This window comes from Pseudophryne corroboree, chromosome 3, assembly GCF_028390025.1.
Source record: "Pseudophryne corroboree isolate aPseCor3 chromosome 3, aPseCor3.hap2, whole genome shotgun sequence".
NCBI classification, from domain to species: Eukaryota; Metazoa; Chordata; class Amphibia; order Anura; family Myobatrachidae; genus Pseudophryne; species Pseudophryne corroboree.
In genome coordinates, this window is record NC_086446.1 from 786130543 (window position 1) to 786401320 (window position 270778).

At 48.4% G+C, this 270778-nt stretch overlaps 2 protein-coding genes, 2 non-coding genes and 1 pseudogene across 4 annotated transcripts; all 5 read right to left on the reverse strand.

Annotated features, from left to right (window-relative positions):
- Positions 1-34803: 34803 nt before the first annotated feature.
- LOC134899927 (U5 spliceosomal RNA) lies at positions 34804-34913 on the reverse strand (annotated as a pseudogene).
- Positions 34914-37128: 2215 nt separating this feature from the next.
- On the reverse strand, positions 37129-37243 carry LOC134899858 (U5 spliceosomal RNA). Its single transcript, XR_010173408.1, has one exon. It is a non-coding gene; the product is annotated as a U5 spliceosomal RNA (small nuclear RNA).
- A 2280-nt stretch (positions 37244-39523) lies between these two features.
- Positions 39524-162835, reverse strand: SMC3 (structural maintenance of chromosomes 3). Its single transcript, XM_063962634.1, has 29 exons — positions 162546-162835; positions 147839-147914; positions 147717-147755; positions 123560-123627; positions 122198-122269; positions 122026-122105; positions 121552-121630; positions 121312-121429; positions 121048-121223; positions 120807-120887; positions 120424-120588; positions 102845-102966; positions 102158-102371; positions 96782-96885; positions 96409-96508; positions 96121-96281; positions 94270-94411; positions 75778-75928; positions 74673-74825; positions 74222-74373; positions 73937-74095; positions 73721-73828; positions 73501-73609; positions 51148-51395; positions 50747-50959; positions 50325-50516; positions 48650-48827; positions 42054-42160; positions 39524-39992 (listed from the first exon to the last, which is right to left on the reverse strand). Exons 1-29 carry the CDS (start codon positions 162558-162560, stop codon positions 39921-39923), a joined length of 3654 nt encoding a protein of 1217 aa, XP_063818704.1. The 5' UTR covers positions 162561-162835; the 3' UTR covers positions 39524-39920.
- On the reverse strand, positions 128256-128446 carry LOC134899674 (U2 spliceosomal RNA). The gene has a single exon (XR_010173323.1). It is a non-coding gene; the product is annotated as a U2 spliceosomal RNA (small nuclear RNA).
- A 60619-nt stretch (positions 162836-223454) lies between the features above and the next one.
- DUSP5 (dual specificity phosphatase 5) lies at positions 223455-232535 on the reverse strand. The gene is made up of 4 exons (XM_063962636.1): positions 232082-232535; positions 228725-228864; positions 227240-227459; positions 223455-225260 (listed from the first exon to the last, which is right to left on the reverse strand). Exons 1-4 carry the CDS (start codon positions 232443-232445, stop codon positions 224860-224862), a joined length of 1125 nt encoding a protein of 374 aa, XP_063818706.1. The 5' UTR covers positions 232446-232535; the 3' UTR covers positions 223455-224859.
- Positions 232536-270778: the final 38243 nt, after the last annotated feature.

The following is a 270778-nucleotide window of genomic DNA, read 5'->3' on the forward strand; positions in this document are numbered from 1 at the left end:
CCCGCAGGGACTCCATCTTAAATTTGAACACCTGCAGATATGGGTTTAGAGCCTTCAGATTCAAGATGGGCTGCACCGAACCGTCCGGTTTTGGTATGACAAATAGACTGGAGTAAAAACCTTTGTTGTGTAACAGGGAAGGTACTGGAACCACAACCCCCGTTTGTAAAAGCTTTTGAATGGCTTCTTGCAAGGTAACTCTGGTTATGGGTGAAGCTGGTAAGCCTGATTTGAAGAATCTGTGATGAGGAAGTACTTGAAATTCCAGCCGGTATCCTTGGGATATGAGGTCCCTCACCCAAGGATCCTGGCAGGATTTCGCCCACACATGGTCGAATTGTTGAAGGGAGCACCTACCTGAAAGTCGCCTTGCTGCTGGGGCCAACCGTCATGTGGAGGGCTTCGTGGCAGGGGATCCGGAGGTCTGGTCCAGGTATGCAGTAGCTGCTGGTTTCCGGGACTTACCACAAGATCTTCTAGCAGGATTGGAGGCCTCTCGGCCTATGCATCTTGCCACACGAAAGGACTGCAAAGAGGGCCCAGAGTAAGGAAGTCTAGCAGGTGGTGCAGCCGACGGCAGATAGGTAGACTTACCCACCGTCGCCTGAGATATCAACTTGTTCAACTCCTCTCCAAATAAGGCATCTCCTGTAAAGGGAAGATTCTCAACACCCTTTTTGGAATCAGCATCCGCTGACCATTGACGCAGCCACAGAGCTCTGCGGTCCGAGACCGCCATAGCTGTGGTATGGCCATTAATATGACATGGGGGCTAATTCAGACTGAAGTGCGTATGAGCCGGCGTCGCAGTGCGCCAGCGCATGGCAGACAGCCGACAGCTGTCTTAGCCCTGCGATCGCCTGTCTGATTGACAGGCAGAGGCGGTCGCTGGGTGTTAGGGGGCGGGCCGGCGGCGTTTGGCTGCTGTTTAGGGAGAGCGGTACGGGCAACACAGGCGTGACCAGACCGTTGGGGGGGGGGGGGCATGGGCAGCGACGAGTAGCTCCCTGCAAGCGCGCAGGAGCTGCGCTGGCTGGGAGCTACTCCTACAGTACAAAAGCATCGCTGTTGTGTGATTCTGTTGTACTTGTACGACGGGGTAGGGCCTAACATGCGGGGCGGACTAGCCCTGTGCAGGGTGTACCCCCGCATGTCAGGGAAGCTGATTGTAGATGTGCTAAATTTGGCACATTTACGATCAGGTCTGAATCACCCCCATAATTCCTTAACGGCCTCACTCATAAAGTTTGCAGCATCCTGGATATGTTGCAGCAGAGTAATGATCTCCTCCTGTGGTAGGGAGTGAAACCCATTTATTATAATATCAGACCATTTTACCACTGTCCTCGAAATCCAACCTCAAACTATAGTGGGACGCTGAACTATGCCCGCCGCAGTGGAGAGTGGTCTCAATTTTACGGTCAGCATGGTCTTTTAGAGATATAGCCCCAGATACTGACAGTACCAGCTTACGTGACATCCTGGACACAGAAGTATCGACTGACGGGGGATTTTCCCATACTTTCCTGTCTTCGGCAGGGAAGAGAAAGGAGGATAACAACCTTGTCTGGACAGGGAGTTTCATTCCTTTGATATAGGAAATGTGGCTGAGGATTTTGGTTTTACATTAAAATACAATTCCTCTTCAGGTTCTGCTTCCTTATCGGGTATGTTGAGAATCTCCCATATAGCATAAATGAGGGCCTCCACCGCCGAGAACAGAGAGCTGTCCTCCTCCATAACAACTCCTGTTTCACCTAATTCTGGACGTTCAGAATCAGACTGGAGCACCTGTGGAAGTGTGCGTTTATGTGACACAACAGAGGGGGCTGAGGAGTCTATCTGTGGTCTGCAGCCTTAGCCATATTATCGACAGATTGTTTTAGTGCCTGTTGTTCTTGTCTAGCTGCAGCTAGCTCTGTATTTACTGTCATGATCCGGGTATCTGGACGCCATTTCTTACCTATCAGATGCCTCCTAAGGCTGGCTCAGCGCTCCAGGACCGGATCCCATCTGTTATCCTGATGTGCACATTCCCGCATCCTCTCCTGTCTCTCTGGACGCAGTCACAGTAACGCCTTATACATCTGGCATGGCGTCTCCCGCGGCCTCCTCCGCCGCCGTCCCTGAGCTTCTGCATTCAGAGTGGCGATTACGTCAGCCGCGGCCTCCGCTGTGTCCGCGTGGTCGGATGTGCATCTGTCAGCCTGGCGTCTCCTGTCTCCGGTGGCCGGCGCTGCCATTACTGTTTTCCAGACCACATGGATTACAATCCAAACTTCCCTCCAAGTGTCTGCATGGGCGCAGCCATCTTGGATTCTGTCAGCTGATCATTCCTACCAATCCGTTGTCAGTATTATTAATTTGCATAATTGCCTAGCCAATGCCTTCCTTGCTGCAGGTATAAATAGGTTGTGCCTGAGCAAGGAAGGCGTCAGTGCTTTGGTTGTCAAACCTAGTTCCAGTTTGTCTCTCTTCTGTGAATGTCTTCCAGGTTCCAGCTCCTGTCTCCAGACTTCTGCTATAGAGACCCGCACCAGCATTCCATCTGCGGTGTAGCCTGACTCTCCGATCCATTCTGGACTCACCTGTTTCCAGCTACAACATCACCTGCTTCCAGCTCAGCTTCCAGCAGTGTACAGCTTCTCTTAAAGGGCCGGTGTCCTTTCTGCAGTTTACCACTCTCCACCGGTATTATTATTTCTCCGCTCTCAAATTCTACATTTCATTTATATTGCATCGCTCTCAAGCTTTATTTATTATTTAACTGGTTCCAGCCAGTATCCACTCCGTGCCAACACCTGTCTGGTTCTAACCAGTACCCACAGCAGCATTTTATCTACAGCAGTCCAGCTTTCCCTGGAACACCAGCTGGTACGACCCTGGGCTTTCCTCATTGCTACAGTTGAGCCTGGTAAGGACTTTCCAACTTGCAGATAATAAGAACTGTCTCATACCACCAGAGCTCTGTGGCCCCTGCCACCCTGTAGTACCCAGGAACTGTATTATTATTTCTCTGCTGATTTTTATGTTACTTTTTACTGCTACTGTGATGCATGGAGTTTGTCATAAATAAATATCATTGACTTTTACTCAAGTTGTCGTGGTCACGCCTTCGGGCGGTTTCTCTTCATGTTACTTACATGTCCAGGGGTCTGATACAACCTCCCAGGTTCCGGTACATCTCAGCCCCTACAACTGAGGCTGCCTTCCGTCAGCTCAGGCCCTCAGTTGTGACAGTAAGCACTGACCAAATGAATCCAGCCGGAGACCAGGATCAAGCGGCCAGGCCGATGCAAGAACTGGCAGCCCGACTTGAACATCAGGAGGCTGCACAGGGCCACATCATCTGCTGTCTCCAGGATCTCTCTACTCGGCTGGATGGGATTCAGACAACTCTCCGTGGATCAGGCGCATCTGGGGCGTCAACCACAGTGACTCCAACTATAAACCCACCCACCTTACCCGTTTCTGCTCCACGTCTTCACCTTCCAACGCCAGCAAAATTTGACGGATCTCCAAGATTCTGCAGGGGATTTCTCAACCAGTGTGAGATTCAGTTTGAGCTACAACCTGGCAATTTTCCCAGTGACCGTACAAAAATTGCCTACATCATCTCTCTTCTCAGTGGCTCAGCCCTTGACTGGGCATCACCGTTATGGGAGAGGTCCGACACCCTGCTATCTTCTTACACTGCATTCGTGTCAACATTCAGGCGCATCTTCGACGAGCCAGGCCGGGTAACTTCAGCTTCGTCTGAGATTCTCCGTTTACGCCAGGGATCACATACTGTAGGACAATATCTTATACAGTTCCAGATCCTGGCATCTGAACTGGCATGGAACGACGAGGCCCTGTATGCTGCATTCTGGCATGGTTTATCCGAGCGTATTAAAGATGAGTTAGCTACCAGAGACTTACCCTCCAAGTTAGATGAGCTAATCTCACTTTGTACAAAAGTTGACTTACGTTTCAGAGAGAGAGCAACTGAGCGTGGAAGATCATCTGCTCCAAAATCTTCTGCTCCTCCTCCTCGCCAACTGTCACCAACTAAAGATGAACCCATGCAAATTGGCCGTTCCCGTTTAACTCCTGCTGAGCGCCGAAGACGTCTCTCTGAGTCTCTCTGTCTGTATTGTGCAGCTCCGTCTCACACTATTAATGCCTGTCCCAAACGTCCGGGAAAACTCCAAATCCTAGCTCGCCAAGGAGAGGGCCGGCTAGGAGTAATGATCTCCTCTCCATCTCCTCAAGATTGTAATCTCCCAGTCTCGCTTCAAGTTGCTCAACGTTATCAGAACGTCATTGCCCTCCTGGATTCCGGAGCAGATGGGAACTTTATTACCGAAGCCTATGTTAAACGGTGGTCCCTACCCACCGAGAGACTTCCTTCCTCCTTTTCCTTAACTGCCGTGGATGGCAGTAAAATTTTTGATACAGTTATTGCTCTAAGGACTCTGCCAGTTCGTCTGAGAGTGGGAGTTCTTCATTCCGAACTTATTTCACTTTTAGTGATTCCAAGAGCCACACATCCTGTGGTCCTGGGCCTTCCATGGCTCCGTCTTCACAATCCTACAATTGATTGGACGACTACGCAAATCCTGGCATGGGGTCCCTCCTGTGCTGAGACATGTTTGTTTAAAGTGTTGCCTGTCTGTTCTTCCTCCCCCAGGTCGTCTGATGTTCCACCTCCTCCATATCAAGATTTCACGGATGTGTTCAGTAAAGCTTCTGCTGATATCCTTCCTCCTCATAGAGAATGGGATTGCCCGATTGATCTCGTTCCAGGGAAGGTTCCACCTCGAGGCCGAACTTATCCGTTGTCTCTGCCCGAGACGCATTCTATGGAGGAATACATTAAAGAGAACCTAGCAAAGGGGTTCATTCGACCTTCTTCTTCTCCAGCCGGCGCAGGCTTCTTTTTTGTAAAAAAGAAAGATGGTGGTCTGCGGCCGTGCATCGACTACAGAGGTTTGAACGACATTACCATCAAGAACCGCTATCCTTTACCCCTGATTACTGAGCTCTTTGACAGAGTTAGCGGAGCTACCATCTTTACAAAGCTGGACTTGAGAGGTGCATACAATCTCATCCGGATCCGTGAGGGTGACGAGTGGAAGACCGCATTTAACACCCGTGATGGACATTATGAGTACCTCGTCATGCCCTTCGGATTGAGCAATGCTCCAGCTGTCTTCCAGCATTTCGTCAATGAGATCTTCAGAGACATTCTATACCGTCATGTCGTGGTCTATCTAGACGATATCCTCATTTTTGCCAACAATTTAGAGGAACATCGTTTTTGGGTAAAGGAGGTTCTGTCCCGTCTCCGTGTCAATCATCTCTATTGCAAATTAGAGAAATGCGTCTTTGAAGTCAAGTCCATTCCGTTTCTAGGGTACATTGTGTCCGGTTCCGGACTAGAGATGGATCCTGAGAAACTACAAGCAATCCAGAATTGGCCGGTACCCTTAACCCTCAAAGGGGTCCAGAGGTTTTTAGGGTTCGCCAATTATTACCGAAAGTTTATACGAGACTTTTCCACCATTGTGGCGCCTATTACTGCTTTCACCAAGAAGGGTGCTAACCCGTCCAAGTGGTCTGAAGAAGCCATGCAAGCTTTTCATCTTTTAAAACAGAGGTTCATCTCTGCGCCTGTCCTGAAACAGCCTGACATCGACTCTCCTTTCATCCTAGAGGTGGATGCCTCCTCCGTTGGAGTAGGAGCGGTGTTATCTCAGAGGGCTAAAGATGGCCATTTACATCCTTGCAGTTTCTTCTCACGGAAGTTCTCCCCAGCGGAGCGCAACTATGCCATTGGCGACCAGGAGTTGCTAGCCATCAAGCTCGCTCTAGAGGAGTGGAGATATCTGTTGGAGGGAGCTTCTCATTCAATCACCATCCTTACAGACCACAAGAACCTTCTATATCTGAAAGGCGCACAATGTCTCAACCCTCGTCAGGCCAGATGGGCACTTTTCTTTTCCAGGTTCGACTTTAAACTCCAGTTCTGTCCGGGCTCTCAGAATCGCAAGGCCGATGCCCTTTCCCGCTCATGGGAGCAAGAAAATGAGTCAGAGTCTTCAGACAAGCATCCTATTATAAATCCGTTGGCATTCTCCACGGTAGGGATGGACTCTACGCCCCCATCAGGGAAAAGTTTTGTGAAGCCGACACTAAGGAAGAAGCTCATGCATTGGGCCCATGCTTCCCGCTTTGCCGGACATACAGGTATCCAAAAAACCCTGAAGTTTATCTCTAGGTCCTATTGGTGGCCAACTCTGAAAAAGGATGTTTTGGAGTTTATTGCATCTTGCCCAAAGTGTGCTCAACATAAAGTATCCCGCCAGTCGCCTGCGGGGCAACTGGTTCCACTATCTGTTCCCCGTCGACCATGGACCCATTTGTCGATGGATTTTATTACAGATTTGCCCATGTGCAACAAATTTAATACCATCTGGGTGGTAGTTGACCGGTTCACCAAGATGGCACACTTCATTCCTCTCACCGGTCTTCCGTCAGCTTCCAAGTTGGCTCAAGTATTCATACAAGAGATCTTTCGACTCCACGGTCTTCCAGAAGAAATTATCTCAGATCGAGGAGTTCAATTCACAGCCAAATTCTGGCGAAGTTTATGTCAAGCCCTCCAAGTCAAGCTAAAGTTTTCCACGGCTTACCATCCTCAGACCAATGGTCAAACTGAGAGGGTGAATCAGGACTTGGAGTCCTTCCTCCGCATCTATGTGTCCTCCTCTCAAGATGACTGGCTTCAATTACTTCCCTGGCCCGAGTTCTGTCATAACAACCAGTATCATTCTTCATCTTCTTCAACACCATTCTTCACCAACTTTGGATTCCACCCTAAAGTCCCTGAGTTCCAACCGCTTCCAGCAACTTCTGTTCCCGCAGTGGATATCACCTTGCATCAGTTTGCCAATATCTGGAAGAGCGTACGATCAGCTCTGCTCAAGGCATCGTTCAGGTACAAGAAGTTTGCGGATAAGAAGCGTCAAGCAGTTCCTGCTCTCAAGGTGGGTGATCGGGTATGGTTATCCACGAAGAATTTGAGGTTAAGAGTTCCCAGTATGAAGTTTGCACCTCGCTACATCGGTCCTTTTAAAATTGATCAAGTCATCAATCCTGTTGCTTACAGACTCCAGTTGCCTCCCTTCTTAAAGATACCCAGGACATTCCATGTTTCCCTGTTGAAACCGCTAATCTTGAATCGGTTTCATTCCTCACTTCCTCCAACTCCGAAAGTCCAAACTCAACGAGGCGTTGAGTATGAAGTAGCCAAGATCCTGGACTCACGTCACCGTTACGGTCAACTTCAGTATCTTATTGACTGGAAGGGTTATGGCCCTGAGGAACGTTCATGGACCAATGCTTCTGATGTCCATGCGCCTGCCTTGGTCCGGAGATTCCATTCCAAGTTTCCTCAAAAGCCAAAGAAGTGTCCTGGGGCCACTCCTAAAGGGGGGGGTGCTGTCACGATCCGGGTATCTGGACGCCATTTCTTACCTATCAGATGCCTCCTAAGGCTGGCTCAGCGCTCCAGGACCGGATCCCATCTGTTATCCTGATGTGCACATTCCCGCATCCTCTCCTGTCTCTCTGGACGCAGTCACAGTAACGCCTTATACATCTGGCATGGCGTCTCCCGCGGCCTCCGCGGCCGTCCCTGAGCTTCTGCATTCAGAGTGGCGATTACGTCAGCCGCGGCCTCCGCTGTGTCCGCGTGGTCGGATGTGCATCTGTCAGCCTGGCGTCTCCTGTCTCCGGTGGCCGGCGCCGCCATTACTGTTTTCCAGACCACATGGATTACAATCCAAACTTCTCTCCAAGTGTCTGCATGGGCGCAGCCATCTTGGATTCTGTCAGCTGATCATTCCTACCAATCCGTTGTCAGTATTATTAATTTGCATAATTGCCTAGCCAATGCCTTCCTTGCTGCAGGTATAAATAGGTTGTGCCTGAGCAAGGAAGGCGTCAGTGCTTTGGTTGTCAAACCTAGTTCCAGTTTGTCTCTCTTCTGTGAATGTCTTCCAGGTTCCAGCTCCTGTCTCCAGACTTCTGCTATAGAGACCCGCACCAGCATTCCATCTGCGGTGTAGCCTGACTCTCCGATCCATTCTGGACTCACCTGTTTCCAGCTACAACATCACCTGCTTCCAGCTCAGCTTCCAGCAGTGTACAGCTTCTCTTAAAGGGCCGGTGTCCTTTCTGCAGTTTACCACTCTCCACCGGTATTATTATTTCTCCGCTCTCAAATTCTACATTTCATCTATATTGCATCGCTCTCAAGCTTTATTTATTATTTAACTGGTTCCAGCCAGTATCCACTCCGTGCCAACACCTGTCTGGTTCTAACCAGTACCCACAGCAGCATTTTATCTACAGCAGTCCAGCTTTCCCTGGAACACCAGCTGGTACGACCCTGGGCTTTCCTCATTGCTACAGTTGAGCCTGGTAAGGACTTTCCAACTTGCAGATAATAAGAACTGTCTCATACCACCAGAGCTCTGTGGCCCCTGCCACCCTGTAGTACCCAGGAACTGTATTATTATTTCTCTGCTGATTTTTATGTTACTTTTTACTGCTACTGTGATGCATGGAGTTTGTCATAAATAAATATCATTGACTTTTACTCAAGTTGTCGTGGTCACGCCTTCGGGCGGTTTCTCTTCATGTTACTTACATGTCCAGGGGTCTGATACAACCTCCCAGGTTCCGGTACATCTCAGCCCCTACAACTGAGGCTGCCTTCCGTCAGCTCAGGCCCTCAGTTGTGACATTTACAGTATACCCTGTATTTATATTATGAATCACACCTTTAAATGATTCTAAGCAGTCAGGTGCCTGCATACTATTACCCTGAGAGGATAAGGAACATTGAGCCTAATTCAGAGTTGATCACAGCTGCAAATATGTTAGCAGTTGGGCAAAACCATGTGCACTGCGGGGCGGGGGGGGGGGGGGGGGGGTGCTTGGGCAGATATAACATGTGCAGAGAGAGTTAGATTTGGGTGGGTTATTTTGTTTCTGTGCAGGGTAAATACTGGATGCTTTACTTTTACACTGCAATTTAGATTCCAGTTTGAACACACCCCACACAAATCTAACTCTCTCTGCACATGTTACCCCTGCCCCCCCCTGCAGTGCACATGGTTTTCCCCAACTGCTAACAAATTTGCTGCTGCGATCAACTCTGAATTACCCCCATTGTTCCAACAGGAGAGACCCCTTGGTGTAAAGTTACATGAAGTACACATAGCCTTATCTGCAGACATCTTGTTGCTGAGACACACAGAGTGAAGTGACAACAGAGTGCAGTGACAACTCAACAGTAAAAACCACGCACTCACCCCCAGACAGCCCCTGGAGTGACACAGAGAAGATTGGGACCAGCACCCAATACCAGCAAAGCAGTACTCCGCTGTGTATACTTATTAATTTTGTCTTGTAGCAGCGTTGCTACCGCTGATATGCACCCCCCCCCCACCCTTCCTATAAACCCCCTGGTACCAGTACAATAGTAGGTTCAGCTGGGACTGTGTGGAGGAGCAGCGTCTATGCAGCCTTTCAATCTGCAGCAGCAGGAAATGGCGCCTTTCCCGCCTCTGGTCCCGATCTCCGGGAAGCCCCGCCCCTATAATGGCGCGCGGTCCCTGACCTGATTATACTGGCATAATATTGCATGAGGAGCGCAATAACCCCTTGTAATGTGTACACATATGGAAGTCTGCCAGTGAGGTCCTGGCGGTCATCGCAGCTCGTGGCCCGTGACCGCCGCGCCTGTAGTGCCGCCACTTGTCACCGCGGACACGCTAATCAGGACCCCAGTGTTAACACTCACGCACCTGCGTCTCTTCGGCATCTGTTAGGGGGTGGCAGCTAGCTGCCAGCGTGGGCACACACAGTGTGGTGTGTGAAACAGTGCCTCAGGAGCTTAATGCCCTGTCAGCTGGGCTTATGAACCATTAACCCTAGGGAGGTTGGTTCAGCCCCTCCCCCTAAGTCCCACGATGCAGGTAGTCTGGTTGCTAACTAGCACTACCTCAAAAAAACTAAGATAAAGATTTGAAGAAAACTCTCTGGAGCTCCAGAGGAATGCACCCGGCTCCTGGGGCACATTTTTCTAAACGGAGTCTGGTAGGAGGGGCATAGAGGGGAGGAGCCAACACACACATACACACACTAAAGGTTTTAAAATGCCAGGCTCCAGTGGACCCGATCTATACCCCACGGTACTAAAGTACATTCACCAGTATCCACTAGGACGTTAGAGAAAAACATGTTGCACTGCAGGAGGGGCAGAGGCAGATTTAGACCTCATGGAGCCCTAAGCAAGGCAATGATTTGGGGCCCCCCTTCCTCAAACAACCCCCTACCCTTCACCTTAAATACACTGAAAAAGTTGCATCTACATTAAATTCACTGGGGAAAAAATGCATCCAGAGAATACATTCCAGCCCTTTACTCGTCACTCCAGTCCCCTCACGTGTCATTTTATGGCACTCGTGTCACTCCAGACCCCAAATGTGCAGCAAATGGGTCACTCTAGTCCCCTCATTTGCCACACCACCAGTGGTGCAAGTAGAAAATAGTTCTTAGTGGTACAGCTTGGCGCGCGCGCGTAAAAAAATGGGTGTGGCCACATGGAGCATGGCCAATAAAAATGGGTGCGTAATACACATATGGGGGGCCAGATACACATATGACCCCAGTAGTGCCAGATACACATATGCCCCCACAGTGCCAGATATGCCCCCACAGTGCCAGATATGCTCCTACAGTGCCAGATATGCCCCCACAGTGCCAGTTATACATATGCCCCACATGTTGAAGAAAGGATGGGCGATTGTAGTGCTGTGGGCGGTGGGCGGAGTGCCTTTTCTAATGGACTGTATATAGTTGGAATGCTATATATATATATATATATATATGTGTGTATGGCATTAATGGAACCCCATGTGCGTTGTGGGGGGGTCGATACGTACCTGCCAACTTTCATTATCTCCTCCCTGGGAGAAGCCCAGCCCCCTCCATACGATGCACAATTCCCATTACAAAATCTCCCCATCTTGCCCCCTTAACTTGGAAGCGCGCAGGATGCGGGAGATCCGCCTACTCTTCTGGGGTACAGGGAACTATGTGAAAAAGTCTCCAGCCACTTCCGGGAGAGGAGGCAAGTGCTGTATGTGCAGATGTAACATGTACAGAGAGAGTTATAGTTGGGAGGGGCGTGTCCTAGTGCAGATAGCAATAAAACTGCCCAGTATCTGTAGGCTACATGCAGATGCAGCCAGTATTTACCCTGCATGCAGACATAATAAATGACAATAGCATTAGCTACTGAGGCAAAGCTCCAGAATACACATTCCGGAGCTTGGTAAATTGAAGGCACCCCTTTAGAAACCTATGGGGGGGTGGGGGTGGGCCTTATTCAGGCGAAAATAAGATTTTACTTACCGGTAAATCTATTTCTCGTAGTCCGTAGTGGATGCTGGGGACTCCGTAAGGACCATGGGGAATAGACGGGCTTCGCAGGAGACATGGGCACTTTAAGAAAGAATTTGGATACTGATGTGCTCTGGCTCCTCCCTCTATGTCCCTCCTCCAGACCTCAGTTAAAGAAACTGCCCGGAAGAGCTGACAGTACAAGGAAAGGATTTTGGGAATCCAGGGTAAGACTCATACCAGCCACACCAATCACACTGTACAACTTGTGATAACTTTACCCAGTTAACAGTATGAACAATAACAGAGCATCAGCTAAACCCTGATGCAAACATAACATAACCCTTATTTAAGCAATAACTATATACAAGTATTGCAGAAGAAGTCCGCACTTGGAACGGGCGCCCAGCATCCACTACGGACTATGAGAAATAGATTCACCCGTAAGTAAAATCTTATTTTCTCTAACATCCTAGTGGATGCTGGGGACTCCGTAAGGACCATGGGGATTATACCAAAGCTCCCAAACGGGCGGGAGAGTGCGGATGACTCTGCAGCACCGATTCAGCAAACGATAGGTCCTCCTCAGCCAGGGTATCAAACTTGTAGAACTTTGCAAACGTATTTGAACCTGACCAAGTAGCAGCTCGGCATAGCTGTAATGCCGAGACCCCTCGGGCAGCCGCCCAAGAAGAGCCCACCTTCCTAGTGGAATTGGCTATCACTGACTTTGGCTGCAGCAATCCAGCCACAGAATGAGCCTGCTGGATCGTGTTACAAATCCAGCGAGCAATAGTCTGCTTTGAAGCAGGAGCACCAAGCTTGTTGGATGCATACAGGATAAACAGTGACTCAGTTTTCCTGACTCTAGCCGTTCTGGCTACATAAACTTTTAAAGCCCTGACTACATCTAGTAACTCGGAATCCTCCAAGTCACGAGTAGCCACAGGCACCATAATAGGTTGGTTCATATGAAAGGATGAGACCACTTTTGGCAGAAATTGTGGACGTGTCCTCAATTCCGCTCTATCCATATTGAAAACCAACTATGGGCTTTTATGAGACAAAGCCGCTAATTTTGACACGCGCTTAGCCGAAGCCAAGGCTAATAGCATGACTACCTTCCACGTGAGATATTTCAACTCCACTGTTTTAAGTGGTTCAAACCAGTGTGATTTCAGGAAACTCAACACCACGTTAAGATCCCAAGGTGCCACTGGAGGCACAAAAGGAGGTTGAATATGCAGTACTCCTTTCACACGTCTGAACTTCTGGCAGAGAAGCCAACTCCTTTTGAAAGAAAATGGAAAGGGCCGAAATCTGGATCTTAATTGAGCCTAACTTCAGGCCCAAAACCACTCCTGACTGAAGGAAGTGAAGGAAACGGCCCAGCTGAAACTCCTCAGTAGGAGTATTGCTGGCCTCACACCAACAAACATATTTTCGCCATATCCGGTGATAATGTTTAGCTGTTACATCCTAACTAGCCTTTATCAGCGTAGGAATGACCTCCTCCCGAATACCCTTTTCTGCTAGGACCCGGCGTTCAACCGCCATGCCTTCAAACGCAGCCGCGGTAAGTCTTGGAAGAGACAGGGTCCCTGTTGCAACAGGTCCTGTCTTAGAGGAAGAGGCCACGGATCCTCTGTGAGCAATTCTTGCAGATCTGGATACCAAGTCCTTCGTGGTCAATCTGGAGCAATGAGAATTGTTCTTACTCCTCTTTTTCTTATTATCCTCAGCACCTTGGGTATGAGAGGAAGAGGAGGAAATACATAGACCGACTGGAACACCCACGGTGTCACCAGGGTGTCTACAGCTACCACTTGAGGGTCCCTTGACCTGGCGCTATAGCTCTGTAGCTTCTTGTTGAGGCGTGACACCATCATGTCTATCTGTGGTAGTTCCCACCGACTTGTAATCTGTGTGAAGACTTCTTGATGAAGTCCCCACTCTCCCGGGTGGAGGTCGTGTCTGCTGAGGAAGTCTGCTTCCCAGTTGTCTACTCCTGGGATGAACACTGCTGACAGTGCGCTTACGTGATTCTCCGCCCAGCGAAGAATCCTGGTGGCTTCCGCCATCGTCACCCTGCTCCTTGTGCCGCCTTGGCGGTTTACATGAGCCACTGCGGTTATGTTGTCTGACTGAATAAGAACCGGTTGGTCGCGAAGTAGGGACTCCGCTTGACGTAGGGCATTGTATATGGCCCTTAGTTCCAGGATGTTGATGTGAAGGCAAGTCTCCTGACTTGACCACAGGCCTTGGAAATTTCTTCCCTGTGTGACTGCCCCCCACCCCCGGAGGCTTGCATCCGTGGTCACCAGGACCCAGTCCTGAATGCCGAATCTGCGGCCCTCCAGAAGATGAGCACTCTGCAGCCACCACAGGAGAGACACCCTGGCCCTGGGGGATAGGGTGATTAACCGATGCATCTGAAGATGTGATCCGGACCATTAGTCCAGGAGATCCCATTGAAAGGACCTCGCATGAAACCTGCCGAAGGGAATGGCCTCGTATGATGCCACCATCTTTCCCAGGACTCGTGTGCAGTGATGCACCGACACCTTTTTTGGTTTTAATAGGTCTCTGACCAGTGTCATGAGTTCTTGAGCCTTCTCCATCGGGAGATAAACCCTCTTCTGGTCTGTGTCCAGAATCATGCCCAGGAAGGGCAGACGAGTCGTAGGAATCAACTGCGACTTTGGAATATTCAGAATCCAGCCGTGCTGTCCTAACACTTCCAGAGAGCGTGCTACGCTGATCAGTAACTGCTCTCTTGACCTCGCTTTTAGGAGGAGATCGTCCAAGTATGGGATAATTGTGACCCCTTGCTTCCGCAGGAGTACCATCATTTCTGCCATCACCTTGGTAAATATTCTCGGTGCCGTGGAGAGACCAAACGACAACGTCTGAAATTGGTAATGACAATCCTGTACCACAAATCTGAGGTACGCCTGATGAGGTGGATAAATGGGGACATGAAGGTATGCATCCTTTATGTCCAGAGACACCATAAACTCCCCCTCTTCCAGGCTTGCAATGACCGCTCTGAGCGATTCCATCTTGAACTTGAACCTTTTCAGGCATATGTTCAGAGATTTTAAATTCAATATGGGTCTGACCGAACCGTTCGGTTTCGGTACCACAAACATGGTCGAATAACAACCCTTCCCTTGTTGAAGGAGGGGAACCTTGACCACCACCTGCTGAAGATACAATTTGTGAATTGCAGCTAACACTATTTCCCTCTCTAATGGGGAAGCTGGCAGGGCCGATTTGAGGTATCGGTGAGGGGGCATATCTTCGAATTCCAGCATGTATCCCTGAGACACAATATCTATTGCCCAGGGATCCACCTGGGAGTGAACCCACTTGTGGCTGAAATTTCGGAGACGCGCCCCCACCGGCCTAGCTCCGCCTGTGGAGCCCCAGCATCATGCGGTGGATTTAGTGGAAGCCGGGGAGGACTTCTGTTCCTGGGAACTAGCTGTGTTGTGCAGCTTCTTTCCTCTGCCCCTGGCAAGAAAGGACGCACCTTGGACTTTCTTGCCTTTTTGTGATCGAAAGGACTGCATTTGGTAATACGATGCTTTCTTAGGTTGTGAGGGAACATATGGCAAAAAATGTTACTTTCCAGCAGTAGCTGTGGAGACCAGATCCGAGAGACCCTCCCCAAACAATTCCTCACCCTTGTAAGGTAAAACCTCCATGTGCCTTTTTGAGTCGGCATCGCCTGTCCATTGCCGAGTCCACAGGACCCTTCTGGCAGAAATCGACATTGCATTTATTCTAGAGCCCAGTAGGCTAATGTCTTTTTGAGCATCTCTCATATATAGAACAGCGTCTTTTATATGCCCCAGGGTCATTAATATAGTATCCTTGTCTAAGGTATCAAGTTCCTCAGATAAGGTATCCGTCCATGCTTCTACAGCACTACACACCCAGGCCGACGCAATTGCCGGCCTTAGTAAGGTACCTGAATGTGTATAAATGGACTTCAGGGTACCCTCTTGCTTTCTATCCGCAGCATCTTTTAGGGTGGCCGTATCCTGTGACGGCAGGGCTAACCTCTTGGATAAGTGTGTTAAAGCTTTGTCCACCCTAGGGGAGGATTCCCAGCGTAACCTGTCCGTTGGCGGGAAGGGATACACCATAAGCATCCTCTTGGAAATCTGCAGTTTTTTATCTGGAGATTCCCAAGCTTTTTCACATAACTCATTTAGATCATGTGAAGGGGGAAAGGTCACCTCCTGCCTTTTTTCCCCATACATATGAACCCTCTTGTCAGGGACTGGGGTTTCCTCTGTGATGTGCAACACATCCTTCAAAGCTATAATCATATAACGGATGGCTTTAGCCAATTTAGGCTGTAACTTTGCATCATCATAATCGACACTGGAGTCAGAATCCATGTCGGTATCTGTGTCAACAATTTGGGATAGTGGGCGCGCCTGAGACCCTGATGGCCTCTGCGACATCGGATCAGGCATGGCCTGAGACCCTGACTGTCCTAAGGTTTCAGCTTTATCCAACCTTTTATGCAAGGAATTAACATGATCATTTAAAACCTTCCATATATCCATCCAATCAGGTGTCGGCGCCGTCGGCGGAGACACCACATTCATTTGCTCCCGCTCTGCTTCCACATAGCCTTCCTCGTCAAACATGTCGACACAGGCGTACCGACACACCACACACACACAGGGGATGCTCTTTTTTGAAGACCGTTCCCCCACAAGGCCCTTTGGAGAGACAGAGAGAGAGTATGCCAGCACACACCCCAGCGCTATATGTCCCAGGAATCACACAGTAACTTAGTGTTAACCCAGTAGCTGCTGTATATTATGTTTTTGCGCCTAATTTATATGGGTATCCGTTCACATGGTCGACCATGTTATGGTCGACAGTCATTAGGTCGACATTGACATGGTCACATGGTCGACACATGAAAATGGTCGACATGAGTTAACTTTTCTTTCTTTTGGGGAACTTTTCCATACTTTACAATCCACATGGACTACGATTGGAACGGTAAAGTGTGCCGAGCGAAGCGAAGCAAGCCATGCAAGGGGACGCGGTGCACTAATTGGGGTTCCCAGTCACTTTAAGCAAAAAACGACACCAAAAAAGTTAAAAAACTCATGTCGACCATTTTCATGTGTCGACCATGTGTTCATGTCAATGTCGACCAATAGTGGTCGACCTAATGACTGTCGACCATAACATGGTCGATCATTCATACCGGTACCATTTATGTGCCCCCCCCCCCCCCCCCCCCTCCTCTATTTTTACCCTCTTCTACCGTGAATCTGCAGGGGAGAGCCTGGGGAGCTTCCTCTCAGCGGAGCTGTGGAGAGAAAATGGTGCTGGTGAGTGCTGGGAAGAAGCCCCGCCCCCTCAGCGGCAGGCTTCTGTCCCGCATTTCTGTACACTATTATGACGGGGGCTCATACATATATACAGTGCCCAACTGTATATATGTCTAACTTTTGCCAAGAGGTCCTAATTGCTGCCCAGGGCGCCCCCCCTGCGCTCTGCACCCTACAGTGACCGGAGTATGTGGGTGTAGTGTGGGAGCAATGGCGCACAGCTGCAGTGCTGTGCGCTACCTCAGTGAAGACTGGAGTCTTCTGCCGCCAATTTCGAAGTCTTCTTGCTTCTTTCACCCGGCTTCTGTCTTCCGGCTCTGCGAGGGGGACGGCTGCGCGGCTCCGGGATCGGACGACAAAGGGTGAGATCCTGTGTACGATCCCTCTGGAGCTAATGGTGTCCAGTAGCTTAAGAAGCAGGACCTATCTTCAGAGAGTAGGGCTGCTTCTCTCCCCTCAGTCCCACGATGCCAGCAGATCTCCCTGAAAATAAAAAACCTAACAAAATACTTTCTTATAGCAAGCTCAGGAGAGCTCACTAAGTAGCACCCAGCTCGTCCGGGCACAGATTCAAACTGAGGTCTGGAGGAGGGACATAGAGGGAGGAGCCAGAGCACACCAGAATCCAAATTCTTTCTTAAAGTGCCCATGTCTCCTGCGGAGCCCGTCTATTCGCCATGGTGCTTACGGAGTCCCCAGCATCCACTAGGACGTTAGAGAAAATGGGGATTGCAACAGATATCTCCAATACATATTCAGGCAATCCTTAATATTAGAGGGTAGCCCTTTAAAATAAGATTTTACTTACCGATAAATCTATTTCTCGGAGTCCGTAGTGGATGCTGGGGTTCCTGAAAGGACCATGGGGAATAGCGGCTCCGCAGGAGACAGGGCACAAAAAGTAAAGCTTTTCCGATCAGGTGGTGTGCACTGGCTCCTCCCCCTATGACCCTCCTCCAGACTCCAGTTAGGTACTGTGCCCGGACGAGCGTACACAATAAGGGAGGATTTTGAATCCCGGGTAAGACTCATACCAGCCACACCAATCACACCGTACAACTTGTGATCTAAACCCAGTTAACAGTATGATAACAGCGGAGCCTCTGAAAGATGGCTTCCTTCAACAATAACCCGAATTAGTTAACAATAACTATGTACAACTTATGCAGATAATCCGCACTTGGGATGGGCGCCCAGCATCCACTACGGACTCCGAGAAATAGATTTATCGGTAAGTAAAATCTTATTTTCTCTATCGTCCTAGTGGATGCTGGGGTTCCTGAAAGGACCATGGGGATTATACCAAAGCTCCCAAACGGGCGGGAGAGTGCGGATGACTCTGCAGCACCGAATGAGAGAACTCCAGGTCCTCCTTAGCCAGAGTATCAAATTTGTAAAATTTTACAAACGTGTTCTCCCCTGACCACGTAGCTGCTCGGCAAAGTTGTAATGCCGAGACCCCTCGGGCAGCCGCCCAAGATGAGCCCACCTTCCTTGTGGAGTGGGCCTTTACAGATTTAGGCTGTGGCAAGCCTGCCACAGAATGTGCAAGTTGGATTGTGCTACAGATCCAACGAGCAATCGTCTGCTTAGACGCAGGAGCACCCATCTTGTTGGGTGCATACAATATAAACAACGAGTCAGATTTTCTGACTCCAGCTGTCCTTGCAATATATATTTTTAATGCTCTGACAACGTCCAGTAACTTGGAGTCCTCCAAGTCACTTGTAGCCGCAGGCACTACAATAGGCTGGTTCAGATGAAATGCTGACACCACCTTAGGGAGAAAATGCGGACGAGTCCGCAGTTCTGCCCTGTCCGAATGGAAAATCAGATATGGGCTTTTGTAAGATAAAGCTGCCAATTCTGACACTCTCCTGGCAGAAGCCAGGGCTAGAAGCATGGTCACTTTCCATGTGAGATATTTCAAATCCACCTTTTTTAGTGGTTCAAACCAATGAGATTTTAGGAAGTCCAAAACCACATTTAGATCCCACGGTGCCACTGGAGGCACCACAGGAGGCTGTATATGCAGCACTCCCTTAACAAAGATCTGGACTTCAGGGACTGAAGCCAATTCTTTTTGAAAGAAAATCGACAGGGCCGAAATTTGAACCTTAATAGATCCCAATTTGAGACCCATTGACAATCCTGATTGCAGGAAATGTAGGAATCGACCCAGTTGAAATTCCTCCGTCGGAGCACTCCGATCTTCGCACCACGCAACATATTTTCGCCAAATTCGGTGATAATGTTGCACGGTTACTTCCTTCCTTGCTTTAATCAAAGTAGGAATGACTTCTTCCGGCATGCCTCTTTCCTTTAGGATCCGGCGTTCAACCGCCATGCCGTCAAACGCAGCCGCGGTAAGTCTTGAAACAGACAGGGACCCTGCTGAAGCAAGTCCCTCCTTAGAGGTAGAGGCCACGGATCTTCCGTGATCATCTCTTGAAGTTCCGGGTACCAAGTCCTCCTTGGCCAATCCGGAACCACTAGTATCGTTCTTACGCCTCTTTGCTGTATAATTCTCAATACTTTTGGTATGAGAGGCAGAGGAGGAAACACATACACCGACTGGTACACCCAAGGCGTTACCAGCGCGTCCACAGCTATTGCCTGCGGATCTCTTGACCTGGCGCAATACCTGTCCAGTTTTTTGTTGAGGCGAGACGCCATCATGTCCACCATTGGTCTTTCCCAACGGGTTACCAGCATGTGGAAGACTTCTGGATGAAGTCCCCACTCTCCCGGGTGAAGATCGTGTCTGCTGAGAAAGTCTGCTTCCCAGTTGTCCACTCCCGGGATGAACACTGCTGACAGTGCTATCACATGATTCTCTGCCCAGCGAAGAATCCTTGCAGCTTCTGCCATTGCCCTCCTGCTTCTTGTGCCGCCCTGTCTGTTCACATGGGCGACTGCCGTGATGTTGTCCGACTGGATCAATACCGGTTTTCCCTGAAGCAGAGGTTCTGCCTGGTTTAGAGCATTGTATATTGCTCTTAGTTCCAGAATGTTTATGTGAAGAGACGTTTCCAGGCTCGTCCATACTCCCTGGAAGTTTCTTCCTTGTGTGACTGCTCCCCAGCCTCTCAGGCTGGCGTCCGTGGTCACCAGGATCCAATCCTGTATGCCGAATCTGCGGCCCTCCAATAGATGAGCACTCTGCAACCACCACAGAAGAGACACCCTTGTCCTTGGAGACAGGGTTATCCGTAGGTGCATCTGAAGATGCGACCCTGACCATTTGTCCAACAGATCCCTTTGGAAAATTCTTGCGTGGAATCTGCCGAATGGAATCGCTTCGTAAGAAGCCACCATTTTTCCCAGGACTCTTGTGCATTGATGTACAGACACCTTTCCTGGTTTTAGGAGGTTCCTGACAAGCTCGGATAACTCCTTGGCTTTTTCCTCCGGGAGAAAAACCTTTTTCTGAACCGTGTCCAGAATCATCCCTAGGAACAGCAGACGAGTTGTCGGCATTAACTGGGATTTTGGAATATTCAGAATCCACCCGTGCTGTTTTAGCACTTCTTGAGACAGTGCTAATCCCATCTCTAGCTGTTCTCTGGACCTCGCCCTTATTAGGAGATCGTCCAAGTATGGGATAATTAATACGCCTTTTCTTCGAAGAAGAATCATCATCTCGGCCATTACCTTTGTAAAGATCCGAGGTGCCGTGGACAATCCGAACGGCAGCGTCTGAAACTGATAGTGACAGTTTTGTACAACGAACCTGAGGTACCCCTGGTGTGAGGGGTAAATTGGAACGTGGAGATACGCATCCTTGATGTCCAAGGATACCATAAAGTCCCCCTCTTCCAGGTTCGCTATCACTGCTCTGAGTGACTCCATTTTGAACTTGAACTTCTTTATGTACAGGTTCAAGGACTTCAGATTTAGAATAGGCCTTACCGAGCCATCCGGCTTCGGTACCACAAAAAGAGTGGAATAATACCCCTTCCCTTGTTGCAGAAGAGGTACCTTGACTATCACCTGCTGAGAGTACAGCTTGTGAATGGCTTCCAACACCGTCTCCCTTTCGGAGGGGGACGTTGGTAAAGCAGACCTCAGGAAACGGCGAGGTGGATCTGTCTCTAATTCCAACCTGTATCCCTGAGATATTATCTGCAGGATCCAGGGATCTACTTGCGAGTGAGCCCACTGCGCGCTGTAATTTTTGAGACGACCGCCCACCGTCCCCGAGTCCGCTTGAGAAGCCCCAGCGTCATGCTGAGGCTTTTGTAGAAGCCGGGGAGGGCTTCTGATCCTGGGAAGGAGCTGCGTGTTGCTGTCTCTTCCCTCGACCTTTGCCTCGTGGCAAATATGAATAGCCCTTTGCTCTCTTATTTTTAAAGGAACGAAAGGGCTGCGGTTGAAAAGTCGGTGCCTTTTTCTGTTGGGGAGTGACTTGAGGTAGAAAGGTGGATTTCCCGGCTGTAGCCGTGGCCACCAAATCTGATAGACCGACTCCAAATAACTCCTCCCCCTTATACGGCAAAACTTCCATATGCCGTTTTGAATCCGCATCGCCTGTCCACTGTCGCGTCCATAAAGCTCTTCTGGCCGAAATGGACATAGCACTTACCCGTGATGCCAGTGTGCATATATCCCTCTGTGCATCACGCATATAAAGAAATGCATCCTTTATTTGTTCTAACGACAGTAAAATATTGTCCCTGTCCAGGGTATCAATATTTTCAATCAGGGATTCTGACCAAACTACCCCCGCACTGCCCATCCAGGCAGTTGCTACAGCTGGTCGTAGTATAACACCTGCATGTGTGTATATACTTTTTTGGATATTTTCCATCCTCCTATCTGATGGATCTTTAAGTGCGGCCGTCTCAGGAGAGGGTAACGCCACTTGTTTAGATAAGCGTGTTAGCGCCTTGTCCACCCTAGGAGGTGTTTCCCAGCGCTCCCTAACCTCTGGCGGGAAAGGGTATAATGCCAATAATTTCTTTGAAATTATCAGCTTTTTATCAGGGGCAACCCACGCTTCATTACACACGTCATTTAGTTCTTCTGATTCAGGAAAAACTATAGGTAGTTTTTTCATACCCCACATAATACCCTGTTTAGTGGTACCTGTAGTATCAGCTAAATGTAACGCCTCCTTCATTGCCAAAATCATATAACGTGTGGCCCTACTGGAAAATACGGTTGATTGGTCACCGTCACCACTGGAGTCATCGCCTGTGTCTGGGTCTGTGTCGACCGACTGAGGCAAAGGGCGTTTCACAGCCCCTGACGGTGTTTGAGTCGCCTGGACAGGCACTAATTGATTGTCCGGCCGTCTCATGTCGTCAAACGACTGCTTTAGCGTGTTGACACTATCCCGTAGTTCCATAAATAAAGGAATCCATTCTGGTGTCGACCCCCTAGGAGGTGACATCCCCATATTTGGCAATTGCTCCGCCTCCACACCAATATCGTCCTCATACATGTCGACACACACGTACCGACACACAGCAGACACACAGGGAATGCTCCTAATGAAGACAGGACCCACTAGCCCTTTGGGGAGACAGAGGGAGAGTTTGCCAGCACACACCAAAAGCGCTATATATATATCAGGGATAGCCTTATAATAAGTGCTCCCCTATAGCTGCTTTGTTATATAAAAATATCGCCATAAATTTGCCCCCCCTCTCTGTTTTACCCTGTTTCTGTAGTGCAGTGCAGGGGAGAGACCTGGGAGCCGTCCTGACCAGCGGAGCTGTGAGAGGAAATGGCGCCGTGTGCTGAGGAGATAGGCCCCGCCCCTTTTCCGGCGGGCTCGTCTCCCGCTATTTTGAGAAATCAGGCAGGGGTTAAATATCTCCATATAGCCTCTAGGGCTATATGTGAGGTATTTTTAGCCTTTATAGGTACTCATTTTGCCTCCCAGGGCGCCCCCCTCCCAGCGCCCTGCACCCTCAGTGACTGCCGTGTGAAGTGTGCTGAGAGGAAAATGGCGCACAGCTGCAGTGCTGTGCGCTACCTTTAGAAGACTGCAGGAGTCTTCAGCCGCCGATTCTGGACCTCTTCTGTCTTCAGCATCTGCAAGGGGGCCGGCGGCGCGGCTCCGGTGACCATCCAGGCTGTACCTGTGATCGTCCCTCTGGAGCTTGATGTCCAGTAGCCAAGAAGCCAATCCATCCTGCACGCAGGTGAGTTGACTCCTTCTCCCCTCAGTCCCTCGCTGCAGTGATCCTGTTGCCAGCAGGAATCACTGTAACATAAAAAACCTAGCTAAACTTTCTCTAAGCAGCTCTTTAGGAGAGCCACCTAGATTGCACCCTTCTCGGCCGGGCACAAAAATCTAACTGGAGTCTGGAGGAGGGTCATAGGGGGAGGAGCCAGTGCACACCACCTGATCGGAAAAGCTTTACTTTTTGTGCCCTGTCTCCTGCGGAGCCGCTATTCCCCATGGTCCTTTCAGGAACCCCAGCATCCACTAGGACGATAGAGAAAAGAGGTGTTTCTAAGGGATAATCTTTGATAAATATGCTCATTGGACTTCTACTTCTCATTGGTCCTCATTCAGAGTTGCTCGCTCGCTATCTGCTTTTAGCAGCATTGCACACACTAGCAGAAGTGCGAACGAAAGATTAGCAGAACTGCTCGAAAATCTTTTCCGGCAGTTTCTGAGTAGCTCCAGCCCTACTCCTAGACTGCGATCACCTCAGTCCGTTTAATTTTTGGTTTGACGTCACAAACACTCCCTGCGTTCAGCCAGCCACTCCCCCGTTTCTCCAGCCACTCCTGCGTTTTAGCCTGACACAACAACTTTTTTTTTGGCACACTCCCGGAAAACGCTCAGTTTCTGCCCAGAAACACCCACTTCCTGTCAATCACTCACCGATCAGCAGAGCGACAGAAAAGCGTCACTCGGCCCTGTGTAAAATTGCATAGTTTTGAGTAAAAGTACTTGGTGCGTGCGCCCTTCGGCCCATACGCATGTGCAGAAATGCCGCTTTTTAGCCTGATCGCTATGCTGCGAAAAACGGCAGCGAGCGAACAACTCGGAATGACCCCCATAATCCGTTAATAGAACATACATGAAGTAAATGTGAACATGACAACAGTGTCCTCTGCTGGTAGCAGTGTGTAAAAGCAAACAGACTACAGCAGCTGGCATACAAAGGTCGTCGGTACTTGTCAGGCCCAACCTGTGTAATTCCTAAGATCAGGTGTGCTCGGGGCAGTGCGGGTTTGGCTAGCTGCTTCACTTAGACCTGTTCTCACCACTTTACTGATAAAGACAATTGTCAATTACTATTTAAGAATCCAAAAACAGATAACCCCTTCCCTGCTGAAGGTTTTTGGAGTCCTGTGCGGAGACCATTTTTCGTTGTTTGCGCTCATCACTTTCCAACATTAGTATCACTCATTTCTTCGTGCAGTACCCACACAGTCACAATACCGACATCGGGATCCCAACGTTCAGAGACCTGACGGACAACGAGCCATAATCCTACTACTAACCCACTTCTCTCACAACCTAATCCTGACCACCCCCAGCCTATCTCTAACCCTCCCCTTCCTGCAGCCTAACCCACTCCTCCCGCAGCCTAACCCTGACCCCCCCCCCTCCCACAGCCTAACTCTAACCCTCCCCTTCCTGCAGCCCAACCCACCCCGCCCACAACCTAACCCTGACCTCCCCCTCCCACAGCCTAACTCTAACCCACCTCCTCTCGCAACCTAACCCTGACCTCCCCCTCCCACAGCCTAACTCTAACCCTCCCCTTCCTGCAGCCTAACCCACCCCTCCCACAACCTAACCCTGCCCTCCCACAGCCTAACTCTAACCCTCCACTTCCTGCAGTCTAACCCACTCCGCCCGCATTCTATCCCTGACCTCCCCCAGCCAAACTCTAACCCTCTCCGTCCTGCATTCTAACCCTGACCTCCCCCAGCCTAACTCTAACCCTCCCCATCCTGCAGTCTACCTCTAACCCTCCCCGTCCTGCAGTCTAATCCTAACTGCCCCCTCCTGCAGCCCAACCCTAATCTCCCCCTAGTGCAGGCCTGGCCAACCTGTGGCTCTCCAGCTGTTGTGGAACAAGTCACAGCATGCCCTGCCACAGTTTTGCTATTAGGGAATGCTAAAACTGTGGCAGGGCATGCTGGGATGTGTAGTTTCACAACAGCTGGAAAACCACAGGTTGGCCAGGCCTGCCCTAGTGCATAATCCTAATCCCAAGGCCAGTACATTCTGACCATTGAGATGCTGCCTGGTGGGATCTTGATTGCATCCCATCATTGCTGGTACATGTTGTTCTGCACAGCCTGCAGTATTGCTGATCTCTTAACATCAACTGAAGACCTCTGGTTCCGACTTGCTACAGACTGCCCTCTAGCGGAGCATGGCATGACTGTACTGGGATCAGACTGCCCTCTAGCGGAGCATAACCTGACAGTACTGTGATCAGACTGCCCTCTAGTGGAGCATAACCTGACTGTACTGTGATCAGACTGCCCTCTAGTGGAGCATAACCTGACTGTACTGTGATCAGATTGCCCTCTAGTGGAGCATAGCCTGACTGTACTGGGATCAGACTGCCCTCTAGCGGAGCATAACCTGACTGTACTGGGATCAGACTGCCCTCTAGTGGAGCATAACCTGACTGTTCTGTGATCAGACTGCCCTCTAGTGGAGCATAACCTGACTGTACTGGGATCAGACTGCCCTCTAGTGGAGCATAACCTGACCGTACTGTGATCAGACTGCCCTCTAGCGGAGCATAACCTGACCGTACTGGGATCCTACTGCCCTCTAGTGGAGCATGGCCTGACTGTACTGGGATCAGACTACCCTCTAGTGGAGCATGGCCTGACCGTACTGTGATCAGACTGCTCTCTAGTGGAGCATGGCCTGACCGTACTGGGATCAGACTGCCCTCTAGTGGAGCATGGCCTGATCGTACTGGGATCAGACAGCCCTCTAATAGACACGGTCTGACCGTACCGGAATCAGACTGTCCTCTAGTGGAGCATGGCCTGACCGTACTGTGATCAGACTGCTCTCTAGTGGAGCACGGCCTGACCGTACTGGAATCAGACAGCCCTCTAATAGACACGGTCTGACCGTACTGGGATCAGACTGCCCTCTAGTGGAGCATGGCCTGACTGTACTGTGATCAGACTGTCCTCTAGTGGAGCATGGCCTGCCCGTACCGGGATCAGACCGCCCTCTAGTGGAGCATGGCCTGACCGTAATGTGATCAGACTGCCCTCTGGCGGAGCATGGTCTGACTGTACTGGGATCAGACTGCCCTTTAGTGGAGCATGGCCTGACTGTACTGGCATCAGACTGCCCTCTAGTGGAGCATGGTCTGACCGTACTGTGATCAGACCACCCTCTAGTGGAGCATGGTCTGACTCTACTGTGATCAGACTTTCCTCTAGTGGAGCATAACCAGACCGTACCGTGATCAGACTGCCCTCTAGTGGAGCATAACCTGACTGTACCGTGATCAGACTGCCCTCTAGTGGAGCATGGCCTGACTGTACTGTGATCAGACTGCCCTCTAGTGCAGCATAACCTGACCGTACCGTGATCAGACTGCCCTCTAGCGGAGCATAACCTGACTGTACCGTGATCAGACTGCCCTCTAGCGGAGCATGGCCTGACCGTACTGTGATCAGACTGCCCTCTAGTGCAGCATAACCTGACCGTACCGTGATCAGACTGCCCTCTAGCGGAGCATGGCCTGACCGTACTGGGATCAGACTGCCCTCTAGTGTCGCCCATATGTGACTGAAATATTTCAATAGGGCTCCCACCTGCCTGTCTCCTGTGAACCTGCAGTTGCCGGTTTTCTGGGCTTACCTCTAGCGCTTCTGAAGGCTGTAGAAGAACCCTTGGTTTTATTTTAAATTTCACTGTCCGAAAGGACTGCAAAGTTGGAGCTGAGTAGGTCTTTCTGACTGGGGGGGCTGCGGGAGCAAGATATGTAAACTTACCCGCAGTAGCCTTGGATATCCACGTATCCAGTTCATCTCCAAATAAGGCCTCCCCTGTGAATGGTAGGCTTTCCACGCCTTTCCTGGAATCCGCAGTCCACTGGTGTAGCCATAAGCCCCTGCGTGCTGACACTGCCATGGTAGTGGTGCGTGCGTTGAGCAAGCCTATTTCCTTTATGGCCTCCGCCATAAAATTTGCAAAGTCCTGTATATGTTGTAGGAGTAAAACTACCTCCCCCCTGGATAAGGAATCTAACCCCTCGATTAGATTACCTGACTATTTTGCAATGGCCCTAGTGATCTATGCACAAGCAATAGTGGGTCTTTGGGCCACCCCAGCAGCTGTGTACAGGGATTTGAGAGTGGTCTCAATCTTGTGGTCAGCTGTGTCCTTTAATGAGGCTGCCCCTGGGACAGGTAAGATTATCTTATGTGACAACCTAGATACCAATGCATAAACAATTGGTGGGTTTTCCCATTTCCTATCATCATCCTGAGGAAAATAGGATTTTGGTACTTACCAGGTAAATCCTTTTCTTTGAATCCATAGGGGGCACTGGAGTACTCTTGGGATATGGACGGCGTAGCAGAAACAAAGGCACTGAATATTTAAATTTAGAACTCTCCACCCCTCCATATCCCAGAGTACCTCAGTGTACGACCTCAGTGTTTTTACTGAGCGAACTACTATAGAGAAGTTGACAATGGAGAATTCCTATAACATAACGGACAACAACAAAGTTGACCCATAACGTTACTGTCAACTAAACAGTTGACACCATAACCGATAGACCTTTATAATTTGAACCAATCGGTGAAAATGTGTTACCATAAGCTCCTTTGAGCTTAATACAAACCAGGTAAAATGTGTTACCCTAAGCTCCTGTGAGCTTAACACAACCCAGGTAAAACTGCTCTGGGTGGGCGTCCAGTGCCCCCTATGGATTCAAAGAAAAGGATTTACCTGGTAAGTACCAAAATCCTATTTTCTTTTTCATCCACTAGGGGTCACTGGAGTACTCTTGGGACGTACCAAAGCTTCCCTTGTGGGCGGGAGAGCTGTTTTACACTTGTAACAGTAGGCAGCCAAAGCTAGATGCTGATGCCGCAACCGTTTAATAACGTGTAAACGCGCACAAACGTGTGCACTGAAGGCTATGTAGCCGCGTCGTAGACGCTCCACGACCAGCTGGTCCTGACATTCCCACAGAACCTGTGGAATGAGCTATTACTGACGAAGGCGACTGTAACTTAGCCTTCAAGTAAGCCTGACTTGTAGTCATTTTGATCCAACTGGATAATGTCTGCTGAGAAAACTGGCTAACCCCAGTTGGCCGCATTATAGAGAACAAACAACGTATCCGTATTACGTACTGTAGACGTTCGGGACATATAGACGCGTAATGCGTGTACCACATTCAGAATTCTAGAATGTGCTGTCAACACAGGAACCACTATTGGTTTATTGATGTGAAGAATAAGAAATTGGAATTCGTCCGAAGTTCTGCTTTGACATGAGAAAACTCAAATACGGTGGCTTGGAATACAAGGCACCCAAATATGAAAACAAAACCCTTGCCGAAGCTAAGGCTAGAAGAAAACGTTTTCCAAGTGAGAAACTTAATCCCCATTTGTTGTAAGGGTTCAAAATATGAAAACTGTAAGAAATCTGAACCCAGCTTCAAGTCGCATGGCGCTGTAGGTGGGATAAATGGAGGCTGCATTTGATGACACCTTGTAGAAAAGGTGTGTACCGACGCAATAGAGTCAAACGTCTTTGAAAATAACTTGACCACACAGATACCTGCACCCTCAGTGCAGATAAACTCAGTTCTCCATCTCACCCCGTCTGTAAAATAACAGAATACGGGTAACTTGAAAGATGATATCGGAAACTTCCGAGCTTCACACCCACCTATATAGGCACACCAAATTTTGTAATAATGAGCTGCCGTAAGCGGCTTCCTAGCTCGTAACATGGTTGGTATAATACTGTAATGCCCTATTTCTTTTCTTAAGAGGGCGGTCTGAACCCCCACCCCGTCAACCGCAGCACATAGGTAAATAAGGGTAACAGAACGGTCCCTGTTGTAACAGGTTGGACGTATTATGAGCGGGCCAAGATCGTGTGCAAGTATTCCTTGGAGATTCGAGAAGCAAGCTCTCCGAAACCCATGAGATATCACTGTATGACTGTGACGAACTGTCTTATGATCCGTTTTAGCAACGGAGAGAGCAGCGGAAAATGGTGGAGCCAGATACACGAGGCTGTATGACCACACGAATGTGAGAAACTCCACCGCCACTGCCCTTGTGATCTGTCGTTCTGTACACATACTGAGCGTTTGAAATTGTGGCGAGATGCCCTCATGTATACCTGAGGGTAACCCCACCTGTGGATTCACATATGAAACACCTCTGGATTTAATGCCCAGTTTTCAGGATATAAATCCCGACGGGTGAGATCATCTGTCTAACAGATATCCACTCGCGGAATGAACCCCGTTGACAACATCACATAATAGTGTTCTGGGCAATTGAGGATTCGAGCTACCTGCCGCATTGCCATGCGGCTTCTTGGTTCTCCCTGGTTGTTGTGTATGCAACTGCCGTTGCGTTGTCTGACTGCACTTGGTCAGAGTGAAAGCGAAGCATGTAGTGCATTGTAAATTGCACGGAGTTCCAGGACATTTATCGACAGCAATCTGTCGTGATCCGTTTTAGAACCCCTGTCGCTGATCTTTTTTAACTACAACTCCTGAACCTCTGAGACTCTCGTCCAGAGTATATACACCCTCGCCCCTCTGTGGGAAACGCGAGTGAAGCCCGGCGAACTAAAGCGCTTTGAAAACACATCATTATTCCTAACAGGCGAATACACCAATGTACCGCTAGTGTGCGTGGCTTTTGCACTAATTACTAGATGTACATTTGTTCTTGCTGGTGTAGTAGGTAAATGTCTTTGATTTACCGTATTTATATTCTTACCTAGGAATTGACGTCGTTTAGACGGAATTAGATGCGATTGTTTTTGAACTTGACCTGCCACCGCAGTATACATTAGTAGCGCAAGTTAGAGGAACTCTGTTGAGACAGAGTTCTTATGAGCAGATCGTCTAAGTATGGAACGATTGTCACTGGCAGGGCTCTGAGATGAGCTATCCTCACCAACATCACTTTGGTAAATACCCGAGGCGTTGACAAGAAGCCAAATGGTAGAACCTGAAATGGTTAATGGTTGTGGCGTTTTGCAAACGCTAGAACCTGTAATGACCAAACCGGAATGGGTAAATACGCATTGTGAAGATCAAGTGCAATTATGCAATTTTGTGGCTCCAAATATGCAAATACTAACCGCAGAAAATCCATTTTCAAACTGCAGTAAGTGACTTGCTGATTGAGACTGCGACGGAGCTGTCTGGTTTTGTTACCCCAAACAGAGGGGAATAAGTAACCCTGACTCTGTTGGTGTACTATGACTGGAAATAAAAACAGCTGCAACCAGCAGAGACTAAATGGCAACCTGCCAAACCGTTCGACAGAGGCAGTCTTGTCCTTTAATCTGTAAATAGCGGAGACATCCATGAGTTGATGTCTGGAAACCCCGCAAATGTAACGTGTAAAGACGCGCTTCCACAATTGGAAAATGGAGATGGCCTAATAGGTCGTCAAGCCACTGGCTTGTTGACTGTAGCGTCCTGTCGTTACAAGGCGTGACTGTTTTTGTACCACCGCCTTGAAAAAACTGAAGTCTAAAGGGATTAAACGCCGGCACAAGTATTTCCGTTTTGATACTGGATGCGGTAATGGCTGAATATCAAATTTAGGACCAAACAAGCTCTGGCCTTGTCGTGCTGAAACTAGCGACGATGAAAAGTGAGAATCGAAGTAACCGGCGTTAGCAGAAGCTTTACAGATATACTCTGCAGCTTCTCATTAACAGTGATCGTCATTGTTTCCATACATAGAGTCTAGTGACCCAAATGTATATTGGGTCTTTATAATGTTTGACACAGACGAATTCACCAATGGCGGATCGCGTCATTTAGATGTGGAAACGATTAAATAGTGGTTAGAGTCTACTCAGTCTCTGTAAAAATGTAGACATTGACTCACTGGGTCTTAGCAATGCATGTTGTCAAAAACCCCGCACTATCTGAGTGCTGGTCTAATGTACCCTTCTCACTCGTAGTTATCGCTGTGAGATTTGACATAGAATCGTGCATTAAATTATAAGACCAGTTAAAATAGGATTTTGGTACTTACCAGGTAAATCCTTTTCTTTGAATCCATAGGGGGCACTGGAGTACTCTTGGGATATGGACGGGCGTAGCCGAACAAAGGCACTGAATATTTAAATTTAGGACTCTCCCCCTCCTCCATATCCCCGAGTACCTCAGTGTACTCTCTCAGTGTTTTTTACTGAGCGAACAGGAACGATATAGAGAGGTTGACAATGGAGAATACCTATAACATAACGGACAACAACAATGTTGACCCATAACCTTACTGTCAACTAAACAGTTGACACCATAACCGATAGAACTTTATAATTTGAACCAATCGGTGAAAATGTGTTAACATAAGCTCCTCTGAGCTTAATATCAATCAAGTAAAACTTGTTACCCTAAGCTCCCTTGAGCTTAAAACAACCCAGGTAAAACTGCTCTGGGTGGGCGTCCAGTGCCCCCTATGGATTCAAAGAAAAGGATTTACCTGGTAAGTACCAAAATCCTATTTTCTTTATCATCCACTAGGGGTCACTGGAGTACTCTTGGGACGTACCAAAGCTTCCCTCGTGGGCGGGAGAGCTGTTTGATACTTGTAACAGTAGGCAGCCCAAAGCTAGATGCTGATGGCGCCACCATTCATAACGTGTAAACGTGCACAAACGTGGTGCACTAAAGGCTATGTAGCCGCGTCGTAGACGCTCCACGACCCGCTGGGTCTGACATTCCCACAGAACCTGTGGGATGAGCTATTACTGACGTAGGCGATTGTAACTTAGCCTTAAAGTAAGCCTGACTTGTAGTCATTATTATTATCCAACTGGATAATGTCTGCTGAGAAACTGGCTAATCCCAGTTGGCAGTATTATAGAGAACAAACAACGTATTCATATCACGTACTGTAGACGTTCGGGACATATATAAACGCGTAATGCGTGTACCACATTCAGAATTCTAGAATGTGCTGTCCACACAGGAACCACTATTGGTATATTGATGTGAAGGATACGAAAGCGGAATTCGTCCGAAACTCTGCTTTGTCATGAGAAAACTCAAATACGGTGGCTTGGAATACAAGGCACCCCAATTATGAAACCAAAACCCTTGCCGAAGCCAAGGCTAGAAGAAAAATGTTTTCCAAAGTGAGAAACTTAATTCCCATTTGTTGTAAGGGTTCAAAATATGAAAACTGTAAGACATCTGAACCCAACCTCAAGTCGTCTGGCGCTGTAGGTGGGATAAATAGAGTCTGAACTTTGATGACACCTTGTAGAAAGATGTGTACAGACGCAAATAGAGGCAAACGTCTTTGAAAATAAGTTTACCACACAGATACCTGCACTCTTAGTGCAGATCAACACAGTTTTCCATCCCACCCCGTTTAACAGAATACGGGTAACCTGAAGGATGATGTTGGAAACCTCCGAGGTTTACAAGCTATGTAAGCACACGAAATTTTGTAATAATGAGCTGCCTTAAGCGGCTTACTAACTTGTAACAGGGTTGGTATAACCGATACTGTAATGCTCTATTTCTTAAGAGGGTGGTCTGAACCCTCACCCCGTCAACCGCAGCTGCGGTACATAGGTAATAGGTACATAGGTAACTATGGGTAAAAGAACGTTCCCTGATGTAACAGGTTGGACGTATTATGAGCGGGCCAAGATCGTGTGCAAGTATTCCTTGGAAATTCGAGAAGCAAACTTCTCCGAAACCCATGAGATACCACCAGTATGACTGTGACGAACTGTTTTATGATCCGTTTTGGCAACGGAGAGAGCAGCGTGGCGGAGCCAGATACACGATGCTGAATGACCACATGAATGTGAGAGACTCCACCGCCACTGCCCTTGTGATCTGTTGTTTTGTACACATACTGAGCTTTTGTAATTGTGGCGAGATGCCATCATGTATACTTGAGGGTAACCCCCTTCTGTGGACTCACATATGAAACACCTCTGGATTTAATGTCCAGTTTTCAGGATCCAAATTCTGACGGTTGTGATCATCTGTCTAACAGACGTCCACTCACTGAATGATCTCTTGACCTTTTCACATAATGGTGTTCTGAGCCATTGAGGATTTGAGTTACCTGCCGCATTGCCATGCGGATTCTTGGTTCTCCCTGGTTGTTGTGTATGCAACTGCCGTTGCCTTGTCTGACTGCCCCTGGTTAGACTGAAAACGAATCATGTATTGCATTGTAAAATGCACGGAGTTCTAGGACATTTATCGACAGCAATCTGTCGTGATCCGTTTTAGAACCTTTGTCGCTGATTTTAACTACAAATCCTGACCCTCTGCGACTCTCGTCCAGAGTATATGCCCCCTTGTACCTCTGTGGGAAACGCGAGTGAAGGGTGGCGAACTAAATTGAACACACATCTTTATTCTTAATAGGTGAATACACCAATGTACCGCTAGTGTGCGTGTTTTGCACTAATTACTAGATGTACATTTGTTCTTGCTGGTGTAGTAGGTAAAATTATAATCTTACCTAGGAATTGACATCATTTAGTGTCGAACTTGATCTGCTACCGCAGTATACCTTAGTAGCACAAGTTAGAGGAACTTTGTTGAGACAAAATTCTTATGAGCAAATCATCTAAGATAGAGAAACTCTGTTGAGACAGAGTTTTTATGTGAGATGAGCTATCATCCCAACATCACTTTGGTAAATACCCGAGTCGATAAGCAACGGTAGACCTGAAATGGTTAATGGTTGTGGCGATTTGCAAACGCTAGAACCTGTGATGAACAAACCGGAATGGGTAAGTACGCATTGTGAAGATTAAATGCAATTATGCAATTTTGCGACGGAGCTGTTTGGTTTTGCTCAAACAGAGGGGAATAAGTAACTCTGACTCTGTTGGAGTACTACTGCCTGGTTTATAAACCAGCAAAGACTAAATAGCAACCTGCCAAACCGTTCGACAGAGGCAGTTTTGTCCTTTAAGCTGTAAATAGCTGAGACATTCATGAGTTGAAGTCATGAAACCTCGCAAATGTAACATGTAAAGACGCGCTTCCCCAATTGTAAAAGAGGTCATCAAACCACTGGCTTGCTGACTGTAACGTCCTGTCGTTACAAGGCGTGACTGTTTCTTATAAAGGGATAAAACGCCGTTACAAGTATACTGTATGCGGTAATGGCTGAATATCATAAAGGGATAAATATATCAAATTTAGGAGCAAACAAGCTCTGGCCTTGTCGCGCTTAACTAGCGACAATGAAAGTAACCGGCGTTAGCAGAAGCTTTACAGATATACTCTGCAGCTTCTTTTAACCGTGATCGTCATTGTTTCATACATAAATTCTAGTGACCCAAATGTATCCTGGGTTTTTATAATGTTTGACAGAAACGCATCTAGCAATGGCGGATCGCGTCCTTTTGGAAACGATTATGTATGGTTGTCAAAAACCCCGCACTATCTGAGTGCTGGACTAATGTACCCTTCTCACTCGTAGTTATCGGTGTGAGATTTGACATAGAATCGTGCATTAATATTATAAGACCAGTGAAATAAACACTCTGGTACCCAAAGGGAAATTGGCCCTTTGGAAAGACTGTCTTTTGTTAGAGCTGGCGGAGTCATTCCGAGACTCCGATGTTACCGCTCTTTTAATTTGAATTGCCAATGTTAACATAGGATTCTGTAAAATTAATTTTAGTCTGCACTAGAGCCTTACTCGCTATGTAGACAGACACCATAATATGCAACAGACAGACACTTGCACGACTTTGTGTCATATATATATATATATATATATATATATATATATATATATATGTTATTGCTGAACAGCATATTCATATGAAACTCATGCTTGTTTCTCTCTACGGAAATCTTTAGTAAAAAAAACGAAAGATTTATTCGATATGAAGAGAAACCAAAGTATTCTTTATGTGAAAAGCAGTTCACATGGGCATATGAAACCCGAACCAAATTCCTACTAACTCCCCTGCGCCTCTGGTGGCTTAGAGATGTAGGGCAGGAATGTTCTAGAATTATGTAGAAATACAGATTACATGGCGGGCAGGAATGTTCTAGAATTATGTAGAAATACAGATTACATGGCTAACTTATGTGAAACCTGAACCAAAAAATTCCCACCAACACCCCTGCGCCTCCTTGTGGAGTAGAGGTGTATGGCCGGAATGTTCTGGAATTATAAGCTGGAAAAACAGCAATGATTAAAATGGCCCTAATGCCATGCTTTCACAGAAAATCACAGTACAGATTACCTGCTGCAGTGTTAATATAGGCTTAATAGCCTATTATACAGTTAATATAGGCTTAATAGCCTATTATACAGTGATAACACAGGTCTAGGATACAGTAAAATACCTGCATTTAGTTAGCCTTCCATTAATATGAACACTGCCTGCAGCCTTATATTGCAGCCTTAACAGAAAATACCAGGAAACATGGTTAAAAAATGCAATATGTTATGACATTGATAGCCTATTCCTTACTGTTTAAAAAGCTGACCAGCCTATTATTAACCCATGCAGCCTAGCTATATGGTGCTGCTGCTATGGGCATACTCCCCTCACCCCCCCTGCAGCTGCGCTGCTTGTGAGGTAGTCTCCCCATGTTACCTGCAGCGGACGGGAGAGCAGGGGAGCGCTGTGTCTAGCGCTGGGGAGCCGTCCGGAAGAGCGGCCGGCGCCTTCATACATCATATCAGCGGCGTGCGGTGTTAGCGCAGGAAGAGCGGCCGGCGTCTATGAGTGACGTGCGGCCGCTCTGTCTTAGAAAGCGGGTAGAGTGGCTGGCTCGGGCGGCGCCTGTGCCGGGTAATCAGCGCTGGGAGAGCGGCCGGCGTCTCTGAGTGACGTGCGGCCGCTCTGATCTCTAGCGTAGTTCAGCGGGGCATATCAATGGCGGCTTCAGCGGTGCAAACACCCACACAGCAGGGCGGCAGCGTGAGCTGACCGCCCTGACACCCCACCATACCTTGCCGCACTTACTGTAAGCTACGTCCTGCTTGTGACGGGCTTTCATCCTGGCTGTGACGGGGCTTTCTGTAAGCTCCGTCCAGTGTCAGACCCTGTGATTTTCATAGCGGCTGGGCATAGCGCGTATGAGCTCCCCCTGCTGTGCAGCCGGACGGAGCTCAGTATGAGCGCGAGGCATTAACCCCTACATAGCGGGGCGGCAGCCTGCGCTGACCGCCCCGTTTCCCCAGCCTACCTTTATGATCATGTCTGGCTGTGACGAGGCTTCTTCTGTGTAAGCTCCGTCCAGCTTCAGTGATGTGACTCATGGCTGTGACGGGGCTTCTTCTGTGTAAGCTCCGTTCAGCTCTGTAGTCCTGGCTGCGACGGGGCTTCTATGTGTAAGCTCCGTCCAGCTTCCAGTCAGCTTCCCAGTGATCTATGGCTGCGACGGGCTTCTTCTGTGCAAGCTCCGTCCAGCTCTCTAGTCCTGGCTGCTTGTAGGAGCAGTGGGCTGTCTGTGGCTGTGAGGGTGCTCTTTGTGAGGACCGACACGCCATGCTGTCTGTGGCTGTGAGGGTGCTCTTTGTGAGGACCGACACGCCATTCGCTGCCCGTGCAGCGGCACTATCCCGGACCCATGTTTTTCCAGAAACTGGGAAGGGATGTGCTAAGTGTAAAAATAAAAATAAAAAATAAAAAATAAAAATCCAAGTGTGGTTATACCACAAGCCGATGTTCGTGCTGTGAGCACCGAAAAAACACTGAGAGAGTACACTGAGGTACTCGGGGATATGGAGGAGGGGGAGAGTCCTAAATTTAAATATTCAGTGCCTTTGTTCGGCTACGCCCGTCCATATCCCAAGAGTACTCCAGTGACCCCTAGTGGATGATAAAGAAATAAACACCCTGGTACCCAAAGGGAAATTGGCCCTTTGGACAGACTGTCCTTCGTTAGAGCTGGCGGAGTAACTTCCGAGACTCCGATGTTACCGCTCCTTTAATTTGAATTGCCAATGCTTAACATAGGATCTTTAAAATTATTTTTAGTCTGCGCTAGAGCCTTACTCGCTATGCAGACAGACACCACAATAGGCAACGGACAGACACTTGCACGACTTATTGAAGTTATTATGTGTCATATATATATTTTTATTGCTGAAAAGCATATTAAGCCCAGCCGTAGGCAGGCATCAAAAAATTATATGAAACTCATGGTTGTTCCTCTCCACGGAAATCTTTAGTAAAAGGCGAAAGATTTATTCGATCTGAAGACAAACCAGAGTATTCTTTATGTGAAAAGCAGTTCACATGGGCAGCCTATGTGAAACCCGAACCAAAATTCCCACTAACACCCCTGCGCCTCTGGTGGCTTAGAGATGTAGGGCAGGAATGTTCCAGAATTACAAACTGGAAAACAACAGGAAGCATGGTTAAAATGGCCCCTTTGCCATGCTGACCCTGATAATCACAGAACAAGTTACAATTGTTTCCGTGTTAATATAGCCTATTATACAGTGATAATCACAGGCAGGGTACAACACATGCTCTATGAATATAATTACAGACATTAATATAGGCTCAATAGCCTATTATACAGCAATAATATAGGCTCACTAGCCTATTATACAGTGATAATAACAGACATTAATATATAGGCTGAATAACCTATTATACAGTGATAATCACAAACATTAATATAGGCTCAATAGCCTATTATACCGTGAAACTCACAGGACAGGTTACAATACATTATAAATACCTGTCACATATATATAGCTGCATAAACACTGTGCTGCTGTTCATATAGGTATTTTACATACCCTTGCCGCTGTGATCCGCCAGATTCCACCGCCCCTCTTCCCCCCTGTAACGCTGTGTCTCTGCGGGAAGCCCGGGAAGACTTGCAGGGAGGCCTTCTTGCAGCCTCTTAGCGCTGGCACTGATCTGCGGGTGGATGGTGCTGGGCGACCGGACGGAGCGGCGGCCCGGTTATCACCGTCTTAGTGCTGAGAACTGAGGGAGCGTCTGCGGCCGTATGGCGCTGGGCGGCCGGACGGAGCGGCTGGGACGGGCGGACGTAGCGCTGTATGGAGCTTGCAGACGTAGCGGCTGGGGCTGTGGCGGGCGGATGAGCGGCGGAAGCGGCATATTAAAACCAACATAGCGGGGCGGCAGCCTGCGCTGACCGCCCCGTTCCCCAGCCTACCTTGCTTGTATCCCTGATCATGGCTGCGACGGGGCTTCTTATGTGTAAGCTCCGTCCAGCTCTCCAGTGATCTTAGTCATGGCTGCGACGGGGCTTCTTATGTGTAAGCTCCGTCCAGCTCTCCAGTCATGGCTGCGACGGGGCTTCTATGTGTAAGCTCCGTCCAGCTCTTCAGTCATCCAGTCATGGCTGCGACGGGGCTTCTATGTGTAAGCTCCGTCCAGCTCTTCAGTCATCCAGTCATGGCTGCGACGGGGCTTCTTATGTGTAAGCTCCGTCCAGCTCTTCAGTCATCCAGTCATGGCTGCGACGGGGCTTCTTATGTGTAAGCTCCGTCCAGCTCTCCAGTGATCTTAGTCATGGCTGCGACGGGGCTTCTTATGTGTAAGCTCCGTCCAGCTCTCCAGTCATGGCTGCGACGGGGCTTCTATGTGTAAGCTCCGTCCAGCTCTTCAGTCATCCAGTCATGGCTGCGACGGGGCTTCTATGTATAAGCTCCGTTCAGCTGTTGCAGGAGACAGTGGGCTGCCTGTGGCTGTGAGGGTGCTCTTTGTGAGGACCGACACGCCATGCGCTGCCCGTGCAGCGGCACTATCCCGGACCCATGTTTTTCCTGAAACTGGGAAGGGATGTGCTTTTGAAAAAAGTAAAAAATAAAAAGTAAAAATGAAAAATTAATAAAATCTTCCACAAAGTGTGGGAACTCCCACAAGCCGATGTTAGTGCTTTGAGCACAGAAAAAACACTGAGGTCGTACACTGAGGTACTCTGGGATATGGAGGGGTGGAGAGTTCTAAATTTAAATATTCAGTGCCTTTGTTTCTGCTACGCCGTCCATATCCCAAGAGTACTCCAGTGACCCCTAGTGGATGAAAAAGAAAAGGGAAGGATGCGAGTAACCCCTTGATATCTGAAACTTCTTATCAGGATTAACCCAAGTTTCTTCAAACAGGGAATTCAACTCCTTTGATGCAGAAAAAATAGCAGAGGATTTATTTTCCCACATTAAAATAAGATTCCTCATCCTCCTCTGTCACCTTATCAGGAATTTGCAGAACGTCTCTGATAGCTTCTATCAGGGCCTATATCCCTTGTGACAGAGTTGCACGGGGAAGACTGGTGAGGGGGAGGTTGAGAGACGCAGGGTGAAAAGGGGGGGGGGGGGGCCTTAGCATGCACGTGCTTCGGGCGTCATGGCTACACGCTACACCTCCGCTTGCAAGTCCAATCGGCAGTGTGCATTCAAACGCACAACAAAATAAAAATGCAAGGATAGGGCCATACTGCTTCAACAGGTCAGGTCAGTAAGAAGTAATTTCAACAGACGTTGCCACCTAACAAGCAATGACAGACTAGGAATGTATACAAGGATTTATTATACAATTGCATTAACAAAGCCATAAAATCAACTTTATTGACGCTATTTAAAAGAAGACGTACACAAGGCAGTGAAGTAAAAACAAGAGTTGAAATGCACTTTGATAAAGGATAAAAACATCACAGGACAAATGCTCCCCCCCAAATAAAATAAAACGGGTACATAAAATGACATTTCAATGACACTAAGAACATGAAGACACAAAGTCATAGTAGAAAATATGGAAGCCTGCCGTCCAATGTATTAAAACAGCTCCTGAAAAAAAACTGACTAAACAAGCGCAAAATATTAAACACTTAAATATACAAAACCTGGTGCAAATGTAACAACAGGGAACACTTTGTACAATGTCTTCCAGTGACGAGGGTGACGGGGCGATCAGCCGTGGGTGGTGTCATCTTCCACAAAGTCCTTGGCCTGCTCTGCTGTGATCACATCAATGTGACTCACCTGCCGGGGAGCACAAAGAGAACACGTTACATAAAGTGCAGTGATACTGCTGCCGTCCCGTCAACAAGCCTGGCATATTGGCGCCATTTGGGAGAGCGGCGTCAGGCAGCAGATGCCTTGAAAGCTATCAGAGGCTAGTAGAGAATTCAGTCAGACATCGGAGCAGGTTACCTAGGTCCCAGAGCATTTCTACTAAGGCAGACCACCGTCGTACTAGCAACCCCCTATAACACAGGTTCTCAAACTCGGTCCTCAGGACCCCACATGGTTCATGTTTTGCAGGTCACCTGTAGAATTTTAAAATGTGGCAGTTGGTGATACACAGAGCAGCTGCCTGGTGACATGGAAAACGTGAACTGTGTGGGGTTCTGAGGACAGAGTTTGAGAACCACTGCCCTATAACATCGTTTAGCAGAGCTCCTCACAGTTCCTGCAGGAGGAATGACTCCGTGGTCACGTCTATGTGTAGGACATTACTGACAATCATTGATTATTCCTTGCTTATAAATACAGGATTACCTGGTTTCCCATGTGAGAAATCCCATTGTCCGTAACACACTACCAAAGGACGTACGTTGTAAGATTTACATAAAGAATTTAGGACTAAAAGGTAAATGTAACGTCTGGTCATAAAGGGACATAATTCCTCCATCTATACAGGAAACATCGCCTGGAACAGATGTCAGACTTTTCACGCCCTTTTTCTACAGTAAAACACCATGCAGTTATAGATATTCAATAATCCACTGTGATCCAGATGGGCCCTGGCTGAGAAATGCATGCTGGGAGATGTTCATGGCCTGTATCAGAGAATACCCACACAGAGGTGGGCAGGGGATACGCTCTCCCCGATTACAGAGACAGAGGGGGCAGGGGATACGCTCACCCCAGTTACAGAGACAGAGGAGGGCAGGGGATACGCTCTCCCCGATTACAGAGACAGAGGGGGCAGGGGATACGCTCACCCCGGTTACAGAGACAGAGGGGGCAGGGGATACGCTCACCCCGGTTACAGAGACAGAGGGGGCAGGGGATACGCTCATCCTGGTTACAGAGACAGAGGGGGCAGGGGATACGCTCATCCTGGTTACAGAGACAGAGGGGGCATGGGATACGCTCACCCCGGTTACAGAGACAGAGGGGGCATGGGATACGCTCACCCCGGTTACAGAGACAGAGGGGGCAGGGGATACGCTCACCCCGGTTACAGAGACAGAGTGGGCAGGGGATACGCTCACCCCGGTTACAGAGACAGAGGGGGCAGGGGATACGCTCTCCCCGATTACAGAGACAGAGGGGGCAGGGGATACGCTCTCCCCGATTACAGAGACAGAGGGGGCAGGGGATACGCTCATCCCGGTTACAGAGACAGAGGGGGTAGGGGATACGCTCACCCCGGTTACAGAGACAGAGGTGGCATGGGATACGCTCACCCCGGTTACAGAGACAGAGGGGGCAGGGGATACGCTCACCCCGGTTACAGAGACAGAGGGGGCAGGGGATACGCTCACCCCGGTTACAGAGACAGAGGGGGCAGGGGATACGCTCACCCCGGTTACAGAGACAGAGGGGGCAGGGGATACGCTCACCCCGGTTACAGAGACAGAGGGGGCAGGGGATACGCTCACCCCGGTTACAGAGACCAGGGGGCAGGGGATACGCTCATCCCGGTTACAGAGACAGAGGGGGCAGGGGATACGCTCATCCCGGTTACAGAGACAGAGGGGGCATGGGATACGCTCACCCCGGTTACAGAGACAGAGGGGGCAGGGGATACGCTCACCCCGGTTACAGAGACAGAGGGGGCAGGGGATACGCTCACCCCGGTTACAGAGACAGAGGGGGCAGGGGATACGCTCACCCCGGTTACAGAGACCAGGGGGCAGGGGATACGCTCATCCCGGTTACAGAGACAGAGGGGGCATGGGATACGCTCACCCCGGTGACAGAGGGGGCAGGGGATACGCTGAGGAACAATAAGAAAATACTGCACTTTATATAACGTATATTCTACCTCTGGGTTAGCCAGTATTTGCCATCATATGAAGACTGTAACTTTACCTTATTTCTGAATTTCACCCCATAAAACTTATCGGCAGATTCGAGAAGTTCTGGCCTGAAGGTTGTTGTGATAAACTGAGCGTGAGACGCAAGTTCCATGATCATATCTGTGGGTGGAAGAACAATAAGGTGAGAAGCTCCATACTGAGACACAGGCAGGTCACTAGCACTGACGGCACTGGGCTTATTGGTGTATATGTGAAATCCATATAATAGTGTCACAGATCAGATAAACAGTGCAAATGATACGAATAAGCCGGGTCTCTCCGGCAGCTCACTGATTGCTCACCATGGATGGAAACCTCATGGAGCTCCAGTGTCCGAGGACGGGGATCAGAGCTGGGGGCAGGAGGACCATGTCAGCAGCGTGCTGCCACTCTCTTCAGGTTGTTTAACATTTACACAGTGCTCTGCGTTGCTGAAACCATCGTCGCAGCCAGCGACTCAATGTTCTCGGCTTCTGGGCTCCGCACTGCATTTTTACGCTGTGCCCTTTGAGTGCCAGCAGTGCCGCAGCAAACGCTTCCTGCCCGCAGTGCTCTACAATATATGCATACTACAGTGCAGGCTTACCCATCACGGTGCTGTCGCTCAGCATCTAAGGCTTCCGGCTGCAGTGCGCAACAATGCATATTCACATGTGTACGCTATATGCAGGGACTTAACCCATTCCATGCCACAGCTGGGTGCTGCGGTGCAACACTTGTTGTTAAAAATAAGAATTTACTTACCGATAATTCTATTTCTCGTAGTCCGTAGTGGATGCTGGGGACTCCGTAAGGACCATGGGGAATAGCAGCTCCGCAGGAGACTGGGCACATCTAAAGAAAGCTTTAGGACTAACTGGTGTGCACTGGCTCCTCCCCCTATGACCCTCCTCCAAGCCTCAGTTAGGATACTGTGCCCGGACGAGCGTACACAATAAGGAAGGATTTTGAATCCCGGGTAAGACTCATACCAGCCACACCAATCACACTGTACAACCTGTGATCTGAACCCAGATAACAGCATGATAACAGCGGAGCCTCTGAAAAGATGGCTCACAACAATAATAACCCGATTTTTGTAACAATAACTATGTACAAGTATTGCAGACAATCCGCACTTGGGATGGGCGCCCAGCATCCACTACGGACTACGAGAAATAGAATTATCGGTAAGTAAATTCTTATTTTCTCTGACGTCCTAAGTGGATGCTGGGGACTCCGTCAGGACCATGGGGATTATACCAAAGCTCCCAAACGGGCGGGAGAGTGCGGATGACTCTGCAGCACCGAACGAGAGAACTCCAGGTCCTACTCAGCCAGGGTATCAAATTTGTAGAATTTTGCAAACGTGTTTGCCCCTGACCAAGTAGCAGCTCGGCAAAGTTGTAAAGCCGAGACCCCTCGGGCAGCCGCCCAAGATGAGCCCACCTTCCTTGTGGATTGGGCATTTACAGATTTTGGCTGTGGCAGGCCTGCCACAGAATGTGCGAGCTGAATTGTACTACAAATTCAACGAGCAATCGTCTGCTTAGAAGCAGGAGCACCCAGCTTGTTGGGTGCATAAAGTATAAACAGCGAGTCAGACTTTCTGACTCCAGCCGTCCTGGAACATATATTTTCAGGGCCCTGACAACGTCTAGCAACTTGGAGTCCTCCAAGTCCCTAGTATCCGCAGGTACCACAATAGGTTGGTTCAGGTGAAACGCTGACACCACCTTAGGAAGAAACTGGGGACGAGTCCGCAGTTCTGCCCTGTCCGAATGGAAAATCAGATATGGGCTTTTGTAAGACAAAGCCACCAATTCTGACACTCGCCTGGCCGAGGCCAGGGCCAACCGCATGGTCACTTTCCATGTGAGATATTTAAAATCCATAGATTTGAGCGGTTCAAACCAATGTGATTTGAGGAATCCCAACACTACGTTGAGATCCCACGGTGCCACTGGAGGCACAAAAGGGGCTGTATATGCAATACTCCCTTAACAAACGTCTGGACTTCAGGAACTGAAGCCAATTCTTTCTGGAAGAAAATCGACAGGGCCGAAATCTGAACCTTAATGGACCCCAATTTGAGGCCCATAGACACTCCTGTCTTCAGGAAATGCAGGAATCGACCGAGTTAAAATTCCTCCGTGGGGGCCCTCCTGGCCTCACACCACGCAACAATTTTTCGCCAAATACGGTGATAATGTTGTGCGGTCCCCTCCTTCCTGGCTTTGATCAGGATAGGAATGACTTCCTCCGGAATGCCTTTTTCCTTCAGGATCCGGCGTTCAACCGCCATGCCGTCAAACGCAGCCGCGGTAAGTCTTGGAACAGACAGGGTCCCTGCTGAAGCAGGTCCCTTCTTAGCGGCAGAGGCCATGAGTCCTCTGTGAGCATCTCTTGAAGTTCCGGGTACCAAGTCCTTCTTGGCCAATCCAGAGCCACGAGTATAGTTCTTACTCCTCTCCGTCTTATAATTCTCAGTACCTTGTGTATGAGAGGCAGAGGAGGGAACACATACACTGACTGGTACACCCACGGTGTTACCAGAGCGTCCACAGCTATTGCCTGAGGGTCTCTTGACCTGGCGCAATACCTGTCCAGTTTTTTGTTCAGGCGGGACGCCATCATGTCCACCTTTGGTCTTTCCCAATGGTTCACAATCATGTGGAAGACTTCCCGATGAAGTCCCCACTCTCCCGGGCGTCGGAATGAACACTGCTGACAGTGCTATCACCTGATTTTCCGCCCAGCGAAGAATCCTTGCAGTTTCTGCTATTGCCCTTCTGCTTCTTGTGCCGCCCTGTCTGTTTACGTGGGCGACTGCCGTGATGTTGTCCCACTGGATCAATACCGGCTGACCTTGAAGCAGAGGTCTTGCTAAGCTTAGAGCATTGTAAATTGCCCTTAGCTCCAGTATATTTATGTGGAGATAATTCTCCAGACTTGATCACACTCCCTGGAAATTTTTTCCCTGTGTGACTGCTCCCCAGCCTCTCAGGCTGGCATCCCTGGTCACCAGGACCCTTCCTGAATGCCGAATCTGCGGCCCATTAGTAGATGAGTACTTTGCAGCCACCGCAGAAGAAACACCCTTGTCCTTGGAGACAGGGTTATCCGCTGATGCATCTGAAGATGCGATCCGGACCATTTTTCCAGCAGATCCCACTGAAAAGTTCTTGCGTGAAAACTGCCGAATGGAATCGCTTCGTAAGAAGCCACCATTTTTCCCAGGACCCTTGTGCAATGATGCACTGACACTTTTCCTGGTTTTAGGAGGTTCCTGACTAGCTCGGATAACTCCCTGGCTTTCTTCTCCGGGAGAAACACTCTTTTCTGGACTGTGTCCAGAATCATCCCTAGGAACAGCCGATGTGTCGTCGGAAACAACTGCGGTTTTGGAATATTTAGAATCCACCCGTGCTGTCGTAGAACTACTTGAGATAGTGCTACTCCGACCTCCAACTGTTCTCTGGACCTTGCTCTTATCAGGAGGTCGTCCATTTTCTTTGAAGAAGAATCATAATTTCGGCCATTACCTTGGTAAAGACCCGGGGTGCCGTGGACAATCCAAACGGCAGCGTCTGAAACTGATAGTGACAGTTCTGTACCACGAACCTGAGGTACCCTTGGTGAGAAGGGCAAATTGGGACATGGAGGTAAGTATCCCTGATGTCCCGGGACACCCTATAGTCCCCTTCTTCCTGGTTCGCTATCACTGCTCTGAGTGACTCCATCTTGATTTGAACCTTTGTAAGTGTTCAAATATTTCAGATTTAGAATAGGTCTCACCGAGCCTTCTGGCTTCAGTACCACAACATAGTGTGGAATAATACCCCTTTCCTTGTTGTAGGAGGGGTACTTTGATTATCACCTGCTGGGAATACAGCTTGTGAATTATTTCCAATACTGCCTCCCTGTCGGAGGGAGACGTTGGTAAAGCAGACTTCAGGAACCTGCGAGGGGGAAACGCCTGCTGCAGTCTTCTTCCCTTTCCTCTATCCCTGGGCAGATATGACTCTTATGGGGACGAAAGGACTGAGGCTGAAAAGACGGTGTCTTTTTCTGCAGAGATGTGACTTAGGGTAAAAACGGTGGATTTTCCAGCAGTTGCCGTGGCCACCAGGTCCGATGGACCGACCCCAAATAACTCCTCCCCTTTATACGGCAATACTTCTTTGTGCCGTTTGGAATCTGCATCACCTGACCACTGTCGTGTCCATAAACATCTTCTGGCAGATATGGACATCGCACTTACTCTTGATGCCAGAGTGCAAATATCCCTCTGTGCATCTCGCATATATAGAAATGCATCCTTTAAATGCTCTATAGTCAATAAAATACTGTCCCTGTCAAGGGTATCAATATTTTTAGTCAGGGAATCCGACCAAGCCACCCCAGCTCTGCACATCCAGGCTGAGGCGATCGCTGGTCGCAGTATAACACCAGTATGTGTGTATATACTTCTTAGGATATTTTCCTTGAGGACGGCCCTATCTGGAGACGGTACCGCCACTTGTTTTGATAAGCGTGTGAGCGCCTTATCCACCCTAAGGGGTGTTTCCCAACGCGCCCTAACTTCTGGCAGGAAAGGGTATACCGCCAATAATTTTCTATCGGGGGAAACCCACGCATCATCACACACTTCATTTAATTTATCTGATTCAGGAAAAACTACAGGTAGTTTTTTCACACCCCACATAATACCCTTTTTTGTGGTACTTGTAGTATCAGAAATATGTAACACCTCCTTCATTGCCCTTAACAAGTAACGTGTGGCCCTAAAGGAAAATACGTTTGTTTCTTCACCGTCGACACTGAAATCAGTGTCCGTGTCTGTGTCGACCGACTGAGGTAAATGGGCGTTTTAAAGCCCCTGACGGTGTTTGAGACGCCTGGACAGGTACTATTTTGTTTGCCGGCCGTCTCTGTTGACATTATCACGTAATTCCTTGAATAAGCCATCCATTCCGGTGTCGACTCCCTAGAGAGTGACATCACCATTACAGGCAATTGCTCCGCCTCCTCACCAACATCGTCCTCATACATGTCGACACACACGTACCGACACACAGCACACACACAGGGAATGCTCTGATAGAGGACAGGACCCCACTAGCCCTTTGGGGAGACAGAGGGAGAGTTTGCCAGCACACACCAAAAACGCTATAATTATACAGGGACAACCTTTATATAAGTGTTTTTCCCTTATAGCATTTTAATATATATAGTCATATCGCCAAATAAGTGCCCCCCCTCTCTGTTTTAACCCTGTTTCTGTAGTGCAGTGCAGGGGAGAGCCTGGGAGCCTTCCCACCAGCATTTCTGTGAGGGAAAATGGCGCTGTGTGCTGAGGAGAATAGGCCCCGCCCCCTTTTCGGCTGGCTTCTTCTCCCGTTTTTCTGAGACCTGGCAGGGGTTAAATACATCCATATAGCCCCCAGGGGCTATATGTGATGTATTTTTAGCCAGAATAAGGTACTATCATTGCTGCCCAGGGCGCCCCCCTCAGCGCCCTGCACCCTCGGTGACCGCTGCTATGAAGTGTGCTGACAACAATGGCGCACAGCTGCAGTGCTGTGCGCTACCTTATGAAGACTGAAAAGTCTTCTGCCGCCGGTTTCTGGACCTCTTAATTTTTCGGCATCTGCAAGGGGGTCGGCGGCGCGGCTCCGGGACGAACCCCAGGGTGAGACCTGTGTTCCGACTCCCTCTGGAGCTAATGGTGTCCAGTAGCCTAAGAAGCCAATCCATCCTGCACGCAGGTGAGTTCACTTCTCTCCCCTAAGTCCCTCGATGCAGTGATCCTGTTGCCAGCAGGACTCACTGAAAATAAAAAACCTAACAAAACTTTTACTCTAAGCAGCTCTTTAGGAGAGCCACCTAGATTGCACCCTTCTCGGCCGGGCACAAAAATCTAACTGAGGCTTGGAGGAGGGTCATAGGGGGAGGAGCCAGTGCACACCACCTGATCCTAAAAGCTTTTACTTTTGTGCCCTGTCTCCTGCGGAGCCGCTAATCCCCATGGTCCTGACGGAGTCCCCAGCATCCACTTAGGACGTCAGAGAAAAATGAAATCCTATCATTTAGTAAATACATGCCACCACCGTTACGGTGCTGCAACACTGGTGTTTAACCTTTGTAGTACCATAGCGGCACCTGAAATCCGGGACCCAGAAACACCCACTCCTGATAATAGTGTGCAACATCAGAGTATTGCTGTATGTAATTGTATAGATGCTGATGGCTAAACGGTCCTCCTACAATACCTCTGGATTTCACGCCATGCTTGCCCAAATCTAGACCCTATTATGTGTCATGGGATAGATATTAAGGTGCACGTCTGTCCTAATCACATACAGCCCCAGTGATGCTGCTGTAACTATATTGGACAGTAAACATCCTAGTTACAACAGAAATGCGTACATTTGATTTGATACCGGTCACCATCATCGGTCTGCATAGCTCGCTGCTAAGTACACCTCCACTGAGCACAGCCTACGGGATGATGCTTCCACACCATCCAACTGCGCCCCTCGTTCACAAAGACAAACACAGAGACAGACAGAGAGGCCGCACAGGTGTGTAACTACCAGATAGTGATGCCGGTCACACAGCAGTTACCTGACACGGCCTTCCTGTGCTGGGCATCCAAAGCCTGGTCAATCTCATCAAACAGATAGAAGGGAGCCGGATCACATTTCTGGATAGCAAAGATCAAGGCCAGCGCCACCAAAGACTTCTGTCCTCCAGAGAGCTGCTGCATCTCTCTCATCTCCGCCTGCTTGCCTGTGAAAGAGACCTGTGGGAGAGACACGAGGCTCAGGATGTATTCACCTCATTCACATACACAGTGAGGTGGAGCATGCCTCACACTCAGCACCTGGCTGTGCATCATATCTCATACCAGTAGCCCAGTACTCACACCGAGCACCCCCACACACAGTGCCCGATTGTACATCACACACCCCCTGTATACGACTGTGCAGCACCTCGCTTACTTACACACACACCCTGTATACGGCTGAAATGGAACCTCGCTTACTTACACACACACACACACACACACACACACACACACACACACACACACTGTATATGGCTGTGCAGCACCTCGCTCACTTACACACCCTGTATACAGCTGTGCTGCACCTCGCTCACTTACACGACTGTGCAGCACCTCGCTCACTTACACACACCCTCTGTATACGACTGTGCAGCACCTCGCTTACTTACACACACCCCCTGTATACAGCTGTGCGGCACCTCGCTCACTTACACACACACCCTGTATACAACTGTGCAGCACCTCGCTTACTTACACACAACCCCTGTATACGGCTGTGCAGCACCTCGCTCACTTACACCCCCTGTATACCGCTGTGTGATTACTCGCTCACTCACACCCCTTGTATACAGCTGTGCGGCACCTCGCTCACTCACACCCCTTGTATACGGCTGTGCAGCACCTCGCTTACTTACACACACACCCTGTATACGGCTGTGCGGCACTTACCTCACTTACACACCCCCTGTATAATGTTGTGTGGCCCCTCGCTCACTTATACCCCCTGTATACCGCTGTGTGATTACTCGCTCACTCACACCCCTTGTATACGGCTGTGCAGCACCTTGCTTACTTACACACACACCCTGTATACGGCTGTGCGGCACTTACCTCACTTACACCCCCCCTGTATAATGTTGTGTGGCCCCTCGCTCACTTATACCCCCTGTATACCGCTGTGTGATTACTCGCTCACTCACACCCCTTGTATATGGCTGTGCAGCACCTCGCTCACTTACACACACCACCTGTATACAGCTGTGCAGCACCTCGCTCACTTACACACACCACCTGTATACAGCTGTGCAGCACCTCGTTCACTTACACACACCACCTGTATACAGCTGTGCAGCACCTTGCTCACTTACACACACACCACCTGTATACAGCTGTGCAGCAACTCGCTTACTTCCGCCCCCTGTATACGGCTGTGCGGCACCTTGCTCACTTACACACACACCCCCTGTATACAGCTGTGCGGCACCTTGCTCACTTACACACACCCCCTGTATACAGCTGTGCGGCACCTTGCTCACTTACACACACCCCCTGTATACAGCTGTGCGGTACCTCGCTCACTTACACACACACACACACACCCTGCATACAGCTGTGTAGCACCTTGCTCACTTACACACACACCCTGTATATAGCTGTGCAGCACCTCACTCGCACACACTCCCCTGTATGTAGTTGTGCGGCAGCTCACTCGCACCCACACTTGTACATTACCCGTATGCCGACGCCAGTGAATTGGTCGACAGATGGGACGCTGCTCTGTGAGCTGGAGCCCTTCTCGCTCTCGGCGTTACCCTCCCCTTCATCTTGCGACTGGCTCCCCTCGATATCTCCTTTCTTCATCACCAGGGTGGCTTTGCCACCAGGCACCAGTTTTGTGAACACTTCACTGAAATTCTTTGACACCTAGAACAGTGTGAAAGTTAGTGTTAAATCTCAACAAAATCAACAGCCAACAGTTGTATAATTGGATGTTGGTTATAATTGGACGCACATGTTAGACAAAGCCAATGTGTCAGTACTTCCCAGAGAAACATCCGGTATTAGCAAACGTTAATGAACCAAGTAATCATGAGATCATCAGCTAATACACTATCACGCTCAGGCTTTCGCCAACGTTTAGCTGAATAACCAACCTGCTTAAAGGTGAGCTGGATGGCCTCGTATTTCCGCAGCTCCAGAACATTCATCAGCTCCATGATGGACTTTTCGCCGCGGTTCAGCTCTTCCTGCCGCTTAATGAGCTTCTCTTTCTGCTCAGAGAAGTTCACAAACTGGTCCAAGGCTTTCTTATTCACATGGCTGTACTTCTTCAGCTCCGTGTTACATTGCTCCAGCTTCCGGAACAGCTGCAAAGACCATCAGGACATGAGGGAAATGCTAAACAAACTGGGGCAACCACTTCATGTCTTTAGCACCAAACCGGGTATCATGGCCAAAAAGTTTCTCAGTACAAGTCTCTGGTCTAGTCAGGCTACGGAATCTGGCGTTTACAGAGACTGGCGGAGATAATAATGATTGGCTCGCCATCATTTACCTGTTTTAAACTCAAGGTTTGATATTTTTCAAATGCCTCCTGAGGTAAGGAGCCCAGCTCCCGGATCTTCTTCATGCACTCCTCCTTCTTCTTCAGCAGCATTCCCTGCCGGTTGGTCATTTTCTCCAGCTCCTTTGTGTCATGGTTAATGGCGTCCATGTGATCCTTCTCCATGTTCTTCCAGCGGTCCATGCTCTTCACAAGATCTTTTATCTCTACTTCGGTTTTATCAATGGTCACATCGAGACCTAACACAAGATAGTCTGGTGAGAAGCGCTCATTGGGAGATTCTCACTAAGTCTGCCCTGTTCAGTTATTGCGTCTTAGTCTAATATCTAAAGACACACAGGAAGGGTATGTGTACAGGCCCTACGCGACCAGCACCAAAGAAAGCCAACGTATGAATCGTTAATAGGTCAGAAAGCCCTGTATATCTTTGCTTACTACACATTTGTCCAGCAGGTTAGGAGCTACTTTATAATGCAGTATAAAAAAGAGGATTTTAACTACCTACCGGTAAATCCTTTTCTCGTAGTCCATAAGGGATACTGGGAACACCTTAGTATGATGGGGTATAGATGGGGTCCAAAGGAACCGGTGCACTTTAAATTTTTTCAACAGGGTGTGCTGGCTCCTCCCCTCTATGCCCCCTCCTCCACAGCTCAGTCTACGAAAACTATGCCCGAAGGAGATGGACATACTTGAGAGGAAGAACATGACAAACAACAAGTGGTGAGATTAACGAACCAGCACACATCAGAACAAATACACTAGCAACAGCTAGTGAAACCAGAACAGCAACAGCTAGTGAAACCAGAACAGCAACAGCTAGTGAAACCAGAACAGCAACAGCTAGTGAAACCAGAACAGCAACAGCTAGTGAAACCAGAACAGCAACAGCTGTTGGAAACAACTTCACACAAGAACAATAACTTGTAGGAAAGTGGAAGCACAGAGGCGGACTACAAGAAAAGGATTTAAAGGATTTACCGGTAGGTAATTAAAATCCTCTTTTCTCTATCATCCATAAGGGATACTGGGAACACCTTAGTACGATGGGGACGTCCCAAAGCTCCCAGAACGGGTGGGAACGTGCTGAGACGCCTGCAACACCGTATGTCCAAACTGGACATCCTCTGCAGCCAGGGTATCAAACCTGTAAAACTTGACTGTTTGTCCCTGACCAGGTAGCGGCTCGGCACAGTTGCAGGGCAGACACACCCCGGACAGCCGCGCAGGAGGAACCCACACACCTGGTGTAGTGGCCCTTGATAGACCGAGGAATAGGCAAGGCCGCCAAAGTGTAGGCCTGTTGAATAGTAAGCCTAATCCAGTGGGCAATGGACTGTTTTGAAGCAGGATGGCCCTTTTTGAGAGCATCATACAGCACAAAGAGGGGAATACGATTTTCTGATAGCAGCAGTCCTCTTGATGTAAATTCTCAGGGCTCGCACCACACCCAATGACTCAGGAATCGAGGAAGTGGCCAAAGCCGCTGGAACCACAATAGGCTGATTTAAGTGTAAAGCAGTTACCACCTTAGGCAGGAACCGTTGTCGAGCCCTGAGTTCCGCTCTGTCCTCATGAAAGACCAGGTAGGAACTTCTACAGGACAAAACGCCAAGTTCTGAAACGCGCCTAGCAGAAGCCAAGGCTAAGAGCATACACGTCTTCCACGTAAGTTACTTGTCCTCCACCGACATCAGAGGTTCAAACCAAGAGGACTGTAGAAAGGACAAAACCACGTTTAGATCCCAAGGTGCCGTGGGCAGCACAAAAGGAGGCTGGATGTGCAGGACACCCTGCAGGAACATCTGGATCTCAGGTAAAGCAGCCAACGGACAAGGCCGAGATCTGAACCTTTATGGAGTCCAACCTTAGGCCCATATCCACACCAGCCTGTAAGAAATGCAAAAAGCGCCCCAGGTTGAAATCTGCAGGAGGATATTTTTGGCTCTCACACCAGGAGACGTACCGCTTCCAGATATGGCGGTAATGCTTTGACGTGACAGCCTTTCTGGCTTAAATCATGGTGGTAATAACCGTACCCGGAATTCCCTTCTCAGCTAGAATGTTCCGCACAATCGACATGCCGTTAAACGAAGCCGCCGTAAGTCCCGGTAGACGAACGGCCCTTGCTGAAGAAGATCTTCCATTAGTGGCAGGGGCTAGGGGGTCTTCTATGGTCATGTCCAGAAGATCCGCGTATCAAACCCTCTGAGGCCTGTCGGGGGCAATGAGGATTGCCTGAACTCCCGCTCTTCTGATTCTTTTTAGAACCCTGGGGAGCAACGAAATCGGAGGGAACAGGTACACCAGCTGGTAATCCCATGGAGTCCACTGCTGCTGCCAGAGGGGCCCTCGTCCTGGAACAATAGCAACAAGCTTGTTGTTGAGCCGAGAGGCCATCAGACCGATCTGCGGACAGCCCTACAGATGTTATTAGTCAAAACACCTGAGGCTGGAGACCCCACTCACCTGGGTGGAGGTCGTAACGACTAAGGAAGTCTGCCTCCCAGTTGTCGACTCCCGGAATGAATATGGCCAACACCGCCCTTGCGTTCCTTTCGGCCCAGAGGAGGATCCTGGATACCTCCCTCATGCAGGCCCTGCTCTTTGTCCATCCTTGCTGATTGACATAAGCCACAGCAGTGGCATTGTCTGATTGTACCTTGGAGCAGATGAGCTGCCTGCAGCAGAGCATTGTATATCGCTGTGAGTTCCAGTATGTTTATAGGAAGGCGAGCTTCGAGACTTGACCCGCGACCCTAAAACTGTTTTCCTTGAGTAACAGCTCCCCAGCCCTGGAGGCTCGCGTCCATTGTCAGTAGAATCCAATCCTGGATCCCGAAGCTCCGCCCCTCCAAGAGGTTTGAGGACTGCAACCACCACAGGAGAGAAATTCTGGTTTGTGGTGAGAGACACATGATCTGGTGCATCTGCAGATGCAAACCCAACCACTTCTTCAGGAGATCCAGTTGGATGGTATCTGTCAAATTGGATGCCCTCGAAGGAGGCCACCATCTTTCCCAACAGACGGGTGCAGAGATGTACTGAGACCCGGTTTTTCTGCAGAACGGCCCGAACCAATTCCCGAAGTGCGTTCGCCTTGTCTGTAGGAAGTAAGACCTTCTGAGCCACTTTGTTCAGGATCATTCCGAGAAACTGGAGACGCTGGCTTGGCTCCAGGTGAGAATTCAGAAAATTCAGAATCCAACCGTGGTGTGACAGCAGAGAGGTCATGCGGAAGATGCTGCCCAGCAGTAGTTCCTTTGATCTTGCTTTGATCAGCAGATCATCCAGGTAGGGGACAATGTTCACTCCATGAATCCTGAGTTGGAACTTCATTTCCGCCATCACTTTGGTGAAAACCCTTGGGGCCATGGGTAGGCCGAAGGGCAGCGCCTGGAACTGATAATGTTCCTATAACCGGGCAAACCTGAGGTAGGCCTGATGAGGCGGCATATTGGTATATGGAGGTAAGCGTCATTTATGTCCAGGGAGACCAAGAACTCTCCCTCCTCCAGACCTGAGATCACTGCTCTCAGAGACTCCATTTTGAACTTGAAAACCCGCAGATATGGGTTTAGCAATTTGAGGTTCAAAATAGGTCTCACCAAACCGTCCGGCTTTGGTACCACAAAAAGGCTGGAATAGTATCCCTCGCTTAGTTGTTGGGAGTGGTACAGTAACAATGACCTGGGTATGGGCCAACTTTTGAATGGCCTCCTGTAATGTGAGGTGCATGGTTTCTGAAGCTGGTAAACCAGACTTGAAAAACCTGTGAGGTGGAAGACTTTTGAACTCCAGCCTGTAGCCCTGGGAGATCAGGTCTTTAACCCAGGCGTCCTGGCAGGAACTGTTCCAAATGGGGCTGAAGAATCTCAGACGAGCTCCCACCCTGAGGTCCCCCTGGGGCGGAAGGACACTGTCATGCTGAGGGTTTTGAGGAGACAGAGCTGACGTCCTGTTGCTGAGAATCAGTGGTGGCAGGTTTTCGTGACTTACCTCTGGAACCTCGTGCCGCATTTGAGGCAACTGGCGCCTTACCTTTAAAGCGCGATTTCGGAAAGGACTGCAGAGACGGCCCAGTGTAAGAACTTCTAGCCGGTGGAGCAGCCGAGGGAAGATACGTGGACTAACCAGCAGTAGCCTTCGAAATCCAGGTATCCAATTCACCCCCGAACAGCCAATCTCCTGTGAAGGGTAAGGCTTCCACACTCATCCATTTTTTTTTAAACCTGGAATTTCTCGTCAGGAGTAGCCCATGGCTCCCTAAAAAGATCATCTAGTTTCTTAGGGTCAGGAAATGTGACCTGTAGCTTTTTCTGTGTGGAGAAAAAGGATTGCTGCACATCTGTCTCGTTCCCAGGAATATTTAGGACATCTCTAATAGCAATGATAAGTAAGACTACTCCCTGTGCAGCAGAGGAACCATCTAATTCAGTATTAGATTCTAGCTCCTCCCCCTCCTCTACCTCTGGTACCTCCTCTTCGGATTCCGAGAGTATATTAGGTAACCCCCTTTTTGGGGGTAATGGATTTGACAGAGGGAAAGCACGTCTGCTGTTTGCCCTATCTTTTGCCAGGGCAGCCATAGACTGTTGTAACTGCTACCTTTCTTGTCTAGCAGTAGTTAATTCATTAAGACATGTCAGCCATCATAGATTTTATAGAGCTGAGCCAAGCAGGCTCCTGCAAATCACCCCCTGAAGCCCCACTTCATTGTGAGGGCTGGCTGCAGTGTTCACACATGAGAGAATCTGCATGAGAGGGGGAAAACCTGGTGTGACAAACAGTACACACAACTCTTTTCACCATGCTGACAGAAGACATTTACATTCACCACATATATTAAACATCGGAACAAGTAAGCCTGCCCAGTCTAGTGTGTGTGGAGAAACTCAGAGAGGAGGAACCAGCACACAGTCTGAAAACTAACAATGTTACAGTTAGAAGTGAGACAATTTGGTGTATAGTGCGTGAGTATATATAATAAGATTTTACTCACTGGTAAATCTATTTCTCGTAGTCCGTAGTGGATGCTGGGGACTCCGTAAGGACCATGGGGATTAGCGGCTCCGCAGGAGACTGGGCACAACTAAAGAAAGCTTTAGGACTACCTGGTGTGCACTGGCTCCTCCCACTATGACCCTCCTCCAGACGTCAGTTAGGATACTGTGCCCGGAAGAGCTGACACAATAAGGAAGGATTTTGAATCCCGGGTAAGACTCATACCAGCCACACCAATCACACCGTATAACTCGTGATACTATACCCAGTTAACAGTATGATAACAACTGAGCCTCTCAACAGATGGCTCAACAATAACCCTTTACTTAGGCAATAACTATATACAAGTATTGCAGACAATCCGCACTAGGGATGGGCGCCCAGCATCCACTACGGACTACGAGAAAATAAGAATTTACTTACCGATAATTCTATTTCTCGGAGTCCGTAGTGGATGCTGGGGTTCCTGAAAGGACCATGGGGAATAGCGGCTTCGCAGGAGACAGGGCACAAAAAGTAAAGCTTTAGGATCAGGTGGTGTGCACTGGCTCCTCCCCCTATGACCCTCCTCCAAGCCTCAGTTAGGATACTGTGCCCGGACGAGCGTACACAATAAGGAAGGATTTTGAATCCCGGGTAAGACTCATACCAGCCACACCAATCACACTGTACAACCTGTGATCTGAACCCAGTTAACAGTATGATAACAGCGGAGCCTCTGAAAAGATGGCTCACAACAATAATAACCCGATTTTTGTAACTATGTACAAGTATTGCAGATAATCCGCACTTGGGATGGGCGCCCAGCATCCACTACGGACTCCGAGAAATAGAATTATCGGTAAGTAAATTCTTATTTTCTCTATCGTCCTAGTGGATGCTGGGGTTCCTGAAAGGACCATGGGGATAATACCAAAGCTCCCAAACGGGCGGGAGAGTGCGGATGACTCTGCAGCACCGAATGAGAGAACTCCAGGTCCTCCTTAGCCAGGGTATCAAATTTGTAGGATTTTACCAACGTGTTTGCCCCTGACTAAATAGCCGCTCGGCAAAGTTGTAAAGCCGAGACCCCTCGGGCAGCCGCCCAAGATAAGCCCACCTTCCTTGTGGAATGAGCATTTACATATTTTGGCTGTGGCAGGCCTGCCACAGAATGTGCAAGCTGAATTGTATTACACATCCAACTAGCAATAGTCTGCTTAGAAGCAAGAGCACCCAGTTTGTTGGGTGCATACAGGATAACAGCAAGTCAGTTTTCCTGACTCCAGCCGTCCTGGAACCTATATTTACAGGGCCCTGACAACATCTAGCAACCTGGAGTCCTCCAAGTCCCTAGTAGGCGCAAGGCACCAAAATAAGCTGGTTCAGGTGAAACACTGACACCACCTTAGGGAGAGAACTGGGGACGAGTCCGCAGCTCTGCCCTGTCCAAATGGACAACCAGATATGGGCTTTTTTGAGAAAAAACCCACCAATTTGACACTCGCCTGGTCCAGGCCAGGGCCAAGAGCATGGTCACTTTTCATGTGAGATGCTTCAAATCCACAGATTTGACTGGTTTTAAACCAATGTGATTTGAGGAATCCCAGAACTACGTTGAGATCCCACAGTGCCACTGGAGGCACAAAAGGGGGTTGTATATGCAATACTCCCTTGACAAACTTCTGGACTTCAGGAACTGAAGCCACTTCTTTCTGGAAGAAAATCGACAGGGCCGAAATTTGAACCTTAATGGACCCCAATTTGAGGCCCATAGACACTCCTGTTTGCAGGAAATGCAGGAATCGACCGAGTTGAAATTTCTTCGTGGGGCCTTTCTGGCCTCACACCACGCAACATATTTTTGCCACATGTGGTGATAATGTTGTGCGGTCACCTCCTTTCTGGCTTTGACCAGGGTAGGAATGACCTCTTCCGGAATGCCTTTTTCCCTTAGGATCCGGCGTTCGACCGCCATGCCGTCAAACGCAGCTGCGGTAAGTCTTGGAACAGACATGGTACTTGCTGAAACAAGTCCCTTCTTAGCGGCAGAGGCCATAAGTCCTCTGTGAGCATCTCTTGAAGTTCCGGGTACCAAGTCCTTCTTGGCCAATCCGGAGCCATGAGTATAGTTCTTACTCCTCTACGTCTTATAAGTCTCAGTACCTTAGGTATGAGAAGCAGAGGATGGAACACATACACCGACTGGTACATCCATGGTGTTACCAGAACGTCCACAGCTATTGCCTGAGGGTCTCTTAACCTGGCGCAATACCTGTCCCGTTTTTTGTTCAGACGGGACGCCATCATGTCCACCTTTGGTATTTCCCAACGGTTTACAATCATGTGGAAAACTTCCCGATGAAGTTTCCATTCTGCCGGGTGGAGGTCGTGCCTGCTGAGGAAGTCTGCTTCCCAGTTTCCATTCCCGGAATGAAACACTGCTGACAGTGCTATCACATGATTTTCCGCCCAGCGAAAAGTCCTTGCAGTTTTTGCCATTGCCCTCCTGCTTCTTGTGCCGCCCTGTCTATTTACGTGGGCGACTGCCGTGATGTTTTTCCCACTGGATCAATACCGGCTGACCTTGAAGCAGAGGTCTTGCTAAGCTTAGAGTATTATAAATTTACCCTTAGCTCCAGTATATTTATGTGGAGAAAAGTCTCCAGACTTGATCACACTCCCTGGAAATTTTTTCCTTGTGTGACTGCTCCCCAGCCTCTCGGGCTGGCCTCCGTGGTCACCAGCATCCAATCCTGAATGCCGAATCTGCGGCCCTCTAGAAGATGAGCACTCTGTAACCACCACAGGAGAGACACCCTTGTCCTTGGATATAGGGTTATCCGCTGATGCATCTGAAGATGCGATCCGGACCATTTGTCCAGCAGATCCCACTGAAAAATTCTTGCGTGAAATCTGCCGAATGGAATTGCTTCGTAGGAAGTCACCATCTTTACCAGGACCCTTGTGCAATGATGCACTGATTTTAGGAGGTTCCTGACTAGCTCGGATAACTCCCTGGCTTTCTCTTCCGGGAGAAACACCTTTTTCTGGACTGTGTCCAGAATCATCCCTAGGCACAGCAGACTTGTCGTCGGGATCAGCTGCGATTTTGGAATATTTAGAATCCACCCATGCTGTTGTAGCAGTATCCGAGATAGTGCTACTCCGACCTCCAACTGTTCCCTGGACTTTGCCCTTATCAGGAGATCGTCCAAGTAAGGGATAATTAAGACGCCTTTTCTTCGAAGAAGAATCATCATTTCGGCCATTACCTTGGTAAAGACCCGGGGTGCCGTGGACAATCCAAACGGCAGCGTCTGAAACTGATAGTGACAGTTCTGTACCACGAACCTGAGGTACCCTTAGTGAGAAGGGCAAATTTTGGACATGGAGGTAAGCATCCCTGATGTCTCGGGACACTATATAGTCCCCTTCTTCCTGGTTCGTTATCACTGCTCTGAGTGACTCCATCTTGATTTGAACCTTTGTAAGTGTTCAAATTTTTTTAGATTTAGAATAGGTCTCACCTAGCCTTCTGGCTTCAGTACCACAATATAATGTGGAATAATACCCCTTTTCTTGTTGTAGGAGGGGTAATTTGATTATCACCTGCTGGGAATATAGCTTGTGAATTGTTTCCCATACTGCCTCCTTGTCGGAGGGAGACCTTGGTAAACCAGACTTCAGGAGCCTGCGAAGGGGAAACGTCTCGACATTCCAATCTGTACCCCTGGGATACTACATGTAGGATCCAGGGGTCCTGTACGGTCCCAGCGTCATGCTGAGAGCTTGGCAGAAGCGGTGGAACGCTTCTGTTCCTGGGAATGGGCTGCCTGCTGCAGTCTTCTTCCCTTTCCTCTATCCCTGGGCAGATATGACTCTTATAGGGACGAAAGGACTGAGGCTGAAAAGACGGTGTCTTTTTCTGCAGAGATGTGACTTAGGGTAAAAACGGTGGATTTTCCAGCAGTTGCCGTGGCCACCAGGTCCGATGGACCGACCCCAAATAACTCCTCTTCCTTTATACGGCAATACACCTTTGTGCCGTTTGAAATCTGCATCACCTGACCACTGTCGTGTCCATAAACATCTTCTGGCAGATATGGACATCGCACTAACTCTTGATGCCAGAGTGCAAATATCCCTCTGTGCATCTCGCATATATAGAAAATGCATCCTTTAAATGCTCTATAGTCAATAAAATACTGTCCCTGTCAAGGGTATCAATATTTTTAGTCAGGGAATCCGACCAAGCCACCCCAGCTCTGCACATCCAGGCTGAGGCGATCGCTGGTCGCAGTATAACACCAGTATGTGTGTATATACTTTTTATGATATTTTCCAGCCTCCTGTCAGCTGGCTCCTTGAGGACGGCCCTATCTATAGACGGTACCGCCACTTGTTTTGATAAGCGTGTGAGCGCCTTATCCACCCTAAGGGGTGTTTCCCAACGCGCCCTAACTTCTGGCGGGAAAGGGTATACCGCCCATAATTTTCTATCGGGGGGAACCCACGCATCATCACACACTTCATTTAATTTATCTGATTCAGGAAAAACTACGGTAGTTTTTTCACATCCCACATAATACCCTCTTTTGTGGTACTTGTAGTATCAGAAATATGTAACACCTCCTTCATTGCCCTTAACGTGTGGCCCTAATAAGGAATACGTTTGTTTATTCACCGTCGACACTGGATTCAGTGTCCGTGTCTGTGTCTGTGTCGACCGACTAAAGTAAACGGGCGTTTTAAAACCCCTGACGGTGTTTCTGAGACGTCTGGACCGGTACTAATTGTTTGTCGGCCGTCTCATGTCGTCAACCGACCTTGCAGCGTGTTGACATTATCACGTAATTCCCTAAATAAGCCATCCATTCCGGTGTCGACTCCCTAGAGAGTGACATCACCATTACAGGCAATTGCTCCGCCTCCTCACCAACATCGTCCTCATACATGTCGACACACACGTACCGACACACAGCACACACACAGGGAATGCTCTGATAGAGGACAGGACCCACTAGCCCTTTGGAGAGACAGAGGGAGAGTTTGCCAGCACACACCAAAAACGCTATAATTATATAGGGACAACCTTATATAAGTGTTTTCCCTTATAGCATCTTTTATATATTTCTAACGCCAAATTAGTGCCCCCCCTCTCTGTTTTAACCCTGTTTCTGTAGTGCAGTGCAGGGGAGAGCCTGGGAGCCTTCCCTCCAGCCTTTCTGTGAGGGAAAATGGCGCTGTGTGCTGAGGAGATAGGCCCCGCCCCTTTTTCGGCGGGCTCGTCTCCCGCTCTTTAATGGATTCTGGCAGGGGTTAAATATCTCCATATAGCCCCCGGAGGCTATATGTGAGGTATTTTTAGCCAAAAAAGGTTTTCATTTGCCTCCCAGGGCGCCCCCCTCCCAGCGCCCTGCACCCTGGTCAGTGACTGCCGTGTGAAGTGTGCTGAGAGGAAATGGCGCACAGCTGCAGTGCTGTGCGCTACCTTAAGAAGACTGAGGAGTCTTCTGCCGCCGATTCTGGACCTCTTCTCGTTTCAGCATCTGCAAGGGGGCCGGCGGCGAGGCTCCGGTGACCATCCAGGCTGTACCTGTGATCGTCCCTCTGGAGCTAATGTCCAGTAGCCAAAGAAGCCAATCCATCCTGCACGCAGGTGAGTTCACTTCTTCTCCCCTAAGTCCCTCGTTGCAGTGATCCTGTTGCCAGCAGGACTCACTGTAAAATAAAAAACCTAAGCTAAACTTTTCTAAGCAGCTCTTTAGGAGAGCCACCTAGATTGCACCCTTCTCGGCCGGGCACAAAAATCTAACTGAGGCTTGGAGGAGGGTCATAGGGGGAGGAGCCAGTGCACACCACCTGATCCTAAAGCTTTACTTTTTGTGCCCTGTCTCCTGCGGAGCCGCTATTCCCCATGGTCCTTTCAGGAACCCCAGCATCCACTAGGACGATAGAGAAATAGATTTACCGGTGAGTAAAATCTTATTTTCTCTAACGTCCTAAGTGGATGCTGGGGACTCCGTAAGGACCATGGGGATTATACCAAAGCTCCCTAACGGGCGGGAGAGTGCGGATGACTCTGCAGCACCGAATGAGCAAACTCTAGGTCCTCCTCAGCCAGGGTATCAAACTTGTAGACTCTTGCAAGAGTGTTTGAACCCGACCAAGTAACAGCTCGGCAAATTTGTAAAGCCAAGACCCCTCGGGCAGCCGCCCAAGAAGAGCCCACTTTCCTCGTGGAATGGGCTTTCGCAGATTTAGGGTGCGGCAGTCCAGCCGCAGAATGTGCAAGTTGAATCGTGCTACAGATCCAGCGAGCAATAGCTTTCTTAGAAGCAGGAGCACCCAGCTTGTTGGGTGCATACAGGATAAATAGCGAGTCAGTTTTCCTGACTCCAGCCGTCCTGGAAACATATACTTTTCAGGGCCCTGACTACGTCCAGAAACTTGGAATCCGCCAAGTCCCAAGTAGCCGCAGGCACCACAATAGGTTGGTTCACATGAAAAACTGCTACCACCTTAGGAAGGAATTGGGAAAGAGTCCTCAAATCCGCCTTATCCATATAAAATACAGATAAGGGCTTTTGACAAAGCCGCCAATTCTGATACACGCCTGGCCGACGCCAAGGCCCACAGCATGACCACTTTCCACGTGAGGTATTGTAGCCCCACGGATTTAAGTGGCTCAACTCAATGCGACTTCAGGAAATCCAACACTACGTTGAGATCCCACGGTACCACTGGAGGCACAAACGGGGGCTGACTATGCAGCACTCCCTTAACAAAAGTCTGAACTTCAGGCAGTGAAGCCAGTTCTATTTTGGTAGAAAATCGATAGAGCCGAAATCTGGACCTTAATGGAACCCAATTTTAGGCCCATAGTCACCTCTGACTTGTAGGAAGTGCAGAAATCGACCTAGCTGAAATTCCTCCTTTGGGGCCTTACTGGCCTCACAGCACGCAACATATTTCCGCCATATGCGGTGATAATGGTTTGCGTTCCCTTCTTTCCTAGCTTTAAATAGCGTAGGGATAACTTCCTCCGGAATGCCCTTTTCCTTCAGGATCCGGCGTTCAACCGCCATGCCGTCAAACGCAGCCGCGGTACGTCTTGGAACAGACAGGCCCCCTGCTGCAGCAGGTCCTGTCTGAGCGGCAGAGGCCATGGGTCCTCTGAGATCATTTCTTGGAGTTCTGGGTACCAAGCTCTTCTTGTCCACCCGGAACAATGAGTATAGTTCTTACTCCTCTCCTTCTTATTATTCTCATTACCCTGGGTATGAGAGGCAGAGAAGGGAATACATACACCGACTGGTACACCCACGGTGTTACCAGAGCGTCCACAGCTATCGCCTGAGGGTCCCTTGACCTGGCGCAATATCTTTGTAGCTTTTTGTTGAGGCGGGACGCCATCCTGTCCACCTGTGGCCTTTCCCCACGGTGTACAATCATTTGGAAGACTTCTGGATGAAGTCCCCACTCTCCCGGGTGGAGGTCGTGTCTGCTGAGAAAGTAGGATTTTGGTACTTACCAGGTAAATCCTTTTCTTTGAATCCATAGGGGGCACTGGAGTACTCTTGGGATATGGACGGCGTAGCAGAAACAAAGGCACTGAATATTTAAATTTAGAACTCTCCACCCCTCCATATCCCAGAGTACCTCAGTGTACGACCTCAGTGTTTTTTACTGAGCGAACAAGACTATAGAGAGGTTGACAATGGAGAATTCCTATCACATAACGGACAACAACAAAGTTGACCCATAACGTTACTGTCAACTAAACAGTTGACACCATAACCGATAGACCTTTATCATTTGAACCAATCGGTGAAAATTTCTTACCATAAGCTCCTCTGAGCTTAATACAACCCTGGTAAAATGTGTTATCATAAGCTCCTTTGAGCTTAAAACAACCCAGGTAAAACAAACAACCCAGGTAAAACTGCTCTGGGTGGGCGTCCAGTGCCCCCTATGGATTCAAAGAAAAGGATTTACCTGGTAAGTACCAAAATCCTACTTTCTTTTTCATCCACTAGGGGTCACTGGAGTACTCTTGGGACGTACCAAAGCTTCCCTCGTGGGCGGGAGAGCTGTTTGACACCTGTAACAGTAGACGGCCAAAGCTAGATGCTGATGCCGCAACCGTTTCATAACGTGTAAACGCGCACAAACGTGCAACCGTTTTATAACGTGTAAACGCGCACAAACGTGTGCACTGAAGGCTATGTAGCCGCGTCGTAGACGCTGCACGACCAGCTGGTCATGACATTCCCACAGAACCTGTGGGATGAGCTATTACTGACGTAGGCGACTGTAACTTAGCCTTAAAGTAAGCCTGACTTGTAGTCATTTTTATCCAACTGGATAATGTTTGCTGAGAAACTGGCTAACTCCAGTTGGCAGCATCATATATAACAAACAACGTATACGTATTACGTACTGTAGACGTTCGGGACATATAGACGCGTAATGCGTGTACCACATTCATAATTCTAGAATGTGCTGTCAACACAGGAACCACTCTTGGTTTATTGCTGTGAAGAATAAGAAATCGGAATTGGTCCGAAATTCTGCTTTGTTATGATAAAACTCAAATACGGTGGCTTGGAATACAAGGCACCCAAATATGAAAACAAAACCCCTTGCCGAAGCTACGGCTAGAAGAAAACGTTTTCCAATTGAGAAACTTAATACCCATTTGTTGTAAGGGTTCAAAAAATATGAAAACTGTAAGAAATCTGAACCCAGCTTCAAGTCGCATGGCGCTGTAGGTGGGATAAATGGAGGCTGCACCTTGATGACACACCTTGTAAAAAAAGGTGTGTACCTACGCAATAGATTCAAACGTCTGTGAAAATAACTTGACCACACAGATACCTGCACCCTCAGTGCAGATAAACGCAGTTCTCCATCCCACCCCGTCTGTAAATAACAGAATACGGGTAACGTGAAAGATGATGTCGGAAACTTCTGAGCCTCACACCCACCTATATAGGCACACCAAATTGTGTAATAATGAGCTGCCGTAAGCGGCTTCCTAGCTCATAACATGGTTGGTATACCAATACTGTAATGCCCTATGTATTTCCTTAAGAGGGTGGTCTGAACCCCCACCCCGTCAACCGCAGCACATATGTGAATAGGGGTCAACGAACGGTCCCTGTTGTAACAGGTTGGACGTATTATGAGGGCCCAAGATCGTGTGCAAGTATTCTTTGGAGCTTTGAGAAGCAAGCTCTCCGAAATCCATGAGATATCACTAGTATGACTGTGACGAACTGTCTTATGATCCGTTTTAGCAACGGAGAGATAGAAAGAGAGCAGAGGAAAATGGTGGAGGCAGATACACGAAGCTGTATGACCACACGAATGTGAGACCTCCACTGCCACTGCCCTTGTGATCTCTCGCTCTGTACACATACTGAGCGATTGTAATTGTGGCAAGATGCCATCATGTATACCTGAGGGTAACCCCACTTGTGGATTCACATATGAAACACCTGTGGATGAAATGCCCAGTTTTATGGATAAAAATTCTGACGGTTGAGATCATCTGTCTAACAGATGTCCACTCCCGGAATGATCCCCGTAGACAACATCACCTAATGGTGTTCTGGGCAATTTGAGGATTCGAACTACCTGCCGCATTGCCATGCGGCTTCTCGGTCCTCCCTGGTTGTTGTGTATGCAACTCCCGTTGCGTTGTCTGACTGCACTTGGACAGACTGAAAGCGAAGCATATAGTGCATTGTACATTGCACGGAGTTCCAGGACATTTATAGACAGCAATCTGTCGTGATCCGTTTTAGAACCCCTGTCGCTGATCTTTTTAACTACAACTCCTGAACCTCTGAGACTCTCGTCCAGAGTATATACACTCTCGCCCTGAAACCCGGCGAACTAAAGCGCTTTGAAAAAACATCATTGTTCCAGCGCTTTGAAAACACATCATTGTTCCTAATAGGCGAATACACCAATGTACCGCTAGTGTGCGTGGCTTTTGCACGAATTGTACTAGTTGGTATATTTGTTCTTGCTGGTGTAGTAGTTAAATCTCTTAGATTTACCGTATTTATAATCTTACCTAGGAACTGAAGTCGTTTAGACGGAATTAGATGCGATTGTTTTCGAACTTGACCTGCTACCGTGGTGTACATTAGTAGCGCAAGTAAGATGAACTTCTGTTGAGACAGAGTTCTTATGAGCAGATCGTCTAAATATGTAACGATTGTCACCGCTAGGGCTCTGAAATGAGCTATTGCCCCAACATCACCTTGGTGAATACCCGAGGCACTGACAAGAGGCCAAAAGGTAGAACCTGAAATGGTTAATGGTTGTGGCGTATTGCAAAACGCAAGAACCTGTTATGCGGTGACCAACCCGGAATGGGTAAATACACATTGTGAAGATCAAGCATAATCATGCAATCTTGTGGCTTCAACTATGCAAGTACTAACTGCAGTAAATCCATTTCCAACTGTAGTAAGTGACTTGCTGATTGATACTGCGACGGAGCCCTTCGGCTTCGCTACCCCAAACAGAGGGGAATAAGTAACCCTGACTCTGTTGGTGTACCAGGTGTGGAAATAAAAACAGCTGAAACCAGCAGATGTAAATAGCTGATACATCCATGAGTGGATGTTTGGAAAACCCGGCAAATGTCACGTGTAACGGCGCGCGTCCACAATTGGAAATGCTAGATGACCTAAGAGGCCGTTAAGCCACTGGCTTGTTGACTTTAGCACCATGTCGTTACAAGTCGTGACTGTTTTTGTACCACAGCCTTGAAACAAAAACTGAAGTCTAAAGGGATTAAACGTCGGGTAATCTTTTGTCTGAATATCAAATTAGCATTAAACAAGTTCTAGGCTTGTTTTGGTGAAACTAGCGACGATGAAAAGCTAGAATCGTGTTAGCCGAAGCTTTACAGAAATACTCTGCAGCTTTTTATTAACAATGATCGTCATTGTTTACATACATAGAGCGTCTAGTGACCCAAATGTTTATAATGTTTGTCACAGACGAATTCACCAATGACGTATTGTCCCATTTAGAACGGGTAAATAGAGTTAACTGTTAGTCAGATATTGTAACTAATAACTCATTGAAAATCTGTTGTTTAGGAAAATCGACAGATTAGATGTTAGAGTCTACCTAATCTCTGTAAAATTTGAGACACTGACTCACTGTTATTAGCAATGTATGGTTGTCAAACCCCCGCACTATCTGACTGCTGGTTTAATGTACCCTTGTCAGTGGTAGGTACCGCTGTGAGGTTTGTATAATTGTCAGATTAAATTATAAGTATAAATTAATACCCTGGACTGAAAATCCTTTGTTAGAGCTTGCGGAGTAACTTTGGAGACTCCGATCTTACCGCTCGTGTGGAGAGGCGTTATGCTTAACATAGGATCTGGGACTGACCCTGCTTCCGGAGTGGAAACGTACAAACCAACAGAATTTGCGGTAGATTTATGTACCGACATTATAGTAAACCTTATATTTAGTCTGTGTTGTATGCTTATACAGACAGACACCACAATAGCCAAAGGACAGACTTAAAGTGCGTAATATATATATATATATATATATATATATACACTTATGGATAAATATATTTATGGCTAAATACAGTTTACATGGCCTATGTGAAACCTGACCCAAATTTTTCCCACTAACACCCCTGCGCCTCCGGTGGCGAAGAGATGTAGTGTAGGAATGTTCTGGAATTATGGCAGCAACAGGAAACATGATTAAAAATGGCCCCCATGCCATGCTTACATTGTAACTCATAGGAGAAATTACAATATCTGCTGCCCATGATAATCACAGTCTAATATACACTGATAATCACAGCACATGCAGGTTATAATAACATCACAGGCAGATGACCTTTAATATAAGCTCTGCCTTTAATATCTTCTGTTAATATTAATAACTTTTATACATAAATATATATATATATATATATATATATATATATAGGCTCAACAGCCTATTACATGCATCTGGCAGCTGCAGCCATGCAGTAATCTACCAGGTCCCCCACTCCCTCCCCCTTCCCTGTACTCCCTGTAGCGCTGTGTCTCAGCGGGGAGCTGGGAATGCAGGGAAGCGAAGGACCATAACCCCGAGCAGCCGAAATCGGCTGGCCGGAGCGCGTTGCTAGTCAAGCTGCCCGGGTTTCTATGTGAGAGCCCCGCTGTCTGTGCGGCGGGTCTCCGTCCCTCCTTGTACTCTCTGCTGTTAGCGGTGAGCTGGGACGCTCACTGCAGGGAGCGATGACGGCGCCCTGCTGTACGGAGCGGCTGTAACGGACCCCATAGCGAGAGAGCTGCGGCGGGCGGCGGCCTCTCAGAGAAGATCAGCGGAGGCCTGGCCGGAGGTCTTGTGCTGAAGACTGTGGCCGTGTGGGGAGGGCGCTGAGTGGGGAGACCAGCGGCGGAACGGGCGCCAAGTGGAGCGAGCAGCGGCGTGCGCTAAGCGCTACAATGTCCCCACACCTCGGGCGGCAGCGGGAGCTGACCTCCCCCTTCACTGTGAACGGCACACCACACAGCGGGGCGGCCGCCTGCGCTGACCGCCCCGTTTTCCCCAGCATACCTTATTCTAAGCTCAGAGCTTTCCGGGCGTAGCTGCGACGGGGCTTCTATCTGTAAGCTCCGTCCAGCTGCTTGATCCTCTTCATGGCTGTGACGGGGCTTCTTTCTGTAAGCTCCGTCCAGCTCTTTGATCACTTTTTTATGGCTGTGACGGGGCTTCTTTATGTAAGTTCCGTCCAGCTGTTGCAGGCCAGTGGGCCTGTGGCTGTGAGGGTGCTCTTTGTGAGGACCGACACGCCATGCGCTGTTGCAGCGGCACTATCCCGGACCCATGTTTTTCAATAAACTGGGAAGGGATGTATAGTAAAAAATAAAAATGAAAAATTAATAAAAATCTTCCACAAAGTGTGGGAATCCCACAAGCCGTTGTTAGTGCTTTGAGCACGGAAAAAACACTGAGGTCGTACACTGAGGTACTCTGGGATATGGAGGGGTGGAGAGTTCTAAATTTAAATATTCAGTGCCTTTGTTTCTGCTACGCCGTCCATATCCCAAGAGTACTCCAGTGACCCCTAGTGGATGAAAAAGAAAGTCTGCTTCTCAGTTGTCCACTCCGGGAATGAACACTGCTGACAGTGCTAACACATGATTTTCCGCCCATCGGAGAATCCTTGTGGCTTCTGCCATCGCCATCCTGCTTCTTGTGCCGCCCTGTCGGTTTACATGAGCGACTGCCGTGATGTCGTCTGACTGGATCAGCACCGGCAGGTGTTGAAGCAGGGGTCTAGCCTGACTTAGGGCATTGTAAATGGCCCATAGTTCCAGAACATTTATGTGTAGGGAAGTCTCCTGACTTTTCCATAGGCCTTGGAAGTTTCTTCCCTGTGTGACTGCCCCCCAGCCTTGAAGGCTGGCATCCGTGGTCACCAGGACCCAGTCCTGTATGCCGAATCTGCGGCCCCCTAGAAGATGAGCACTCTGCAGTCACCACCACAGCGACACCCTGGCCCTTGGAGACAGGGTTATCCGCCGATGCATCTGAGGATGCGACCCGGACCACTTGTCCAACAGATCCCACTGGAAGATCCTTGCATGGGACTTGGCGAATGGAAATTCTTCACAAGAAGCTACCATCTTTCCCAAGGCTCGCGTGCATTGATGCACCGATACCTGCATTTGTATTAGGAGGTCTCCGTCTAGAGACGCCAACTCCTTGGACTTCTCCGGGAGAAACCCTTTTTATCCTGTTCTGTGTCCAGAACCATACCCAGGAACAGTAGACGCGTCGTAGGAACCAGCTGCGACTTTGGAATATTCAGAATCCAGCCGTGCTGTTGTAGCACTTCCCGAGATAGTGCTACTCCGACGAACAACTGCTCCCTGGACCTCGCCTTTATAAGGAGATCGTCCAAGTACGGGATAAGTACTTCGGCCATTACCTTGGTAAATACCCTCGGTGCCGGGGACAGACCAACGGCAACGTCTGGAATTGGTAATGACAATCCTGTACCACAATTTTGAGGTACACCTGGTGAAGAGGGTAAATAGGGACATGCAGGTAAGTATCCTTGATGTCCAGTGATACCCTGAAATTTTCCAGGCTTGCAATAATCGCCCTGAGCGATTCCATTTTGAACTTGAACCTTCGTATATAAGTGTTCAAGGATTTCAATTTTAGAATGGGTCTCACCGAACCGTCTGGTTTCGGTACCACAACATTTTGGAATAGTAACCCCGGCCTTGTTGAAGGAGGGGTACCTTGATTTCACCTGCTGGCAGTACAGCTTGTGAATTGCCGCCAGTACTCCCTTTCTCCGAGGGCAGCAGGTAAGGCTGATGTGAGGCAACGGCGAGGGGGAGTCGTCTCGAACTCCAGCCTGTATCCCTGTGATACTACTTGCAGAACCTAGGGATCCACCTGTGGGCAAGCCCACTGTTCCCTGCAGTTCCCGAGACGCGCCCCCACCGCACCTGTCTCCACCTGTGGAGCCCCAGCGTCATGCGGTGGACTCAGAGGAAGCGAGGGAAGATATTTGATCCTGGGAACTGGCTGACTGGTGCAGCTTTTTCCTTCTTCCCTTGTCTCTGAGCAGAAAGGAAGCGCCTTTGACCCGCTTGCTTTTCTGAAGCCGAAAAGGACTGTACCTGAAAATACGGTGCTTTCTTAGGCTTTTGTGAGGAAACCTGAAGTAAAAATTTTTCTTCCCAGCTGTTGCTGTGGATACGAGGTCCCAGAGATCATCTCCAAACAATTCCTCACCCTTATAAGGCAGAATCTCCATGTGCCTTTTAAATGCAGCATCACCTGTCCACTGCCGGGTTTCTAATACCCTCCTGGCAGAATGGACATTGCATGAATTCTGGATGCCAGCCGGCAAATATCCCTCTGTGCATCCTTTATATATAAGACAACGTCTTAAATATGCTCAATGTTAGCAAAATATTATCCCTGTCTTAGCGTATTAATATTATCTGACAGGGTATCAGACCACGCTGCAGCAGCACTATTTATGCTGAGGCAATTGCAGGTTTCAGTATATAACCTGAGTGTGTAAATACAGACTTCAGGATCGCCTCCTGCTTTTTATCAGTAGGTTCCTTCAAGGTGGCCGTATCCTAAGACGGCAGTGCCATCTTTTGACAAACGTGTGAGCGCCTTATCCACCCTAAGGGATATCTCCCAACGTGACCTATCCTCTGGCTGGAAAGGGTACGCCATCAGTAACTTTTTAGAAATTACCAGTTTCTTATCGGGGAAAACCACGCTTCTTTACACACTTCATTCATTCATCTGATGGGGGAACAAAACACTGGCTGCTTTTTCTCCCCAAAAATAAAACCCCTTTTATGTGGTACTTGGGTTAATGTCAGAAAATGCGCAACACATTTTTCATTGCCGAGATCATGTAACGGATGTTCCTAGTGGATTGTGTATATGTCTCAACCTCATCGCCACTGGAGTCAGACTCCGTGTCGACATCTGTGTCTGCCATCTGAGGTAACGGGCGGTTTTTTTTTTTTGAGCCCCTGATGGCCTTTGAGACGCCTGGGCAGGCGCGGGCTGAGAAGCCGGCTGTCCCACAGCTGTTACGTCATCCAGCCTTTTATGTAAGGAGTTGACACTGTCGGTTAATACCTTCCACCTATCCATCCACTCTGGTGTCGGCCCCACAGGGGGCGACATCCCATTTATCGGCCTCTGCTCCGCCTCCACGTAACCTTCCTAATCCAACATGTCGACACAGCCGTACCGACACACCGCACACACACAGGGAATGCTCTGACTGAGGACAGGACCCCACAAAGTCCTTTGGGGAGACAGAGAGAGAGTATGCCAGCACACACCAGAGCGCTATATAATGCAGGGATTAACACTATAACTGAGTGATTGTTCCCCAAATAGCTGCTTGTATACATATATTGCGCCTAAATTTAGTGCCCCCCCTCTCTTTTTAACCCTTTGAGCCTGAAAACTACAGGGGAGAGCCTGGGGAGCTGTCTTCCAGCTGCACTGTGAAGAGAAAATGGCGCCAGTGTGCTGAGGGAGAAGCCCCGCCCCTTTTTCAACTGACTTTCTCCCGCTTTTTCTGGAATACTGGCAGGGGTAATTTTACATCTATATAGCCTCTAGGACTATATATGATGTAGATTTGCCAGCCAAGGTGTCATATATTGCCCTCAGGGCGCACCCCCCCAGCGCCCTGCACCCATCAGTGACCGGAGTGTGAGGTGTACATGAGGAGCAATGGCGCACAGCTGCAGTGCTGTGCGCTACCTTGGTGAAGACCGAAGTCTTCTGCCGCCGATTTTCCGGACTCTTCATGCTTCTGGCTCTGTAAGGGAGACGGCGGCGCGGCTCCGGGAACGAACACCAAGGTCGGGTCCTGCAGTCGATCCCTCTGGAGCTAATGGTGTCCAGTAGCCTAAGAAGCCCAAACTACCACCTGTTAGGTAGGTTCGCTTCTTCTCCCCTTAGTCCCTCGCTGCAGTGAGTCTGTTGCCAGCAGATCTCACTGTAAAATAAAAAACCTAAATATACTTTCTTTCTAGGAGCTCAGGAGAGCCCCAAGTGTGCATCCAGCTCAGCCGGGCACAAGAATCTAACTGAGATCTGGAGGAGGGTCTTAGTGGGAGGAGCCAGTGCACACCAGGTAGTCCTAAAGCTTTCTTTAGTTGTGCCCAGTCTCCTGCGGAGCCGCTAATCCCCATGGTCCTTACGGAGTCCCCAGCATCCACTTAGGACGTTAGAGAAATATATATATATATATATCTATCCACAGCGGGCTCACCCCCTTAACTACACCCCTGTACCAGTGCCTGGCTGTTGAGGATCACTTGGAGGAGCTGGCAGTACTGTAGCAACGCTGTGAGTGCAGGAAAGGGGGCCAAGTAGCTGCTGGTCCCACTCTGGGGAAGCTCCACCCCTTGTAATGGCGCCGGAGCTATAGTTATATTTATACTGGCAAATGTCCCCAATGTGTGTAAAACGAGGCACCAACACCTATTTTCACAACCGCTCGCCAATCTACACGGAACCAGGTCCCCCGCAAGCAGAGTCCCCAGTTGTCACTCACCTCTGTCGACCTTCAGGCTCTGTACTGGGGGTGTGTGGCGTGCTGCGGGTGTGTGCGCGAGAGCATAGGAGGGCATAGAGGGGAGGAGCCAGCACAACCTGTTGAAGAAATTTAAAGTGCACCGGCTCCATCTATACCCCATCGTACTAAGGTGTTCCCAGTATCCCTTATGGATGATAGAGAAACAAAGTCCAGCGATAATACAAAGATGGGGAGACGCACGTGAAGCTTATATTCACCTTCTGATCGCGCCAACGTATCCTTCACCCGTTTGTTGATGGCCTCCAGCTCAGACGTGGTTGCGGTTAGAACCGTCCCACCCTCAGTCTCTCTCAGCTCATTTAGTTCCTGTGACGCACAAAGTAAAAATATTCATCAATCACAGCAAAGTCAGCAAACCATTGCCAGGCAACAGGTTCTCTTATGCAATCCCATCACGGGAACAGAAGATGGACTCACCTGCTCCACCTGGTCCAATCTCTTCCGCAAATTCTCGTTCAGGTAAGTTTCTACTCGGGTGATCGTCCCCTCCAACTTTATTCTCTCATTCAGAAGTTGCCGGTTTTCCTAAGACAAGGAAAATGACGTTACGGAGCATTCCGAGAGCAGTCACCGGGGCAGTTTTCATACCGTACCGCAGTAAAGCCCAGTTCACAGCGCTGTTATGTAACGTACTTGCTGCAACTGCCGGATCTCATCGTTGAGAGCATCCACCCGCTTCTGGTCATCCAGACTGAGCTGAGATAACAAGTCTGTCCCCAGTTCTGCTTTCAGAGACTCCCGGGTGGACTCCATGGCATGAAGGCTGGCCTCTAAGCTCTGCAAGCTGCGTTGCTGTGAAAAGCGATATGGTCAGGGGAAATACCCGATGTCTGTATCCCAACTCTTACAAAGCCTGACCCTTACATCAGCAGTGATAGACCAACAATGGTTATACATACATAGGACAGCAAAGCCTACCTTTGGCATGAAGGTCTTCTCAGACTGTATCCGCTTCTCCTTCAGCATCTTCATCTCGGACAATATACTATCCCGAGAAGCTTTAAACTTCCTCTGCTGCGTCTCAATCTGCTGCATCTGATTCATCAGCTGGTCGATTTCATTATTAATCCCTACATGGGGCTAAGGAACGTACACAACACCACGCAGGCTACACTACATTTGTATCTCAGGCAGCCCTGCTGGAAGACACCGCAAAACAAAGATCAATGACAGACAATAGGGATGATGTCAGATTAATATTGAACCTTGTTGCCCTACAACACGTCGTCTTTCTGTGCACCATGATCTCTAGAACACCTGCGTGTATATACGAGGAACTATATGGGGATAGGTCACTGATCAGAGACCAGACACAGCCCCGCAGAGCCAATTACACACCAATTACACGTTTGCAACCGCAAAAGGATACGCTCAATGTTTCGCCGCAGGTTCTCATTCAGTTTGGCCTCCAGAGCATGAAGTTCGTCCTCCACCTTCCGCACGTCTTTCTGTAGTTCCAGTCGTGACTTTCTTGTGTCGTAGTAACCGCCGGTCAATGCGCCCCTATGACTGACCTGGTCCCCTGTGACAAGTATTAACCCATTTAGACAATAGAATGAATGAATGAAAACCCCAAACATGCAGACCTCAAACTAAGGCAGTTTATTATGCAAACATCATAAAATACAGGAAACAGGTCAAGAGGAAAGTAGTGGATCCACTCGTCTCCCGATATAGGTGCCCCATATCCAGTGGTAGGACTTGGCTCCATACACTGTGGTAGGATCATGGGCCTACCGCATTGCCTGAAAAACACAAATGACACAGGAAACACCCTCCCATGGCCCCAACCTCCTTCCTGAGGTAATGGGGTATGGTATTAAGTAGGAATAGTAGGAGCCTTGTAGTAATAGTGTCCTGTCCCCTGTGGGTGGCGCTAGCCTGTGCCCCACTTGGCTGAAGGAGAAATGTCTTAAACCGTGCAGCTGGCAGAACGCACATATTATAATAACAGGTAATTAAACACATTCTTGGGGGTTATAAACTGGCGCCAATTGCTAATACAACTTCAGGGATATAAGACTGGCTGCTGAAAGAGGAACTTAAACGCTCACAGAGGGGAAGATGTATCAACCCTTGGAGAGAGAAAGTGGAGTAAGTTGCCCAAATCAACCAGACAGTTTTGCCATTTATCTAGCACAGTCTATGAAATGACAGAAGCTGATCGGTTCTCCACGACTTGACATCTCCCCGAGATTACTGGGAGCATTTAGACGGAGGATATAATTGAGGAGAAGTTTTCATGTTCTCTGTAACAGCTGCCACAAAAGAACACAAATCTGAAGCCTGATCCCATCTAGTGGTGTCTGGGATTCTTATTTACATAGGACGGTTTCCAAGAACAAATTCAGGCTATAACGTTACATATCACAATGCTAATTTGTTCCACAGAGAGCGCCAACAGGATAACACAGTCACTGCCATAGCTGGCACAGACACCAATATTAGGTTATCATGATCTGGATGAGACTGACCTTCCAGGGTGATACAGTCCATAGTGAATGCCCTGGCCAGCTGCGTGGACACCTCCATACTGCGGCAAATGAGGGTCTTCCCAAAAACGTGTTTAAATGCTTTGTCAAATCGTTGAATGTACCGCAGCTTGCTGATCATTGGAATAGCATCCTAGCAATAGAAAATATGTAGTTATGGTAGACTTACCGTCGATAACTCTATTTCTCCTAAGTCCACAGTATCCACAGGATATACATTGGGATATGAGGTAGCGTCAGGGGAATGGCACCAACCATCAAAGCGTTTGGCAACCCAGAATGCAACGGGCCAGTCTCCTATATCCCCGCCTCCTGGATCAGGCAATTCAGTTATTTTCCAAAGCTCAAGGTAAGATCATCATAGAGAGCCCTGATCAGGCGAGAACATACATACACACTTCCATACAAGGAGGAAGAGGTTAGTAAGTGTAAGGATCCTCAAATCAGGTGCATCAGGGTGGGATCCCTGTGCATACTGTGGGCTTAGGAGAAATAGAGTTATCGACGGTAAGTCTACCATAACTACATATTTCTCCTGCAGGGTCCACAGTAGTATCCACAGGATATACATTGGGATGTCCTAAAGCAAATTTAGTGGAGGGGACGCTTCTGATTGGACAGGAGAATCCTTTGCCCGAATGCAGCATCCTGAGAGGCAAAGGTATCAAAGGCATCATATCTAATGAATGTGTTAATGGAAGACCATGTGGCCTCCCTACATATCTGTTCCGCAGAGGCACCACGGCATGCTGCCTAAGATGGACCTACCTTACGTGTAGAATGAGCAGAGACGTTTTTCGGAACAGGGAGATCAGCTTTAGAATAAGCTTCCGAGATAGTCATCCGAAGCCACCGAAGCCAGTCTTTGCTTGTCAGCAGGCCATCCTGACTGTATGGTTTCAAAAAGAGGATTTTGGTACTTACCGATAAATCCATTTCTCTGAATCCTCTAGGGGACACTGGAGCGTTCCTTAGACATTAGGGGTGTGAAGCTTGCAACCGGAGGTGTGGCACAATCTAAAATTAGCATTGTCTGCACAGCCGGCTCCTCCCCCTTCACATCACTCCTCCCTCAGTTTGGAAAATTTGACTGAGAGAATAGGACATGATACTAGAGCACCTGGCGAGGAACCGAACCGTACAACATAGCAACCAGCATCCAAGAAACTCTTAACCGAAAAACCAACGCTGTTTGTACGTACTGTTTAAACAAGAACTTTTAACACAGCAGGCCGACAGCACCGAGGCGGGCGTCCAGTGTCCCCTAGAGGATTCAGAGAAATGGATTTATCGGTAAGTACCAAAATCCGCTTTTCTCTTTCATCCACTAGGGGACACTGGAGCGTTCCTTAGACATTCGGGGACGTCCCAAAGTTATCCCCCAGGGAGGGAGTGCTGTCGGTGGTCTGCAAAACTAAACGTCCGAACTTAAGAGTCACCGGACGCAAAGGTATCAAACTTGTAAAATTTTGCGAACGTGTGGGCTGAAGACCACGTCGCCGGCCTGCAAAGTTGAGCAGTGGAAGCACCTCTGGCCACCGCCCATGAGGCACCCACTGATCGGGTGGTATGAGAACCCGTCTGAACCGGAACCTGTTTGCCACAGGAAATATAAGCTTGCCGAATGGCAAGTCGAATCCATCTGGACAAAGACTGCTTAGATGCTGGCCAACTCTTCTTAGGCCCATCATAAAGAAAAAACAAATGGTCCGACTTTCTGAAGGACGACGTAACTTGTACGTATACCCGTAAAGCTCGGACAACATCCAAGGACACGTCCCCATCTGCGAGACCCCGGAAAGATGGGACCACAAATGGCTGGTTTACGTGAAACTCCGAAACAACTTTAGGCAGGAAATCCGCTCTTGTACGGAGTTCAGCCCTATCCTCATGAAAAGTTAAAAGGGGCTCATACACGATAAGGCTCCCAACTCAGAAACCCGCCTGGCCGAAGCCCAGGCAAGCAATAACGTGACCTTCCAAGAGAGATATCACAGGTTTGTTCTTGCTAACGGCTCAAAAGTAGGAGATTTCAAAAATTCCAACACCAAATTTAAGTCCCATGGTGCAATAGGAGAACGAAAAGGAGGCTGCATTCTCAGAACCCCCTGTAAAAAGGTTTGAACCTCTGGCAAGGACGCTTACCGCTGTTGAAATAGGGAGAGCCAAAATTTGAACCTTCAGAGAGCCCAGCCTCAGTTCTAAAACTAGACCGGCCTGAAGGAAGAGTAGAAGTCTGGATACGTTCTTGACACTAGTCCATGTACCTCTTCCAAATCCTGTAGTAGTGCATGGCTGTGACCGGCTTCCTAGCGGCAAACATCATAGGAATGGCCGTTCGTGGTATTCCTCTGTTCCTTAAGATCCGGGTTTCAATAGCCACGCCGTTAAACGCAGCCTGTTCAGGTCTGGGTGGTGGAACGGTCCCTGAGACAGTAGGTCCTCTCTCTGAGATAACCGCCAAGGATCTTCCGCGAGTAACCTTCGCAGGTCTGAATACCAACTCCTGCGGGACCAATCTGGTGCGATTAGAATCGCCCACACTCGCTCTTGTTTCATCCTTATCAGAACCCTGGGTATGAGGGGGAAGGGTGGAAAAATGTAAACCCTCCTGTAACACCAAGGAAATGTTAATGCGTCCACCCCTCCTGCTGCTGGATCTCTTGTCCTGGACACATATCTGGGCAGCTGATGGTTTTGCCGAGACGCCATGAGGTCTACTTGAGGTAGGCCCCATCTCCTCACCACCATGTCGAAAATCTGTGGATGTAGGCACCACTCTCCCAGATGCATGTCCTGGCGACTGAGATAATCCGCTTCCCAGTTCTCCACACCTGGAATGAACACAGCCGAGAGGATGACGTTTCACCTTTCTGCCCACAACAAGATCTTTGTGGCTTCCTTTAACGCCATCCTGCTCTTTGGTCCTCCCTGACGGTTTATGTAAGCCGCCGTCGTGACATTGTCCGTCTGTATCTCTAAGTGTTGACCCATGACTAGGTCTTCGGCTAAGAGAAGCGCATTGTAAACAGCTCTCAGTTCTAGAATGTTTATGGGTAGTCTGCTCTCCTGTAACGTCCATCTGCCCTGAAACTGATGTTCCTCTAGGACGGCACCCCAACCTCTGAGACTGGCGTCCGTTGTCAGGATCCTCCAATCCCAAATGCCGAATCTCTTGCCTGCTGCGAGATTCTTGTGCTACGACCACCAAATCAAGGAGGTTCGTATGCGCGGTAGAAGTCGGATTCTTCGATGTAGAAGCCAGTGTGAACCTGCTCCCTGACCAATGAGGGTCATCTTGAATGGTCGGGATGAAGTCTGCTGTACTGGAGAGCTTCGAACGACGCCACCATCTTCCCGAGAAGTTGCCCACAGAGGTATAGAGAAACAGTCTGTGTCCGTAGTACCTGAGCCACTAACCTCTGTAGGTCCTGGTTCTTGTGCTCTGGTAGGAAGACTCTCAATTTTACCATGTCCAAGATGAGACCGAGGAACTGAATCCGTTGAGTCGGTATGAGATTGGATTTCTGAAAGTTCACAATCCACCCATGTCGAATGAGAAATTCGGAGATGTCCGAGCATCCTTTATCAGCTGTTCCTGAGAGGAGGCCTTGATCAATAGATCGTCTAGATAAGGTATTATCGTGACCCCAACAGTCTCAATCCTGCAACCATTATCACCATGATCTTCGTAAAGATTCTCGGGGCTGACGATAGACCGAATGGTAGGGCTTTGAACTGGTAGTGAGCCTTCACCAGTGCAAACCTTAAGTAAGCTTGGTGAGGAGACCAAATCAGGACATGGAGGTATGCATCCTTTATGTCCATGGATACCATGAACTCGTCTCGTTCCAAACCTGCAATGACCGACTGAATTGATTCCATCTTGAATTTGTAGACCCATAGAAATCGGTTTAAAGCTGTTAAATTGAGTATCGTTCTGACCGTCCCGTCCGGCTTTGGTACGACAAAAAGATTGGAATAGAACCCCGTTCCTTTTTGAGAGGCGGGAACTGGAGTAATGACTTCTGACTGTAGCAATTTTTGGATCGCTATCAGTAGGGCTTTTGCTTTCTGTGGGCACCGAGGCAATCCCGTTGGATTCCGTTGAATCCCGTTATTTGGCAAAGTCTCGGCCCAGGTGTCCCGAAACCTTTCAAAACCTGCGCCTATCATAGGACGCCCAAGGTGAGCTTGTCTTAGAGACCAGTTTCTGGACTGTGTACTGAGAATGGTCTTTGTTTTCACGCGCCTGAACGCAAAAACCTCTTCTCTAGCACGAAAGGAGCTAAGTACTGGACCAGAGTAATTTCTGCCTATTTGCGTAGCTTTATGAAACGTGGTACGCAGAAAGGAGGATTTTTTCCTCTGTTTGTGAAATCCACTTGTCTAATTATAGACCCATTAAAACGTCCCCTCCTTGGGAGACCTCCTCCTGCCTGTTCTGCCCGAACCATTTTTCCAAAGCACGGACCTCATAGGTCTGTGTGATGCCCTTGCAGCTATAAAGATTTTCCGGTCTCAGCCACAGAATCCTTATTTCTGATATGGCCGACGAAGAGAAGTATGATGCAATTCTGGTAGCATCCCTTTGCGGCCTGGCAATTGTAAGTAATCGACTCATCGATGTGCTCCGCTAGTCTAACTATTTACTCCTTCTGTATCTTTCTCTACAGCCTGAACAATACAACCAGACCATGCTATAATAGCCTTGGTGACCCAGGCACTAACAACAGTAGGTCCTTACAGGCAGTGTCTGTACGGACTGTCTCTGTCTATCTGTGTCTATTTAAAAATGCTGCCTGTAAATCAACTCACTGTGCTGCTTAGGAGAGATGCCGACCCTTTCAATCAGGGTCCTTGTCTCTCCACTTCATGGAAACCTTTTCCCCCCTTTTTAACAGGTTGGCTCGGCTCCAGCTGCTCTTCTCTAATAAGGATATTCTTTTTCTCGGCTCAGCCGTCTACTCACTGTTAGAAGAGAATCTTCAGATAGAGATAACGAACCCTGTCACTGGGATCTTAGTCTCTATTCAGTCAGAATCATTGTCTCCACTCCTGAACTTTGTCCCCCTTTTATTAGGGGGACGCAACCTTTTCATCTGGTAAAGCTTACACCCCCTTTCATTTAGGTGGGATCGGGCATTTACCATCTTTTCTTTTGAAACCTGAACCCTCCCTTTAGTTAGGAGGGATTGGGTCAGTATAAAGGAAAAAAAAAATGGAAGAAAGAAATCTTCAGGGAGCAGGAGCTCCTTTCTGTGCTTGTACCTCCTAGGCACAATTTTCCAAACTGAGGGAGGAGGAATGTGAAGGGGGAGGAGCCGGCTGTGCAGACAATGCTAATTTTAGATTGTGCCACACCTCCGGTTGCAAGCTTTACACCCCTAATGTCTAAGGAACGCTCCAGTGTCCCCTAGAGGATGAAAGAGAAAGAAAATTGCTAACCTACAGGATGTTCGCACTTTTTTCCAAAGAGTACTTCACATCCAACCTCCTTTTGTTCTTCCTACAGCTCCTTGGTATCTAAATTTAGTCCTAAAGGTGCTTCAGGTTGCCCTATTTGAACCACTGACACCTGAACTCTCAAGGAGGCCACCCGGAGACCTTTGTCCATTCCTGCCTGAAGGAATGCTAGGACTCTAGAAACTCTGAAAGACCTAGGGTCAAGGCTCATAGCACTGCACCACTGAATATAAGAATACCATATTCGGTAATAAATGCGATCCAAGTGACTGTTTCCTTGCTGTAAGCATTGTTTGAATTACTTGTTGTGAAAAATAAGAATTTACTCACCGGTAATTCTATTTCTCGTAGTCCGTAGTGGATGCTGGGGACTCCGTCAGGACCATGGGGAATAGCGGCTCCGCAGGAGACAGGGCACAAAATTTAAAAGTTTGACCACTAGGTGGTGTGTACTGGCTCCTCCCCCTATGACCCTCCTCCAAGCCTCAGTTAGGATACTGTGCCCGGACGAGCGTACACAATAAGGAAGGATTTTGAATCCCGGGTAAGACTCATACCAGCCACACCAATCACACCGTACAACTTGTGATCTGAACCCAGTTAACAGTATGATAACGTAGGAGCCTCTGAAAAGATGGCTCACAACAATAAACAACCCGATTTTTTTGTAACAATAACTATGTACAAGTATTGCAGACAATCCGCACTTGGGATGGGCGCCCAGCATCCACTACGGACTACGAGAAATAGAATTACCGGTGAGTAAATTCTTATTTTCTCTGACGTCCTAGTGGATGCTGGGGACTCCGTCAGGACCATGGGGATTATACCAAAGCTCCCAAACGGGCGGGAGAGTGCGGATGACTCTGCAGCACCGAATGAGAGAACTCCAGGTCCTCCTTAGCCAGGGTATCAAATTTGTAGAATTTTACAAACGTGTTCTCCCCTGACCACGTAGCTGCTCGGCAGAGTTGTAATGCAGAGACCCCTCGGGCAGCCGCCCAAGATGAGCCCACCTTCCTTGTGGAGTGGGCATTGACAGATTTAGGCTGTGGCAGGCCTGCCACAGAATGTGCCAGTTGAATTGTGCTACAAATCCAACGAGCAATCGTCTGCTTAGAAGCAGGAGCACCCAGCTTGTTGGGTGCATACAGTATAAACAGCGAGTCAGATTTTCTGACTCCAGCCGTCCTTGAAATATATATTTTCAATGCTCTGACAACGTCCAGCAACTTGGAATCCTCCAAATCGCTAGTAGCCGCAGGCACCACAATAGGCTGGTTCAGGTGAAACGCTGATACCACCTTAGGCAGAAAATGAGGACGCGTCCTCAATTCTGCCCTGTCCGAATGGAAAATCAGATATGGGCTTTTATACGATAAAGCCGCCAATTCCGACACTCTCCTGGCTGAAGCCAGGGCTAGTAGCATGGTTACTTTCCATGTAAGATATTTCAAATCTACCGATTTGAGTGGCTCAAACCAATGGGATTTGAGAAAATCCAAAACTACATTGAGATCCCACGGTGCCACTGGGGGCACAACCGGGGGCTGTATATGTAGTACTCCTTTTACAAAAGTCTGGACTTCAGGAACTGAAGCCAATTCTTTCTGGAAGAAAATCGACAGGGCCGAAATTTGAACCTTAATGGACCCTAATTTGAGGCCCATAGATAATCCTGTTTGCAGGAAATGTAGGAATCGACCCAGTTGAAATTCCTCTGTCGGGGCCTTCCTGGCCTCACACCATGCAACATATTTTCTCCAAATGCGGTGATAATGTTGTGCAGTCACCTCCTTCCTGGCTTTGACCAGGGTAGGGATGACCTCTTCCGGAATGCCTTTTTCCCTTAGGATCCGGCGTTCAACCGCCATGCCGTCAAACGCAGCCGCGGTAAGTCTTGGAATAGACACGGTCCCTGCTGAAGCAGATCCCTTCTTAGAGGTAGAGGCCACGGATCTTCCGTGAGCATCTCCTGAAGTTCCGGGTACCAAGTCCTTCTTGGCCAGTCCGGAGCCACTAGTATCGTTCTTACTCCCCTTTGCCGTATAATTCTCAGTACCTTGGGTATGAGAGGCAGAGGAGGGAACACATACACTGACTGGTACACCCATGGTGTTACCAGAGCGTCCGCAGCTATTGCCTGAGGGTCTCTTGACCTGGCGCAATACCTGTCCAGTTTTTTGTTGAGGCGGGACGCCATCATGTCCACCATTGGTCTTTCCCAATGGACTACAATCATGTGGAAGACTTCTGGATGAAGTCCCCACTCTCCCGGGTGAAGATCGTGTCTGCTGAGGAAGTCTGCTTCCCAGTTGTCCACTCCCGGGATGAACACTGCTGACAGTGCTATCACATGATTTTCCGCCCAGCGAAGAATCCTTGCAGCTTCTGCCATTGCCCTCCTGCTTCTTGTGCCGCCCTGTCTGTTTACGTGGGCGACTGCCGTGATGTTGTCCGACTGGATCAACACCGGCTGACCCTGAAGCAGAGGTTTTGCCAGGCTTAGAGCATTGTAGATTGCTCTTAGTTCCAGTATATTTATGTGAAGAGACGTTTCCAGGCTTGACCACACGCCCTGGAAGTTTCTTCCTTGTGTGACCGCTCCCCAGCCTCTCAGGCTGGCATCCGTGGTCACTAGGACCCAGTTCTGTATGCCGAATCTGCGGCCCTCTAACAGATGAGCACTCTGCAACCACCATAGCAGAGAGACCCTTGTCCTTGTCGACAATTTTATCCGCTGATGCATCTGCAGATGCGATCCGGACCATTTGTCTAGCAGATCCCACTGAAAAATTCGTGCATGGAATCTGCCGAATGGAATCGCTTCGTAAGAAGCCACCATTTTTCCCAGGACTCTTGTGCATTGATGCACAGACACTGTCCCTGGTTTTAGGAGGTTCCTGACGAGTTCGGATAACTCCCTGGCTTTCTCCTCCGGAAGAAATACCTTTTTCTGGACAGTGTCCAGAATCATCCCTAGGAACAGCAGACGTGTCGTCGGGATCAGTTGGGATTTTGGAAAATTCAGAATCCACCCGTGCTGTTGGAGCACTACTTGAGTTAGTGCTACTCCGACCTCCAGCTGTTCTCTGGATCTTGCCCTTATCAGGAGATCGTCCAAGTAAGGGATAATTAATACGCCTTCTCTTCGAAGAAGGATCATCATTTCGGCCATTACCTTGGTAAAGACCCTGGGTGCCGTGGACAATCCAAACGGCAGCGTCTGAAACTGATAATGACAGTTTTGTACCACGAACCTGAGGTACCCTTGGTGTGAAGGGCAAATTGGGACATGAAGGTAAGCATCCTTGATGTCCAAGGACACCATAAAATCCCCTTCTTCCAGATTCGCTATCACTGCTCTGAGTGACTCCATCTTGAACTTGAATCTTTGTATGTACAGGTTCAGAGATTTCAGATTTAGAATAGGTCTTACCGAGCCGTCCGGCTTCGGTACCACAAATAGCGTGGAGTAATACCCCTTTCCCTGTTGTAGAAGGGGTACCTTGATTATCACCTGCTGAGAATACAGCTTGTGAATGGCTTCCAATACCGTCGCCCTGTCTGAGGGAGACGTTGGCAAAGCAGATTTTAGGAACCGGCGAGGGGGAGACTTCTCGAATTCCAACCTGTAACCCTGAGATACTACCTGCAGGATCCAGGGGTCCACCTGCGAGTGAGCCCACTGTGCGCTGAAATTCTTGAGGCGACCCCCCACCGCCCCTGAGTCCGCTTGTAAGGTCCCAGCGTCATGCTGAGGCCTTTGCAGAAGCCGGGGAGGACTTCTGCTCCTGGGAAGGGGCTGCTTGCTGCAGTCTCTTACCCTTTCCTTTGCCTCGGGGCAAATATGAATGTCCTTTTGCTCGCTTGTTCTTATAGGAACGAAAGGACTGCGGCTGAAAAGACTGCGTCTTTTTCTGCTGGGAGGGGACTTGAGGTAAAAAGGTGGACTTCCCAGCTGTTGCCGTGGCTACCAAATCCGATAGACCGACCCCAAATAATTCCTCCCCTTTATACGGCAATACTTCCATATGCCGTTTGGAATCCGCATCGCCTGACCACTGTCGTGTCCATAGACTTCTTCTGGCAGATATGGACATCGCACTTACTCTTGATGCCAGAGTGCAGATATCCCTCTGTGCATCTCGCATATAAAGGAATGCATCCTTTAATTGCTCTATAGTCAATAAAATACTGTCCCTATCCAGGGTATCAATATTTTCAGTCAGGGAATCCGACCAAGCCACCCCAGCACTGCACATCCAGGCTGAGGCGATTGCTGGTCGCAGTATAACACCAGTATGTGTGTATATACTTTTTAGAGTATTTTCCAGCCTCCTATCAGCTGGATCCTTGAGGGCGGCCGTATCAGGAGACGGTAACGCCACTTGTTTGGATAAACGTGTGAGCGCCTTGTCCACCCTAGGGGGTGTTTCCCAGCGCGCCCTAACCTCTGGCGGGAAAGGGTATAACGCCAATAACTTCTTTGAAATTAGCAGTTTTTTTATCAGGGGTAACCCACGCTTCATCACACACGTCATTCAATTCCTCTGATTCAGGAAAAACTACAGGTAGTTTTTTCAGACCCCACATAATACCCCTTTTTGTGGTACTTGCAGTATCAGAGATATGCAAAGCCTCCTTCATTGCTGTGATCATATAACGTGTGGCCCTACTGGAAAATACGTTCGTTTCTTCACCGTCGACACTAGATTCGGTGTCCGTGTCTGGGTCTGTGTCGACCGACTGAGGCAAAGGGCGTTTTACAGCCCATGACGGTGTTTGAGATGCCTGTACAGGTACTAACTGGTTTGCCGGTCGTCTCATGTCGTCAACCGACTTTTGCAGCGTGCTGACATTATCACGTAATTCCATAAACAAAGCCATCCATTCCGGTGTCGACTCCCTAGGGGGTGACATCACCATTACCGGCAATTGCTCCGCCTCCACACCAACATCGTCCTCATACATGTCGACACACACGTACCGACACACAGCAGACACACAGGGAATGCTCTGATAGAAGACAGGACCCCACTAGCCCTTTGGGGAGACAGAGGGAGAGTTTGCCAGCACACACCAAAGCGCTATAATTATATAGGAACAACCTTATATAAGTGTTGTTTCCTTATAGCTGCTTAAATATATATATAATATCGCCAAAAAATGCCCCCCCTCTCTGTTTTTTACCCTGTTTCTGTAGTGCAGTGCAGGGGAGAGCCTGGGAGCCTTCCTAGCAGCGGAGCTGTGTAGGAAAATGGCGCTGTGTGCTGAGGAGATAGGCCCCGCCCCCTATTCCGGCGGGCTCTTCTCCCGGTTTTTCTGAGACCTGGCAGGGGTGAAATACATCCATATAGCCTCATGGACTATATGTGATGTATTCTTTTTAGCCAGAAAGGTATTAACATTGCTGCCCAGGGCGCCCCCCCCAGCGCCCTGCACCCTCAGTGACCGCCGGTGTGAAGTGTGCCTGAGCGCAATGGCGCACAGCTGCAGTGCTGTGCGCTACCTCATGAAGACTGAAAAGCCTTCAGCCGCCGGTTTCTGGACCTCTTCTTACTTCGGCATCTGCAAGGGGGTCGGCGGCGCGGCTCCGGTGACCCATCCAGGCTGTACCTGTGATCGTCCCTCTGGAGCTAGTGTCCAGTAGCCTAAGAAGCAAATCCATCCTGCACGCAGGTGAGTTCACTTCTTCTCCCCTAGGTCCCTCGTTGCAGTGAGCCTGTTGCCAGCAGGACTCACTGAAAATAATAAAACTATCAAAACTTTTACTCTAAGCAGCTCTTTATGAGAGCCACCTAGATTGCACCCTGCTCGGACGGGCACAAAAACCTAACTGAGGCTTGGAGGAGGGTCATAGGGGGAGGAGCCAGTACACACCACCTAGTGGTCAAACTTTTAAATTTTGTGCCCTGTCTCCTGCGGAGCCGCTATTCCCCATGGTCCTGACGGAGTCCCCAGCATCCACTAGGACGTCAGAGAAATCCTTTTGCTTTCAGGGTTGATGTCTCAAGAGCCACGCAGTCAAAGACAGCCGATCCAGGTGCTTGTAATAACAAGGACCCTGAGACAGTAGATCTGGACGTTAAGGCAGTAGAAACAGAATGTCCGCGGACAGCCTCTGCAGATCTGTGTACCAATGTCTTCTGGGCCATGCCGGGGCTATTAGTATCACGGCGCCCTTTCCTTGTATGACTTTCCGAATCACCCTGGGCAACAGGGCGATTGGTGGAAACACATAGGTCAGATGAAAGTCCCATCTTATTGACAAAGCATCCACGAAGATCGCTTTGGGATCTTTTGTCCTTGACCCGTATGCAGGAACTTTGTTGTTCTGGCGAGAAGCCATGAGGGTCTATCTCTGGCAGCCCCCACTTGTTTACGAGAATCTGGAAAACCTTTGGGTGTAAAGCCCATTCACTTGCATGAATGGCGTGTCGACTGAAAAAAATCAGCTTCCCAGTTTAGGACTCCTGGAACGAACACTGCAGACAAGGCTGGATGATGAAGTTCTGCCCACTTTAACGTGTGACTTACCTCCTTCATTGCTTTTTGGCTGAGAGTTCCTCCCCGATTGAGGTACGCTACTGCCGTCGCATTGTCCGAGCGAATCTGAACCGGTTTTCCTTGAAGTATGTCCTTTGCCTGAGTAAGTGCCATATATATGGCCCAAATTTCCAATATATTTATCAGCAGGCAACTTTCTTCCTTGGTTCACTGCCCCTAGAAGCAACACTTTTCTGACACTGCTCCCCAGCCCTGAAAACTGCCGTCCATTGTCAGAACCTCCCATTCCGAGATCCAAAAGGATCGCCCTTTGTCCAGATGGGATGTCTGTAGCCACCAGGCTAACGACCTCCGTACTTCCTGAGGAAGAACCACAGTCTGAGTTTTTATCGTCTGACGTAGTCCATTCCATCTGGAAAGAATCAGACGTTGAAGTGGCCTTGAGTGGAATTGAGCATATTCCACCATGTCGAATGTTGACACCATAGAACCCATCACTCGCATTGCTGCATGAATGGATACTCTTCGACTGTGTAGTAGCTCATAAATCCCTCTCTGTATTGTGGATATTTTGTTCAGAGGTAGAAAAACTCTGAAGCCTGGAATCCAATACAGCCCCCAGGTGCGTCATGCATTGCGACGGAACCGGGCATGACTTGGCCCAATTTATGAGCCAGCCATGGCTTTGTAAACAGGCTACTGTCAATTGCAGATGGCCCTGGAGAGTTTCCCGAGAATGAGCCAGGATTAACAGGTCATCCAGGTATGGGAAATTTCTTATCCCCTGATGACGGAGATAAGCCGCCATCCCCACCATAATTTTGGTAAACACTCTTGGAGCTGTAGCCAGTCCAAATGGTAGGGCCTGAAACTGAAAATGTTGCCGGAGGATAGCAAACCGGAGATAGCACTAATGGGATGGCGCTATAGGTACATGAAGGTAAGCATCCTGGATATCTAGGGCTACCATAAAATCCCCCGGCTCCATGGGCAAGATAATGGAACGTACTGTAAAGTCTACATATGAAAACAAGGCACCCAAATGTATTTGTTAAGAGCTTTGAGACTGAGAATGGGCCGGTATGACCCATTCGATTTCTGTACTAGAAACAGGTTGGAATAGAAACCTTGTCCCTGGCTCTGCAGGAGGGACCGGTACTATTATCCCTGATTGAAGCAACTTCTGAACTGTCTCCTGTAAAGCCCTGGCCTTCGTTTCCACAGAAGACAGGCTGGTACAAAAAGATCTTTGCGGGGGGTGTTTCTTGAAGGCAAATGCATATCCGTGAGATACCGCTTCATGCACCCAGGCATCTGTGGTGGACTGCTGCCAGGTCTGTGCAAACAGAGGAAGTCGGCCTCCCACCCTGGGGTCCCCCAGGTGGAGGCCCGTGCCACCAGGCTGATGGCTTATCTTCTGGTTTGGAAGCAGGCCCAATGCTTTTTAGTCTTTCCAGACTTATCCGATTGGGACTATTTGCCATAACCCTTTCCTTTCACTTTTCCTTGAGTCCGAAAGGACCGAAAAGCTAGAAACCTAGGTTCAGACTCTTAGGTAGAAGGAAACTTCACTTTCTTAAGAGTCTGCTTCTGACTCTAGAATATTGTTTAATTCTTTACCAAAAAGAATATCTCCAGTAAAAGGAAAAGACTCTAGTACTTTTTTGTACTCTGAGTCAACCTTCCTTGTACGTAGCCAGACAGCTCTGTGTGCTGCTACTGCTGAGGCTGATGCTTGAGGAGCTATAGTACCCACATCCAAGGCTGCTTCTTCTATAAAGATAGCTGCCTGTTTAATATGTGCAATATGGGACTTTTGTTCTCTAGACACCAATGAAAGATCATCTTCCAATGCATCGGCCCAGGCTGCCACTACTTTCGCCATCCAGGCTGAAGCCATGGCCGGTCTAACAACTGCTCCTGATAAGGAAAAAACAGTCCTTAGAAAACCATCTATTTTTCTATCCGTTACATCATTTAATGATGTTGAAGGTAGAGGGAATGTAGATTTGCGCACCAACCGAATGACATGCGTATCTACTTTGGGAGCAACCTCTTCAAACAATCCCCAGCTGGAAGAGCATAATGAGAATTCAATTTTTTAAGGAATTCTGAACTTCTTACTGGGTGCGACCAAAGCCTCTTGCATGATTTCCAAAAGCTGTTCTGACTCTGGAAATTCAGTTTGGACCGTTTTTGGGACGTTTAAACACAGGTGCCTTGGATTTTAACAAAGGCTCTGCTGCCTCCTCTAAGGATAGAGTGAATTTCATGGCATTAATTAGCTCAGGAATATCTACTGAGCTGAGACCTTCACCTTCATCTTTGTATGCAGACCCAGAATGCGAGGAATCATTCTCATCCACTGAAGTGTCCCTTCTGAAACATGTGTAGACTGAAGAAGTTACATAGAAACATAGATGTTTACAAATCACACACCTGTATGGTGTTAACTACACAATCTGTGACCGTATTCACTTTAAAAGTTGCTAAAGTTATATACAATCCGATCACTCCCTGCTTTGCACCAGCATTGAGGATCGGTATATACAAAGACAGAAAAACTGACAGAAATAATGTATAGTATAGTATAGGTCAGCAGCCGCACTAGCAATCAGTCACAAGTTATACATTAGTATAATAAGCAATATGAGCATATATTCAACTACAGATACATTTCAGGTATGTAGGAGAAACAAATTACTGCATTACCTTATATAGGACTTTTAACGTATACAGTCGCACAGCAAAAGAAACAGCAGTAACAGTTTACCAGACTAATATGCATCAGGTACTTACCCAACTACTCGTACCCCAATGGTAGGTAGAGACTTCTGCTGTATCACCTGCCTCAGAAGAGCGGTATACAGGGAGACTTAACCCTGCTTCCAGGATCGATCAATACGCTATCAAACGCTGAGTGGATCCAAATGCCCAAGTGAACACCTATGTTATCAGTGAACACAGACGCCCCAGTGGCACAGCCGCTTATGCTGTGACTGGGTCAGTTAAGATACACAGCATCTCAGACGGAAGCGGTAAAACAGTTCATGGCAGGAAACTCGGAGGAAACTGGTCATGAACCGGGGGGAGGGGCGACCAGGGGAGCGCCTTACTCCCCACTGCTGACATCAACCCCCCGAGGTGGCAGCAGCGTCAGCTACTGCTCGGTAGTCTCCTCCCGAAAACAGTGCGGCTGTGTCTCCCATCTTAACCCGCTAAGCGGAACCGACGCCTTACCTTCTCCCCGTTCTCCGGCCACAACCTGGTAATGTCTGCTGGACTTCCTAGAACATCCTCAATGATGCCCGCCGAAACAGCACTGTACACGTACAGCGTTGTTGCAACCTGGCGGAGAGTTGTTGGAGCGACTCTTTCTAAGGTGCGTATAAGACGCTTTTTAGAAAAATCGCTCAAAAAGAATAAGACTATAAAAATAAATGAAAGAAAAAGCTTATGGCTGCAAAAAATCAGCAGCCCTAGACCGTGGTCCGGCTCCTGCCGCACCAAACAAAAAACTGAATTGCCTGAGCCAGGAGGCATGGATATAGGAGACTGGCCCAGTGCATTCTGGGAGGCCGAAAGCTTTGATCATTGGTGCCATTCCGCTGATGCTACCTCATATCCCAATGTATATCCTGTGGACCCTGCAGGAGAAAACGTACAATAGCAGCAGGAAAAAGAAAATGCTGAAAACACATTGAACTAGTGAAACGGACCCAGAACTAGATATTTCCTCTTCCCAACAGCTTAATATTAGAGCGTAACCTCTTTACTCCAGGCAGGAAAGATAGAAGTAATACTAGGACCAGGATTAATTGCAGGGGAGTCGGAGAGAGAATGAATTGCAGGGGATGGGTGTGGGAGAGGAATAAATCATAGTGAGGGAAGGGACAAGGGGAAAGGAAAATGATCGGCCACAGTGGGGGAAAGCAGGGAACGATGTGTGTGTGGTGGTAAGGGGGAGGGATTTGGGCAGGAAACAATCCACAGTGGGGGGGCGGCGGGGGGATTGTGCAGGAAATGATCCGCAGTGGTGGGAGCGCCGTAAACAAACCAAGGTGGGGGTTAGGATTTGGGAAGGAGATGATCCGCAGTGGTGGGGGAGAAGGGAATGAAACCTAAAGGAAGAGAATGAATTACAGGCAGAAGGTAGAAGAATGAGCCATGGGAAGAGAAGAGAATGAATCACAAGGGTAGGAGGGGGAGAGAATGAACAAAAAGAGGGGGATGAATAACCATGTGTACAGCTCCAAAGAATATGTTAGTGCTATATGAATAATATTAAAAAATGTTGCAGCTAATGTCAGAATCTGGTATCAGGCTAACATGGCCAATAGTTGTGTCTCTGTAGCTAGACAGACCAAAATGAAAAGCTGCTCAACACCTGGGAGACCACCCAAACACAAGGATTCCGTACCAGTTATACCCTCACACTGGAAATGCTGCTCAACACCTGGGAGACCACCCAAACACAAGGATTCCGTACCAGTTATACCCTCACACTGGAAATGCTGCTCAACACCTGGGAGACCACCCAAACACAAGGATTCCGTACCAGTTATACCCTCACACTGGAAATGCTGCTCAACACCTGGGAGACCACCCAAACACAAGGATTCCGTACCAGTTATACCCTCACACTGGAAATGCTGCTCAACACCTGGGAGACCACCCAAACACAAGGATTCCGTACCAGTTATACCCTCACACTGGAAATGCTGCTCAACACCTAGGAGACCACCCAAACACAAGGATTCCGTACCAGTTATACCCTCACACTGGAAATGCTGCTCAACACTTGGGAGACCACCCAAACACAAGGATTCCGTACCAGTTATACCCTCACACTGGAAATGCTGCTCAACACCTGGGAGACCACCCAAACACAAGGATTCCGTACCAGTTATACCCTCACACTGGAAATGCTGCTCAACACCTGGGAGACCACCCAAACACAAGGATTCCGTACCAGTTATACCCTCACACTGGAAATGCTGCTCAACACCTGGGAGACCACCCAAACACAAGGATTCCGTACCAGTTATACCCTCACACTGGAAATGCTGCTCAACACCTGGGAGACCACACAAACACAAGGATTCCGTACCAGTTATACCCTCACACTGGAAATGCTGCTCAACACCTGGGAGACCACCCAAACACAAGGATTCCGTACCAGTTATACCCTCACTGGAAATGCTGCTCAACACTTGGGAGACCACCCAAACACAAGGATTCCGTACCAGTTATACCCTCACACTGGAAATGCTGCTCAACACCTGGGAGACCACCCAAACACAAGGATTCCGTACCAGTTATACCCTCACACTGGAAATGCTGCTCAACACCTGGGAGACCACCCAAACACAAGGATTCCGTACCAGTTATACCCTCACACTGGAAATGCTGCTCAACACCTGGGAGACCACCCAAACAAAAGGATTCCGTACCAGTTATACCCTCACACTGGAAATGCTGCTCAACACCTGGGAGACCACCCAAACACAAGGATTCCGTACCAGTTATACCCTCACACTGGAAATGCTGCTCAACACCTGGGAGACCACCCAAACACAAGGATTCCGTACCAGTTATACCCTCACACTGGAAATGCTGCTCAACACCTGGGAGACCACCCAAACACAAGGATTCCGTACCAGTTATACCCTCACACTGGAAATGCTGCTCAACACCTGGGAGACCACCCAAACACAAGGATTCCGTAACCGTTATACCCTCACACTGAAAATGCTGCTCAACACCTGGGAGACCACCCAAACACAAGGATTCCGTACCAGTTATACCCTCACACTGGAAATGCTGCTCAACACCTGGGAGTCCACCCAAACACAAGGATTCCGTACCAGTTATACCCTCACACTGGAAATGCTGCTCAACACCTGGGAGACCACCCAAACACAAGGATTCCGTACCAGTTATACCCTCACACTGGAAATGCTGCTCAACACCTGGGAGACCACCCAAACACAAGGATTCCGTACCAGTTATACCCTCACTCTGGAAATGCAGCTCAACACCTGGGAGACCACCCAAACACAAGGATTCCGTACCAGTTATACCCTCACACTGGAAATGCTGCTCAACACCTGGGAGACCACCCAAACACAAGGATTCCGTACCAGTTATACCCTCACACTGGAAATGCTGCTCAACACCTGGGAGACCACCCAAACACAAGGATTCCGTACCAGTTATACCCTCATACCGGAAATGCTGCTCAACACCTGGGAGACCACCCAAACACAAGGATTCCGTACCAGTTATACCCTCACACTGGAAATGCAGCTTGATGTGGATTAATTTAGTGGTATAAACTGGTTTTACTCATTTAGAAAAGTGTTAAATAGACGTATTCACTAGATGAGACCGATTCAGCTATGCTGGGTCAGTGAGATCCTTGTAACAGTATGCAGCACAGTGCTGAGGCCCACGGCCTGTGATTCACAACAACGGATCCAGGGTATAATCACTCACGTTAGTCTCTGGGTAGGCTGTGTCTCTGACATCCAGCTTATTGAGTGGAAGGAAAGTGACCTCTCCTGGAAGGTTCATCTTGTTAAACTCCATCAGGATCTTGGTGCTGACCTCATCTGACTCCACAATATGATAGAACAACCTGAGCGGGAGAGAGTGGATGTGTTTTCCATTATAACTCAGTGAGGGAGAAAACTTGTATAAAAGGTGTCTCCATTCCTCCACTTCTCAAACCCACCTGTCAGCATCACGTCGTAGAAATTCTTTCACCTCACAGTTATGCAATGGCCGATAGGAGATAGGGGGGGTCATTCCGAGTTGATCGCTCGCTAGCTGTTTTTAGCAGCCGTGCAAATGCTATGCCGCCTCCCACTGGGAGTGTATTTCAGCTTAGCAGAAGTGCGAACGAAAGGATCACAGAGCGGTTACAGAGTAGCTTCAGACCTACTCAGCGCTTGCGATCACTTCAGACTGTTCAGTTCCTGTTTTGACGTCACGAACACGCCCTGTGTTTTTCCTGGCACACCTGCGTTTTTTCGAACACTCCCTGAAAACGGTCAGTTCACACCCAGAAACGCCCACTTCCTGTCCATCACTCTGCGGTCAGCAGTGCGACTGAAAAGCTTCGCTAGATCTTGTGGTAAACTACATCGGCCATTGTGAAAGTACGTTGCGCGTGCACATTGCGCCACATACACAGGCGTGTCGGTTTTTTTGCATCATCGCTGCGCAGCGAACGAATGCAGCTGGCGATCAACTCTGAATGACCCCCAATGTGCGGGCGGTAATGGAGTCATGCATGTACACATTTAACATAGTCCCCTATGGACAGTGGGGAGTGGTCACTCCTCCGTGCCTTAGCCCGCCTGTGGTGTTAGTAACTGCCCCGATGCAGGCATGTCTGTAGTGGGTGGGGTGTTCCCTTCAAAATGCACTTCCAGGCTAGGGGACACATCAGCCCATAGAGAGCTCAGAATTTCCCCTAGACCACCAGGGATGCAAGTAAGAACATTTTACTTTTAAATACATTTAAAACCACATATATTGGCTTTATCGATCACAGCACTGCAGCTCAGTAAGTGCTTTCCTGGCTCAGTGAGGCACAGACCTTTAAAAGATATTTATACATTTTATTTAAAAAACACTTATAGGGTTTATTTTACACACTGTGCCCAGCACTCAGCACTGGGCTCTCCCAGCCCTGAAGTCAGGGATAGCTGGGGATTTCCCCAGGTTAACAACATGCCGCCCCCAGCGGTCAGCGCCCAGCCCTGGGTTTGAGCTCCCAGCTGCAGCAGCTCTTCGGGCACTCCAGCAGTTAATCAGCATCGCCACCTTCTAATGCCGGGGCGCCGGGAGTGAAGCTCCCAGACCCCAGCGGATGGCACACAGCCCTGCAGCCTAGGACTAGACTCCGGGCTGCAGTGGCTCCCTGTTAAACAGTACCCAGTGCAATGCACCGGGGGTTAACATACAGCATTGCCATGGTCGCCGGAGATGTTCCAGGGCTGCGGCGCACAACAAACATAACATAGATATTTAAACACCTGGCGCCTAGCACCAGTAATACACTTGAAAATGGTGCCTATTGTCTTTTTAAATATGGGGCCACAGCATGGGGTTAACCCCTTCAGGGCTGCGGCTGCTATCAACCCACTTGGGTTGGGTGTGTAAGGCCGCACACGGTATAATTAGTTATCGGACAAACAGCATTTGCCAGTACTAACAGGAGAGGATGAAGCTTCACAGAAATGTGTGCCATGAACATGAAATAAACGATCGTTGCCACATCACATATAACAAGCGGCACAATGTCATTATACACAGATAAGCAATGTGGGGAAAAGTTACCTGTTCCCGGCAGTGACCTCCACACACGTGTAGAAAGCCGGTTCACAGTCAAAGTTATTCATGACAATCCCATGATAGCCGTTAATGACGTGCTGGTTGATGCCTTTCCGCCTGAAGTGCTCTAGAACCTTATTGATGCTGTCGATGCCGTTCAGAATCGCCTGAGGAGAGAGAAGCCGGGATAAGAATCTTATATTACAGAACATTTCCTCACTGACCAATGACAGATGGATTGGCGGCCGCTGGCCGGCCGGTTCTAGCACGGATCACTCTGATAGAACAGGTCACCTTTCCGGTGGCAGCTCGGAGAAGCTGCTGCTTTTTCTCCAGGTCCTCTCTCTTAGCTGCCAGTGCCTGCTGCTCGGCGTTCTCCTCTCGCCACAGATAGCTGAGAACACAGAAGAAATTACGCTGTCAGGAGATGTTGGTGGGCATATTATTGTGTTACAGGCAGCCATATATGGGTTAAACCAACATGCACCAGAAAGCAGAAGCTGGTGACATCATTAGGATGTAATCTCTACCAATAGGCTTCCTCCTCATACATGCTGGTTCAGACAACGGTCTGCCTCCACTGCTGCAATCAGTAAAGAAGAGGACTCTCGCGGACCACTGCCCATAGCTGTCCCTGGCACCCCCCCGCATTGGCCAAAGGACTTACTTTCTCTCGCTCTGCAGCTCGTCCTTCTTGTTCTTCACCTCATAGTATTTCTTATCCAGTTCCTCCACCCGAGCTTTCACCTCATTCAGATCTTGATCTAATTTCTAAAAAGTCAAATATACGCAGTTGAACTGAAAGCTTTGAAAAAAGCAAACATGTAAAAATAGGATTTTGGTACTTACCAGGTAAATCCTTTTCTTTGAATCCATAGGGGGCACTGGAGTACTCTTGGGATATGGACGGCTTAGCAGAAACAAAGGCACTGAATATTTAAATTTAGAACTCTCCACCCCTCCATATCCCAGAGTACCTCAGTGTACGACCTCAGTGTTTTTTACTGAGCGAACAGGAACTATAGAGAGGTTGACAATGGAGAATTCCTATAACATAACGGACAACAACAAAGTTGACACATAACGTTACTGACAACTAAACAGTTGACACCATAACCGATAGAACTTTATAATTTGAACCAATCGGTGAAAATGTGTTACCATAAGCTCCTCTGAGCTTAATACAACCCAGGTAAAACTGCTCTGGGTGGGCGTCCAGTGCCCCCTATGGATTCAAAGAAAAGGATTTACCTGGTAAGTACCAAAATCCTATTTTCTTTTTCATCCACTAGGGGTCACTGGAGTACTCTTGGGACGTACCAAAGCTTCCCTCGTGGGCGGGAGAGCTGTTTGACACCTGTAACAGTAGGCGGCCAAAGCTAGATGCTGATGCCGCAAACGTTTCAAACTTGTAAACGCGCACAAACGTGTGCACTGAAGACCATGTAGCCGCGTCATAGAAGCTCCACGACCAGCTGGTCATGACGTTCCCACAGAACCTGTGGAATGAGCTATTACTGACGTAGGCGACTGTAACTTAGCCTTAATGTAAGCCTGACGTGTAGTCAGTTTTATCCAATTGGATAATGTCTGCTAAGAAGCTGGCTAACCCCACTTGGCAGCATCATAGAGAACAAACAACGTATCCGTATTACGAACTGTAGACGTTCGGGACATATAAACACGTAATGCGCGTACCACATTCAGAATTCTAGACTGTGCTGTCAACACAGGAACCACTATTGGTTTATTGATGTGAAAAATGACACTAGCTTTGGTAAGAAATCGGAATTCGTCCGAAGTTCCGCTCTGTCATCAGGAAACCCAAATACGGTGGCTTGCAATACAAGGCCCCCAAATTTGAAAAACGCCTTGCCGAAGCTAAGGCTAGAAGAAAAAACGTTTTCCAAGTGAGAAACTTAATTCCCACTTGTTGTAAGGGTTCAAAACATGAAAACTGTAAGAAATCTGAACCCAGCTTCAAGTCGCATGGCGCTGTAGGTGGTATAAATGGAGGCTGCTCTCTGAAGACACCCCGTAGAAAGGTGTGTACCGACGGCAATAGAGCCAATCGTCGTTGAAAATAAATTGACAACACAGATACCTGCACCCTCAGTGTAGATAAACGCAGTTCTCCATCCCACACCGTCTGTAAAATAACAGAATACGGGTAACTTAAAAGATGATGTCGGAAACTTCCGAGCTTCACACCAACCTATATAGGCACGCCAAATTCTGTAATAATGAGCTGCCGTAACCGGCTTCCTAGCTCGTAACATGGTTGGTAATACTGTAATGCCCTCTTTCTTTCCTTAAGAGGACGGTCTCAACAACCACCCCGTCTACCGCAGCCGCGGTAAATAGGGGTAAAAGAACAGTCCCTGTTCTAACAGGTTGGACGTAGTATGAGCGGCCAAGGATCGTGTGCGAGTATTCCCTGGAGATGCGAGAAGCAAGCTCTCCGAAACCCATGAGATATCACTAGTATGACTGTGACGAACTGTCTTATGATCCGTTTTAGCAACGGAGAGAGCAGCGGAAAACGGTGGACCCAGATACACGAGGCTGTACGACCACGCGAATGTGAGAGCCTCCACCGCCACTGCCCTTGTGATCTGTCGTTCTGTACACATACTGAGCGTTTGTAATTGTGGCGAGATGCCATCCTGTCCACCTGAGGGTAACCCCACCTGTGGACCAACATGTGAAACACCTCTGGATTTAATGCCCAGTCTCCTGGATGAAAAACCCCAACGGCTGAGATCATCTGTCTAACAGATGTCCACTCCCGGAATGAACCCAGTCAACAATATCACCTTGTGGTATCCTGGGCAATTGAGGAATCGAGCTACCTCCCGCATTGCCATGCGGCTTCTCGTTCCTCCCTGTTTGTTGGGCCTGCGACTGCCGTCGCGTTGTGTGACTGCACTTGGACAGTCTGAGTTCGAAGCATGTAGTGCATAGTAAATTGCACGGAGTTCCAGGACATTATAGACAGCAATCAGTCGTGATCCGTTTAGAAACCCTGTTTGAAACTACAACTCCCCAACCTTTGAGACTCTCGCCCAGAGTAGAGACACCCTCGCCCCCCTGTGGGAACCGCGAGTGAAAACCTCCGACCTGAAGCGCCTCGAAAGGCCATCATTGTTTCTAATATACGAATACACCAATGTACCGATAGTGTTTTTGAGCACTAATTTGTACCAGATGGCGTATAATTTGTACTTTCTGGTGTAGTAGGTAAATCTTTGAGTTACCGTATGTGTAATCATACCTAGGAATTGAAATCGGTGACGGAATTGAAATCGTTGAACTTGACACTGCAACCGTGGTGTATGTTAGCAGCGCAAGTAGGAGGAGCATTTGTTGAAACAGAGCTCTTATGAGTAGATCGTCTTAGAATGGAACGATTGTCACTGCCAGGGATCTGAGATGAGGTATTATCACAAACATCACTTTGGTGAATACCGGAGGCACTGACAAGAGGGCAACCGGTAGAACCTGAAACGGTTAATGGTAGTGGCGTATTGCAAACCGCAACAACCTGTGATGAGGTGACCAAACCGGAATGGGTAAATACGCATTCTGGAGATCAAGCGACCGAGGCAGTCTTGTCTTTTAAGGAAATAAGACCTGCTGAAACCCGCAGAGACTGAATGGCAACCTGGCAAAATGCCTTATTTTGAGTGGATGGCTGGAAACCCGGCCAATGTAACGTGTAAAGGCGCGTTTCCACAATTGGAAATGCGAGATAGGCTGAGAGCCCGTCAAGCCACTGGCTTGTTGTGACTTTAGCGCCCTGGCGTTACAAGGCGTGACTGCTTTTTGTACCACAGTCTTGAAAAAACTGAAGTCTAAAGGCTTTAACCGCCGGACCCGAGTATTTCTAATATCGGAGGAGGCAATTTTGTCAAATTTAGGACCAAACAACTTCTGGTCTTGTAATGCTGAACTAGCGACGATGAGAAACGAGAAGCAAGGTAACAGGCGGCAGCAGACGCTGTACAGAGATACTCAGCAGCTTCTCATGATGATAAATATAAAGTGATCGTCATTGTTTCCATACACTGAGCGCCCTAGTGACCGAAATGTATCTTGGGTCTTTATAAGGTTTGGCACCGACGAATTCCCCAATGGAGAATTCTCCAATGTAGAAGTCACTGTGTGGAACCGGGTAAATAGTCTTATTAGTAAGATATCCTAAGTAAGAAAACCCCTTAAAGATCCGTCGTTTAGCAAATACGACGGATGAAATGTTAGAGGCTCCTTATTCTCTGTAAATTACAGAGACTGACTCACTGGTCATTAGCAATGTATGGTTGTCAAAACCTCCCTATCTGACTGTCTAATGTGCCCTCCTCACTCGTATTTAGCGCTGTGAGGTTTGACATAGAATTGTCAGGTGCAAATTATAAGATCAGTTAAATTAACACCCTCCGTAACAATTTGCGGAGTAACTTTTGAGACTCTGATCTTACCGCTCCTGTCGAGCAGCGTCAATTTGAATTGCCAATGCTTAACATAGGATCTGGGATCCTGAAAACCTACAAAACATAGTGAACATGTGGTAGATTTATGTCTAGACAATGTTTAAAAGTATTTTTAGTCTGCGCTGGAGCCTTACTCCTTATGCAGACAGACAACACCATAGGCAACGGACAGACACTTGCACGACTTAGTAAAATTATTATCTTAAGGTGTGTAATATATATCTATTTATTTATGGCTGAAATGCAGTTCACATGGCCAGCCTATGTGAAACCTGAACCAAAATTCCCACTAACACCCCTGCGCCTCTGGTGGCGCAGAGATGTAGGGCAGGAATGTTCCGGAATTACAAACTGGAAACAACAGGAAGCATGTTTAAAATGGCCCCCATGCCATGCTGACCCTGATAATCACAGAACAAGTTACAATTGCTTCAGTGTTAATATAGCCTATTATACAGTGATAATCACAGGCAGAGTACAACACATGCTGTAGTGTGAATATATATAGGCTCAATAGCCCATTATACAGTGATAATCACAGACATTAATATAGGCTCAATAGCCTATTATACAGTGAAACTCACATATAGACTCAATAATTGTAAAAAGTTAAAAGTAAAAATGAAAAATTAATAAAATCTTCCACAAAGTGTGGGAACTTCCCACAAGCCATTGTTAGTGCTGTTAGCACAGAAAAAACACTGAGGTCGTACACTGAGATACTCTGGGATATGGAGGGGTGGAGAGTTCTAAATTTAAATATTCAGTGCCTTTGTTTCTGCTAAGCCGTCCATATCCCAAGAGTACTCCAGTGACCCCTAGTGGATGAAAAAGAAACTACGTATCTACATAATAATTCTCTAAGGTCTGCCCCATCTCCAACATGCATGATATATAGCAGGGCTGGCCAAACCAGTCCTCGAGATCTACCAACAGTACACATTTTCCAGACCACCTAGCTGGTGCACAGGTGTAGTCATTACTAATTAAGATGTGCTGCATTCATTCCTAACTGACAATTCTACAGATCTCCAGGAGGCCTGGAAAACATGAACTGTTGGTAGATCGCGAGGAACGGTTTGGCCAGCCCTGATATATAGGGTAAAGATAGTACTGCACAATGGTTCTCCTGCTAGGAAGTCGGGACAGACCTAGCCCTGGCAGAAAACCTGGGGCACGCATGGGGGAAGAGAGGAGCAAGCATGGGGGGGAAGACAAAGAGCAGCAGAGGGGGGGGCCAGAGCCAAAGAGAGGGGGGACAGAGCCGGGGACTGGCTGAGATGACCAGGCATATGCTCCTTTATAATATTTTACTACGGAAGAGTTAGGCTAACTGTTGCATATAGCTGCTGGGAAATGTGGTTCTACTGGTTACTGAAGTCTAATCTAAGGGACCAACTGGATTTTAGACCTTTACTATATTACATGAGTCTATGCATGACTGTATAATAAAATTGAGCTCTAAATTTCCAATCTCCAACAGGACTGATTTTACTTCTTTATTTCAGTTCCTCCGTTTATCCACAAGAGGCACCACAACACGAGCTACGTACCGTGTACTGCTCGAGATTTTTCTCCTTATTCGCTTCAGTGTCTTCGAGATCTTTGTTTATGGCGGCAATCTGCCGCTTCTTGTCATTTATGGCCTGATCCAAAGACTTCAGCTCCTTCTTAATCCACTTGTCTCGCTCTTCTTTAGAGGTGAACTGACTGCCACGTCCTTGCTTGGCGTACAGATCTGTCCGCTCCTGGGTGGCCTGTGCCAGTCTGCAACAAGTGTCACAGTAACATTATCAGAAGTGAATGTGGAAAAACATGGCTAATCTAATGCTCACTCATAGGGCAATAAAGAAATGAAGTGCAATTCACTAGAATTAGTGATAATAGTGACGGATAATGGGAATAGTGTTACAGCAGATTACATACTGGCTGCCTACACTGTGTCTAGGTGATGGGTCAACCTTATACGTTGCCCTAAATATGGATTATAATACTGTCATGTTATCAGTACCTCTCTCTCTGCTTCCTCTTAAAAAGATGATACAACTTTTTATTATAATGTGGCCAATAACAGACTGATCATCTACCCCCACAGTGATAACTGTTCTCAGGTACGGGGTGACAATAACATGACGTTTCAGAAAGATCTTCAGAATTATAGATTACACCATGTTAGACATGGGAGAATTTTCGGAATGGAGCCATGAATGCAGTACACAAGCCACGGTCCCTCTACAGACCTCGCTATTCCGCTTTCTTCTTTCTGTTTTACGCTGCTGAATTTAGGCTCCGTCTCCGCCAGCTCCTTCTGCTTTTCCTCAATCTTCTCCAATAATTTCTGTCTTTCTTTTAAGAGTCGTTTCTAAAATAAATAAAAAATAGGGATTTTTGTTTACTTACCGTAAAATCTCTTTCTCCGAGTCCATCTGGGGGACGCTGCGCCGTTACTTGTGGGTTAGAGGTGTGTGGTAGTGGAGTTTGGCACAGAATCTATTAAAAGCTGCCTCCTCCCCCCTCTAACCCCTCCCATCTACTTCCTGCTCAGCCATCACTCAGTTAACGTTTAGCCAAGCCAAAGGAGATAGACCCAAAAAAACAACCAAATAAACCAGACAAAGCGACGGGAGGTATCTCAGCGTCCCCCAGATGGACTCAGAGAAAGAGATTTTACGGTAAGTAAACAAAAAATAAGAATTTACTTACCGATAATTCTATTTCTCGTAGTCCGTAGTGGATGCTGGGGACTCCGTAAGGACCATGGGGAATAGCGGCTCCGCAGGAGACAGGGCACAAAAGTAAAAGCTTTAGGATCAGGTGGTGTGCACTGGCTCCTCCCCCTATGACCCTCCTCCAAGCCTCAGTTAGGATACTGTGCCCGGACGAGCGTACACAATAAGGAAGGATTTTGAATCCCGGGTAAGACTCATACCAGCCACACCAATCACACCGTACAACTTGTGATCTGAACCCAGTTAACAGCATGATAACAGCGGAGCCTCTGAAAAGATGGCTCACAACAATAATAACCCGATTGTTGTAACAATAACTATGTACAAGTATTGCAGACAATCCGCACTTGGGATGGGCGCCCAGCATCCACTACGGACTACGAGAAATAGAATTATCGGTAAGTAAATTCTTATTTTCTCTGACGTCCTAAGTGGATGCTGGGGACTCCGTAAGGACCATGGGGATTATACCAAAGCTCCCAAACGGGCGGGAGAGTGCGGATGACTCTGCAGCACCGAATGAGAGAACTCCAGGTCCTCCTCAGCCAGGGTATCAAATTTGTAGAATTTTGCAAACGTGTTTGCCCCTGACCAAGTAGCAGCTCGGCAAAGTTGTAAAGCCGAGACCCCTCGGGCAGCCGCCCAAGATGAGCCCACCTTCCTTGTGGAATGGGCATTTACATATTTTGGTTGTGGCAGGCCTGCCACAGAATGTGCAAGCTGAATTGTACTACACATCCAACTAGTAATCGTCTGCTTAGAAGCAAGAGCACCCAGTTTGTTGGGTGCATACAGGATAACAGCAAGTCAGTTTTCCTGACTCCAGCCGTCCTGGAAACATATATTTTCAGGGCCCTGACAACATCTAGCAACTTGGAGTCCTCCAAGTCCCTAGTAGCCGCAGGTACCACAATAAGCTGGTTCAGGTGAAACGCTGACACCACCTTAGGGAGAAACTGGGGACGAGTCCGCAGCTCTGCCCTGTCCGAATGGACAATCAGATATGGGCTTTTGTGAGACAAAGCCGCCAATTCTGACACTCGCCTGGCCGAGGCCAGGGCCAACAGCATGGTCACTTTCCATGTGAGATATTTAAAATCCACAGATTTGAGCGGTTTAAACCAATGTGATTTGAGGAATCCCAGAACTACATTGAGATCCCACAGTGCCACTGGAGGCACAAAAGGGGGTTGTATATGCAGTACTCCCTTGACAAACTTCTGGACTTCAGGAACTGAAGCCAATTCTTTCTGGAAGAAAATCGACAGGGCCGAAATTTGAACCTTAATGGACCCCAATTTGAGGCCCATAGACACTCCTGTTTGCAGGAAATGCAGGAATCGACCGAGTTGAAATTCCTCCGTGGGGGCCTTCCTGGCCTCACACCATGCAACATATTTTCGCCAAATGTGGTGATAATGTTGTGCGGTCACCTCCTTCCTGGCTCTGACCAGGGTAGGGATGACCTCTTCCGGAATGCCTTTTTCCCTTAGGATCCGGCGTTCAACCGCCATGCCGTCAAACGCAGCCGCGGTAAGACTTGGAACAGACATGATCCTTGCTGAAGCAAGTCCCTTCTTAGTATCTCTTGAAGTTCCGGGTACCAAGTCCTTCTTGGCCAATCCGGAGCCACGAGTATAGTTCTTACTCCTCTCCGTCTTATAATTCTCAGTACCTTGGGTATGAGAGGCAGAGGAGGGAACACATACACCGACTGGTACACCCACGGTGTTACCAGAGCGTCCCTGCTATTGCCTGAGGGTCTCTTGACCTGGCGCAATACCTGTCCAGTTTTTTGTTCAGACGGGACGCCATCATGTCCACCTTTGGTCTTTCCCAACGGTTCACAATCATGTGGAAGACTTCCAGATGAAGTCCCCACTCTCCCGGGTGGAGGTCGTGCCTGCTGAGGAAGTCTGCTTCCCAGTTGTCCACTCCCGGAATGAACACCGCTGACAGTGTTATCACATGATTTTTCGCCCAGCGAATAATCCTTGCTGTCATTGCCCTCCTGCTTCTTGTGCCGCCCTGTCTGTTTACGTGGGCGACTGCCGTGATGTTGTCCGACTGGATCAGCACCGGTTGACTTTGAAGCAGAGGTCTTCCTAGGCTCAGAGCATTGTAAATTGCCCTTAGCTCCAGTATATTTATGTGGAGAGAAGTCTCCAGACTTGACCACACTCCTTGGAAATTTCTTCCCTGTGTGACTGCTCCCCAGCCTCTCAGGCTGGCATCCGTGGTCACCAGGACCCAGTCCTGAATGCCGAATCTGCTGCCCTCTAGTAGATGAGCACTCTGCAGCCACCACAGAAGAGACACCCTTGTCCTTGGAGACAGGATTATCCGCTGATGCATCTGAAGATGCGATCCGGACCATTCGTCCAGCAGATCCCACTGAAAAATTCTTGCGTGAAATCTGCCGAATGGAATCGCTTCGTAAGAAGCCACCATTTTTCCCAGGACTCTTGTGCATTGATGCACTGACACTTGGCCTGGTTCTAGGAGGTTCCTAACTAGCTCGGATAACTCCCTGGCTTTCTCCTCCGGGAGAAACACCTTTTTCTGGACTGTGTCCAGAATCATCCCTAGGAACAGCAGACGTGTCGTCGGAATCAGCTGCGATTTTGGAATATTTAGAATCCACCCGTGCTGTCGTAGAACTACTTGAGATAGTGCTACTCCGACCTCCAACTGTTCTCTGGACCTTGCCCTTATCAGGAGATCGTCCAAGTAAGGGATAATTAAGACGCCTTTTCTTTGAAGAAGAATCATCATTTCGGCCATTACCTTGGTAAAGACCCGGGGTGCCGTGGACAATCCAAACGGCAGCGTCTGAAACTGATAGTGACAGTTCTGTACCACGAACCTGAGGTACCCTTGGTGAGAAGGGCAAATTGGGACATGGAGGTAAGCATCCTTGATGTCCAGGGACACCATATAGTCCCCTTCTTCCTGGTTCGCTATCACTGCTCTGAGTGACTCCATCTTGATTTGAACCTTTGTATGTAAGTGTTCAAAGATTTCAGATTTAGAATAGGTCTCACCGAGCCGTCTGGCTTCAGTACCACAAATAGTGTGGAATAATACCCCTTTCCTTGTTGTAGGAGGGGTACTTTGATTATCACCTGCTGGGAATACAGCTTGTGAATTGTTTCCAATACTGCCTCCCTGTCGGAGGGAGACGTTGGTAAAGCAGACTTCAGGAACCTGCGAGGGGGAGACGTCTCGAATTCCAATCTGTACCCCTGGGATACTACTTGTAGGATCCAGGGGTCCACTTGCGAGTGAGCCCACTGCGCGCTGAAACTCTTGAGACGACCCCCCACCGCACCTGAGTCCGCTTGTACGGCCCCAGCGTCATGCTGAGGACTTGGCAGAAGCGGTGGAGGGCTTCTGTTCCTGGGAAGGAGCTGCCTGCTGCAGTCTTCTTCCCTTTCCTCTACCCCTGGGCAGATATGACTGGCCTTTTGCCCGCTTGCCCTTATGAGGACGAAAGGACTGAGGCTGAAAAGACGGTGTCTTTTTCTGCTGAGATGTGACTTGGGGTAAAAAAGGTGGATTTTCCAGCTGTTGCCGTGGCCACCAGGTCCGATGGACCGACCCCAAATAACTCCTCCCCTTTATACGGCAATACTTCCATGTGCCGTTTGGAATCTGCATCACCTGACCACTGTCGTGTCCATAAACATCTTCTGGCAGACATGGACATCGCACTTACTCTTGATGCCAGAGTGCAAATATCCCTCTGTGCATCTCGCATATATAGAAATGCATCTTTTAAATGCTCTATAGTCAATAAAATACTGTCCCTGTCAAGGGTATCAATATTTTCAGTCAGGGAATCCGACCAAGCCACCCCAGCGCTGCACATCCAGGCTGAGGCGATCGCTGGTCGCAGTATAACACCAGTATGTGTGTATATACTTTTAGGATATTTTCCAGCCTCCTATCAGCTGGCTCCTTGAGGGCGGCCGTATCTGGAGACGGTAACGCCACTTGTTTTTATAAGCGTGTGAGCGCCTTATCCACCCTAGGGGGTGTTTCCCAACGCGCCCTAACTGCTGGCGGGAAAGGGTATAACGCCAATAATTTTCTATCGGGGGAAACCCACGCATCATCACACACACTTCATTTAATTTATCTGATTCAGGAAAAACTACAGGTAGTTTTTTCACACCCCACATAATACCCTTTTTTGTAGTACTTGTAGTATCAGAAATATGTAACACCTCCTTCATTGCCCTTAACATGTAACGTGTGGCCCTAATGGAAAATACGTTTGTTTCTTCACCGTCGACACTGGAGTCAGTGTCCGTGTCTGTGTCGACCGACTGAGGTAATGGGCGTTTTAAAGCCCCTGACGGTGTTTGAGACGCCTGGACAGGTACTAATTGGTTTGCCGGCCGTCTCATGTCGTCAACCGACCTTGCAGCGTGTTGACATTATCACGTAATTCCCTAAATAAGCCATCCATTCCGGTGTCGACTCCCTAGAGAGCGACATCACCATTACAGGCAATTGCTCCGCCTCCTCACCAACCTCGTCCTCATACATGTCGACACACACGTACCGACACACAGCACACACACAGGGAATGCTCTGATAGAGGACAGGACCCCACTAGCCCTTTGGGGAGACAGAGGGAGAGTTTGCCAGCACACACCAAAACGCTATAATTATACAGGGACAACCTTATATAAGTGTTTTCCCTTATAGCATCTTAATATATTATAATATCGCCACCAAAATGCCCCCCTCTCTGTTTTAACCCTGTTTCTGTAGTGCAGTGCAGGGGAGAGCCTGGGAGCCTTCCTAGCAGCGGAGCCGTGTAGGAAAATGGCGCTGTGTGCTGAGAATAGGCCCCGCCCCCTTTTCGGCAGGCTTCTTCTCCCGTTTTTCTGACAACCTGGCAGGGGTTAAATACATCCATATAGCCCCAGAGGCTATATGTGATGTATTTTTAGCCAGCATAGGTACTTTCATTGCTGCCCAGGGCGCCCCCCCCAGCGCCCTGCACCCTCAGTGACCGTTGGTGTGAAGTGTGCTGAGAGCAATGGCGCACAGCTGCCGTGCTGTGCGCTACCTTAAGAAGACTGGGAAGTCTTCAGCCGCCGATTTCTGGACCTCTTCTCTCTTCAGCATCTGCAAGGGGGTCGGCGGCGCGGCTCCGGTGACCCATCCAGGCTGTACCTGTGATCGTCCCTCTGGAGCTAGTGTCCAGTAGCCTAAGAAGCCAATCCATCCTGCACGCAGGTGAGTTCACTTCTTCTCCCCTAAGTCCCTCGTTGCAGTGAGCCTGTTGCCAGCAGGACTCACTGAAAATAAAAAAACTAACAAAACTTTTACTCTAAGCAGCTCTTTAGGAGAGCCACCTAGATTGCACCCTTCTCGGCCGGGCACAAAAACCTAACTGAGGCTTGGAGGAGGGTCATAGGGGGAGGAGCCAGTGCACACCACCTGATCCTAAAGCTTTTACTTTTGTGCCCTGTCTCCTGCGGAGCCGCTATTCCCCATGGTCCTTACGGAGTCCCCAGCATCCACTTAGGACGTCAGAGAAATCCCTATTTCTCTGTCATCCATCTGGTGGACGCTGCGCCGTTACTTGTGGGATTTCCCAAAGCAAGCTAATGAGAGGAGGGAGACGTTGACGGCATAGCCGTCTGTAAAATACGACGCCCAACAGAGGCAGTCTCCAAACCAAAAGTATGAAAACGGTAAAACTTTGTGAACGTATGAACTGACGACCAGGTCGCCGCCCTGCACAGTTGCTCAATAGATGCACCACCGCGAACAGCCCAAGAAGCTCCAACTGCTCTAGTCGAATGAGCCCTAATTGAGTCAGGAACTGAAACATTTGAAGACACGTAAGCCTGTCTGATGGCCGAAGTTACCCAACGGGCCACAGTGTTCTTGGAGGCCGGCCAACCTCGTTTGGGAGCATCAATCAATACCAACAAGGTATCCGTACGACGGAAAGACTCTGTGCGAGACAAATAAATACGTAAGGCCCGAACAACATCCAAGAGGGCCAAATGGGAATTTTCCCCCGGAGAATACGACGGAGTAAAAGCTGGAAGAACAATGTCCTGATTTAAATGAAATGCCGAAACAACCTTTGGCAGGAAAGAAGGTTTAGTCCACAGAACCACCCGGTTCTCATGAAACACTAACAAGGGTGGCCTGCAAGAAAGAGCCGCCAACTCAGACACTCGCCTAGCGGAAGCAATAGCCAAAAGAAAAACAACTTTTTGTGTCAGATAACGCAGTTCCACAGATTCCAAAGGCTCAAATGGAGATTTTTGAAGGACCGTAAGGACCAAGTTTAAATCCCATGGAGGAACCGGAGGAACAAAAGGTGGTTGAATCCGAAGTACTCCCTGAAGGAATGTTTGAACCTCAGGAATGATCGCTAGTTTCTTTTGAAAAAGAACCGACAAAGCTGAAACCTGACCCTTCAGTGAAGAAAGCCTCAGGCCCTTATCGAGACCCTCCTGAAGGAAAGAGAGTAGGCGAGGAAGTCTAAACAAATGCGGAGTCAAGCCCCGCTTTTCGCACCAAGCAATGTAAATACGCCATACCCTATGATAAATGCCGGAAGTCACCGGCTTCCTAGCCCGAATCATCGTCTGTACAACAGAACGCGAAAGACCTTTTGCTTTTAAAATCTTGGATTCAAGAACCAAGCCGTCAAAGCCAGCCGACTTAAATCTGGGTGGCGACAAGGCCCTTGAAGAAGAAGATCTGGACGTAGGGGAAGGCGAAAGTGGTCTCCGACGACCATGCTGCGCAGAAGAGTGTACCACTGTCGGCGCAGCCAATCTGGAGCCACCAGAATTATGGCGAGACCTTCTCGCCGAATGCGTTGAAGTAGACGTGGAAGCATTGGAATTGGCGGAAACACGTACCCCAGTTGGAACTGCCATGGAGCTGTTAAGAGCATCGATTAGAAATGCTTGAGGATCCAGAGTCCGCGAACAGAAGTGAGGAAGTTTCTTGTTGAGTCGAGACGCCATTAGGTCTACGTCTGGCAGTCCCCAGCGGTCCACTAGAGAGAGAAACACTTCCTGGTGAAGTTCCCATTCTCCCGGATGGATCGTGTGACGACTCAAAAAATCCGCTTCCCAGTTCTCGACTCCTGGAATGTGAATTGCGGATATTACGGGAACCCAACGTTCCGCCCACGTGAGAATCTGAGCGACCTCTCTCATTGCGGACCAGCTGCGAGTTCCTCCTTGTTTGTTGATGTAAGCCACTGCCGTGGCGTTGTCGGACTGCACACGAACCGGATGACCCTGTACCATGGTCTGAATCTGAAGGAGTGCGTACCGGATTGCCCTCAATTCCAGAATGTTGATCTGTAATTTTGACTCCTGACTGGTCCAGCGCCCCTGGAAGTGATAAGTCTGGAACACTGCTCCCCAACCGCTGAGGCTTGCATCCGTGGTGATCATCAACCAAGACCAAACCGTGAACGGTGCTCCTTTTCTCAAATTGTGACTCTGAAGCCACCAGTGAAGCGACTGACGAGTCCTTTCCGACAAGCGGATCAACTGCAATTCGAGACGTGGATCCTGCCGAGCCCAACAGCCGAGAATCTGAGCCTAAAGAGGTCGGGCATGAAATCTGGCATATGGAACTGCCTCGAAGGAGGACACCATTTTGCCCAACACCTGCATGCATCTGAGGACAGACACTACCGGTAAGTGTAACAGGGTCCGGATTCTGGCCTGTAGATCCTGAATCTTGTCCGTAGGAAGAAACACCTTCTGGCTGTTGGTATCGAATAAAAGTCACAGAAAAATCATTTTCTGGGAAGGAAGTCATGACGACTTTGGAAAGTTGATTATCCACCCGAACGACTGCAGAGTTTCTGTCGTTAGACGCAGGTTCTGAGTGAGAATTTCCGCTGACGGGGCCTTGACCAACAGATCGTCCAAGTATGGAGTGATGTTGACCCCTTGGCAACGGAGAACCGCGACGACATGACCCATTACCTTTGTAAAAACTCGAGGAGCCGTAGAAAGACCAAAGTGAAGAGCCTGAAATTGAAAATGCCATGGCCCGACTGCAAATCTCAGAAGAGGCTGATGACCTATCCAAATCGGGACATGTAAGTAGGCGTCTTTTATGTCTATTGAAGCCAAATATTCCCCTGGCTCCATGGCGGCGATAATTGAACGAATGGATTCCATCTTGAATTTTTGGGTTGAGAGATACGGGTTGAGGGCTTTTAGATTCAGAATGGGTCAGAACGATCCATCCGGTTTGTCCACGAGAAAAAGACCAGAGTAAAAACCCCGACCCCTCTGAGGAGAGGGCACCGGAACGATTACTCCATTTTGTAAGAGGGTTGCTGGTGCCTGAAGAAGAGCTTGACGTCTGGAGGGATCGTCTGGGAGAGGTGTGACGAATAGCCGGAATGGGGCTGTCTCTTCGAGATCCAACATATATCCTCTGGATATGACCTCCATTACCCACCGATCTGGTTTCGACAGGAGCCACACTTCCCTGAACTGAAGTAACCGAGCCCCAACCTTCATCGATCCCTCCGGAAGACCTGAAGCGTCATGCCTCAGGCTTGTCGGCAGGCTTACTGGCCGGTCTGCGAGTAGCCTGAGATCCTCTACCTCTAAATGCCCCTCTTCGTGGAAATCTGGAGAAGGCACGAAAGGTCTGGAAACTACCTCTGCCCTGCGTACGAAAGGACCGAAACCTTGTAGGTTTCGGTTTGTGAGGAGCAGATGGAAGAAAGGGGCTCTTTCCTCCAGTAGTATCAGAAATAATCTTCTTTAACTCCGATCCAAAAAGAAACTCCCCTTCAAAAGGAACTGCCGTCAAGGTCTGCTTTGAGTCCGAATCAGCATTCCAAACCCTAAGCCAAAGAGACCGTCTTGCTGATGCTGTCAAGGCAGAAACCCGGGCCTGTAGCGCAACAGAATCTAACAAGGCCTCACCTACATAAGTAAGCGCCTCCGAAATCTGTTCTGCTAACTGAATGGCTTCCGACGGATCGTCCGACTGCATCCCAGATACGACCTGTGCTAGCCATTCATCCACGGCCTTAAGGACCCAGGCACCCGCCAGAACTGGACGGAGAGAGACCCCTGATAAAGAAAACATAGATTTTAGTAATGCTTCTATTTTCCTATCGGTAGGGTCTTTTAATGTCACGGACTGTACCGAAGGAATAACCGTAGCTTTTACCAAATGTGAAATAGGAGCGTCTACCTTTGGGGCTGTCTCCCAAAATTTTGTATCTTCCTCCGTAAAAGGATATAGAAATTTTAATTTCTTAGGCGCCTGGAAACGAGAATCCGGTTTCAGCCAGGGTTCTTTTAAAATAACCGCAAAGTGAGAGTAAGAAGGGAAGGAAGTAACCTGTCTCTTCTGTCGTTTGAAGAAGGTAGAGAAAGTCTCCGCCACTGCCGCATCCTGAACATTAAGAGTCTGACGAATGCTTTCTATTAGTAATCTAACACCTGAGCTAGTAGATAGCTCCTCATCTTCCCAAGCCGAAACTTCTTCCCATTCAGGATCTACCTCCCCTTCCTCCAATGGAGATGTCAGAGAATCCAACTCCTCTCCCGGAAACGTTAAAGCGGGTAACGGCTGTGGTCGCTTAGTAGCCGCCGAACTGTTGGCAGAATTTACAAACTTATTTAAAGACTGAGTTAAATCAGTAAGACACTTGCCCATATTTTGGGCCCACAGAGGCTCCACCTGAGTCTGAGCAGATTCTGCCTCCGACCGAGACCGACGCAAATCTGAAATGGCGTCCACCATGTTCTTGACCCATGGGGGCACAGACTGATCTGTGGAACTTCCCTGCTGATCCGCCACTAATGCACCAGAGCACGAAGTACAGAGGGTACCCGCGTCAGCACTACCTTTAGCCAGCTTTGAGCCACACTGTGAACAGGAAAAATAAACTACTGAGGCCGTCTTGCCCTTTGTAGTCTTGTCCGGTTTACTGGCCATATTTTATTCTATTTATGTTGAATATGTAAGAGCACTAAACATGTACTATAAATCCCCTAGACAAGTGTCTCCCGATTTTAGTGACCCCAAGAATGTTGACTGCTATCCCCCACTAGGGCTAGCCCACAATATACTTGCAGTTAGTTGTGTGACTAATGAAAAAACTTCCCCCAGGAGATAGTGGTATCCGTGTGTGCTCGAGTAGCACAGCATCCCCCAGTATGCAGCCGGAGAAGATGGCGCCCCGGAGCCTTCAGGAAGCTGCAGAACAGCGCGCGCGGGCAGAGCAGGGCGGGAAGCCGTCCCTGCAGGCCTGACGTAACCGCCGCGACTGTTCCCTGGGAGATTACCGAAACTGGAAGTTCGGGTCTCCCGCGCGCCGCAACACACAGCGGCTGTCGTGGCAGCGTGTGTTGGTCCCAGGGAGTGTATAACACTCTCCCGGACCTAGTTTCTGTATGTCCCCACAACCCGACCGCTCACCCTCACTGCGGTAGGAGGGGGGAGGTGTTCGATGCGGGCGGGCGGCTGGCCGGCAGTCGGGGGTTGTATATATATGTACATAAAGCAGAGTAACAATAGAGGGGACAGCCCAATACTGTCAGTGACAGATTGTGGCTGTCCTGTACCTTATTCCTGCCGCATCCTGAAGAGAAGGATGGCCCCAGTGACCAAAGTGTGGTGACCTCCAGCGGCAGCCCAGAGTGGGAATACTAAACCTACTCCAGTAGTACCTGTCACCTGTAAACAGGGACTAGGTACTTTTGAGAACAAAACTCCAAAAAAAAAAAAAAAAACCTAAGGAGAAAGAAAAAATAAGATTTTACTCACCGGTAAATCTATTTCTCGTAGTCCGTAGTGGATGCTGGGACTCCGTAAGGACCATGGGGAATAGCGGCTCCGCAGGAGACTGGGCACAACTAAAAGAAAGCTTTAGACTACTGGTGTGCACTGGCTCCTCCCACTATGACCCTCCTCCAGACCTCAGTTAGGATACTGTGCCCGGAAGAGCTGACACAATAAGGAAGGATTTTGAATCCCGGGTAAGACTCATACCAGCCACACCAATCACACCGTATAACTCGTGATACAATACCCAGTTAACAGTATGATAACAACTGAGCCTCTCAACAGATGGCTCAACAATAACCCTTTAGTTAGGCAATAACTATATACAAGTATTGCAGACAATCCGCATTTGGGATGGGCGCCCAGCATCCACTACGGACTACGAGAAATAGATTTACCGGTGAGTAAAATCTTATTTTCTCTGACGTCCTAAGTGGATGCTGGGACTCCGTAAGGACCATGGGGATTATACCAAAGCTCCCAAACGGGCGGGAGAGTGCGGATGACTCTGCAGCACCGAATGGGCAAACTCTAGTTCCTCCTCAGCCAGGGTGTCAAACTTGGAGAATTTAGCAAATGTGTTTGACCCCGACCAAGTAGCTGTTCGGCAAAGTTGTAGAGCCGAGACCCTCGGGCAGCCGCCCAAGAAGAGCCCACTTTCCTCGTGGAATGGGCTTTCACTGATTTAGGATGCGGCAGTCCAGCCGCAGAATGTGCAAGCTGAATCGTACTACAGATCCAGCGAGCAATAGTCTGCTTTGAAGCAGGTGCACCCAACTTGTTGGGCGCATACAGGATAAATAGCGAGTCAGTCTTTCTGACTCCCGCAGTCCTGGAAACATAAATTTTCAGGGCCCTGACTACGTCCAACAACTTGGAAGCCTCCAAGTCTTTAGTAGCCGCAGGCACCACGATAGGTTGGTTCAGATGAAAGGCTGATACCACCTTAGGGAGAAATTGGGGACGAGTCCTCAATTCTGCCCTATCCATATGGAAAATCAGATAAGGGCTTTTACATGACAAAGCCGCCAATTCTGATACACGCCTGGCCGAAGCCAAGGCCAACAACATGACCACTTTCCACGTGAGATACTTCAATTCCACGGTTTTAAGTGGCTCAAACCAATGTGACTTTAGGAAATCCAACACCACGTTGAGATCCCAAGGTGCCACAGGAGGCACAAAAGGGGGCTAAATATGCAGCACTCCCTTAACAAAAGTTTGAACTTCAGGTAGTGAAGCCAGTTCTTTCTGGAAGAAAATCGATAGAGCCGAAATCTGGACCTTAATGGAACCCAATTTTAGGCCCATAGTCACCCCTGACTGTAGGAAGTGCAGGAAACGGCCCAGCTGAAATTCCTCCGTTGGGGCCTTCCTGGCCTCACACCACGCAACATATTTTCGCCATATGCGGTGATAATGGTTTGCGGTTACTTCTTTTCTAGCTTTAATCAGCGTAGGAATGACTTCCTCCGGAATGCCCTTTTCCTTCAGGATCCGGTGTTCAACCGCCATGCCGTCAAACGCAGCCGCGGTAAGTCTTGGAACAGACAGGGCCCCTGCTGCAGCAGGTCCTGTCTGAGCGGCAGAGGCCATGGGTCCTCTGAGATCATTTCTTGAAGTTCCGGGTACCAAACTCTTCTTGGCCAATCCGGAACAATGAGTATAGTTCTTACTCCTCTTCTCCTTATTATCCTCAGTACCTTTGGTATGAGAGGAAGAGGAGGGAACACATAAACCGACCGGTACACCCACGGTGTCACTAGAGCGTCCACAGCTATCGCCTGCGGGTCTCTTGACCTGGCGCAATATCTTTCTAGCTTTTTGTTGAGGCGGGACGCCATCATGTCCACCTGTGGCCTTTCCCAACGGTTTACAATCAGTTGGAAGACTTCTGGATGAAGTCCCTACTCTCCCGGGTGGAGGTCGTGCCTGCTGAGGAAGTCTGCTTCCCAGTTGTCCACTCCCGGAATGAACACTGCTGACAGTGCTAACACGTGATTTTCCGCCAATCGGAGAATCCTTGTGGCTTCTGCCATCGCCGTCCTGCTTCTCGTGCCGCCCTGTCGGTTTACATGGGCGACTGCCGTGATGTTGTCTGACTGGATCAGTACCGGCTGGTTTTGAAGCAGGGGTTTTGCCTTACTTAGGGCATTGTAAATGGCCCTCAGTTCCAGAATATTTATGTGTAGGGAAGTCTCCTGACTCGACCATAGTCCTTGGAAGTTTCTTCCCTGTGTGACTGCCCCCCAGCCTCGAAGGCTGGCATCCGTGGTCACCAGGACCCAGTCCTGTATGCCGAATCTGCGGCCCTCTTGAAGATGAGCACTCTGCAGCCACCACAGCAGAGACACCCTGGTCCTTGGAGACAGGGTTATCAGCCGATGCATCTGAAGATGCAATTCGGACCACTTGTCCAACAGGTCCCACTGAAAGGTTCTCGCATGGAACCTGCCGAATGGAATCGCTTCGTAGGAAGCTACCATCTTTCCCAGGATCCGCGTGCAGTGATGCACCGACACCTGTTTTGGTTTTAGGAGGCCTCTGACTAGAGATGACAGCTCCTTGGCCTTCTCCTCCGGGAGAAACACTTTTTTCTGTTCTGTGTCCAGAACCATCCCCAGGAACAGTAGACGTGTCGTAGGGACCAGCTGTGACTTTGGAATATTTAGAATCCAGCCGTGCTGTTGTAGCACCTCCCGAGATAGTGCTACCCCGACCAACAACTGCTCCCTGGACCTCGCCTTTATCAGGAGATCGTCCAAGTACGGGATAATTAAATCTCCCTTCTTTCGAAGGAGTATCATCATTTCGGCCATTACCTTGGTAAAGACCCTCGGAGCCGTGGATAGACCGAACGGCAACGTCTGGAATTGGTAATGACAATCCTGTACCACAAATCTGAGGTACTCCTGGTGAGGATGGTAAATGGGGACATGCAGGTAAGCATCCTTGATGTCCAGTGATACCATGTAATCCCCCTCGTCCAGGCTTGCAATAACCGCCCTGAGCGATTCCATCTTGAACTTGAATTTTTTTATATATGTGTTCAAGGATTTCAAATTTAAAATGGGTCTCACCGAACCGTCCGGTTTCGGCACCACAAACATTGTTGAATAGTAACCCCGTCCTTGTTGAAGTAGGGGCACCTTTACTATCACCTGCTGGGAATACAGCTTGTGAATTGCCTCTAACACTGCCTCCCTGCCTGAGGGAGTTGTTGGCAAGGCAGATTTGAGGAAACGGCGGGGGGGAGACGTCTCGAATTCCAGCTTGTAACCCTGAGATACTACTTGAAAGATCCAGGGATCCACCCGTGAGCGAGCCCACTGATCGCTGAAATTTCTGAGACGGGCCCCCACCATACCTGGCTCCGCCTGTGGAGCCCCAGCGTCATGCTGTGGACTTAGAGGAAGCGGGGGAGGACTTTTGCTCCTGGGAACTGGCTGTATGCTGCAGCTTTTTCCCTCTAACTCTGCCTCTGGGCAGAAAGGACGCGCCTTTAACCCGCTTGCCCTTATTGGGCCGAAAGGACTGTACCTGATAATACGGTGCTTTCTTTGGCTGTGAGGGAACATGGGGTAAAAGTGTAGACTTCCCAGCTGTTGCTGTGGAAACGAGGTCCGAGAGACCATCCCCGAACAACTCCTCACCCTTATAAGGCAAAACTTCCATGTGCCTTTTAGAATCTGCATCTCCAGTCCACTGCCGAGTCCATAACCCTGTCCTGGCAGAAATGGACATTGCACTTATTTTGGATGCCAGCCGGCAAATATCCCTCTGTGCATCCCTCATGTATAAGAGTGCGTCTTTAATATGCTCTACGGTTAGCAATATAGTGTCCCTGTCTAGGGTATCAATATTTTCCGACAGGGAATCTGACCACGCAGCTGCAGCACTGCACATCCATGCTGACGCAATAGCTGGTCTCAGTATAACACCCGTGTGTGTATATATAGACTTCAGGATAGCCTCCTGCTTTCTATCAGTAGATTCCTTCAGGGCGGCCGTATCCGGAGACGGTAGTGCCACCTTCTTTGACAAGCGTGTGAGCGCTTTATCCACCATAGGGGATGTTTCCCAACGTGACCTATCCTCTGGCGGGAAAGGGTACGTCATTAGTAACCTTTTAGAAATTACCAGCTTATCATGGGAAGCCCACGCTTCTTCACACACTTCATTTAATTCCTCAGATGGAGGAAAAACAACTGGTAGTTTTTTCTCTCCAAACATAATACCCTTTTTTGTGGTACCTGGGGTAACATCAGAAATGTGCAACACATTTTTCATTGCCTCAATCATGTAACGTGTGGCCCTATTGGAAGTTACATTTGTCTCATCGTCGTCGACACTGGAGTCAGTATCCGTGTCGACATCTGTGTCTGCCATCTGAGGTAGCGGGCGTTTTAGAGCCCCTGATGGCTTTTGAGACGCCTGGGCAGGCACAGGCTGAGAAGCCGGCTGTCCCACATTTGGTATGTCGTCAAACCTTTTATGCAAGGAGTCGACACTGTCGCGTAATTCCTTCCACAGAACCATCCACTCAGGTGTCGACCCTGCAGGGGGTGACATCACATTTATCGGCATTTGCTCCGCCTCCACATACACCTCCTCCTCAAACATGTCGACACAGCCGTACCGACACATCGCAAACACACAGGGAATGCTCTGAGAGGACAGGACCCCACAAAGCCCTTTGGGGAGACAGAGAGAGAGTATGCCAGCACACACCAGAGCGTTATATAACACAGGGATCCCACTATAATGAGTGTTTTTCCCTTATAGCTGCTTATTATATATATATATATATATATATATATATATATATATATATATATATATATATATATATATATATATATATACTGCGCCTAAATTTAGTGCCCCCCCTCTCTTTTTTACCCTTATGTAGCTTGTCACAATGCAGGGGAGAGCCAGGGAGCGTCCTTCCAGCGGAGCTGTGAGGGAAAAATGGCGCCAGTGTGCTGAGGGAGATAGCCCCGCCCCTTTTCCGGCGGACTTCTCCCGCTTTTTCTGGAATTCTGGCAGGGGTATTTTTACACCTATATAGCCTTCCTGACTATATATGGTGTAGATTTGCCAGCCAAGGTGTCTTATATTGCCCTCAGGGTGCCCCCCCCCCCAGCGCCCTGCACCCATCAGTGACCGGAGTGTGAGGTGTACATGAGGAGCAATGGCGCACAGCTGCAGTGCTGTGCGCTACCTTGTTGAAGACAGAAGTCTTCTGCCGCCGATTTTCCGGAACATCTTCTTGCTTCTGGCTCTGTAAGGGGGCCGGCGGCGCAGCTCCGGGAACGAACACCAAGGTCGGGTCCTGCGGTCGATCCCTCTGGAGCTAATGGTGTCCAGTAGCCTAAGAAGCCCAAACTACCACCTGTTAGGTAGGTTCGCTTCTTCTCCCCTTAGTCCCTCGCTGCAGTGAGTCTGTTGCCAGCAGATCTCACTGTAAAATAAAAAACCTAAATATACTTTCTTTCTAGGAGCTCAGGAGAGCCCCTAGTGTGCATCCAGCTCGGCCGGGCACAAGAATCTAACTGAGGTCTGGAGGAGGGTCATAGTGGGAGGAGCCAGTGCACACCAGTAGTCTAAAGCTTTCTTTTAGTTGTGCCCAGTCTCCTGCGGAGCCGCTATTCCCCATGGTCCTTACGGAGTCCCAGCATCCACTTAGGACGTCAGAGAAACTGTGTCTGTACTCCACAGGCACAAAACTAAAACTGAATGAGTGATGGCTGAGCAGGAAGTAGATGGGAGGGGTTAGAGGGGGGGAGGAGGCAGCTTTTAATAGATTCTGTGCCAAACTCCACTACCACACACCTCTAACCCACAAGTAACGGTGCAGCGTCCCCCAGATGGATGACAGAGAAACAAAGCAATTCTGGTTAAAAGTTGTAATAATAAATGCTATGGAATCTGAGCACAGATGGAAGTCACTCAGGGTACGTGGTGTGCGCTGGAACCCACCATTACTTGCCGCACTGAGCCAGCCTGTGCAGTGTCCCCGATGCTTTGCTTGCTGTGTTCAGCTACGCTACACTCACTGTATTGCTTGACCCAACATTTGCTGTGTGCAACAATCTGCGTCCCCCAATTCACCGATTTCTGAGAGCAACCTCCCCCTGCCCCCTTCCTGCACCTATGGTGTGTCACAACCCATGGCGGGCTGTAAACAATCCCCCTGCACTCACTGTCCCCTCCGATACACCACTCCTGTATGCATGCAGCACCCCCAGGCAGATAGTTACCCTCTGCTCACTGTTACCAGCCAGCTCATCTTGGAGATCCTTGGCTTTCAGCTCCAGTTTGGTCCTCTGCTTTATCTGCTCCTGCCGTTCAGCACTCAGCTGCTCCTTCTCTTCCTTCATTGCCGATATCTTGGCTTTCATCTCACGCACTTGCCGTTCAATGTCCTATCAAAAACACAAAGACATTAAATAACTCCTATACAGCGTCAGATATAATACTGAGCTACACATTTCTGGTTTTATGACAGATGCAATGATCTTCTGGGACTACTGCAGATTATTCTAGATCTCTTATTTACCACCAGCAGCAGAATTACAGTTTTATCTAACCAGCGCACTATCTTGCAGCGTATGCCCAGATACACAGTAGTAACGACACTCACCTCCATTTTATCCCTGGCGTCCTGCTGGGCGTCTCTCAGCTGTCTGGATTTCTCACCACTTGTCTCACGCTTGGACGAAAGCTGCAGAACACAGAAAACTTTAGATGTGACCTGGAGAGCTACAAACGGCAGAACAGGTACGTGAAGACTATCCCACAAACAGGACTCCATGCTTTGATCACGAGACTAGACTATATGTGAGGGCAGCGACTGCAGATGGGTGGGATAAAGGGCGACTTGCCTCATCAAGCTTCGCCCGCGTCTCGTTCAATTCCTGGTTGTAGATGGTGTACTCCAATGCTCTCCTCATCTTGTCCCACTTCTGGTACTGCGCCAGCTCTTCCTTCTCTTCCTCCAGCGTGTGTAACCGCTCCTCAATGTACTTCAGCAGCTCGTTAATCTTTTCACGTTTACCTTCTGATTGGAATAAAAACAGCAGAAATTGTCACCAAAGAGCAGACACGTCTTCCACAAGCGTAGAGCTACCGCCAGGACAGGTACTGACCGGTCTCCTTCATTAGAGAGATACTTTCTTCTTTACGCTCATCATAGACTCTGGTCCCGGCAACTTCCCGAAGCAGCTTCAGCCGCTGGGAGTCCGGAGCAGTCGCCATCTGGTTAATCTGTCGGGGAAAATGTGCTTCTTTACAACCAATAACCATAAATATATACAATTTTTTTTTTTAAAACTACAAAAATAAACAAAAAGGGCATACAAACAAGCCACTAAGGGGAAACGCCTTACCTTGCCCTGTTTTACTATGTAATATGGATTACTACGAGAGAAGCCAGCGCTTTCCAGCAGATTCATAACATCATTTTTTCTGCAAAAAGAACAAAAAAAATTTTTTTAAGTAAATAAGAAACATCCATCATAGGTCAGAACTTAACAGTCTTAGAACATATCTGGTAAATTATTCCATTAAAATAACAATAAAGTAAAACAGGGAAATATCCGGCAATGGATATAAAGAAACCCTATGGATGACAAATAAGAGCCATTCTTCCACATACACAGGCAGCGATTATATGGGAGGAGCCAATATTCCCGGACATGTAACCAATCACTGCATGAGGATACCACACCATCTCCTGTCCTATGTGAACTGATGGGCCGCATAGCCATAATATTGTCTGACTGGTGGCCGTCTCCAGTGTATAGGTGGCAGATGCCCTTTAACGTACCAGTAAAAGGTCAAATGTTAGCGCCACCACTTACGTCACCATTTTCTTGTCTAGGAAATACTGATCCTTTTTGGCTCCAATGACTCTTCGCAGGGAAACTTCCTCCTTGTCAATCTAATCGGAGACATAAACGACACAGTGAAAGCGCACCGGTGCGGACAGAAAGCGAGGAGATTGCACGCCTGGAATGTAGACATATAACTCACCGGCAATCTGTTGTCAGAGTTATCGAATATAATCTCCACAAAAGCAGAAATAACCCGAGGTCCTGTTCCCTCCTGAAACACAATCACACAGTCATTATTTCCATCTTACTTTGCCGTGTTTTGTAACATAAGAGCAATTTTGTGCTCAACATCAAATTCATTTCTCAGTATATATTAGGGGGGACATGGCTAAACTTCGGGTATAGAGGGCGCGTAAGCAGGCACTACATTTCTATTCCAGTCTATCCAATCTATACCCCTCCGCCATTAGGGCTCATTAATAGAGGCCATAGGATCTGGATTAAAGAGTCAAACCAGACTCATCAAACCAGAATTATAAGACCAAGAGCAAGGGTGTGAACGCAGCGTCGGCCATATGGATCCAGCAGAGAAATACAGCATTCAGCACAACTCGCGAGACTTGCACTCCAGTGGCCCCTAGTGGATGAAGGAGAAACATACATAGGCCTTTTGTCCTTTGGCCACCAAACCATTGGTGGTGAAGGTATTATTATTATTTTCCTTTATTTATATGGCGCCACAAGGGTTCCACCGCGCCCAATTACAGAGTACATAAATAATCAACAAGGTACAGCCTCTTCGAACCCCATCGCTGCAAGCTGCCATCTATGGTCACAATGAACAATTCCAGATGTAAAGGCGTGATCTCTGCCAAGAATGTATCTCATCATCTCACACAGAATGGGGTCCTTGAGCCACCTTGATAAATGCCGATTTATTGGGAGGTACTGAAAACTGGAGGGAGTTTTGCACCCCCTTGTGCAGGATACCATTTTGCCTTGGAAACTGACAAGGTAAGACAGGTATCCCTCTGTGAGGAAGCAGAACCTTTAACTGCTTATGTACAGATGCTGGAGTAGGGTGAGCTTGGGAGGGGGGGGGGGAGGGGGGAGATCAGAAACCAGCCACGTGCTGTCAGCATTCCTGCCGTCAGCTACAAATTGTCAGTAACAATACCCATGGGTAATAATGTCCCCCAAATAGGATGAAAGAGAACATGTATGTTTTAGTCTAACACATTTACATAGCAGCTATAAGACAGTACGTCCAACAGGCAGGTCTGGCAAAGGGGGTTCTGCTTTTTTTTATTTTTTACTTCTACCTCCCCGGTGAGCCCACTGTGTGGAAGTACAATTACATTGGTCTCACCAATAGAGCGCCACAGTGGTAGAGGGGATTATAATCTGGGTATATTGCAGCATGGCCACTGATAAAAACATAAACTGCTAAATAAACTGATATGAATAAATATCAGCGCCTACCGGGAGAGCAGGCAGGAATGACCGATGCAACTTCCCCTGGGTTATACAGAAACACGGACAGTGAGGAATATAAACTCACGTGCAAGAGCGCCAACCTCTGTTCTGGCCGTAGGTGACTGAACTCATCACTGAGAACAAACTGAATGGCTGAGGAGGGAAAAGAAGAAAAGGTTACACACAGAACGGGACAATCAGTCCTATCATTCCCAGAAACACCAGCAAATAGACAAGTGGACTAGCTGCGGTTTCCGGACTCCAGGTAGACAACAAAAAGGTCGACACACCTTAGGTCGACGCCAATTGGTCGACACACCTTAGGTCGACATGGACAAAAGGTCGACATGCGTTTTTCACAATTTTTTTCTTTTTTGGAACCTTTTCATACTTAACGATCCACGTGGACAACGATTGGAACGGTAATCTGTGCCGAGCGGAGCGGAGCGAAGGCACCATGCCCAAAGCATGGCGAGCAAAGCGAGCCATGCGAGGGGACGCGGTGCACTAATTGGGGTTCCCGGTCACTCTACGATGAAAACGACACAAAACCCCCCATAAAAAACTCATGTCGACCTTTTACCATGTCGACCTTGTTCCTGTCGACCTTTTGTCCATGTCGACCTAAGGTGTGTCGACCTAAGGTGTGTCGACCTTTTTGTTGTCGACCTGGCGTCCCAGACCCCTAGCTGCACAGATGTTCCTAAACTACCAGATTACAGACTGACATTAAATTGCCACATCCCAAAGATCAAGTCTGTGCAAAATTGAGAAAAATCAACTGATTCCTAACAGAATCACACATCAAATCTCTAGGAAACACCTACATATAATGCATACATAGAAATATAGTATATGACAGCAAAAAGAACCATCTAGTGGCCTTTTTGGTGCGATGGTTTCTTATCTTCATTCACCTCTGTCTGTATTTTGGAGTGGGTGGGAGGTTTGTTTGGTACAGTCTCAAACACCTCTAGCTGGACTCTCCCTATTAAGAGCTGACTTCAAGTCTTAAGGCCCATACACACTGGGCGATGTTGAGCTGAGAGGTCACTTTTTGTGTTTTAAGCTGCTCTCAGCTCAAATAGTCATGTGTATGCCCCGGCGATGAGCGCTGATGCGCGCTCCCGCTTCATCGCCGGCGGCCGCAGTTCATCTGCTGGTATTACCAGTAGATGAACGGCCTTCCATAGTGTCCTGCTATGGAAAGCCGTTCACCCCCGCTGGCTATGGAAAGCCGTTCACCCCCGCTAACATCGCTGGGCAGGGGGGAAATAGGGATTTTTGTTTACTTACCGTAAAATCTCTTTCTCTGATTCCATCTGGGGGACGCTGCGCACTTACTAATGGGTTAGAGTGTGTGGGATTGGGAGTTTGGCACAGAACCTATAAAAAAAACTAACTCCTCCCCCCTCTAACCCCTCCCATCTCCTTCCTGCTCAGCAGATTACCTCAGTTAACGTTTAGCAAAGCCGGAAGAGGCAGAACAGAATATATATACGGGAGGGATCGCAGCGTCCCCCAGATGGAATCAGAGAAAGAGATTTTACGGTAAGTAAACAAAAATCCCTATTTCTCTTTCATCCATCTGGGGGACGCTGCGCACTTACTAATGGGATTTCCCAAAGCAAGCTAATTAGAGGAGGGAGACACAGACGACATAGCAGTCTGCAAACTTTGATGCCTAACAGAGGCAGTCTCCAAACCAAAAGTATGAAAAATGGAAGAATTTCGTGAAGGTATGTACGGACGACTAGGTCATCGCTCTACGCAGTTGCTGGACGAATACACCACTGTGAACAGCCCAAGTGGCTCCAACAGGTCGAGTCGAATTAGCCCCTAAGGAATCAGGAACAGGCAACGCCTAAGAAATCTAAGCCTGCTGAATAGCAGAATTAACCCAGCACATCACCCTGTTCTTATTGGCCAGCCAGCCACGCTTGGGTGCAGCAAACAAACCCAACAAGGTAAGAGTTAAGGTTTGAACAACAACCAATAAGGCCAATTACCGACCCGCCCCGGACAAGCCTGGGACGACACAAGAAGCCTAATGTGCTGAAGGAGAGGAAAAACCAATACAACTTGTGGTTTGTAAGTAAAACCACCCTAACTGCATAAACAAAAACACTGTAAGAGAAAAGAAACCGCAACTCAACCAGAGTCCAGAGGCCGGAAAGGAGAAACAGGAGCCATTCTGGAAAGTAAATTCTAGAGCAGAACCCAGTCTGCTAAGATAAGAAGACAAAGTAGTTCTGACAACTGTGTTGTAGAAAAGATAGGAGGCGGAAAGGACTAAGAACTCCAGCTGAGTGACCGTTAAATACACACAAACGATGACAAGTGTTCTGGCACTGTGATTGGTTAGAGAGCCAGAAACGTAGTAGGGCTTGATGACATTGTTTTCCACAATCACTCCGTCAGCGGCAGAATAGACAAAATCCCGGTGATGACGTAAAGGTTGGGAGTGGAGAGCTGGCCGAAAAGGTACCCTGTAAGGAGCCCTGGTCACTCTGGGCTATAACATTGCAGAACAGAGTCAACAGGCAAATCCGAAGCGGATTAGGAAAACCGAAAGAGCCACTGGTCAAATGCGTTGAGGTACTCACTAGATGTTGCCAGAGGCAGAATAAATATGCTAGATGAAAGTGACAAGGAGCTGACACGGCGTCTACGATTGCCACAAGAGGATTCCCGAAACGATCACAGTACCAATGAAGCCCTGAGGTCTATGTCGGCTAGTTATAGACACACCAAAGCCAGAAATCCCTGTTGATTTCACATACTTTAAGGAAGAACAGCCTGAAGATTCAGGAAATCTGCTTCCCAGTTGCCCATTCTGGAACTGGAGATGACAGACACTGCCGGGATCCAAAATTCCGCCCTCTGCATATGTTAGATACTGTTCCGATGTCTCTCCAGCTACAAGTGTCACAGAACAATTGATATAGGTCACAGTGGAAAGACCCTGTAGAAGACATTGAGCTGGAGTCAAGGCGTTGTAGATCGCCCGTAGATTGGAAGTGATATTTCCACTTCGGACATCAGTTTCATAGAAAACGCCAGAGTTGAAACCAAAAAACCGTAATGTCTGAAACTTTTGACTGTGGTTATGACCCTCCATGTCGAGACAGAATGAAGTCCTATAAGTTAGATCTGGATTGTGTAGCCCAACGAAAAGATCGACCAATGAAAATATCTTGGTATTTTAATAGAGAAACTAAACTGCTGTTTACGTAAACTCAATCCTGCCTGAGATTAATAACATTTAATCTGAGATTGAAGAAACCAGGTAGGAGACCGGGGGAATGGAGCCACCTATAAAATCACCACTGTCCTGCAGAGGAAGTGTATGTCTGACCCCTGAGTCTATTCTGGTCAGTAAATCCTGCACTCCGCCAACATTCGAGATACCAGGTATCGAAAAGAATACCCATGAATAACATCTTCTGCGAAGGAAGAAATCCAGAACTAAGGTCCGTTGTAGAAAAAAAAATGCATGAGACAGCGGCTTTTTTTTTATTTATTTTTTTAACAACTGACCCAAAATGGTAGCGATGCCCAGATGACGGAAAAAGGATTGGACTGAATACTCCTGTTAGATAGCGAACAGACTGCAATGATTAGAGCCCGTCTAAGATGGGCACTAAAGATTCTTGCTTGGTACGTGTTCCCCAAGATTCAGAATATATGTTCGTGATACAAATTCAGTACATCCAACGGATCAGTGGACTCTGAGAAAGCTGGTGTCCTCCCCACTGGGAACCAGACTGTCCGACTCCGTGGCCCCTGCAGAGGGCACATTGGAAGTCCGTGTTCTAGGCATACAAATGCCTCCCAAAAGAATACCCACTTTTTTTTTTTTTTTTTTTGACATAGGTTAAAATACCCATTTCTCAGCTATTATCCTCAGGATGAGAACCCACGACCTGTTATACCGCAGGCATACACCTTACTGATAGAGTTATTTGCTCCCGCCTGCAAAGTACGCTTTAATTTGGAAGCAGAATTTTACGATTCGCAACCAAAATGAATAGAAGGGTGTCATAGCCAGGGAAAAGATGCAATAATAAATAGATAGGGAATAGAGCTTGAGAGACCAAAACAGTCAATGGATAATTTGAAAAGGATCAGCTGCCCCAAGAATGGATAACTTGCATAATGCAATCGGTTTAAAGATTCATGCATAAGCCCGGAGAGGGCGTAGGAATATTCCTGTCAGAATGAATACTAATATAATAACGGCCTCACCGTTGTCAATCTGTGGTGACTGTTAAGGTCACATACTGTACTTTAGCAAAGACAGTTGCCTTAGGCTCTCCCATGATGGATGCGTCCACTAATTATTAGTGGAACCTTCATTAGATCAGTGTCTTCATCAGCGAAAGGATAAAGAAATATTGTCTCTAATACTGAGAACACCGAAATTGAACCGAAAACAGTATGTATTAGAGACAGACACATTTCCCTGGAAATATAAACTATTTCATCAGGTGTGTAGTCAGACTTCCATCAACATTCTCTCACGTGAAGGAAGAGGTGGAAACCAAGAAATTCAGTAGATTATTTCTTATTTCTATCCTGAAGGATCCTCACTGACAGGATTTATCTCACCATTTTCTGTAGATGAAGCCTCAAAAACGCCTCTGAAGTAAAGGCGCTATATTGTCTGTCAAAGACCAGACTCGCTGCACAGTATGAACTGATTAAGGAGCTTTGTCCAGCCATTTGGCAAATCATAAGTACATAGTGTACAAGAAATAGAAATAGTCTGTCCTTGTTTTGAAAGGTGCACCGGTCCCGGAGGTACTGCAATACCGAGTCAATGCGTGGAGTGGACGGAGCAATCTCTTCTTCCATTTTCCTGTTCTAAACATATATTTAATACATGGCCCCCACATAGGGAACGTATCAGATATTAAACTGATAAGAACAGATACTACACTTGATCCTAGCCAAAAGGTCAAGTAGTGATCTTTTTACCAAGACTAGCGGCTAAGTAGTAAACAGAGTACCAGACCCATTACATTGACATAGTGTAAGGAAAAATATACTCAAAGAATACCGGTATTTGTGGACCGGTCCTGGAACCCCCATCCCTGCAAGTGCAGGGAATATATATATATACATATATAACTTCACACAGTTAGGGGCATACACTGAACTGGAGGGAGGCAGGTTCAGGGGAAATTTAAGGAAAATATTTCCTCACAGAAGGGGTAGTGAACAAGTGGAACAGCCTCCCATGAGAGGCGGCAGAGGCCAAGACTGTAGAGCAATTTAAACCTGCTTGGTATATTCATATACTTCTATGTAAACAAGCTCATGGCTTCAGTGCTGTGAGGCAGCAATGCTAACCACTACTCCATCTGTATTATTCTGGATTGAGATGTGTCTGGCCCACAGAGGCATAAACTGATCCCTGGAACCTCCCGGCTGCTCTGCAACTGGTGTCCTGGAGCATGGGGTACCTGTGTCCGTGCTACCTTTAGGAAGTCTGGAGCCACATTGTGCAATTTAATGTATATGGGAATCAAACCTGTGTTTAGTCTATCTTACTAATACACAGCATTAGCCCACAAAGCTATTGGAGCTCCTGTGTAGTAAACTACTGAACTTGTCGTTCCTTTAGGAGATTTGCTGTTTACAACCATGGAATATACAATGCCACAATCATAGCACACAATAATGTCTCATAACTCTGTGCTGTGGTCCAGCTCTACAGACTGAGCTATAACGCTCCTTTTATAACATGATGTAAACAACTGTTGTCAATTTAGAATAGCACAACACTAGTTAAGAAAAAATCCCCGCCTGTGTAATAAACAGGGTGAGGTAAAAATAAGAATTTACTTACCGATAATTCTATTTCTCGGAGTCCGTAGTGGATGCTGGGGTTCCTGAAAGGACCATGGGGAATAGCGGCTCCGCAGGAGACAGGGCACAAAAAGTAAAGCTTTTCCAGATCAGGTGGTGTGCACTGGCTCCTCCCCCTATGACCCTCCTCCAGACTCCAGTTAGGTACTGTGCCCGGACGAGCGTACACAATAAGGGAGGATTTTGAATCCCGGGTAAGACTCATACCAGCCACACCAATCACACCGTACAACTTGTGATCTAAACCCAGTTAACAGTATGATAACAGAGGAGCCTCTGAAAGATGGCTCCCTAAACAATAACCCGAATTAGTTAACAATAACTATGTACAAGTATTGCAGATAATCCGCACTTGGGATGGGCGCCCAGCATCCACTACGGACTCCGAGAAAATAAGATTTTACTTACCGATAAATCTATTTCTCGTAGTCCGTAGTGGATGCTGGGGACTCCGTCAGGACCATGGGGATTAGCGGGCTCCGCAGGAGACAGGGCACATCTAAAAAGCCTTTTAGGTCACATGGTGTGTACTGGCTCCTCCCCCTATGACCCTCCTCCAAGCTTCAGTTAGGTACTGTGCCCGGACGAGCGTACACAATAAGGAAGGATCTTGAATCCCGGGTAAGACTCATACCAGCCACACCAATCACACCGTACAACTTGTGATCTGAACCCAGTTAACAGTATGATAACAAAACACGAAGTAGCCTCTAAAAAGATGGCTCACAACAATAGTAATAACCCGATTTTTGTAACAATAACTATGTACAAACATTGCAGACAATCCGCACTTGGGATGGGCGCCCAGCATCCACTACGGACTACGAGAAATAGATTTATCGGTAAGTAAAATCTTATTTTCTCTAACGTCCTAGTGGATGCTGGGGACTCCGTCAGGACCATGGGGATTATACCAAAGCTCCCAAACGGGCGGGAGAGTGCGGATGACTCTGCAGCACCGAATGAGAGAACTCCAGGTCCTCTTTAGCCAGAGTATCAAATTTGTAAAATTTTACAAACGTGTTCTCCCCTGACCACGTAGCTGCTCGGCAAAGTTATAATGCCGAGACTCCCCGGGCAGCCGCCCAGGATGAGGCCACCTTCCTTGTGGAATGGGCATCTACATATTTCGGCTGTGGCAGGCCTGCCACAGAATGTGCAAGCTGAATTGTACTACAAATCTAGCGTGCAATAGACTGCTTAGAAGCAGGAGCACCCAGCTTGTTGGGTGCATACAATATAAACAGCAAGTCAGACTTTCTGACACCAGCCGTCCTAACTATATATATATATATATATATATATATATATATATATATATATATATATTTTTAGGGCCCTGACAACGTCTAGTAACTTGGAGTCCTCCAAGTCCCTAGTAGCCGCAGGCACCACAATAGGTTGTTTCAGGTGAAAACGCTGACACCCCTTTAGGAAGAAACTGGAGACGAGACCCAGTTCTGCCCTGTTCAAATGGAAAATTTTTAATATGGGCTTTTGTAAGACAAAGCCGCCCATTCTGACAATCGCCTGGCCGAGGCCAGGGCTAACAACATGGTCACTTTCCATGTGAGATATTGGTCAACAGCATGGTCACTTTCCATGTGAGATATTTCAAATCCACAGATTTGAGCGGTTCAAACCAATATGAATATAAGGAATCCCAACACTATGTTGAGATCTCACGGTGCCCCTAGAGGCACAAAAGAGCTGTATATGCAATACACCCTTTACAATCTGGACTTCAGGAACTGAAGTCAATTCTCTCTGGAAGAAAATCTACAGGGCCGAAATTTAAATCTTAATGAACCCCAATTTGAGGCTCAAAACACTCCTGTTTTCAGGAAGTGTAGAAATCGACCTAGTTGAATTTCCTTCGTGGAGCCTTCCTGGCCTCACCCACGCAACATATTTTCACCACATGTGGTGATGACGTTGTGCGGTCACCTCCTTCCTGGCTTTGACCAGGGTAGGTATGACCTCTTATGGAATGCCTTTTCCCTTCAGGATCCGGCATTCAACCGCCATGCCGTCACACGCAGCCGCGGTAAGTCTTGGAATATACATGGTACTTGCTGAAGCAAGTCCCTTCTTAGCTCCCCAGGCCCTTAGTCCTCTGTGAGCATCTCTTGAAGTTCCGGGTACCAAGTCCCTCTTGGCCAATCCGGAGCCACTAGTATAGTTCATACTCCTCTATGTCTTATAATTCTCAATACCTTGGTTATGAGAAACAGAGGAGGGAACACATACACTGACTGGTACACCCACGGTGTTACCAGAACATCCACAGCTATCGCCTGAAGGTCTCAAGACCTGGCGGAATACCTGTCCCGTTTTTTGTTCGGGCGGGACGCCATCATGTCCACCTTTGGTCTTTGCCAACGGTCCACAATCATGCTGAAAAACTTCCCTATGAAGTTTCCACTCTCCCGGGTGGAGGTAATGCCTGCTGAGGAAGTCTGCTTCCCAGTCGTCCACTCCCGGAAAGAACACTGCTGACAGTGCTATCACATGATTTTCCGCCTAGCGAAAAATCCTTGCAGTTTTGTCACTGCCCTCCTGCTTCTTGTGCCGCCCTTTCTGTTTACGTGGGCGACTGCCGTGATGTTATCCCACTGGATCAATACCGGCTGACCTTGAAGCAGAGGTCTTGCTAAGTTTAGAGCATTATAATTTTGCTCTTAGCTCCATCTATGTGGAGAGAATTCTCCAGACTTAATCACACTTCCTTGGAAATTTTTTCCCTGTGTGACTGTTCCCCAGCCTCTCAGGCTGGCCTCCGTGGTCACCGGCATCCAATCCTGAATGCCGAATCTGCGGCCCTCTAGACGATGAGCACTCTGTAATCACCACAGGAGAGACACCCTTGTCCTTGGATATAGGGTTATCCGCTGATGCATCTGAGGATGCGATCCGGACCATTTGTCCAGCAGATCCCACTGAAGTGTTCTTGCGGGAAATCTGCCGAATGGAATTGCTTCGTAATAAGCCACCATTTTTACCAGGACTCTTGTGTAATGATGCACTGACACTTTTCCTGGTTTTAGGAGGATCCCGATTAGCTCGGATAACTCCCTGGCTTTCTCCACTGGGAGAAACACGTTTTTCTGGACTGTGTCCAGAATCATCCCTAGGAACAGTAGACGTGTCGTCGGAAAAAGCTGCGATTTTGGAATATTTAGAATCCATTCGTGCTGTCGTAGAACTACTTAAGATAGTGCTACTCCGACCTCCAACTGTTCTCTGGACCTTGCCCTTATCAGGAAAGCGTCCATGTTTCTTTTAAGAAAAATCATCATTCCGGCCATTACCTTGGTAAAGACCCGGGGCGCCGTGGACAATCCAAACGGCAGCGTCTGAACTGATAGTGACAGTTCTGTACCAGGAACCTGAAGTACCCTTGGTGAGAAGGGCAAATTTGGACCTGTATGTAAGCGTCCCTGATATCCAGTGACACCATATCGTCCCCTTCTTCCTGGTTCGCTATCACTGCTCCGAGTGACTCCATCTTGATTTGAACGCTTGTATGTAAGTGTTCAAATATTTCAGATCTCACCGAGCCGGTTGGCTTCAGTACCACAATATAGTGTGGAATACTACCCCCTTCCTTGTTGTAAGAGGGGTACTTTGATTATCACCTGCTGGGAATACAGCCTGTGAATTGTGTGAGGGGGAGACGTCTCGAATTTCCAATGTACACCTGGGATACTACATGTAGGATCCCGGAGTTCCCTTGCGAGTGATTCTGAAACTCTTGAGATGACCCCCTACCGCACCTGAGTCCGCTTGTACGGCCCCAGCGTTATGCTGCGGACTTGGCAGAAGCTGTGAAGGGCTTCTGTTCCCGGGAATGGGCTGCTTGCTGCAGTCTTCTTCCCTTTCCTCTACCCCTGGGCAGATATGACTGGCCTTTGCCCGCCTGCCCGTATGGGGACGAAAGGACTGAGACTGAAAAGACTGTGTCCTTTTCTGCCGATATGCGACTCGGGGTAACAAAAGGTGGATTTTTCAGCTGTTGCCATGGCCACCAGGTCCAATGGACCGCCCCTTTATACGGCAATACTTCCATATGCCGTCTGGAATCTGCCTCACCTGACCACTATCGTGTCTTCGTCTGGCAGATATGTACATCACATTTACTTTTGATGCCAGAATGCAAATATGCCTCTGCGCATCACGCATATATAGAAATGCATCCTTAAAATGCTCTATAGTCAATAAAATCTTGTCCCTGTCAAGGGTATCAAAATTTTCAGTCAGGAAATCCGACCAAGCCCCCTCAGCGCTGCACATCCAGGCTGAGGCGATTGCTGGTCGTAGTATAACACCAGTATGTGTGTATATACTGTTATGATATTTTTCCAGCTTCCTATCAGCTGGCTCCTTGAGGGCGGCCGTATCTGGAGACGGTAACGCCATGTTTTTATAAGCGTGTGAGCGCCTTATCCACCCTAAGGTGTGTTTTCCAACTCGCCGTTACTTTTGGCGGGAAAGGGTATACCGCCCATAACTTTCTATCGGAGGAACCCCACGTATCATCACACACTTCATTTAATTTATCTGATTCAGGCAAAACTACAAGTAGTTTATTCCCACCCTACAAAATAAGAATTTACTTACCGATAATTCTATTTCTCGGAGTCCGTAGTGGATGCTGGGGTTCCTGAAAGGACCATGGGGAATAGCGGCTCCGCAGGAGACAGGGCACAAAAAAGTAAAGCTTTTACCAGATCAGGTGGTGTGCACTGGCTCCTCCCCCTATGACCCTCCTCCAGACTCCAGTTAGGTACTGTGCCCGGACGAGCGTACACAATAAGGGAGGCAATTTGAATCCCGGGTAAGACTCATACCAGCCACACCAATCACACCGTACAACTTGTGATCTAAACCCAGTTAACAGTATGATAACAGAAAGAGCCTCTTAAAGATGGCTCCTTAACAATATAACCCGAATTTGTTAACAATAACTATGTACAGTATTGCAGATAATCCGCACTTGGGATGGGCGCCCAGCATCCACTACGGACTCCGAGAAATAGAATTATCGGTAAGTAAATTCTTATTTTCTCTATCGTCCTAAGTGGATGCTGGGGTTCCTGAAAGGACCATGGGGATTATACCAAAGCTCCCAAACGGGCGGGAGAGTGCGGATGACTCTGCAGCACCGAATGAGAGAATTCCAAGTCCTCTTTTGCCAGGGTATCAAATTTGTAGAATTTTACAAACGTGTTTTCCCCCGACCACGTAGCTGCTCGGCAGAATTGTAATGCCGAGACCCCTCGGGCAGCCGCCCAAGATGAGCCCACCTTCCTTGTGGAATGGGCCTTAACAGATTTAGGCTGTGGCAGGCCTGCCACAGAATGAGCAAGTTGAATTGTGTTACAAATCCAACGAGCAATCGTCTGCTTAGAAGCAGGGGCACCCAACTTGTTGGGTGCATATAGTATCAACAGCGAGTCAGATTTTCTGACTTCAGCCGTCCTTGAAATGTATATTTTTAAGGCTCTGACAACGTCCAACAACTTGGAGTCCTCCAAGTCGCCAGTGGCCGCAGGCACCACAATAGGTTGGTTCAGGTGAAACGCTGATACCACCTTAGGGAGAAAATGCGGACGAGTCCTCAGTTCTGCCCTATCCGAATGGAAGATTAGATAAGGGCTTTTATAAGATAAAGCCGCCAATTCAGATACTCTCCTGGCGGAAGCCAGGGCCAGTAACATAGTCACTTTCCATGTGAGATATTTAAAATCCACCTTTTTCAATGGTTCAAACCAATGGGATTTGAGGAAATCTAAAACTACATTTAGATCCCACGGTGCCACCGGAGGCACCACAGGAGGCTGTATATGCAGTACTCCTTTAACAAAAGTCTGTACCTCAGGAACTGAGGCCAATTCTTTTTGGAAGAATATTGACAGGGCCGAAATTTGAACCTTAATAGATCTCAATTTGAGACCCATAGACAATCCTGATTTTAGGAAATGTAGGAAACGACCCAGTTGAAATTCCTCCGTCGGAACACTCCGATCCTCGCACCACGCGACATATTTTCGCCAAATGCGGTGATAATGTTTCGCGGTGACTTCCTTCCTTGCCTTAATCAAGGTAGGAATGACTTCTTCTGGAATGCCTTTCCCTTTTAGGATCTGGCGTTCAACCGCCATGCCGTCAAACGCAGCCGCGGTAAGTCTTGAAAGAGACAGGGACCCTGTTGTAGCAGGTCCCTTCTCAGAAGTAGAGGGCACGGGTCGTCCGTGACCAACTCTTGAAGTTCCGGGTACCAAGTCCTTCTTGGCCAATCCGGAGCCACTAGTATTGTTCTTACTCCTCCTCACCGTATAATCTTCAATACCTTTGGTATGAGAGGCAGAGGAGGAAACACATATACTGATTTGTACACCCAAGGTGTTACCAGTGCGTCCACAGCTATTGCCTGTGGATCTCTTGACCTGGCGCAATACTTGTCCAGTTTCTTGTTGAGGCGAGACGCCATCATGTCTACCATTGGTCTTTCCCAACAGTTTACTAGCATGTGGAAGACTTCTGGATGAAGACCCCCCTCTCCCGGGTGAATATCGTGTCTGCTGAGGAAGTCTGCTTCCCAGTTGTCCACGCCCGGGAAGAACACTGCTGACAGTGCTATTACGTGATTCTCCGCCCAGCGAAGAATCTTGGTAGCTTCTGCCATTGCACTCCTGCTTCTTGTGCCGCCCTGTCTGTTTACATGGGCGACCGCCGTGATGTTGTCCGACTGAATCAACACCGGTTTTCCTTGCAGGAGTGGTTCCGCCTGGCTTAGAGCATTTTAGATTGCTCTTAGTACCAGAATGTTTATGTGAAGAGACTTTTCCAGGTTCGTCCATACCCCCTGGAAGTTTCTTCCTTGTGTGACTGCTCCCCAACCTCTCAGGCTGGCGTCCGTGGTCACCAGGATCAAATCCTGTATGCCGAATCTGCGGCCCTCCAATAGATGAGCCTTTTGCAACCACCACAGAAGATATACCCTTGTCCTTGGCGACAGGGTTATTCGCAGGTGCATCTGAGGATGCGACCCTGACCATTTGTCCAACAGATCCCTTTGGAAAATTCTTGCATGGAATCTGCCGAATGGAATTGCTTCGTAAAAAGCCACCATTTTTCCCAGGACTCTTGTGCATTGATGTACAGACACCTTTCCTGGTTTTAGGAGGTTCCTGACAGGTCGGATAACTCCTTGGCTTTTTCCTCGGGAAGAAAAACCTTTTTCTGAACCGTGTCCAGAATCATCCCTAGGAACAGCAGACGTATCGTCGGAAAACAGCTGCGATTCTTGGAATATTTAGAATCCAGTCGTGCCGTCGAAGAACTACTTTAGATAGTGCTCTTCCGACCTCCAACTGTTCTCTGGAACTTGCCCTTTTTAGGTCGTGCAAGTAAGGGATAATTTAGATGCCTTTTTTCTTTGAAGAAACATCTTGTCGGCCATTACCTTGGTAAAAAGGCCCGGGGTGCCGTGGATAATTCAAACGGCATCGTCTGAAACTGATATTGACAGTTCTGTACCACGAGCCAGAGGTACCCTTGATGAGAAGGACAAAATTTGGACATGGAGGTAATCCTTGATGTCCAGGGACACCATATAGTCCCCTTTTTTCCGGTTCGCTATCACTGCTCTGAGTGACTTTATCTCGATTTGAACCTTTTATGTAAGTGTTCAAAACATTTTAGATTTAGACTATGTGTCACCAAGCCGTCTGGCTTCAGTACCACAATATAGTGTGGAAAAATAATACCCTTTTCCTTGTCGTAGGAGGGGTACTTTGATTATCACCTGCTGGATATACAGCTTGTGAATTGTTTCCAATGCTGCCTCCCTGTCGGAGGGAGCCGTTGGTAAAGCAGACTTCAGGAACCTGCGAGGAGAAGATGTCTCGACTCTCCAATCTTTACCCCTGGGATAATACTCGTACGATCTAGGGGTCAACTTGCGAGTGATCCCACTGCGCCCTGAGACTCTTGAGACTACCCCCCCACCTTGAGTCCGCTTGCACGGCCCCAGCGTCATGCTGAGGACTTGGCAGACGCGGTGGAGGGCTTCTTTTCCTGGGAAAGGGCTGCCTGCTGCAGTCTACTTCCCTTACCTCTATGTCTGGGCAGATATGACTGGCCTTTTGCCTGCATGCCCTCATGGGAAAGGAAAGATTGAGGCTGAAAAGACGGTGTCTTTTTTAGCTGAGATGTAACTTGGGGTAAAAAAGGTTGGATTTCCCAGCTGTTGCTGTGGTCCCCAGGTCCGATGGACCGACCCCCAAATAACTCCTTCCCTTTATACAGCAATACTTCCATCTGCCGTATGGGATCTGTATCACCTGACCACTGTCGTGTCCCTGACATCTTCTGGGAGATATGGACAACGCACTTATCTTGATGCCAGAGAGCAAATATCCCTCTGTGCATCTCACATACATATATATAGAATGCATCCTATTAAATGCTGTACATGAATAAAATATTTTCAGTCAGGGAATCCGACCAAGCCAACCCAGCACTGCATCTCCAGGCTGATGGCGATCGCTGGTCGCAGTATAACCACCGTATGTGTGTATATACTTTTTAGGATATTTTTCCAGCTTCCTATCAGCTGGCTCCTTGAGGGCGGCCGTATCTGGAGACGGTAACGCCACTTGATAAGCGTGTGAGCGCCTTATCACCCTAAGGGGTGTTTCCCAACGTACCCTAATTTCTGGCGGGAAAGGGTATAACGCCAATATTTGCTATCGGGGTAACCCTACGCATCATCACACACTTCATTTTATTTTATCTGATTCAGGAAAAACTACAGGTAGTTTTTTCACTCCCACATAATACCCTTTCTTGTGGTACTTGTAGTATCAGAAACACGTAACACCTCCTTCATTGCCCTTAACGTGTGGCCCTAATGAGAAATACGTTTGTTTATTCACCGTCGACACTGTATTCAGTGTCCGTGTCTGTGTCTGTGTCGACCGACTGAGGTAAATGGGCGTTTTTTAAAAACCCCTGACGGTGTTTCTGAGACGCCTGGACCGGTCCTAATAGATTGTCGGCCGTCTCATGTCGTCAACCGACCTTGCAGCGTGTTGACATTCTCACGTAATTCTCTAAATAAGCCATCCATTCCGGTGTCGACTCCCTAGAGAGTGACATCACCATTACAGGCAATTTCTCCGCCTCCTCACCAACATCGTCCTCATACATGTCGACACACACGTACCGACACACAGCACACACACCGGGAATGCTCTGACAGAGGACAGGACCCACTAGCCCTTTGGGGAGACAGAGGGAGAGTCTGCCAGCACACACCAAAAACGCTATAATTATATAGGGACAACCTTATATAAGTGTTTCTCCCTTATAGCATCTTTTATATATATACAATATCGCCAAAATCAGTGCCCCCCCTCTCTGTTTTAACCCTGTTTCTGTAGTGCAGTGCAGGGGAGAGCCTGGGAGCCTTCTCTCCAGCTTTTCTGTGAGAGAAAATGGCGCTGTGTGCTGAGGAGATAGGCCCCGCCCCTTTTTCGGCGGGCTCGTCTCCCGCTATTTTTGAAGTTAGGCAGGGGTTAAATATCTCCATATAGCCTCTGTGGGCTATATGTGAGGTATTTTTTGCCTCTAATAAGGTTTTTATTTGCCTCTCAGAGCGCCCCCCCCAGCGCTCTGCACCCTCAGTGACTGTTGTGTGAAGTGTGCTGAGAGGAAAATGGCGCACAGCTGCAGTGCTGTGCGCTACCTTTATGAAGACTCAGGAGTCTTCAGCCGCCGATTTTGGACCTCTTCTCTCTTCAGCGTCTGCAAGGGGGCCGGCGGCGCGGCTCCGGTGACCATCCAGGCTGTACCTGTGATCGTCCCTCTGGAGCTAGTGTCCAGTAGCCAAGCAGCAAATCCACTCTGCACGCAGGTGAGTTCACTACTTCTCCCCTAAGTCCCTCGTTGCAGTGATCCTGTTGCCAGCAGGACTCACTGTAAAGTAAAAAACCTAAGCTAAACTTTCTCTAAGCAGCTCTTTAGGAGAGCCACCTAGATTGCACCCTTCTCGTTCGGGCACAAAATCTAACTGGAGTCTGGAGGAGGGTCATAGGGGGAGGAGCCAGTGCACACCACCTGATCTGGTAAAAGCTTTACTTTTTTGTGCCCTGTCTCCTGCGGAGCCGCTATTCCCCATGGTCCTTTCAGGAACCCCAGCATCCACTTAGGACGATAGAGAAAATACCCTTATTTGTGGTACTTGTGGTATCAGAAATATGTAACACCTCCTTCATTGCCCTTAACATGTAACTTGTGGCCCTAAAGGAAAATTACGTTTGTTTCTTCACCGTCGACACTGGGGTCAGTGTCCGTGTCAGTGTCTGTCGACCGACTGAGGTAATTGGGCGTTTTTACAAGCCCCTGACGGTGTCTGAGACGCCTGGACCGATACTAATTTGTCCGCCGGCTGTCTCATGTCGTCAACCGGCTTGCAGCGTGTTGACATTATGACGTAATTCCATAAGTAAGCCATCCATTCCGGTGTCGACTCCCTAGAGAGTGACATCACCATTACAGGCAATTTGCTCCGTCTCCTCACCAACATTTTCCTCATACATGTCGACACACACGTACCGACCTACAGCACACACACAGGGAATGCTCTGATAGAGGACAGGACCCACTAGCCCTTTGGGGAGACAGAGGGAGAGTTTGCCAGCACACACCAAAAGCGCTATAATGTATATAACAACCCTAGAAGGTGTTGTTTCTATATATGCGCTCTTAATATATATATATATATCGCCAATTTATGCCCCCCTTCTCTTTAACCCTGTTTCTGTAGTGCAGTGCAGGGGAGAGTGGGAGCCTTCCTCACCAGCGGAGCTGGGCAGGAAAATGGCGCCTGTGTGCTGAGGAGAATAAGCTCCGCCCCTTTCTCGGCGGGCTTTTCCTCCCGGTTTCTTTAATACTGGCCTGGGTTAAAATACATACATATAGCCTTAATGGCTATATGTGGTGTATTTCTTTTGCCAAATTAGGTATTTATATTGCTGCCCAGGGCGCCCCCAGCAGCGCCCTGCACCCTCCGTGACCGTGTCAGTGAGCCTGTGAGACAACAATGGCGCACAGCTGCAGTGCTGTGCGCTACCTCTATGAAGACTGAGAAGCCTTCTGCCGCCTGTCACCGGACCTCCGTCTCCGCCGTCTTCAGCGTCTGTAAGGGGGATCGGCGGCGCGGCTCCGGGACGAACCCCAGGCTGACCTGTGTTCCGACTCCCTCTGGAGCTCAGTGTCCAGTAGCCTAAGACTTCAATCCTCCTGCACGCAGGTGAGTTGCAAGTCTCTCCCCTAAGTCCCACGTTGCAGTGATCCTGTCGCCAGCAGGAATCACTGATTAGTTTAAACCTAAAAAAGACTTTTCTAAACAGCTCTATAAGAGAGCCATCCAGGTTGCACCCTACTCGGACGGGCACAGAAACCTAACTGAAGCTTGGAGGAGGGTCATAGGGGGAGGAGCCAGTACACACCATGTGACCTAAAAGGCTTTTTAGATGTGCCCTGTCTCCTGCGGAGCCCGCTAATCCCCATGGTCCTGACGGAGTCCCCAGCATCCACTAGGACGTTAGAGAAATAGAATTATCGGTAAGTAAATTCTTATTTTCTCTATCGTCCTAGTGGATGCTGGGGTTCCTGAAAGGACCATGGGGATTATACCAAAGCTCCCAAACGGGCGGGAGAGTGCGGATGACTCTGCAGCACCGAATGAGAGAACTCCAGGTCCTCTTTTGCCAGGGTATCAAATTTGTAGAATTTTACAAACGTGTTCTCCCCTGACCACGTAGCTGCTCGGCAGAGTTGTAATGCCGAGACCCCTCGGGCAGCCGCCCAAGATGAGCCCACCTTCCTTGTGGAATGGGCCTTAACAGATTTAGGCTGTGGCAGGCCTGCCACAGAATGTGCAAGTTGAATTGTGTTACAAATCCAACGAGCAATCGACTGCTTAGAAGCAGGCGCACCCAACTTGTTGGGTGCATACAGTATAAACAGCGAGTCAGATTTTCTGACTCCAGCCGTCCTTGAAATGTATATTTTTAAAGCTCTGACAACGTCCAACAACTTGGAGTCCTCCAAGTCGCTTGTAGCCGCAGGCACTACAATAGGCTGGTTCAGGTGAAACGCTGATACCACCTTAGGGAGAAAATGCGGACGCGTCCGCAGCTCTGCCCTATCCGAATGGAAAATTAAATAAGGGCTTTTATAAGATAAAGCCGCCATTTCAGATACTCTCCTGGCGGAAGCCAGGGCCAGTAACATAGTCACTTTCCATGTGAGATATTTCAAATCCACATTTTGTAGTGGTTCAAACCAATGGGATTTGAGGAAATCTAAAACTACATTTAGATCCCACGGTGCCACCGGAGGCACCACAGGAGGCTGTATATGCAGTACTCCTTTGACAAAAGTCTGGACCTCAGGGACTGAGGCCAATTCTTTTTGGAAGAATATTGACAGGGCCGAAATTTGAACCTTAATAGATCCCAATTTGAGACCCATAGACAATCCTGATTGCAGGAAATGTAGGAAACGACCCAGTTGAAATTCCTCCGTCGGAGCACTCCGATCCTCGCACCACGCAACATATTTCCGCCAAATGCGGTGATAATGCTTCGCGGTGACTTCCTTTCTTGCCTTAATCAAGGTAGGAATGACTTCTTCTGGAATGCCTTTTCCTTTTAGGATCTGGCGTTCAACCGCCATGCCGTCAAACGCAGCCGCGGTAAGTCTTGAAAGAGGCAGGGACCCTGTTGAAGCAGGTCCCTTCTCAGAGGTAGAGGCCACGGATCGTCCGTGACCATCTCTTGAAGTTCCGGGTACCAAGACCTTCTTGGCCAATCCGGAGCCACTAGTATCGTTCTTACTCCGCTTTGCCGTATGATTCTCAATACCTTTGGTATGAGAGGCAGAGGAGGAAACACATACACCGACTGGTACACCCAAGGTGTTACCAGCGCGTCCACAGCTATTGCCTGCGGATCTCTTGACCTGGCGCAATGTCTGCTGAGGAAGTCTGCTTCCCAGTTGTCCACGCCCGGGATGAACACTGCTGACAGTGCTATCACGTGATTCTCCGCCCAGCGAAGGATCCTGGCAGCTTCTGCCATTGCACTCCTGCTTCTTGTGCCGCCCTGTCTGTTTACATGGGCGACTGCCGTGATGTTGTCCGACTGGATCAACACCGGTCTTCCTTGAAGCAGAGGTTCCGCCTGGCTTAGAGCATTGTAGATTGCTCTTAGTTCCAGAATGTTTATGTGAAGAGACTTTTCCAGGCTCGACCACACTCCCTGGAAGTTTCTTCCTTGTGTGACTGCTCCCCAGCCTCTCAGGCTGGCGTCCGTGGTCACCAGGATCCAATCCTGTATGCCGAATCTGCGGCCCTCCAATAGATGAGCCCTCTGCAACCACCACAGAAGAGATACCCTTGTCCTTGGAGACAGGGTTATCCGCAGGTGCATCTGAAGATGCGACCCTGACCATTTGTCCAACAGATCCCTTTGGAAAATTCTTGCATGGAATCTGCCGAATGGAATTGCTTCGTAAGAAGCCACCATTTTTCCCAGGACTCTTGTGCATTGATGTACAGACACCTTTCCTGGTTTTAGGAGGTTCCTGACCAGGTCGGATAACTCCTTGGCTTTTTCCTCGGGAAGAAAAACCTTTTTCTGAACCGTGTCCAGAATCATCCCTAGGAACAGCAGACGAGTTGTCGGCATTAATTGGGATTTTGGAATATTCAGAATCCATCCGTGCTGCTTTAGCACCTCTTGAGATAGTGCTAATCCCATCTCTAGCTGTTCTCTGGACCTTGCCCTTATTAGGAGATCGTCCAAGTATGGGATAATTAATACGCCTTTTCTTCGAAGAAGAATCATCATCTCGGCCATTACCTTTGTAAAGACCCGAGGTGCCGTGGACAAACCAAACGGCAGCGTCTGAAACTGATAGTGACAGTTTTGTACAAGGAACCTGAGGTACCCCTGGTGTGAGGGGTAAATTGGAACGTGGAGATACGCATCCTTGATGTCCAAGGATACCATAAAGTCCCCTTCTTCCAGGTTCGCTATCACTGCTCTGAGTGACTCCATCTTGAACTTGAACTTCTTTATGTACAGGTTCAAGGACTTCAGATTTAGAATAGGCCTTACCGAGCCATCCGGCTTCGGTACCACAAATAGAGTGGAATAATACCCCTTCCCTTGTTGTAGAAGAGGTACCTTGACTATCACCTGCTGAGAGTACAGCTTGTGAATGGCTTCCAAAACCGTCTCCCTTTCGGAGGGGGACGTTGGTAAAGCAGACTTCAGGAAACGGCGAGGTGGATCTGTCTCTAATTCCAACCTGTACCCCTGAGATATTATCTGCAGGATACAGGGATCTACCTGCGAGTGAGCCCACTGCGCGCTGTAATTTTTGAGACGACCGCCCACCGTCCCCGAGTCCGCTGGAGAAGCCCCAGCGTCATGCTGAGGCTTTTGTAAAAGCCGGGGAGGGCTTCTGTTCCTGGGAAGGAGCTGCCTGTTGCTGTCTCTTCCCTCGACCTCTGCCTCGTGGCAGATATGAATAGCCCTTTGCTCTCTTATTTTTAAAGGAACGAAAGGTCTGCGGTTGAAAAATCGGTGCCTTTTTCTGTTGGGGAGTGACTTGAGGTAGAAAGGTGGATTTCCCGGCTGTAGCCGTGGCCACCAAATCTGATAGACCGACTCCAAATAACTCCTCCCCTTTATACGGCAAAACTTCCATATGCCGTTTTGAATCCGCATCGCCTGTCCACTGTCGCGTCCATAAAGCTCTTCTGGCCGAAATGGACATAGCACTTACCCGTGATGCCAGTGTGCAGATATCCCTCTGTGCATCACGCATATAAAGAAATGCATCCTTTATTTGTTCTAACGACAGTAAAATATTGTCCCTGTCCAGGGTATCAATATTTTCAATCAGGGACTCTGACCAAACTACCCCAGCACTGCACATCCAGGCAGTCGCTATAGCTGGTCGTAGTATAACACCTGCATGTGTGTATATACTTTTTTGGATATTTTCCATCCTCCTATCTGATGGATCTTTAAGTGCGGCCGTCTCAGGAGAGGGTAACGCCACTTGTTTAGATAAGCGTGTTAGCGCCTTGTCCACCCTAGGAGGTGTTTCCCAGCGCTCCCTAACCTCTGGCGGGAAAGGGTATAATGCCAATAATTTCTTTGAAATTATCAGCTTTTTATCAGGGGCAACCCACGCTTCATCACACACGTCATTTAATTCTTCTGATTCAGGAAAAACTATAGGTAGTTTTTTCACACCCCACATAATACCCTGTTTAGTGGTACCTGTAGTATCAGCTAAATGTAACGCCTCCTTCATTGCCAAAATCATATAACGTGTGGCCCTACTGGAAAATACGGTTGATTCGTCACCACTGGAATCAGTGCCTGTGTCTGGGTCTGTGTCGACCGACTGAGGCAAAGGGCGTTTCACAGCCCCTGACGGTGTTTGAGGCGCCTGGACAGGCACTAATTGATTGTCCGGCCGCCTCATGTCGTCAAACGACTGCTTAAGCGAGTTGACGCTATCCCGTAATTCCACAAATAAAGGCATCCATTCTGGTGTCGACCCCCTAGGAGGTGACATCCCCATATTTGGCAATTGCTCCGCCTCCACACCAATATCGTCCTCATACATGTCGACACACACGTACCGACACACAGCAGACACACAGGGAATGCTCTACACGAAGACAGGACCCACTAGCCCTTTGGGGAGACAGAGGGAGAGTCTGCCAGCACACACCAAAAAAGCGCTATATATGACAGGGATAGCCTTATAATAAGTGCTCCCTTATAGCTGCTTTATATATATCAAAATATTGCCATTAAATTTGCCCCCCCTCTCTGTTTTACCCTGTTTCTGTAGTGCAGTGCAGGGGAGAGACCTGGGAGCCGTCCTGACCAGCGGAGCTGTGAGAGGAAATGGCGCCGTGTGCTGAGGAGATAGGCCCCGCCCCTTTTCCGGCGGGCTCGTCTCCCGCTATTTTGTGAATCCAGGCAGGGGTTAAATATCTCCATATAGCCTCTGGGGGCTATATGTGAGGTATTTTTAGCCTTTTAATAGGTTTTCATTTGCCTCCCAGGGCGCCCCCCCCCAGCGCCCTGCACCCTCAGTGACTGCGTGTGAAGTGTGCTGAGAGGAAAATGGCGCACAGCTGCAGTGCTGTGCGCTACCTTTAGAAGACTGCAGGAGTCTTCAGCCGCCGATTCTGGACCTCTTCTTACTTCAGCATCTGCAAGGGGGCCGGCGGCGCGGCTCCGGTGACCATCCAGGCTGTACCTGTGATCGTCCCTCTGGAGCTGATGTCCAGTAGCCAAGAAGCCAATCCATCCTGCACGCAGGTGAGTTCACTTCTTCTCCCCTCTGTCCCTCGTTGCAGTGATCCTGTTGCCAGCAGGAATCACTGTAAAATAAAAAACCTAAGCTAAACTTTCTCTAAGCAGCTCTTTATGAGAGCCACCTAGAATTGCACCCTTCTCGGCCGGGCACAAAAATCTAACTGGAGTCTGGAGGAGGGTCATAGGGGGAGGAGCCAGTGCACACCACCTGATCTGGAAAAGCTTTACTTTTTGTGCCCTGTCTCCTGCGGAGCCGCTATTCCCCATGGTCCTTTCAGGAACCCCAGCATCCACTAGGACGATAGAGAAAATAACTCTATTACAGTGAGATTATCGAAATATATGTACTAAAGGATCACTAAAGAGCACTAAAGAATCCCTTAGAATAAACGAGCTCCAGAGCATATGAAAGGGCTGTGTTATACTTGCTGTTTTTGCTGCTCTCCGCCTGTACTAACAGGGTGAGACGCTGTGTTATGTGCAGCGCAGTATCCCCCGCTGACCTGACGGATGGTCTCTTGCAGAGATAGAAGATGGCGCCTATAGCTGAGTCCTGCCCCCACAGAGTGAGGACGGCGGCGGTAAGACGCTGTTGGGCGGGAGAAAGGGGCGCGAACACAACATCCTCCTGCGTACCGCCGCGGTACAGCCTCCCCACCCCCGCAACTGAGCTCCGTAAAATCATTGAAATGACTACCGCTGCTGTCTGACAAGACGCGGCTTCCATGAAATGAGCGGCGGAAGCGGGACTGAACCGCTCCGTCCGCTCTGAGCAGGGAGGGGGGTCCGCATACACCAGCGCTGCACAATAATAAATACAATTATTATAAATACCATATATGCAATAACAGCCCAACGCTGCCCAGGCAGGTTGTGGCTGTCTTACCAGTACAGTGCCTCCTAGGAAATCCATCCTGCATCAAGTAAGCCCCAGTGACTAAGAGTATGGTGGCTTCTTAGAGGCTCTGGGGAGTGGGAGACACATAACTAACTAACCCCACTCCTAGTATACGTGTCTCCTGTAAACAGGGACTAAGCACACATAAGTAAAATCAAAATAAACAACAGAAACCTAACTAAAATCTACACTGAAGGAATCTGTGCCTGTACTCCTCAGGCACAAAACTAAAACTGAGGTAATCTGCTGAGCAGGAAGGAGATGGGAGGGGTTAGAGGGGGGAGGAGTTAGTTTTTTTATAGGTTCTGTGCCAAACTCCCAATCCCACACACTCTAACCCATTAGTAAGTGCGCAGCGTCCCCCAGATGGATGAAAGAGAAAAGAACTCAGTGTGTATGCACAGAGCGATTTTCAGCCCAGCGATGTCAGCCATCATCGCTGTGCAAAAACGCCCAGTGTGTATGCACCTTTACACTGTAACATCTATGTGCGTCTTTTGCCAGCCCAGTACTGCTTCTGCGACAAGTCCTTCCCTGGGGCACCGCGATGCCCATCCGCCTGCGAGGACTGAGATTCTCACTTTCAGCGTCTTTAGACACACCATCGAAGCGTGCACAGGCGTATCCTCTAGGTGCAACATAACCCAGCCAGCTCTCATCCTACATCTCTGTTCCTAGCTCACTGTCTACTCATCTGTGTCACCCCTGTCTGCCCCTCCCCTTTAGAATGTAAGCTCTCACGAGCAGGGCCCTCTCCCCTCATGTGCTTTTCCTCTCCCCACACTGGCAACCTAACCCTCGGTTTCTGTCACCCTGATGCAGCAATGTTTATATACCATGTACTTCTCCTGCATTGTCTTGTACTGTAAGTCGCTGTTTTCTTGTTTTGCTCATTTAAGTACTTTGTTAGGCGCTGCGGATCCCTTGTGGCGCCATATAAAGTAGAATATAATTAGCCTTGTGCCATGCTTTTATCCACAATACTATGACAACAGCAGAAAAGAAAAATTGCACAAACATAACTAAAATACGCCAGTTCTTACCGTAGAAAAAGTTACTTTTGCCGGATCCATTTCTGCCCACTGTAATAGACAAGGAGAACACGTGTATGAGCAATGAATTACTAATTACTCCTGACCCCAGACTGACGCCATATCTCACTTACCAATAACATTGTGCTTGGAGCTGAAGGGATCAACAATAGTCTGATCTCTGTAGCTGCGAAAGCCCTGGATGATTACCTGGGGAGAAATACAGGGGAGGTGTCAAATATACATATTATCCTTATAACAGCTCAATAAGATAAGGTACATGATGTAGCACTGTATATTTATGTATAGGGTAACACTGTATATAGTCATGTGTGTAAGATATATGATGTAGCACTGTATATTTATGTATAGGGTAACGCTGTATATAGTCATGTGTATAAGGTACATGATGTAGCACTGTATATTTATGTATAGGGTAACACTGTATATAGTCATGTGTGTAAGATATATGATGTAGCACTGTATATTTATGTATAGGGTAATGCTGTATATAGTCATGTGTATAAGGTACATGATGTAGCACTGTATATTTATGTATAGGGTAACACTGTATATAGTAATGTGTGTAAGATATATGATGTAGCACTGTATATTTATGTATAGGGTAATGCTGTATATAGTCATGTGTATAAGGTACATGATGTAGCACTGTATATTTATGTATAGGGTAACGCTGTATATAGTCATGTGTATAAGGTACATGATGTAGCACTGTATATTTATGTATAGGGTAACACTGTATATAGTCATGTGTGTAAGATATATGATGTAGCACTGTATATTTATGTATAGGGTAACGCTGTATATAGTCATGTGTATAAGGTACATGATGTAGCACTGTATATTTATGTATAGGGTAACACTGTATATAGTCATGTGTGTAAGATATATGATGTAGCACTGTATATTTATGTATAGGGTAACACTGTATATAGTCATGTGTATAAGGTACATGATGTAGCACTGTATATTTATGTATAGGGTAACACTGTATATAGTCATGTGTATAAGGTACATGATGTAGCACTGTATATTTATGTATAGGGTAACACTGTATATAGTCATGTGTATAAGGTACATGATGTAGCGCTGTATATTTATGTATAGGGTTACACTGTATATAGTCATGTGTATAAGGTACATGATGTAGCACTGTATATTTATGTAACACTATATAGTCATGTGTATAAGGTACATGATGTAGCACTGTATATTTATGTATACGGTAACACTGTATATAGTCATGTGTATAAGGTACATGATGTAGCACTGTATATTTATGTATACGGTAACACTATATAGTCATGTGTATAAGGTACATGATGTAGCGCTGTATATTTATGTATAGGGTTACACTGTATATAGTCATGTGTATAAGGTACATGATGTAGCAGTGTATATTTATGTATAGGGTTACACTGTATATAATCATGTGTATAAGGTACATGATGTAGCACTGTATATTTATGTATAGGGTAAGACTGTATATAGTCATGTGTATAAGGTAAATGATGTAGCACGGTATATTAATGTATAGGGTAACACTGTATATAGTCATGCATTTGTATATGTTAACACTAGTTATGTGTATTTACGTATACTCTAAGTAATGTACCCCTGTATACCGTGGCGCACAGGGTAACAATATATAGTGATTTATAGGGTAATACTATGTATAGGCATGCGTGTAAATATAGGATAACACTTTATACAGGCACACGTATTTAAATTGCAGCGCTATATATAGTCGTGTGTGTATATTATATATGTAGGGTAACACGGTCTATAGTCGTGTATGTATAGGCTAACACTACAGTTATGTGTACATGGATAAAAAAAATGCAACCCTGCACGCACCGATGCCCAGGGCAACCCTGCACACAGTCACGTGTATATATAGGGTTATCTGTATAGTACTGTACAGGGTAACAATGTTTATATCAATGCATAGGGTAACACTCAGGGGCGTAGCCAGAACTTTGAGGGCCCCATGGCAACATTTTGAAGGGGTCCCTGTCCCAATGCTTCTAGAGAGACACCGCGTTCCGGATGGTAGATCTACAGACAACACCATATGGTGACATGCAATAGGTCGACCGGTATAGCTGGTCAAAATCACACTGAACGATATCATTAACCAACCACGAGGACTATGGGGTCGATTCAATTCGGCAACAGTTGAATAGCGCCAGGAGTTTGCTCTTGGCGCTATTCAATACAGCGACGACTGACCCTCAATTGTCGGGAATTCTTCTCTCACCCCCGGGGGATGAGAGAAGAAACCCGACATAAGAGTCGGCGCGAGGCTGTTACTGTCGGGATTCAGCATCGCCGCGGGTAGTTAAGTCAGAGAATGCCTGTTCTCCCGACAAAACTACCTGTTAAGTCGGCGAGAACGGGCCATCGCCGACTTAACTGGAGCTGAATTGAATAGCGTCGGGAACTAATTCCCAGCGCTATTCAACCGTTGCCGAATTGAATCGACCCCTAAGACTGGGAATAGTGACCTGCCTGAAGCGTGGCGAGTGAAGCGCCCCCATGAGGGTACACGTTTCCCCTAATTTGGTTTATGGTTAAACATACAAGGTGACACACGCACACAAAACAACCCTACAAAAACCTTGTGTCGACCATTTCCATGACGACCTTGTACGGTCTACTTTTCCATGTTGAACTTTTGAACCTAGCGATCTATCGATGAATATCAACCTATGTATTGTCGCTCTTACAATTTACACCCCCGACACCTTTCATCAGCAGTTCTTCATTGTATGCCCCATGATAACGCCCTAAATCATTTTATGCGTGTCCTAGCTTATTTTACAAACCACAGTATTGCCCTAAAGGTGTGTCCACACTTTGCGATGTTACTTACGATTTTGACTATATAGAAAATATAGTGCATATCTCACCTTGCGATGCAGATGTGCTCTCCCGTGGGATCGGCATCGCAAGGAAAAATAGACTGTGCAGGCAGCCCAACATTGCCTATATCGGCGGGGCCGGAGTCGAATAGTCAAGGTCGGGTTTACGGCGCATCGCGACGTGTGTACACAGCATCATTCAGGTTATGTCACATTGTAGAGCTGCCATCATCTCCCGCACCGATTACTGTAATAGTCTCCTGACCGGTCTTCCCAAACATAGGCTCTCACCACTACAATCCATTCTGACTGCAGCTGCGAGGCTAATCTTCCTCGCTAGACATTCCCCAACATACATCTCTTCCTCATCTCAAAATATCTCCCTGCCCGACCTCTCCGCTCTGCACAAGATCTGTGACCCTCATCCACAAGTAATTCCTTGCTCCCACTCAAAATTACAGGATTTGGGGACTAATTCAGAGTTGATCGCAGCAGCAAATATGTGAACAGATGGGCAAAACCATGTGCAGTGCAAGGGCGGCAGATGTAACATGTGCAGAGAGAGTTAGATTTGGGTGGGGTGTGTACAAACTGAAATCTAAATTGCAGTGTAAAAATAAAGCAGCCAGTATTTACCCTGCACAGAAACAAAATAACCCACCCAAATCTAACTCTCTCTGCACATGTTACATCTGAGACACCTGCAGTGCACATGGTTTTACCCAACTGCTAACAAATTTTGCTGCTACGATCAACTCTGAATTACCCCCTTTATCCGTCCTGCAGCCACTCTGTGGAATGCCCCCCCTCCCCCGCACAATAAGACTCACCTCTAGTCTCCAAATATTCCCTGAAAACTCACCTCTTCACCCAAGCTTATCAAATTCTGGGCCAACCCATGTAACCTTCAGTGTCTCCCAATCTAATTACATCCCCACTGCACAGTCCACACATAACCTCACATAGCTTTTTTTCTTTCCTCTCACATCCTCCTGACCTCAGGCCAACACTGCTGGGTAATCATATCATAGAGCCAATTAAGAACGTTTGCAATCTGACAGGACCATTATGTAATAGGTAGCATCTATCCTTGTGTATCAATGTATATTTCCCTATAGAGTGTAAGCTTGCGAGCAGGGCCTTCCTACCTCTAGGTCTGTAACGGAGTATGATGCACTATATAAGAAACGGTTAATAAATAAAAAATAATTATGCAACACAAATCACATTAGAAAATACGGTGATGGCCCCAGATTATATTATGCCAGATTACGGCGCCACCGCTCCACATTACTGTGCCACATCACAGCGTCACCACTCCATACCGTGCCACATCACAGCGTCACCACTCCATACCGTGCCACATCACAGCGTCACCACTCCATACCGTGCCACATCACAGCGTCACCACTCCATACCGTGCCACATCACAGCGTCACCACTCCATACCGTGCCACATCACAGCGTCACCACTCCATACCGTGCCACATCACAGCGTCACCACTCCATACCGTGCCACATCACAGCGTCACCACTCCATACCGTGCCACATCACAGCGTCACCACTCCATACCGTGCCACATCACAGCGTCACCACTCCATACTGTGCCACATCACAGCGTCACCACTCCATACCGTGCCACATTACGGTCCCCCAGTTCTTATTACGTAACATTATAATGCCCTCCAGTTCATTTTATACCACATTACACTGAGCAGGTCCACGGGCATACCTAGATCTATTGTAGGCCCCAAAGCAAAAGTTTATAAGGGCCCATGTAATGGTAACAGTGATAGGTAAGGTGGGCCCTCAGACACTGCATACGTTTGTATAGGAGGTAACCATATACAGCAACGTTAAGGGGATAACACTGTATGAGGTGACGTATAGGGGGTAACACCGTATGAGGGGACGTATAGGGGGTAACACCGTATGAGGTGACGTATAGGGGGTAACACCGTATGAGGTGACGTATAGGGGGTAACACCGTATGAGGTGACGTATAGGGGGTAACACCGTATGAGGTGACGTATAGGGGCTAACACCGTATGAGGTGACGTATAGGGGCTAACACCGTATGAGGTGACGTATAGGGGCTAACACCGTATGAGGTGACGTATAGGAGTAACACCGTATGAGGTGACGTATAGGAGTAACACCGTATGAGGTGACGTATAGGAGTAACACCGTATGAGGTGACGTATAGGAGTAACACCGTATGAGGTGACGTATAGGGGGTAACACCGTATGAGGTGACGTATAGGGGTTAACACCGTATGAGGTGACGTATAGGGGTTAACACCGTATGAGGTGACGTATAGGGGTTAACACCGTATGAGGTGACGTATAGGGGTTAACACCGTATGAGGTGACGTATAGGGGTTAACACCGTATGAGGTGACGTATAGGGGTTAACACCGTATGAGGTGACGTATAGGGGTTAACACCGTATGAGGTGACGTATAGGGGTTAACACCGTATGAGGTGACGTATAGGGGTTAACACCGTATGAGGTGACGTATAGGGGTTAACACTGTATGCAGCGCCGCATGGGGGGGGGGGTACCTGTGTATACAGCGACGTACGGGGGGTAACTGTGTATACAGCGACGTACGGGGGGTAACTGTGTATACAGCGACGTACGGGGGGTAACTGTGTATACTGCGACGTACGGGGGGTAACTGTGTATACAGCGACGTACGGGGGGTAACTGTGTATACAGCGACGTACGGGGGGTAACTGTGTATACAGCGACGTACGGGGGGTAACTGTGTATACAGCGACGTACGGGGGGTAACTGTGTATACAGCGACGTACGGGGGGTAACTGTGTATACAGCGACGTACGGGGGGTAACTGTGTATACAGCGACGTACGGGGGGTAACTGTGTATACAGCGACGTACGGGGGGTAACTGTGTATACAGCGACGTACGGGGGGTAACTGTGTATACAGCGACGTACGGGGGGTAACTGTGTATACAGCGACGTACGGGGGGTAACTGTGTATACAGCGACGTACGGGGGGTAACTGTGTATACAGCGACGTACGGGGGGTAACTGTGTATACAGCGACGTACGGGGGGTAACTGTGTATACAGCGACGTACGGGGGGTAACTGTGTATACAGCGACGTACGGGGGGTAACTGTGTATACAGCGACGTACGGGGGGTAACTGTATACAGCGACGTACGGGGGGTAACTGTGTATACAGCGACGTACGGGGGGTAACTGTGTATACAGCGACGTACGGGGGGTAACTGTGTATACAGCGACGTACGGGGGGTAACTGTGTATACAGCGACATCCGGGGGGGGGGGTAACTGCGTATACAGCGACGTACGGGGGGGGTAACTGCGTATACAGCGACGTACGGGGGGGGGTAACTGCGTATACAGCGACGTACGGGGGGGTAACTGCGTATACAGCGACGTACGGGGGGGGGTAACTGCGTATACAGCGACGTACGGGGGGGGTAACTGCGTATACAGCGACGTACGGGGGGGGTAACTGCGTATACAGCGACGTACGTGGGGGGGGTAACTGCGTAAACAGCGACGTACGGGGGGGGTAACTGCGTATACAGCGACGTACGGGGGGGTAACTGCGTATACAGCGACGTACGGGGGGGTAACTCTGTATACAGCGACGTACGGGGGGTAACTGTGTATACAGCGACGTACGGGGGGTAACTGTGTATACAGCGACGTACGGGGAGTAACTGTGTATACAGCGACGTACGGGGGGGTAACTCTGTATACAGCGACGTACGGGGGGGTAACTCTGTATACAGCGACGTACGGGGGGTAACTGTGTATACAGCGACGTACGGGGAGTAACTGTGTATACAGCGACATCCGGGGGGGGGGGTAACTGCGTATACAGCGACGTACGGGGGGGGGGGTAACTGCGTATACAGCGACGTACGGGGGGGGTAACTGCGTATACAGCGACGTACGGGGGGGGGTAACTGCGTATACAGCGACGTACGGGGGGGGTAACTGCGTATACAGCGACGTACGGGGGGGGGTAACTGCGTATACAGCGACGTACGGGGGGGTAACTGCGTATACAGCGACGTACGGGGGGGTAACTCTGTATACAGCGACGTACGGGGGGGTAACTCTGTATACAGCGACGTACGGGGGGTAACTGTGTATACAGCGACGTACGGGGGGTAACTGTGTATACAGCGACGTACGGGGGGGTAACTCTGTATACAGCGACGTACGGGGGGGTAACTCTGTATACAGCGACGTACGGGGGGTAACTCTGTATACAGCGACGTACGGGGGGTAACTGAATATACAGCGACGTACGGGGGGTAAGACGTACGGGGGGGGTAACTGTGTATACAGCGACGTACGGGGGAGTAACTGTGTATATAGCGACGTACGGGGGGGTAACTGTGTATACAGCGACGTATAGGGGGTAACACTGTACATCGTGACGTATAGCGGTAACACTGTATATAATAATGTATAGGGAGTAACACTGTATATAGCGATGTACAGGGGTAACACTATATAGCAACATATAGGGGTAAGATGGTATATAGTAACATATAGGAGTAACACTGTATAGACGTATAAGGGTAACAGTGTATACAGTGATGTATAGGATAGGGGTAACACTATATAGTGACGTATAGAGGTAACTATATATATATATATATATATATATAGGTTGGGGAATGCTTATCGGCGCTTGACTGCGATACCAATTTATACTAGAATGTAGTCCAGGTTTGTTTATAAATATAAAGTCTCCTTTTTTAGACACTCCCTTAGTATTACTTGGGCGTCAGCTACACCTTAAAAGAAAGAAGCATTGGTAAGGTGCTTCATGTACAATGTGAATAGAGAAAGGAATAAGGTGATTTTAAAGCGACCTGTGGTGTCCGATATTAATAGGAGATCCAGTATTTAAAAGAAAAATGTTTTTTATTTACTATATCTGATAGGCACCAATAAAACAGAGATAAAAATTGGCTCTAAGATAAAAGAGCCCCGTGTATTGCTAAAATTGTGTATAAGACATAAGTTTAGTATATAAAAGTAATACAAACTCAAAAATTAGACAAGAGGAAAATACGTCACCCCTTGATGAAGTCCAGATAGGACGAAACGCGTTGGGTGCTACGAGATATACCCTCTCAAAAAGCTAAGAATCCTATTTTTATACTTTTTATGCTGATCTTATGTCCAATTTTATAATTTTAGGACGTATTTTCCTCTTGTCTAATTTTTGAGTTTGTATTACTTTTATATACTAAACTTATGTCTTATACACAATTTTAGCAATACACGGGGCTCTTTTATCTTAGAGCCAATTTTTATCTCTGTTTTATTGGTGCCTATCAGATATAGTAAATAAAAAACATTTTTCTTTTAAATACTGGATCTCCTATTAATATCGGACACCACAGGTCGCTTTAAAATCACCTTATTCCTTTCTCTATATATATATATATATATATATATATATATATATATATATATATATATATATATATATATATAGTGACGTATAGAGTTAACACTATATAGTGACGTATGGGGGTAACACTATAAAGCGATGTATAGGGGATGAGAATGTATATAGGGACATGTAGGGGCAACACCGTATATAGTGATGTACGGGGCGGTAACACTATGCAGCAACAGATAGGGGTAACTGTATATAGTGACGTGCGGGGGGGGGTAACACTGTATATAGCGAATAGCGACGCATGGGGAGGTGACACGGTACATAGCGACGCATGGGGAGGTGACACGGTACATAGCGACGCATGGGGAGGTGACACGGTACATAGCGACGCATGGGGAGGTGACACGGTACATAGCGACGCATGGGGAGGTGACACGGTACATAGCGACGCATGGGGAGGTGACACGGTACATAGCGACGCATGGGGAGGTGACACGGTACATAGCGACGCATGGGGAGGTGACACGGTACATAGCGACGCATGGGGAGGTGACACGGTACATAGCGACGCATGGGGAGGTGACACGGTACATAGCGACGCATGGGGAGGTGACACGGTACATAGCGACGCATGGGGAGGTGACACGGTACATAGCGACGCATGGGGAGGTGACACGGTACATAGCGACGCATGGGGAGGTGACACGGTACATAGCGACGCATGGGGAGGTGACACGGTACATAGCGACGCATGGGGAGGTGACACGGTACATAGCGACGCATGGGGAGGTGACACGGTACATAGCGACGCATGGGGAGGTGACACGGTACATAGCGACGCATGGGGAGGTGACACGGTACATAGCGACGCATGGGGAGGTGACACGGTACATAGCGACGCATGGGGAGGTGACACGGTACATAGCGACGCATGGGGAGGTGACACGGTACATAGCGACGCATGGGGAGGTGACACGGTACATAGCGACGCATGGGGAGGTGACACGGTACATAGCGACGCATGGGGAGGTGACACGGTACATAGCGACGCATGGGGAGGTGACACGGTACATAGCGACGCATGGGGAGGTGACACGGTACATAGCGACGCATGGGGAGGTGACACGGTACATAGCGACGCATGGGGAGGTGACACGGTACATAGCGACGCATGGGGAGGTGACACGGTACATAGCGACGCATGGGGAGGTGACACGGTACATAGCGACGCATGGGGAGGTGACACGGTACATAGCGACGCATGGGGAGGTGACACGGTACATAGCGACGCATGGGGAGGTGACACGGTACATAGCGACGCATGGGGAGGTGACACGGTACATAGCGACGCATGGGGAGGTGACACGGTACATAGCGACGCATGGGGAGGTGACACGGTACATAGCGACGCATGGGGAGGTGACACGGTACATAGCGACGCATGGGGAGGTGACACGGTACATAGCGACGCATGGGGAGGTGACACGGTACATAGCGACGCATGGGGAGGTGACACGGTACATAGCGACGCATGGGGAGGTGACACGGTACATAGCGACGCATGGGGAGGTGACACGGTACATAGCGACGCATGGGGAGGTGACACGGTACATAGCGACGCATGGGGAGGTGACACGGTACATAGCGACGCATGGGGAGGTGACACGGTACATAGCGACGCATGGGGAGGTGACACGGTACATAGCGACGCATGGGGAGGTGACACGGTACATAGCGACGCATGGGGAGGTGACACGGTACATAGCGACGCATGGGGAGGTGACACGGTACATAGCGACGCATGGGGAGGTGACACGGTACATAGCGACGCATGGGGAGGTGACACGGTACATAGCGACGCATGGGGAGGTGACACGGTACATAGCGACGCATGGGGAGGTGACACGGTACATAGCGACGCATGGGGAGGTGACACGGTACATAGCGACGCATGGGGAGGTGACACGGTACATAGCGACGCATGGGGAGGTGACACGGTACATAGCGACGCATGGGGAGGTGACACGGTACATAGCGACGCATGGGGAGGTGACACGGTACATAGCGACGCATGGGGAGGTGACACGGTACATAGCGACGCATGGGGAGGTGACACGGTACATAGCGACGCATGGGGAGGTGACACGGTACATAGCGACGCATGGGGAGGTGACACGGTACATAGCGACGCATGGGGAGGTGACACGGTACATAGCGACGCATGGGGAGGTGACACGGTACATAGCGACGCATGGGGAGGTGACACGGTACATAGCGACGCATGGGGAGGTGACACGGTACATAGCGACGCATGGGGAGGTGACACGGTACATAGCGACGCATGGGGAGGTGACACGGTACATAGCGACGCATGGGGAGGTGACACGGTACATAGCGACGCATGGGGAGGTGACACGGTACATAGCGACGCATGGGGAGGTGACACGGTACATAGCGACGCATGGGGAGGTGACACGGTACATAGCGACGCATGGGGAGGTGACACGGTACATAGCGACGCATGGGGAGGTGACACGGTACATAGCGACGCATGGGGAGGTGACACGGTACATAGCGACGCATGGGGAGGTGACACGGTACATAGCGACGCATGGGGAGGTGACACGGTACATAGCGACGCATGGGGAGGTGACACGGTACATAGCGACGCATGGGGAGGTGACACGGTACATAGCGACGCATGGGGAGGTGACACGGTACATAGCGACGCATGGGGAGGTGACACGGTACATAGCGACGCATGGGGAGGTGACACGGTACATAGCGACGCATGGGGAGGTGACACGGTACATAGCGACGCATGGGGAGGTGACACGGTACATAGCGACGCATGGGGAGGTGACACGGTACATAGCGACGCATGGGGAGGTGACACGGTACATAGCGACGCATGGGGAGGTGACACGGTACATAGCGACGCATGGGGAGGTGACACGGTACATAGCGACGCATGGGGAGGTGACACGGTACATAGCGACGCATGGGGAGGTGACACTGTACATAGCGACGCATGGGGAGGTGACACTGTACATAGCGACGCATGGGGAGGTGACACTGTACATAGCGACGCATGGGGAGGTGACACTGTACATAGCGACGCATGGGGGGTAACACTGTACATAGCGAAGCATGGGGGGTAACACTGTATATAGCGACGTATGGGGGGGTAACACTGTATATAGCGACGTATGGGGGTAACACTGTATATAGCGACGTATGGGGGTAACACTGTATATAGCGACGCATGGGGGGTAACACTGTATATAGCGACGCATGGGGAGGTGACACTGTATATAGCGACGCATGGGGAGGTGACACTGTATATAGCGACGCATGGGGAGGTGACACTGTATATAGCGACGCATGGGGAGGTGACACTGTATATAGCGACGCATGGGGAGGTAACACTGTATATAGCGACGTATGGGGGGTAACACTGTATATAGCGACGTATGGAGGGGGTAACACTGTATATAGCGACGTATGGGGGTTAACACTGTATATAGCGACGTATGGGGGTTAACACTGTATATAGCGACGTATGGGGGTTAACACTGTATATAGCGACGTATGGGGGGTAACACTGTATATAGCGACGTATGGGGGGTAACACTGTATATAGCGACGTATGGGGGGTAACACTGTATATAGCGACGTATGGGGGGTAACACTGTATATAGCGACGTATGGGGGTAACACTGTATATAGCGACGTATGGAGGGGGTAACACTGTATATAGCGACGTATGGGGGGTAACACTGTATATAGCGACGTATGGAGGGGGTAACACTGTATATAGCGACGTATGGGGGGTAACACTGTATATAGCGACTTATGGGGGGTAACACTGTATATAGCGACGTATGGGGGGTAACACTGTATATAGCGACGTATGGGGGTAACACTGTATATAGCGACGTATGGGGGTAACACTGTATATAGCGACGTATGGGGGGTAACACTGTATATAGCGACGTATGGGGGGTAACACTGTATATAGCGACTTATGGGGGGTAACACTGTATATAGCGACGTATGGGGGTAACTGTATATAGCGACGTATGGGGGGTAACACTGTATATAGCGACGTATGGGGGGTAACACTGTATATAGGGACGTATGGGGGGTAACACTGTATATAGGGACGTATGGTGGGTAACACTGTATATAGCGACGTATGGGGGGGTAACACTGTATATAGCGACGTATGGGGGGTAACACTGTATATAGCGACGTATGGGGGTAACACTGTATATAGCGACGTATGGAGGGGGTAACACTGTATATAGCGACGTATGGGGGTTAACACTATATAGCGACGTATGGGGGGTAACACTGTATATAGCGACGTATGGGGGGTAACACTGTATATAGCGACGTATGGGGGGTAACACTGTATATAGCGACGTATGGGGGGTAACACTGTATATAGCGACGTATGGGGGGTAACACTGTATATAGCGACGTATGGGGGGTAACACTGTATATAGCGACGTATGGGGGGTAACACTGTATATAGCGACGTATGGAGGGGGTAACACTGTATATAGCGACGTATGGGGGGTAACACTGTATATAGCGACGTATGGGGGGTAACACTATATAGCGACGTATGGGGGGTAACACTGTATATAGCGACGCATGGGGGGTAACACTGTATATAGCGACTTATGGGGGTTAACACTGTATATAGCGACGTATGGGGGGGTAACACTGTATATAGCGACGCATGGGGGTAACACTGTATATAGCGACGTATGGGGGGTAACACTGTATATAGCGACGTATGGAGGGGGTAACACTGTATATAGCGACATATGGGAGGTAACACTGTATATAGCGACGTATGGGGGGTAACACTGTATATAGCAACGTATGGAGGGGGTAACACTGTATATAGCGACGTATGGGGGGTAACACTGTATATAGCGACGTATGGGGGGTAACACTGTATATAGCGACGTATGGGGGGTAACACTGTATATAGCGACGTATAGGGGTAACACTGTATATAGCGACGTATGGGGGGTAACACTGTATATAGCGACGTATGGGGGGTAACACTGTATATAGCGACGTATGGGGGGTAACACTGTATATAGCGACGTATGGGGGGTAACACTGTATATAGCGACGTATGGGGGGTAACACTGTATATAGCGACGTATGGGGGGGTAACACTGTATATAGCGACGTGTGGGGGGGTAACACTGTATATAGCGACGTATGGGGGGTAACACTGTATATAGCGACGTATGGGGGGGGTAACACTGTATATAGCGACGTATGGGGGGATAACACTGTATATAGCGACGTATGGGGGGGGTAACACTGTATATAGCGACGTATGGGGGGATAACACTGTATATAGCGACGTATGGGGGGTAACACTGTATATAGCGACGTATGGAGGGGGTAACACTGTATATAGCGACGTATGGAGGGGGTAACACTGTATATAGCGACGTATGGAGGGGGTAACACTGTATATAGCGACGTATGGGGGGTAACACTGTATATAGCGACATATGGGGGGTAACACTGTATATAGCGACGTATGGGGGGTAACACTGTATATAGCGACGTATGAGGGGGTAACACTGTATATAGCGACGTATGGGGGGTAACACTGTATATAGCGACGTATGGGGGGTAACACTGTATATAGCGACGTATGGGGGATAACACTGTATATAGCGACGTATGGGGGATAACACTGTATATAGCGACGTATGGAGGGATAACACTGTATATAGCGACGTATGGAGGGGTAACACTGTATATAGCAACATATGGAGGGGGTAACACTGTATATAGCGACATATGGGGGGTAACACTGTATATAGAGACATATGGGGGGTAACACTGTATATAGCGACATATGGGGGTAACTGTATATAGCGACGTATGGGGGTTACACTGTATATAGCAACGTATGGAGGGGTAACACTGTATATAGCGACGTATGGGGGGTAACACTGTATATAGCGAAGTATGGGGGGGTAACACTGTATATAGCGACGTATGGAGAGGGTAACACTGTATATAGCGACGTATGGAGAGGGTAACACTGACTGTATATAGGATCAGTAAACAGACGCTGCTGATCCACTTCTCTACGGCTTATATACTGATGCAGTTCTTGAGATTTGTGAAACTACAAGTCCCAGCATTATTGTACCACAACACTGGTTGCCCAGGTCTGGCCTGCTAAAACATGACACGTCCCAGCATGGCCTGACAGCAGCGGAACGCTGGCACTTGTAGTCCCCCCAACCTGCTGACACTTGTAGGCATGCTGCTTGTAGTCCCCGACTTGTTTGCATTTGGAGGTACGCTGGCACTTGTAGTTCCGCGGCCAGCTCGGACACCACAGGTATACCGGCCACATGCAGGCCCCCCCTTCCCCGGGCCTCCTCACCCCCGGCCAGCACGCTCGGGCACTGTGATCACGCGAGGCCCAGGCCTCTCCGCAGCGCCCAGGCCGCCCTCTCCCCCCGCTCACCTGCTTGATGTACATGGCTGTCCGCAGGCGGGAGCCGCACGCCTCTTACTCGGCCCGATCGCAGGTGGCGGACACCGTTCTCCCGGGGCCTCGGTTTCCAGCTCGGAGTCTCCCGCCAGCAAACAAAATGGCGGCGTCCCGTCCTCCTCAGGCGCAGAGGACCGCGGCACTGGCGAGGGGAGGGGCTGACCGGGCAGAGAGCGGGGCCGGGCTGCTGCTGAGGCGGAGAGAGGGGAGGGAAGGACAGGGACACGCAGCGGATACACCCGGTGCGGCGTGCGGCGTGCGGCGTGCGGGCGGGCGGGCGGGCGGGCGGGGGGAGATGGCTGTGCTCCCCCCCGGCCGGGGAGATGGTGCAGCCCGAGACATGGCGCCAAACTGCACACACTGTCACTGAGCTCTTCATATAGTAATAAAAATATTACCACAACAGCAGCATCATGTGCCCTCACAGTGTGTGTATACTGTATACTCTACCAGTTATATAAATATATATATATATATATATATATTAAAAAAATAATATACCCTTAATTCGCGCTGTACAAAACAGCTGCACCTCAATAATAGTCACCTTGCTAGTCGGTGACAAAAATAGTGATACAAATACAATACCATACCCTCCAACATGACCCGCCCCACTAGGTACAAAATGCTCTGTTTCTGGACTTCCCTCTTAATTTATTTTCTCTATCGTCCTAAGTGGATGCTGGGGTTCCTGAAAGGACCATGGGGAATAGCGGCTCCGCAGGAGACAGGGCACAAAAAAGTAAAGCTTTACTAGGTCAGGTGGTGTGCACTGGCTCCTCCCCCTATGACCCTCCTCCAGACTCCAGTTAGATTTTGTGCCCGAACGAGAAGGGTGCAATCTAGGTGGCTCTCCTAAAGAGCTGCTTAGAGAAAGTTTAGTTTAGGTTTTTTTCTTTACAGTGAGTCCTGCTGGCAACAGGATCACTGCAACGTGGGACTTAGGGGGAAAGTAGTAAACTCACCTGCATGCAGAGTGGATTTGCTGCTTGGCTACTGGACACCATTAGCTCCAGAGGGATCGAACACAGGCCCAGCCGTGGAGTCCGGTCCCGGAGCCGCGCCGCCGACCCCCTTGCAGATGCTGAAGCGTGAAGAGGTCCGGAAACCGGCGGCTGAAGACTCCTCAGTCTTCATAAGGTAGCGCACAGCACTGCAGCTGTGCGCCATTTTCCTCTCAGCACACTTCACTGGGCAGTCACTGAGGGTGCAGAGCGCTGGGGGGGGGCGCTCTGAGAGGCAAATATAAACCTTATACAAGGCTAAAAATACCTCACATATAGCCCATAGGGGCTATATGGAGATATTTAACCCCTGCCTGACTGGAAAAATAGCGGGAGAAGAACCCGCCGAAAAAGGGGCGGGGCCTATCTCCTCAGCACACGGCGCCATTTTCTGTCACAGCTCCGCTGGTCAGAACGGCTCCCAGGTCTCTCCCCTGCACTGCACTACAGAAACAGGGTAAAACAGAGAGGGGGGGCACATTAATGGCTATATATATATATATATTAAAGCAGCTATAAGGGAGCACTTAATATAAGGATATCCCTTGTATATATAGCGCTTTGTGGTGTGTGCTGGCAGACTCTCCCTCTGTCTCCCCAAAAGGGCTAGTGGGTCCTGTCTTCATTAGAGCATTCCCTGTGAGTTTGCGGTGTGTGTCGGTACGTGGTGTCGACATGTATGAGGACGATATTGGTGTGGAGGCGGAGCAATTGCCAAATATGCAGATGTCACCCCCCAGGGGGTCGACACCAGAATGGATGCCTTTATTTGTGGAATTACGTGATGGTTTATCTTCCCTTAAACAGTCAGTTGAGGACATGAGGCGGCCGGACAATCAATTAATGCCTGTACAGGCGCCTCAAACACCGTCAGGGGCTGTAAAACGCCCTTTGCCTCAGTCGGTCGACACAGACCCAGACACGGGCACTGATTCCAGTGACGACGGTAGAAATTCAAACGTATTTTCCAGTAGGGCCACACGTTATATGATTTTGGCAATGAAGGAGACGTTACATTTAGCTGATACTACAGATACCGTAAAACAGGGTATTATGTATGGTGTGAAAAAACTACAAACAGTTTTTCCTGAATCAGAAGAATTAAATGACGTGTGTGATGAAGCGTGGGTTGCTCCTGATAAAAAGTTGATAATTTCAAAAAAGTTATTGGCATTATACCCTTTCCCGCCAGAGGTTAGGGCGCGCTGGGAAACACCCCCTAAGGTGGACAAGGCGCTCACACGCTTATCCAAACAAGTGGCGTTACCCTCTCCTGAGACGGCCGCACTTAAGGATCCATCAGATAGAAAGATGGAAGTTATTCAAAAGAATATATACACACATGCAGGTGTTATACTACGACCAGCTATAGCAACTGCCTGGATGTGCAGTGCTGGAGTAGTTTGGTCAGAATCCCTGATTGAAAATATTGATACCCTAGATAGGGACAATGTTTTACTGTCGTTAGAACAAATAAAGGATGCATTTATCTATATGCGTGATGCACAGAGGGATATTTGCACACTGGCATCTCGGATGAGTGCTATGTCCATTTCAGCCAGAAGAGCCTTATGGACACGACAGTGGACAGGCGATGCGGATTCAAAACGTCACATGGAGGTTTTGCCGTATAAAGGGGAGGAGTTATTTGGAGTTGGTCTATCAGACTTGGTGGCCACGGCTACTGCCGGGAAATCCACTTTTTTACCTCAAGTCACTCCCCAACAGAGAAAGGCACCGACCTTTCAACCGCAGCCTTTTCGCTCCTACAAAAATAAGAGAGCAAAGGGCTTGTCGTACCTGCCACGAGGCAGAGGAAGAGGGAAGAGACACCAACAGGCAGCTCCTTCCCAGGAACAGAAGCCCTCCCCGGCTCCTGCAAAAACCTCAGCATGACGCTGGGGCCTCTCAAGCGGACTCGGGGACAGTGGGGGGCCGTCTCAAAAATTACAGCGCGCAGTGGGCTCACTCGCAGGTAGACCCCTGGATCCTGCAGATAATATCTCAGGGGTACAGGTTGGAATTAGAGACGGATCCTCCTCATCGTTTCCTGAAGTCTGCCTTACCAACCGTCTCTTCCGAAAGGGAGAGGGTGTTGGAAGCCATTCACAAGCTGTACGCTCAGCAGGTGATAGTCAAAGTACCCCTATTACAACAAGGAAAGGGGTATTATTCCACTCTATTTGTGGTACCGAAGCCGGATGGCTCGGTAAGGCCTATTCTAAATCTGAAGTCCTTGAACCTCTACATAAAAAAGTTCAAGTTCAAGATGGAGTCACTCAGAGCAGTGATAGCGAACCTGGAAGAAGGGGACTTTATGGTATCCTTGGACATCAAGGATGAGTATCTACACGTTCCGATTTACCCCGCACACCAGGGGTACCTCAGGTTCATTGTTCAAAACTGTCACTATCAGTTTCAGACGCTGCCGTTCGGATTGTCCACGGCGCCTCGGGTCTTTACCAAGGTAATGGCCGAGATGATGATTCTTCTTCGAAGAAAAGGCGTATTAGTTATCCCATACTTGGACGATCTCCTAATAAGGGCAAGGTCCAGAGAACAGCTGGAGACAGCTTTAGCACTATCTCAAGAGGTGCTAAGACAACACGGGTGGATTCTGAATATTCCAAAATCCCATTTAATCCCGACAACTCGTCTGCTGTTCCTAGGAATGATTCTGGACACGGTTCAGAAAAAGGTTTTCCTTCCAGAGGAAAAAGCCAAGGAGTTATCCGATCTGGTCAGGAACCTCCTAAAACCAGGAAAAGTGTCAGTACATCAATGCACAAGAGTCCTGGGAAAAATGGTGGCTTCTTACGAAGCAATTCCATTCGGCAGATTCCATGCAAGAATATTCCAAAGGGATCTGTTGGACAAATGGTCAGGGTCGCATCTGCAGATGCACCTGCGAATAACCCTGTCACCAAAGACAAGGGTGTCACTTCTGTGGTGGTTGCAGAAGGCTCACCTATTAGAAGGCCGCAGATTCGGCATTCAGGATTGGATCCTGGTGACCACGGACGCCAGCCTGAGAGGCTGGGGAGCAGTCACACAAGGAAGAAACTTCCAGGGAGTATGGACGAGTCTGGAAAAGTCTCTTCACATAAACATTCTGGAACTAAGAGCAATCTACAATGCTCTAAGCCAGGCGGAACTTCTCCTGCAAGGAAAGCCGGTGTTGATTCAGTCGGACAACATCACGGCGGTCGCCCATGTAAACAGGCAGGGCGGCACAAGAAGCAGGAGTGCAATGGCAGAAGCTGCCAAGATTCTTCGCTGGGCGGAGAATCACGTGATAGCACTGTCAGCAGTGTTCATCCCGGGCGTGGACAACTGGGAAGCAGACTTCCTCAGCAGACACGATCTTCATCCGGGAGAGTGGGGTCTACATCCAGAAGTCTTCAACATGTTAATAGACCGTTGGGAAAGACCAATTGTAGACATGATGGCGTCTCGCCTCAACAAGAAACTGGACAAATATTGCGCCAGGTCAAGAGATCCACAGGCAATAGCTGTGGACGCACTGGTAACTCCTTGGGTGTACCAGTCAGTGTATGTGTTTCCTCCTCTGCCGCTCATACCAAAGGTATTGAAGATCATACGGCAAAGAAGAGTAAGAACAATACTAGTGGTTCCGGATTGGCCGAGAAGGACTTGGTATCCGGAACTTCAAGAGATGCTCACGGACGAACCGTGGCCTCTACCTCTGAGAAGGGACCTGCTACAGCAGGGTCCCTGTCTTTTTCAAGACTTACCGCGGCTGCGTTTGACGGCATGGCGGTTGAACGCCAGATCCTAAAAGGGAAAGGCATTCCAGAAGAAGTCATTCCTACCTTGATTAAGGCACGGAAGGAAGTCACCGTGAAACATTATCACCGCATTTGGCGAAAATATGTAGCGTGGTGCGAGGATCGGAGGGTTCCGACGGAGGAATTCCAACTGGGTCGTTTCCTACATTTCCTGCAATCAGGATTATCTATGGGTCTCAAATTGGGATCCATTAAGGTTCAAATTTCGGCCCTGTCAATATTCTTCCAAAAAGAATTGGCCTCTGTCCCTGAGGTCCAGACTTTTGTCAAGGGAGTACTGCATATACAGCCTCCTGTGGTGCCTCCGGTGGCACCGTGGGATCTACATGTAGTTTTAGATTTCCTCAAATCCCATTGGTTTGAACCATTGAAAAAGGTGGATTTGAAATATCTCACATTGAAAGTGACTATGTTACTAGCCCTGGCCTCTGCCAGGAGAGTATCTGAATTGGCGGCTTTATCTTATAAAAGTCCTTATCTAATCTTCCATTCGGATAGGGCAGAACTGCGGACTCGTCCGCATTTTCTCCCTAAAGTGGTATCAGCATTTCATCTGAACCAACCTATTGTGGTGCCTGCGGCCACTAGCGACTTGGAGGACTCCAAGTTGTTGGACGTTGTCAGAGCCTTAAAAATATACATTGCAAGGACGGCTGGAGTCAGAAAATCTGACTCGCTGTTTATATTGTATGCACCCAACAAGTTGGGCGCACCTGCTTCTAAGCAGTCGATTGCTCGTTGGATTTGTAACACAATTCAACTTGCACATTCTGTGGCAGGCCTGCCACAGCCTAAAACTGTAAAAGCCCACTCCACAAGGAAGGTGGGCTCATCTTGGGCGGCTGCCCGAGGGGTCTCGGCATTACAACTCTGCCGAGCAGCTACGTGGTCGGGGGAGAACACGTTTGTAAAATTTTACAAATTTGATACCCTGGCAAAGGAGGACCTGGAGTTCTCTCATTCGGTGCTGCAGAGTCATCCGCACTCTCCCGCCCGTTTGGGAGCTTTGGTATAATCCCCATGGTCCTTTCAGGAACCCCAGCATCCACTTAGGACGATAGAGAAAATAAGAATTTACTTACCGATAATTCTATTTCTCGGAGTCCGTAGTGGATGCTGGGCGCCCATCCCAAGTGCGGATTATCTGCAATACTTGTACATAGTTATTGTTAACTAATTCGGGTTATTGTTAAGGAGCCATCTTTAAGAGGCCCTTTCTGTTGTCATACTGTTAACTGGGTTTAGATCACAAGTTGTACGGTGTGATTGGTGTGGCTGGTATGAGTCTTACCCGGGATTCAAAATGCCTCCCTTATTGTGTATGCTCGTCCGGGCACAGTACCTAACTGGAGTCTGGAGGAGGGTCATAGGGGGAGGAGCCAGTGCACACCACCTGACCTAGTAAAGCTTTACTTTTTTGTGCCCTGTCTCCTGCGGAGCCGCTATTCCCCATGGTCCTTTCAGGAACCCCAGCATCCACTACGGACTCCGAGAAATAGAATTATCGGTAAGTAAATTCTTATTATTGCAATCACCTGTGAAGAAACAGCTTTCTTATCATTTAACTAGTTCAACACAGGTGATGGAAATCATAAATTAAGAGGGAAGTCCAGAAACAGAGCATTTTGTACCTAGTGGGGCGGGTCATGTTGGAGGGTCTGCAATACTCAGAGGACCACAGGGTTTTATGAAATATTGTTTTATGAATTCACTGTATAAATTACTATATTGATGTATTATTACACAATATTTTAGACATTATATTTTTATTAAATTAAATTGCGTAATTTAGGTCAAGCTGGTTTCGGATTTTATTTGAACAATTATGTTACTGAGCGCCCTCTGAGTATTGTATTTATATATATATATATATATATATATTATAGACGGCTCCACTAGAAGCCACTGGCACTTTAAGAGTTTGAGAGTGTGGGCTGGCTCCTCCCTCTATGCCCCTCCTACCAGACTCAGTTTAGAAAATGTGCGGTGCCCGAAGGAGCCAGTCACAGGCAGCTAGGGGAGCTCCTAGAGCTTCTTTAGTTTTATTATTTTTCTAAGAGTTAAGTTAGGCACATGGAGGCTGCTGGCAACAACAACCTCCCTGCTTCGTGGGACTAAGGGAGGAAAGTAGTGTCCGCCCTGAGGGGTCTGAGCCACTATCTCCGCTGTCAGGACACTGAGCTCATGAGGGTGATGATCGTCAGCCGCCCCAGGTGTCCGCTCACTCCCGCAGCATGCCGCCACCCATTAACAGAGCCAGAAGAATTCTGGTGGCGAGTGAGTTACTGCCCCTCTCAGCAAGCGGGAAGATGGTGGCAACAGGGTGCGCTCCGGAGGCTCAGCGGTAAACAGTGCGGCGCTTTGAGGGGCACCCTGAGCCAGCGCCTATACCCTACACTGGTCACCAAGGCTGTCAGGGACCTCGGTAATGCTGCCAGCACAATTCCTCAGGCCAGTATAAACAAGTGAAGAGCGGGAAGCAGCGCCATGTACAGGGGGCAGAGCTTCTCAGAGCGGACCCAGCAGCGTTCAGCGCCATTTTCCTGCCTGCAGTTCCTGTACAACAGACGCTGACAGGGAGAGCAGTCCCTCCAAGCAACTCCAGCTATCCTGTGCAGTACCAGGGGGTCGTAGAGGGGGGGGGGGGGGGGGGGGGGGCTGTGTAAATACTGTGCAGTCTATTAAGGTACACAGTAAGCGCTAGGTAGTTGTATTATATCTACCTCAGTAAGCACTGCGTGTGGGTTGGCTCCAATCTCTGTGTCATACTTGTGGGGAAACTGACATTTTATTATTATTTTATTATTATTATTATTATTATCCTTTATATGGCGCCACAAGGGTTCCGCAGCGCCCAATTGCAGAGTACATAAACAATCAAACAGGAAAACAGCAACTTACAGTTGATGACAGTATAGGACAAGTAAAGGGTAAATAAACATAGTTACATCAGCAGATGACACTGGAATAAGTATCAGGTGGCAGAAGACTGCTGGATTTGGTGCAGTTGAAGATCATTAAAGTAAGAAAGGATAAGCACATGAGGGAAGAGGGCCCTGCTCGTGAGAGCTTACATTCTAAAGGGGAGGGGTAGACAGACAGGGGTGACACAGATGGGGTACATAGAGAGCGTAGAACAGAGGGTTAGGATGAGATTTGGCTGGGTTTGGTGAAGAAGTGGGTCTTGAGAGCCTGTTTGAAGTTTTATAGAGAGGTGGAGAGTCTGAGGGGGAGAGGTAGGGAATTCCAGAAAAGTGGTGCAGCACGTGAAAAATCTTGGAGGTAGGAGTGGGAGGAAGTAATCCATAGGCAGGAGAGTCGGCGTGCATTAGCAGAGCGAAGAGGACGGGTGGGAGAGTAAAGGAAGATAAGGTCAGAGATGTAGATGGGAGAGGAGTGGGTGAGGGCTTTGTAAGCGAGTGTGAGAAGCTTGAAATGGATTCTGAAAGGGAAGAGGAGCCAGTGAAGGTCTAGTAAGAGAGGAGAGGTGGACGTAGTGCGTTTGGTGAGGAAGATGAGCCGGGCAGCAGCATTGAGGATAGATTGGAGTGGAGAGAGGTATTTGTCAGGAATGCCAGTCAGGAGGAGATTACAGTAGTCCAGTCTGGAGATGACCAGTGAGTGGATAAGAGTCTTAGTAGCATCCTGGGTGAGAAAGGGTCTGATCCTGGAAATATTTTTTAGATGAAACCGGCAGGTTTGTAAGAGGTGCTGAATGTGTGGTTTGAAGGAGGGAGGAGTCAAGGATTACTCCCAAGACAGCGCACTTGGGGGCTAGAGGAGATAGTGCCATCGATAGATAATGAGATTGTAGGAGGTGGGGTTATGCTGGCGGGAGGGAAGATGATTAGCTCGGTCTTAGACATGATAAGTTTAAGAAAGCGCTGGGACATCCAGGAAGAGGTAGCAGAGAGACAGTTGGAGATACGAGTGAGGAGAGCAGGTCATTGTCCCAGTTCCACCTCATATGCAAACAAGGGTTACTATTCAAACCTTTTCGTGGTTCCGAAACCGGATGGTTCGGTCAGACGAATTTTGAACTCGAAATCGTTGAACCCTTACCTGAGGGAGTTCAAATTCAAAATTGAGTCTCTCAGAGCAGTGATTTCAGGTCTGGAGGAGGGAGAGTTCCTGGTATCCCTGGATATCAAGGATGCGTACCTTCACATTCCAATTTGGCCGCCGCAACAGGCTTATATCAGATTTGCACTGATAGACAGTCACTATCAATTTCAGGCACTGCCATTCAGCCTCTATACAGTACCGAGGGTGTTCACCAAGGTGATGGCGGAGATGATGGGTCTCCTCCGCAGACAGGGGGTGAACATAATCCCATATCTGGACAATCTGCTGATAAAGGCATCATCTCGGGAGATGTTGTTGCAGTCAATAGTTCTCACGACTCATCTGCTCAGGGAACACGGTTGGATCCTGAACTTTCCAAAGTCACATTTGGAGCCGACAAGGAGATTTTCTTTTCTGGAGATGATCCTCGACACGGAAGTGCAGAGGATGTTTCTGCCGGAGGAGAAAGCGTTGGTGATTCAAACAATGGTCCGGAATGTCCTGAAGCCAACCCGGGTATCGGTTCATCAGTGCATTCGCCTTCTGGGAAAGATGGTTGCCTCCTACGAGGCTCTACGGTACGGAAGGTTTCATGCTCGGTCCTTCCAACTGGATTTCCTAGACAAATGGTCGGGATCTCACCTACACATGCACCAGAGGATACGTCTGTCGCCGAAAGCCAGGATTTCACTCTGGTGGCTGCAAATGCCTCACCTTCTGGAGGGCCGCAGGTTCGGGATTCAGGACTGGGTCCTTCTAACCACGGATGCGAGTCTCCGGGGCTGGGTCTCAGTCACTCGGAGGGAAACTTTCCAAGGAAGGTGGTCAAGCCTGGAATCCAGTCTTCAAATAAACATTCTGGAACCTTGAGCAGTCTACAACGGTCTTCTCCAAGCGGCTCATCTTCTGCAAAATCGAGCCATTCAAGTGCAGTCGGACAATGTAACAATGGTGGCCTACATAAACCGACAGGGCGGAACGAAGAGCAGAGCTGCAATGTCAGAGGTAACAAAAATCATCCTCTGGGCAGAAAAGCACGCGGTGGTGCTGTCAGCAATCTTCATTCCGGGAGTAGACAACTGGGAAGCGGATTTCCTCAGCAGACACAATCTCCATCCAGGAGAGTGGGGATTCCATCTGGAGGTGTTCACGGAGGTGACAGATCTTTGGGGTGTACCTCAAATAGACATGATGGCCTCCTGTCTCAACAAGAAGCTTTGGAGGTATTGTTCCAGGTCAAGGGACCCGCAAGCCGTGGCGGTGGACGCCCTAGTGACTCCATGGGTGTTCCAGTTGGTGTACGTGTTTCCTCCACTTCCCCTCATTCCAAGAGTTTTAAAACTCATAAGGAGAACAAGAGTTCAGGCAATCCTCATTGCTCCAGACTGGTGAAGAAGGGCTTGGTACGTGGATCTTCTGGGTCTTCTGATGGAAGATCCGAGGCCTATTCCTCTTCGGGAGGACCTACTGCAAGAGGGGCCGTTCGCCTATCAAGACTTACCGCGGCTACGTTTGACGGCATGGAGGTTGAACGCCAGATATTAGCTCGGAAGGGCATTCCGAGCAAGGTTATTCCTACCCTGATACAGGCTAGGAAAGGAGTAACGTCTAAACATTACCATCGCATTTGGAAAAAGTATGTCTCTTGGTGTGTATCCAAGAAGTTTCATACGGTGGAGTTTCAACTGGGACGGTTTCTCCTCTTCCTTCAAGCAGGTGTGGATATGGGCCTGAGGTTGGGATCCGTGAAGGTCCAGATTTCGTCCTTATCCATTTTCTTCCAGAAACAGCTGGCTTCCCTCCCTGAGGTTCAGACTTTCCTGAAAGGGGTTCTGCATATCCAGCCTCCCTTTGTGCCGCCTACAGCACCCTGGGATCTTAACGTGGTGTTACAGTTCCTACAATCGGATTGGTTTGAGCCTCTACAGGAGGTTGAGGTCAAGTTTCTCATGTGGAAGGCTGTCACTTTGTTGGCCTTAGCTTCTGCTAGACGTGTGTCGGAGTTGGGGGCTTTGTCTTGTAAAAGCCCCTACTTGGTCTTCCATGAAGATAGAGCGGAGTTCCGGACACGTCAGCAGTTCCTTCCGAAGGTTGTGTCAGAATTTTATATCAATCAACCTATTGTGGTGCCAGTTGCTACTGACTCCTCAATTTCATCAAAGTCCTTGGATGTTGTAACGGCTCTGAAAATCTATGTGAAGAGGACTGCTCGTCACAGAAACTCGGACTCTCTGTTTGTCCTGTATGATCCCAAGAAACTGGGTGTCCTGCTTCTAAGCAGGCTATATTTCGCTGGATCAGGTTCACTATCCAGCATGCGTATTCTACGGCAGGATTGCCGTGTCCTAAGTCTGTTAAGGCCCACTCTACTCGTAAGGTGGGTTCTTCCTGGGCGGCTGCCCGGGGTGTCTCTGCTTTACAGCTTTGCCGAGCAGCTACTTGGTCTGGGTTGAACACGTTTGCTAAGTTTTACAAGTTCGATACTTTAGCCTCTGAGGACCTAAAATATGGTCAATCAGTTCTGCAGGAGCCTCCGCGCTCTCCCGTTCTGGGTGCTTTGGTACATCCCCATGGTACTAATGTGGACCCCAGCATCCTGTAGGACATAAGAGAAAATAAGATTTTTATTACCTACCGGTAAATCCTTTTCTCGTAGTCCGTAGAGGATGCTGGGTGCCCGCCCAGTGCTTCCTGATCCTGCAGTGGTTGTTTAACTCAGTACTGCTTCGTTCTTGGTTAAGTACTGTTTTGTTACTCGGTTAAGTATTCTTGTTCAGCCGTTGCTGATTTTTCAAGCTGGTTAGCTTGGTTTGCCTTGTATGTGTGAGCTGGTGTGAATCTCGCCACTATCTGTGTATAATCTTTCTCTCGAAGTTGTCCGTCTCCTCGGGCACAGTTTCTAGACTGAGTCTGGTAGGAGGGGCATAGAGAGAGGAGCCAGCCCACACTCAAACTCTGAAGGTGCCAGTGGCTCCTAGTGGACCCGTCTATACCCCATGGTACTAATGTGGACCCCAGCATCCTCTACGGACTACGAGAAAATCCTATTATATATATCTTATACTGTACCAGTGTGTGTGTGTGTGTGGTGTGTGTGTGTGTGTGTGTGTGTGTGTGTGTGTGTGTGTGTGTGTGTGTGTGTGTGTGTAGATAGATAGATAGATAGATAGATAGATAGATAGTCCATGAGTGCCGCATCTGCTGGACTTTCTATAGATTATTCATGCTGGCACCTGGCTCAGTTGGTAGCTAGGAACGGGAGAGTGCCGATTTCTGGACTTCTCTCTCTCTCTCTCTATATATATCTATCTATATATATCTATATATATATATATATATATATATATAGTTACCCGTTATACATATACACTGTACCAAAGCAATGCAATGTCATCTATACATATATAAAAAAAACTAAGGGTTGTGTCTGTTAATACCAATTATTCTTGAGAAATATTCCTCTAGGGACTGTTTATGAACTAAGGAGACGGGAAAATAAAATCTGATTTTTTTATCGGTTCGTTCTGGCATCCCGCAAAAACTACTGGATGAACTTGAATGGCGTTTTCGCTATTGTATAGCTTAGTGACCTAGAAATATGATATGTAAGATCAGGGAGAGGAGCAATAAAGGAAAAAAACAAGACGCTTTCCACTCCGCTCAAGTTATGCAACAGAACCTGACTTAAAGTGACTGCTCTGCAGAAGGTGTGGCGCAGGTGAGACTGTGTTTATACCACGTATACCTCTTATCCTCAAGAATTTCCCTTTTCATGGGCCTACAGTGTCCTATAAGCGCCTACTTCACTATGCCGATCAACAAGTCACAGGGGAAACGCTCAGGGCTGCAGGCGTAGATCTCAGGACCAGCTGCTTCTCCCATGGCCAGCTTTACGTGGCTTGCTCACGAGTTAGTAGCCCCAAGCATCTTTTTCTGTTAATCCCTGAAGGAAAAACTGCAAATACTGTTTACAAAGACATTTTGTGATCAATGTGTACAGTATAAAATATACATCACAGTATTAGATGGCACCACTGTCTTTGTAAGATTAGGTCAGCTGAGCAATAACCGACATCCACACGAGTGAAGCCGCTGGCAAACGCTAATATATAATTATCCCTATACCACAGCAACTTTATATAGAGTATATACTGTACTTTGGGGGACATTTATCAATGATCGCATTTGCAATGCGATAGTAGCTCTCAGGATCGCAATCACTTCGGGTAAAAGTATCATCCGTCACAGGCACGGACAGGGGCTCCGAAAGGAGTCCATCCCTGCAATGTATTGAGTGTTTGTCCCGGCCTTCTGTGCATGCGTGGGTCATTTCCTATGGAGGGTTCCTGGGGAACTCTGCCGGAGCTACATCCTGCGATGTGTAGCCCATAGGCTTCGTATTCCCAATATTGGTAAATCTGGCCGCACCGCATCCCCCATAGAAACCTGGGATACATAATATTTATGGCTAACCCCGAAAATGGGTGTTTTCAGGGACAAAGCCGCAAATACTGTTTGCTAAATGGGCCCCTAAGGCACATATTATTATTATTTTCTCTAACGTCCTAAGTGGATGCTGGGACTCCGTAAGGACCATGGGGAATAGCGGCTCCGCAGGAGACTGGGCACAACTAAAGAAAGCTTTAGGACTACCTGGTGTGCACTGGCTCCTCCCTCTATGACCCTCCTCCAGACCTCAGTTAGAATCTGTGCCCGGCTCGAGCTGGATGCACACTAGGGGCTCTCCTGAGCTCCTAGAAAAGAAAGTTTATTTTAGGTTTTTTATTTTCAGTGAGATCTGCTGGCAACAGACTCACTGCTACGAGGGACTGAGGGGAGAAGAAGCGAACCTACCTGCTTAGAGCTAGCTTGGGCTTCTAGGCTACTGGACACCATTAGCTCCAGAGGGATCGAACACAGGCCCAGCCTCGGTCGTCCGTTCCCGGAGCCGCGCCGCCGTCCCCCTTACAGAGCCAGAAGCAAGAAGACGTTCCTGGAAATCGGCGGCTGAAGACTTCGGTCTTCATCAAGGTAGCGCACAGCACTGCAGCTGTGCGCCATTGCTCCCCATGCACACCACATACTCCGGTCACTGATGCGTGCAGGGCGCTGGGGGGGGGGCGCCCTGGGCTGCAATATAGAGTACCTTGCTGGCAAATAACACATAATATAGTCATAAAGACTATATATGTGTAAAATACCCCTGCCAGATATACATATAAAAAAGCCGGAGAAGTCAGCCGAAAAAGGGGCGGGGCTATCTCCCTCAGCACACTGGCGCCATTTTCCCTCACAGCTCCGCTGGAAGGATCGCTCCCAGGCTCTCCCCTGCAGTTTCCAGACTACATAGGGTAAAAAAGAGAGAGGGGGCACTAAATTTAGGCGCAATATTGTATATATAAGCAGCTATTGGGAAAAATCACTCAGTTATAGTGTTAATCCCTGTGTTATATAGCGCTTTTGGTGTGTGCTGGCATACTCTCTCTCTGTCTTCCCAAACGGCTTTGTGGGGTCTTGTCCTCAGTCAGAGCATTCCCTGTGTGTGTGCGGTGTGTCGGTACGGCTGTGTCGACATGTTTGATGAGGCTTATGTAGAGGCGGAGCAGGTGCCGATAAATGTGATGTCACCCCCTGGATGGTCATGTGGAAGGAATTACGTGATAGTGTCAACTCCTTACATAAAAGGTTTGACGACATAACAGATGTGGGACAGCCGGCTTCTCAGCTCGTGCCTGCCCAGGCGTCTCAAAAGCCATCAGGGGCCCTAAAATGCCCGCTACCTCAGATGGCAGACACAGATGTCGACACGGATACCGACTCCAGTGTCGACGACGAGGAGACGAGTGTACATTCCAATAGAGCCACCCGTTATATGATTGCGGCAATGAAAAATGTCTTGCACATTTCTGATATTACCCCAGGTACCACAAAAAAGGGTATAATGTTTGGGGAGAAAAGACTACCAGTGGTTTTTCCCCCATCTGATGAATTAAATGAAGTATGTGAAGAAGCGTGGTCTTCCTCCGATAAGAAACTGGTAATTTCTAAAAAGTTACTAATGGCGTACCCTTTCCCGCCAGAGGACAGGTTACGCTGGGAGACATCCCCTAGGGTGGATAAAGCGGTCACACGTCTATCAAAGAAGGTGGCACTACCGTCTCCGGACATGGCCGCCCTAAAGGAACCTGCTGATAGAAAGCAGGAGGCTATCCTGAAGTCTGTTTATACACACTCAGGTATTATACTGAAACCAGCTATTGCTTCAGCGTGGATGTGCAGTGCTGCAGCTGCATGGTCAGATTCCCTGTCAGAAAATATTGTTACCTTAGACAGGGACACTATATTGCTAACCATAGAGCATATAAAAGACGCTGTCTTACACATGAGAGATGCACAGAGGGATATTTGCCGGCTGGCATCTAGAATAAATGCAATGTCCATTTCTGCCAGGAGGGGTTTATGGACTCGGCAGTGGACAGAGGATGCAGATTCTAAAAGGCACATGGAAGTTTTGCCTTACAAGGGTGAGGAATTGTTTGGGGATGGTCTCTCTGACCTAGTTTCCACAGCGACAGCTGGGAAATCAGCTTTTTTACCCCATGTTCCCAAACAGCCAAAGAAAGCACCGTATTATCAAGTACAGTCCTTTCGGCCCCAGAAAGGCAAGCGGGTTAGAGGCGCGTCCTTTCTGCCCAGAGGCAGAGGTAGAGGGAAAAAGCTGCAAAATACAGCCAGTTCTCAGGAACAAAAGTCCTCCCCCGCTTCCTCTAAGTCCACAGCATGACGCTGGGGCTCCACTGGCGGAGCCAGGTGCGGTGGGGGCCCGTCTCAAGTACTTCAGCGATCAGTGGGCTTGCTCACGGGTGGATCCCTGGATTCTACAAGTGGTATCTCAGGGATACAAGCTGGAATTCGAGATGTCTCCCCCTCGCCGTTTCCTCAAATCTGCCTTGCCAACGACTCCCTTGGACAGGGAGGCAGTACTGGAGGCAATTCACAAGCTGTATTCGCAGCAGGTGATAGTCAAGGTACCCCTCCTTCAACAAGGAAGGGGTTACTATTCCACAATGTTTGTGGTACCGAAACCGGACGGTTCGGTGAGACCTATTTTAAATCCTTGAACACGTATATAAAAAGATGCAAGTTCAAGATGGAATCGCTCATGGCGGTTATTTCAAGCCTGGAGGAAGGGGATTACATGGTATCACTGGACATCAAGGATGCTTACCTGCATGTCCCCATTTACCATCCTCACCAGGAGTACCTCAGATTTGTGGTACAGGAATGTCATTACCAATTCCACACGTTGCCGTTTGGTCTGTCCACGGCACCGAGGGTATTTACCAAGGTAATGGCCAAAATGATGATACTCCTTCGAAAAAAGGGAGTTATAATTATCCCGTACTTGGACGATCTCCTTATAAAGGCGAGGTCCAGGGAACAGTTGTTGATCGGAGTAGCACTAGCTCAGGAAGTGCTACAACAGCACGGCTGGATCCTGAACATTCCAAAGTCGCAGCTGGTTCCTGCAACGCGTCTATTGTTCCTGGGGATGGTTCTGGATACAGGACAGAAAAAGGTGTTTCTCCCGGAGGAGAAGGCCAAGGAGTTGTCATCGCTAGTCAGAGACCTCCTAAAACCAAAACAGGTGTCGGTGCACCACTGCACGCGAGTCCTGGGAAAAATGGTAGCTTCTTACGAAGCAATTCCATTCGGAAGGTTCCATGCAAGGATCTTTCAGTTGGATCTGTTGGACAAGTGGTCCGGATCGCATCTTCAGATGCATCGGCTGATAACCCTGTCTGCAAGGACCAGGGTGTCTCTACTGTGGTGGCTGCAGAGTGCTCATCTTCTGGAGGGCCGCAGATTCGGCATACAGGACTGGGTCCTGGTGACCACGGATGCCAGCCTTCGAGGCTGGGGGGCAGTCACACAAGGAAGAAATTTCCAAGGACTATGGTCAAGCCAGGAAATTTTCCTACACATAAATATTCTGGAACTAAGGGCCATTTACAATGCCCTAAGTCAGGCAAGACCCCTGCTTCAAGGCCAGCCGGTCCTGATCCAGTCAGACAACATCACGGCGGTCGCCCATGTAAACCGACAGGGCGGCACAAGAAGCAGGATGGCGATGGCAGAAGCCACAAGGATTCTCCGATGGGCGGAAAATCACGTGTTAGCACTGACAGCAGTGTTCATTCCGGGAGTGGACAACTGGGAAGCAGACTTCCTCTGCAGGCACGACCTCCACCCGGGAGAGTGGGGACTTCATCCAGAAGTCTTCCGGCTGATTGCAAACCGTTGGGAAAGACCACAGGTGGACATGATGGCATCCCGCCTCAACAAAAACCTAGAAAAATATTGCGCCAGGTCAAGGGACCCTCAGGAGATAGCGGTGGACGCTCTAGTGACACCGTGGGTGTACCAGTCGGTTTATGTGTTCCCTCCTCTTCCTCTCATACCCAAGGTACTGAGGATAATAAGAAGGAGAAGAGTAAGAACTATTCTCATTGTTGCGGATTGGCCAAGAAGAGCTTGGTACCCAGAACTTCAAGAAATTATCTCAGAGGACCCATGGCCTCTACCGCTCAGATAAGACCTGCTGCAGCAGGGGCCCTGTCTGCTCCAAGACTTACCGCGGCTGCGTTTGACGGCATGGCGGTTGAACACCGGATCCTAAAGGAAAAGGGCATTCCGGAGGAAGTCATTCCTACGCTGATCAAAGCCAGGAAGGATGTGACCGCAAAACATTATCACTGCATATGGCGAAAATATGTTGCGTGGTATGAGGCCAGGAAGGCCCCAACGGAGGAATTACAGCTGGGTCGATTCCTGCACTTCCTACAGTCAGGGGTGACTATGGGCCTCAAATTGGGTTCCATTAAGGTCCAGATTTCGGCTCTGTCGATTTTCTTCCAAAAAGAACTGGCTTCACTGCCTGAAGTTCAGACTTTTGTTAAAGGAGTGCTGCATATTCAGCCCCCTTTTGTGCCTCCAGTGGCACCTTGGGATCTCAACGTGGTGTTGGATTTCCTAAAGTCGCATTGGTTTGAGCCACTTAAAACGGTGGAGCTAAAATATCTCATGTGGAAGGTGGTCATGCTGTTGGCCTTGGCCTCGGCCAGGCGTGTGTCAGAGTTGGCGGCTTTGTCATGTAAAAGCCCTTATCTGATTTTCCATATGGATAGCGCGGAATTGAGGACTCGTTCCCAATTCCTGTCTAAGGTGGTATCAGCTTTTCATTTGAACCAACCCTATTGTGGTGCCTGCGGCTACTAGGGACTTGGAGGATTCCAAGTTGCTGGACGTAGTCAGGGCCCTGAAAATGTATGTTTCCAGGACGGCTAGAGTCAGGAAAACTGACTCGCTATTTATCCTGTATGCACCCAACAAGCTGGGTGCTCCTGCTTCTAAGCAGACTATTGCTCGCTGGATCTGTAGCACGATTCAGCTTGCACATTCTGCGGCTGGACTGCCGCATCCTAGATCAGTGATAGCCCATTCCACGAGGAAGGTGGGCTCTTCTTGGGCGGCTGCCCAAGGGGTCTCGGCTTTGCAACTTTGCCGAGCAGCTACTTGGTCGGGGTCAAACACATTTGCAAGATTTTACAAGTTTGACACCCTGGCTGAGGAGGATCTAGAGTTCGCTCTTTCGGTGCTGCAGAGTCATCCGCACTCTCCCGCCCGTTTGGGAGCTTTGGTATAATCCCCATGGTCCTTACGGAGTCCCAGCATCCACTTAGGACGTTAGAGAAAATAAGATTTTACTCACCGGTAAATCTATTTCTCGTAGTCCGTAGTGGATGCTGGGCGCCCATCCCAAGTGCGGATTGTCTGCAATACTTGTATATAGTTATTGTTTAACTAAAGGGTTATTGTTGAGAGCCATCTGATGAGAGGCTCCGTTGTATTTCATACTGTTAACTGGGTATAGTATCACGAGTTGTACGGTGTGATTGGTGTGGCTGGTATGAGTCTTACCCGGGATTCCAAAATCCTTTCCTTATTGTGTCAGCTCTTCCGGGCACAGTATCCTAACTGAGGTCTGGAGGAGGGTCATAGAGGGAGGAGCCAGTGCACACCAGGTAGTCCTAAAGCTTTCTTTAGTTGTGCCCAGTCTCCTGCGGAGCCGCTATTCCCCATGGTCCTTACGGAGTCCCAGCATCCACTACGGACTACGAGAAATAGATTTACCGGTGAGTAAAATCTTATTATTATTATTATTATTCTCTTTTATTTCTATGGCGCCACAAAGGATCCACAGCGCCCAAGAGAAAGATGAGAGACCTGAGACGGAACAATGCAGAAGAGCTGAAGGCCGCTATTGAAGCATCCTGGTCTTCCATAACATCTCAGCAGTGCCACCGGCTGATAGAATCCATGCCACGCCGCATTGAGGCAGTAATTCATGCAAAAGGGGCCCAAACCAAGTACTGAGTACATATGTATGATTATACTTTTCAGAGGGCCGACATTTCTGTATTTAAAATCCTTTTTTTATTGATTTTATGTAATAATCTAATTTTCTGAGATTTGGGATTTAGGGTTTTCTTAAACTGTAAACCACAATCATCAAAATGATAACAAATAAAGGCTTCAAATATCTCACTCTGCAAGTAATGAGTCTATATAATATATTAGTTTCACCTTTTAAGTTGAATCACTGAAACATAGGAACTTTTGCACGATATTCTAATTTTCTGAATTTCACCTGTAAGCACATTTGGTGAGGAATATGAGCCGGCCTGCAGCATTATAAATTGGAGTGGAGAGAGGCTTGTGTCAGGGATGCCAGTCAAGAGGAAATCAGTGAGTGAATAATGGTCTTGGTGGCATCCTGGGTGAAAACGGGTCTGATCCTGGAAATGTTTTTGAGATGGAAACGACAGGTTTGTGAGAGGTGCTGGATGTGTGGTTTGAAGGAGAGGGAGGAGTCACGGATTACTCCAAGACAGCGCACTTGGAGGCTAGAGGAGATAGTTATGCTATCAGTAGATAATGAGATTGTGGAAGGTGAGGTTATGTGGGAGGGTGGGAACAGTAGCGACTCTTCCCACGGGCAAGCAGGCTTTTTGCCCGGGACGCCGCTGTCCTGAGGGCGCCGCTGCTGTGGCAAGAACCGCTACTTCCGGTGCCGTGCGGTACACCTGATGTCATCGTGCACCGCACAGCATTGTGTGAGTAGATGCTAGTATGCTCCCGCGCTCTGGTTGCTGGGTATTTGGGGGGTCATTCCGAGTTGATCGCTCATTGACGAATTTCGCAAAGGAGCGATTAAGGCAAAAATTTGCATGCGCTAAGTATTTTAGCACAAAACTTAGTAGATTTACTCATGTCTGAACGAAGAATTTAATTGTTGAAGTGATCGGAGTGTGATTGACAGGAAGTGGGTGTTTCTGGTCTGTCAAAGTCGAAAAATATCATGATTCACTATTGTCTTGTACTAACCCCAATGCACGTGCCCGCTGCTCGTGCACCGACTCCCCCGTGCGTACGCATCCCCTCAGGTTGCGTAGGGGACGCTCTGACGTCACCTGCGCATGGAGATGGAGATACGGCGGTGTTTGTGTGTGACTAGCGAGCGACTCGATCGCTACATATTTAACCAATATAATGCGTTTTATAGGTAATAGTCCCCTTAATAATATCAGCGAGTATGTTTAGTGTAACTGGTTCATGGACATGGGGATTCCTCTTTGTATGATACGAAGGGTCAGGCAAAGGTTGCACGGTGATGTCTAGTATCCAACGGAAGAGTATTTTATTAGAAACATTCCAGAATTGGTTAGGAAGAGATCGGTCGCTGCTGCGTACAGTTATGCACAAAAGTATATTTGGAACATTAAATGTATTTGCAGTTCATTATCCATGCGGCGGGAATCTTGTGGATACCTCCCACCTGAGCAGTTTGAAATAGTCGCAGCCCACCTGTTCGAACCAACCTATGACCTTTTGTTATAATACGAAGACAGGTTCCTGTGTCCAATGAACAATGAGATTGTAGGGACCATTGTATTGTTACTGTATGTTGTGTATATAAGGCAGCCAGCCTCTACAAGGTTTTCTCTGTGATGACTGAGAGCTGGATTCCAGGACTGCGCTTGTGATCATTCCCACGTGTGTAAGTTTCTCTGTGACCATGTTGTTCTCCGCCTGTGTTAGCCATTTACTCTTTCTCTTTGTATGTTATTGTTTGCGATTGTGCCGCTATTGTATATTTATGTATAGTTATTCTGTTTAGGTATTAATGTTAGTTTTGTAGTGTATAAGCTGTAACTGTTTTCCCCTTTTACATACTAAAATCATCTAGATAAAGGTTTTGGAACCTTACAAGGTATTGTGTGTTTATCATTACATTGCTAAGGGTACTCTGAGCGTCTCAATCGCTCAAGCAGCTTTTATATTAACAAAGTTATGAAGCGTTATATCATTACAGTATTACAGTATTAAGGTTTACAGTATAAGCATAGCCTTTCAGTGTGTTGCATACAAGGTTTACTGTGTGTCATTCTGTGAGCGTCTGCGCCGCTCGTGTTCTTCTCGTGGGCACAGCGTCCGCTACGCTAATAGCGTAGCATTACGGTAGTCGGCCGTCTATAGCGTGCTCGATACCAAGCGTACACCCGCGAGCGTACGTGTCGCTCGTGCGTCGCGCTCATGGTCTAGCGTCAGCTACGCTAAGTGCGTACCCTTACGGTACCCCGTACGCCAATTGTGTACTGAGTCTCTTACCAATATATAGTAAATGTTATAAGATAAAGAATAGGCTTTATCGGTTGGGGGCTCGTCCGTCCTCATATCCGCACTAGCGAAACCAAGCAGTCTTTATCTATCAGCAAAGGGCGTGAAGGTAGTATCCCTTTGTATCCGTGTTGGTGGAGAAGGATACGGTAGTGCTGATCAGATAAGCGTCTGCTTCGCTTAGTTGTAGGAGTGCTGGTGGAATCCGGAACCGGAAGGTAAGAATAGTACGCTATTGTATTTTTATTGTATTTTATTTCCATTTGATACACATTGCGTACGCAACACACGCACACACCGGCATTTTTTCATTTGTATACTTTCACATCTCACTTTCCTGTTTGCCATTTATCATTGATAACGTGCTGAGAAAGATTTGTTGCTATTAAAAGTAAAATTAATACGTAAGGGAGTAACTTGTAAAACACGCACACGGCTTTGCCTAAGATACAAGGGAGATCTGTGTGGTGCTCGGTAAATGATTACAGTTAAATATCATTTGCATTGATAGAAACGTGTTACTTGTGTTACTGTGGACGTGTCTGGCCTGTGTACACGTGTCCCTAACAAAGGGCGGGACAAGCGTACGCGACGCAAGGGTCGACGCACGTAGCATATATTACGCAACGAAGCGTACGGTTATGCCCACTTGATACAAATCACACGATAGTATTGTTTTAGTAGGCGATACGGAGGCAACGCGATAATAGCACAAGTTAATCTCAGTGTCCTAAATTTTAGCGTAATAGATCCTTCTCTAGTTGCAACTTCTCTGGGACTAGCCTGTGTTACCTGAGTGAAAGGAATTTTCTGTACAGAAAAGAAAGTAAAAAGTAAATGAGGTGAAAGAGTGTGTGCATATATATAAGTTTCTCATTTTGGTTGGAACCTAGGAAATCGAGTTCTCGTGGAGGTACATCCGTGCGAGTGATAGCGCGTGGTGGCTTGGGAGGCATCCCTTGTTAGTATTGTAGTAAGAGCATTAGAGTATAGCAGACCAGGAGGTCACAGACCAGGAGGTCCAGAGAGACAGACCAGGAGGTCTAGGTACAGCAGACTAGGAAGTCCGCTATAGATAGAGTGTACCCATATAGGCCATCAAGCTCTAGCTGAAAGGAATTCGCAGCTGCAATTATCGATTCAGTTGGTCGTTCTGCGCATAAGATTAGTTGCTTATACGCAGTACGATTGTACCGCATGTAATTGTGTGCATTAGTTTGTAACTTGACCCAGTACCATTTGCGTACGCTAGTGGGGTCATAAACGCTATTTGTACATTCTAACGTGATTTGTGTAATATTTTTTTATTTTAAGGGAGGTTTGCTGATCACTCAGGAATTCTCCAACAACCGATACTTGCTGGGGAAGGGTAGCATACTCCCACGCGCCCCAGTAAATAAAGGTTCATAGGGGCCCTAGGTTGGGTACCCAGCTCTGGGACAGTGATTGTGGTATTGGCCAACATGGGCGAGAGTGAGTGAACGGCAGTCGGTAGAACCTTTACCGTCGGCCTACCCAGGATAGCTTGGTTTTTGTAAGGGTTCGCTGAAGACCCTGATTTTGAAGGTCAGAGGTAGTGAAAGCAACACCTGCAAAGATGGGGGCCAGTTGTTCAGGTAAGGGGCGATCAACCCAGGTTCAGGTTGATTTAGTAAACCGGCCAATAGGGTCGGCAAGGTATATTATGTGTGAAAAATACGGATTACACACAGAGGTTTTGTGCGATGAATGGGAAAGAATGACTGTGCATGACGGGGAAAAGTTCCCACGAGTAGGCAGTTTTAGTCCAGAGGTGTTACAAAATCTAAGGAGAAGGATATGTCTAATTAAATCCGCGAAGAGACGGATCAGACATTATGATTATTTACAATTATGGCAACAGGAAGGTGAAATACAAAGAGGATTGGCTCAAGCGGCTGGTTCAAACACTATCAGGAAACTGATAGCCACCGCACCACCACCACCATACATAACAGGAGAGAAAGTGGTTACAGAGAATGGCACACTGGTGTATGATAAACATGCACTGAGTAAATGTATAGATGTTAAAAGTAACGTAAATAAGGTTATTGATGCTAATATTAACCCGTGCAAGCTGTACCCTGTTTTAAACTTTCCCCAGGATTGCGACCAGGAAGATGAGCCCACCACAATATCGGCACTCTCTCTAGCAGCCACCATACAAGAGACTACAGTGGGCACGGCCCAACCAGTAAGAGTAGTATCAAAGGCCCCTAGTGGAGGGACAGGTGAGGTCGTGTCAACTGGTAAGTACGGCACTGTACACTATGCAGAAACCATTACACCACATGTTGTAGAATCTACTCAGAATGACGTTATTGAACTTAATCCTGTCAGGGTAATTGCGGTCCCAAATGGGAAAACTTACGCTTCGGGAGCCACTCCCGTCAGGAACATCGCCATGCACTGCCCTTTTTCCCGAACAGAATTAAGATCAATGATGTCTGAATTCCCTGATCCTAGGAAAGATCTAGTTGCAAGCCAGAGATACATTAGAGAGCTAGGTAATTCTGCAGAGCCCAATAACAAAGATTGGCGGACATTGCTGAGGGCATGTTTACCCTCCAATGTCGACTCAGTGAAATTTATCGCTGACTGTAAATTAGATGAAGAGGTACCCCTTACGGATGAGTACAATCAAGATAATGTAAAAAGAATCAATCTGCAGTTAGGAGTATATTTCCCTGCTGTTGTTAAGTGGAACAACATTTTTTCCATAAAACAAAAAGAAGGGGAAACTGCTTCTGAGTATTTCCATCGGGCACTGCAGGAAATGGCTAGGTACACTGGTATAGAAGACATCAAGACAAATGTACATCATAGGGAAGTAGCAGTTTCTGTGCTGATGGATAGTTTAAAAGAAACATTGAGGACTAGGATACAGACCACTAAACCAGATTGGAGAGGTATGTCAGTGGCTGCTTTGGGAGAGGCCGCTATTGGGCATGATCAGAACATCACCAGACACAGGGAGTCGCAGAGTGATAAGCTGATGGCCGTAAGTATACAGGCCCTTACCACAAGGCCAGCTCAGCATAAGTCTCAGACCCCTGTGGGTAAGTCAAATGTGGTAATTTGTTATCATTGTCACAAAGAGGGACATTTTGCACTAGAATGTAGATCGAGAAATACACAAAAATCATATCAAATCCCTAGACAACGACATGACATACGAGATTGGGATCAAGGACCGCAGAGACGGAGTTATGAGCCACACGCAGGGGAAACAAGAAGGTATCCCCCAAGAAGAGACTGGCAAGTCTCTGATAGTTCCCATTTACCCCCTTCACAGGTAATAGCTGCCAGAGCGATGCAGGGGGGCCACCACACACCATAGGGGTGGGGCCACACCTGTAATCTGCAGCCAGTGAAATTAATTACGAGCCTTGGCAAGTGAACCCGAGGTCACAATTGATGTAGCTGGTAGATCTCTAAATTTCCTTGAAGATACGGGGGGCGGCCAAGTCAGTGATAAATTCAACAGTGGGCATGAGAACCACTGGTAAATCAATTCCAGCCATGGGAGTAACAGGAGTAGTACAGCACTATCCTTTAAGCAAACCAGCAGAGATTACCATAGGGCCTTTGCATACCAAGCATTCCTTTTTGCTGGCTGCATCGGCTCCGACTAATCTCCTTGGGAGAGATTTACTGTGCAAAATGGGATGTGTCATATATTGTACTCCTGAAGGTGTGTTCTTGGACATACCCGAGAACCACGCTCAGGAAGTGCAGGATATGCTAGATTTCCCAACAAGATTAATGTCACACACTGCTGTTGCAGATAGGTGTCCGTCCAAGGTAGAGGAAATGACTTCCCAGATACCGGAGTCACTTTGGACCAAGGATGGACAAGACACTGGATTGATGGCAAATGTAGCCCCAGTAGTTGTGCAAGTAAAAGATGGTAGGATAGCTCCAAAAATCCCACAATACCCTCTGAAGCCAGAGGTGGAGTTAGGAGTTTACCCTGTAATAGAGCGCTTGCTACAACAGGGCATTCTGGTAAGGACGTCCAGCACTGCCAATAGTCCCATCTTCCCTGTTAAAAAGAGTGGGGGGAGGGGTTACAGGCTAGTGCAGGATCTAAGGGGGATCAACAAAATAGTTGAGAGTCAATTCACCGTAGTGCCAAATCCAGCTGTCATCCTTATGCAAATCCCTCCCACTGCCAAATTTTTCACTGTGATTGACCTCTGCTCCGCCTTCTTCTCGGTACCTCTGCACCCTGACAGTCAATACTTATTCGCATTTTCATACAGAGGAGTTCAGTACACCTGGACTCGTTTACCACAAGGGTTCATTTTCTCGCAGGCCTTGCATGATTGTTTATAGTCTTTCCAACCTGAGAGCGGATCAATATTAATACAGTATGTAGATGACCTGCTGCTGTGTTCTGATTCACTCGAATTGTCCCTGAGAGATACGAAACAGCTTCTGTTTCATCTTTAAGATACCGGACACAAGGTTTCCAAAGATAAGTTACAATTATGCCAGACCAAGGTAAAATATTTGGGACACTGTCTGACGCAAGGACTGAGACACCTCACCGCTGATAGAATTCAAGCAATTCGTGACATGACTCTGCCACAAACCCAGCAACAGATTAGAATGTTTCTAGGAATGTGTGGGTATTGCCGTAACTGGATCCCAGGTTTTCATCAAACAAACCAGATCGGATTTCACACACAGATGAGTCTGAGCTGGCGTTTGAGAGACTTAAACAGTGCCTGACGCAGGCACCAGCATTAGGTATGCCAGATTATGGGAAACCCTTTGAACTGTATGGAACAGAGAGTGCTGGGTGCGCGGCAGGTGTCTTAACCCAGAAGCATGGTGATGCCAGCAGGCCGGTAGCCTACTAAAGCGCTCAGCTAGATACGGTAGCGCGATCCCTCCCCACATGTTTGCGAAGTGTTGCAGCGATAGCATTGCTAGTAAGTAAAAGCGAAGATGTAGTGCTAGGACACAACCTCACAATTCATACACCACATGCAGTGTCAGCTTTACTGAATTCTGCCCAAACTAGACACGTCTTATCAGCGCAATTTACAAGATGGGAATGGGCGTTAATGGCCCCGGTAAACATCACCATAAGGAGATGCAGCGCATTAAATCCTGCAACATATCTCCCAGGTGTGCCTGGACAGGCACAAAGGGTGGAGGCTGAGAGTGATGGTGAAGGAGGATTTAGTACAGGAGATGACACACATGATTGTATGGAATATTTGACCCAAAATTTCACGGCAAGGCCTGACATCAGTGACAACCCACTGGAAGATGTAGATTTCACTTTCTACACTGACGGTAGTTGTCACAGACAGACGGATTTGGGAGACTTGTGTACTGGATACGCAGTCGTAGATGACCAAGGTACCATAGAAGCAGAACCCCTAGGCCCACCACACTCAGCACAATTTGCTGAGCTGGTTGTCCTAACCAGAGCATGCGAATTGGCTAAAGGCAAGTCAGCCAATATCTATACGGATTCTAGGTACGCCTTCGGAGTAGTCCATGATTTCGGGGCCCTATGGCGCCTCAGAAATTTCATGACGGCAGCTGGCACACCCGTAGCGCATGCAGCCCACATCAAAAGACTTCTAACAGCGATACAGGAACCCGACAGAGTGGCTGTTATCAAGTGTAAAGCTCACACGTATAGCCAAGACCCGGTATCACTTGGTAACAGCCGAGCAGACAAAGCTGCTAAATCAGCAGCCGGTACCCCCATACAGACAGACATCACACCACTGATGGTATTCAGCACTGTCAATACACAGAAATTGTGTGAAATGCAAAATTTGTGTTCCCCACAGGAAAAGGCAGTTTGGAGGTCAAAAGGATATGGCCAGGAGTCCTCAGGACTCTGGACAGATGAACAGGGTAAGCCAGTGGCACCCAGAGTATACCTTCCAAGTCTAGCGGAAGCGGCACACGGGCTGACTCATCTGGGCCCCAGGATTTTCTTCCCATGCGGGTAAAAGAGCGATGACATGTCTCACCTGCTTGAGGAAGAATATCGGAAAGGCAATACCAACAGAGCCATCCCATATCCCTCCTACAGATGGCCCTTTTCAGGTAATACAAATTGATTTCATACAATTGCCACCTTGTAGAAATTTAAAGTATGTATTGGTCTGTATTGACGTGTTCTCAAATTGGGTTGAAGCATTTCCCGCGGCCACAAATACCGCTGTGTTTACTGCAAAGAAAATTGTGCAGGAATTTGTGTGCAGGCACGGTATCCCTAGAATCATTGAAAGTGATAGGGGTACCCATTTTACAGGTGATGTCTTTCAAGCAATGTGTAAGTTAATGGGAATTAATAGTAAGCTGCATACTCCGTACCGCCCCCAGGCGAGTGCGAAAGTGTAAAGAGTAAACAGCACTATTAAAAACAAATTGAGCAAAGTGATGGCTGAAACAGGATTGTTATGGCCAGAAGCTTTGCCCCTTGTACTATACAGCATCAGAATCACTCCCAGGTCCCCTCTTAATCTGTCCCCCTTTGAAATTCTGTTTGGTCGACAACCCCATGTTATGATTAACCCCCAGGATGATTTGAAGTGTAACAATGAAGTAACCGTAAAGTATTTGGTTAAGATGAGTAAGCAATTGAGGAATCAGAATGATAATCTAAAATTGGTGATTCCTGATCTGCCAGACAGTAATTGTCATGACATTGAACCTGGGGATTATGTAATGATACAGAATTTTCTACGCTCAGGTTGCCTCATTGACAGATGGGAAGGACCATATCAAGTCTTATTAACCAGCACAACAGCATTGAAGGTTGCCGAGAGGGAGACTTGGGTCCATTCGTCTCATTGTAAGAAGGTTGCTGATCCAGAGAGGTCCCGTGACAAAGAACAGACGGTAGAGGAAGTTGTATCACTAGAGTGTCTGTTTCATGAAGGTTGAGACGGCACCTGAGCACTGAGAATAATAAGATCGGAGGCGGTTGTCGAGCTAGATTTCTTTTTCTTTTTTATTGTTTTCTCCAATTCCCATCCCCCTCATTTTCTCCTTCCCCCTTCTCATTCTTCTCCTTTTCCTCCTGTAAGATGGACTTGCCCCAAGAGACTGTGATCCGGATTTTCCTATTGACCATGATGTTGACCAGAGCAGTCTGTTTCGGTGAGAGTACCATGGAGGTCGAGAAAGGATCTGGAATGTGTTCTGATTATAAGGACGGGCTCGTAGGATTCCAAGAGCAACATAATCACAGAGTAAAGGCGAGTATCAGAAAACGATCTGGTAGCATTGACCATAGAAGGAATTGTGAAGGATTGGTAGCTGAAGAGAACTGCATCTGTAGGCATTGTGACAACATAGTTGAGGATGGGTGCATCAAGAAATGTCAGTCCAGTTTTAATATGAACATGGACCGGCATCCATTGGGTGACTATCACTCATTAGTGGGTAAAGTGTTAAACCAGACAGACTGTTGGGTGTGCTCTCAAGTACCTCAAGGTCATAGCAAATCAGGACTAGTACCATTCCCTTTAACGATAGGAGAGGTACTTGAGTTAAGTGGTGGGAGGCCGGTGGACAAGAGGTTTAATATCTCTAGTCCTCCTAGTTTGAAGCTCCACCAATATCATGTGGATAAGTCCTTAGTATGCTTTAACATTTCCAATCCCCGAAAGCCGGGAAATTGGGAAGTGTCATGGAGTAATCAAACCATGACATTTTCACATAGAGCCGACAGAATGCCCATAGACACAGAACTTATACGCCAGATAGCCGACAATGGAAAATATTTCCGGTATAGGTACACTCTAGGAAGTAGGACTATGCGAGTTGGAGAATTATCACCAGGATACTGTGCACATATCGTACAACCGGATACGTGTACTAGACAGATGAGAGAATTAGGGTTAGGAGATTTCACATGGAAAATTTGTAACATGGTTATGTCATACTCCGTCCCATATGTTCTCCCCGATGATGCATATTTCACGTATAAGTGGCTTGCCCCAAACTCAGAGGGATTATGTTACATTGGAAAAGTACTGCCTGAAGTAATGACTGTATCCCATAACAAAATGAAAGATATTCACCGTGGTGCCCAAGCTCCTTATACTCACACTCACTACGAGCATGTCGTTAAACGGCACCTGATCGAAAGGACAGAGCATCCAGCCTCTGATTTGATCCATGAATCCACCGGGATTCAATTCCTCCTCGCGTTAGATATCACTCGTACAGCCAGAGGAGTGATAAACTTTAGGTATATAAACGCGCTTGCGAACCTGATAGATAATATCACTGAAATGTATGACGACACGTTCAGGTATACTGGGAGAGAGCTACAAGCCTACAAAACAGAGCTGGTTCAGCATAGGATGATTCTCAATTATCTCACAGCAGTGACAGGCGGGTATTGTGTCACCCTAGCAACTCAGTATGGTGTAAAGTGCTGCACGTACATTACAAACAGCACTGAGGACCCGGTCGAGGTCATAGACCAAAAGATGGATGACATTTTGCAATTAAAGTGGGAGTTCCGAAGGAGGCACAATCTCACTCTCGCTGCTGTGGGTAATGAGCTGACCGGTTGGGTGTCATGGTTGAACCCACGAAATTGGTTCTCTGGTTTAGGAGAATGGGCCCAAGGCATTATTATGGATGTAGGGAAATTTCTCTTGTGTATTCTGGGAGTCATCATATTGATCAGTCTGATATTTAGATGCGTACGGACTTTAATGAAGTGTAAACGTAGTACCAGAGTGATGAGTCTGAGGAGCGAGGACACTGTAATCCCAATTGGTTTAATTTATGACCCAACGATTGAGACAATGTTGTGATGAAAATGTGATTCCACGGTCCGTTTCTCCTTTGTTTTCCTCCAAGGTACAAAGACATCCACTTGGAAGAAGAATTTGACAACCTCTTTTATATAGACCATTGATGAACTGTGTCGCAGACACCCAATACTTTTAGTGACTTTAATTATCTACAAGAAAACCCAATACTTTAGAGACTGTAATTTTATGGACACTGGAAAAGCTTTTGTTCGCCACTTACAGCAAAAGCACCGCGAGACATCAGACAACATGTACATCAGACAAGACATCAGACAAGACCTCAATCGGCGACTGTCTACTAAAACTCACATAGTTATATGACTGCATTTATAACGCTTGTTTCTTATCTTCATCTCTACAACCTCCAGGTAGTATCCCACATAGTCGACAGATGATTCTCACATATTAGCATCCACATATTCTCCCCTTTCATGTATCATCAACTAATGTGCACCCCATTTGTTGTAACCAGAAGCCGAAAAGAGCTCGGTAGAGTTTGACAGCCCATCCACAGACCCTTAATACGGGATAAGAAGGATTCAAATGTATACTTCGCAATACCTCGAAGCTTGATTTAGAACACATACGGCACAATGATACATGACCCCTCAGACATGGATTTCATACACACATACTTTTACTGTCTCACTAGGTCACACCTCTCCCACCTTCTCCTCTCCTCCCTTTACCCAATCATAAAAAGGTATTTACATGATGACATATATTTTTCTGTTTGAATTGTTTAGGAAGTGGCAGTTATTGGTGACTGCCAAAGGGTGGACTGTCAAAGTCGAAAAATATCATGAATCACTATTGCCTTGTACTAACCCCAATGCACGTGCCCGCTGCTCGTGCACCGACTCCCCCGTGCGTACGCATCCCCTCAGGTTGCGTAGGGGACGCTCTGACGTCGCCTGCGCATGGAGATGGGTATTTACGGCGGTGTTTGTGTGCGACTAGCGAGTGACTCGATCGCTACATATTTAACCAATATAATGTGTTTTATAGGTAATAGTCCCCTTAATAATATCAGCGAGTATGTTTAGTGTAACTGGTTCATGGACATGGGGATTCCTCTTTGTATGATACGAAGGGTCAGGCAAAGGTTGCACGGTGATGTCTAGTATCCAACGGAAGAGTATTTTATTAGAAACATTCCGGAATTGGTTAGGAAGAGATCGGTCGCTGCTGCGTACAGTTATGCACAAAAGTATATTTGGAACATTAAATGTATTAGCAGTTCATTATCCATGCGGCGGGAATCTTGTGGATACCTCCCACCTGAGCAGTTTGAAATAGTCACAGCCCACCTGTTCGAACCAACCTATGACCTTTTGTTATAATACGAAGACAGGTTCCTGTGTCCAATGAACAATGAGATTGTAGGGACCATTGTATTGTTACTGTATGTTGTGTATATAAGGCAGCCAGCCTGGGCCAACTCACTCACTCTCTCTACAAGGTTTTCTCTGTGATGACTGAGAGCTGGATTCCAGGACTGCGCTTGCGATCATTCCCACGTGTGTAAGTTTCTCTGTGACCATCTTGTTCTCCGCCTGTGTTAGCCATTTACTCTTTCTCTTTGTATGTTATTGTTTGCGATTGTGCCGCTATTGCATATTTATGTATAGTTACTCTGTTTAGGTATTAATGTTAGTTTTGTAGTGTATAAGCTGTAACTGTTTTCCCCTTTTACATACGAAAATCATCTAGATAAAGGTTTTGGAACCTTACAAGGTATTGTGTGTTTATCATTACATTGCTAAGGGTACTCTGAGCATCTCAATCGCTCAAGCAGCTTTTATATTAACAAAGTTATGAAGCGTTATATCATTACAGTATTACAGTATTAAGGTTTACAGTATAAGCATAGCCTTTCAGTGTGTTACATACAAGGTTTACTGTGTGTCATTCTGTGAGCGTCTGCGTCGCTCGTGTTCTTCTCGTGGGCACAGCGTCCGCTACGCTAATAGCGTAGCATTACGGTAGTCGGCCGCCTATAGCGTGCTCGATACCAAGCGTACACCCGCGAGTGTACGTGTCGCTCGTGCGTCGCGCTCACGGTCTAGCGTCTGCTACGCTAAGTGCGTACCCTTACGGTACCCCGTACGCCAATTGCGTACTGAGTCTCTTACCAATATATAGTAAATGTTATAAGATAAAGAATAGGCTTTATCAGGTCGGAAACTGACAGTTTTCTGGGAGTGTGCGGAAAAACGCAGGCGTGCCAGCATAAAACGCGAGAGTGTCTGGAGAAACGGGGGAGTGGCTGGCCGAACGCAGGGCGTGTTTGTGACGTCAAACCAGGAACTAAACTGACAGAACTGATCGCAGTGTAGGAGTAGGTCTGGAGCTACTCAGAAACTGCTAAGAATTTTCTATTTGCAATTCTGCTAATCTTTCGTTCGCAATTCTGCTAAACTAAGATACACTCCCAGAGGGGGGCGGCCTAGCGTGTGCAATGCTGCTAAAATCTGCTAGCGAGTAAACAACTCGGAATGACCCCCTTAGAGCAGAGGGCTCCAGTTTCTCTTCAGGCACACACACACCTGCCGCTGCTCTCCAGGATCGCGTGGCCGCATTACAGGGAGGAGGTAAGAGGGTCCCCCAGATGGGACCTGCTAAAAATCGCAATCCGCCGCGGTCTCTAGGAGACGGGCCACGCGCGCTGGCATGGACACTTGCCGTACAGGGACCCCACTAGATCACCAGGGCAAGGGGCACAGGTTGAATTACCTCATAATCCACTTTAATAGGACCCTCAGTACCTGGTGGTGAAGTCCAGCAAGGGGATAAGGCTCTGACCTGTAGCCCCTCCCACAGCCCCAGGCGCCATTTACTGCTAATATTCCCGCCCTGGAGCTGCATCTCTCTCTCCCTCACTCCCTGTCAGCGTTTGGGCGCCATTACACAGAGCTGCACTGATCCTGGGACTGCTGGGCAATGTCTCCTCTGTAAAGCCGCCTGCATCATCAGCGCTGTGCATTTACAGGACACTTACTATTCTACATGTCATTTAGACAGTGTTAGTTAAGAACGGGTGCATTACTATAGGGATAGTTAGTACAAGTACCCTGTGATATACTGTACATCCAGTCTTTACTGTGCATTGTTATATCTATACCTATATAGCTTTACTTAGTGGTACAGTTTGTACTTAGTATTGCTAGTCCAGTGCAGTTTTATTGTTTGTAATAATTTCTGCATTGTACATGTGACTGTGTGTGCCAATAGCTGCTGTGTGATCTCCATTTCACACATATGGCAATCCCTATATTCTGTAACCTGAGGGGGGCTAAGTGCATCAGAGTTCTCATATAATATAGTCTCTCACAGGATATACCACTTTGGTATTTTTCTCTGTGTTTTACAGTCATCACATACCTCTTAAATCCTCTGTTTGTGCTCTGCTTTGCAGTCTCACTATACAGGGTTTTTTTGTCAGGTAATTTGTCTGCTTATTTTGTACTATTACACCCTAAAGTTACGCTTCCATATAATGTCTACTAAACAGGGTGGTAGATCCATGGCTGATCCTGCACCATACAGTGTTGAAGCCACGGATTACTCGGAGGAAAACGTAGCAGCTGGGGGTTCTATACCCCATGGTCAGTCTGCAGCAACGGGGGTAAATCAAGACCCACCTTGGGCTGCTTTCTCTAATTTACTGATTACGCAAGTAACTAGACTTGCACCCCCTATGGGACCTCCTGTGCCTTTACTGAAACATATTGTCCCTGCAGTTAATCCGCCAAGGGCAGATACACTGTCCTCTCAGTTACAGCAATAAAATCAGTCTCTGGCTAAGCAAAATCCTGACTCTCGTCCGCCTAAGACCAAGGGGTCATCTAAACAGGCCATTACTTCCTCACAATCCACATGTTTCGGATACCTCATCCGATGAAGATGACGCTTACACTGACCCTTCAGACACTGATGCAGATGCTGCTGATTAGGAATCTGTGACACAAGTAGATGTTCCTGACCTCATGTAGACTATCAGGCTGATTCTTCAAATTGATAATGACGAAGAGCCTCCAGCTACCTCTGAGAAACCAGATAAGTTTAAACTTCAGAAGGTTACTAAATTAGTTTTAACTCATTCTAACCACTTGGTTGACATTCGTCAGGAATCCTGGGAAAATCCCCTGTCTAAAAACTTGCTAGCTCGTTATCCCCTCGCTGCAGAGTTAAGTAAAAATTGGAAAACACCTCCGTCGGCGGATTCACAAGTCACGCGTATGGTGGTGACCTCTGCTCTGCCTGTCACTAACGTCACCTCGCTGAAGGAACCGACGGATAAGCGTGTGGTGGGTTGCTTGAAGTCCATTTACACTCTTGCTGGAGCTGTGCATAGGCCCACTATTGCGGCTTCTTGGGCGCCAAAAGCTATTGAAGCCTGGGTTCAGGAAGTTGAAGCGGAACTACCGTTGGATTTTCCTGATAATGCTAGACAATGTCTTTCATATATTATTACAGCCTCTCATTATATTCAGGAGGCGGCATCTCATGCAGGCGTCCTGGCGGCCAAGGCGTCTACTACGTCCATTCTGGCTCGCCAGATTCTCTGGTTGCGGTCCTGGTCTGTGGATCTGGACTCTAAAAGACCTTTGCGGTGATCCCTTTTAAGGGAAACATTCTTTTTGGGGAAGATCTCAACAAGATTGTTGCCGACTTGGCATAGGCTAAGACTGCATGTCTGCCTAGTACTTCTCCTTCGGCTCCGAAGGCTAAGAGTACTTCTTTTCATCCCTTTGGACCTCCAGGTAAAGCAAAGGGTCAGGCGTACCCGAAACAGGCTCGCACTTCCAAAACCTCTAAGCCCAAACCTGCCCGTCAGCCTGCTTCCAAAACAGACAAACCTGTGCAGGGTGGGAGGCCGATTTCTACGGTTTGCTCAGGCGTGGTTACAGACCACTTCGGACGCCTGGGTAAGGGAAGTCGTCACTCACGGATACACCATCTCTTTCAAGAAACGTCCCCCTTTCCAGTTTTGTTCAACAAACATCCCTTCGGATCAGGTAAAAGCAAAAACTCTCCATTTGGTGGTGCAATCTCTCCTGGATACAGGAATGATAGTGCCGGTGCCTCTGGCACAGAGAGGCAGGGGGGTACTATTCCACGCTGTTCCTAGTTCCTAGTCCCAAAACCGAATGGGTCCTCTCGGCCCATTCTCAACCTCAAGTCTTTGAACAAATTTGTGAAAGTTTCCAAATTCCGTATGGAAACACTTCGCTCTATTGTTCTGGCTTTGGAGCCCAAGGACTATATGGTATCCCTGGACATACAGGATGCTTACCTACATATACCTATTGCAGTGTCGCATCAGCAATACCTGCAGGTTTGCTATTGGTAACCTACATTTTCAATTCCAGACCTTACCTTTCGGTCGGACCACGGCTCCAAGAATTTTCACCAAGGTCATGGCGGTCATGATGGCTCTACTCCGCCGTCAGGGTATCAGGATCCTGCCGTGTCTGGACGACTTGTTGATCCTGGTGAACTCTCCAGAGGTTCTCCTCTGTCATCTGGAACTGACGGTCCAATTCCTGCAAGCCCACGGGTGGCTTATCAACTGGAATAAATCTTCCTAGTCCCTGCTCAGAGCATGGTGCACCTGGGAGCGCTATTGGACACCTACAACCAGCGGTTGTTTTTGTCTCCGGAGAAGGTACTGAAACTTCAGGACAAGATAAGATGCTTCCTCTCTCTCCCACGTGTGTCGGTACACTCAGCGATGCAAGTACTAGGCCTCATGGTGTCGGCTTTCGACATGGTAGAGTACGCTCAATTTCATTCCCACACTCTGCAGAGGTTGATACTCTCCAAGTGGGACGGCCAGCCTCACCGGATCAGGACTCACATGATCTCCTTGACTCCAGAGGTCCGCTTGTCACTGAGCTGGTGTCTACAGGACCAGCAACTGAGCAGGGGTCGTCCCTTCTGGGTCCTTCTAACGACGGAAGCCAGTCTGCGGGGCTGGGGTGCGGTGTTGGAGCAACACTCTCTTCAGGGTCGGTGGACCAGGGAGGAATCTCTCCTCCCGATAAACATTCTGGAATTGCGGGCAGTGTTCAATGCGTTGACACTAGCCCTGCCTCTAGTACAGAACAGGCCTGTTCAAGTACAGTCGGACAACGCCACCATGGTGGCGTACATAAATCATCTAGACGGCACTCGAAGCCGCATGGCAATGATGTCAAAAATCCTTCGTTGGGCGGAACGCCATCTGCCAGCCATATCGGCAGTGTTCATTCCGGGAGTCCTCATCAGGGAAGCAGACTTCCTCAGTCGTCAGGACGTACACACCGGAGAGTGGAGCCTTCATCCAGAAGTCTTTCAACTCCTAGTAGACAAGTGGGGCCTACCAGATGTAGACCTGATGGCTTCTCAACACAGTCACAATGTTCCGGTCTTCGGAGCAAGGACAAGGGATCCGCAAGCAGCGTTCGTGGACGCACTGGCAATTCCATGGAATTTTCGTCTGTCGTACGTGTTCCCTTCGGTGTCACTTCTGCCCAGGATGATAAGGAAGTTCAAGCAAGAAGGAGGAATACTACTTCTAATCGCTGCAGCGTGGCCCAGACGGCATTGGTTCTTAGATCTGCAGGGTCTCTCGATAGAGCGTCCTCTTCTACTTCCACAGCGCCCAGACCTCCTCGTTCAGGGCCCTTGTGTCTACCAGGATTTGGCCCGGCTGGCTTTGACAGCGTGGTTCTTGAAGCTTCCGTACTGAGGGCCAAAGGAATTTCTGAGGCGGTCATTCAAACTCTGTTGAAGGCCCGTAAACCGGCTCCTGCTCGGATTTATTATAGGGTCTGGAATTCTTACTTCGTATGCTGTGCGACTAACCATTATGATGCATATAAGTTCAGTACTGCCAAGCATTTGGCATTCCTGCAACAGGGCCTGGACTTAGGCCTTCGTCTGGCCTCCCCCAAGGTTCATATTTCTGCCTTGTCAATATGGTTTCAGAGAAAAATTGCGACTCTGCCTGGTGTTCATACATTCACTCAGGGTGTTTTACGGATTCAACCTCCCTATGTCCCGCCTGTGGCTCCTTGGGATTTGTCGGTTGTTCTGGACGTCTTACAAGAGTCTCCGTTTGAACCTCTTGAGTCTGTGGACCTTAAGTGGCTTACTCTTAAGGTCTTGTTCTTGATGGCTATTGCCTCTGCTAGACGGGTTTCAGACTTGGGTGCCTTGTCCAGTAGGTCTCCCTTTCTGATTTTTCACCGTGACCGGGTGGTTCTTAGAACTCTTCCTGGTTATTTGCCTAAGGTGGTGTCGTCTTTCCACCTTAACCAGGAAATTGTGGTTCCGGCATTTACCTCTCCAGGTTTATCCTCCAAAGAGCAGTCTTTGGATGTGGTACGGGCTCTCCGTATTTATGTGAAGAGAACAGCTTCTCTTAGGAGATCTGATTCCCTCTTTGTCATTTTTGGTTTTCACAAACGTGGCTGGCCTGCTAATAAGCAGACCTTGGCCAGATGGATTAGAATGGTGATTGCACATGCTTATGTACAGGCTGGTCTTCCAGCTCCTGCTACCATCAAAGCCCATTCTACTCGGTCTGTTGGACCTTCTTGGGCGGCCCGACGTGGTGCGACCCTTGAACAATTCTGCAAGGCGGCTAGGGAGTCCTCAGTGAACACGTTCATAAGGTTCTATGCCTTTGATACTTCCGCCTCCCAGGATGCCTCCTTTGGACACCGGGTTCTTGTCCCCGCTACAGTGCGTCCCCTCCCATGAGGAACTGCTTTAGGACATCCCCGATGTTATCCCTGTGGAACCCCAGTGTACCCCGCTACAGAAAAGGAGATTTATGGTAAGAACTTACCTTTGTTAAATCTTTTTCTGCGAGGTACACTGGGTTCCACAGGGCGCCCATCCTGAAGCACTTAGCTTCTTTGGGTTTGTACGGCATTAGCCGCTGCTACCTTCTCCTGTCGCGAGAATGTGGTATATGTGGCTAGTAACGGTTGTCGTCTCTTTTACCTGCTACTACATTGGACTGGTTAACAAAACCTGAGCTCCTGTGCATGGAGGCAGGGTTATAGAGGAGGCAGCGCTGTGCATCTTGGGAAAAGTCAAAGCTTTTAGCCTGTTGGTGCCTCGGATCAAGATCCAACTCTACACCCCAATGTCATCCCTGTGGAACCCAGTGTACCTCACAGAAAGAGATTTAACAAAGGTAAGTTCTTACCATAAATTTCCTTTTCGCCCTGGGCGCCACAAGGTCTAGAACTGGCCTTGGGAGGGAAGATGATCAGCTCAGTCTACAAATTAAGTTTAAGAAAGCTCTGGGACATCCAGCAAGAGATAGCAGAGAGACAGTTGGAGATATGAGTGAGGAGAGCAGGGGAGGAAAGGTAGATTGAGTATCATCAGTGTGGAGATTATATAAAGAGGATGTATAGAGAGAGAAAAGGAGAGGACCAAGGACAGAACCTCGGGGGGACACCTACAGTTAGTGGAAGTGAGGGTGAGGTGGAGTCATGAGAGGAGGCAGAGAAGGAACGGTCAGAGAGGTAGGAGGACAGCCAGGAGAGGGCAGTATCACGCAGACCAAGGGAGTGAAGGATTTGCAGGAGGAGAGGGTGGTCCACAGTGTCAAATGCAGGAAACAGGTCAAGGAGAGTAGTGACCCTTGGATTTACAGAAAGGAGGTAATTGCAGACTTTCATGAGGGCAGTTTCAGTGGAGTGCAGCGGACGGAAACCAGACTGGAAACGGTCAAGCCGTGAGTGGGAGGAAAGAAAGACAGGTGGTTGTAGACAATACGCTCAAGGAGTTTGAAGGCAAAAGGGAAAAAAGAGTTGAAGAGAATGGTTGGATCGAGATTAGGTTTTTTAAGAATAGGAGAGATGAGTGCATGCTTGAAGTCAGAGGGGGCAGTGCCTAATGACAGGGAGAGATTGAGGAGGTGGGCAAGATGGGAACATGCAGAAGAAGAGATGTAGCGGAGGAGGCGGTAAGGAATAGGGTCAAGTGGGGAGGTGGTGGTGGGGTTAGGAAGGGATGAGTACCATGACTTGCTCACCAGATACAGGGAAGAAAGATGTCAGAGTTGGTAGGGAAGGGGGGGGGGGGGGGGGCAGGGAATGGAAATAGGGGGTTGCTCAGGGTCTGGTGGGATGTGATGTCCTGGGATCTCCTGCTATACATTATGCATATGGATAGAATGTGAGTTTACTTAAACCATCTTTGACGGTACCAAATTCTGCGGTTTCCTGCCACTCTGACACTTATGTCAGTGTAATTTGCTGATGCAGATATGTCTATATACCCTGTACTTATCCTACAGTATATTGTCTTCAACTGTATGTCGCTGTTTCCTGTTATGATAGAAATATAGTATTTGACGGCAGATAAGAACCACTTGGCCAATCTAGTCTGACCCTTTTTTTTTTTAAATGATTATTCGTTTATATACTCTGTAATCGGGCGCTGCAGATCCCTTTTGGCGCCATATAAATAAAGTATAATAATATAAACTACAACAACAACCGTGGGTTCAAATTTGTTGACAAAACGCTGTTTAACCATTGCACAACTACAGATATTGTTGTCAAGGCAAAATGCTATTTAAATTTCTGTAAGAAACACAATTTTTTGTTTATACAATGTTTCCTTTGTTATCTAACCTTATTTATTTGTTTTAATATAACATGTTCTGAATAAGAAGCTTACTTCAGCCTCATTCACGTGTGTAATGTTCTCTATTTCACTGTGTATTTCCCACCAGGCCAGAGCAGGTAGACCGCCGCTTCTCCTGTGGCCATTAGGACTGCGCCATACTGTCCCAGCATCAGGTATAAGGTGGCGGGGCTGGCGGAAACATGGTCACACAGTGAGGTGCGCAGTGTGATCAGATTTCTGCGTCTAAAGGGCACATGAGCAGCTGACATTCATCACCAACTTGTGGATGTGTACGGTGGTAAAGTCATGTCATGGGAACAGGTTGGTGCACAGCCTGTGGTGGCCGTGCTTGGCCGGCGAGAACGCTGCTCATCTTGGACGTCTGTCCTGCCGTTATCATATATAGCGACAAGATGGATTTCATCACAGAAATTGGGCTTAAGGAGAATAACATGATTCACTTGAACCTCTTTCCTACTCGCAGGTTGGTTGAGCTTATAATGTACTTTACTTAACCTTTATTACGTCATACACCTTGTTCCCTGGTTGTAACAGTCTAACACTGCCCTATCATAGTGCTGATGCTGCCTTTCGTGGCCTTGCTGCCACTTTTAGTACCCATGGAATGTGCCCCTGTGGAATCACTTTCTATAAAGGGGACTAACTCAGTGCAACAAGTCATCTTTAAATGTAGAATAAAGTAACTCCCCAGCAAGCTGGAAATTGTTCTCTACCCTATTAACCCTTGTTACAGCTTTAGGGGATCTAATTATGATGGAATAACATAGTCCATGTGATCTGGGTGCAATCTAGAACCACACTGCAGTATGAGATTATACCGGGCAGATGTATTACTGAGCTACCGCTGGGACAAGGGTTCAGGAAGGTGGCTGTCCCTGCAATTGCTCAGGGTGCTAGCAGGACTCCTGCGCATGTATGGAATCTACTGGCCACGCATGTGTGGTGGACATTACAGTGGAGGGTTCTGGGAGAAGCCTCTGCCGGCTTTTTATGTGATCTGTAGCCTGTAGGCTATAACGTCATCCTCAGATGGCGGTTGCTGCGGGAGTCAAGCTCTGGAATACTTTGCATTCTGGAACTTTGTAAATCTCACAGTATCCCCCATAGAAATCTATAGGAGTTGCGGCTGCTGGCGGGAATGGAGGGATCACAGCAGATATCAAAGAGTAAACTTAAGGTCCGTACACATTAGACGATGTCGCTCTGTGAGTGACGTCGTCTAATGTTTCACCCTACCGGGCCGGCCGGTCAGTGGCCGACTGTACACACTGAGCGATATGACCGGTCATATCGCTTAGTGACGTCACGTCTCCGCCAGCCCTGCATGCAGGTCGTGGACAACAGCACTACCGACAGTGACGATCGTTGCCGACCCGCGGGGCCGCGCATCGGTCGTCGCTGGCGGCATACACACTCAGGGAGGGGGAAAATGAGCGATGTCACTCATTTTATTGCCAAGTGTGTATGGGCCTTTAAGGTGGATTCTAAATATTTACGGTGAATAAGCTGCAAATATTTAAAGACTAGTTACCAGCCTGTAAAAATGACGTAACAACATAAAAGTATTGTCAACGTTGGCGGCTGTGTGTGCCCAAACACTTGAATTGCTCCGTTAGGCGCCATCTAGTGGCTGACAGTTTGCAAAACACTTGAATTCCCCCTATAGAGGTGAAGAGCAGCGTTAGGCTTTTATTATATAGGATAAACGGACCCCTTAGTGAATTTGCTAAAGTAGCATCTTTATGCCTATAGCATGCAAAATCCTGATAACAGGTTACAGTCTTCTCTTGTTTTGGTACATCTCCCCCCAATTGATGAAAATGTTACACAAAGCAGCTACAGATGTGTTTAGCTAATGTGTCCCATAATTATTATTATTATCCTTTATTTATATGGCGCCGCAAGGGTTCCGCAGCGCCCAATTACAGAGTACATATGCACATAATCAAAACAGGAAAACAGTGACTTACAGCTGAAGACAATATAGGACAAGTACAGGGTAACTAAGCATAACTACACCAGTAGACAACACTGAGATAAGTATCAGGGTGGCTGAAAACTGCGGGATTTGGGCAGTTGAGGATTATTAACGTAAGAAAAGGATAAGGACATGAGGGAAGAGGGCCCTGCTCATGAGAGCTTACATTCTAAAGGAGAGGGGTAGACAGACAGGAGTGACACAGAAGGAGTAGACAGTGAGCATGGGAAGAGGGTTAGGAAGAGATTTGGCTGGGTTTGGTGAAGAAGTGGGTCATGGGAGCCCGTTTGACATTTTGTAGAGAGGTGGAGAGTCTGAGGGGAGAGGTAGGGAATTCCAGAGAAAGGGAGCAGCACGTGAGAAATCTTGTAGGTAGGAGTGGGAGGAAATAATCAGTCGGCAGAGCGAAGAGGACGGGTGGGAGTGTAAAGGGAGATAAGGTCAGAGATGTAAGTGGGAGAGGAGTGGGTGAGGGCTTTGTAAGTGAGTGTGAGAAGTCTGAATTGGATTCTGGAAGACTCTAAAACAGCTCTGCTATACTGAATATTATATAAATACATTGCACAACATTGCATGTCTGTACTGCATAATGCAGCGTACCTAGGCTGGATACCTCATACGCTATGTACTGTGTAATAAAGTGTGTAATGCAGAGGTTACAAAACTGTGATCAGTACATGGGAATGAATGTGTACAAATGAATAACTTTTTAAAATCAAATTAATATCTGAATTTATAGTGATTTTGTACAGCTGTGGACACTCCTGGATTTACACTCGTATTCCTATAATACATAAATAAATAAATAAATAAATAAGGGGCTTTGACTGGTTTTGTTCTCGGGTCAATCAGAAATTCTGTAAAAGAACAACTTGGTGCATCATTTTGTCCTGCAGTTTTGACAAGTATCCACAAGGTGGCGATATTTGCCTTTAATAGATATCGCCATTCAAGGAAACCAATTTAAAAAAAATTAACATTCCCCTCCTGTGGTGCCAGTCTCTCCAGAGCCAGATGAAGGTCCTAATCGGCCTGGAACTGAAATTTATGAAGGGCCTATTGTGTGTTGCAGTCAATAGGTCGATATATATATATTTATTTTGAGGCGGGCCGGCTCTTCCACGTCACTAGTAGGGGTGAGCCTGAGCTGTCGGCATCAGTGAATGGGGTGTGCCCTGCACCTCCGAATGTGCTGGGCTTCCCCTTTCATGTGAATAGATGCGGTGCGCATGGCATCCATTCACGCGGTGGCAACAGCAGCATGGCAGGCTGTTCTAGCGGAGCGCCGCTGAAGGGGCAGGGCGCATATTGCTCTTTAAAAATTGGGCAGGGGACGCAACGCCTTGCTAAAACAGTTTGCATGAACACTATGTATAGTCTGCCACACAAGTATATCTAGGTTTCAGGGCATCAGCGTGTGGTTGTTCACTGGCATACATGGTCAGGGCCGGTTGTAGACCATGTGGTGCCCAGTAGTTGTGCCCCCAGTAGTTGTGACCCCTGTACATGTGCCCCCAGTAGTTGTGACCCCTGTAGATGTGCCTCCAGTAGTTGTGACCCCTGTAGATTTGCCCCCTGTAGATGTGCCCCCAGTAGTTGTGACCCCTGTAGATTTGCCCCCTGTAGATGTGCCCCCAGTAGTTGTGACCCCTGTAGTTATGCCCCCAGTAGATGTGCCGCCAGTAGAGATGCCCCTGTAGTTATGCCCCCTAGTAGCGCCACTTACAAATACACAAAAAAAAACAATACTCACCAGCCCCGCTCCTGCTTCCCGACCGACCGCTGCTGCTCCGTCTCTGGCTGCCCGCTCCTCAGATCGCACAGACACTAGAGGTCAATTAGCCGGAGTGTGGGGTGCGGGTGGGCAGTGGGCACCTGCGGGGTGACTGTGGCCGCCAGCACCCCATATGTGGCCGCCAGCACCCCAGGAGCCCACCCTGCTTGCCCCTGCCTAGATCCGCTACTGTACATGGTGCAACTACTTTGCCATGAGGCTGGCTACATCTGTATGTCTTATTATAATTGTGCATCGGGGCAAGCTGCCATTGATGCCGTGAGTGCCGGCAGTTCTCTTGGATGAGAGAAAAAAAAATGAATACAATATATATAAATATCTTTTTGACGTCACATGCTGTGTTGTCACCCGGCGCGGAGGAGGTGCCGCCGAGACATAACGTGTATGCGGCGCAGGGAAGGCAGCAGGGAAAGCCTTCCACTGTCTCCATGTGAGCAGCGCCGCGGCCGGGGGATGGGGGTCTCAAGTGTAGAGGGTGGAGGGGGCGGCGCTCGCCTAAGACACCACAGGTTGCTGCAGAAGAAGATAAACATTTTTTCCTCAGTACTGCAACACAGAGATCTGTGATCCTGGGGGCCTATTTTGGAGGGTGGGCCTGGAGCTAAAGCTCCATGAGCCCCATTGTTAATCCGGCCCATGCTTCCATACAGTGAGTGGCTGCCAAAACTCTGATTTGTGGATAGCAACAGCCACCAATCAGCATTCACTGTCTGGCTGCATCCTGGGAGGTAGCTAGAGAAGCTGTCTCACCGCTCTGATTGTTTCACTACCACCTGCCCCTGCCCGGAGGCCCCTTGAATTGTGGGGCCTTGGGCAGCTGCCCAGTGTGCATCATACTTGCCTACCCTCCTGGAAAGGCCGGGAGGCTCCCGTAAATGGGGTGGTGGGCAAGTGTCTCACTTTTTCTGACAGCCCCCGCACTCCCCCTCGGCCGCCCACAGCAGAGAACAAGTGGGCGGTAAGAGGGGGATACGATGATGCAATTTGCGCTATTTCGCATCATCGTAGCTCCACCCCCCCACTGTACAGTGCCTGTTTTCTCTGCACTGTCTAGCGGGGCACGGCCACGATGACGCAAATATAGTGCCACGCCCCCAGACCGCTCACTTTCCCCATCGGACACGCCCCCAGACCGCCCACATTGCCGTTGGACACGCCTCCATTAGCCTACCATGCTGCAGCCTCACAGAAGATGTACGTTAAGATGGCCTGATTGAGGTATACTTACACGCTTCTGTGAATTTAGCCTTGAATTTTAAAGCAGCACTAGTATTAAGGGCAAAGCCTGACCTTTCACTTATTACTGTCGCTTTCAAATTAGAAGCCAAACCCAACAGGAAGTGGCGTAAATATCCAGTTATGTTTGTCAGCGATCAGTCTCTCAGTCCTGTAGGCTGAGGCTCCGTAGATGTCTAGAGTCAGAGTCGCAGTGATTATGGGAAAGCGCTGAGTATACTGCTCTGTACCAGCTGATCTCCCAGGAGGAAACAGACCATACAACGGTTACCTGTAGTCTTACACGTCCGGCAGTTCATTACCACTTGTCTCCAGACCTCTGCGTAATTCCTTGGTAATGCAAATTTACAGGATACTATGCTGCGGGTCTGACATCGGCCAGCCTCCAATCCCATTTTAATGGAATTAAATGATATTAATGTGGTTTGGGGCCTGATTCAGATATGTATGCTAATGCATTCACAGCGGCTAACCCCGTGCACAGCGGATATGCGCAAATAATAAGATTTTACTTACCGATAAATCTATTTCTCGTAGTCCGTAGTGGATGCTGGGGACTCCGTCAGGACCATGGGGATTAGCGGCTCCGCAGGAGACAGGGCACAAAAATAAAGCTTTAGGATCAGGTGGTGTGCACTGGCTCCTCCCCCTATGACCCTCCTCCAAGCCTCAGTTAGGATACTGTGCCCGGACGAGCGTACACAATAAGGAAGGATTTTGAATCCCGGGTAAGACTCATACCAGCCACACCAATCACACCGTACAACTTGTGATCTGAACCCAGTTAACAGTATGACAAACGTAGGAGCCTCTGAACAGACGGCTCACAACAATAACAACCCGATTTTTTTGTAACAATAACTATGTACAAGTATTGCAGACAATCCGCACTTGGGATGGGCGCCCAGCATCCACTACGGACTACGAGAAATAGATTTATCGGTAAGTAAAATCTTATTTTCTCTGACGTCCTAGTGGATGCTGGGGACTCCGTCAGGACCATGGGGATTATACCAAAGCTCCCAAACGGGCGGGAGAGTGCGGATGACTCTGCAGCACCGAATGAGAGAACTCCAGGTCCTCTTTAGCCAGGGTATCAAATTTGTAGAATTTTACAAACGTGTTCTCCCCCGACCACGTAGCTGCTCGGCAGAGTTGTAATGCCGAGACCCCTCGGGCAGCCGCCCAGGATGAGCCCACCTTCCTTGTGGAATGGGCCTTGACAGATTTAGGCTGTGGCAGGCCTGCCACAGAATGTGCAAGTTGAAATGTGCTACAAATCCAACGAGCAATCGTCTGCTTAGAAGCAAGAGCACCCAGTTTGTTGGGTGCATACAGGATAACAGCAAGTCAGTTTTCCTGACTCCAGCCGTCCTGGAAACCTATATTTTCAGGGCCCTGACAACATCTAGCAACTTGGAGTCCTCCAAGTCCCTAGTAGCCGCAGGTACCACAATAAGCTGGTTGACACCACCTTAGGAAGAAACTGGGGACGAGTCCGCAGCTCTGCCCTGTCCGAATGGACAATCAGATATGGCTTTTGTGTGACAAAGCCGCCAATTCTGACACTCGCCTGGCCGAGGCCAGGGCCAACAGCATGGTCACTTTTCATGTGAGATATTTCAAATCCACAGATTTGAGCGGTTTAAAATGCGATTTGAGGAATCCCAGAACTACAATGAGATCCCACAGTGCCACTGGAGGCACAAAAAAGGGGTTGTATATGCAATACTCCCTTGACAAACTTCTGGACTTCAGGAATTGAAGCCAATTCTTTCTGGAAGAAAATTGACAGGGCCGAAATTTGAACCTTAATGGACCCCAATTTGAGGCCCATAGACACTCCTGTTTGCAGGAAATGCAGGAATCGACCGAGTTGAAATTTCTTCGTGGGGCCTTCCTGGCCTCACACCACGCAACATATTTTCGCCACATGTGGTGATAATGTTGTGCGGTCACCTCCTTCCTGGCTTTGACCAGGGTAGGAATGACCTCTTCCGGAATGCCTTTTTCCCTTAGGATCTGGCGTTCCACCGCCATGCCGTCAAACGCAGCCGCGGTAAGTCTTGGAACAGACCTGGTACTTGCTGAAGCAAGTCCCTTCTTAGCGGCAGAGGCCATGAGTCCTCTGTGAGCATTTCTTGAAGTTCCGGGTGCCACGTCCTTCTTGGCCAATCCGGAGCCACGAGTATAGTTCTTACTCCTCTACGTCTTATAATTCTCAGTACCTTGGGTATGAGAAGCAGAGGAGGGAACACATACACCGACTGGTACACCCACGGTGTTACCAGAACGTCCACAGCTATTGCCTGAGGGTCTCTTGACCTGGCGCAATACCTGTCCAGTTTTTTGTTCAGGCGGGACGCCATCATGTCCACCTTTGGTCTTTCCCAACGGTTCACAATCATGTGGAAGACTTCCAGATGAAGTCCCCACTCTCCCGGGTGGAGGTCGTGCCTGCTGAGGAAGTCTGCTTCCCAGTTGTCCACTCCCGGAATGAACACTGCTGACAGTGCTATCACATGATTTTTCGCCCAGCGAAGAATCCTTGCAGTTTCCGCCATTGCCCTCCTGCTTCTTGTGCCGCCCTGTCTGTTTACGTGGGCGACTGCCGTGATGTTGTCCCACTGGATCAATACCGGCTGACCTTGAAGCAGAGGTCTTGCTACGCTTAGAACATTGTAAATTGCCCTTAGCTCCAGTATATTTATGTGGAGAGAAGTCTCCAGACTTGATCACACTCCCTGGAAATTTTTTCCCTGTGTGACTGCTCCCCAGCCTCTCAGGCTGGCATCCGTGGTCACCAGGACCCAGTCCTGAATGCCGAATCTGCGGCCCTTTAGTAGATGAGCACTCTGCAGCCACCGCAGAAGAAACACCCTTGTCCTTGGAGACAGGGTTATCCGCTGATGCATCTGAAGATGCGATCCGGACCATTTTTCCAGCAGATCCCACTGAAAAGTTCTTGCGTGAAATCTGCCGAATGGAATCGCTTCGTAAGAAGCCACCATTTTTCCCAGGACCCTTGTGCAATGATGCACTGACACTTTTCCTGGTTTTAGGAGGTTTCTGACTAGCTCGGATAACTCCCTGGCTTTCTTCTCCGGGAGAAACACCTTTTTCTGGACTGTGTCCAGAATCATTCCTAGGAACAGCAGACGTGTCGTCGGAAACAGCTGCGGTTTTGGAATATTTAGAATCCACCCGTGCTGTCGTAGAAACTACTTGAGATAGTGCTACTCCGACCTCCAACTGTTCTCTGGACCTTGTCCTTATCAGGAGATCGTCCATTTTCTTTGAAGAAGAATCATCATTTCGGCCATTACCTTGGTAAGGACCCGGGGTGCCGTGGACAATCCAACCGGCAGCGTCTGAAACTGATAGTGACAGTTCTGTACCACGAACCTGAGGTACCCTTGGTGAGAAGGGCAAATTGGGACATGGAGGTAAGCATCCCTGATGTCCCGGGACACCATATAGTCCCCTTCTTCCTGGTTCGCTATCACTGCTCTGAGTGACTCCATCTTGATTTGAACCTTTGTATGTAAGTGTTCAAATATTTCAGATTTAGAATAGGTCTCACCGAGCCGTCTGGCTTCAGTACCACAATATAGTGTGGAATAATACCCCTTTCCTTGTTGTAGGAGGGGTACTTTGATTATCACCTGCTGGGAATACAGCTTGTGAATTGTTTCCACTACTGCCTCCCTGTCGGAGGGAGACGTTGGTAAAGCAGACTTCAGGAACCTGCGAGGGGGAGACGTCTCGAATTTCCAATCTGTACCCCTGGGATACTACTTGTAGGATCCAGGGGTCCACTTGCGAGTGAGCCCACTGCGTGCTGAAACTCTTGAGACGACCCCCCCACCGCACCTGAGTCCGCTTGTACGGCCCCAGCGTCATGCTGAGGACTTGGCAGAAGCGGTGGAGGGCTTCTGTTCCTGGGAATGGGCTGCCTGCTGCAGTCTTCTTCCCTTTCCTCTATCCCATGGCAGATATGACTGGCCTTTTGCCCGCTTGCCCTTATGGGGACGAAAGGACTGAGGCTGAAAAGACGTTGTCTTTTTCTCCTTTATACGGCAATACTTCTATGTGCCGTTTGGAATCTGCATCACCTGACCACTGTCGTGTCCATAAACAACTTCTGGCAGATATGGACATCGCACTTACTCTTGATGCCAGAGTGCAAATATCCCTCTGTGCATCTCGCATATATAGAAATGCATCCTTTAAATGCTCTATAGTCAATAAAATACTGTCCCTGTCAAGGGTATCAATATTTTCAGTCAGGGAATCCGACCAAGCCACCCCAGCGCTGCACATCCAGGCTGAGGCGATCGCTGGTCGCAGTATAACACCAGTATGTGTGTATATACTTTTTAGGATATTTTCCAGCCTCCTATCAGCTGGCTCCTTGAGGGCGGCCCTATCTGGAGACGGTACCGCCACTTGTTTTGATAAGCGTGTGAGCGCCTTATCCACCCTAAGGGGTGTTTCCCAACGCGCCCTAACTTCTGGCGGGAAAAGGTATACCGCCAATATTTTCTATCGGGGGAAACCCACGCATCATCACACACTTCATTTAATTTATCTGATTCAGGAAAAACTACAGGTAGTTTTTTCACACTCCACATAATACCCTTTTTTGTGGTACTTGTAGTATCAGAAATATGTAACACCTCCTTCATTGCCCTTAACAAGTAACGTGTGGCCCTAAAGGAAAATACGTTTGTTTCTTCACCGTCGACACTGGAGTCAGTGTCCGTGTCTGTGTCGACCGACTGAGGTAAAAGGACGTTTTAACGCCCCTGACGGTGTTTGAGACGCCTGGACAGGTACTAATTGGTTTGCCGGCCGTCTCATGTCGTCAATCGACCTTGCAGCGTGTTAACATTATCACGTAATTCCTTAAATAAGCCATCCATTCCGGTGTCGACTCCCTAGAGAGTGACATCACCATTACAGGCAATTGCTCCGCCTCCTCACCAACATCGTCCTCATACATGTCGACACACACGTACCGACACACAGCACACACACAGGGAATGCTCTGATAGAGGACAGGACCCCACTAGCCCTTTGGGGAGACAGAGGGAGAGTTTGCCAGCACACACCAAAATGCTATAATTATACAGGGACAACCTTTATATAAGTGTTTTTCCCTTATAGCATCTTAATATATATATATAATCATATCGCCAAATAAGTGCCCCCCCTCTCTGTTTTAACCCTGTTTCTGTAGTGCAGTGCAGGGGAGAGCCTGGGAGCCTTCCCACCAGCATTTCTGTGAGGGAAAATGGCGCTGTGTGCTGAGGAGAATAGGCCCCGCCCCCTTTTCGGCGGGCTTCTTCTCCCGTTTTTCTGAGACCTGGCAGGGGTTAAATACATCCATATAGCCCCAGGGGCTATATGTGATGTATTTTTTAGCCAGAACAAGGTATTCTCATTGCTGCCCAGGGCGCCCCCTGCAGCGCCCTGCACCCTCCGTGACCGCTGGTGTGAAGTGTGTGACAACAATGGCGCACAGCTGCAGTGCTGTGCGCTACCTCATGAAGACTGAAAAGTCTTCTGCCGCCGGTTTCTGGACCTCTTCGCTTTTCGGCATCTGCAAGGGGGTCGGCGGCGCGGCTCCGGGACCGGACTCCATGGCTGGGCCTGTGTTCGATCCCTCTGGAGCTAATGGTGTCCAGTAGCCTAAGAAGCCAATCCATCCTGCACGCAGGTGAGTTCACTTCTTCTCCCCTAAGTCCCTCGTTGCAGTGAGCCTGTTGCCAGCAGGACTCACTGTAAAATAAAAAACCTAAAAACTTTTTCTAAGCAGCTCTTTAGGAGAGCCACCTAGATTGCACCCTGCTCGGACGGGCACAAAAACCTAACTGAGGCTTGGAGGAGGGTCATAGGGGGAGGAGCCAGTGCACACCACCTGATCCTAAAGCTTTATTTTTGTGCCCTGTCTCCTGCGGAGCCGCTAATCCCCATGGTCCTGACGGAGTCCCCAGCATCCACTAGGACGTCAGAGAAATGCAAATGACAGACCTCTGGATCACCGGCGGCTTCTCTGAGCCAAGCAACAGAGTACGTATATGCAGAAGCGGTCACAGATCCTTCGATATTAGACTCCAAGGGGTCTATTCATGAAGCAGTGAAAAGTGTAGAGAAGTGACCCTGTGGAGAAGTTGCCCATGGCAACCAATCAGCTGCTCTGTACAATTGTATAGTATGCAAATGATAAATGTTACTTCAATGCTGATTGGTTGCCACGGGCAACTTCTCCGCTGGCTCACTTCTCCACACGTTTCACTGCTTCTTGAATAGGGGCAGACTAGATGGGCCAAGTGGTTCTTATCTGCTGTCAAATTCTATGTTTCTGTGTTTCTATGACCCCCAGGTAACCCTATGGTAACAGGAATAGAAATGTTGGTGCCATGTTTTGTGCATATACAGGACCTGCCTTTTTGCCTCCACTCCATTACTCCAGGTGATATTAATAGTTCCAGCACAATACACAGCGAGTCACACACACACACACTGACTCATCGGCCCATTCCCCGTCCTACCGCACTCTCAGCCCCCTGGCTCCAAACAGAACCTGGATTACCGTCACTTCTTAATCATTCCCACTGAAATCAGATTTCAGGAGTTTGTCCTATTGTACACAGGAGCACGGTGGGAATGGTGTGCCCAGCATCTGTCAGCCTGTAGGCTTCATGTATGTACCTGTATGTAAACCACCAGTCATTGCACAGAGAACATGGACTAACCAGCAATATTACACATCTGACCCGCTGCTGTATAATTGCCACAATTGCTCTGTGCCACAGAACACCAGAAACCTGCACAGCAGACATTAGGGATGGATAACGTCATAGGCAAACGCAGGAAAGGGGGGTTTCTGGTTGCCCAGAGAGTAGCTACTAGGAAGAAGAGACAGGAGCTTTACCGTGAGGTGGGAGAATGTGTGCTTAGAAAGTGCAGTACTGGGTCTATTGTGTTTGTGTATTTATTATGATATGATTAACCTTTTTCTGACCGCTTATATACATTTAAATATTGGTTACCGCCTATACTATAGACCAATGTTAAATAGCAATACTGTATGCCAAACAGCATCCAGTGTATAAAAAGACCTACCTACCACATACATCTCACGTCAAGAGTAGCAGCTACGGGAGCCTTTTACATATCATCCTGTTAATTCAGACTCGTCTAAGAGTTCATAGGTCACGGAAAAAGTATTGGAGTTAAGGGAGGGGGAGGGACTGCCTGTAGTTAGGGGTTTTATTATCCCTGAATAATTACAGATTACTTGTGTACCACAGTGATTAGTGCTACAATCTCACAGCACCGGGGTTGGGTTCAATTCCCACCAGTACTTAATGTGTAGAGTTTGTATGTTCTCTCTGTATTTGTATGGGTAACATCCAGCACTCCAAAGACATGGGTCAATGGCCTGCCAATATTAACCCTAGAGTGTGTGGGGTAGGGCAGAGGTTCTCAAAAGCGGTCCTCAAGGCACCTCAACGTTCCAGGTTTTCAGTTTATCCATGCTGCGTATGACAATTTATCTGACTTTGATAGGCACCAATTTGCTTATAGACAGAATAGATCGACTGAGGATGCATTGATTTCTGTGGTCCATTATTCCCTGTGTCACCTAATAAGGCCTAACACTTATATTAGAGTACTATTTGTTGGTGACAGTTTAGCATTCAATGCCATCCTCTCTCTACTGCTTTGATTAGTAAATTGAACCTAGGATTCTCTTTTACATTGTGTAATTGGATTTTTTTTAAAATAAAGACCGAAACAAGGGGCTGATTCAGACTGGATAGCTGCAGCAATCGCAGTCTGAATGCTTTTGTGGAATGCACACTGCACGTGCGCACCCTGGGAGCCTAGCGAGATGCTAAAAGCGTCTCAGGGCTGCAATTGCCCCTGCCTGATTGACAGGCCGAGGCGGTCGCGGAGAGGGGGCCTACCAATGGCGTTAGAACGTTGGAGGGGGGGGGTGTCCGGACAGTTGCGGGCCACGGCGGCTGCGTGACATCACACAGCCGCTGCGACCCAGGACACGGCGGTTAGCCCCCTGCCAGCACGCAGGAGCTGCGCTGGCAGGGAGCTACTCAGTGGGTGCAAAAGCAATGCCGCTGTGCGATGCCTGACTAGCCTTGTGCTTGGTGTCCCCCCGCATGGTAGAGTAAATGATTGTAGATGTACTACATTTAGCACATCTACGAACAGCAAGTTAGACTGGGACGTTTGGAGTGATCCGGTAAGATTAGCACAGGTACCCCAACAGGGGTGTGTTTTAAGACCACTTTTATGCGCACTATTCACCTATGATTTTGTTCCATCGTTTGATTAAAACTCTTATAAAATTGGCCGATACGACAGTAGTGGGGCTAATATCAGATGGGGATGAGACATTTAACGGTGAAGAGGGGGATCATTTGGTTAGATGAGCGAGACCAATTTATTTTTGTTTTTAATTTAATTTAAAAAAAAAAAAAAAAAAAACACTGAAGAAAGGATTTTAGGAAGACAAATCAGGCCCGATTCAAACCTGATCGCTACGGTGCGTTTTTGCAGCGGTCTGTGATCAGACAGCCGCCGCCCATGGAGTGAAAGCCCACCCCGTGCAAGTGTGCGATTGCATGTGTACGGCGTACGAAAAATTCCGCCGGACAGCTGCAAATCCGTTCGCAACTCACGCACCAGCTAATGATTTTTCCAGTGTGTGCAATCTGTGCGCAGCCCAGGACTTACTCCTCCAGTGTGAGGAGAACGGGCTGATCGGGGTTGGAGCTGACACACACCCGCCCTGAAAACTATTCGATAATCGTCCGCTGTGCCATTTTGCACAATCGCCATCAGATCTGAATCGGGCCCCAAGTCTATTACTACCGGTATTTATTGCAAATTTGGAGGTTGAAAAAAGTAAGAGATTTTAAATTATTGGGAAACATTAGCTCGGAAGATTTGTCATGGACGTCTAATGTTGCAATTGTGGTTAAGTAGTAGCAAGGTGTGTTTATATTTTTTGGGGGGAAATTGAGGGCAGTAAATTTGCCCAAGAACGAATGAATTTCTACCACTGCGTTACTGAAAGCGTCCTAACTTACTATATCTCCGTTTGGTACAGAAATTGCACCAAATTAGACTAAGCAGTTAGCGTGAGTGGTCAAAACAGCTGGGAATATTATTGGTACGGAGTTGCCCACCGTTTAAGAAATGTATATTAGGAGCAGTTTACGGAAAGGAAATAGTATTTTAAAAGATTGCGAGCATCCATATCACAGTATATGTTCTTACATTCGAAAAGGCGTTTTCGCTGTGTCAAATCTAAAACCTAATAGTATAGAAACAGGTTTTTCCATAAATTATTGGAAGAATGAACCTGGTTGGGAAGTTTGAATAGATATGGTTTCTAAATTGTTGTGTATGTGGTTGATCAGGATTTAAAAGTCATCGGGAGTCAGAGTTGATACGATCATTCACACTGACATGCGGGGGGACGCCCCGCATGTCAGTGCTGCCCCCCCCCTTCCCACACAGAAGTGCAAAGGCATCGCACAGCGGTGATGCCTTTGACCTTCAAGAGTAGCTCCCGACCAGCGCAGCTTTAGCACGCTGGCCGGGAGCTACTCGTCAGTCCCCGGCCCGCAGCGGCTGCATGTGATGTCACGCAGCTGCTGCGGCTCGCCCCCCCCCCCAACGGTCCGGCTACATCTGCCTTGGCCGGACCACGACCCCTATACGGCGGTTTAACGCCACCGTCCAGCCCCCTCCCATCCAGCGACCGCCTCTGCGGCGATCGCTAGGCAACGACGGCTGGCATGCGCTGGCGCACTGCGGTGTCGGCACATGTGCAGTTCCAACCAGATCTCTGTGGAATGACCCCCATTGATCTGTACAATTTACTGTTTTGCACAATGACAAAAGTATATAAAACCTGGACCGCTGATGTATGGAGAAGAGTGTAAGCTCCACTGGGGCAGGGATAGATGTGGATTATTAAATAAATATTCCATGAAAAAATAAGAATTTACTTACCGATAATTCTATTTCTCGGAGTCCGTAGTGGATGCTGGGGTTCCTGAAAGGACCATGGGGAATAGCGGCTCCGCAGGAGACAGGGCACAAAAAAGTAAAGCTTTTACCAGATCAGGTGGTGTGCACTGGCTCCTCCCCCTATGACCCTCCTCCAGACTCCAGTTAGGTACTGTGCCCGGACGAGCGTACACAATAAGGGAGGCAATTTGAATCCCGGGTAAGACTCATACCAGCCACACCAATCACACCGTACAACTTGTGATCTAAACCCAGTTAACAGTATGATAACAGAAAGAGCCTCTTAAAGATGGCTCCTTAACAATATAACCCGAATTTGTTAACAATAACTATGTACAGTATTGCAGATAATCCGCACTTGGGATGGGCGCCCAGCATCCACTACGGACTCCGAGAAATAGAATTATCGGTAAGTAAATTCTTATTTTCTCTATCGTCCTAAGTGGATGCTGGGGTTCCTGAAAGGACCATGGGGATTATACCAAAGCTCCCAAACGGGCGGGAGAGTGTGGATGACTCTGCAGCACCGAATGAGAGAATTCCAAGTCCTCTTTTGCCAGGGTATCAAATTTGTAGAATTTTACAAACGTGTTTTCCCCCGACCACGTAGCTGCTCGGCAGAATTGTAATGCCGAGACCCCTCGGGCAGCCGCCCAAGATGAGCCCACCTTCCTTGTGGAATGGGCCTTAACAGATTTAGGCTGTGGCAGGCCTGCCACAGAATGAGCAAGTTGAATTGTGTTACAAATCCAACGAGCAATCGTCTGCTTAGAAGCAGGGGCACCCAACTTGTTGGGTGCATATAGTATCAACAGCGAGTCAGATTTTCTGACTTCAGCCGTCCTTGAAATGTATATTTTTAAGGCTCTGACAACGTCCAACAACTTGGAGTCCTCCAAGTCGCCAGAGGCCGCAGGCACCACAATAGGTTGGTTCAGGTGAAACGCTGATACCACCTTAGGGAGAAAATGCGGACGAGTCCTCAGTTCTGCCCTATCCGAATGGAAGATTAGATAAGGGCTTTTATAAGATAAAGCCGCCAATTCAGATACTCTCCTGGCGGAAGCCAGGGCCAGTAACATAGTCACTTTCCATGTGAGATATTTAAAATCCACCTTTTTCAATGGTTCAAACCAATGGGATTTGAGGAAATCTAAAACTACATTTAGATCCCACGGTGCCACCGGAGGCACCACAGGAGGCTGTATATGCAGTACTCCTTTAACAAAAGTCTGTACCTCAGGAACTGAGGCCAATTCTTTTTGGAAGAATATTGACAGGGCCGAAATTTGAACCTTAATAGATCTCAATTTGAGACCCCTAGACAATCCTGATTGTAGGAAATGTAGGAAACGACTCAGTTGAAATTCCTCCGTCGGAACACTCCAATCCTCGCACCACGCGACATATTTTCGCCAAATGCGGTGATAATGTTTCGCGGTGACTTCCTTCCTTGCCTTAATCAAGGTAGGAATGACTTCTTCTGGAATGCCTTTCCCTTTTAGGATCTGGCGTTCAACCGCCATGCCGTCAAACGCAGCCGCGGTAAGTCTTGAAAGAGACAGGGACCCTGTTGTAGCAGGTCCCTTCTCAGAAGTAGAGGGCACGGGTCGTCCGTGACCAACTCTTGAAGTTCCGGGTACCAAGTCCTTCTTGGCCAATCCGGAGCCACTAGTATTTCTTACTCCTCCTCACCGTATAATCTTCAATACCTTTGGTATGAGAGGCAGAGGAGGAAACACATATACTGATTTGTACACCCAAGGTGTTACCAGTGCGTCCACAGCTATTGCCTGTGGATCTCTTGACCTGGCGCAATACTTGTCCAGTTTCTTGTTGAGGCGAGACGCCATCATGTCTACCATTGGTCTTTCCCAACAGTTTATTAGCATGTGGAAGACTTCTGGATGAAGACCCCCCTCTCCCGGGTGTATATCGTGTCTGCTGAGGAAGTCTGCTTCCCAGTTGTCCACGCCCGGGAAGAACACTGCTGACAGTGCTATTACGTGATTCTCCGCCCAGCGAAGAATCTTGGCAGCTTCTGCCATTGCACTCCTGCTTCTTGTGCCGCCCTGTCTGTTTACATGGGCGACCGCCGTGATGTTGTCCGACTGAATCAACACCGGTTTTCCTTGCAGGAGTGGTTCCGCCTGGCTTAGAGCATTTTAGATTGCTCTTAGTACCAGAATGTTTATGTGAATAGACTTTTCCAGGTTCGTCCATACCCCCTGGAAGTTTCTTCCTTGTGTGACTGCTCCCCAACCTCTCAGGCTGGCGTCCGTGGTCACCAGGATCAAATCCTGTATGCCGAATCTGCGGCCCTCCAATAGATGAGCCTTTTGCAACCACCACAGAAGATATACCCTTGTCCTTGGCGACAGGGTTATTCGCAGGTGCATCTGAGGATGCGACCCTGACCATTTGTCCAACAGATCCCTTTGGAAAATTCTTGCATGGAATCTGCCGAATGGAATTGCTTCGTAAAAAGCCACCATTTTTCCCAGGACTCTTGTGCATTGATGTACAGACACCTTTCCTGGTTTTAGGAGGTTCCTGACAGGTCGGATAACTCCTTGGCTTTTTCCTCGGGAAGAAAAACCTTTTTCTGAACCGTGTCCAGAATCATCCCTAGGAACAGCAGACGTATCGTCGGAAAACAGCTGCGATTCTTGGAATATTTAGAATCCAGTCGTGCCGTCGAAGAACTACTTTAGATAGTGCTCTTCCGACCTCCAACTGTTCTCTGGAACTTGCCCTTTTTAGGTCGTGCAAGTAAGGGATAATTTAGATGCCTTTTTTCTTTGAAGAAACATCTTGTCGGCCATTACCTTGGTAAAAAGGCCCGGGGTGCCGTGGATAATTCAAACGGCATCGTCTGAAACTGATATTGACAGTTCTGTACCACGAACCAGAGGTACCCTTGATGAGAAGGACAAATTTTGGACATGGAGGTAATCCTTGATGTCCAGGGACACCATATAGTCCCCTTTTTTCCGGTTCGCTATCACTGCTCTGAGTGACTTTATCTCGATTTGAACCTTTTATGTAAGTGTTCAAAACATTTTAGATTTAGACTATGTGTCACCAAGCCGTCTGGCTTCAGTACCACAATATAGTGTGGAAAAATAATACCCTTTTCCTTGTCGTAGGAGGGGTACTTTGATTATCACCTGCTGGATATACAGCTTGTGAATTGTTTCCAATGCTGCCTCCCTGTCGGAGGGAGCCGTTGGTAAAGCAGACTTCAGGAAGCTGCGAGGAGAAGATGTCTCGACTCTCCAATCTTTACCCCTGGGATAATACTCGTACGATCTAGGGGTCAACTTGCGAGTGATCCCACTGCGCCCTGAGACTCTTGAGACTACCCCCCCACCTTGAGTCCGCTTGCACGGCCCCAGCGTCATGCTGAGGACTTGGCAGACGCGGTGGAGGGCTTCTTTTCCTGGGAAAGGGCTGCCTGCTGCAGTCTACTTCCCTTACCTCTATGTCTGGGCAGATATGACTGGCCTTTTGCCTGCATGCCCTCATGGGAAAGGAAAGATTGAGGCTGAAAAGACGGTGTCTTTTTTAGCTGAGATGTAACTTGGGGTAAAAAAGGTTGGATTTCCCAGCTGTTGCTGTGGTCCCCAGGTCCGATGGACCGACCCCCAAATAACTCCTTCCCTTTATACAGCAATACTTCCATCTGCCGTATGGGATCTGTATCACCTGACCACTGTCGTGTCCCTGACATCTTCTGGGAGATATGGACAACGCACTTATCTTGATGCCAGAGAGCAAATATCCCTCTGTGCATCTCACATACATATATATAGAATGCATCCTATTAAATGCTCTACATGAATAAAATATTTTCAGTCAGGGAATCCGACCAAGCCAACCCAGCACTGCATCTCCAGGCTGATGGCGATCGCTGGTCGCAGTATAACCACCGTATGTGTGTATATACTTTTTAGGATATTTTTCCAGCTTCCTATCAGCTGGCTCCTTGAGGGCGGCCGTATCTGGAGACGGTAACGCCACTTGATAAGCGTGTGAGCGCCTTATCACCCTAAGGGGTGTTTCCCAACGTACCCTAATTTCTGGCGGGAAAGGGTATAACGCCAATATTTGCTATCGGGGTAACCCTACGCATCATCACACACTTCATTTTATTTTATCTGATTCAGGAAAAACTACAGGTAGTTTTTTCACTCCCACATAATACCCTTTCTTGTGGTACTTGTAGTATCAGAAACACGTAACACCTCCTTCATTGCCCTTAACGTGTGGCCCTAATGAGAAATACGTTTGTTTATTCACCGTCGACACTGTATTCAGTGTCCGTGTCTGTGTCTGTGTCGACCGACTGAGGTAAATGGGCGTTTTTAAAACCCCTGACGGTGTTTCTGAGACGCCTGGACCGGTCCTAATAGATTGTCGGCCGTCTCATGTCGTCAACCGACCTTGCAGCGTGTTGACATTCTCACGTAATTCTCTAAATAAGCCATCCATTCCGGTGTCGACTCCCTAGAGAGTGACATCACCATTACAGGCAATTTCTCCGCCTCCTCACCAACATCGTCCTCATACATGTCGACACACACGTACCGACACACAGCACACACACCGGGAATGCTCTGACAGAGGACAGGACCCACTAGCCCTTTGGGGAGACAGAGGGAGAGTCTGCCAGCACACACCAAAAACGCTATAATTATATAGGGACAACCTTATATAAGTGTTTCTCCCTTATAGCATCTTTTATATATATACAATATCGCCAAAATCAGTGCCCCCCCTCTCTGTTTTAACCCTGTTTCTGTAGTGCAGTGCAGGGGAGAGCCTGGGAGCCTTCTCTCCAGCTTTTCTGTGAGAGAAAATGGCGCTGTGTGCTGAGGAGATAGGCCCCGCCCCTTTTTCGGCGGCCTCGTCTCCCGCTATTTTTGAAGTTAGGCAGGGGTTAAATATCTCCATATAGCCTCTGTGGGCTATATGTGAGGTATTTTTTGCCTCTAATAAGGTTTTTATTTGCCTCTCAGAGCGCCCCCCCCAGCGCTCTGCACCCTCAGTGACTGTTGTGTGAAGTGTGCTGAGAGGAAAATGGCGCACAGCTGCAGTGCTGTGCGCTACCTTTATGAAGACTCAGGAGTCTTCAGCCGCCGATTTTGGACCTCTTCTCTCTTCAGCGTCTGCAAGGGGGCCGGCGGCGCGGCTCCGGTAACCATCCAGGCTGTACCTGTGATCGTCCCTCTGGAGCTAGTGTCCAGTAGCCAAGCAGCAAATCCACTCTGCACGCAGGTGAGTTCACTACTTCTCCCCTAAGTCCCTCGTTGCAGTGATCCTGTTGCCAGCAGGACTCACTGTAAAGTAAAAAACCTAAGCTAAACTTTCTCTAAGCAGCTCTTTAGGAGAGCCACCTAGATTGCACCCTTCTCGTTCGGGCACAAAATCTAACTGGAGTCTGGAGGAGGGTCATAGGGGGAGGAGCCAGTGCACACCACCTGATCTGGTAAAAGCTTTACTTTTTTGTGCCCTGTCTCCTGCGGAGCCGCTATTCCCCATGGTCCTTTCAGGAACCCCAGCATCCACTTAGGACGATAGAGAAACGGTATATACAATCTTTAGCGCCTCTACAGTTCTAACATGTAGACCGATGTTCCAGGTATACGTGACACAGGAGGAGGTCAGTAAGAAATCACTCAGGGAGTTTGTTAAATAAAAAAAAAAGAACATTTATTGGCACAGTGAAGGTCAATCCTCCATTATATAGATACACATCAAAAGGAAAGTTATTGCATTGTACCCTGTAACATTCTGACATGGAAAAGAACAATTTACCACATTTATACAGCGACAGCCTCCTTGCTGAAAGCTTTTCTCCAGCAGGCGAGAGGTTAAGTAATCAATCCAGTGTTAACCCCCAGAGCCCCGGAACAGATAACTTCAGTACGCCAAGACAATGTACAGACACCTTCTCAGTAGATATATTGCTTTGTTATCACAACAAAAATAGTGCATTGTTCCAGTACATTTGTAGGTGCATCAAGTCTCAGCATAACGACCCCATACAGCTAAGGAGCATTTACCGCAACCCCTTCCTGTTACGTTTTGGTTTTCGAGACGCCACAAAATTCTGAGTTCAGACAGAATCTGGGTTTTCCCATTAGGTGACTTATATGTACTCATTACTTACAGACCCTGGAGGCCAAACGGTCCATTTACTCAGAACAGACATTGCAGAACTAATAAATGTCTCAGTAACGTGGCAAACGCACGTTTCCAGTGTAGATAGGCTCAGCCCCTAAACAGCCACTTCCAGGTGCGTGGGTGACTGTACGTTTAACGCGAGGCCGCACGTGTATTGCCAGATATAGGAATTCCTATACGTACAGATGGAGCCCTCATCTATCCCTTTAAAAGTATTAACCGAGCAGGGGCAGTCTGACTTAATCCCCTGCTGTATTGTTCTCTCCGTTTTGTATTGCAGCTGATAATAGATGAAAGCTTTATGCTAATAAAGCCTTGGTGCACCTAGGCACAGCAGAGAAGGCTCTATTCTCCAGTGTGAGATAGTTATACAGCTTGCTGTATCGGGCCCTACAGGAAATACATCACTACCCCCCAAAGGCAAGGCTGTGAGGGGCACGGCCCTCCACCTACTTATCACAGCACCTAGCACATAACACCTCTATACTGGCTCACAGTATATGAAGCTGAACTACCAGTCACCATACGTGTAACATATCATACTAGTGTCACATGCCATCAAACCCGTTATCACTGCTCCGGCACCGAGCACCCTCCTGGGCTCTGGATTGGTTGCCTATGTCCAGGCAATCCTCATGGAATATTGGGAGGGTACATCAGACACCCCGACTACAGCAGAAGGAACATTGTACAATATTACACAGAACCTATACCTACAGGACTACAATGGGTATTTCCCCTCCCGAGGTTGTAAACAGCAGACTCCGAGTTTTGGAACCATGTAAAGTCATTAAAGCATTGGATGTAACTTGTACAGACACGTCGGTAGCCCGCGGAATGGTGCGATGCCAGTTGTATTGCACATTGAAAGTTTGCATTCACAGTTTGTAAGCCGACCCCCCGTATCAGCAGGACGAAGTGGCCGTGATCGGACTCAGTTTTAACTGGTGGACCGGAGACCTGAGCGGGACAGGCGCCAAGACCGAAGTCGGGAAAGAGAAACAAGAGCCCTCGAAGCGCTGCCCAATGTTCATCTCTTCTGCGAAGAACGACATGGAGTCCCTCTTGCAGGACAACACAGGGGCACTTGTTTTGGAAGCAAAGATCTCCGACTCGTAGTGAAGGAGCTGACCCATGAAGCTGAAGTTGGGTGATATAAGGCTGCGACGTTGCTTGATGTACTCAAACGCTTCCTCCAGGCGGAAACTCTTGGTCTTCATCAGGTACGCCATGCATATGGTAGGCGAGCGGGAGATGCCAGCCTCACAGTGCACCAGGACCCTTCCTCCGGCACGTCTCACCGTATCTGCACAAGACAATACACACCGTGAGTTACATAAACAGGATCTTCCACAGCAAGTCATCCAAACATGGTCAAGTCTTAAGCTCTACGGTGCTAGCTGGGAAAACATTCTTTACCATGGAACCTTAATAGACTGCACTTGGCTTAACAGTGAGCAAGGAATCTCAGAGGTCGATACTGAAATAAGGTGGCCCTTTCCGTCATTACCAGGAGACCTCAGAGCTGTACTTGCAATCCACACCTGCCCAGAACAAAAGGCCCCTGATCTCCAGAGGAAAGTGCATCAGTAATTACAGGCCGCTGAAAGGCTGGGCAATCACCTGGCCATTAGCCGCTTTTATTGCCTAGTAAACTATTGTTCTTTCACAAGGAACTGCGGCCATTGCTGGCTACTGAGAACAAATTGTCCACGCTGTGGCTGCAGTTCCTGTAATTACAGAGCTGTTCCTGTTTATTTACCCTTCTGAAGAATTCAGGGGTATGAGAACAGCCAGCTCAAGGGTTTAATTAATGGGTGGGTTTAAGGTGAACGGTTGTAAAAGTGTTCAATCCCCGGAGCAGCTGCGTCTTACTGCCGTTTATACACCCAGTAGTAAAAGCCACATTCCTCTGTAACCTCACATTAACCCCAGGCATTCCCTTGACCTTTACTTCCAAGTCATCAAGTAGGGAACAGTGGCCCAGGTCATGTTAAGGGTAATACAACATGGGTGCAATTAATAGCTCCTTAAAATGCCCCAACTGGGGCTTCTCAAAACAGTATAATCTCAGCTGGAGAGTGGATATGTAAGTGTGTGTATAGGGCTCTAAGAACTGGGGCCTGTAAAGCACTGGTGTGAAATGTATTTACCAGTTATTTATATAGCGCACAGATATACCGCAGCGCTTTACAGAGAATATTTTGGCAATTCACACGAGTCCCTGTCCCAGTGGAGCTTGGTCTATGTTCCCTACCACATGCACACCCTTACACACTAGGGTTAATTTTGTTGGGAGCCAATTAAATTACCAGTATATCTCTGGATTGTGGGAGAAAACCCACGCAAGTACAGAGAGAATATACAAACTCCACACAGTTAGGGCCATGGTGGAAATTTAACCCACGACCTCAGTACTGTGAGGCAGTAATGCTAACCGTTACACCGTCCGTATCGTGGAATCCGTACAGTGAAATCATCTACAGTTCAGTGCAAGGTACGGAACATACAAAATTCCTCCCATTACTTAGGTATCCAACTCACTGGGCTATGGAGTTTAATGGATATCAAGTGGCGATATCAGGCCACTAATGGTGAATGGGCCAGTTACTGAAGACGGGATCCGGTCTGAAGATAGACAGTGTCTAGGTCGACAATGTTTAGGTCGACCACTATATGTCGACAGTCACTAGGTCGACATGGATGGAAGGTCGACAGGGTTTCTAGGTCGACTGGTCTAAAGGTCGACATGAGTTTCACATTTTTTTTCTTTTTTTTAATTTTTTCATACTTAACGATCCACGTAGACTACGATTGGAACGGTAAAGTGTGCCGAGCGAAGCGAAGGCACCATGCCCGAAGCATGGCGAGCGAAGAGAGGGGACGCGGTGCACTAATTTGGGATCCCGGTCACTCTACGAAGAAAACGACAAAAAAAAATAAAAAAAAATCCTCATGTCGACCTTTAGACCTGTCGACCTAGCACATGTCGACCTAGAAACCCTGTCGACCTTCCATCCATGTCGACCTAGTGACTGTCGACCTAAACATTGTCGACCTAAACACTGTCGATTTGATGAACCACACCCACTGAAGACATGCGGAAACTAGCGATTCTGCACGTATACCGTGCCCGTTCAGCTTAATGAATAGGTCCCCCACCTGACAGCTTACTAGAGAATAAAAGGTCCCTTTCTACAGATTGCGAGGACACTATCCCCCTGTCCAGAACAAATACACACTTTTCACACTAGAATCTAGCCAGGTCAGGGAGACTGCACTTACCGATAAAATCTATGGCTTCCTGGAAGTGGCTGCTGATGTCCGTGTTGTGGCTATCTTCCACCGGAATCCACTTGTAATTGTATTGGTCTTTGACACAGTCCGAGCACTTCCTGGAGACGTTCAGTAAGGCGCTGATACGAAGGTTGGCGAGGAAATCACATTTGGAAGCATGGTAGGCACTGCCAAGGTACAGGAATGGAAGGATCTCAACAGGACTGCCCTGGAAGACAAGTCCCCAAGAAAGGTTTAATGACAAAGGTCACAGCACTTGCAGAAACTTATGAAATAAATAAATAAATGTAACTCAAATAAAAAAATAAAAAAAGGCAAGTGGCGTATCAGACCCCATGAGTAATATTCCCCGCAATTATGACGAAACAAAGTCATTCTAAATATAGGATGTTCTGCAACATTTGTGCTTTCTGGCTCAACACCCTAAAATTATAAGTCAATGAATCACATTCAGCCCACAGACATCCCGTTGTCAGGACCACATACTGGGGGAAGTCTGATGCGGGCGCATCACTTCCTGCCCCCCCAGGTAAACAGACGTGGCCTTTTATCAGCAGGAGAGCCAGATATGACCAGAAATAGAGCTGCGTCATTAATGTCTCAGTAAGATGTTCCAGTGATTCTCAGTAACGGCAGACAATGTGTATGACCACACCGTGACTGTGCGGCTATCTGCTCCGGTCTGTGTATTACAGTTCACACCACCCTAGGATATCCGCTGCGGACGGTACTGTCCAAGTCTCAGGACATTTACACAAAATTATGGGACAGAGCTACGTTTCTCCACCGCAAAAAGTTACCTACATCCAGAATAAAAAATGTGAACAATGACAACTGAAGGTTTAATCCCCATTGTATCAGGAATCCCAGACTTTCACAGCACCATACAAACACACACAGCTCACACTACTACAATTTAACGCATCATGGATGTAACGCAGACAAGTTTGCAAGGAGATTTGGGCATCAATAATGGATTGGTAATACAATCCAGAGAGTGGTCTCTGCATATACTGGGATATAGGGGACTGGAGAGGAGTCAGATCATTTCGGCTTGAGGTCATCTCTGGTTTCCAGTCCGTCTCTTCAGGTGCATCTAGCACTCCGGAGCTCCAGCAGGAAGCAGAGACCGCGCTATTGATCCCCGGATACATGCATATTAACCACACGTATCCTGCTAATGGACCAGTGCTTAGCACATTCAAAGCCACACAGCTTAACCCTCACACTGCTGCTTTTCAGACACCCTGGATTTAAAGCCACGAGTCTCGCACAGTCAGATGACGCAAGAAGCAACCAACTGTGATCAGATCTGGGCTTTACGTACCTCAACAAAGAGCACATATGGTGCCAGTCGAGTTACACCTATGGAGGCATTTTTTTGGAGGAGTGGGATCTTGTGATCCCTCTCCCCCCGCAGCCTCACCTCTATAGCATTATTTGGAAAGTGAGCAGTCATGCACGCCAGCTTACCTGATCGTACGATGGCTTGTGGAAGGATGACAGTCTGTCTCTAATAAGGAGATTCTGATCGTTTTCGGTTTCTTCCTGAGACAGCGTTTTCTGATCGACGCAGCATTCCGGATATTCTGCGTGAAAGGACTCGTATCCCCCTAGGAGACAGAAGCGCATGAATTTCCATTAATGATGCAATGTACCTACATGTAAATATTAGGGAAATGCGTTACTATTTTAAGAAGCAGGCTCACACGCCGTCCTCGCCGACTTCTACTCTTACATAATGGTTATTACTGGCAGATTAGCATAAGGGGATGAGGCGTGTATGCAGCAATATGAGATTATTATCCGAGGAGATTGTGGTGACATAGTGTATGTTGTGCTCACATCCTGTGTGGTGGAGGCAAATTACAGCAGCGGCCCAGGTTATGTCTGGCGCTAATCACAGCGCTCAGGGGATAAGTGGCTGCTAGGAGTGAATAGGATGCGATTAGCAGCGACCTCCTGTACTGGGGGCTACAGGAAGGTAAATAAGGAGGGGGGGGCTCAAAAGGGGGCGCAACTCATTGTTTCGTTGGAAAAGGAAAAACAATGTTCAATAATAAAGTGGATTGTTTGGAATCTCAATAAGGCTACAGGCCACATTCATTGCAGCAGGATGATCTTAGTTTGCTATAATGTAACGATATTTTATACACATATAGAAGTGTGTAGTGTGCTGTTGCCACAATACACATACAAACACTTAGCTATAGATAAGACCAGGAGCCGTCCCAATCAGCCAGACCCCCTCCCCCGGGGACCACCAGCATCACATTTACATCACACTTCAGACATTTACATTCTAGATGGAACAAGAAGGGAAGACAGATCCCCCTGACCTGCAAATAACCCCCTCCTATCAGAGGAAGCATTGACCACCCCCCCAGGGGGTCATTACTTTACTACCCCCATTAACAAGCGGCAGAGAATTACCCCGGTGTGCAGACAGTCCCCAGCTGAGGGGGGCACAGGACATAACAGCTGTCTAATGGGAGAGATGATTTAATTAACGACAGTCACTTCTTCCTGCAGTCAGGGGGCACCTCTCACTCCGCTGCTAAATACAGCATTATATTCAGCCATTTCCTGTACATCCTTCTCCTGACTGTCACATAGCTACATCCCAAAACAGCCTCTGCCTGGTATATCCATGTATTACAGCCCTCCTCTGTACCGCACACCCATGTATATTACTACAGCTCTCCCCAGTACCGCACACCCATGTATACATCATTACAGGTCACCCCGGTACTGACTGACTGACTGACTGACTGACTGACATCTATTACAGGACTATTGCATATCTCCCCGGTACCATACACCCATGTATATATCATTACAGCTCTCCACGGTACCATACACCCCTGGTAGGGCACACCGCACCAGAGCTGCCCCTGGTAGGGCACACTACAGACATTCTGCAATGATCAGCATTTAATTCTAATCAATCAGCAAGGACAACATACACAACTATATAATCCCTAGGCTGCTGTATTAGATTGTCTCATGCCAATTACCATGGTGTGTAATAAACGCATTGTACATTAAATACACAACACTTTATATAAACATGTAGCTACAAATGATCCTATTCCCGCAGTATACAACTACACTATCAGCTACCAGTAACAGCTAGCACATAGATACAATGACAGCCCCAGTGCATCCTGTAACATAGGGAGAGAGATGGCGGGGCACAGGCAGCACTCACCCCGGAAGAAGCACCCAGGCAGTATATAGTGTAGGGGGGCACATAGGAGGTATATATAGATATATAGGGGGTCTCAGGCACTTATCCCAGAGGAAGCAGAATCGGGGGCCTCCGGGCAGTATATAGTGTAGGGGGGAACATAGGAGGTATATATAGAGGTATAGGGGGTCTCAGGCACTCACCCCGGAGGAAGCAGACTCAGGGGCCCCCAGGCAGTATATAGTGTAGGGGGCACACAGGAGGTATATAAGGTATAAATAGATATATAGGGGGTATATAGAGATATATACGGGGTCTCAGGCACTCACACCGGAGGAAGCAGACTCGGGGGCCACTGGGCAGTATATAGTGTAGGGGGACACATAGGAGTATATAGATATATAGGGGTTCTCAGGCACTCACCCCAGAAGAAACAGACGCGGGGACCACCGGTAGTATATAGTGTAGGGGGGCACATAGGAGGTATACAGAGGTATATATAGATATGTAGGGGGTATATATAGGTATATAGGGGGTCTCAGGCACTCTCCCTGGAGGAAGAAGACTCTGAGGCCCCCGGGCAGTATATAGTGTAGGGGGACACAGGAGATACATAGGGGGTCTCAGGCACTCACCCCGGAAGAAACAGACACGGGGACCCCCGGGCAGTATATAGTGTAGGGGGCACATAGGAGGTACATATATAGGTAGTATATTAGATATTTAGGGGTATAAGGGGTCTCAGGCACTCAGCCCAGAGGAAGCAGACTCAGGGGCCTCGGGGGAAGTATACAGTGTAGGGGGTACATAGGAGAAATATTATAGATAGATAGATAAATCCTGTATGGAGTGCACTCACCAGACTTATTAGAGCAAGCAGGGGTTTTATTAAGGCATCAAGTACAACATCACACACGGACGTTTCGGTCCTATCTGGACCTTCAAGGTTTACGTCCAGATAGGACCGAAACATCGGTGTGTGATGTTGTACTTGATGCCTTAATAAAACCCCTGCTGGCTCTAATAACAGTCTGGTGAGTGCACTCCATACAGGATTTATATTTGTTCATGGAAAAAGGTATATGCCTTGACCTAATGGAATTTGAGTGACACCCCAGCAACCTCATGTTTCACTGTGAGTGCAGACAACCTTGGTCTTTGAGAGAGATATATATATATATATATATATATATATATATATATATATATATATATATATATATATATATATATATATATATATATATATATATAGATAAATAGAGATATATAGAGATATATAGAGATATACACATACATATTATACATACACACACAGGGGTATATAAGGGGGTCTCAGGCACTCACCCCGGAGGAAGCAGACTTGGGGGCCCCCGGGCAGTATATAGTGTAGGGGGCACATAGGAGGTATATAGGATATATATATAGGGGGTCTCAGGAACTCACCCCGGAGGAAGCAGACTCTGGGACCCCCGGGCAGTATATAGTGTAGGGGGCACATAGGAGGTATATAGGATATATATAGGGGGTCTCAGGCACTCACCCCGGAGGAAGCAGACTCTGGGACCCCCGGGCAGTATATAGTGTAGGGGGCACATAGGAGGTATATAGGATATATATAGGGGGTCTCAGGCACTCACCCCGGAGGAAGCAGACTCTGGGACCCCCGGGCAGGCTGCTCAGCGTGTTCAGCACCACCTGGGCCGGGCTCTCCTTCTTCAGCTTCTGCCACCTCTGGCTCCGCTCGTCCAGCACCACCACCACGGACACCTGTCCGTCCCTGAGCCGGCAGCGGGCCCCCTCCTCCGGCACCACGAAGTGCAGCGGCGCGGCTCCCCCCTGCGCCCGGCGCAGCAGCACGGAGTTGAGCAGCACGTTGATGGAGCCGCACACGCTGGAGGCGCTGAAGGGCAAGTAGGGGCGACAATCCAGCAGCAGGCAGCGGGCACAGTCCTTCCTGAGGAGCCGGCGCAGGCGGCCGCTGTCTATGGAGGTCACCTTCATGTCTGCGGCACACGGCGGGTACTGCGAGCTGCGATCAGCACCGGCGAGCGCTACACTTCCGCCTCGGGGATTCCACAGCCGCCGCTTATAAGCCATTGGACCGCCCACCGCTGACGTCACTGCCCATATATGGAGAGTGACGCCACTCCATTCACAGAGTGCTGGCTGGCCCCGCCCCCTCCGCTCACTCAGAGACTTCCCCAGCAGCAGCGGGGATGGGAGAGTGGGCGGCCGCCTGCAGGGGGCGCCGGGGAGTCAGAGAGGAGGACGCTGATTCACGCGCAGTCCTGTAACCACAGCAACAGCTGCCCCCCTCCCCCATACACCACAGCGGCCCCCTCCATCCAGTCACAGTGTGCTGTGGTGGGGTCACCATGCCCCTGTCACCCACCTACCTACCTGTGTCACCCACCTACCTGCCTGTGTCTCCTACCTGCCTGTGTCACCTACCTCCCTGTGTCACCCACCTCCCTGTGTCACCCACCTGTCTGTGTCACCCACCTGCCTGTGTATATGTGTCACTGCCCTATGTGTAGCTATAGTCCTCTTACTGTATATAACCTGTATATTATTTATTATATGTATATGTCCTGCCTGCCTGTGTATATGTGTCACTGCCCTATGTGTGGCTATAGTCCTCTTACTGTATATAACCTGTATATTTATTTATTATATGTATATGTCCTACCTGCCTGTGTATATGTGTCACTGCCCTATGTGTGGCTATAGTCCTCTTACTGTATATAACCTGTATATTATTATATGTATATGTCTTGCCTGCCTGTGTATATGTGTCACTGCCCTATGTGTAGCTATAGTCCTCTTACTGTATATAACCTGTATATTATTTATTATATGTATATGTCCTGCCTGCCTGTGTATATGTGTCACTGCCCCATGTGTGGCTATAGTCCTCTTACTGTATATAACCTGTATATTATTTATTATATGTATATGTCCTGCCTGCCTGTGTATATGTGTCACTGCCCTATGTGTGGCTATAGTTCTCTTACTGTATATAACCTGTATATTTATTTATTATATGTATATGTCCTACCTGCCTGTGTATATGTGTCACTGCCCTATGTGTGGCTATAGTCCTCTTACTGTATATAACATGTATATTTATTTATTATATGTATATGTCCTGCCTGCCTGTGTATATGTGTCACTGCCCTATGTGTGGCTATAGTCCTCTTACTGTATATAACCTGTATATTATTATATGTATATGTACTGCCTGCCTGTGTATATGTGTCACTGCCCTATGTGTAGCTATAGTCCTCTTACTGTATATAACCTGTATATTATTATATGTATATGTCCTGCCTGCCTGTGTATATGTGTCACTGCCCTATGTGTAGCTATAGTCCTCTTACTGTATATAACCTGTATATTATTATATGTATATGTCCTGCCTGCCTGTGTATATGTGTCACTGCCCTATGTGTGGCTATAGTCCTCTTACTGTATATAACCTGTATATTATTTATTATATGTATATGTCCTGCCTGCCTGTGTATATGTGTCACTGCCCTATGTGTGGCTATAGTCCTCTTACTGTATATAACCTGTATATTATTATATGTATATGTCCTACCTGCCTGTGTATATGTGTCACTGCCCTATGTGTGGCTATAGTCCTCTTACTGTATATAACCTGTATATTATTATATGTATATGTCCTGCCTGCCTGTGTATATGTGTCACTGCCCTATGTGTAGCTATAGTCCTCTTACTGTATATAACCTGTATATTATTATATGTATATGTCCTACCTGCCTGTGTATATGTGTCACTGCCCTATGTGTGGCTATAGTCCTCTTACTGTATATAACCTGTATATTATTATATGTATATGTCCTACCTGCCTGTGTATATGTGTCACTGCCCTATGTGTAGCTATAGTCCTCTTACTGTATATAACCTGTATATTATTATATGTATATGTCCTGCCTGCCTGTGTATATGTGTCACTGCCCTATGTGTGGCTATAGTCCTCTTACTGTATATAACCTGTATATTATTATATGTATATGTCCTGCCTGCCTGTGTATATGTGTCACTGCCCTATGTGTAGCTATAGTCCTCTTACTGTATATAACCTGTATATTATTATATGTATATGTCCTACCTGCCTGTGTATATGTGTCACTGCCCTATGTGTAGCTATAGTCCTCTTACTGTATATAACCTGTATATTATTATATGTATATGTCCTGCCTGCCTGTGTATATGTGTCACTGCCCTATGTGTGGCTATAGTCCTCTTACTGTATATAACCTGTATATTATTATATGTATATGTCCTGCCTGCCTGTGTATATGTGTCACTGCCCTATGTGTGGCTATAGTCCTCTTACTGTATATAACCTGTATATTATTATATGTATATGTCCTACCTGCCTGTGTATATGTGTCACTGCCCTATGTGTGGCTATAGTCCTCTTACTGTATATAACCTGTATATTATTATATGTATATGTCCTACCTGCCTGTGTATATGTGTCACTGCCCTATGTGTAGCTATAGTCCTCTTACTGTATATAACCTGTATATTATTATATGTATATGTCCTGCCTGCCTGTGTATATGTGTCACTGCCCTATGTGTGGCTATAGTCCTCTTACTGTATATAACCTGTATATTATTATATGTATATATCCTGCCTGCCTGTGTATATGTGTCACTGCCCTATGTGTAGCTATAGTCCTCTTACTGTATATAACCTGTATATTATTATATGTATATGTCCTACCTGCCTGTGTATATGTGTCACTGCCCTATGTGTGGCTATAGTCCTCTTACTGTATATAACCTGTATATTATTATATGTATATGTCCTGCCTGCCTGTGTATATGTGTCACTGCCCTATGTGTGGCTATAGTCCTCTTACTGTATATAACCTGTATATTATTATATGTATATATCCTGCCTGCCTGTGTATATGTGTCACTGCCCTATGTGTAGCTATAGTCCTCTTACTGTATATAACCTGTATATTATTATATGTATATGTCCTGCCTGCCTGTGTATATGTGTCACTGCCCTATGTGTGGCTATAGTCCTCTTACTGTATATAACCTGTATATTATTATATGTATATGTCCTGCCTGCCTGTGTATATGTGTCACTGCCCTATGTGTGGCTATAGTCCTCTTACTGTATATAACCTGTATATTATTATATGTATATGTCCTGCCTGCCTGTGTATATGTGTCACTAACCTCTATATAGGTATATTTCTCTTACTGTATATAATCTTTCTATGTATGATTATATGTATATGTCCTACCTGTCTATGGGGGTCATTCCGACCCAACCGCACGCTGCAGTTTGCAGCACAGCGATCAGGTCGGAACTGCGCATGCGCCGGCACCACAGGCCATCGTTACCTAGCGATCGCCTGTGCCTGATTGACAGGCAGAGGCGGCCGCTGTGCGGGAGAGGGTGGCACGGTGGCGTTTTGCTGCCGTTTTCAGGGCGCGGTCCGGCCAACGCAGGTGTGGGCGGACCGTGCGGGGGGCAGGCCGCAGTGGCTGCGTGACTTCACACGCAGCCGCTGCGACCCGGGGCAGCAACGAGCAGCTCCCGGCCAGCCGCAGATGCTGCGCTGGCCGAGAGTTACTCTTCAAGTACAAAAGCATCGTCGCTGTGCGATGCTTTTGTACTTGTGCCGGGGGGGGGGGGGGGGGGCGGACTGGCCCTGTGCCGGGCGTCCCCCCGCATGTCTGGGAAGATGATCGTAGCTGTGCTAAATTTTTTACAGCTACGGTCAACTCGGAATGACCCACTATGTCACTGACTTATACATGGCTATACATACTCCTCTCACTGTATATAATCAGTCTATATATATATATATATATATATATATATATATCTACCAGTCAGGTGGCACTCCAGGAATCCAAGATAATACAGGGTAAATGCCGGTGCCTTCCCTATAGGAGAGGAATCAACCTCCCTCAAATATGTAGCGTCTGTGCGGGCGGCACTCACGGCGGTTAAATCAAAACACGAACTCCAAGGATACTGTCAACGTTTCAATGTAACTTATTACATTTTCTTCAGGACAAAAAATGTAATAAGTTACATTGAAACGTTGACAGTATCCTTGGAGTTCGTGTTTTGATTTAACCGCCGTGAGTGCCGCCCGCACAGACGCTACATATATATATATATATATATATGTTCTACCAGTGGCGTGCGGTGAGGTCCCTGGCTGGGGAGGCACTGAGATTTTTTATATATATATATATATATATATATATATATATATATATATAGGTTTACAGCGCGGACGCCCCTTTGTCAAGGTGAACAAATGCATTTGTTCACCTTGACATAGGGGCGTCCGCGCCCCGAAATGTTGGACCACCCGTTTTCTCTGACGTCCTAGTGGATGCTGGGAACTCCGTAAGGACCATGGGGATTAGCGGCTCCGCAGGAGACTGGGCACAAAAGTAAAGCTTTAGGACTACCTGGTGTGCACTGGCTCCTCCCCCCATGACCCTCCTCCAAGCCTCAGTTAGATTTTTGTGCCCGGCCGAGAAGGGTGCACACTAGGGGCTCTCCTGAGCTTCTTAGTGAAAGTTTAGTTTTAGGTTTTTTATTTTCAGTGAGACCTGCTGGCAACAGGCTCACTGCATCGAGGGACTAAGGGGAGAAGTAGCGAACTCACCTGCGTGCAGAGTGGATTGGGCTTCTTAGGCTACTGGACACCATTAGCTCCAGAGGGACCGAACACAGGCCCAGCCTCGGAGCTCGGTCCCAGAGCCGCGCCGCCGGCCCCCTTACAGAGCCAGAAGCAAGAAGAGGTCCGGAAAAATCGGCGGCAGAAGACATCCTGTCTTCACCAAGGTAGCGCACAGCACTGCAGCTGTGCGCCATTGCTCCTCAGCACACTTCACACTCCGGTCACTGAGGGTGCAGGGCGCTAGGGGGGGGCGCCCTGAGCAGCAATAAAAACACCTTGGCTGGCGAAAATACATCACATATAGCCCCCAGGGCTATATGGATGAATTTTAACCCCTGCCAGATTCCACAGAAAAACGGGAGAAAAGGCCGCCGAGAAGGGGGCGGAGCCTATCTCCTCAGCACACTGGCGCCATTTTCTCTCACAGCTCCGTTGGAGGGAAGCTCCCTGGCTCTCCCCTGCAGTTACTACACTACAGAAAGGGGTTAAAAAAGAGAGGGGGGCACTAAATAGGCGCAGTATAACAATACAGCAGCTATAAGGGGAAAAACACTTATATAAGGTTATCCCTGTATATATATATAGCGCTCTGGTGTGTGCTGGCATACTCTCCCTCTGTCTCCCCAAAGGGCTAGTGGGGTCCTGTCCTCTATCAGAGCATTCCCTGTGTGTGTGCTGTGTGTCGGTACGTTGTGTCGACATGTATGAGGAGGAAATTGAGGTGGAGGCGGAGCAATTGCCTGTAACAGAGATGTCACCCCCTAGGGAGTCGACACCTGAGTGGATGAGCTTATGGAAGGAATTATGTGACAGTGTCAGCTCTTTACAAAAGATTGATGACATGAGACAGCCGGCGACTCAGCCTGTGCCTGTCCAGGTGTCTCAAAAGCCATCTGGGGCTCTAAAACGCCCGTTACCGCAGATGGCAGATACAGACGCCGACACGGATACTGACTCCAGTGTCGACGATTAAGAGACGAATGTGACTTCCAGTAGGGCCACACGTTACATGATTGAGGCTATGGAAAATGTTTTTACACATTTCTGATAATACCAGTACCACTAAAAAGGGTATTAGGTTGGGTGAGAAAAAACTGCCTGTAGTTTTTCCTGCATCTGAGGAATTAAATGAAGTGTGTGATGATGCGTGGGTTTCCCCCGATAAAAACTGTTAATTCCTAAAAAGTTATTAGCATCATACCCCTTCCCGCCAGAGGATAGGGCACGTTGGGAAACACCCCTTAGGGTGAATAAAGCGCTCACACGCTTGTCTAAACAGGTGGCACTACCGTCCCCGGATACGGCCGCCCTTAAGGAACCTGCTGACAGAAAGCAGTAAAATATCCTAAAATGTATATACACTCACACGGGTGTGATACTGCGACCAGCAATCGCCTCAGCCTGGATGTGCAGTGCTGGGGTGGCTTGGTCGGATTCCCTGACAATATTGATACCCTAGATAGGGACAGTATATTACTAACTATAGAGCATTTAAAAGATGCATTTCTATATATGCGTGATGTACAGAGGAATATTTGCCGACTGGCATCAAGAGTAAGTGCGCTGTCCATTTCTGCCAGAAGAGGGTTATGGACAAGACAGTGGTCAGGTGATGATGATTCCAAAAGGCATATGGAAGTATCGCCTTATAAAAGGGAGGAGTTATTTGGGGTAGGTCTAACACAAACAGCCAATTCCCAGGAACAAAAGCCCTCTCCCGCCTCCGCAAAGTCCTCAGCATGACGCTGGGGCTTTACAAGCGGTCTCAGGCACGGTGGAGGCCCGTCTCAAGAAATTCGAGATGTCTCCCCCTCGCCGTTTCATAAAGTCTGCTTTACCGACGTCTCCCTCAGACAGGGAGACATTATTGCAAGCCATTCACAGGCTGTATTCCCAGCAGGTGATAATCAAGGCACCCCTCCTGCAACAGGGAAAGGGGTACTATTCCACACTATTTGTGGTACCGAAGCCGGACGGCTCGGTGAGACCATTTTTAAATCTAAAATCCTTGAACACTTACATACAAAGGTTCAAATTCAAGATGGAGTCACTCAGAGCAGTGATTGCAAACCTGGAAGAAGGGGACTATATGGTCTCTCTGGACATCAAAGATGCTTACCTACATGTCCCAATTTACCCTTCTCCAAGGGTACCTCAGGTTTGTGGTACAGAACTGTCACTATCAGTTTCAGACGCTGCCGATTGGTTTGTCCACGGCACCCCGGGTCTTTACCAAGGTAATGGCCGAAATGATGATACTCCTTCGAAAGAAGGGAGTTTTAGTTATCCCTTACTTGGACGATCTCCTGATAAGGACAAGATCCAGGGAACAGTTGGAAGTCGGGGTAGCACTATCTCAGATAGTGCTGCGGCAGCACGGTTGGATTCTCAATATTCCAAAATCGCAGCTGATCCCGACGACACGCCTTCTATTCCTAGGGATGATCCTGGACACAGTCCGGAAAAAGGTGTTTTCTCCCGGAGGAGAAAGCCAGGGAGTTATCCGAACTAGTCAGAAACCTCCTAAAACCAGGCCAAGTGTCAGTGCAGCAGTGCACAAGGGTCCTGGGAAAAATGGTGGCTTCCTACGAAGAAATTCCATTCGGCAGATTCCACGCAAGAACTTTCCAGTGGGACCTGCTGGACAAATGGTCCGGATCGCATCTTCAGATGCATCAGCGGATAACCCCGTCACCAAAGACAAGGGTGTCTCTCCTGTGGTGGTTGCAGAGTGCTCATCTTCTAGAGGGCCGCAGATTCGGCATTCAGGACTGGGTCCTGGTGACCACGGATGCCAGCCTGAGAGGCTGGGGAGCAGTCACACAGGGAAAAAATTTCCAGGGCTTGTGGTCAAGCCTGGAGACATCACTTCACATAAATATTTGGAGCTAAGGGCCATTTACAATGCCCTAAGCCAAGCAAGACCTCTGCTTCAAGGTCAGCCGGTGCTGATCCAGTCGGACATTATCACGGCAGTCGCCCACGTAAACAGACAGGGCGGCACAAGAAGCAGGAGGGCAATGGCAGAAGCTGCAAGGATTTTTCGCTGGGCGGAAAATCATGTGATAGCACTGTCAGCAGTGTTCATTCCGGGAGTGGACAACTGGGAAGCAGACTTCCTCAGCAGGCACCACCTCCACCCGGGAGAGTGGGGACTTCACCCAGAAGTCTTCCACATGATTGTAAACCATTGGGAAAAACCAAAGGTGGACATGATGGCGTCCCGCCTAAACAAAAAATTGGACAGGTATTGCGCCGGGTCAAGGGACCCTCAGGCAATAGCTGTGGACGCTCTGGTAACACCGTGGGTGTACCAGTCAGTGTATGTGTTCCCTCCTCTTCCTCTCATACCAAAAGTACTGAGAATTATAAGATGGAGGGGAGTAAGAACTATACTCGTGGCTCCGGATTGGCCAAGAAGGACTTGGTACCCGGAACTTCAAGAGATGCTCACGGAGACCCGTGGCCTCTACCTCTAAGAAGGGACCTGCTCCAGCAAGGACCCTGTCTATTCCAAGACTTACCGCGGCTGCGTTTGACGGCAGGGCGGTTGAACGCCGGATCCTGAAGTAAAAAGGCATTCCGGATGAAGTCATCCCTACCCTGGTCAAGCCAGGAAGGATGTAACCGCAAAGCATTATCACCGCATTTGGCGAAAATATGTTGCGTGGTGCGAGGCCAGTAAGGCCCCGATGGAGGAATTTCAACTAGGTCGATTCCTGTGTTTCCTGTAAACAAGGGTGTCTATGGGCCTAAAATTGGGGTCCATTAAGGTTCAAATTTCGGCCCTGTCAATTTTCTTCCAGAAAGAACTAGCTTCACTACCTGAAGTTCAGACGTCTGTAAAAGGGGTACTGCATATACAGCCTCCTTTTGTGCCTCCAGTGGCACTTTGGGATCTCAATGTAGTTTTGGGGTTCCTAAAGTCACATTGGTTTGAACCACTTGATTCTGTGGAGTTAAAATATCTCACATGGAAAGTGGTCATGTTGTTGGCCCTGGCCTCGGCCAGGCACGTGTCAGAATTGGCGGGCTTTATCCTGTAGAAGCCCTTATCTGATCTTCCATTCAGACAGGGCGGAATTGAGGACTCGTCCTCATTTTCTCCCTAAGGTGGTTTCAGTGTTTCATCTGAACCAACCTATTGTGGTACCTACGGCTACTAGTGACTTGGAGGACTCCAAGTTGTTGGACGTAGTCACGGCCTTGAAAATATATGTTTCCAGGACGGCTGGAGTCAGGAAATCTGACTCGCGGTTATCCTGTATGCACCCAACAAGCTGGGTGCTCCTGCTTCTAAGCAGACTATTGCTCGTTGGATCTGTAGTACAATTCAGCTTGCACATTCTGTGGCAGGCCTGCCACAGCCAAAATCTGTAAAAGCCCATTCCACAAGGAAGGTGGGCTCATCTTGGGCGGCTGCCCGAGGGGTCTCGGCGTTACAACTTTGCCGAGCAGCTACTTGGTCAGGGGCAAACACGTTTGCTAAATTCTACAAATTTGATACCCTGGCTGAGGAGGACCTGGAGTTCTCTCATTCGGTGCTGCAGAGTCATCCGCACTCTCCCGCCCGTTTGGGAGCTTTGGTATATTCCCCATGGTCCTTACGGAGTTCCCAGCATCCACTAGGACGTCAGAGAAAATAAGAATTTACTTACCGATAATTCTATTTCTCGTAGTCCGTAGTGGATGCTGGGCGCCCATCCCAAGTGCGGATTGTCTGCAATACTTGTACATAGTTATTGTTACAAAAATCGGGTTATTATTGTTGTGAGCCATCTTTTCAGAGGCTCCTCTGTTATCATGCTGTTAACTGGGTTCAGATCACAGGTTGTACGGTGTGATTGGTGTGGCTGGTATGAGTCTTACCCGGGATTCAATATCCTTCCTTATTGTGTACGCTCGTCCGGGCACAGTATCCTAACTGAGGCTTGGAGGAGGGTCATGGGGGGAGGAGCCAGTGCACACCAGGTAGTCCTAAAGCTTTACTTTTGTGCCCAGTCTCCTGCGGAGCCGCTAATCCCCATGGTCCTTACGGAGTTCCCAGCATCCACTACGGACTACGAGAAATAGAATTATCGGTAAGTAAATTCTTATTTTTTGCTCACATGGATTAAAAGCACCTTGCACTTTATTTTGGCTTTCCTAGTCTCTGAGTGCCGCTGATTGATTCGCTGTAAACCTTTGGATGCATACCCCAGAGGGTACCGGAGCAGTATCGTACCCTTATGGAGAGTGCCGATCCGAGCCATTCCTATATATATATATATATATATATATATATACACACACACACAGTGGTCGAAGTGGACATTTTTAAGTGGGGGTATGGAGAAGTGAAGGTTGCAATTATGCGCTCACCTCCGGAAAAGGGGGGGTGGCCACTCAAACAGGGGTGTGTCCTACAGTGTAGTAGGACCCCTTATACTATCTAGTACCGGCGCCCCTTTCACCTGATACCACACAGTATGAGCCGAAATTCACATTACAGCATACGGTATGAGCCGAAATTCACATTACAGCACACCATATGAGCTGAAATTCATATTTTACCACACGGTATGAGCCGAAATTCACATTACAGCACACGGTATGAGCCGAAATTCACATTACAGCACACGGTATGAGCCAAAATTCACATTACAGCACACGGTATGAGCCGAAATTCACATTACAGCACACGGTATGAGCCGAAATTCACATTACAGCACACGGTATGAGCCGAAATTCACATTACAGCACACCGTATGACCCGAAATTCACATTTCTCTAACGTCCTAGTGGATGCTGGGGACTCCGTAAGGACCATGGGGACAGACTGGCTACGCAGGAGACATGGGCACTTCAAGAAAGAATTTAGGTTCTGGTGTGCACTGGCTCCTCCCTCTATGCCCCTCCTCCAGACCTCAGTTTGATACTGTGTCCGGACGAGCTGGGCGCTGTTCAGTGAGCTCTCCTGAGTTCGCTGAGAGAAAGTATTTTGTTAGGTTTTTTATTTTCAGGGAGCTCTGCTGGCAACAGACTCCCTGCATCGTGGGACAGAGGGGAGAGAAGCAGCCCTACTCTCTGAAGCTAGGTCCTGCTTCTTAGGCTACTGGACATCATTAGCTCCAGAGGGATCGTACGCAGGATCTCACCCTCGCCGTCCGATCCCAGAGCCGCGCCGCCGTCCCCCTCGCAGAGCCGGAAGACAGAAGCCGGGTGAGTATGAGAAGCAAGAAGACTTCAAATCGGCGGCAGAAGACTCCGTTCTTCACTGAGGTAACGCACAGCACTGCAGCTGTGCGCCATTGCTCCCACACACCTCACATACTCCGGTCACTGTAAGGGTGCAGGGCGCAGGGGGGCGCCCTGGCCAGCATTTGGAACCTCTTTTTGGCAACAGTAAACATATATACAGTTGGGCACTGTATATATGTATGAGCCCCCGCCAAGAAAATGCATATTTAAGCGGGACAGAAGCCCTCCGTCGAGGGGGCGGGGCTTCTTCCTCAGCACTCACCAGCGCCATTTTTTCTCACAGCTCCGCTGAGAGGAAGCTCCCCAGGCTCTCCCCTGCAGATTCACGGTAGAAGAGGGTAAAAAGAGAGGGGGGGGGGGGGGGGCACATAAATTAGGCGCAAAAAACACAATATAAACAGCAGCTACTGGGTTAACATTAAGTTACTGTGTTATTCCTGGTTTATAGCGCTGGGGTGTGTGCTGGCATACTCTCTCTCTGTCTCTCCAAAGGGCTTTGTGGGGGAACTGTCTTCAAAAAGGGCATTCCCTGTGTGTGTGGTGTGTCGGTACGCTTGTGTCGACATGTCTGATGAGGAAGGCTATGTGAAAGCAGAGCGGGAGCAAATGAATGTGGTGTCTCTGCCGACGGCACCGACACCTGATTGGATAGATATGTGGAAGGTTTTAAATGATAATGTTAATTCCTTACATAAAAGGTTAGAAAAAGCTGAAGCCTCAGGACAGTCAGGGTCCCAACCCATGCCTGATCCTATGTTGCAGAGGCCGACAGGGTCTCAGAAGCGCCCACTATCCCAAATTGTTGACACGGATACCGACATGGATTCTGACTCCAGTGTCGATTACGATGATGCAAAGTTACAGCCAAAATTGGCTAAATCCATCAATTATATGATTATAGCAATTAAGGATGTGTTGCACATCACAGAGAAAACCCCAGTCCCTGACACGATGGTGTATATGTATGGGGAAAAGAAGCCACATGTAATCTTTCCCCCCTCACACGAGCTAAATGAGTTATGTGAAAAGGCTTGGGAATCTCCAGATAAAAAACTGCAGATTCCAAAAGGATTCTTATGGCGTATCCTTTCCCGCCAACGGACAGGTTACGCTGTGAATCCTCCCCTAGGGTGGACAAAGCTTTAACACGCTTATCCAAGAAGGTAGCCCTGCCGTCACAGGATACGGCTACCCTCAAAGATGCTGCGGATAGAAAACAGGAGGGTACCCTGAAGTCCATTTATACACATTCAGGTACCTTACTGAGGCCGGCGATCGCGTCGGCCTGGGTGTGTAGTGCTGTAGCAGCGTGGACGGACACCCTGTCTGAGGAACTTGATACCTTAGACAAGGATACTATATTATTGACCCTGGGGCATATTAAAGACGCTGTCCTATATATGAGAGATGCTCAAAGAGACATTAGTCTACTGGGTTCTAGAATAAATGCTATGTCGATTTCTGCCAAAAGGGTCCTGTGGACTCGGCAATGGACAGGTGATGCCGACTCAAAAAGGCATATGGAGGTTTTACCTTACAAGGGTGAGGAATTGTTTGGGGAGGGTCTCTCGGACCTGGTCTCCACAGCTACTGCTGGAAAGTCAAATTTTTTACCATATGTTTCCTCACAGCCTAAGAGAGCACCGTATTATCAAATGCAGTCCTTTCGATCACAGAAAAACAAGAAAGTCCGAGGTGCGTCCTTTCTTGCCAGAGGCAGGGGCAGAGGAAAGAAGCTGCACAACACAGCTAGTTCCCAGGAACAGAAGTCCTCCCCGGCCTCTACAAAATCCACCGCATGACGCTGGGGCTCCACAAGCGGAGCTAGGCCCGGTGGGGGCACGTCTTCGAAATTTCAGCCACAAGTGGGTTCACTCCCAGTTGGATCCCTGGGCAATAGATATTGTGTCTCAGGGATACAAGCTGGAATTCGAGGAGATGCCCCCGCACCGATACCTCAAATCGACCCTGCCAGCTTCCCCCACGAGAGGGAAATCATGTTAACTGCAATTCACAAATTGTATCTTCAACAAGTGGTGGTCAAGGTTCCCCTCCTTCAACAAGGAAGGGGTTATTATTCGACCATGTTTGTAGTCCCGAAACCGGACGGTTCGGTCGGAACCCATATTGAATTTAAAATCCCTGAACATATACCTGAAAAGGTTCAAGTTCAAGATGGAATCGCTGAGAGTGGTCATCGCAAGCCTGGAAGGGGGGGATTTTATGGTGTCTCTGGACATAAAGGATGCATACCTTCATGTCCCCATTTATCCACCTCATCAGGCGTACCTCAGATTTGTGGTACAGGATTGTCATTACCAATTTCAGACGTTTCCGTTTGGTCTCTCCACGGCACCGAGAATATTTACCAAGGTAATGGCGGAGATGATGGTACTCCTGCGGAAGCAAGGAGTCACAATTATCCCATACTTGGACGATCTCCTCATAAAAGCGAGATCAAGAGAGCAGTTGCTGATCAGCGTAGCACTTTCTCTGGAAGTGTTACGGCAACACGGCTGGATTCTAAATATTCAAAAGTCGCAGTTGGTTCCTACGACTCGTCTGCCTTTCCTGGGCATGATTCTAGACACAGACCAGAAAAGGGTTTATCTCCCGATGGAGAAAGCTCAGGAACTCATGACACTGGTCAGGAGCCTATTAAAACCAAAACAGGTGTCAGTGCATCACTGCACTCGTGTCCTGGGAAAGATGGTGGCATCATACGAGGCCATTCCCTTCGGCAGGTTCCATGCAAGGACTTTTCAATGGGATTTACTAGACAAGTGGTCCGGATCACATCTTCAGATGCATCGGTTAATCACCCTATCCCCCAGGGCCAGGGTATCACTCCTGTGGTGGCTGCAGAGCGCTCACCTTCTCGAGGGCCGCAGATTCGGCATTCAGGACTGGGTCCTGGTGACCACGGACGCAAGCCTCCGAGGTTGGGGTGCAGTCACACAGGGAAGAAATTTCCAAGGTCTGTGGTCAAGTCAAGAGACTTGCCTTCACATCAACATCCTGGAACTAAGGGCCATATACAACGCCCTACGTCAAGCGGAGATCCTGCTTCGCGACCAACCGGTTCTGATTCAGTCAGACAACATCACCGCAGTGGCTCATATAAACCACCAAGGCGGCACAAGGAGCAGAGTGGCGAGGGCGGAAGCCACCAGAATTCTTTGCTGGGCGGAGAATCACGTAAGCGCACTGTCAGCAGTGTTCATCCCGGGAGTGGACAACTGGGAAGCAGACTTCCTCAGCAGACACGACCTCCACCCGGGAGAGTGGGGACTTCATGAGGAAGTCTTCGCACAGATTACAAGTCGGTGGGAACTGCCACAGGTGGACATGATGGCATCCCACCTCAACAGAAAGCTACAGAGGTATTGCGCCAGGTCAAGAGACCCTCAGGCGATAGCTGTAGACGCCCAGGTGACACCGTGGGTGTTCCAGTCGGTCTATGTATTTCCTCCTCTTCCTCTCATACCCAAGGTGCTGAGGATAATAAGGAAACGAGGAGTGAGAACAATACTCATTGTTCCAGATTGGCCAAGAAGGACTTGGTATCCAGATCTGCAAGACATGCTCACAGAGGACCCGTGGCCTCTTCCTCTAAGACAGGACTTGTTGCAACAGGGGCCCTGTCTGTTCCAAGACTTACCGCGGCTGCGTTTGACGGCATGGCGGTTGAACGCCGGATCCTAGCAGAGAAAGGCATTCCGGATGAGGTCATTCCTACGCTGATAAAGGCTAGGAAGGATGTGACAGCTCAACATTATCACCGTATATGGCGAAAATATGTTGCTTGGTGTGAGGCCAGGAATGCTCCTACGGAGGAATTCAAGCTGGGCCGTTTCCTTCACTTCCTACAGTCCGGAGTGAATTTGGGCCTAAAATTGGGTTCCATTAAGGTCCAGATTTCAGCCCTATCCATTTTCTTTCAAAAAGAGTTGGCTTCTCTACCTGAAGTTCAGACGTCTGTAAAGGGAGTGCTGCATATTCAGCCCCCTTTTGTGCCTCCAGTGGCACCTTGGGATCTTAACGTGGTGTTGAGTTTCCTGAAATCCCACTGGTTTGAACCACTCAAAACGGTGGAGTTGTAATATCTCACGTGGAAGGTGGTCATGCTATTAGCCTTGGCTTCGGCTAGGCGTGTGTCAGAGTTGGCGGCTTTGTCACATAAAAGCCCCTATCTGGTTTTCCATGCGGATAGAGCAGAATTGCGGACCCGTCCACAATTTCTGCCGAAAGTGGTTTCATCTTTTCATATAAACCAACCTATTGTGGTGCCTGTGGCTACTACTGACTTGGAGGATTCCGAGTTACTTGATGTGGTCAGGGCTTTGAAGGTTTATGTAGCCAGAACGGCTAGGGTCAGGAAAACAGAGTCTTTGTTTATCCTGTATGCTTCCAACAAGCTTGGTGCTCCTGCTTGAAAGCAAACTATTGCTCGCTGGATCTGTAACACGATTCAGCAGGCTCATTCTGCGGCTGGATTGCCGCTGCCAAAATCAGTTAAGGCCCATTCCACTAGGAAGGTGGGCTCTTCTTGGGCGGCTGCCCGAGGGGTCTCGGCATTACAGCTTTGCCGAGCGGCTACTTGGTCAGGTTCAAACACTTTTGCAAAGTTCTACAAGTTTGATACCCTGGCTGAGGAGGACCTTGTGTTTGCTCAATCTGTGCTGCAGAGTCATCCGCACTCCCCCGCCCGTTTGGGAGCTTTGGTATAATCCCCATGGTCCTTACGGAGTCCCCAGCATCCACTAGGACGTTAGAGAAAATAAGATTTTACTTACCGGTAAATCTATTTCTCGTAGTCCGTAGTGGATGCTGGGCGCCCGTCCCAAGTGCGGACTTTCTGCAATACGTGTATATAGTTATTGCTTACATAAGGGTTATGTTATGGTTGCATCAGGGTTGACCTGATGCTCTGTTGTTTATCATACTGTTAACTGGTTGTTATCACTTGTTATACGGTGTGATTGGTGTGGCTGGTATGAGTCTTGCCCTGGATTACCAAAATCCTTTCCTTGTACTGTCAGCTCTTCCGGGCACAGTTTCTTTAACTGAGGTCTGGAGGAGAGGCATAGAGGGAGGAGCCAGTGCACACCAGAACCTAAATTCTTTCTTAAAGTGCCCATGTCTCCTGCGGAGCCCGTCTATCCCCATGGTCCTTACGGAGTCCCCAGCATCCACTACGGACTACGAGAAATAGAATTACCGGTAAGTAAAATCTTATTTTTACCACACGGTATGAGCCGATATTCACATTATTGCACACGGTATGAGCCGAAATTCACATTACAGCACACGGTATGACCCACAATTCAGGGACAGGGAGAAAGAGTGAGAGCAGGGACTGAGAGAGTGAGAGCAGGGACTGAGAGAGTGAGAGCAGGGACATAGGGGAACATTACCTGGTATGTGCAGCGGAGGTACGGAAGGGACTGTGGTTGTCGGTGGCAGATGAGCCCATGGTCTGCAGGGGATGCGGCGGTACTAAGCTGTCCTTCGTTGCTGCGGCGTTGATGTCCCTCTGACCGCCGCCAGTTGTCTGCAGTGGTCAGCTTTCAGTGGCGGTGCAGCGTGCGGCAGTGAGCGCTGGTCAGCAGTGGGCGGCGGGCAGCTGTGATACAAATAAATAATTTTTTTACATTTATTTTATTTATTTTTCCCTGACCCTGCAGTACAAGTGATCTGGGGGTGAGCTGCAGTACAAGTGATCTGGGGGTGAGCTGCAGTACAAGTGATCTGGGGGTGAGCTGCAGTACAAGTGATCTGGGGGTGAGCTGCAGTACAAGTGATCTGGGGGTGAGCTGCAGTACAAGTGATCTGGGGGTGAGCTGCAGTCTAAGTAATCTGGGGGTGAGCTGCAGTCTAAGTGATCTGGGGGTGAGCTGCAGCACAAGTGATCTGGGGGTGAGCTGCAGTCTAAGTGATCTGGGTGTGAGCTGCAGTACAAGTGATCTGGGGGTGAGCTGCAGTCTAAGTGATCTGGGGGTGAGCTGCAGCACAAGTGATCTGGGGGTGAGCTGCAGTCTAAGTGATCTGGGGGTGAGCTGCAGTCTAAGTGATCTGGGGGTGAGCTGCAGTCTAAGTGATCTGGGTGTGAGCTGCAGTACAAGTGATCTGGGGGTGAGCTGCAGTACAAGTGATCTGGGGGTGAGCTGCAGTCTAAGTGATCTGGGGGTGAGCTGCAGTACAAGTGATCTGGGGGTGAGCTGCAGTCTAAGTGATCTGGGTGTGAGCTGCAGTACAAGTGATCTGGGGGTGAGCTGCAGTCTAAGTGATCTGGGGGTGAGCTGCAGTCTAAGTGATCTGGGGGTGAGCTGCAGCACAAGTGATCTGGGGGTGAGCTGCAGCACAAGTGATCTGGGGGTGAGCTGCAGTACAAGTGATCTGGGGGTGAGCTGCAGTACAAGTGATCTGGGGGTGAGCTGCAGTCTAAGTGATCTGGGGGTGAGCTGCAGTCTAAGTGATCTGGGGGTGAGCTGCAGTACAAGTGATCTGGGGGTGAGCTGCAGTACAAGTGATCTGGGGGTGAGCTGCAGTACAAGTGATCTGGGGGTGAGCTGCAGTACAAGTGATCTGGGGGTGAGCTGCAGTACAAGTGATCTGGGGGTGAGCTGCAGTCTAAGTAATCTGGGGGTGAGCTGCAGTCTAAGTGATCTGGGGGTGAGCTGCAGCACAAGTGATCTGGGGGTGAGCTGCAGTCTAAGTGATCTGGGTGTGAGCTGCAGTACAAGTGATCTGGGGGTGAGCTGCAGTCTAAGTGATCTGGGGGTGAGCTGCAGCACAAGTGATCTGGGGGTGAGCTGCAGTCTAAGTGATCTGGGGGTGAGCTGCAGTCTAAGTGATCTGGGGGTGAGCTGCAGTCTAAGTGATCTGGGTGTGAGCTGCAGTACAAGTGATCTGGGGGTGAGCTGCAGTACAAGTGATCTGGGGGTGAGCTGCAGTCTAAGTGATCTGGGGGTGAGCTGCAGTACAAGTGATCTGGGGGTGAGCTGCAGTCTAAGTGATCTGGGTGTGAGCTGCAGTACAAGTGATCTGGGGGTGAGCTGCAGTCTAAGTGATCTGGGGGTGAGCTGCAGTCTAAGTGATCTGGGGGTGAGCTGCAGCACAAGTGATCTGGGGGTGAGCTGCAGCACAAGTGATCTGGGGGTGAGCTGCAGTACAAGTGATCTGGGGGTGAGCTGCAGTACAAGTGATCTGGGGGTGAGCTGCAGTCTAAGTGATCTGGGGGTGAGCTGCAGTCTAAGTGATCTGGGGGTGAGCTGCAGTACAAGTGATCTGGGGGTGAGCTGCAGTCTAAGTGATCTGGGGGTGAGCTGCAGTCTAAGTGATCTGGGGGTGAGCTGCAGCACAAGTGATCTGGGGGTGAGCTGCAGTACAAGTGATCTGGGGGTGAGCTGCAGCACAAGTGATCTGGGGGTGAGCTGCAGCACAAGTGATCTGGGGGTGAGCTGCAGTACAAGTGATCTGGGGGTGAGCTGCAGTATAAGTGATCTGGGGGTGAGCTGCAGTCTAAGTGATCTTGCCCAGATTACTTGGACTGCAGCCCACCCCCAGATCACTTGGACTGCAGCTCACCCCCAGAGCACTTGGACTGCAGCTCACCCCCAGATCATCTGGGGGTGAGCTGTAGTCCAAGTGATCTGGGGGTGAGCTGGCCAGACACTTCCCACCCCACCGCACAACTGCCCCCCCCCCCGCCCCCTCGCCTGGGTGGTCAGGTACCAGCGCTATCCCCAGCTGTGGTGATCCCGTTATCTCTGGAGCTGCCGCTGCTGTAGGCAGCTCCAACAACGGGTCCCGCCGCCGCTGCCCACACGCCGCGCTCCTGTGTATGCGGCTCTACTGTAGCGCCGGGTCCCGACGCTGCCGCTGCCCCCTTCCCCCCCTCCCGCCGCGGTCCTGTAGTGGCGGCTCCAGAAAGGTCCTCTCCTCTAGACGCTACTGGCGGCTCCACTGTAGCGCCGGGTCCCGCCGCAGCTGCAGCTCAATGCCTATGGGTGATTGGACCAGCGGATCCAGTACTGGATCCGCTATCCAATCACATCTGCCTCGCTGACAGGGGTGAGTTTCCCCTGTCAACGAGGCACTGCCGCTTCCCCCGTAGTTTTTTAATGGGCTTTCACAGCCCAGTGCTTGGCCCCGCCAGAGCCGGATTAAGGGGGGAGCTCCGGGGGTAAGTACCCCTGGGCCCCACGCTGTGAGAGGGCCCCCCGCCACCCGCCGCAGATCGGATCTCTATTACCGATCCGATCTGCGACGCTGCTCACCCCACTGACAGCCGTCAAGCAGCCGCCAGCACTGCAGACGGCTCAGCTGTTCAATGAGAAGTGATTCTGCAGCGTGCGGTTCCGTGACTGTATGGAGCGCAGGCTGCAGGGGAAGGAGGAGGGGTCCTGGACGTGCCTCGGCGCGGGTAGAGGACGGAGGTTGAAGTACCTGGTGGAGGAGAGAGAGGAACGGGCTCTCCTCCTGTTCACGTCGTCAGCACAACAGTGCAAAAGTAAGAAAGGCTGCCTGAACTTTCTTTTATGCTACTTACAGTTTAAGTTAATGAGCTGGGTCTATTATATAGATATATATATTTGTGTGTTAATATATTTTTCTCTAACGTCCTAGTGGATGCTGGGAACTCCGTAAGGACCATGGGGAATAGCGGGCTCCGAAGGAGGCTGGGCACTCTAGAAAGATCTTAGACTACCTGGTGTGCACTGGCTCCTCCCACTATGACCCTCCTCCAAGCCTCTGTTAGATTTCGTGCCCGGCCGAGGTTGGATGCACACTAGGGGCTCTCCTGAGCTCTTAGAAAGTTATAGTCTTAGAATTTGTTATTTTCAGTGAGACCTGCTGGCAACAGGCTCACTGCAGCGAGGGACTAAGGGGAGAAGAAGCGAACTCGCCTGCTTGCAGCCGGATTGGGCTTCTTAGGCTACTGGACACCATTAGCTCCAGAGGGATCGACCGCAGGCCCAGCCTTGATGTTCGGTCCCAGAGCCGCGCCGCCGTCCCCCTTACAGAGCCAGAAGCAAGAAGATGGTCCGGAAAATCGGCGGCATGAAGACTCTGTCTTCACCAAGGTAGCGCACAGCACTGCAGCTGTGCGCCACTGCTCCTCTCACACACTTCACACTCCGGTCACTGAGGGTGCAGGACGCTGGGGGGGGGCGCCCTGAGGCAGCAATAAAAACACCTTGGCTGGCTAAAATACCTCAATATATGGCCCCAGGGGCTATATATGAGGTAAATACCCCTGCCAGAATTCCATAAAAAATGGGAGAATAGGCCGCGAAAAAGGTGCGGAGCCTATCTCCTCAGCACACTGGCACCATTTTTCCCTCACAGCTCGGCTGGAGGGAAGCTCCCTGGCTCTTCCCTGCAATTCTACAGTACAGTAAGAGGGAAAAGAGAGGGGGGGCATTAAAATTGGCACTGTATACAGTATATTATATAAAAGCTATTAGGGACATAACTCAGTTAGTCCCTGTATATATATAGCGCTCTGGTGTGTGCTGGCATACTCTTACTCTGTCCCCCCAAAGGGCTTTTGTGGGTCCTGTCCTCGTTTAGAGCATTCCCTGTGTGTCTGCGGTGTGTCGGTACGGCTGTGTCGACATGTTGAATGAGGAGGCTTATATGGTGACAGAACAGAGTCCGATATATGTGATGTCGCCCCCTGTGGGGCCGACACCAGAGTGGATGGATAGGTGAAAGGTATTAACCGACAGTGTCAACTCCTTACATAAAAGGGTGGATGACGTAACAGCTGTGGGACAGCCGGCTTCGCAGCCCGCGCCTGCCCAGGCGTCTCAAAGGCCATCAGGGGCTCAAAAACGCCCGCTCTCTCAGATGGCAGACACAGATGTCGACACGGAGTCTGACTCCAGTGTCGACAAGGTGGAGACATATACACAATCCACTAGGAACATCCGTGACGTGATCCCGGCAATAAAAAATGTGTTATACATTTCTGACTTTAACCCAAGCACCTCTAAAAATGGGTTTTAGGTTTGGGGAGAAAAAACAGGCAGTGTTTTGTTCCCCCATCAGATGAATAAATGAAGTGTGTGAAAGCGTGGGTTCCCCCGTTAAAAAACTGGTAATTTATAAAAAGTTACTGATGGCGTACCCTTTCCCGCCAGGTGGATAAGTTACGCTGGGAGATATCCCCTAGGGTGGATAAGGCGCTCACACGTTTGTCAAAAAAGGTGGCACTGCCGTCTTAGGATACGGCCACTTTAAGAGGTACCTGTTGATAAAAAACAGGAGGCTATCCTGAAGTCTGTATTTACACACTCAGGTACTAGACTGAGACCTGCAGATAGTGCTGCTGCAGCGTGGTCGGTGACCCTGTCAAACAGGGATACTAGTTGGCAAACATAAAAACATATTAAAGACGTCGTCTTATATATGGGGGATGCACAGAGGGATATTTTGCCGACTGGCATCCAAAATAAATGTAATGTCCATTCTGTCAGGAGGGTATTAGAGACCTGTCACTGGACAGGTGATGCTGACTTAAAAAGCGCATAGAGAGCCTTATAAGGGTGAGGAATTATTTGGGGATGGTCTCTGGGACCTCGTATCCACAGCAACTGCTGGGAAGAAATAATTTTACCTCAGGTTTCCTCACAGACAAAGGTACAGTCCTTTCGGCTTCAGAAAAGCAAGCGGGTCAAATGGCGCTTCCTTTCTGTACAGAGACAAGGGTAGAGGGAAAAAAGCTGCACCAGTCAGCCTGTTCCCAGAATCAAGATTCTTCCCCCGCCTCCTGTGAGGCCACACCATGACGCGGGTGCTCCACAGGTGTAGCCAGGTACGGTGGGGGGCCGTCTCAAAAATTTCAGCAATTAGTGGGCTCGCTCACAGGTGGATCCCTGTTTCTTTCAAGTAGTATTTCAGGGGTACAAGCTGGAATTCGAGATGTCTCCCCCCAGCCGTTTCCTAAAATATGCCTTGCTGACAACTCCCTCAGGCAGGGAGGCTGTGCTAGAGGCAATTAATAAGCGGTATTCCCAGCAGGTAATACTCAAGGTGCCCCTACTTCAACAAGGACGGGGTTACTATTCCACACGGGTTGGGGTACCGAAACCGCATGGTTCGGTGTGACCCATTTTATATTTAAAATCCTTGAACACAAAAATTCAAGTTCAAGATGGAATCGCTCAGGGCGGTTATTCCAAGCCTGGACGAGGGGGATTACATGGTATCCTGGGACATCAAGGATGCTTACCTGCATGTCCCCATTTACCATCCTCGCCAGGAGTACCTCAGATTTGTGGTACAGGATTACCATTACCAAGTCCAGACACTGCCGTTTGGACTGTACATGGCACCGAGGGTGTTTTATCAAGGTAATGGCCGAAATGTTGATACTCCTTCAAAAAAAGGGAGTTGTAATTATCCCGTACTTGGACAATCTCGTTATAAGGGCGAGGTCCAGGGAGCAGTTGGTAGTCGGGGTAGCACTATTTTGGAAAGTGCTACAACAGCATGGTTGGATTCTAAACAGTCCAAAGTCACAGCTGGTTCCTATGACACGTCTACTGTTCCTGGGGATGGTTCTGGACATAAACCAGAAATAGTGTTTCTCCCGGAGGAGAAAGCCAAGGAGTTGTCATCTCTAGTCAGAGACCTCCTGAAGCCAAAATAGGTAGCGGTGCATCATTGCACGCGAGTCCTGGGAAAAATGGTAGCTTCCTACGAAGCAATCCCATTAGGCAGGTTCCATACAAGAACTTTTCAGAGGGACCTGTTGGACAAGTGGTCCGGATCGCATCTTCCGATGCATAGGCTGATAACCCTGTCTCCAAGGACCAGGGTATCTCTACTGTGGTGGCTGCAGAGTGCCCATCTTCAAGAGGGCCGCAGGTTCGGCATACAGGACTAGGTCCTAGTGACCATGGATTCCAGCCTTTGAGGCTGGGAAGCAGTCACACAGGGAAGAAATTTCCAGGGACTTTGGTCAAGTCAGGTTATTTCCCTACACATAAATATTCTGGACCTGAGGGCCATTTACAATGCCCTGAGGCCGGCAAGGCCTCTGCTTCAAAACCAGCCGGTACTGATCCAATCAGACAACATCACGGCAGTCGCCCATGTAAACCAACAGGGCGGCACAAGAAGCAGGATGGCGATGGCAGAAGCCACAAGGATTCTCCGATAGGCGGAAAATCATGTGTTAGCACTGTCAGCAGTGTTCATTCCCGGAGTGGACAACTGGGAAGCAGATCTTCTCAACAGACACGACCTCCACCCGGGAGAATGGGGACTTCCTCCAGAAGTCTTCCAATAGGATTGTACACCATTGGGAAAGGCCACAGGTGGACATGATGGCGTCCCGCCTCAACAAAAAGCTATAAAAGATATTGCACCGGGTCAAGGGACCCTCAGGCGATAGCTATGGACGCTCTGGTAACACCGTGGGTGTACCAGTCGGTTTATGTGTTCTCCCCTCTGCCTCTCATACCAAAGGTACTGAGAATAATAAGAAGGCGAGGAGTAAGAACGATACTCGTGGATGGCCAAGAAGAGCTTGGTACCCAGAACTTCAAGAATTTATATCAGAGGACCCATGGCCTCTGCCACTCAGACAGGACCTGCGGCAGCAGGGGCCCTGTCTGTTCCAAGACTTACCGCGGCTGCGTTTGTCGGCATGGCGGTTGAACGCCGGATCCTGAAGGAAAAGGGCATTCCGGAGGAAGTCATTCCTACGCTTACTAAAGCCAGGAAAGAGGTTACAGCAACTCATTATCACCGCATATGGCGAAAATATGTTGCATGGTGTGAGGCCGAAAGGGCCCCAACAGAGGAATTTCAACTAGGTCGATTTCTGCATTTCCTGCAAGCAGGAGTGACTATGGGCCTTAAATTGGGTTCCATTAAGGTACAGATCTCGGCTCTGTCGATTTTCTTTCAAAAAGAACTAGCTTCAGTACCTGAAGTTCAGACATTTATAAAAGGAGTGCTGCAGAGTCAGCCCCCGTTTGTGCCTCCTGTGGCACCTTGGGATCTCAACGTGGTGTTGAGTTTCTTAAAATCACATTGGTTTGAACCACTAAAAACCGTGGATCTGAAATATCTCACGTGGAAGGTGGTTATGTTATTGGCCTTGGCTTCTGCCAGGCGAGTATCAAAGTTGGCGGCTTTGTCTTGTAAAAGCCCTTATTTGATTTTCCATATGGATAGGGCAGAATTGAGGACTCGTCCCCAGTTTCTCCCAAAGGTGGTGTCAGCATTTCACCTGAACCAGCCTATTGTGGTGCCTAGGCTACTAGGGACTTGGAGGACTCCAAGTTGCTAGACGTTGTCAGGGCACTGAAAATATATGTTTCCAGAACGGCTAGAGTCAGAAAATCTGACTCGCTGTTTATCCTATATGCACCTAACAAGCTGGGTGCTCCTGCTTCTAAGCAGACTATTGCTCGTTGGATTTGTAGTACAATTCAGCTTGCACATACTGTGGCAGGCCTGCCACAGCCAAAATCTGTCAATGCCCATTCCACAAGGAAGGTGGGCTCATCTTGGGCGGCTGCCCGAGAGGTCTCGGCTTTACAACTTTGCCGAGCAGCTACTTGGTCAGGGGCATACACGTTTGCAAAATTCTACAAATTTGATACCCTGGCTGAGGAGGACCTGGAGTTCTCTCATTCAGTGCTGCAGAGTCATCCGCACTCTCCCGCCCGTTTGGGAGCTTTGGTATAATCCCCATGGTCCTTACGGAGTTCCCAGCATCCACTAGGACGTTAGAGAAAATAAGAATTTACTCACCGGTAATTCTATTTCTCGTAGTCCGTAGTGGATGCTGGGCGCCCATCCCAAGTGCGGTTTATCTGCAATACTTGTACATAGTTATTGTTAACTAAATCGGGTTATTGTTGAGCCATCTGTTGAGAGGCTCTATTGTTTCATACTGTTAACTGTGTTTCATATCACGAGTTGTACGGTGTGATTGGTGTGGCTGGTATGAGTCTTACCCGGGATTCAAAATCCTTCCTTATTGTGTACGCTCGTCCGGGCACAGTACCTAACTGAGGCTTGGAGGAGGGTCATAGTGGGAGGAGCCAGTGCACACCAGGTAGTCTAAGATCTTTCTAGAGTGCCCAGCCTCCTTCGGAGCCCGCTATTCCCCATGGTCCTTACGGAGTTCCCAGCATCCACTACGGACTACGAGAAATAGAATTACCGGTGAGTAAATTCTTATTATATATATATATATACAGTATGTTTATATATATATATATATATGTATGTTTTTATATATATATATATATATATAGTGTGTGTGTGTGTGTGTGTGTGTGTGTGTGTGTGTGTATATAAATGGCGCTCAATGGTCTCACAATCCGCTAATAAAAAGACAGCAGTCATGGCATTTTGCAACGTTTCGGGCATTTAATACCCGTCGTTAGGCAACCAGTAGTGGTTACCCGAAGACGGGCATTAAACGCCCAAAATGTTGCAAAATGCCATGACTGCTGTCTTTTATTAGTGGATAGTGAGACCATTGAGCGCCATTTGTTCGGTTTGTGTATGCTACATATGCTAATAGGCACCGTGGCAGATGGATCTGTGATTGGGAATGCCAGCTGATCGGAACACACACACACACACACACACACACACACACACACACACACACACACACACACCACACACACCACACACACACACACACACACACACACACACACACACACACACACACACACGTGTGTGTGTTATGATTTTAATTTTAGACCTTAGGGCCCCCTTGTTTTACGTACTCCGGGCCCCCTGAAGCCTTAATCCGGCTCTGGGCCCCGCCCCCCTTTCTCTCAACCTTTCCAGTTGTTAACGGGAGGCACTGCTAATAGTGCCTCCCGAGGTGATTAAAAATGTTAAAAAGCATAGTATAATATAAAGAGATTACTTATGACACAGAATATGTGTCATAAGTATCTTCTTTATATTATTTTAATCATTAATGGCAGGGGAGGCACTGCCTCCCCTGACTGCACGTCCCTGTGTTCTACCTGTCTATATATGATTATGGGGCCATTTATCATTGAACATTTGTGGCTTAATACTCAAAAACACCCATTTTCAGTGGATAACTTTAAATATTAAGCATCCCTTGAATGTATCATAGAGGTACTGCACAGATGTCTCTGATTACCGGCTGCAATCCCTCAATTCCCGCCGGGAGCCGCATAGCTTTCTATGGGGAGTGTGATGCTGCTTGGTTTGCCATTATGGAGATTGGCCCCCGCAGCTAGCCTATGGGCTACACACCACAATCCTAGGTGTATCGCATCCAGGGACTGCGTCCTATAACGCACATAGCGATGGATAATCTAAGCAGCCACAGGGCGGCTCTAATGTCTGCTGGTGCTGTCCCATAGGGCACTTTTTTTTTTTTTTTGCAACTAATCTGTTATGGTTCTGGTTCTCTCCTACCACAAACCTGATTATAACCCTGTTATTATAATTGCAGCAGCAGCCTGTAATATCTACCTCTGCCATTGGCCCATAATGTAGCCAACCAGAATGATGTGTTAGGTGGAATTTCAAAGAATTCTATCTTTAAAAGAGGGAAAAAAAAACTTTATTGATTCAAACTTGCAAGGACAGGAAAATATTTTACGTTGTGAGTTGAAAAGTGAATTTATAGTTTCACTTAGTGGGGCGGAGGCTGAGTCGGACTCATGTGGAAATGTGAGTGGGATTCCAGCATATGTACTATAAATGTATACACATAATATATACGTGATACTTACATGGTATCCGGTCGACATGCAGAATGTCGACAGGTTCTGAATGTCGGCTGTCAGAATGTCATACAGTTAGGACAACGTGGTAAAAATATAGACACATTCAGAATGTTCACATTTAATGGGCCCTACACATTAGGCAATGTGCCGCCAAGGTGGCCGACGGGTGACCCGGCGGCGGGAGTGACTGGGCGAGTGAAATTTCTTCACTCCCCCCGTCACCCGGCCCCATAGCAATGATTGAGCGCGGGGCCGCGCATTGTTTATCGTTGGTGCCTTCACACTGAAAGATATGAACTACATCTCGTTCATTAATGAACAAGATTGTTCATATCTTTCATTGATGTCGCCTGATGTGTAGGGCCTATAAGATGTCGACACCAGGGTGTCGACGTATGAGTCAAAGGTTAGACTAAAATAAATAAATGTCAACATTTTAACATGTCGACACTGACTGCTGACATTCGGATCATCGATTAATCAAACCACCCCACACATACATACCTCCCAACAGTTCCACTCTTTGGGACTATCGTTCCAGCCAAGGGGGGGAGGGGCCTGTGGGGGATTTGGGCAGAGCAGCGAGTGGATAGGTGCCATCTGCCGCACCCCCCCGGAGTGATGAGAAATTAGGGCGTGTCACAAGGCCATGCCCCTTTTTGGATGAATTTTCACAGAAAAAAATGTAGGTAGGTATGATAGACATACATACGTACAGTACATCCATACATACTGTATATAATATACAGATATATATATATATATATATAAAACACATATACTGTATACATACTGAATAAGAAATCCTGATTACTGCAAAATTGCACAACAATATCAACACTATTGTGACAGTATTAGTAATACACTCAGCATATGCAACAATGACGGCAAATTGTTCTGTTTATTCCCTGCATACGGCACTTACACTTATTTCTGAATTATTTTTGTCTCCTGGAATTCTTCTCCCCTGGAAGGATAAGCTGCCACAGCACAATTCCCATGTGGCACAGATCACGGCGTGCGGCTGTACCGCAATATCAATGCTATTATATATATGAATAAATTGTTCCCTAACAATTCTAATACCGCCGCCTTCACACCGCAGCCCATTAGTAATCTGTTGCGTTCACAGCCCGTCTCTCACTGGGGTCCTGCAGTGACAGAATGGCTTCTGGGCTTTATTCAGGTTCGTTACCAAAAAAGCAAGCAACTGGGCAACACCGTGCTGCAGTGCAGGTGGGGAAGATGTAACATGTGTAGAGAGATTTGGGTGGGGTGTGTTAAAACTATAACTAGTATATAAAGGCAGAGGAGGAAAGACAAGTACAAAGTGTCTCTGCGCCCTGTGCGGCTCCGGCCCAGAGATCCATGTGTGTTGCGATGAAGGTGTTAACCCCGTTACGCCCACAGGTAATACAAGGTGGGGGAGGCTGGTGGTTCAACCCTATGTACAAGCCGGCGGCACTTCAGAAGATAGTTACATATTTGTACAGGGACCGTTGCCAGGAAGCTCAGTGACTGAATGATGCTGCAATCTGCAGATGTTTATGCCGGGGCTACTTGCAAGAATGAAAATGGTCTACAGTCATAGGACAACACAACGTATTAACTATACCCATAGGGCATAGGTTCTCAAACTCGGTCCTCAGGAGCCCAGACAGTGCATGTTTTGCAGGTAACCCAGCAGGGGCACAGGTGTACTAATTACTCACTGACACATTTTAAAAGGCCCACAGGTGGAGCTAATTATTTCACTTGTGATTCTGTGAGGAGACCTGGAAAACATGCACTGTGTGGGCTCCTGAGGACCGAGTTTGAGAACCTATGCCATAGGGCAGTGTTTCCCAACCTCGGTCCTCAAGGCACACTAACAGTCCTGGTTTTAGTGATATCCAGGCTTGAACACAGGTGACTTAATTATTACCTCAGTTATTTTGATTTAACCATCTGTGCTGAAGCCTGGATATCACTAAAACCTGCACTGTTGGTGTGCCTTGAGGACCGCGGTTGGGAATGCCTGCCATAGGGCATGAGCTATCCTGAGGGAAACCGGGTTCCAATGTACAGACAGACAATGCCTAAGTCGACAGTCATTAAGTCGACCCCATATGGTTGACATGCCTCTTTGGTCGACACTAAAAGGTACAAAAGGTCATCAGGTTCAAATGGTGGACATGGCAATGGTATGACACACATATGGCGACACATGTCGACACAACTTGTTAAGGTTTATTTTTTTGCAATTTTTTTCACCTTTTTCACACTTTACTATCCACGTGGACTACGATTGGGAATAGTAACCGCAACACGGTGAGCGAAGTGAGCCATGCAAATGGTTGCGGTACACTAATTTGGGTCCCCTGTGCTCTGACTGTGAAAATGACACCATAATTAAAAATAAATAAAATCTGTATCAACCTTTTTTGTGTTGACCATTTCTCATGTGGACCTTTTCCAGGGTTGACCTTTTGTCAGGGTCAGCCTAATACATGCCGACCTCTTGTCTGTGTCGGCCTAATGCACGTCGAGCGTATATGATCGACATATTGACTGTCGACCTAGACACTAGATCTATTATACCACACCCAGGGAAACTTTGCGTGGAACAGCTACTAGATGGTTTGATTAGTCTGTCCAGCGCCATAACAGGTCACAAAAGTGCCCTGTACCGACTCGCCTCCTGGGTGCCTCATGTCATGATGTCACCAGCATGACATAATTACGTCACACGGGGGGGTGACCGCAGTGTCCGGAGTAGGCTCCAACCAGCTGTACAGGCTGTAGCGTTCCGGTCTAGAGGATGCTGCAATGACACTGCAGGAGAGATCCTGACTGCAGGGTGCCGTTCCGATTTGCATATTTTGAAATACGCACATATTAACGTGCATAAAACTTAACATCTACCATACACGTGTTCCTGGAGCAACGATACGTTGTCCTCAACAGTGGCCCTAGCGCATGTTACACCTCCCGAGTACTGTAAGGGCTTGTGGGGCCTTTGTGGAGCATTTCTTGAGGTTTGCGTGTCGAAACGTTGCCCTTGTAGGTTTCGTCATCGAATGGAAATAATCGATTTAACAAAAACTTCAAATGGAACTAAAATAACTTGCAATAAAACGTTACTGTATATAACATATCAACACATTGCTTTATACCGAAATCATATAGCTGCTGTGGATGACAAAGCTTTGGATAAATATCTGCAGGTGACAAGTTCCCATTGACTCAGAGCTTTCTTATCAGGAATAAATGTCTCTACCTGGTAGTGAAACAGTGACGGCTCCAGAAACTATTTGTGCCTCATAGTGACAAACCTGTGAGCAATTGTTGTGGCAGAATTGTCATATGCTTTTATCATCGGCTTACCACACTGTCCCTTTAAACCGGGTCACTCATGAATTACACAGGTTCTGGGGCTGGCTGACTTCAAGTCTGCGTTTCACCTGGTTTTAATCAGCCACAGAACCTGTGTGATTCATGAGTGTTTCCAGGCTTTGGATGATTCGTGTCTTATGTTAATACATCCCAGCTATGAAAGGGCTGACAGTATGGCTGCTCTAGTTGGCTGTGACATAACCAGAGTTAGTAGATTGCGTTGGTTGGCGCCCCGCTGGCAGGAGCAGATGGCACTGGTGGGTAGCTGCAGGGAAGAAGAGTATTTTTAGGAATACGTTGCATAGAAGCCGGGATAGATTTGCAATAAATGACACAACACTCATCGTTACCTGTCTGCATCGCCCAGCACAGGGCGTGTCGTTGTGCAAATGTTGTGGGCAGATGTCTTGGTATATGTGCTACTAGTATTCTTTATTACACAGCGCTTTACAGAGAATATTTCCGTCATTCATGTCAGTCCCTGTCCCGGCGGAGTTTACACTCTCTGGGATCCATTTTTTTTAATATATGCAGTACATAATGATACATTGCGCCGTCATACGATATATCATCCATATTGTTACATCACATAGGGCCTAATTCATACCCGAACGCTGCAATGGCAGCAATCGCAGCCTGATGCCCTTGTGTAGTGCGCACGTGCAGCGGCCGTTGCTGGGGCGACCCAAAATATGGTGGGTAGCCGCCTGCCACCGCAGCTAGGCTGCATAGGAAGGGAGCTACTTGCCGGGTGCGAAAGCGGGGGTGGAGGGGTGTAGGGCTTGACATGCGGGGCGGACTTGTTTGACATGTGGGACCCTGTGCTGGGTATCCACCCGCATGTCAGAGATTCTGATCATAGATGTGCTATATGTGCTAATTTTAGCACATCTACGATCAGCTCTGAATCGGGTCCATAGTCTGTACTCAGCTTATGAGTGTGTGGAGATCTGAACACTACATAGGCTGCGTTCCTGCAATGGCCCTCATTCCGAGTTGTTCGCTCGCTAGCTGCTTTAAGCAGCAGTGCAAACGCTAGGCCGCCGTCCTCTGGGAGTGTATCTTAGCTTAGCAGAAGTGCGAACGAAAGGATCGCAGAGCGGCTACAAAAAAATATTGTGCAGTTTCTGAGCAGCTCGAAACTTACTCCTAGCTAGCGATCACTTCAGACTGTTTAGTTACTGATTTGACGTCACAAACACGCCCTGCGTTCGGCCAGCCACTCCCCCGTTTCCCCAGCCACTCCTGCGTTTTTATCGGGCACGCCTACGTTTTTACACACACTCCCCGAAAACGGTCAGTTTCCACATAGAAACACCCACTTCCTGTCAATCACTCACCAATCAGCAGTGCGATTGAAAAGCGCCGCTAGACCTTGTGTGAAACTGTATAGTTTTGTGTGAAAGTACGTCGCGCGTGCGCACTGCGCACCATACGCATGCGCAGAAATGCCGCTTTTTCACCTATTCACCACGCTGCGACCGAAAGCAGCTAGCGATCAACTCAGAATGAGGGCCAATGTGCTGAGTAAGCTCAGGGATGCTCCTCGTTTTTGCACAGAAGAGAAATCGGAGTGTTTCTCCGCACGGTCAGTTCCAACGTGCAAAAACACCTGAATTTTGCGCTAGCTGTGAGGTGGTCGAGTCTGGACTTCCAGTTTGATGGGCAGATTACCTTTGGGATGCATTTCACCAGAAGAGTATTTCCAGACCTCCTGTCAGGGATGTATTTAAAAGCTTTACAAACAGGAAATGACCACTTGCAATAATGACAGACATTGTGCCCCCTCCGTCTCATGATTAATATAAGCCAGAACTAGGTTAAACCAAGAGATATTTTAGGCAAGAAACTGAAATCTATGTGACTGCAGTAAGTGGTACTAAAGGATTAGTTCCTGCAAGGAAGCGTGGCTCCGGAGTCAATCCCAAATACAGTTCAGCCTCCCCTCACCATTATATTTTATTGCTAATCCCTGGCCCAGGACAGCACCGATGCCCAGTGCTAACAGATAAAGGCCATCATGGAGCTTGTAGTTCCACCACTGCTGGAGAGACACATGCTGCCTACCTACCAATGTCATACTGCCACTACCAGCGTTCGCTTCTGCCAGGCAGTCGCCCCCCCACTTACCAGCGCCCCAGGGCTGTCCCCATGGCCCCCCTTCCCCCGTGCCTTCTCTACGGTCCCGGAAAAGTGGTTAGACTTTAATGTGACATTTACACTTTTGCAAACTTTTTCCACCTCTCCACGTCTAGTCTGCGGAGGTGGCTCCCAGGCTCGGAGGCTGGATGTGCACCTTCATGTGCACTGGGCAGACCCTCGAGATGCCACGGCGCACACCCAGGGGTTGTTACTGTGCACACGATCCAGTACGCCAGGTCCATATCCTCCTATGTCATGTATACGTATACCTGTACCATATGTGACCTAATTGTATCCAGTCTCATTTCCTTCTACAGGTGACCGGACAACATGTCTTCCTGCTGACCTGTAATTTGTTTATCTCCCGTCTCTGTATGAGCTGACACAGGCGTGTCCTGCATTATCTGATGTGTCTCCTGGAGGGATATTTCAGGTTATCTTTCCCAGACATGATACAGTAGTTGTTAGTGACATGTCTGCGCTGTACATAAACTGCTGGTTTGTTTCTAATTACATCCCCAGACAAATCACATTGTGCGGAGTGTGTGTCCTTAGCCTATGATGTAACAGCGATGTGTGCTGGGAACCAGGAACACAGCTCCGCCTGTACACATGCACAGATATAAACCCTGTAATGATAGCTGGCGACGCTAGGCAATTATCCTGCCACAGCTCCAGGCTGGTCCACCCACCATGCCTCCTCTGGTCAGGACGCTCTAGGCACAATGCGGGGGCATATTCCTCCTGTAACTGCCCCAAGGGGGGTCTGTGTACTAAACCTGAGAGAGATAAAGTGGACGGAGATAAAGTACCAACTAATCAGCTCCTAACTGCCATGTCAAAGGCCAGTTATATTCACATGGTCGACCATGTTATGGTCGACAGTCATTAGGTCGACCACTGTTGGTTGACATTGACATGGTCGACATGGACACATGGTCGACACATGAAAATGGTCGACACATGAAAGGTCGACACATGAAAAGGTCGACATGAGTTTTTTAACTTTTCTCTGACGTCCTAGTGGATGCTGGGAACTCCGTAAGGACCATGGGGAATAGCGGCTCCGCTGGAGACTGGGCACAACTAAAGAAAGCTTTAGGACTACCTGGTGTGCACTGGCTCCTCCCTCTATGCCCCTCCTCCAGACCTCAGTTAGAATTTTGTGCCCGGCTCGAGCTGGATGCACACTAGGGGCTCTCCTGAGCTCCTAGAAAAGAAAGTATATTTTAGGTTTTTTATTTTCAGTGAGATCTGCTGGCAACAGACTCACTGCTACGAGGGACTTAGGGGAGAGAAGCAAACCTACCTGCTTGCAGCTAGCTTGGGCTTCTTAGGCTACTGGACACCATTAGCTCCAGAGGGATCGAACACAGGCCCAGCCTCGGTCGTCCGGTCCCGGAGCCGCGCCGCCGTCCCCCTTGCAGAGCCAGAAGCAAGAAGAACGTCCAGGAAATCGCGGCAGAAGACTCCGGTCTTCATTAAGGTAGCGCACAGCACTGCAGCTGTGCGCCATTGCTCCCTGTGCACACCACATACTCCGGTCACTGATGGGTGCAGGGCGCTGGGGGGGGGGCACCCTGGGCAGCAATTAGAGTACCTTAAGAGTGGCAAATCACACATAATATAGCCTAATAAGCTATATATGTGTAAAATACCCCTGCCACATTATGATTATAAGAGCGGGAGAAGTCCGCCGAAAAAGGGGCAGGGCTATCTCCCTCAGCACACTGGCGCCATTTTCTCTTCACAGTGCAGCTGGAAGACAGCTCCCCAGGCTCTCCCCTGTAGTTTTCAGGCTCAAAGGGTTAAAAAGAGAGGGGGGGCACTAAATTTAGGCGCAAATCTGTGTATTATAGCAGCTATAAGGGAAAAATCACTGTGGGTAGTGTGAATCCCTGCATTATATAGCGCTCTGGTGTGTGCTGGCATACTCTCTCTCTGTCTCCCCAAAGGACTTTGTGGGGTCCTGTCCTCAGTCAGAGCATTCCCTGTGTGTGTGCGGTTTGTCGGTACGGCTGTGTCAACATGTTTGATGAGGAGGCTTATGTGGAGGCGGAGCAGATGCCGATAAATGTGATGTCACCCCCTGCGGGGTCGACACCTGAGTGAATGGACATGTGGAAGGAATTACGTGACAGTGTCTACTCCTTACATAAAAGGTTTGACGACATAGCAGATGTGGGACAGCCGGCTTCTCAGCCCGTGCCTGCCCAGGCGTCTCAAAAGCCATCAGGGGCCCTAAAACGCCCACTACCTCAGATGGCAGACACAGATGTCGACACGGATACTGACTCCAGTGTCGACGACGATGAGACTACTGTACATTCCAATAGAGCCACCCGTTACATGATTACGGCAATAAAAAATGTGTTGCACATTTCTGATATTACCCCAGGTACCACAAAAAAGGGTATTATGTTTGGGGAGAAAAAAGCTTCCAGTGGTTTTTCCCCCATCTGATGAACTAAATGTGTGAAGAAGCGTGAGTTTCCCCCGATAAGAAACTGGTAATTTCTAAAAGGTTACTAATGGCGTACCCTTTCCCGCCAGAGGATAGGTCACGTTGGGAGACATCCCCTAGGGTGGATAAAGCGCTCACACGTTTGTCAAAGAAGGTGGCATTACCGTCTCAGGACACGGCCGCCCTAGAGGAGCCTGCAGATAGAATGCAGGAGGCTATCCTGAAGTCTGTATATACACACTCAGGCATTATACTGAGACCAGCTATTGCTTCAGCATGAATGTGCAGTGCTGCAGCTGCGTGGTCAGATTCTCTGTACCTTAAGACAGGGACACTATATTGCTAACCATAGAGCATATTAAAGACGCAGTCTTATACATGAGAGATGCACAGAGGGATAATTGCCGACTGGCATCTAAAATAAACGCAATGTCCATTTCTGCCAGGAACTCGGCAGTGGACAGGTGATGCTGTTTCTAAAAGGCACATGGAAGTTTTGCCTTACAAGGGTGAGGAGTTGTTTGGGGATGGTCTCTCGGACCTCGTTTCCACAGCTACAGCTGGGAAATCAACATTTTGCCCCATTTTCCCTCACAGCCAAAGAAAGCACCGTATTATCAGGTACAGTCCTTTCGGCCCCAGAAAGGCAAGCGGGTTAAAGGCGCGTCCTTTCTGCCCAGAGGCAGAGGTAGAGTGAAAAAGCTGCAGCATACAGCCAGTTCCCAGGAACAAAAGTCCTCCCCCGCTTCCTCTAAGTCCACCGCATGACGCTGGGGCTCCACAGGCGGAGCCAGGTACGGTGGGGGCCCGTCTCAAGAATTTCAGCGACCAGTGGGCTCGCTCACGGGTGGATCCCTGGATTCTACAGGTAGCATCTCAGGGGTACAAGCTGGAATTCGAGACGTCTCCCCCTCGCCGTTTCCTCAAATCTGCCTTGCCGACAGCTCCCTCAGACAGGGAGGCAGTGCTGGAGGCAATTCACAAGCTGTATTCGCAGCAGGTGATAGTCAAGGTACCCCTTCTTCAACAGGAACGGGGTTACTATTCCACAATGGTTGTGGTACCGAAACCGGACGGTTCGGTGAGACCCATTTTAAATTTGAAATCCTTGAACACTTATATACGAAGGTTCAAGTTCAAAATGGAATCGCTCAGGGCGGTTATTGCAAGCCTGGACGAAGGGGATTACATGGTATCACTGGACATCAAGGATGCTTACCTGCATGTCCCCATTTACCCCCCTCACCAGGAGTACCTCAGATTTGTGGTACAGGACTGTCATTACCAATTCCAGACGTTGCCGTTTGGTCTGTCCACGGCACCGAGGGTATTTACCAAGGTAATGACAGAGATGATGATACTCCTTCGAAGGAAGGGAGTTATATTTATCCCGTACTTGGACGATCTCCTTATAAAGGCGAGGTCCAGGGAACAGTTGTTGATCGGAGTAGCACTAGCTGGGGCAGTGCTACAACAGCACGGCTGGATCCTGAACATTCCGAAGTCGCAGCTGGTTCCTACAACGCGTCTACTGTTCCTGGGGATGGTTCTTGACACAGAACAGAAAAAAGTGTTTCTCCCGAAGGAGAAGGCCAAGGAGTTGTCATCTCTAGTCAGAGACCTCCTAAAACCAAAACAGGTGTCGGTGCACCATTGCACACGAGTCCTGGGAAAGATGGTGGCTTCTTACGAAGCAATTCCATTCGGAGGGTTCCATGCAAGGATCTTTCAGTGGGATCTGTTGGACAGGTGGTCCGGATCGCATCTTCAGATGCATCGGCTGATAACCCTGTCTCCAAGGGCCAGGGTGTCGCTGTTGTGATGGCTGCAGAGTGCTCATCTTCCAGAGGGCCGCAGATTCGACATACAGGACTGGGTCCTGGTGACCTCGGATGCCAGCCTTCGAGGTTGGGGGGCAGTCACACAGGGAAGAAACTTCCAAGGACAATGGTCAAGTCAGGAGACTTCCCTACACGTAAATATTCTGGAACTAAGGGCCATTTGCAATGCCCTAAGTCAGGCAAGACCCCTGCTTCAAAACCAGCCGGTGCTGATCTTGTCAGACAACATCACGGCGGTCGCCCATGTAAACCAGCAGGGCGGCACAAGAAGCAGGATGGCAATGGCACAAGGATTCTCCGATGGGCGGAAAATCATGTGTTAGCACTGTCAGCAGTGTTCATTCCCGGAGTGGACAACTGGGAAGCAGACTTTCTTAGCAGACACGACCTCCACCCGGGAGAGTGGGGACTTCATCCAGAAGTCTTCCAAATGATTGTACACATTGGGAAGGGCCACAGGTGGACATGATGGCGTCCCGCCTCAACAAAAAGCTAAAATGTTATTGCGCCAGGTCAAGGGACCCTCAGGCGATAGCTGTGGACGCTCTGGTAATACCGTGGGTGTACCAGTCGGTGTATGTGTTCCTTCCTCTGCCTCTCATACCCAAGGTACTGAGAATAATAAGAAGGAGAGGAGTAAGAACTATACTCGTGGTTCTGGATTGGCCAAGAAGATCTTGGTACCCAGAACTTCAAAAAATGATCTCAGAGGACCCATGGCCTCTGCCGCTCAGACAGGACCTGCTGCAGCAGGGGCCCTGTCTGTTCCAAGACTTACCGCCGCTGGTTTGACGGCATGGCGGTTGAACTCCGGATCCTAAAGGAAAAGGGCATTCCGGATAAAGTCATTCCTACGCTGATTAAGGCTTGGAAAGATGTGACCGCAAAATATTATCACCGCATATGGCGAAAATATGTTGCTTAGTGTGAGGCCAGGAAGGCCCCAACGGAGGAATTTCAACTGGGTCGATTTCTGCACTTCCTACAGTCAGGAGTGACTATGGGCCTCAAATGGGTTCCAGTAAGGTCCAGTTTTAGGCTCTGTCCATTTTCTTCCAAAAAGAACTGGCTTCATTGCCTGAAGTTCAGACTTTTGTTAGGGGAGGGCTGCATATTCAGCCCCCGTTTGTGCCTCCAGTGGCACCGTGGGATCTCAACGTGGTGTTGGATTTCCTGAAGTCGCATTGGTTTGAACCACTTAAATCCATGGAGCTAAAATACCTCACGTGGACAGTGGTCATGCTGTTGGCCTTGGTGTCGACCAGGCGTGTATCAGAATTGGCGGCTTTGTCACAAATGCCCTTATCTGATTTTTCATAAGGATAGGGCGGAATTGAGGACTCGTTCCCAATTTCTCCAAAAGGTGGTTTCAGCGTTTCATTTGAACCAGCCTATTGTGGTGCCTGCGGCTACTCGTGACTTGGAGGATTCCAAGTTGTTGGACATAGTCCGGGCCCTAAAAATCTATGTTTCCAGGACAGCTGGAGTCAGAAAGACTGACTCGCTATTTATCCTGCATGCACCCAACAAGCTGGGTGCTCCTGCTTCAAAGCAGACTATTGCTCGCTAGATCTGTAGCACGATTCAACTTTCACATTCTGCGGCTGGACTGCCGCATCCTAAATCTGTAAAAGCCCATTCCACGAGGAAGGTGGGCTCTTCTTGGGCGGCTGCCCGAGGGGTCTCGGCTTTACAACTTTGCCGAGCAGCTACTTGGTCAGGGTCAAACACATTTGCTAAAGTCTACAAGTTTGATACCCTGGCTGAGGAGGACCTAGAGTTCGCTCATTCGGTGCTGCAGAGTCATCCGC

Coding starts and splice junctions, on each gene's coding strand:
- DUSP5 (XM_063962636.1), bottom strand. CDS start 232,445: ATGAAGGTGACCTCCATAGACAGCGGCCGCCTGCGCCGGCTCCTCAGG. Junction 228,865..232,081: donor CAGAGTCTGCTTCCTCCGGG/GTGAGTGCCTGA, acceptor TCTGTCTCCTAG/GGGGATACGAGTCCTTTCAC. Junction 225,261..227,239: donor GGAAGCCATAGATTTTATCG/GTAAGTGCAGTC, acceptor TGTCTTGTGCAG/ATACGGTGAGACGTGCCGGA.
- SMC3 (XM_063962634.1), bottom strand. Junction 121,430..121,551: donor ACATAGTAAAACAGGGCAAG/GTAAGGCGTTTC, acceptor TTTCCCCGACAG/ATTAACCAGATGGCGACTGC. Junction 96,509..96,781: donor GAGCTGCAGAGCGAGAGAAA/GTAAGTCCTTTG, acceptor CTGTGTTCTCAG/CTATCTGTGGCGAGAGGAGA.